General features: G+C 37.2%; 3 protein-coding genes and 3 long non-coding RNA genes across 7 annotated transcripts; 3 read left to right on the top strand and 3 right to left on the bottom strand.

Annotated features, from left to right (window-relative positions):
* Window positions 1–16853: 16853 nt before the first annotated feature.
* Window positions 16854–18520, bottom strand: LOC122140818. The gene is made up of 3 exons (XR_006157394.1): window positions 17917–18520; window positions 17767–17820; window positions 16854–17674 (listed from the first exon to the last, which is right to left on the bottom strand). It is a non-coding gene; the product is annotated as an uncharacterized LOC122140818 (long non-coding RNA).
* Window positions 18521–24352: 5832 nt separating this feature from the next.
* On the top strand, window positions 24353–31018 carry LOC122140865. Its single transcript, XM_042746021.1, has 2 exons — window positions 24353–24648; window positions 28577–31018. The coding sequence occupies exon 2, from the start codon at window positions 28577–28579 to the stop codon at window positions 31016–31018; it is 2442 nt and encodes an 813-aa protein (XP_042601955.1). The 5' UTR covers window positions 24353–24648.
* A 1749-nt stretch (window positions 31019–32767) lies between these two features.
* LOC122140744 lies at window positions 32768–38739 on the top strand. The gene has a single exon (XM_042745547.1). The coding sequence runs from the start codon at window positions 32788–32790 to the stop codon at window positions 37894–37896; it is 5109 nt and encodes a 1702-aa protein (XP_042601481.1). The 5' UTR covers window positions 32768–32787; the 3' UTR covers window positions 37897–38739.
* Window positions 38740–52278: 13539 nt separating this feature from the next.
* On the bottom strand, window positions 52279–194193 carry LOC109089494 (prosaposin-like). Its single transcript, XM_042746020.1, has 16 exons — window positions 194140–194193; window positions 193119–193195; window positions 192081–192409; window positions 191671–191982; window positions 149422–149465; window positions 100411–100482; window positions 99580–99696; window positions 99179–99316; window positions 87046–87126; window positions 86740–86923; window positions 63839–63981; window positions 62198–62275; window positions 61898–62081; window positions 56099–56241; window positions 53871–53948; window positions 52279–52747 (listed from the first exon to the last, which is right to left on the bottom strand). The coding sequence occupies exons 1-16, from the start codon at window positions 194191–194193 to the stop codon at window positions 52718–52720; spliced, it is 2064 nt and encodes a 687-aa protein (XP_042601954.1). The 3' UTR covers window positions 52279–52717.
* LOC122140598 lies at window positions 112081–113298 on the top strand. Its single transcript, XR_006157184.1, has 3 exons — window positions 112081–112253; window positions 112838–112897; window positions 112987–113298. It is a non-coding gene; the product is annotated as an uncharacterized LOC122140598 (long non-coding RNA).
* A 48281-nt stretch (window positions 194194–242474) lies between the features above and the next one.
* Window positions 242475–247278, bottom strand: LOC122140682. Of its 2 annotated transcripts, none has more exons than XR_006157273.1 (2): window positions 245894–247278; window positions 242475–242647 (listed from the first exon to the last, which is right to left on the bottom strand). It is a non-coding gene; the product is annotated as an uncharacterized LOC122140682 (long non-coding RNA). The 2 variants fall into 2 exon arrangements; XR_006157274.1 differs by lacking the exon at window positions 245894–247278 and adding an exon at window positions 244635–244685.
* Between the last annotated feature and the right edge of the window lie 7969 nt (window positions 247279–255247).

The following is a 255247-nucleotide window of genomic DNA, read 5'->3' as shown; positions in this document are numbered from 1 at the left end:
TTTCACCATATCTGGACGCGTGTGCAGTTGCAGGACTTTTCGAGGCATGTTTAGGCCCTCACAAATGCGATTCATTCATTTTGGAGAAGGAGAAGAAGAAGATAATATATGCAAGCAAGCGCTGGGGCTCCAAGCCATCAGTGCAACGCCAAACCCCGGTGGCATCAAGGTAAACTGTGCCCAGTGTAGACATAACCAACAGTAACCCTCTATCACAGGGGTTGGGGGTCCAACCCTGTTTAATGGCGATCGACTGTCCTGCAAAGTTTAGCTCCAACCAGGCTACCTCAAACACACCTGAAGCACTAATGTAATGTCTTGCAGGATTGCTTGTGTAAAATAAAAGGTAGGTGTGACTGATTAGAGTTGGAGCTGAACTTTGCAGGAGAGTCGATCACCAGGACAGGATTGGGCACACTTACTTTAGCAGTTTGGATTTAAGGGATACAAGCAAGTGAAAGGGTTAATTAATCCAAACCATCAAGAGACACACACAACACAATATATAAAACTTGAGTAACACTTCCAATAAGGTTTCAGTTATTAACATTAATTATATTAAATTACATTAACAACAACTGTATGGCATTTATTAATGTGAGTCTCTCTCTGTCTTTCTCACACACTCACTTACACACAATCACACACACACACACACACAACAAACAATTCTTATTATTATTATTATTATTATTATTAGTATTATTATTATTATTATTGTAATGGACTCACTTTTTCATAAGGATTTAGTTTTTTAACATTATATAAGTTAACAGTACATCATTTATATAGCATTTATGGATCTTAGTTAATATTATGTTCAAAATGGATTACTACATTATTAATTAAAATTTATAGTTTAATGTACATCAGTTACTATAACCATGATTTAACATATTTTTTTTAACAAAAAATTACTAACACAAACAAATGCAGTAAAAATATGTTGTTCATACTTAGCTTGTACTAATGTTAAAGACTATATTAACTATATCATTTAACACACACATATGTTAATTAAAGCTTAGTTAAAAATATTTTAATACATTATTTACTAATACATTTTTTATTTACAGTTTTATTTTAAGATAGTTTATGTACTGTGAAATAACATTAATATTAATATGTTTAATGATAGTTTTAACTAACATAAAAAAGATTAATAAATAATCTGAAAAATAAATTCATTGTTAGTTCATGTTAGTTAATGCATGTACTAATGTAAACTAAAGAGAGCTTATTATAAAATGTTGCCAAACTATTATCATGATCCATAACCATTTTTAAAAATCCTTTTAATGATCTATAAACATTTGTGAAATGATTATATAAAACTATATTACCCGTCAAATTCATTAGCTTTTTAAGAATACATATTATTTTTTTTGAAATTTTTTATAAATGATTTAAATGCTCTATATACGTTTCAACAACAATTATTTAAAAGTAATCCTATAGCGCCATCTAGTGGTGGCCATGATTGGTATTACATACTGCACGTTTGGTGTTGCTATCTGAACCAGTCAGAATGAAGCGCCTAGAGAAGCAGAACAGAGACGACAGAACATATGCCTACGTATCTCCAAGGTTCACACGCGCTGTCTGTAATGCGTATTTTTTTCCGAGCCCATGTTAATGGATCAGAGCCGTTCACACTGCACACGGGTAAAAGGATGTGAACAAAAAAGGTTAGAAATAGAAAAGGTGCGAAAAGAATGAATATCTAGCGCATGACCATAGACAGAGTTGTGAGTTCACATGACACAGAGCGAGAGGAAGCACGTTTTAAGTGCGCGCATTCTCTCCGGGCGAGAGGAGCGTGTATATGAGCACGCGTGTCTGGTTTTGTGACAAAGCAAAGGAAATCTGCGTGCGAGCGGATAGATTCACGCTCGCGCATTATTTTAATGTTCTTTGGCATTACAATAACGCGCTCTCGCTGCTGCTTCTGCACCGCATACACATACTGTATACGCACTGCAAACAGAGTACGTGTGAACCTGTATAATGTATAACAAATCTATTTCAACACCTGAGGCACCGATGCAATGAGCTCTATGGCCAATGCATGACAAGAAAAACTGGCCTAATAATTCAGCACACTCCTGAATATAAGGAGTTTTTCACTTCCAGTCTTCAAGGACAATTAAATATCACTCATAAATGATTAAATAACAAATGTATAGTATTTATTAAGATTGATGTGATTTGGAATTGGTAAAATGTGCTTGGAAAAAAAAGATCAATCAGAATATCAACGTGACTAAATTATTATGCACTCAAGGAAAAAGCATTTTTAATGATTTTATTGATCTATAAGCATTTGCAACATATTTTGCCTGCATTACAGCTAAAGTCCACGTTTTTTTTAAATATGTTGTTGCATTTAACATAATTCTTAACCTAATTATTTAAAATCATGTTGTCTGTGCCCTACAGATTGTACTAGGTTTTTTTTTTTTTTTTTGTCTTTTTTTTTTTTTTTTTTTTTTTTTGTCCCTAAAACTCACAGAAAAGGATAAGGCTAAGAGATTTCTTAAGCTGTAATGATAAAAAAAAAAAAAAAAAACACACAATTACTGATTTTTTTTTCTTTTTTTTTCTGGTGATTAAAGAGATGTTAACTCTCTCTCTCTCTCTCTCTCTGTCAGCCAGCCCCCCCCCCCCCCAACCCCCCTTCCCTCACACAGAGAGAGTGGCCTCAGAGTGAGATCAGATGTCTGACAGTTTTTAATTTTTCTGTTATCCATACAGTGTTGTTGTAAAGTCGTGAAACTATGCATATTTCCTCAGAATGATATGTTCTTTGTATGAAAAATGGTTTTGAAGTGTTTGGAAGCTGCACTTTAAGAAATATAAGACAATTTATGTTTACTTTTTTACTGTTATTTCAATAAATCACTACGGCAAAACCGTTCAAGCTATCCAAAATCCATTCACAATTTAAGTTCCTCAGAGTTTTGGCATCATGTAGAAAAAGTTTGGTGTGTATACTGTAATTTTCCTCTGAGTAGTATGCATTAATTCACAGCTTATATTTTTCCAAAAAAATCCATATTCAAAAATCAATATAACTGACTTCCTGTTCATCGTAGCTGATGACTGTGAATTAAAAAGTTGTCCGTCTTGATAAGAACAATTTATGTACTGAGTTTGGTGTCTGTAGCTAAAACTAACCCCCCCACTTTTGACAAAAGGTGGCGCTATAGAGTGGCTCCTCCACGCCCCTTCATGAGCTTTTGCCTAGCTGTCATATGATTAGGACTGATATGTGTTTTGAGTTTTATGTAATTCTGAGCATGTTATCTGCCTCAAAATCACCAGAACAGAATATTCAAGTTTGACACGTTGCCATGGCAAACACTATGTTAGATATCAATATCCCCACAAAAGATTTACATCGGCCGTGTTTTGACATTATTCTGATGAAGTTTGAAGCAAATTGAGTAAAAATAAGATGCTGAATTCAAAGCATTTTGAAAATGACACACTTCCTGCTGCCAGTTGGTTGCGCTATAACTTTGACTCCTAATAGTTACATATATGCGATCGGCATCATACAACGAACAAACTGATGAAGTTTAATTAAAATCAGGAAATGCATGTGGATGTTATTAGACACTTCCTGTTTCTCATTTTTTCACCCCTAATTTCAACCGCCTCCCCACGAGCAAACCATTCGAGATATCAAAAATCCCCTGGCAATTTTGCATCCCCACTGTCTTGAGATCATGTTGACCCAGTTTGGTGGCAATCGGGTAAAAAACCTATTACAAGTATATCAAATTCCAGAGCATGTGCTTTTTACATAGCTCTAAATAGCTGACTTCCTGTTGGGCGGAGCCTATGACATGCAAAATGAAAGTTGTTCGGCACAATGAGATCTATATGTGTACTGAGTTTCATATGAATACGTGCAAGTATGTGTGAGCTATACATCAACATTTCTGACTGTGTTCCAGGGGGCACCGTAGAACCCCTGTGCCACACCCGGGTCTCAGCCTCTGCAGCCTCCTAATGGCCACAGATTCTAAGGTGTGTGCAAATTTTCAAGAGATTTTGAGCATGTTAAGTGCCCCAAAAGCCCCCAAAACTTTGACGAAAAATAAGAATACTAAACCCTAAATAGCCAACTTCCTGTTGGGCGGAGCCTATGACATGCAGTACGAAAGAAAGTTGTTTGGCTTGATGAGATCTATATGTCTACCGAGTTTCATTCGTCTACGTGCAAGTATGTATGATATATGGCCCTCTATATTCCAGGGGGCGCTGTAGAGCCCCTGTGCCACGCCCATGTATCAGTCTCTGCCCGGCCCTAATGGCCGCAGGTTCCAATGTGTGTGCCAATTTTCAAGAGTTTTCGAGCATGTTAAGGGCCCCAAAAGCCCCCGAGACGTTAAAAAAATAAATAAAATAATAATAAAAATTAAAGCTGCAAGCAGCGATGAACGGGCCCTCGCACCCGGGCTCACCGCCACCGGGTGGCTTTTGTAAAACAGCGAACGGCGAGAAATATGCTTTTAATGTTTGTAAATATAAGAGAAATATGTCAAAGTCATTTATATGTGCCAGTCTTCCTGCTGCCAGCTGGTGGCGCTATGACTATAACTGGATTTTGTCATGTAGATTTCTTCAGTCCAGCACTTTTATCAAGCATATGAAATTTAGTGCAGATTGAACATGGAATGTTTGAGTTAGTATAAAGCATGTTGTGTCCTATTGCCAACAGGTGGCGCTATGATTATAACTGAACATTGGCCTTTAGATATCTTCAGGCCATGACTCTTATCAAATATTTGAAGTTTGGTGCAGATTGGACATTGCATGTTTAAGTTAGTGTAAAACAAGCCATTTTCTGTTGTCAGCAGGTGGCGCTATGATTATAGTGGAATAATGACCTTCAGATGTGTTCAGGCCAAGACTCTTTTCGAACATGTGAAGTTTGGGGAAGATCGGACATCTTATGCCTGAGTTACAACAACTTCTATTCCCATGGAGAGACATCAAACTTTGTCACGGCGCCATGGCCACACCCTTTAATGAAACCTTACGAAGTTCACAATTTAACATCGCAAAGGCCTTTAGATTAGACTGACCAAAAAAAATTATAAAATGTCATAAAATTTCTAGGAGTAGTTTGTTACGGCGTAAAACATGTCACTTCCTGTTGCCAGCAGGTGGCGCTATAGCGATATCTGAATATTGGCATGTAGATATATTCAGGTCAGGAGTCTTCTCAAACATGTGAAGTTTGGGGCAGATTGGACATTGTATGTCTGAGTTACAGCAACTTCCTTTCTCATGGCGAAACATCGAAATTTGTAAGGCCGCCACAGACACGCCCTTAAACGAAACCTCAAAATCTTCGCAATTTAACATCGCAAAGGCCTTTAGATTACACTGACAAAGTTTGGTGTTGATCTGAATAAATCTCTAGGAGGAGTTCGTTAAAGTACAACCCCTGAAAATGGCAAAAAAAACGACACAAATTTTGCAGAGAAAATTCAAAATAACTGACTTCCTGTTGGGATTCGAATTTCATACCAAGAGACTTTTTTGTAGGTATTGGTGTGCTACATGTGTGTACTGATTTTTGTACATGTACGTGAAACGTAGCTCGAGGCGCACTCCATTGAAAATGTATAGGTGGCGCTATCGAGGCATTTTGCCACACCCAATGGAATATTGGCCTTCAGATGTGTTCAGGCCAGGACTCTTATCTAACATGTGAAGTTTGGGCAAGATCGGACATTTTATGCCTGAGTTACAATAACTTTTATTCCCATGGCGAGACATCAAACTTTGTCACGCCGCCATGGACACGCCCTTTAACGAAAACTCAAGATCTTCACAATTTAACATCGCACAGGCCTTTAGAATAGAGTGACTGAAAAAAAAATTGATGTCATAAAATTTCTCGGGAGTAGTTTGTTAGAGCGTAAAATATGTCACTTCCTGTTGCCAGTAGGTGGCGCTATGACTATAACTGAATATAGGCATGTCAATCTGTTCAGGTCAGGAGTCTTATCAAAACATGTGAAGTTTGGGGCAGACTGGACATTGTATGTCTGAGTTATAGCAACTTCATTTTTCATGGCGAAACATCGAAATTCGTCAGGCCGCCACGGACACGCCCTTCAACGAAAACTCAAGATCTTCGCAATTTAACATCGCAAAGGCCTTTAGATTAGGCATACCAAATTTGGTGTTGATCTGAATAAATCTCTAGGAGGAGTTCGTTAAAATACAAGGCATGCAAATGACAAAAATGATGCAAAATTTGCTCATAAAATTAAAAATAACCGACTTCCTGTTGGGTTTCGGATATTGCTCCAAGAGTCTTTTTTGTAGGTACTGATGCTTTACATATGTGTGCCAATTTTCGTGCATGTACGTGAAACACAGCTTGAGGGCTGTTGATTTTTTTACGATAGGTGGCGCTGTCGAGCCATTTTGCCACACCCTCTTCTGAAACCTATATCAGACGTAAATTTTCACCAGGTCTGACGCGTGTGCAAAGTTTCAGGACTTTTCGAGCATGTTTAGGCCCTCAAAAATGCGATTCATTTTGGAGAAGAAGAAGAAGAAGAAGAAGAAGAATAAAAATAAAAACAACCACAAACAGCGATCGCGCCCTCAAGCCATCAGCGCAAACGCCACCCCTGTGGCATCGGGAAAACTGTGCCTACCTGGCACATGCATTTACAGTAACTGTCTGGCAGTCTGGTTTTAAAGAATTCTGCAATTAAAGGGTTAATCCAAACCATCAAGACTGTGAAAGACACACACACAGAACAATATATAAAGTTTTAGTAACACTTTTTAATAAGGTTTCAGTTATTAACATTGACTATATTAATGAACATGAACAATAATTATATAGCATGTCAATGTCAGTTAATATTTAAAACTTAAAAATTAAAAAAATAATAATCTGTTAACATTAGTTAATGCACTGTGAACTAACATCAACAAACATTAATAAACTCTGTGAAAATATATTATGTTAGTTAATGCATTTACTAATGTTAACAAATGAGACTTTATTATGAAGTGTTACTAAGACCTTTATTGATTTACACAACAATCCACATAATTATTAGGCATGTTGATATTGTGATTATTTTCTAAGCACATTTTACCAATTCCAAATGACATCAATCTTAATAACTACCATTAATTTTGTATTTAATCATTTATGAGTGATATATAATTGTCCATGAAGGCTGGAAGAGAAAAACTCCTTATATTCAGGTGTGCAGAATTATTAGGGGTTTTATTATTATTTTTTATTTTTTTATTTTTTTACAGATGAAATGAGCCAAAAAAAGAGTTGTAACTCAGACTGAAAAGTCAAATATTATTAAATTCTGGAACAGGGGTCGGAAACCTTTTTTGACCAAAGAGCAAAATGAAACGTGAATTTATTTGTCCAAAAGTTCTATATATATATAATATATATATCATGTGTGTGTTCTGTGTGTGTGTGTGTGTGTGTGTGTGTGTGTGTGTGTGTAATTAAAAGCTTACTTAAAATATTTTAATACATTATTTACTAATACATTTTTTATTTACAGTTTTATTTTAAGATTAGTTTATGTACTGTGAAATAACATGAACATTATCATTTTTAATGATAGGATTAACTAACATAAAAAAGATTTATAAATTATCTGAAAAATAGATTGTTCATTGTTAGTTCATGTTAGTTATTACATTAACTAATGTAAACCAAAGAGAGCTTATTATAAATTGTTGCTAACACTTTTTATGATCTATAACCATTTTTAAAAATCATTTTAATGAGCTATAAATATTTGTGAAATGATTATATAAAACTATATTACCAGTAAAAATCATTAACTTTTTAAAATACATATTATTTTTCTTTGAAATATTTTTATAAATGATTTAAATGCTCTATACACGTTTCTACAACAAATATTTTAAAAGTAATCCTATATCGCCATCTGGCGGTGGCCATGATTGGTATTACACACTGCACGTTTGGTGTTGCTATCTGAACCAGTCAGAATGGAGAACAGAATACACTGGGCATATTACTACGTAACTCCAGATTCACACACTGTCTGTAATGCCTATTTTTTCCGAGCCCATGTTAATGGATCAGAGCGTTCATACTGAACACGGTAAAAAATGTGAACAGAAAAAGTTAGAAATAGAAAGGTGCGAAGAGAATGAATATCTAGCTAGCGCATGGGCAAAGAGAGAGTTGTGAGTCCACAGGACACCGTTTGAGCGAGAGGAGACACGTTTTAAGTGCGCGCATTCTCTCCGGGCGTGAGCAGCGTGTATCTGAGCACGCGTGTCTGGTTTTGTGACAAAGCAGAGGAAATCTGCATGTGAACAGACATATTCGTGCTCGCGCATTATTTTAATGTGCTTTCACGTTACAATAACTCGCTCTCGCTGCTGCTTCTGCACCGCATACACATAGCCTACTATATACGCACTGCAGAGTAGTACGTGTGAACCTGTATAATGTATAACAAATCTATTTCAACACGAGGCACCACTACAATGACCTCTATGACCAATGCAATGCAAGAAAACATGCCTAATAATTCAGCACTCCTGAATATAAGGAGTTTTTCACTTCCAGCCTTCAAGGACAATTATATATCACTCATAAATGATTAAATACCAAATGTATATTATTTATTAAGATTGATGTGATTTGGAATTGGTAAAATGTGCTTGGAAAAAAATATCACCAGAATATCAATGTGACTAATTATTATGCACTCGATGAAAAAGCATTTTTAACGATTTTATTGACCTATAAGCATTTGTAAAATATTTTTGCCTGCATTACAGCTTAGTCTTCATCTGTGAGCTGAACTGTTTTACTGTTATATCCATGAGATTGTGTAAATTCAGATAAATGTCATGTTACAGGATGTCTGTCTTAGGTCAGTACCAAATGAGTTTCAAATTATTATTTGCAGAATAAAAAAAATCCATGTGTATGTATATTTTATCTTTTTATGTTGTAATTAACAAATTGTCTAACCTAATTATAGACAATTGTGTTGTCAGAGCCCTACAAATTGTACTAGGTTTTTATTTATTTATTTATTTATTTATTTGTCCCTAAAACTGACAGAAAAGGATAAGGCCTAAGAGATGAAAATAAACAACAACAACACACAATTACTGATTTTTTTTTCTGGTGATTAAAGAGATGTTAACTCTCTCTCTGTCTCTCTCTCTGTCAGCCACCCCAACAGCACCCCCCCACGCCCCACCCCTCCTCCTCCCTTCACACTCAGTCACCAACAACAAAGTCAACCCCCCAACCCCCCCACCCCCCCCTCACCTCACACAGAGAGAGTGGCCTTAGAGTCAGATCAGATGTCTGACAGTGTTTTTAATTTTCTGTTATCCATACAGTGTTGTAAAGTCGTGAAACTATGCATATTTCCTCAGAATGATATGATCTCTGTATGAAAAAATGTTTTGAAATGTTTGGAAGCTGTAATTTAAAAATACAAGACAATTAACGCTTCCCTTTTTACTGTTATTTCAAAAAATCACCACGGCAAAACCGTTCAAGCTATCCAAAATCCATTCGCAATTTAAGTTCCTCAATGTTTTGGCATCATGTAGAAAAAGTTTGGTGTGTATAGTGTACTTGTCCTCTGAGGAGTATGCATTAATTCACAGCTATATTTTTCCAAAAATCCATATTCTAATCAAAATATCCGACTTCCTGTTGGTCGTAGCTGATGACTGTGAATGAGAAAGTTATCCGTCTTGATAAGACCAATATATGTACCGAGTTTGGTGTCTGTAGCTAAAACTAACCCCCCCACTTTTGACAAAAGGTGGCGCTATAGAGTGCCTCTTCCACGCCCTTTAATGACCTTTTGCCATTCTATATCTATCATTAATACTGATATGTGTTTTGAGTTTCATGTAATTCTGAGCATGTTATCTGCCTCAAAATCACCAAAACAGAATATTCAAGTTTGACACGTTGCCATGGCAACACTATATTAGATATCAATATCCCCATTACAGATTTACATCGGCCGTGTTTTGTCATTATTCTGATGAAGTTTGAAGCAAATTGAGTAAAAATAAGATGCTGAATTCAAAGCATTTTGAAAATGACACACTTCCTGCTGCCAGTTGGTGGCGCTATAACTTTGACTCCTAATAGTTACATATATGCGATCGGCATCATACAACGAACAAACTGATGAAGTTTGATCAAACTCAGGTAGTGTATGTTGATGTTATTAGACATTTCCTGTTTCTCATTTCTCGCCAAAATTTCAACGCCTCGCCACGGACAAACCGTTCGAGATATCAAAAATCCCCTGGCAATTTAGCATCCCCAATGTCTTGAGAACATGTTCACCGAGTTTTGTGGCGAACGGGTGGAGTTCCTCAGAGGAGTATATCAAATTCCAGAGCATGTGTTTTTCACAAAACCCTAAATAGCCAACTTCCTGTTGGGCGGAGCTTATGACATGCAGTGCGAAAGTTGTTTGGTTTGATGAGATCTACATGTGTACCGAGTTTCATATGTATACGCGCAAGTATGCATGATATATGGCCCTCAATATTCCAGGGGGCGCTGTAGAGCCCCTGTGCCACGCCCGTGTATCAGTCTCTGCCCGGCCCTAATGGCCGCAGATTCCAAGGTGTGTGCCAATTTTCAAGAGTTTTTGAACATGTTAAGGGCCCCAAAAGCCCCCGAAACCTTGGAAAAAAATTAGAGAAGAATAAAAAAAAAAAAAAAAAAAAAAAAATCCTAAGGAAAACAATAGGGCTCTCGCCCTCCAGGCTTTAGCCCTAATTAAAGCTGCAAGCAGCAATGAACGGGCCCTCGCACCCGGGCTCACCACCACCGGGTGGCTTTTGTAAAACAGCGAACGGCGAGAAATATGCGTTTAATGTGGTAAATATAAGAGGAATATGTCAAAGTCATTTATATGTGCCAATCTTCCTGCTGCCAGCTGGTGGCGCTATGACTATAACTGGATTTTGTCATGTAGATTTCTTCAGTCCAGCACTTTTATCAAGCATATGAAATTTAGTGCAGATTGGACATGGAATGTTTGAGTTAGTATAAAGTATGATGTGTCCTATTGCCAACAGGTGGCGCTATGATTATAACTGAACATTGGCCTTTAGATATCTTCAGGCCATGACTCTTATCAAATATTTGAAGTTAGGTGCAGATTGGACATTGCATGTTTAAGTTAGTGTAAAATAAGCCATTCTCTGTTGTCAGCAGGTGGCGCTATGATTATAGTGGAATAATGACCTTCAGATGTGTTCAGGCCAAGACTCTTTTCGAACATGTGAAGTTTGGGCAAGATCGGACATTTTATGCCTGAGTTACAACAACTTCTATTCCCATGGCGAGACATCGAACTTTGTCACGGCGCCATGGCCACACCCTTTAATGAAACCTCAAGATGTTCACGATTAACATCGCAAAGGCTTTTAGACTAGACTGACCAAAAAAAATTATAAAATGTCATAAAATATCTAGGAGTAGTTTGTTACAACGTAAAACATGTCACTTCCTGTTGCCAGCAGGTGGCGCTATAGCGATATCTGAATATTGGCATGTAGACATATTCAGGTCAGGAGTCTTCTCAAACATGTGAAGTTTGGGGCAGATTGGACATTGTATGTCTGAGTTATAGCAACTTCCTTTCTCATGGCGAAACATCGAAATTTGTAAGGCCGCCACAGACAAGCCCTTAAACGAAACCTCAAGATCTTCGCAATTTAACATCGCAAAAGCCTTTAGATTACACTGACAAAGTTTGGTGTTGATCTGAATAAATCTCTAGGAGGAGTTCGTTAAAGTACAACCCCTGAAAATGGCAAAAATGACACAAATTTTGCAGAGAAAATTCAAAATAACCGACTTCCTGTTGGGATTCGAATTTCGTACCAAGAGACTTTTTTTGTAGGTATTGGTGTGTTACATGTGTGTACCGATTTTTGTACATGTACGTGAAACGTAGCTCGAGGCGCACTCCGTTGAAAATGTATAGGTGGCGCTATCGAGGCATTTTGCCACACCCAATGGAATATTGGCCTTCAGATGTGTTCAGGCAAGGACTCTTATCGAACATGTGAAGTTTGGGCAAGATCAGACATTTTATGCCTGAGTTACAATAACTTTTATTCCCATGGCGAGACATAGAACTTTGTGACGGCGCCATGGACACGCCCTTTAACGAAAACTCAAGATCTTCACAATTTAACATCGCACAGGCCTTTAGAATAGAGTGACTGGAAAAAAAAAAAAATATTTCATAAAATTTCTCGGGGTAGTTTGTTACAGTGTAAAATATGTCACTTCCTGTTGCCAGTAGGTGGCGCTATGACTATAACTGAATATGGGCATATCAATCTGTTCAGGTCAGTAGTCTTATCAAACATGTGAAGTTTGTGGCAGATTGGACATTGTATGTCTGAGTTATATGCAACTTCATTTTTCATGGCGAATCATCGAAATTCGTCAGGCCGCCACGGACACGCCCTTCAACGAAAACTCAAGATCTTCGCAATTTAACATCGCAAAGGCCTTTAGATTAGGCATACTAACAAAAGGTGTTGATCTGAATAAATCTCTACGAGGAGTTCGTTAAAATACAAGGCATGCAAATGACAAAAATGATGCAAAATTTGCTCATAAAATTAAAAATAGCCGACTTCCTGTTGGGTTTCGGATATTGCTCCAAGAGTCTTTTTTTGTAGGTACTGATGCTTTACATATGTGTGCCAATTTTCGTGCATGTACGTGAAACACAGCTCGAGGGCTGTTGATTTTTTTTACGATGGGTGGCGCTGTCGAGCCATTTTGCCACACCCTCTTCTGAAACCTATATCAGACGTAAATTTTCACCAGGTCTGATGCGTGTGCAAAGTTTCAGGACTTTTCGAGCATGTTTAGGCCCTCAAAAATGCGATTCAATGAACAGAAGAAGAAGAAGAAGAAGAAGAAGAAGAAGAAGAAGAAGAATTAAAGCTGCAAGCAGCGATGAACGGGCCCTCGCACCCGGGCTCACCACCACCGGGTGGCTTTTGTAAAACAGCGAACGGCGAGAAATATGCGTTTAATGTGGTAAATATAAGAGGAATATGTCAAAATCATTTATATGTGTCAATCTTCCTGCTGCCAGCTGGTGGCACTATGACTATAACTGGATTTTGTCATGTAGATTTCTTCAGTCCAGCACTTTTATCAAGCATATGAAATTTAGTGCAGATTGAACATGGAATGTTTGAGTTAGTATAAAGCATGTTGTGTCCTATTGCCAACAGGTGGCGCTATGATTAAAACTGAACATTGGCCTTTAGATATCTTCAGGCCATGACTCTTTCCAAATATTTGAAGTTTGGTGCAGATTGGATATTGCATGTTTAAGTTAGTGTAAAACAAGCCATTTTCTGTTGTCAGCAGGTGGCGCTATGATTATAGTGGAATAATGACCTTCAGATGTATTCAGGCCAAGACTCTTTTCGAACATGTGAAGTTTGGGGAAGATCGGACATCTTATGCCTGAGTTACAACAACTTCTATTCCCATGGCGAGACACCGAACTTTGTCACGGCGCCATGGCCACACCCTTTAATGAAACCTCAAGATGTTCACAATTTAACATCGCAAAGGCCTTTAGATTAGACTGACCAAAAAAAATTATAAAATGTCATAAAATTTCTAGGAGTAGTTTGTCACGGCGTAAAACATGTCACTTCCTGTTGCCAGCAGGTGGCGCTATAGCAATATCTGAATATTGGCATGTAGATATATTCAGGTCAGGAGTCTTCTCAAACATGTGAAGTTTGGGGCAGATTGGCCATTGTATGTCTGAGTTATAGCAACTTCCTTTCTCATGGCGAAACATCGAAATTTGTAAGGCCGCCACAGACATGCCCTTAAACGAAACCTCAAGATCTTCGCAATTTAACATCACCAAGGCCTTTAGATTATACTGACAAAGTTTGGTGTTGATCTGAATAAATCTCTAGGAGGAGTTCGTTAAAGTACAACCCCTGAAAATGGCCAAAACAACACAAATTTTGCAGAGAAAATTCAAAATAACTGACTTCCTTTTGGGATTCGAATTTCGTACCAAGAGACTTTTTTGTAGGTATTGGTGTGTTGTTACATGTGTGTACCGATTTTTGTACATGTACGTGAAACGTAGGCTCGAGGCGCACTCCATTGAAAATGTATAGGTGGCGCTATCTAGGCATTTTGCCACACCCAATGGAAATATTGGCCTTCAGATGTGTTCAGGCCAGGACACTTATCAAACATGTGAAGTTTGGGCAAGATCGGACATTTTATGCCTGAGTTACAATAACTTTTATTCCCATGGCGAGACATCGAACTTTGTGACCGCGCCATGGACACGCCCTTTAACGAAAACTCAAGATCTTCACAATTTAACATCGCACAGGCGTTTAGAATAGAGTGACTGAAAAAAAAAATTTATGTAATAAAATTTCTCGGGGTAGTTTGTTACAGTGTAAAATATGTCACTTCCTGTTGCCAGCAGGTGGCGCTATGACTATAACTGAATATGGGCATATCAATCTGTTCAGGTCAGGAGTCTTATCAAACATGTGAAGTTTGTGGCAGATTGGACATTGTATGTCTGAGTTATAGCAACTTCATTTTTCATGGCGAATCATTGAAATTCCTCAGCCCGCCACGGACACGCCCTTCAACGAAAACTCAAGATCTTCACAATTTAACATCGCAAAGGCCTTTAGATTAGGCATACCAAATTTGGTGTTGATCTGAAAAAATCTCTAGGAGGAGTTTGTTAAAATACAAGGCATGCAAATGACAAAAATGATGCAAAATTTGCTCATAAAATTAAAAATAACCGACTTCCTGTTGGGTTTCGGATATTGCTCCAAGAGTCTTTTTTGTAGGTACTGGTGCTTTACATATGTGTGCCAATTTTCGTGCATGTACGTGAAACACAGCTCGAGGGCTGTTGATTTTTTTACGATAGGTGGCGCTGTCGAGCCATTTTGCCACACCCTCTTCTGAAACCTATATCAGACGTAAATTTTCACCAGGTCTGATGCGTGTGCAAAGTTTCAGGACTTTTCGAGCATGTTTAGGCCCTCAAAAATGCGACCCAACAAGGATAATAATAAAAAGAAGAAGAAGAAGAAGAAGAAGAAGAATAATAATTAAAGCTGCAAGCAGCGATGAACGGGCCCTCGCACCCGGGCTTACCGCAAGCGAGTGGCTTTAGTAAAAAAGTGAACAGCGAGAAGTATGCATTTGAAGTTATAAATATAAGTGGAATATGTCAAAGTCATTTATATCCACCATGATGTGTCATATTGCCAACAGGTGGCACTATGATTATAACTGAATACTGGCCTTTAGATGTCTTCAGGACGTGACTCTTTCCAAATATTTGAAGTTTGGAGAAGATCAGACATTTTATGCCTAAATTACAACAACCTCTATTCCCATGGTGAGACATTAAAATTTGTCACAGCGCCATGGACACGCCCTTTAACAAAAACTCAAGACCTTCACAATTTAACACTGCAAAGGCCTTTAGATTAGACTGACCAAAATAAAATGTTGATGTCATTAAATTTCTAGGAGTAGTTTTGTACAACGTAAAACATGTCACTTCCTGTTGCCAGCAGGTGGCGCTATGGCTATAACTGAATATGGGCATGTAGATCTGTTCAGGTCAGTAGTCTTATCCAAGATATGAAGTTTGGGGCAGACTGGACATTGTATGTGGGAGTTATAGCAACTTCCTTTTTCATGGCGAAACATCAAAGTTTGTCAGGCCGCCATGGACATGCCTTAAATGAAAACTCAAGATCTTTGCAATTTAATATGTCAAAGGCCTTTAGATTACACTGACCAACTTTGGTGTTGATCTGAATAAATCTGTAGGAGGAGTTCGTTAAAGTACAACCCTTGAAAATGGCAAATATGACACAAATTTTTCAGATATAATTCAAAATAACTGACTTTCTGTTCACACCAAGAGACTTTTTTGTAGGTATTGGTGTGTTACATGTGTGCACTGATTTTTGTACATGTAAGTAAACCATAGCTGGAGATGCACTTTGTTGAAAGTGCATAGGTGGCGCTGTCGAGCCATTTTGTTATGCCTGATGGAATATTGGCATTCAGATGTGTTCAGGCCAAGACTCTTATCACACATGTGAAGTTTGGGGAAGATCAGACATTTCTGATTAATATGCATTTAAAGTCGTAAATATAAGTGGAATGTCAAAGTCATTTATATGTGCCAATCTTCCTGCTGGCAGCTGGTGGCGCTATCACTATAACTGGATTTTGGAATGTAGATTTCTTCAACACGTTTATCAAACATTTGAAATTTGGTGTAGATTGAACATGGTATGTTTGAGTTAGTAGAAAGCAAGATGTGTCCTATTGCCAACAGGTGGCGCTATGATTATAACTGAATACTGTCCTTTAGATGTCTTCAGGCTTCATGACTCTTTTCAAATATGTGAATTTTGCTGCAGATTAGTCACTACATTTAAGCTAGAGTAAAACAAGACATTTCCTGTCACCAGCAGGTGGCACTATGATTACAATGGACTATTGGCCTTTAGATGTGTTCAGGCTTGGACTCTTATCAAACGTGAAGTTTGACATCGGAAAGAATTGTAGATTGTTTAGTAAGTAAGTAGGTGAAGTGCTTTAAAGTTCAAAAATAGAAAGCATTTCTTCATTTTGAATGTGAGTGCTATGGAATTGCAAGGTTCTGTAAATCAAAGCTATATGTAGAAGTCATATTTGGTTACTGTTTCTAAAGTAGTGTAGGGTTGTATGTTTTAACAGGAAATGTTTAGTATGTGAAGTATCATTGTATACCCAAAATGTGTTTGACATGTAATGGCAAAGGAAATTGCAAGGAATTGATGAAGTGATAGTGAAAAGGAATTTAAGTGCTTGTGTTGTATGTGTAGAAAAGTGAAATGCAAGAATAAGCCAAATGGTTGCAAATAAAGAGAATGGCACTTTATTCTTTCAGAAAGGGACAACATGTAATGGTTATTAATAAGAACAAGTTTGACTGAAAAAAAAATAAATAATGGGATACTAAACTTGTTTTGTTTGTGCTGAAAAGTGGCAAAAATGCCAAAGGAACTGCTGAAAGTATGTAAAAAGTTTGTTTTCCTTGTTGATTAAGGTGGAGGCCATCTTGTTTGTATAGGTGGTGGACTATTTTTCCATGTTTGAGGAAAGGTTTTGTTGTCTTCAGAAAGATAATGTTGTCTGTGTGAGTAGTCCAGCGATGTAGCATGGTGTTGTATTGTTTCACTGTTGTTTTTTTTGTTGAGTCATCTGTAAGTCGTGGCAAGACAGCACTAATTGCAAAATACAGAATGTGAGGGCTTGCTTGAGAGATTGAAGTGATTAGTGCTTTCATTCGTTGGATGATCAGCGATGGAGGTGCTCCACTTGCAATGTCATTTGTTCCAATGTGGAGTAGTACCACTGCATTGTTGTTTATTGTCTCAAAGTGGTATATGTGTTGTTTAGTAGATCTCTCAAGAGTAGTGCCTGGGTGTACCCAGCATTTTGCAGCTGGTAGGTAGTCCTCAATACCTCGACACATTGAGTCTGTTAGCAAGCAGACTTGTAGTCCTGTTGGATAGAAGGAAGAAATGTGTCAGAAAATGTAAAATGAAGCAAGATTTTATTGTATATTGTTGCTAGTGTAAATATGTATTGTTTACCTTGGGGTACGTCGAAAGTTCTTTTGTTGATTGTAGATCTTTTTAATGTTTGTCCTGTAGAGAGACAGAGAAAGTTAGTGAATATAAGATGAACAGTATGTGTAAAGTTAGAGAGGCTGTATGAAATGTGGTATAGCTACGTTAAGTTACCTTGTTGGTCCATAGTTGCCTTCAGGATGCATCAGAAGAAGTATGAGCAGTGAGAAAGGTTGCCTTGTATTTAAAGTAGGTGTCAACAGTAAGGGGTGGAGTTAAGGAAAATGTGGGCAGGGTGGGGATAGTGTATCTGTGCAAGTCTTGTGTTATAACATAATGTTACTTGATGTTAGAAAAATGTTTGTGTATGCAATGTTTTAATGGTTATTAGAAGTAATTCTTAATAGTAGCTGTAGTGTATAAGGAAATAGAAAATAGTTAAAAAAAAATTTATGGATATAGAGAAAAGCAAAAATGAATTGTAGGTGTGTTGTATCTATGCTTTGGGCATATTTTTAAGAGACAACATATGGATAGGTGGAAGGCAGTGTAAATAAAGTATATGGTTAGAGATATGTCATAAGTAACTTGGGTAATAGTTGTCTAAGTAATAGAGTGTGGTAATAATATGTAACATTTATGAGTTTTAAGGGGTATTGGTAATATGGAATATTTTTGTAAAGTTTGTGAAGAAAGTACAGCAGAAAGAAGGAAGTATTTTCTTTTATGTGAATAGATGACATTAGGAAGGGATGGTGGAAAAAAATGGGTTAAAAGTCGAACAGGTAAACTGAATTGTTGTATATCTGTAAAGTTGTTTTATGAATATATTCATAAAAAAGGAAAAAAGGAAAATGCATTTTGATGAGAGTAGAATTGTGCGAAAAGTTTTATGGGACAGTGGGTTGTATCATTGTGTTTTTTTGCTGGAATGTGTGTTTTTGTATTGTATAGATTTTTGTTCAACTACATACAAAGTCAAATTATTTTTCTTCCAAATTACAGATTATTTTGAACCTGAGGGAGAGGATGGTGCTCAGACTGAGAAGCAAGGAATAGGAGAGAGTGCTGTGTTAGTGGAAGAAGAGTTGGCTGAAGTGGATTAAAGCAGCAGAAGGATTGATGTATATATTGTAACTGTTGTATATATTTTGTAAAATAAAAGTTAAAATTTTTCCCAAATAAAAGTAATTGTTATAAATATTGAGGTGTGCATAGTTGTTTTGTGATGTTTGATAATATGCTTATATCAATCTGTGCTATATTTTCAAATAAAAGCTATTTTTGTAATGTGTGAGATGCTCTCTCTCTGTGTATGTGTGTTTGTGTGTGTGTGTGTTTTAATAATTAATGTTATTGTGACGAATAAGTCTTCAAGTCTAAATATAAAAGAGATAACGTAGGAAATTTTGGGCAAACTTGGCACAGTGGTAATGTATTTTAGTTAACGGTGTTGGGTTTAAATCACATGGTGTTCATTTTTCTTTGGGTTTTTACAGTTTGTAGTAAATATATTTTATTGATCTGATCACAGAAGATCTGGGATTCAGTGTTGTCAAAAAATAAGATCATGGCTAGTATTATATAAAGATGTTCAAATGAGAACATGTCTGTCACAGATACACTGTGAAAGTTGTGTTTTTTATCATAAAATGATACATCAGGTTATATATGTGTGAAATAAAGTAATTTTTAAACAAGTAAGGACATTTTGGATGTTAAGAGAAATTAGTGCAAGAAGTGTTTGGGTACAGTCATTTTTTCTAGCAAGGTTCTTTTTTTGTCATTGTACATCAAGGTGATGTGGGTTTTGGATATTTAATTTTAGTTGTAATAAACTTAATACTTAACAAAACTTAATCAACAATATAAAAATATGTTTTATGTTTACATTAAAGAGTTTTGAAGAGATGAGTAAATGGAAATTGAGCCTATAGGAGAAAAGTCACTTAAAATTACAGGAAGAGGCTTATGAAACGTTAGATGTTTGAAAACAAAAATCAGTGAAAATATATTCCCATTGATGTATGCAACTTTTCAAGTGTTGCTTTTGGGTTATATCAATGAAGTAAATGCTTGACTTGTACCTTGAAGTAGTTCACACATCTGTAGAGAGCAGACAGATGGATAATCCTCCTAATGATTTTCTTTTGTGTATTTGAGCACTATATGTTTTTGAAGGTGAGTGGTCTGTGTTTGCTTTGTGGAAAATGTGGCTGTATCTGCATAATTACCATCTCTATAAGCACATCATGTGTGATCACTGAGTCAATGATCGCTATCAGAGTGAATGCAGTCTATTTGAATAGAGTGTGGTTACTGGCTATATAGCGTCTCTGTTTTTTTTTACCATCTATATTAAGGCCATCGGGATGTAAATTCCTGATTATAATAGCATTTATCAGTGTGAATTATACATTTCTAGCAATGTTAGGATGTACTGTAATTGGCATATATAGTTAATTCTTTTTTCTTCCTTATTTATTTTTATTAGTGAATTTATTCTTATTGTATTTTTATAGTGCTCAAACAAAGCATTAATACAATTGTCTAAAAACTATGAAGTGGTATGTTTAAATAATAAAATAGATTGTAGAACCCTTCAGTTCAATTAGTATATATTTTTTTATTGAAACTGCCATATCTGATAGGAGATAACAATAATTGCTGTGTTTTATGCTGCTCAATATGTGCCTGCTTGTCAGATAGAAGAGATAACACTCAAGATGCCCTGATCTGATGGTTTCAGCACATGTAGATTATATCATGCCATATTACTCTATTATATTAATTGGATGTATATTTTGCTTCTGTAAATATATATATATTTTTCATTTATATACTTACGTTAGTAATTCAGTTTGCACTACATGCTTTATACTTTTTAGATATTATTATTACTATCATTATTATTATTTTTCTTTCTTTTATTACATATGTACACTATTTGTAAGAAGCCCAGCTGTAATTGCTTTTGCAATACAAATTTATAGTTTTTTTTTTTTTCATGGTAATTTTGCCTATATTGCTTGACATGAACAAAAATTGTATAGCATTTATTAATGTTTATAAAATTTTAGTTTAAAATGTATTAATACCTTATTACAATGTAAAGTTGTATCTTTACATTAGTTTATGCATTGTGAATTAACGTGTACAAGGATATGAGAACAATATATGAGCAAGTTTGGCGAATGTAGCTAAAAGTAAAATTCCTAATTGTGGGTGAAATGTGCAGTTGTTAGTTGAGTTAAATTACAAGGCAGAACACGATTGTACAGCAACATATAAGTAATTAAGTTCAATGTTTTTAGAAAAAAAAAAATGAACTTTCGAAAACCCATTGTTAGTTTTAAATGAATGTAAATGAGTTGTTTCTTTATTTTTTTCTTTGAAAGAAGCTTTGGAAAAATTATTTTAATTAGTAAGGTTTAAATATACTCACAATAATATTTCCTTTAAAAAAACGGTTAGAATGAAGTGACAAACTTAAATATTTTAGTTTATAATTATATATTTTAAGTGGAATTTAAATGTAGCAGCATGATTTTTTTGTATTTATTTATTAATAGTTTATTTTTTATTTTTTTGCTATTTATAGTGTTTATTTTATTGTATTATTTTTGTATGTAATTGGGCAAAACATGGAAAGGGAAAAAGTAGGGGAAAAGTGTTGTTTCAACGTAATGTCATGTAATGTGTTGTATGGCTTTGTGGTAATTATAGTTGCAGTCAACTATTATTGTTTGTTTGATTATTTAGAACAATATTTAATACTGTGTGTAAAAATATTATATTAAATATTATTCAAAATGATTATCAGTGAACAGGAATATATTTAATTATGTCTTGGAATTTGACAAACATATTGGCAATAATAATAGGATATACAAATGTTTGTGATCTTGAAGCATTTTTGTAAGTATTGCTAAAGGAAAAGGGATAAATTGTGTCTTAACTATTTGGATAAATGTAGCATAATAGCAGGCATCTATAACATACATATAATATTTTATATTAATACAAAAGCAATGTTTAAGTAATGTTGGAGTTAAAGTTATAAATACACTATGTCTGAAATAAAAGGGGTGTGACTTTATGGGTAGGGGTGTATTTGAGGTGTGTGAGAGTATTGTAAATGGGCTTTCAGGGATAAGTTAGTCAAAGCTAAATTGGTGGTGGTGTTGTCCATTGCATTTGGTTGCAGTTAAGCGTGCATCACAGTTGTGTACAAGGTAAATATTTTGTGTAATTTTTGAATGAGTGTAAAGGATTTGTTTATTTGTTGATTTTGTAGTGAGATGCTTATGAATGCAGTATATGTGTTATTTTGTTGCAGGAAAATGGCATTTAGAAGTCCGTCCAAAATTCCATGTGTGGAAGGGGAAGAGTTTGGGATAATGAGAGACCAGTTTTGCTTATTAGCAGTAAGTATTATGCATTATATATTGTGTTAAACAAATTGGTGTAGTCTTAATGGTGGTACAAGGGTATGTATTTGGAAATGTTAAGTAAATGTTTTGTTGTTTTGTGTAGTATTCAGTGTTGGATGAGGGTGTTACGAGGCAAGGAGTTCACCGGGAGCTGACAGAGCTCGGAATAAAAGTAATGAGAAAATTTGCTGGGTTGAATGCTGAAAAAAAATATCTACGGAAAGAGTTGGCTGAGGTACGCAGGAATTTGGAGAAGTTGAAAGGAGACCTAGAAGTCACAAAGGCTGCACTGGATTTTGTAAAAGATGGTATGTAAAGATTCTTTTTGTTTATTGAAAAAGAAAGAATAATTAATATATATATATATATATATATATATATATATATATATATATATATATGATGATTTTTGTTCAACTACATGCAAACTCAAATGTTTTTTCTTCTAAATTACAGATTATTTTGACCCTGAGGGAAAGGATGGTGCTCAGACTGAGAAGCAAGGAATAGGAGAGAGTGCTGTGTTAGTGGAAGAAGAGTTGGCTGAAGTGGTTTAAAGCAGCTGAAGAATTGATGTATATACTGTAACTGTTGTATATATTTGTAAAATAGAGAACAGTTTTGTTTTTTTTTTCAAATAAAAGTAATTGTTGTAAGTGTTGAGCTGTGCATAGGTTTTTTGTGATGTTTGGCAATGTGCTTATATTAATCTGTGCTATAATTTTTTTTTGGAGTTGCTGGGTTTTCAAATAAAAGTAATTTTTGTAATGTGTCAGATGCTCTCTCTCTGTGTGTATGTTTTAATAATTAATGTTATTGTGATAAATAAGTCTTCAAGTCTTAATACAAAAGAGTTAAAGTTGAAATTTGGTAAAATTTTGGGCAAACTTGGCACAGTGGTAATAATGTATTTTAGTTTTCCATGTTGGTTTTAAATCACATGGTGTTCATTTTTCTTTGGGTTTTTACAGTTTGTAGTAAATATATTTTATTGATCTGATCACAGAAGATCTGGGATTCAGTGTTGTCAAAAAATAAGATCATGACTAGTATTATATAAAAATGTTCAAATGAGAACATGTCTGTCACAGATGCACTGTTTTTTATCATAAAATGATACATCAGGTTATATATATGTGAAATAAATAAAGTAATTTTTAAACAAGTAAGGAAATTTTGGATGTTAAGAGAAATTAGTGCATGAAGTGTTTGGGTACAATAATTTTTTTCTAGCAAGGTTCTTTTTTTGTCATTGTACATCAAGGTAATGTGGGTTTTGGATATTTAATTTTAGTTGTAATAAACTTAGTCAACAATACAAAAATATGTTTTATGTTTACAGGAAATAGTTTTGAAGAGAAGAGTAAATGGAAATTGAGCCTAAATGAGAAAAGTCACTTAAAATTAGAGGAAGAGGCTTATGAAACTTTAGATGTTTGTAAACAAAAATTTGTGAAAATATATTCCCATTGATGTATGTAACTTTTCAAGTGTTGCTTTTGGGTTATATCAATGAAGTAAAATGTCTCGTCTTTTACCTTGAAGTAGTTCACACGTCTGTAGAGAGGAGGCAGACGGATAATCCTATTACTGACTTTCTTTTGTGTATTTGAGCACTATATGTTTTTTAAGGTGAGTGGTCTGTGTTTGCTTTGTGGAAAATGTGGCTGTATCTGCATAATTACCATCTCTATAAGCGCACATCATTGTGTGATTACTGAGTCAATGATAGCTATCAGAGAGAATGCAGTGTATTTGAATAGAGTGTGGTTATTGGCTATATAGCGTCTCTGTTTTTTGTATTAAGGCCATCAGGATGTAAATCCCTGATTATAATAGCATTTATATATGTAGCATGGAAAAAAATTATGCAGTGGTATGTTTAAATAATAAAATAGTTTGTAGAACACATCAGTTCAATATATATATAGTATAAATAATTAGTAGGCCTACTTAGATATTTTATTGATTTATTGTTTGTTTTGTTTGTTTACTTGAGTGTTTGAACAGAAAAGAAGGAAAAAAGTAAAACAACAACAAAACATAAAAACACAAGGGCTTTGATGAAAGGAAGTCTCATTCCAACAGTAGACAAGTAGCATATGGTAAAAAAAAAAATAATAATAATAAAAAGAAAGAGAAACGTGTATTTTGTATTTGATGTATTTTTAGGTAAAGTTTCTCTATTAAGTAACAGAAGGCTGATGACAAAAGTTAAATAAATAAATAAAATAATAGTAGTAGTAGGAAGAGGAGGAGGAGAAATGTTTTGAGAAATGAGGGTGTGGTGGGACCACCCACATTTTGATGACGTCATGCTGCTCTTAAAAAGCAGGTTTCAGGAGTTGTGTGGCACAGTTTTACATAGGTCACCTTTGTAAAATAGAAAGTTGGCTATCTGAGACAACAGTATTGGATTATTGTTTCTGCTACTGCATCTATTTGAGACATTTCAAGGAACAGTTTCAGTACGGTAAGTGGTAAAGTGATTGTTTTAAAAATGTTAAATCCATAAGCCATGTTTTACAGTGTTGCGCTTTATAGAATATTATATACATTGTGGCTGAGTTTTTGTATGTAATGGTCAATTAGAGTGGTTAAATTAAGTATTTTTAAAACACTGGCAATTGTTCAATGACTGAGCTGTATGTATGCAATTTATGCACATAGATATGATGTAAGAGAGATTTGATTTTTGTTTTTGTATTTTTTTTTTTGTAGACAGCTTGGTTAATTCTGAGTTTTTTGTAGTTAAAGTAGTTAAACCGTTGATAGAAGTCAGAAAAAAATATGATTTACTAATGTAAAATTTTGTGCATTTTGTATGTTTTTTTTTATTTTCTTTTGCATTTAGATGTGTGTTCAAACTATGTTAAGGCTGTTGTTTGTCCTTGTTTATTTTTATTTTGATATATATTTTTTGAGTGTTATTTTTATACCTAATTACTATACCTTCTATCTTTTAAAAAATAATTAGAAGAATTTAAAGGCAAGAATAAAAGATTAATTTCACTTTATAGACTGCTTGATCAATTTTAACAGGAGTTTTTGAGACTGCTTAAACTCAAATGTTTTTGGAATTTTATGTAATATTTTTATCTATGTTTTGATATTAGTGTATAGATGATTTTAAGTCTAATGTTTGTGTTTGTTTATATTTGTAGTGATTTTTTTTTAGTGCTATTTTTTTGTTCATAGCTTAACTTTTTAATTTTTAATTTTTATTTTTTGTACCAAAATATTATTAAGAATTTATGGGCTTTTTTGCGTTATGACCAGAAAAATGTTTAATCAGATATTGAGGTTGATTGATTAATGTGGTTGACATTTAGTGTTGATTTTGATAGCATTTAAGGATGTTTCTTCCAACACATTAATATACTCGCATTTCCTGGTGAGCTTATCATTTTGGTGCTCCTTAAAATTAAGATTCATATTTTATATGCATTACAATGTCAAAAGTATAGAACTGTATAATATATAATTTATAGTGTGCAGGAATAAATGTTTATGGAACAATAATTAAGTTTTTCAAAAATGTAATTTGTGGAAGTTTTATTTTAATGTGCAATATTTATGTGCATTTACAGAAATGTTTTACAAATATCAGTGCACTTATGTTGTTTACACTTGCAAGCTGTTATGAGTAGGTAGATATGTGAAATGGTTTGTTTGGAGTGTTTGTTGTTTATATGTTGTCATTGTAAATAAACACAAATTTTAAAAACAAAAAGCACAGACAATAATCAAATATTTTATTAAAATACAATATTAATAAGCAAACATAATTAGAAAAAATAAGTTGAATCAATTATTTTGTGTTGAAAGTTTTTTTTAAAATATGTTTAATATGTAGAACATTTAAGGTACACAAAACAGAAATGATATTTTAAAGAATTAGTGTAAATAAGAAGCATTGTCAGTAATTGGTTAAGGAATTGCATTTTTCACGAGTTAAATAATGAACTACATAAATGTAAGTCATTAAATTGCATACAATTACTCTGAATTATAAGCAGCAGGCAGAGGCAAATATTTATATAGATATTTATTTATTTAGTGCTGTGTTAAATGACACAAATTGAATAGAATTGACTTACTAATATTACACATAATAGTAATGTGGTACAGCCCTTTGGTAGCAATGTGGAAATGTTGTGTTTGTGTTTGTAACTGAAAAAAGACAGAAAATTCATTTGATTTTTACTGCTACAAAATCATTGTGAGATTAGTAATGAAGATATAAAGAGTAAAAGGATTTGAGATTACAGGTCAAACAATCTCATGAAATGTTTTGTAAAATTACATGTTGATCTTTTTCATTAAAAGGGAATATTTTTGTTTTTGTATTATCGAGGTGTAAATATCAGCAATAAATGTTAGAGAAGCGCAAACTGAGTGGTTAATAAAACTGTAATTGTTGCCATTAACATTAGCAAGTGATGATATTGGTTATTAAGCAAATTGATTTTTATGTGTAGAGACAAAGGAACAAGCTTTGGTTTTTTGTTTGTTACTATATTGAACTAACGCAGAGGTAAGAAGCAATATATTATGTGTTTGTATTTTAGTGAATGTTTAGTCTATATATATATCTATCATTGTGGTGTAGGGTAGTACATTCTAGCAGATTGTGAGTGGGTACTTAGAAGAATAATGTTTATTTTATGACAGTTGAGGACTAATAGTTATTTTGTTGTTAATGTTTTATGTGCTTGTTTCTGAAAACTATTTATTCAAAGTGTGAGTTGAGAAAGATGTGTAAAATGTCTTTAAAAGAGAAAAATAATAATTTGCAGAAGTCATTACTATAGTGTTTTAATTGGCATAAAAGTAATTTTGGGGAATTTAATGTGTTTTTGTTGAATGAAAGTGTTAAAAGTGTGTAAGTCTATTGAAATATGTAACAAAAGTTTAGAATAAGTAAAAATAATGCAAAAGTAGTTGTTGGATGGAAGGTTTGAAATGTAATAAAAAGAGTATAATGCTATTTTTTTGAACAAATAATGTATGTGATAGTTTGTAATGTTAAGTTCAGTGTTGGAAAAAATGGTGTTAAGGAAAAATGAGCTAAAGCAATAGATCTAATAATTATTTAGTTAAACGTTCATTTTATTGTTCAATGCATATAAAATGGCAAACTTTCCTGAATTAATTTTTGTGTGAAAAACATGATGATTTTCCTAAAAACAAATTTTTAGGGTCTAGTAGGTCATGAAACGATTTGGATTAGGGTAATAAAATGTGTAAGTAAAAGTGTTTTTCTCATTAAAATATATAATAAATGGATGCAAAAGCAGTTGTATTGAAATGGATTGTAATGTTAAAAAATGAGAGTAAAATACTATGTTTGTAGAGTAATAATGTCTTTTATAGTTGGTAATGTTTTGTTCAGTAAATTTCATTTTGTTTAATGAATGTAAAATTTCTAAAATAAGCTTTGTTTTTTAAATTAATTTGTCTGTGGACAGCATGATGCATTTCTTGAGGCTAATTTTTAGGGTATGGTAAGTGTTTCATAGAGATGGATCAGGAAAGTGAATAGTGAAACTAAATTTAATATTTTTGTATGTGGTTGAAATATCGATTTGTATTTCACACATAAACAATAACAACAACAACAAAAATACTTCTGTTACAGTCAGACCAGTTCATAAGTGTTTATGTTAGTGTAAGTGTATTTGTCTGTTTTGTTTTGGTTATTTTTTAGAATTTCAGCTTCTCATTGCTGTGTAGTTTTAGGCTTCGTGGATGATTTGTAGATATAATTTGTTAACTAAAAAGAATGGTTTTATATGTAGTGCTTAGCACTGCGTCCATTAATTCTGTTATTGCCGTCAGTGCTGAGAGCAGCCTTGGAGAAAACTTTGCCATCTGTCTCAATTAAGGCAGATGACAAAGCACCAGATTCAAATGCTAATTTGTCGGGGTTTTGAGTTTCTTGGTTAAGTGAGTATAAAGGCGAGGTTAATTAGGAGCACTTGATAGATCAAACATTTTTATTATTGCTCAAACTTTGGGTGTGTCCAACAGATATGGACCTCAAATATCATGTTGTTTATTGAAAATAAGTACGCTGTTATTATATGAGCAATCAGACGAGCTACGTTTCACGTACATGTACAAAAGTCGGTACACACATGTAACACACCAATATCTACAAAAAAAGTCTCTTGGTATGAAATTTGAATCCCAACAGGAAGTCAGTTATTTAATAATAGTATCTGAAAATAATTGTGTAACAATGGAGATAAAGGTCATTATATTTGCATGTTGATAAGTTTTTAATTGTTTATAAAGTCTCTTACAACATTTATATTTATGTAAACATCATTTAATGGAATTTTTGTCTTTCAGAATGGTGTTTAAAAAGTATTTATGTGTTTTTCTATTTATTGTAGATGCCTCGGAAGAAGGGGTTTCGTATGCGGCGCACACAAAGATGCATCAAAAGTAAGAGCGATGCTAATGCATGTATATGTTCAGAAAAATTGCCGCTGTCTGTTGTTGCTGGGACAGATGTTAGGGCTGCCACATTAAGCGGTGATGCATTGATTGGATGTTGTGTTGTGGCTGGAATCAAACATGTTATTTCCCCTGTATGTACATGGACACAGACAGATATTGATGACATATGTGTAGAAGGGAGCAAACTAACACAAAATGTAATCATGTCACGTCAGAAAAGAGAATGTAAACAGAAAGAGTTGTGTAAGTTGATTGAACAGCACAATGTGTTTGGCAGGAAGTGGAATGTAAAAATTGGTCTACCAGTATACAAAGATTTTGAACTGCTGCAAGAGGAAACCGTAATGTATGAAAAGCTCCAAGAATATTTGTTGAGGGATGGAATGTGTCTGCTAAACCTTCACAGTGCAGTTATTGTCATCATTCATCACAACAATTATTTTGCAGTGGTTGATTTCAGAACACGTGATATGTTTGGGTTGGCCTCTGATATTGGCACGCCTGTGGTTGTTTTCAACACATGTCTTAATGATCTTATGGTTCATATCAAGAATCTAAGGAAGTCTTTAGATGCACAGTGGTATGCCGTTAGTAGCATTTCTGTAAAGACATATCAACAAGATCATGCTTGTGGTAGAGAGTTTCCAGACAGCGATGTCGACATCAAAGGTGTTGATGAGTTTGGAAATATAGGCACTGAAGGTGTAGCTGAGTTTGAGGATAGTATTTCTGTCAGACACGAAAACAGTGTAAGAGGATCCTTTCATCAGGGGAATAACCAGTTTAAATACAGAGGAGTTCAATGTATGGCAATAGGTTTAGTAAGCCTAGCAAAGCATACAGTTGATAGTGTATTCTCATGGCAGACCAAAGACCTTGACAGAGTTGTTGTTTTAGGTGACGAGTTGTACACAGCCTTGCGAGACAATAATAAGATTAGACACAAATCCAATCTGTTGGCCATTCCTGATTTGCCAAAAGAATCAGTTATTGATGGAGAAAGTTTTTTGTTTGAATATGGTGACTTTGTCAGTGGTGATATAGATGTGGTTGATGGTCAATTTATTGAGAGTGGTTTTTACAGCAGTCTTTCAGCTGGACTAGAAAAAATGTTTGCACAGTATGACTTATGTCTTTTAACATTGTGTAGTAGTACATGTGCAATCATTTCTCACAATGGACAGTATGCACTGATTGACTCTCATGCACGTAATGCTCTTGGCATGGTTGATGGAAATGGAAGAAGTGTTGTTGTATATTTTTCTTCTGTAAAAGATTTGCTCAATCACATTTGCCTTTTAGCTAAAGGGCTCACTGAGAAGGAAAAACCTTTTGAAATAACTGGTATCCGTGCCACTATTACAACTGGGAAACCTACACAGCACAATGCATCAGAAATTAAAGATGAGAAGTGTACAAAGTGTTTAACATTAACAGAGAGCTGCAAAGACTCTGTCAAGACATTTGAAATTGAGTTTGATGAGGATTCTTCAAATGATCAGCCAACAAATAATGATGCAAGAAATAAGCGTAAAATTTCAGTAAGTAATTGTACTTTAAAGAAACAAAAAAGATATGATGTTACTGAAGTTATTTCAGATGTTGAATTTGTTAGTGATGTAAAAAATAACAGCATGATGTTTAGTCCTATTTGTAAACAGGTTTGTCAAACTTTGTGTACTCATTTAAATGTGGAATACGAAAAAGTTAATGTTCCAATATTGACACATGTTGGTTTGTTAGGAGTTCCATGCAAAAATGACAAAATAATGGCTGACGGAAACTGTTTCTTCCGAGCCATCTCTCAAGCTGTAAGTGGCACACAAAAGTATCATAGAAAAATACGACTTGCTGTTGTACAACATTTGGAAAATAATGCTGAAAAATATCGAAACATTTTGAGAAGAGAGTATTCCTCAGTATCAGAGTACATTAACAAGTCTAAAATGAGATATGTTAATAGCTGGGCTACTGAAGTTGAAATACAAGCAACAGCTGATTATTTAGGAATTGATGTTTTTACATTTTATGATGGTCGATGGTTAAAATACAATTGCAATGGTAAGCTTTTGTCGAAACACAGCATCTACTTAGAAAATTGTCATGAAAACCATTATGAGACTGTAGTTTGTGTAAATGAGCCTGAACGACAGAGTTGTTATGGCTACTGCAAAATCAGTAAGTCCTTTTTTGAAGGTTACAATATTAGAGAAAAGATTGACAATAAAAATAATGAACTTGAACAGCAGCATCATAGTGTGTTAAAAACAATGTACAATGACACATGTTGTGCAATGACAATGGTAAGAGATCCTGATGTTGATGTACTGGAAAATGCAGGTCAGATGACATTTATTTTGAAAGAGAAAATATGAAAATACCCAATTACCAACTATTCTTAGATACTTAAAGTAAGAAAGAAAGACAAATAAAGTTTTAAAACCCACTGTTCATGGATCTTTAGGTGCTGTTTGTAAGACAGATAAAGTTGTAAAGGATGGCAATAGTTTTTTTAGAGCAGTAGCACAAGTAATTAGCGGTTGTGAAAAAGGCTTGCTGTTGTCAAAAATATCTAAAATCAAAATAAATAAAAAATCAAATTAAAAAACAAATAAACTTATTAAGAAAACAAAATACATCAATCTCTGAATACATTTCAAAGTCACAGATGCAATATGTTGGATATTGTGCTTCAGACATAGAATTTCAAGGAACAGCAAATGCTTTAGGAGTGGATCTATATATATGTAATGAGGGAAAATGGGTAAAATATAGTTGCATGAGTACTGTGTTGGAAAGTGGTGGAATTTATTTAAAACATTGTGGGGATAATCATTTTGAGCCCGTAATGTGTGTCCATCCCTGAGATGAAGTATATGTGTAGAAAGAATTCAAAAAGACAGACAGCCTGAATGACAGTATACATGTAAAAGGAATTCCAAAAAGCAGATAGAGATGACTGCAAATCTGTCTACTTCAAAAAACAATTATTGTTTTTCTAAGTATTATAAAAGCAAATTGTCCTTACAAAAAAACGTTAAATATCAGGAAAATTTGTTGTATAAGGAAAAAAAAAAAGTAATGAGCAAAAATAAGTATCAAAAAGATATGTTCTATCAGGAAAAGAAAAAGAATGTTAGCCAGTGGAAATATCAGAACGATGTAGTGTATAAAGAAATTAAAAAGTATATGACCAAAAAGAAGTATCATGAAAATGTGTTGTATAAGAATATTAAAAAAGACAAGAGCAAAAGAAAGTATCACGAAAATGTGTTGCATAAGGAAATGAAGAAAAACAAGAGCAAAAAAAAGTATCATGAAAATGTGTTGCATAAGGAAATGAAAAAAGACAAGAGCAAAAAAAAGTATCACGAAAATGTGTTGCATAAGGAAATGAAAAAAGACAAGAGCAAAAAAAAAGTATCACGAAAATGTATTGTATAAGGAAATGAAAAAAGACAAGAGCAAAAAAAAAGTATCATGAAAAAAAGATAAGTATCGAATTATCACGAAAATGTGTTGCATAAGGAAATGAAAAAAGACAAGAGCAAAAAAAAGTATCACGAAAATGTGTTGCATAAGGAAATGAAAAAAGACAAGAGCAAAAAAAAGTATCACGAAAATGTGTTGCATAAGGAAATGAAAAAAGACAAGAGCAAAAAAAGGTATCACGAAAATGTGTTGCATAAGGAAATGAAAAAAGACAAGAGCAAAACAAAGTATCGCAAAAACGTGTCGCATAAGGAAAAAGTAAAGGACATGAGCAAAAGAAAGTATCACGAAAACATGTCGCATAAGGAAAAAGTAAAGGACATGAGCAAAAGAAAGTATCGAGATAACCTGTTACATAAGAAAACGGTAAAGGACATGAGCAAAAGAAAGTATCGAGATAACCTGTTACATAAGAAAAAGGTAAAGGACATGAGCAAAAGAAAGTATCAGCAAAATGTGTTACACAGGAAAAAAGTAAAGGAAATGAGTAAAAGGAAATACAGGTTAAATCAGTTGCATAAGCAGAATGTAAAGGTTATTAGTACAATAAACAAAAAAAAAAACAAAAACCATAACAAAAGAACGAAATAAAGCATAAAATAAAAAAAAAATAAAACGAATTAACATAAAAGCAGAACAGTTTGAATTTGTTATGCAGCGTTTTTTGGATTTGGTAAAAGATGGGCCAGATTTTGTGTGTTGTGTTTGCCAAAGATTGTTATTCCAACATCAGGTTTTAAGTTGTAATAGATATTATTATAGCACAAAAACAATAGGTTCAATTTTTGAAAAATGTGTAAGTGAGAAATATTTACACAAATGTGATACGACCTGTGTAATGCCATGTCAGTGGCTGGATACACCCAGGAGCAAGCTGTGGATTTGTTATACATGCCATTATAAGATTAACAAAGGTGAAATACCACCTGAGTGTGCATCAAATAATTTGAGAGTTCATCCCATTCCACCAGAATTGTCATGTTTGAATAGTATAGAGCAACATTTGATTGCATTACATATACCATTTATGAAAATGTTAGCACTACCTAAAGGGGGGCAAAATGGAGTACATGGACCTCTAACATGCGTACCAGCAAATATTGTGCAAACTTCTAATTTATTGCCTCTTTCTAGCATGGAAGGATCTTTGTTGCCTGTAAAACTGAAGCGTAAGTTAACTTATAAAGGCCATTATAAATATCAGTTTGTTGACACTATGCACATAAGAAAAGCATTAAAATGTTTAAAACAGATAAATGTGCATTACAGGGATGTAGACTTTAATGAAGTTTGGCTAAATGAGTTTTGTAGAGAACAAGATAATGAAGTTTTAGAAAAGGAAAGAGATGGACATGCAGAAGGTAAAGAAACATCTATAGATGTTGGTGAAGATGAGCTTTTGCATGACAGACAACAACACTGCATGTTTCAGGACACATGTCTCATGCCTGTTGACATTGGTCAGGAAGCACTAGATCAGTATTTTGATGGTATAATGAATCTGGCACCAGCAGAAGGGAATAATCCAGTCAAATTGCTTTCTGATTTTGCAAATGAAGCAAAATGCTTCCCAGTGTTATTTCCACAGGGATGTAATACATACCATGAAAAGCGAGACAACCGTTTGACATTGTCAAGGTATTTTAATAACCGAATTTTACATGCTGATGGTAGGTTTGCACAAAATGTAGAATATATATTTTTTGCTCAGTACATGTCTGAAATTGAACAAGTTGTGTCAAATGTATCGATTGCATTGCGTAAAGGAAAAAGTGGCTGTATGTCTCAAAAAGTTAATAATAATGTTTTGAACAATGAAGAGTCTTTAAAGAAACTGCTGGAATTTGATGACGGATTTCGATTCCTTAAACCTATTCGCGGTACCCCAGCTTTTTGGCAGTCAGCACAACGTGACCTACTTGCTTGTGTTCGTCAGTTTGGTATTCCTACTTGGTTTTGTTCATTTTCATCAGCAGACATGCGCTGGAACAATCTTCTTTTTAGCATTTTGAAACAGGAGGGAAGAACACAAACGGTTGAAGAATTACAGTGGGCAGACAGGTGTGAGCTTCTGCGCCGCAACCCTGTCACTGCGGCAAGAATGTTTGATTTTCGTTGGCATTGTTTTTTAAGGGAGGTACTTATGTCTTCATCCCATCCAATAGGTAAAATTAAGGATTATTTTTACCGTGTTGAATTTCAGCAGCGTGGTTCACCTCATGTCCATTGCCTGTTTTGGATTGAGAATGCCCCAATAATTGATAAAAACACAGATGAAGAGGTAATTCAGTTTATTGATAAATATGTAACATGTGAATTACCATCACAGGATGATTCATTGTTGGACACTGTTACATCTGTGCAGCAGCATTCAAAACGACATTCCAAAACTTGTAAAAAGAAAAAAACTGTTTGCCGTTTTAATTTTCCCAGGCCAGTATCTACTCAAACATTTATATGTCATGGAAAAAATGACACAATAAAACCGTGTAAGTGTCAGGGAGATAATATTGATAATGTAACTAAAGAATGTGCATGTCTAAATCAAGGTCTGACAGATTTTAAAATGAACACAGAAAAAGCAGGTGACATTTTGTCATCCATAAAAAAGTCTCTTTCAGATGAAAATTGCAATTATAACAGTGTGGAACATTTGTTTAAACATTTAGGTATAAATCAATCAATTTTTGAGCTTGCATATAAATCCTTTACTCGAAATACACAAGTTGTCCTGAAAAGACAGATCAATGAGGTTTGGGTCAATCAATATAGCAAACCACTGTTGAAATGTTGGAATGCAAATTTAGATATCCAGTATGTTGTTGATGCATATGCATGTGTGGTCTATATAATTTCTTATATATCAAAGTCAGAAAGGGAGATAGGATTGTTGTTAAGTAATGCACAAAGAGAAGCACGTAAAGAGGGAAACATTAGTGCAAAAGATGCACTGAAAAACCTTGGCAGTGTTTATTTGCATAACAGAGATGTATGTGCTCAAGAATCTGTGTATAGATTAACAAATATGCATCTAAAGGAGTGTTCGAGGAAAGTTGTGTTCGTACCAACAGGAGACAATGTCATTAAAATGAGTCTACCTTTAAATGTATTGAGGCAAAAAGCAAAATCAAACAACTTAACGACAGAAGACATGTGGATGACTAGTATTGTAGATCGTTATAAGAACAGACCAAATGATTTGAGCGATTTGTGTATGGCAACATTTGCATCAGAATATCGTATTTTGAGTAAAAATGAAAAATCTCAGAATCCTCTTCAATTAAATAATGGTTGTGGCTTTATCACAAAAAGAACACGAACAAAACCAGCAGTTGTCCGTTATGTGCGCTTTTCTGAGGAAAAAAATCCAGAACAATTTTATCAAAGTATTCTGCAGTTGTTTTTACCATACCATGTAGATATGCAGCTAAAACCTCCTAATTGTGAAACATTTGAACAGTTCTACAAAAATGGTCATGTAACATTTAGTGATGGCTCTAGATATTCAGTCAAGTCAGTTGTTGATTTAAATAGAAAGAAGTTTGAAATGGAGGCAGATGAATTCGATAATATCCAAGATGCAATTGACAATAATAGTCCAATAGAAGATGGCTGGTGTGACCTGTGTCCGGAGCAGGAGTTAGAGCGTTTAATTTGTGCAGAGCAAATGAAAGACAAAAAACAGCAAGTGGAAGAACAAGAAAAAAATATTCCAGATTTAACAACAAGTAATGAAAAAGTTGCACATTTGGAAAAGAAAAATAATATAATGTGTAGAAGTGATGGTTTGGCCTTAATTAGATCTTTGAATGATACACAGTTATCTATTTTTTATCAGATTCGTCAATGGTGCTTAGATAAGATAATAGGGAAAAACCCAAATCCGTTACATATATTTATTACTGGTGGTGCAGGGACAGGAAAAAGCCATTTAATAAAAGCTATACAATACGAAGCAATGAGGTTGCTATCAACAGTGTGTCGTCATCCTGACAATACTTGTGTTTTGCTAGCTGCTCCTACAGGAATCGCAGCATATAATCTGAATTCAAGAACTCTCCATAACACACTCAGCATTGGAAAAGATGTTCGCTTACCATACACACCTTTGAGTGAAGAAAAGCTCAATTGTTTGCGTGCCAAATATAGTGATCTGCAAATTTTGATAATTGATGAAATATCCATGGTTGATCACAATCTATTAGCGTACATTCATGGTAGGCTAAGACAGATTAAGCAAACTGGTGACTTTTCTCCCTTTGGAAATGTAAGTATAATTGCTGTTGGAGATTTCTTTCAGTTGCCTCCAGTTAAAGGGAAACCCCTGTATATTGATGACATACTAGGTATTAACCTATGGTCTACTCTGTTTTCAGTTGTAGAATTAAAAACAATAGTTAGGCAAAAAGATAATATGTTTGCAGAGTTACTAAATAGATTACGAATTCGCACAAAAAAGACTCCAATGTTAAACTGTGACATTGATTTATTAAAAAAATGTGAAACCGGTGAAGTCAGCCCAGCTTTACATATATTTCCCACTAACAGACAAGTAAATGAGCATAATGTGCAGCAACTATTTAAAACTTGCCCTGAATATGTTGAGATAGATGCTCAAGATTTTATAAATAACAATAAAACCGGAAAACTTGAACTGAAAAGTGGTCATCATGCAAAAACATATAATACTTGTCTAGATGAAACACTGCTCTTAGGGAAAGGTGCTCGTGTAATGTTGTGTAAAAATGTAGATGTAATTGATGGTCTGGTTAATGGTGTGTGTGGCACAGTAACAGACATAGTTTTTCTTAACAGTGAACACAAGTTCCCTCAAACAGTGTATGTCAAATTTGATGACAATCAAGTTGGTGTACAAAGGAGAAAATGTAGTGCATATGCTTCAGCAGCTGAAATGGGTTCTACAGGTATCAAACCGGAAGAGGAAAGAGTGCATAGTAAAGGGGGATTGCGACGACAATTTCCACTAAAACTTGCTTGGGCTTGTACAGTACATAAAGTACAAGGAATTACTGTTGATAAAGCTGTAGTGTCCCTTAAAAAGATATTTGCACCTGGACAGGCATATGTGGCTTTAAGTCGCGTTAGAAGTTTGTCTGGTTTGATTATTCAAGATTTTGAGGAGAAAGCTATATATTGTAAAGACAGCATTAAGGATGCAATTCAAACCATGCCTAGATTTTCTGTTAGAAATATACCATACCACAAATTGAAAACACAAACATTCAGTGTATTTTTGATGAATGTGCAAAATTTAACACACCATTTAACAGATTTGGTTTTGCATACTGACTATTTGGAACCTAACTGCATTGCTGTTACTGAAACATGGCTACCTGCAGATATCTCATTAGAAACTATACATATTGATGGATACAGTTTTCATAGTCAACCACGAAGTTTATCTTACAGTACTAGTAACCCAACATTAACTGAACTACAAGCTCAACAACATGGTGGTGTTGGCATGTATACCTCAAACAGTTTGGCATATAATGTTGTCCAGGTACCAAATGTCAATTTAGAATGTTTAGTTTGCAACTACACAGCACACAATATACTAATAGCAGTTATTTATCGGCCACCTTCATATCCTATTTCTTTGTTTAAAGGAAATCTAAACAAATTGTTTAATTTTCTAGAACCCCTAAGTAATACAATTGCTGTCATTGGAGATTTCAATGATAATATTTTAAACTCTTCAACAATCTGCAAGTTTATAACAAACAGAGGGTTTGTTTAACATGTCACACAAACCACAACAGAAAAGGGCACATTAATTGATCATGTATATGTAAAAACAACACATTATACCATAAAATCAAAAGTGTTTCCAACGTATTTCATCGACCATAAGGGTATTTTTTGTTCTTTTACATGTAATACTATTAACACTAATGAGGAGGCATCTGGCCAGTTGTAGGTTGTAACTGTGGCTGTAACTATTCAGCTTTGTTTGGCAAATGAGTTAGAGATTCAATGAGAATCCTTGTGGATACTTTATCTCTACTGAGCCAAATATTGCTGTATTGCAGTGAGTGTTCACTGCAAGTTAGATATTCAAGTGTAACATATTAAAAAAAAATTGCTTGACAAAGTAAATGGAAAGAGAATTTACATCCTTGTAGCACAACTGTGACTTTCAAAATAATGGTTTCTTTTCCTGCATTGCAACAACATTTACATTTTTAATTTGTAATCATATTTGATTTATCATAATTAATTTACATTTGCACTTATAATAGCATAGTTATATACAGTAGGTAAACAAAATATATCAGTAATTATATGATTGACAGAAATTAATTTGTTGTACCAGTGTTCCTATTTTAAACTCTTCAACAATCTGCAAGTTTATAACAAACAAAGGGTTTGTTCAACATGTCACACAAACCACAACAGAAAAGGGCACATTAATTGATCATGTATATGTAAAAACAACACATTATACCATAAAATCAACAGTGATTCCAACGTATTTCAGCGACCATGGGGGTATTTTTTGTTCTTTTACATGCAATACTATTAACACTAATGAGGAGGCCCAGTTGTAGGTTGTAACTGTGGTTGTAACTGTTCAGCTTTGTTTGGCAAATGAGTTAGAGATTCAATGAGAATCCTTGTGGATACTTTATCTCTACTGAGCCAAATATTGCTGTATTGCCATGAATGTTCTAGGAGTAGTTCTAGGAGTAGTTCTAGGAAAATTTCTAGGAGTAGTTTGTTACGGCGTAAAACATGTCACTTTCTGTTGCCAACAGGTGGCGCTATAGCGATATCTGAATATTGGCATGTAGATATATTCAGGTCAGGAGTCTTCTCAAACATGTGAAGTTTGGGGCAGATTGGACATTGTATGTCTGAGTTATAACAACTTCCTTTTTCATGGCGAAACATCGAAATTTGTATGGCCGCCACGGACACGCCCTTAAACGAAACCTCAAGATCTTCGCAATTTAACATCGCAAAGGCCTTTAGATTACACTGACAAAGTTTGGTGTTGATCTGAATAAATCTCTAGGAGGAGTTCGTTAAAGTACAACCCCTGAAAATGGCAAAAACGACACAAATTTTGCAGAGAAAATTCAAAATAACTGACTTCCTGTTGGGATTCGAATTTCGTACAAAGAGACTTTTTTGTAGGTATTGGTGTGTTACATGTGTGTACCGATTTTTGTACATATACGTGAAACGTAGCTCGAGGCGCACTCCGTTGAAAATGTATAGGTGGCGCTATCGAGGCATTTTGCCACACCCAATGAAATATTGGCCTACAGATTTGTTCAGGCCAGGACTCTTATCAAACATGTGAAGTTTGGGCAAGATCGGACATTTTATGCCTGAGTTACAATAACTTTTATTCCCATGGCGAGACATCGAACTTTGTGATGGCGCCATGGACACGCCCTTTAACGAAAACTCAAGATCTTCACAATTTAACATCGCACAGGCCTTTAGAATAGAGTGACTGAAAAAAAAAAATTATGTCATAAAATTTCTCGCGGTAGTTTGTTACAGCGTTAAAATATGTCACTTCCTGTTGCCAGTAGGTGGCGCTATGACTATAACTGAATATGGGCATATCAATCTGTTCAGGTCAGGAGTCTTATCAAACATGTGAAGTTTGTGGCAGATTGGACATTGTATGTCTGAGTTATAGCAACTTCATTTTTCATGGCGAATCATCGAAATTCGTCAGGCCGCCACGGACACGCCGTTCAACCAAAACTCAAGATCTTCACAATTTAACACTTTGCAAAGGCGTTTAGATTAGGCATACCAAATTTGGTGTTGATCTGAATAAATCTCTAGGAGGAGTTCGTTAAAATACGACGCATGGAAAAGGCAAAAAGTACACAAAATTTGCTCATAAAATTAAAAATAACCGACTTCCTGTTGGGTTTCGGATATTGCTCCAAGAGTCTTTTTTGTAGGTACTGATGCTTTACATATGTGTGCCAATTTTCATGCATGTACGTGAAACACAGCTCGAGGGCTGTTGATTTTTTTGGGATAGGTGGCGCTGTCGAGCCATTTTGCCACACCCTCTTCTGAAACCTATATCAGCCGTAAATTTTCACCAGGTCTGACGCGTGTGCAAAGTTTCAGGACTTTTCGAGCATGTTTAGGCCCTCAAAAATGCGATTCATTTTGGAGAAGAAGAAGAAGAAGAACCATCGGTGCTCGGGCCCTAATAAACAAAGCAATTCCAATAGGGTCCTCACACCATCGGTGCTCGGGCCCTAATTAAAGCTGCAAGCAGCGATGAAAGGGCCCTCGCACCCGGGCTCACCACCAACCATAGGCCATGGGAGAACAGCGAACGTTGGGCCATATGCTTATAAAAAGGTAAATATTTGTGCCACATTTCCTGCTGCCAACTGGTGGCGCCATGATTATAACTGAATATCGGCATGCAAATATCTTCAGGCCAGGACTCTTACCAAACATGCAAAGTTTCTTGCAGATCAGACATTGCATGCTTAAGTTAGTGTAAAAGAAGTAATTTCCTGTTGCCAGCAGGTGGCGCTAAGACTATAAACAAATATTGGCCTAAAGATGAGTTCAGGCCAGGACCCATATCAAACACAAGAACTTTGGGCAGACCGGATATTGCATAATTAAGTTAGTTTAAAACAAGTAATTTCCTGTCACCAGCAGGTGGCGGTATGATTATAAATGAAATATTCACCTTAAAATCTGTTGAGACTAGGCATCTTATCAAACATGTGAAGTTTAGGGCAGATCAGACATTTCATGTTTAAGTTAGTTTAAAATAAGTCATTTCCTGTTGCCAGGAATATTGAATATTGGCCTTTAGATGTGTTCAGGCCAGGACTCTTATAAAACGTGTGAAATTTGGGGCAGATTGGGCATTGTATGCAAGAGTTACAACAACTTCCTGTTTCATAGTATAAATAGCATCCTTTAGCACATAGTAAGTGTTGCTAGCATGTTTGAGAATATTTCTAGCATGATTAGCACACATTTTCGGTGTTGCTAATAGTGCATAAAAGTACTAAAACATGTCGCTTCCTGTTGTCAGTAGGTGGCACTATAACCAAATATGAGCATGTAGATATCTTCAGGCCAGGACTCTAATCAAACTTGTGAAGCTTGAGGCAGATTGGACATTGTATGCACGAGTTACAGTAATGTTCTACTTCACTGCATTAATAGCATGCTTTAACACTGAGCTAAGTGTTGCTAGCATGTTTAAGCATGCTTCTAGAATTTTGCCAGCCTATTTAACACATGTTGATCCTTTTTATTATTTTGCAAGGAGTCCATAACCGTGTTAAACATGCCACTTCCTGTTGCCAGTAGGTGGCGCTATGTCTATAACTAAATTTGGGAATGGGTGTTTGTTCAGGGCATAACACCTATCAAACGTTTGAAGTTTGGGGCAGATCGGACATTGCTTGCCTGAGTTACAACAACTTCCTGTTTCCTAGTATTAATAGCATGCTTTAGCACTTACTTAATGTTTTTAGCATGTTTGGGAATATTTCTAGCATGTTTAGCACACAATGGCATATTTTTTTATTGGCTAATAGTGCATGTCAGTGAAAAACATGTCACTTCCTGTTGCCAGTAGGTGGCGCTATAGCTATAACCAAATTTGAACATGTAGATGTCTTCAGGCCAGGACTCTAATCAAACTTGTGAAGTTTGAGGCAGATTGGACAATATATGCTTGAGTTACAGTAATGTTCTATTTCACTGCATTAATAGCATGCTTTAACACTGAGCTAAGTGTTGCTAGCATGTTTAAGCATGCTTCTAGAATTTTGCCAGCCTATTTACCACATGTTGATGCTTTTTATTATTTTGCAAGGAGTCCATAACAGTGTTAAACATGCCACTTCCTGTTGCCATCAGGTGGCGCTATGACTATAATCAAAAACAGGCATGTTGATGTTTTCAGGACAGGACTCTTGTGAAACGTGTGAAGTTTGGGTCAGATCGGATATTGCTAGCCTGAGTTACAGCAACTTCCTTTTTCACTGCATTAGTAGCATGCTTTAGCACTTAGCTAAGTGCTACTAGCATGTTTTAGTATGTTTTTAACATGTTGACAGTGTATTTAGCACTTCCTGACACTTTTTAATATGTTGCCAGGAGTCCATAACAGTGTTAAACATGACACTTCCTGTTGCCAGTAGGTGGCGCTATGACTATAACCCGAATAAGGGCATGTTGATGTGTTCCGGACAGGAATCTTGTGAAACATTTGAAGTTTGGGCCAGATTGATCATTGCTTGCCTGAGTTACAGCAATTTCCTTTTTTATGGCATTAGTAGCATGCTTGAGCACTTAGCTAAGTGTTGCTAGCATGTATAAGTATGTTTCTAGCATATTGCTAGCCTATTTAATACTTGTTGACACTTTTTAATATGTTCCTAGGAGTCAATTACAGTGTTAACCATGTCACTTCCTGTTACAAACAGGTGGCGCTATGTCTATAACTGAATTTGGGAATGGGTGTTTGTTCAGGGCATAACACCTATCAAATGTATGAAGTTTGGGGCAGATCGGACATTGCTTGCCTGATTTACAACAACTTCCTGTTTCATAGTATTAATAGCATGCTTTAGCACTTAGTTAATGTTGTTAGCATATTTGGGAATATTTCTAGCATGTTTAGCACACAATGGCATATTTTTTTGTTTGCTAATAGTGCATATCAGTGAAAAACATGTCACTTCCTGTTGCCAGCAGGTGGCGCTATAGCGATATCTGAATATTGGCATGTAGATATATTCAGGTCAGGAGTCTTCTCAAACATGTGAAGTTTGGGGCAGATTGGACATTGTATGTCTGAGTTATAGCAACTTCCTTTCTCATGGCGAAACATAGAAATTTCTAAAGGCCGCCACAGACACGCCCTTAAACGAAACCTCAAGATCTTCACAATTTAACATCGCAAAGGCCTTTAGATTACACAGACAAAGTTTGGTGTTGATCTGAATAAATCTCTAGGAGGAGTTCATAAAGTACAACCCCTGAAAATGGCAAAAACGACACAAATTTTGCAGAGAAAATTCAAAATAACTGACTTCCTGTTGGGATTCGAATTTCGTACCAAGAGACTTTTTTGTAGGTATTGGTGTGTTAGATGTGTGTACCGATTTTTGTACATGTACGTGAAACGTAGCTCGAGGCGCACTCCGTTGAAAATGTATAGGTGGCGCTATCGAGGCATTTTGCCACACCCGATGGAATATTGGCCTTCAGATTTGTTCAGGCCAGGACTCTTATCGAACATGTGAAGTTTGGGCAAGATCAGACATTTTATGCCTGAGTTACAATAACTTTTATTCCCATGGCGAGACATTGAACTTTGTGACGGCGCCATGGACACGCCCTTTAACGAAAACTCAAGATCTTCACAATTTAACATCGCACAGGCGTTTAGAATATAGTGACTGAAAAAAAAAATTTATGTCATAAAATTTCTCGGGGTAGTTTGTTACAGTGTAAAATATGTCACTTCCTGTTGCCAGTAGGTGGCGCTATGACTATAACTGAATATGGGCATATCAATCTGTTCAGGTCAGGAGTCTTATCAAACATGTTAAGTTTGAGGCACATTGGACATTGTATGTCTGAGTTATAGCAACTTCATTTTTCATGGCGAATCATCGAAATTCGTCAGGCCGCCACGGACACGCCCTTCAACGAAAACTCAAGATCTTCGCAATTTAACATCGCAAAGGCCTTTAGATTAGGCATACCAAATTTGGTGTTGATCTGAAAAAATCTCTAGGAGGAGTTCGTTAAAATACAAGGCATGCAAATGACAAGAATGATGCAAAATTTGCTCATAAAATTAAAAATAACCGACTTCCTGTTGGGTTTCGGATATTGCTCCAAGAGTCTTTTCTGTAGGTACTGATGCTTTACATATGTGTGCCAATTTTCGTGCATGTACGTGAAACACAGCTCGAGGGCTGTTGATTTTTTTACGATAGGTGGCGCTGTCGAGCCATTTTGCCACACCCTCTTCTGAAACCTATATCAGACGTAAATTTTCACCAGGTCTGACGCGTGTGCAAAGTTTCAGGACTTTTCGAGCATGTTTAGGCCCTCAAAAATGCTATTCATTTTGGAGAAGAAGAAGAAGAAGAAGAAGAAGAAGAAGAATAATTAAAGCTGCAAGCAGCGATGAATGGGCCCTCGCACCCGGGCTCACCGCCAGCGGGTGGCTTTAGTAAAACAGCGAACGGCGAGAAATATGCATTTAATGTGGTAAATATAAGAGAAATATGTCAAATTCATTTATATGTGCCAGTCTTCCTGCTGCCAGCTGGTGGCGCTATGACTATAACTCGATTTTAGCATGTAGATTTTTTCAGTCCAGCACGTTTATCAAGCATATGAAATTTAGTGCAGATTGAACATGGTATGTTTGAGTTAGTATAAAGCATGAGGTGTCCTATTGCCAACAGGTGGCGCTATGATTATAACTGAATATTGGCCTTTAGATATCTTCAGGCCATGACTATTATCAAATATTTGAAGTTTGGTGCAGACTGGATATTGCATGTTTAAGTTAGTGTAAAACAAGCCATTTTCTGTTGTCAGCAGGTGGCGCTATGATTATAGTGGAATAATGACCTTCAGATGTGTTCAGGCCAAGACTCTTTTCGAACATGTGAAGTTTGGGGAAGATCGGACATCTTAGGCCTGAGTTACAACAACTTCTATTCCCATGGCGAGACATTGAACTTTGTCACGGCGCCATGGCCACACCCTTTAAAAAGTAATCTCTTGTCATGTGAATTTTTTTTTTTTCTGTCCTCTTTTTTTAATAGAGAAGACCATGTATTTCCAATTGCAAATAAGGCTACTAAAATGTCTTTGCACACCTATATGTCTTGGACAGGTACAACTAAGGGGATAGGTATTATTGTAAAGCAGTACTTCCGCACACTGCCTTTACTAAAATTAGTTTTATTGAATACCATGTGGTCATCCAGCCTTGGAACATAGCCTACACGATGGTGACATGTTCAATAAAGCTCATAGTAAGACAGGATTGAACTCTAGCCTCATTAACAATTAAAATAGTTTGGTTGGTTTAAATTGAGCGCAACAGGGATGTCTGAAATTAGACAAATTAAACATAAAAACGTTGAAAGTATGAACATCTGTATGTGACGTTGAAAAGATGTCAAAAATGACGTAAAAACTTTCATTTAGAACCCTGTCTTGGTGTGGCTTGGATATCAATAAAAAAAAACATTTAAAAAATGTTTAAAAAGACATTTAACCTTCACTATTTATGTCATTTGTACGCTAATACTAAATTCTAAACAGGCGTCTAAAAAGAGGTCACAAAAACTTTCATTCTGGCTCCTCAGTGGACGTCTTCTGAACGTATGACAAAGACGTTAAATTGACATCCTTTGGACGTGTCTTTGCTCAGTGGGATGCCCAATCTGCCCCAAACTTCACACGTTTTATAGAAGTCCTGGCCTGAACACATCTAAAGGCCAATATTCAATTATAATTATAGCACCACCTGCTGACAACAGGAAATTACTTTTTTTAAACTAACTTAAACATGAAATGTCTGATCTGCCATAAACTTCACATGTTTGATAAGATTCCTGGTCTCAACAGATCTTAAGGACAATATTTCAGTTATAATCATACCGCCACCTGCTGTCAACAGGAAATTACTTGTTTTAAACTAACTTAAACATGCAATATCCGCTCTGCCCCAAAGTTCATGTGTTTGATAAGATTCCTGGCCTGAACTCATCTTTAGGCCAATATTTATTTATAGTCTTAGCGCCACCTGCTGGCAACAGGAAATTACTTCTTTTACACTAACTTAAACATGCAATGTCTGATTTGCCTGAAACTTTGCATGTTTGGTAAAAGTCCTGGCCTGAAGACATTTACATGCCGATATTCAGATATAATCATAATGCCACCTGTTGGTTTTGTTGTCCATGTTCACACATCTCTTTGGCCAAGTGTAACGGAGTTAAAAAGAACATAAATTTTAATGGTATTCATGGTGTTGAATTACATGTAATTAGAGGATAAATTTGTGTTTTGGTGCCCCCTAGGGATTAATGTATTGCAGACATTCATTATTTTGTCCTTCGTTAGCAGAAAATCGCTGACACTGCTGCAGGTAAGCATGTTTCTCTTCTCTCCTGTTTATGATGTTTTAAAAAAAGTGATAAAAGTGTGTTTAATATGAGTTTTTAAATCCAATTGTTTGTAGTGATTATATCAACAAAGGTACAGTGAGTTGGATGGGTTTATATGTCTGATGGAAACTTTGTTGAGTACAAATGAGGTTTTCCCCCATGTCTCATGTGGTGTAATTAACGTCTCTTCCACCCTCAATACCCAAGGCTGAAGTGCCCTTGAGCAAGGCACTGAACCCCCAGTTGCTCCTCGGTTGCTGGATATAGCTGCCCACTGCTCTGGGTGTGTGTTCACGGTGTGTTCACTTCTCACTGCTGTGTGTGTGCACTTGGATGGGTTAAATGCAGAGCACCAATTCCGACTATGGGTTACCATACTTGGCAAATGTCATGACTTTCACTTTTCAAAAATAACACATTTTTTAAAAATTTATTTCTGTTTTATTTGATAGGGACAATGCTCATTGATCAACAAACAAGTTACTTGCTGTAAACAAGCCAGAGTTAGCTACAAGAGCTAGTTTCCATCTGTTGTCCCTAGCCAGGTCTTAACAGGCACCCTAAAAATACAAAAGTCAATAAAAATACACTATAAATTTAATAAATACAATAGCAATATAATAAATACAGCAGGAATTTTAAAACAATATGAACATACCCTCAAACAGACAATATATTGCTCACCTCACCTAGCCCTCAACTTAATTACAGTATAAAGTAAAAAAAAAAAAAAAAAAATTTGTATGTTCATGGACTTAAGTATTTGGTGTATGGTTACAATTATAATTGTCCCTAATCCAAGATTTAAGCTGTTTTTTAAAAGAGGAGAGACTATTACACTCCCTTAACTCATTGGGCAGACTATTCCAAAAAATCGTGGCTCTGACAGAAAAAGCGGTGTTTCCAATCCTACTTTGTCTATATTGAACTATGCAGTCCCCTCTGGTGGTTGCTCTGGTTACTCTATTGACCTTGTTTTTCTGTTTTATAAACTGGCACAGTGGTGGGGGAGCAAGCCCACGGAGTACCTTAAAGACAAGACAGGCATCAGCAAAGTGTCTGTAGTTTTCAAAGCTAAACATGTTGTGTTTTTTAATTATGTGACAATGATGATAGCTATTACCCTTACGGTCCAATGTCTTTAATGCCTGTTTATAAAGTGACTCCAATGGTTGCAATATTGTTTTATTGGCTTGCGACCAGCTGGTTAAACAGTAAGAAAAATGTGAAAAGATCATCGCATGCAAGAAGAGCTTTGCAGCCTTCATTGATAGGTATGATCTTATGTGCTTAAAATTTGCCAGGTTAAATTTAACAATGTTGGCAACCTTTTTTGTATGCTTTTTAAATGAGAGTTGTGAGTCTAGGATGATTCCCAGATATTTAAAGTCAGATACCACTCTAACCTTCTCTTGGTTAACAGTTACCTCAGGGTCATAAGTCACAGTAGTTTGTTTTGTAAAATACATACATACTGTTTTACTTATGTTCAGGTGTAAGCATGAATTAGTTAACCATATGGATACCTTACTCATGGCCTCAGTCAGTTGGTGTGCAGCTTGTTGTTTATTTTTAGCATGCACGTAGAGGACTGTGTCATCTGCATACATTTGTAAATGTACAGATGGACAAACAGTGGGCAGGTCATTTATATAGATACTGAATAGAAGGGGGCCCAGTATAGATCCTTGAGGGACACCTATTTTACAGTTTAGATATGTAGATTGAGTGTTGTTAATGCATGTACTTTGTTTTCTGTCAGTTAAATATGATTTCATCCATTTGATTGCATTCCCACAAAAATTAAAATAAGATAATTTTGACAAAAGAACGTCATGATCGACGGTGTCAAATGCTTTTTTAAAATCTAAAAATATTGCACCCACCACGCCTCCTTTATCTAAATCTATTTTGATGTTCTCGATGAAAAAGCAGTTGGCTGTTTCTGTGGAGTGATTACTTCGAAAGCCAAACTGCATTGGATGCAGTGTTGTATGACCTTTACTAAGATGAGTAGTCAGCTGTTTCGCCACCCATTTCTCTGCTACCTTAGATATTACAGGTAGTATACTGATAGGCCTATAGTTCTCCACCAAAGTTTTATTACCGGCCTTAAAAATGGGGGTTACCACAGCTGTTTTCCAGGAGCTTGGGAAAATACATTGTTTAATTGATAAATTGATTAAATGTGTAAGAGGTTTGATTAAAGACTGTTTATGAGTTTTAAAAAATAGTACAGAATCAAGACCAAAGACATCTTTAGCTTTTGAGTTCCTTAATGAATTTATGGTATTCTCTACCTCAAGTTCACTAATTTCCTCAATTCTAAAAACAGGTTTATCAATATCGATAGGAATGCTTACTATGTTACTAGCAATGCAATTCTGTGCCAATTCCTCAACTGATTGGATAAAAAATGTATTAAAAGTGCTTGCTATAATGTCGTCTTCTCTGATTATGATTCCATTTAATTTCAGTTCAAGTGCCGGTGCACAGTGCTGAGTATCTTTCCCAATTAATTTATTAAGATTGTTCCAGATTAATTTCCCATCTCCCTTTGCATCATTAATTACTTTTATATAAAAATCTGCTTTGGCTTTCCTTATATTCCTAACTACTCTATTTCTGAGGGATGTATAACTATACCAGTCACTTCTGAGTCCTGATTTAAGTGCAACCTTTAGTAAGGAATCTCTGTCCCTCATCTGTTTCCAGAGAGCCTCATTGAGCCAAGGTGGAGAATTTTTCTGTCTTTGTCTGTATGTCATTCTTCTGCTATATGAGGATATTATAGTATTAACAATACTTGAAAACAGGTTGCAGCTGTTCTCTATATCTTCAATAGCCAAAACATCAGTCCAGTCGATATCATTTAGAGCAGATTTAAATTTGTCCATATCATTTTTAGGAATACTCAAATGATATTGTTTCACTGTGGTTGTGTTCTTAAAACGTTTTTTGGTGAGTTTCCTTCCCAGTAGTGTTATATTATGGTCAGATAAACCTGTTAATAAATTATATGATTTTGTTATCCTTTCCGGTCTATTTGTAAACATTAAGTCAATTTGCGTCTGGGAGGAGTGAGTGATGCGGGTGGGACCAAGAACTAACTGGGTGAGATTAAATTTATCTGTTATGTCTTCAAGTTTTTCCGGTCAGAGTTATTTTCCCAGTTTATATTAAAATCACCCATTAAAATTAGCTCCTTTTTTTCTTGACATTGTTTTAACAGTTTATGTAAATTATCATAGAAGACAATGGTAGATGAAGGAGGATGATAGAGGCAAATTAGAATAAATGACATTTCAGGGGATAGACAAACGTTAAGTCCAAGGCATTCAATATCTAATACAGGCGACCATTCAATCAGATTACATTTGATTGTGTCTTTCACATCAGAATCAGAATCAGAATCAGAAAGAGCTTTATTGCCAAGTATGCTTGCACATACAAGGAATTTGTTTTAGTGACATAAGCTTCCAGTACACAAAAGACAACAACACACAGTCAAAAAAATAAAAAATAAGAACCCTTTGCAGATAAATAAGTGCATAAACAATTGTGCTATAAATGATAATGGAATTGGATTGAGTAAGATGCAGGGATGTACTAGGATGAAGGGGTAACAAATAAATATAAGGATATTGCACATTTTTATTGTATAAGTGGGGAACATTTAACTGTTCATGAGGTAGATTGCCTGGGGGAAGAAACTGTTCTTGTGCCTGACTGTCCTGGTATTTGTGGCTCTGAAGCGCCGGCCAGATGGCAAAAGTTCAAAGATGGGGTAACTTGGGTGTGAGGGATCCAGAGTGATTTTCTGAGCCCTTTTCCTCACTCTGGATGTATACAGTTCTTGAAGGGTGGGCAGGGGAGTACCAATAATCCTTTCAGCAGTCCGAACCGTTCTCTGTAGTCTTCTGATGTCTGATTTTGTAGCTGAACCAAACCACACAGTTATTGAAGTACACAGGACTGACTCAATGACGGCTGAGTAGAACTGTTTCAGCAGCTTCTGTGGCAAGTTAAACTTACTCAGCTGGCGAAGAAAGTACAACCTTTTTAACAATGGAGTCAATGTGATTGTCCCACCTCAATTCCTCAGAGATGGTAGTTCACAGGAATCTCACCTAAACCACTCCAGCCACAGTGCTGTTCGTGATGGTGCAGTGGGGGGAGTGCAGCGGGGTTTCTCCTGAAGTCCACGATCATCTCCACTGTTTTGAGCGTGTTCAGCACCAGGTTGTTAAGACTGCACCAGACAGCCAGCTGCTCAACCTCTTGTCTGTAAGCAGACTCGTCACCGTCCTGGATGAGACCGATGAGTTGTGGTGTCATCTGCAAACTTCAGGAGCTTGACAGATGGGTCTTTTGAGGTGCAGTCGTTGGTGTACAGGGAGAAGAGCAGTGGGGAGAGAACACATCCCTGAGGGGCACCAGTGTTGGTGGAGCGGCTATTTGACATGAATTTCCCCAGTCTCACTAGCTGTTGCCTGTCTGTCAGAAAGCTGGTGATCCACTGACAGATAGAGCTAGGAACAGAGAGTTGGGTCAGTTTGGTCTGGAGGACTGTTGGGATGATGGTGTTGAAAGCCGAACTGAAGTCCACAAACAGGTTCCTCACATAAGTCCCTGTTTTGTCCAGATGTTCCAGGATGAAGTGCAATACCATGTTGATTGCATCATCCACGGACCTGTTTGCTCGGTAAGCAAACTGCAGGGGGTCCAGTAAGGGTCCAGTGATGTCCTTCAGATAAGCCAGAACCAGTTTTTCAAACGACTTCATGACGACAGATGTTAGAGCCACAGGTCTGTAGTCGTTAAGTCCTGTAATCTTGGGTTTCTTTGGAATGGGGATGATGGTGGAGCGTTTGAAGCAGGAAGGCACTTCACACAACTCCAGAGATCTGTTGAAGATCTGTGAAAAGATGGGGGCCAGCTGGTCAGCACAGGTTTTCAAACAGATTGTGTCTTTCACATAGATTAACACACCTCCCCCTCGCCCTTTGTCTCTGTCCTTCCTGAAAACATTGTATCCAGATACATTAACAGCTGCCTCTGGGGAATATTTACTTAACCACGTTTCTGAGACACCAAGAAAATCCAGGTTGGAATTACGGGCCACTTTACCGGTGTAGAGATCCCCGGCATCGGTGGCATGAGTGATGAAAGCTCACTGCTGGCGTGCGTCAAAGTTCCGGAGTGTTCTTCGCGTGTCGCTCTGCACAATGTGGAATCCAAACCGGAGGCCACACATGGATTCAGCGCATCCAGGGAAGACTGCAGCATGATGTCCATCGATGCCATCCACGTCCACCTGCTTGATCCTCGGCCTCCTCCCACGTGCAGACTCTGGTTGCTGTCGTTGTCCCGCCGATAATCCAAGGAAGGTCCCAGGTGACAGCCATGCGCATTTATGGATAGGACGGCGTCACCAATACCGGATCCATGCGGACCAGGGTTAGGCTCGACATCTCCAGCCAAGAGAAGAATCATCAATAGCAGAAGGACACCCTGGTAGGGCCGTCTTGATTTTATTTTCCTTCGGATACCTGTAAGATTTGGCAGGGTAGCTTGGCCTTTGTTTAGCAGAGCTTTGTAAATAGCATATTGGCTCGATGCGTTTGGTCTAATGCCGTGCTGAGACTTTCCAGGCCCAGCTGAACCGGCACAACAACATCGCACCGAAAGTAAGAGTAGCACAAAGACTAAACTTGTTACAAACAGACTTTTAGTGATTGTAGCACTTTGCCTTGATGGTATGAGATGGTGTGAGCCAATTTTGTACGAAGACAGGGATTTTGCATAGTTGGCAACATTGTTTGAGTATACGGCGACAGCAGCACCTGTCCGCATGTGTGCCGCCATTACCCCTACCATGTGGTATTCTTCCTAATTTTTTTGAGAGATTTATTCAATGTTTTCGGGTATATTAGAAAAGATGAAGGCATTCATTTGAGTTGACAAAAACAGAAATTTAATTCCATTTTCTTCCAATTAGCCACTTACAATGCCTTAAAATATGAATTGGTACAGTTTATTTCTTGCATCATTAACACAAAATTAAGGAAATAATGATTGTATATAATGCTACACAAAATGTAAGCTATGTTAGGATTTTCTATATTAAGTTGACTAGTTTATATTAAATGTTTACTCAGTAAGGTTCAGTGTATGGAAATACAGATAAAGGACTTAACTAATAGGAAGCAGTTAAGTACAGGTAAATTAAAAATAAATTGGTACATGAATGTCATTTCAAACCGAACAGTAATTGACTCCACTCTTACTGTATGTCCTCATGGCAAGGGGATTGGATAGAAAAAGCTTGGTTAAGTGCAGTAAAACGGTTGTTGCTTTTCTGCTGTTTGAATCTTGATTGAATGATCACTTTCATTTGGGTCCCCTGCAAAGGTAATCTTCCTGTTGACAACACCAAAAAACACACAAAAAAGTGTTACGTCACGTGACCCATTCTGTTTACACCACCATGCTGGCAGGCAGGGACAGCCGGTGCGAATATGAAATCAATGGTGCCAGAATGAGTTTCAAGGTAACATAGTTCACTACGTCCTTTAATTCAAAAGAATAAGACCTGTACATAGAGAAGCTTAATAGATTAAACATAACAGATCCCTATAATGCCCCAAGGGTACTTTTAACGTGTATTAAAAAAGTAACTGATAGATTTCCTGTCCTGCAGTATTCTGATATCTACAACTACGTCATAAACTTTCCTTCCTAACGTTACTCCAGAGACTCTTTAAAAGCCTACAAAAGCCTGGAGGGGTACAAATGGGCAAAATCTAATTTTTTGATGAATATTCAACCTGTTATGTCATCACTGGAAGGGTAAGTTAACTGTGTTGTTAGCTAATGTAATCGACCCTAGCTGTCCTTGTAGGTAGCCAGCATTGCTATATCACTGTGAGTACAGTAGACAGCATAAATGTCATGAAAAATTTGTATTTTTGAATTAAAGATAATTTATATATTTAATATGGGCTGCTTTTTGAGCTTGACACTTTTTATTGATCACTTTGTGTGTTTTACAAATAAGATAGACTATATGGTTAAGAAGCTTACTTAAATGTAAAATGTTTTTTTCTCTATTTTGCAATAAAAGATGGCTTCCCTTATTGATCACGTGTCAGGCAGATTCTATGTTTTCTTGGGCGGCTGGATGTTGGACTCATAAAATTATCCCGTAGTTTGTATTTGCCAAAACTGATTTCAAAACATGGACGGAATTGGCGTTAGCGCAAGCGCTACTAAATTTTGAAGCGGGAGCGACCAGCCAGCAGAGGATTCTGCAGCCTTCCTCAAACAGTTATGTTCAGGATTTTCTGATTTACTTAACGAATACTGCATGAGTGGGCAGTTGTACAACTGTTGATACCAATGCTACAGCCACTCTAGCACTCTCCTGATGGCCTGCCAAAATGGTGGAGTTTAGATTGCATGACGTCAACGTCCGGAGCTCTATAGAACACATGATATGTTCAACAACCCCAATAAAAAGATGATTAAAATGAGCTGTTATTACCTCACATGCAGTGAGGACTGGTTGTTTCCCATCACTCCTCAGGAGCCTGTGGCCATGCAGCTTCATAAAACTTTCACACTAGAAGAGGAGAATAAGGAGAAACTATTGCTATCGTAACGTGTATTGTAAGTCACTGCAGGAGATTGTGTGAATAATTCACATGTGTGAATCCACATACTGAAAGGAGGTTTCAATATATATGCTTTATTGCTTATATAGATTTTTAAAAGAATTTGATCCCACTTAACGTGTCTTTAACTACTATGTGCTAACATTAAAATTAATCATTTAAAACAATGCATTGTGTACATACAGTGCATTCAGAAAGTATTCAGACCTCCTTTACATTTTTCAATTTTTGTTACAGCCTGAAACTACAGTTGTATAAACTAATTTTTTTTCTCATTAATCTACACTCCATACCTCATAATGACACAGTGAAAACAGAATTTTAGAAATGTTTGTAAATTTATTAAAAAGAAAAAGCTAAAATAAAAAAATTTACATAAGTAGTAAGACCCTTAGGGTTCATGCCAGGGCTCTGGGCCATTCTAGTACATTCACAGAGTTGTTCCTAAGCCACTCCTGTGTTGCCTTGGCAGTGTGCTTAAGTCATAGGTTGACTCCAATCAAGGTGTAGAAACATCTTAGCAATGATTAAGAGAAATAGGAGACACCTGAGCTAAATTTCAAGTGTTGTTGCAAAGGGTCTGAATACTTATGTAAAAGTGATATTTCAGTTTTTTTCTTTTTAATAAATGTACAGACATTTTTAAAATTCTGTCTTCACTTTGTCATTATGATGTACGGCATGTAGATTAATGATATATATATATATATATATATATATATATATATATATATATTTAAACAATTATATCAGGCTGCAACATAAAATTGAAAAAAGTGAAGGGGTCTGAATACTTTCTGAATGCACTGTACATTTGACACTGTACTTATATCCAGCCCGCGAGAGAAAAATGTTTGACCCACGCTAATTTCAAACAATGTGGCATGAAAATTCAAATTCAGCATCTGAAAACGAAATTAACTTACATTGTGTATACACCGGACACAAGCAGCATGACGCGACATAAACAAAATACAACAGAACTTATTATAATCAGTGATGTTGTCTACACTGGATGCAGCGCAACAAATCATCAACAGAAAACTGCCAACTCGTTCTATTTATGACGTGCTGACACAATGTTCAAATGATTTGCAATGCTTTGTCGTGTCCAGTGTAGTGATTCCATCATTGTTATGAAAGTTGGTTCGTAGTAAGTTCACAGTTTTAACCTAAGTTTGCTTTAGCTTAATTTATTTTCAATATCTGAGGTAAAATATCTATTGTTGCTTTTACTATGGCTATAAAGACCACACAAAATTATATTCAAACTCACATTAGACATTTTTCACATTGAATAAAGCACATAATCATTACCTGAGATTATCACTGTTATATTTTGTATGTTGTTCCTGCCGCGAAGTCGCAGAAAATAAAAACATTTCTAATTCCAATTCTGTGTCGCTTATTGTCACGTGTCGCTGTTGTGGGTGGTTAGGACAAAAACTGCATGGAAAAGATTATTTTTATCGCATCAAGTCTGGTTGGGACACAAAGTGTTACTGTTTGATCCCCCCAAAAAACTGAAGCATAAAAATATTAATGCTGACAGATCTATTAATTGAATCTGCAATTAGGGAAAGTGGTGAGACACTTTATTTGAAAACAGCTGATTTGCAAGGCAGACATGAAGATCCAGATTTTTTGTTTGTTCATTTGTTTTTAATATTCAACAGGTAAAGTTCTTCTGTATCTAAATGCAAAAATTTTCATAATTGTTTGAATAAAACAGACTACTGGAGGGAAAAAATCTGAATATATATCTTCTTTTGATTATTTTAACAAAAGCAACAATAATATAATAATTGTAATAAAAAAACATATATATACTGTATATATAGTGTATACTGTATATACAGCTCAATAGCCCTTGGCTTGGTATTGTTGGCAGAATCCGGCCTACGGTGAAAACTAATTGAGGGACCCTGCCCTAACCCTTAACCCACTATTTTGGTACCACCAAACCTAACCTCAATAGCGACAAAAGTGTTTTGCAATACAATATAAACATAAGTGCGTTCTACAATAGTACATAGTAGTTAAAGACATATAATATGCAGTGAGACTAATGATTTTTATAATGTATTGTGATCATTACTTGAGGAATAGCATTAGGGTGGAGGTGGCACATCTTCTGGAGCAAGTCAGAGGTCTGGATTTCAGTGGCATTGTGACCCAGTTGAAACTGGAAGAGGACAGCAAGTATCTTACATGACTCACAGTCTGTTTGCTCTCTGGACACTGGAGAGGACACATAAAATTCATATTAAGCATGATCACAGAGTAATTTACTCACAGAAATAATGATTATTGAATTAGTTCTGGTTTGAGAAAGTCAAACTTTTCAATGGCAAACACCAAGTCAGAATATCATTCAAATTCAGTACCACCTAGTCACACTGTAAATTTTTCTCCAGCTCAACTTACAGCCCACATTATGTATTTTTATCAGCAATTTCTTCATGTCCATGCACAGTAGCTGCATGCTGCCCAATTAGTGTGTCCACGCGAACAACAGCAAAGTCCCTTTAAAGGGTTAGTTCACCCCAAAAATGAAAATTAGCCCATGTTTTACTTACCCTCAAAGCATCCTAGGTGTATATGACTTTCTGCTTTCAGTCGAATCCAATCAGTTATCAATTATATATAAAAAAATTCCTTGCTCTTCCAAGTGTTTAAATGGAAGTGGGCAGGTGTTTTTGTTCAACAGTCCAAAAGTATTCAAATAAAGCGGACACATCCATAATAAAACAAACAATACATGGCTTTAGGGGGTGAAATAAGGACTCCTGTAGCGAATCGATGCGTATTTGTAAGAAAAATATCCATATTTAAAATTTTATACATACTTTTCTCTCAATTCCACTGACTGTCATATGTGCAAGCCGTTCTAGGCGGATGACGTAGGACCTATGCATCACTGGCAAGTCAAAGCCTGCTCATCTCAGCTGATCTTCCAGAGCCTAGTCGCGTCTCATCTGATCTTCCAGAACCTTGTTTCATCTCAGCTGATCTTCCAGAGCCTTGTCACGTCTCAGCTAATCTTCCAGAATCTCGTCACGTCTCAGCTGATCTTCCAGAGCCTCGTGACGTCTCAGCTGATCTTCCGGAATCTCGTCACGTCTCAGCTGATCTTCCAGAGCCTCGTCACGTCTCATCTGATCTTCCAGAACCTTGTTTCATCTCAGCTGATCTTCCAGAGCCTTGTCACGTCTCAGCTAATCTTCCAGAACCTCGTCACGTCTCAGCTGATCTTCCAGAGCCTCGTCACGTCACAGCTGATCTTCCAGAATCTCGTCACATCTCAGCTGATCTTCCAGAGCCTCGTGACGTCTCAGCTGATCTTCCCAAGTCTCGCCTCATTTCAACTGATCTTCCAGAGCCTCGTCACATCAAACTAGCACATATCAAGCCTCTCAAGGGATTTCTTTAGGGATGTCAGGCCACAGTCTTCAGCCATCACGGATGCCACTCCAGTGTTTCAGAGCATCGTGAATGTTGCATTTGAAGACACAAAGTCAGTCCCAAGGTGTTTGAGGCTGGCATCCAGCGCGGAGGACCCTCAGTTGGTATTGGTGCAAGTTGCTGGCATTCCAAGGGTCTCTATGTTCCCTAGTTCTACACTCACTAGCCACACAGAGTATTATAGAGTGTTAAGTAGTATGCCTATAGAATATTTTTTTGATAAAAACGATAAAAACGTGCAGTAAGTTTGCTTGGAAAATACTTGCGAATACGGCAGCCGTAAAAAATGTAAAGTAGCCCAGCCTAACAATAATTTGTCTATATTAAAAATATTGCTCTTAACAGACCTGTGTGTTTTGTATCACTAGTGCAGTGTCCGTTCTCAGAGCATATAAGTCCTGCCCACGTGAGGTGCACCTCTTTCGTCTCAAGCTGTTCTGTAGTTTATTAAAAGTTTATTAATTCGGAACGTGTCGCGTGTCCATATTGCACCAAAACGCGACACTGCACTTTCTTGGGTCCTCAGCAACACACCCACCACGCGTGAAGTCGACTGGATGAACTGTTCTTGACATTATACAAATGCAAACAGACAGACAGATACACAGAGTTTCCTGCCTTTGTCACTTTGTCATGTCCAGTGAAGACATAGTGTAATAGTTGAAAATCATTAGAAATTTATGTCAGTACATCATAAATGGAACGCAGCAGCAGTTTACTGTCTGGAATTTATCCCGCCACACAGCGCCACATCCAGTGCCGGTATTCAATAATGCGATATATATCACGGTAATGAATATGCACAATATTGTTATCATGGGCACTACAAAAATACCGTGAATAATTATATATTAGAAATTATTCAGAATTTGGAATGCATTTTACGAATACTATTCCCATCAACTGGTAAAAATGCACAACACAGCTGTATGCTGCTTGAAAGATGTGTATGCACTCTGATGTAAACAAGCACGCATGAGAAGCACATGGGGGAACCCATGAGAGATGCACTGAATGAAAGCACATTCACTCTCTGACAGCAGATGGCGCTAAACTGCAGAAAATGGAGCACTTACACTGGAAACTCCATAAATAAAGCAGCTGCATTACTTTCTAAAACATTTAATTAATTTGAAATAGCCATTCAGATTTGTGTATTCACTATGGTGTTCATCACAGCGCCAAATACTTAAATATTTAGACCTAATAGGTTATTTATTTTCAAACTGTTTTTTTTTTTTTTTCATTTTAATCTGGACTACAATCTGCCCTAAATATTGTTTGCAATTATTTTGATTCTTTATTGTTCATTCACACTTTACATTAGGGCTTCATTAGTTAACATTAGTTAATTCATTAGTTAACATAACCTGCCAATGAAAAATTCTTCCGAACATTCATTCATCTTAGGTATTCCAGTATTTAATAACACGTTGTTATAATTGAAAGTTTCAACTATTATTTAATGAGCTAACATGAACTAAGACTTGTATTTTTTTGACAAAGATAAATAACTTCTGTAGCAAATGTAGCTATTGCTCATTGTGAATGTTAATGCATTATTGCACTTTAATCTGTGTAAAACACTTAAATTTATATATTTTTCTGTATTGCTTCATTGTATTTGAATGTTCAGTTATTTTTGTATAACTCCTTCAAAAACAGCCAGAAACGAGTTATTATTGATGATCAGCTGACTTTCTCAGACCACATTGCTAAAACTGTCTGGTCCTGCAGATTTGCTTTATTCAACATTAAGAAGATCAGGCCCTTTCTTTCGGAACATGCTGCACAACTCCTTGTTCAAGCTCTTGTTCTGTCCAGGCGGCACTGTTGCAACGCTCTCTTGGCAGGTCTTCCAGCCAGTTCTATCAAACCTTTACAATTAATCCAGAACGCTGCAGCAAGATTAATTTTGAATGAGCAGAAAAGAATACACGTCACACCTCTGTTTATCAATTTGCACTGGCTACCAATAGCTGCTCGCATAAAATTCAAGGCATTGATGTTTGCATACAAAACCACCACTGGCTCTGCACCCCTTTACCTAAACTCATTACTTCATACCTAACTGACACATATTAGTCTCAAATATAATTCACGAAAAAGCTTGATTGTGCCATCCCAAAGAAGCACAAAGTCACTTTTACAGACTTTTAAATTAAATGTTCCCTCCTGGTGGAATGACCTGCCCAACTCAATCTGAGCAGCTGAATCCTTAGCCATCTTCAAGAATCGACTTAAAACACATCTCTTCCATCTTTATTTGACCCTCTAACTTTTGCACTCACTATTCTAATTCTATTCTTATAAAAAAAGAAAAAAAAATCTAACTACCTTTCTAATCTTATTGTATTCTTTTCATTTATTATACAATTATAAAAAAAGATCTCTAACACTAACTTGCTGTATTCTTTTTCTATTCTGTTTTCTTTTTATTTATTATATTATTTAAAAGCCCTTGCTACGTGTACTGCGTTTAAGCTAACTGAGACTTGTTATAGCACTTATATCATTGCTCTTTTGTTGTTTTTGATTGCTTCCATTGTCCTCATTTGTAAGTCGCTTTGGATAAAAGCGTCTGCTAAATGACTAAATATTATAACCTAAGAAAACATAAAAACATGATTAGAACACTGTTAGATTATGATGATGCAGCAATGTTATTAAAAAAGGATCATCTAAAAAGGAATAGCTGACTGAGGTGAAGCTGAAGAGTGACTTTATGCCAGTAAATTGAAGCCTGTTCTACGACACATCCTAGGATATTAATCAGATACATAACATAACAACTTGTCTCTGCACAAAAGGATGCAAATGGCAGTAAACTTTAAGTTACACGCTATAGTGTGAGAGAAAGCTCCCGCTGTGATTCGCTTTCATGATGCGCTGAAACATGTGCAAGAAAAGAAGACACAATTTACTATAGATATCTATAAAGTCCTCATTTTAATGCTATGTTTATATTTCTATCTCTCAAATGGACCATTGACACTATCTACAATCTCAATTAGGAGTGTCAATGGTCCATTTGAGAGAGGTGGCAGTAATGCACTTATAAGTCTGCGATCCAACTTAAAGCAAGTAGAAGAAGATGATGTCTCATGTGCCTGCTACTGTGAAGCGCGTTCACAAGAGTTCTAATAGTTCGGACATTGCTTGAATCAGAGGTAAAAAGAAAAAAAAATATATATATATATATATAAATACTGTTCATTTTCTTGCACAGAGCGATCGTTTTGTGTCTTTACACATCAATGTATCATCACAAGCTGCAGGGTTTAATATGGATTTGTCTGTGCCTGTTTTTTTACTCTTTACTCTTCTGTTAACATTGCCATCCATTGTACGGCTGAGAGACTGCACCGGCTGAAGTTAAAAATCATAATTTGTGTTCTACTGAAGAAACAAAGTCACCTACATCTTGGATGCCCTGGGGGTAAGCAGATAAACATAAAATTTTCATTTTTGGGTGAACTGTCCCTTTAATCTGTAAGTTTACACCCACGGTGCCGTCATTTTGATTTTGCCTTGCAAGCAACAACAGTGTACCAGCACTAATGCCATGGCGAAAGTTTGAGCAAAACATGCTACCTGTTCTGTCTTTGGCTGCTTATGCTCAAATGGCATTTAAAAACAGTGCACTCTTGTCTTTGTATATCTAATGTCTTTGACAGCAGTGCATGTGCAAATAATGTGCATGCTATTTAAATAAAATTAGGTTAGATTTTGTAAATGTATTCTGAATTTTGAACATTGCTTTGTATTTTAAGGTTAATGGAAATGTAATTATGTAAAATTAATAGATAATGTCCTGACAGCAAATTACTATCAGTACATTTATTATTATTATTTTACAGTGCATGTGAGAGTGATTTGACTACTTCAAAACAAACATCCAATAATTACACAGAAAATTAAAAAATAACATGATGTAGATGATGTCATATTTTGTATACCTCTACATTTGTATTGATATCCAAAATTTGAAAGCTTTTTTTTGTCTGTGATAAGACTGTACTCACTAAACAACAGAAAATACAGCTATTTTACAAGGTGGTGGTTTTGTATTCATTTGTATGATGTGATTGCAGCTACTGTGAAATGTGAAAAAAAGCACAAAGCTCCACCCGCTAAACACTCAATGAAGTGTAGGCAGAAAACATACAAATGTGATTGCACAAACCCGTATGAACTAGCCACTAATTCACTAAAAAGTTTTTTTTTTTTTATTGCCTTAAGATTTATATTTTTATTCATTTGGCAGGTGCATCTATCCAAAAACGACTTGTATTGCATTCAAGGTACACATTTTTATTTAGGGTTTCAGTTCTTGCTTTTCGAATGACCTTGGGGTTGCTAACGACATGCTGTACTGTTTGAGATACAGGAAGGAAGATTGTTTTGCTCTTCTGTCACTCATGCTACTCACGTGACAGTGGAATCTCCGAGATGTGGCACAGGCCCAGCGCAGAGCATATGGCATTTGGAGAGAGGTGGGACAACAGCAGATCAACCAGCTGCTTTCCGTAATTTTTTATGAAGTTGTTACATGTTTCCTTATATGATGAAGGAAAATAGTCACAGAGTTTGTCCAAAAGGTTCACTATAGCATCCTACAAGTCAGACAAGCAAAATGAAAAATAACCCAGGAACAGTTTATATTCATTGATGAAAATTAAATAATCACTTCTTAAAATGTGAACTAGATCTCTAACAGAAAAGTTCTTACTTTAGTTATCTCAGGCAACATGCTCTGTATCGTCTTTATGATGAAAATACAAGAGTAACATTTGAAACTGAATTGAACCTAAGAAAAAGAGAAGTAGCATAAATTGAGAGGCATGGCTGTTATATTAAATGTTGAGTTATGCACTAAATAAACATCAGAACAGAATCAGCTCAAATTAATGTTTTTATGACTAGTAGCATGATCTTAAACAATTAATCTGTTTTTTTTTTTGTTTTTTTTTAAGTAAAACCATTTTTGAGAAACTACCAGTACATTATTAAAGCTGCAGTCCGTAACTTTCTTTTGGTTAAAAATGATCCGAAATCAATTTTTGAGCAAGTGCATAACCAGGCAATGTTCAAACTATCGCCTTACTTTAGTCTGATTTAGTTTATAATAATGTTTTTGAATTTGAGTGGTACTGGTAGGTTTTCGTGGGAAATTTGAGCATGCTGCTGTGTCAATACATCACGTTTGTAAACATAAAGAAGTTGTCCCAGGCTACTACAGTAGGTGGCCAACCAAAATGTGCTTTCTGCCGCCGCGAGTGCCACCGTGTCATCTGCAAAGTGCATTTGCAGCTTTTGACCACTGAGTGGTGCTTTAACCACAAGTTATCAAACTAGCACATCAAAGCACATTTTCACAAATAGCCATCAGCTCTGCCTCACCAATGTGTTACATTTGGCGGCTGCAGTCGGGGAACATGAAAGAAAAACACTCAAGTTAAAATATTTAATATTCACAGATGAAAGTTTATTACTTATGAAGTTATGTGCGTTTCTTAGAACGAATTAAAACAGGATAAATGTCAAGCGCCTGTGCTTATATTTTCTCTAAGCTACACAGTATTACACCTTATTTTAGATTTGACACATTTAATAGGTGTGCAGTATTATTTATATAATATGAATTATGTGTTATATTATTCTAAAGAAATCATGGTTTACTTTGCATTGAAGCATTAAAAGTGATAGCCTATTTTAGTGAGCTAAGAATGGATTTATATGCAAAATTTCAATATTCTCACATATTAGGCCTATATATTAATTTATAATTTAAAATTCCTTTAATAAAACAACATGCATTTTTGTCATGCACTACTTTGTTATTCATTACCTGTCCTTTATTTTGACAGGTAACTTATTAGGGAAAATATATTTGTCTGTACACTGATTAAGAAATTGTTGCGTATTTTATAAATGATTTCCTTTATACAGTGCCTCACATTTTACTAAAATAATTTCGCTCCCATTATTTAAGCCTAATTAAAACACAAAACGAATGAATTAAACCTGCTCGATTTAGCTAAATCATTGAAACTCTAAAGAATTGACTGATTAATAAAACATTCTCACGTTTAAACTCAAGTTCTCTCCTTATAATCAATCTCCTTGCTATGTTTCTGGACCTTGATCCTAGTAATTACATTGCTGTTTATGGGAGGGTCAGAGACCTCTCAGAATGCATCAAAAATATCTTATTTTGTGTTCTGAAGATGAAAGAAGGTCTTACGGGTTTGGAATAACATGAGGGTGAGTAATTAATGACAGAGTTTTCATTTTTTGGGTGAATTATCCCTTTAAAGACATCTAATATGCAGTGAGACTAATGATTTTTATAATGTATTGTGATCATTACTTGAGGAATAGCATTAGGGTGGAGGTGGCACATCTTCTGGAGCAGGTCAGGGGACTGAATCTCAGAGGCACTGTGACCCAGTTGAAACTGGAAGAGTACTGCAAGAGTCTTACATGACTCACAGTCTGTTTGCTCTCTGGACACTGTAGAGGACACATAAAATTCATATTAAGCATGATCACAGTGTATTTTACTCACAGAAATAGTGATTCTTAAACTAGTTCTGGTCTGAGAAAGTCACACTTTTCCATGGCAAGCACTAAGTCAGAATATCATTCAAATTCGGTACCACCTAGTCACATTGAAAGTTTTTCTCCGGCTCAACTTACAGCACACATTATGTAATTTTTGTTATCAACAATTTCTTCATGTCCATGCACAGTAGCTGCATGCTGCCCTATTTGTGTGTCCACATGAACAACAGCAAAGTCCCTTTAAGGAAAGTCATTTTACTCTGCGGTTATCTTTCAAATGCCTCTCAGGCAGCTATTTCGGTCATGCACCTATCTCTTTTAATTAAATTCCCCAAAACTGTTCACCATGCCTACAGTTAAATTTCATATTTGAAATCACCAGAAAAATCTGAAAACAACAATCTCATAAATGTTATTTCTTATGCTCAAATAGCATTTAAAAAAAACACGAGTGCATTGTCTTTGTATATCTAAAGTCTTTGACAACAGTGCATGTGCAAATAATGTGCATGTTATTTAAATACAATTAAGTTATGTAGCGTATGAGCAGTTCATTCATTCATTGGTTCTGAATTAATGAATCATGGCTCGTTGAATCTAAAACAATGCACATTCCTTGGCTAGAACCCAAAGCTTTTAGCCCCTGAACTCATGCAGGTAAATCAAACTCTCTGCAAGCTGAATGGCAGGCCTGGTGCCAGCATGGCTGGGTTTAAATTCCTGACCCAGATCGTAAAAACTTTATTACCCCAACTGGGAGAAACAGAAAAAAAGCCCAGCTCGCTAGGAATTCTTGTAAGGAAAAAGGAAAGTAAATATATTCTAAATGCATTGACTGTATTTCCTTTTTGTGCTTAGATGTCTTCCATATCAAATTGGAGTATCTACAATTTTATTGTGTTAATCAAACTTTAAATGTGTGTAATTCTGCATATGAATGTAACTTTATGTTTCTCCTACCTTTACCTGTCATTTTTGGTATCTGTTTAACCGTCTTGCTTTGACCGAACCACTCATACATAGGAAATTACAGTAAAATGTATTACTCTGGAATTACCATCTTGCTGGAATATAATTGCTGAATTCTGACAACACCATAACTCACTCGAGTGGGTGTCTCCCCAGAGACAAAGGAACTTTTTCCCGCTTCAGATCGTGGACGTTCATTGGTTGTTCGCGCAAACAGAGGCGTGAACACAGTTGCTCCATAAGAGACTGACACAGAACTTTCTCGTTGCACTTTTGTTTCGGCACTTCGTCGAGAGAACGTCTGTCGCGATGGCTCCTTAGGGAGCTTTCATTTCCGTTTTTCTTTTCTTTCCTTTACTAAGTTTTATTCTTATATTCGCCTCTCCCTACACGAGGGAGACGAACTCTGAATTATTTCTTTGGTAACTCCACGTTCGTTGAACCTTTGAAACTTCGCGCGAGTCTGCTCGCCCCGGAAGACACGAGAGAAACACGCCCAGCTCTAAAAGAATGACGCACGCTCATCTTAGCAGGCACAAAGAGACCCACATGCAAGTATTATTTTCTATAGAGATTTAAACGCTGCTTAAGGTTGTCTATTCCCTTTTCAAGGTGATCTGATTCCTTGTTGTCTTTCAAAAAAGGTTACTGTATGTGATTTTGCCATACTGCGCGATCATTCTGCATGATTCTGCCTATCTCTCTCTCACCTTCTCTCGCTCACCCTTTCACTCACTCACTCACTCACACTCTCTCTCTCTCATTTTGTTATTCGTTTTGTATTGTATTTGTCTTTACTGTTTGTATTGTTATACGCATATTTACTCTGTGTGAATCGTAGTTTGATGTATTATTATTAGTTCAATTATTAAAAGCCAATATATTCATGATTGCTTCTGTCTAAAATGCTCACATTACGAAGTCAATGAAATGTTTGATCTTAGCTACAAAGCTATATTTGTTACTTTTCAGTAACCTAAATTTTATAAGGACGGGAGAATGGTTTCATGGCCAGAAAACTATTTTTCCTGGAATTATAAGAAGTGATAACTTTATTGAAGTTGATAAGTTTATCTTACGGCCGTTTGCTGGACAAACCACTGTATGATTTGCATTAATTCCCAGTAAAAGATATCACGTTAATTGATATGAAGAATGGAATATTGACATATTAATGAGTAAATTACAGTGCCTTGTAATGAGTTATTGATATATACAATTGACCTATTTTTCATCTTCAATAATTTTAATGTAACTGTTACGCGATATATATATATATTAATCATATTCCTGATTAATTATTAAAATTCCCTATATATCATTTGAGCTAACGTTAACGTACTACCCAGTGCGGCTACAGTTACATTTTGTAAACATATATTTAATTTTTTCACATCATTGCTTTTTATTTTAAGGTTAATGGAAATGTGATTCAGTAAAAATAATAGATAATGTCCCAGCAGCAAATTATCAGTACATTTATTATTATTTAATTTTTTTTTGGTAACACTTTACAGTAAGGGTACATGAATTACCATGAATTCATGCATAAATTAATGTGTGAATTATGCATTACTTCATGCATTAATATCTCATGAATTATCAGGAACTAACATGAGTTATAAGTCTTTCATTCATGACTTTATGGAAGAACAACACCTAAATTAAGACATTAAGAAAGGTGACTACATTCTCATGATTTTTAATTTATTACGCATGATCATGATGTTTTCTTTGTTCACACACACACACAAAAAAAACTGCTTTACTGTCCATTGTGGATAAAGCTATGCTTATGGTAGATGATTAAAAAAAAGCATTGTTTCATGCATGTAAGACTACTTGAATTATTAAAGGAATATTCAAAAATCCACATTACCTAGAACATTATATCAATTAATGTGAGAACTAATGTTTTCCTTTAAATATGATATGATATAAGTTATCAAGCATGTTCATATCTTCTTTATTGTAGCCTGCAGGTAAATGGACAGACCCCATGGACAGACCCCAACACAGCACATAGTATGTGGATTCTGTTAACATCCAAATACAGTAGTCATCATTTACTAAGCATTAGCTTCTCATCATTTCATCATGTTTGTGGCCCCTCAACTAAAGCGGTGACTTGGTCCTTTGGAATCCTGATAAACGGTGTGTTATTAATGATGGCATAATTGTGAAATTACATGAATATGAACTATGGTTGCATGGTGCACCGATACTTCAAAAGTATCGTGATTCTCGGAAATTAAAAACGTCACGATTCCTAAATTTATTAGTATCGATACTTCAAAAAATTATCGCGTTCAAGATTTGCAAGAGACGTATTTCATGTTGGTGTGTGCAATGCACGCTTCCAGTGCCTCCCTATGGACGTCTGTGTTTTTTCTCCTCAGGCACACAGCAAAGAAGCTGCAGCTGTCACGTGACAAACACTACAGCGAGGTGGCTGCATGTGCGAGCACAAGTGATACTGTGGCCGCCGGTCCACGACTGGTAGAAAAAGATGACGCGAGGAGTGAAATATGGAAGTACTTTGCCTACCTTGCTGACAGTGCAAACAAACCTACAAATAAATACATACCTGTCTTCAGTCATACAAAAAAAAAAATGCAAACAAAGGGAGCCAACACCTCGAACCTGGCGAAACAATTGGCCGACAAGCACGCCGAGTTGTACAAGGAGTTTAAAGACCGACAGGATAGTATGTGAAAGATAACATGATCACGTTCATGCCCTTAAAATAAGTATAATGAGAAGGCTATAGTTTATTTTGTGACAAGTCACTATTTTGCACCACCGTAGTTTGACGAGGCTATCTAGAGAAATAGTAGGCTAATTATGGGCCTTATCCTCATGGCTAACCAATAGCCTGCCTACGGCTAATTCAACATCTCTGAAAACGCAACTTTCATAGATAACGTTAATAATTTGCAAGCTGCTAAAATAAAGCATACAAAACATCAGCTAAAATGATCTATAGGCTATATGATTATAATCAGAGCATGTGCATGTGTTTGTCAGTGATTTATTTATATTAGATTATTACAGAATTTAAAGAGCACAGACCTACGTAAAGGAGGTGTATTTGTGAAACACCTTGTAAGAAATTATGGACTCAAATATAAAGTTAACCATCAAAGAAATCAGACATTGAAGTACAGGAAACATTTGCCTATACAGTAGGTGGCCATCCAAAACGTTGCTTCTACCGCCACTCTAGCATTAAAAGTGGTAGCCTATTTTAGTGAGCTAGGCTACATGGATTAATATGCAAAATGTCAATATTCTCATATATTAGGCCTATATTTGAATTTATATTTTAAAATTCCTTTAATAAAACAACATGCATTTTTGTTATTTGTTAACTGTCCTTTATTTTGACAAACAACTTCTTGGGAAAATATATTTGTCTGTACACTGATTAAGAAATTGTTGCATGTTTTATAAATTATTTTCTTTATTTTACTAAAATATATATTGTATATATATTTGTATAATTTCGATCCCATTATTTAGGCCTAATTAAAACAAGAAATGAATAAATTAAACCTGCACGATTTAGCTAAATCATTGAAATTCTAAAGAATGGACGGATTAATAAAACGTCCTCATGTTTAAACTCAAGTTCTCTCATTATAATCACCAAAGTGCAAATGATGTAAAAAAAGAGCTTCATTAATAGACAACTTCAGTGATTTTAAAGGGAGCCTTCTTTACTTGCTTTCATATAATTTAAGTAAAAAAATTAAATTGCAGCCGCATTTAAATGCAGGTGTGTAAAATGTCTGCGTTCAAGATTTGCGGCGCGAGTGATGCTGAGTGCACGCGCAGCATTTATTCTTACTTGTCTTATCTTCATTACAAATCTTATTTGGTTTTATTTTGGATAATTGCATGTAATTTTATTTACGTTGTAATGCATATGCAAAATGTGAATTATTATTCATATTCAAGTGTTTATGCGAAAATTATTAATGCGCATGCAGGACAGGGAGGCGCCCTCTAGATCACTTGAATTTTTTCCTGATAATGAATTAACTTAAAATTGTGGTGTCTCACATACATGAGAAATATATTTACAGAAAGCTTGAAATGTATTTTAAACGAATCAATTCAGAACGAAAGCATTATGTAATCTGTGAAGGTTGTATTTCTCTTTAAAGGCGCGTCCATGTGGAGAGAGTCAGCACTGTGAATTTCATCTTGCAGCCGACAAGAAAAAAATTGTTTATTAATAAATAATTAAAATGTCTCCTTTTTCACAATTATTAGGCTACTTCTGCCTGTGCTTTGTGGCAAACTTAATGCATGCGCTTGAGCGCGGAATATATTAAGGCTCATTATGGATTATAGATGTAAATTTAATATAAACCTGCGATTAGTTGAATAATGACAAATGAACGACTAGTAAATAGAAAAATCTTACATGGGGGCAGATCTATTAAATACCCTCTAGACATCTCTGTTAAAGTTTTTAAAGCATTTTATACGCGATTGCATAAATTCTTCTTTCAGAACTGTAATGGAGAGATGCTTTAACAATGATTTTTCCTCTGAAACACAAAAACGAAAATTGAAATAAAATTGATATTTTATGTTTTGAGAATGGCCAACCCTTCTCTGCAGATATTGTTGCTTCTGGTTTGTGCATTGTAAATAGGCTACAAATAATAATAATAATAATAATAATAATAATAATAATAATAATGTCTCCAAAAACTTCAAAATGTTTTTGTCATGTCTGTAACGCATGTGTATTCCCAAGTCTAAAAAAGCCTATAAAACATCATAGACAGATCATACTGATGTCTGGACTCTGTTTGGGATTTAGAAAAACATAAAGAAATGGTTCAATATATGGTTATTAAAAGGCTACATTCTGTGAGAATTTATATTTCATTGTCTAAAAAATATTGTTTAGACGAAACAAAATAAAATTAACGCAACAGTTTGCGAATTTATTTTATTTATTTATTATAATTTTTTTGAGTTAAGGCAACTACCTCTGAAATTAAGTTATAATAACCAATAAACTATATTGCGCTATACAGTAGTCAACATTTGAAGTGGATCAAAACCTTTCTTCAAAGTTGCCCTAAAACCAAAATGACGAGTCCTATCTAAACCTGTTCTGCAAGTTTGATACCCTCATAAGACACTGTCCATATGAAAGATCAAGAGATTCACACATTTATATCAACCCCCACAAGCTATACAGAACTTCCCCCCAGCCCCCTCCAGCTGAACTGAACTCGGTCTGTTTGTTGGCTGAGGAACGGTGTGTTCTCATGTTACTGGGCTGAAACATGCCTGCACTCACATCAGCCTTACTCTTTTTATTCATTATTTTCCCGCAGCCAATATTATTGTTTTCACAAGACCATAATAATAACAAATTATCAATTGATAATTAATCATTGTTATTTGTGAACGTAGCGTTTGCGGAAGGCTTTAAGACCAAGCGGAATCCTCCGTCAGCTGCTCCCGCTTCACAGCGCGCGGGACTCGCGCTCACTGACCCAGCTTCACCGTCCGCGGTTTGATTTAACTAAATCAATTTGAGCGAATACAACTTACTGATCATGAGCCCAACATTTAGCAAGACAGAAAAACATTCAGTCTACCTGAAGGAAGATGTATTTCATTGTAAGTTAATGCTGTTAAATAGAGAGTTAAATAGAGAGAGAGAGAGAGAGAGAGAGAGAAATAAAAAAAAATGTGTTGGCTATTCCTAAACTTGGACCTCATTATATTGAAGTACAAATCCAAACACCAGAAGCAAACTCTCTGTGTTCTTTCATTGAAAAGTATGTTTTTTGTTTATTCACAGGCTATATGGTTGAAATAATATTTTAGTTCAAAACTTTAAGTTCCATTGTAAAAAAATGCTTTATTGGCTAACGTTTCATAGACCTTCAGTTGTTATGCTTTAAAATCCCATAACATTTGTAATTTCACAGTATTTTCACCTCCTAAATCACTAACCTTTAAAGTCACAATTCTATAATGGTCAAATTTACTCAGGCCGATGGCATTTTTAATGACATTATTTTTTTATTTTATTTTATTTTTTTAGAATAATTGTAGCCTACATAAATAGGTGAAGCAAAACAAATATGAATAATATTTGGATCATCCCTTATTTTTTCCCTTATTTTCTTAAAGAATAAACACTTATTTTCTACAAGAATAAACATGATAACATACTTTTAATTCATAGAAATAATTTAAGCAATTAAAACCTTTTTTTTTTATTAAACTGACTTTAAAATCTCAAGGAGTTTATAAGTTAAAAAGGGTAAAATGTCACAGTGCATGTTAAATAGTCTAAATGAACTTGCGTTAACAATATAATTAGAACAATATAATTCGATTTTTTTTTAAATGAACAATTCCTGTATAAAATGGGACATAAACCTTTATATCAAACATTTTGAAATCTTCCACAGCTGAGCAACGCGCGAGGCAGATTGAGCGTGCGAAGTTAATGTGCTGCACAAAGTCATTTTCAGATGCAATGAAAAAAAAGAAGAAGAAGAAAAAAAACCCCTGAATAACTTAGATTAGGCCCAGACTCTGTTCCTAAGTATATAATAATTATAATTACTGTTAACCCACAGTAACAAATTTTAACCGATTAATCGCCTATTTTCGTTTGCTGCATGATTTTTTTTTTATTTATTATTATATATATATATTTTTTTAAAAAAATCCAAAAAATAAATTAATTATATAAAATCAAAAAAAATAATAAGTCATGTATAAGTTGCATTTTATTACATTCAAAAATAATAACGGCTGGCCTAATAATGTTATAATGTGCCAACAGGATATTTTTAGTTCACTTCACTTTACAACAAATCCTTTAAATTTAACAAATTTATCAGAACAGAACAAGAATTAAAAATATATAATTCTAATGGATAAATAAAATTGCAGTATATAATAATATAGGCTTAGCTATAAACAAACAAAAAAATTAATAATAATTTAAAGCGAAACATAAGGTAAGGTTGGGCTCTCATTCGGGAGAAATCCAAACGTTTCCATATTCGTGATGTTGCCTATTTCAAGCTTAACTATACATTAGGTAAAATAGACTTTGTAGTTCACGCGTGTTTCAGTAAACACGAAAAAATAAATAAATCATAATTAGCAAAAATATGCCAAAGTGGACCTCTGCTCGCGCCGAATGGCACGGTGAATGGTTGCACTGTTTCCAGTGAATGTACGCGAGGCACCAGCGCAATCAAACAGCTGAAACAGAAAATACTCAATTTTTGGTCACAAAGTAAGGGCATAATTCAAAAATGCAAAGTGTAAGCAGTTTGAAAAATCAAGTATAATAACAGAATTAATAATAATCAATGCTAAATGCTGGACCGTTCTCATTTCGATCTGCAAATGGTATCTGAAGGATTTTTTTTTTAAACCAAGAATGAACCGAAATTAAAACATTTAGCTTTTTATCCGTATATATAGGCCTTATATTTAATGACTGTTTAATAACAATAGCATGCATAAGATCCTTTGTGTAAAGGTCTTCTTTTAATTTTTGATGTGTAGACTGTAGCCTAAGACTATCCTACATTGTGAAATTAACTCATTGTACATTTTTAATGGTTTTTAAAGATGTTACAATGTTATATCATAATGTTATTGTTGTTTTACTTCCTCCTTTTATCTCATTTTACAATTACATTCAGTTCGCAATCCGTCCCTTTGCGCCACCTGGCGGTAGTTTCGCGAATGATTTTAACACCTGACTGACTTGCAGTTAACGGCGCGGCCCTGCGGCAGCGGTACACGCAGCGGTATTACCCATTTTGGTTGTCTACCATCTGTATTAATCCATATATCACAGCTTGTTTTGTGTTGTCCTGGTTTTAAAATAAAACACAGCTATGATGTTTGAGAGTGTATTTTCCCTTTTCAGGAAAAGTATCGAAATCGCAATTCTTGACTTGGTATCAGTATCAAAACAATAATTTTGGTATCGTGACAACACTAATATGAACATAATGTACTGTGGGCACAGAGGGACTTAGATCAAAACTTAATTCTTTATTCTTAAACGGTATAACCCAGTTAAATCAACAGCAATGCCTGAGAAGAAATTCAGTACATATACCATGAAGTACCTGTATATCTGACAACTGAAAACCATAAAGCTGTTTTGCAAAACCAAAAAGGATTAAAAAAAAAAAAAATTAAACAAACAGCTTTGTCTTTTTTAAGGTAAAGAAACACCTTTCAATGTAGCAAGCAACTTATGTGGACTCATTAAATAGTTTAATGTTGAACAAAAATAATCAAATAAATGGCACAAACATGGCAGTACATATACAAAATTGACCTTTGTAGGGTATAGAGTGCAGAAATGGAATTATATGTTAGTTGCAGGGTTTTTTGTGAGCAGGAGGCTAAAGCTTGAGCTGTCTTAAGGAAAGTATGGAGTTTTGTCCTCTGTAGAGGACATAATGTTTAAACAATTTCTCTGAGATGTTACATGTCACAGTTTTAAGCCTGCATGTCCTGTACAGAGCACATTCAGGGCTTTTCAGACATACCAAATAATTGGATGTTTCACCATGACCACTCCCTCTCCTTGGTCTTTAAAAATGGCTGACATTAATTGAGTGTGACACCCTTATGGAAATATAATATTTAAATCTGACTAATTTTCAAATTGTCTGTGATAAATCAGCATATCAGGAAAATGTTATGGGGTTTCAAAATATGAGCTTCTGTTATGAAACAGGACATCGATTTTATACATGTGCACTGTAGAGGACACCAGGACTTAAAGCATGTTTATTACACATTTTGGGAGACACAACACTTATTAATTCCTCATTGTTATTAGGGTACAGTAGGTGGACATCCAAAACGTCGTTTCTACCGCCGCTCGTACCGCCGCCGTGGCGTCTGCAAAGTGCATTTGCAGCTTTTGACCGCTGAGTGGCGCTTTAATCACAAGTTTTCAAACAAGCGCATCAAAGCACATTTTTCGCAAATAGACGTCAGCTTTGCCTCACCGAAGTGTTATATATTGACAGCAGTCGGGGAAAATGAAAGAAAAAAATATTTAATATTCACAGATGAAAGTTTAGTCCTTATGAAGATATGTGCGTTTCTTAGAACGAATTCAAGCAGGATAAATGTCAAGCCTATGAGCCTGTGCTTATATTTTCTCTACACCATAATTTAAATTAGACACATTTAAATAGTGTGCAGTATTATTTATATAATATGAATTATGTGTTATATTATTAAAAAGAAAATGTGGTTTACTTTGCATCGGAGCATTAAAAGTGATAGCCTATTGTGAGCTAGGCTTGCCTGTTTTATAAATTATCTTCTTTATTTTAGTAAAACGTAAGGCACTGTATAATTTCGCTCCCATTATTTAGGCCTAATTAAAACAAGAAACGAATAAATTAAACCTGCACGATTTAACTAAATCATTGCAACTCTAAAGAATGGATGGATTAATACAACGTCATCACTTATCAACAAAGTGCACACGATGTAAAAAAAAAAAAGAGCTTCATTAATTGACAACTTCAGTGATTTTAAATGGAGTCTTCTTTGCTTGCTTTCATATAATTTAAGTAAAGTAAAAATGAGTAAATAAAATAAATAAATAAATTGCAGCCGCATTTAAATGCATAATATAAAATGTATAATATTCCGTAAAATATCAGTGCAAGATTTGCTCTGGATGATGCTGAGTGCACGTGCAGCATTTATTCTTTTTTGTCTACATATTTTATCTTCATTACAAATCTTGTTTGGTTTTATTTTGGATAATTACATGTAAAAAATTATTTACTTTGTAATGCATATGCAAAATGTGAATTATTATTTATATTCAAGTGTTTTGTGCAAAAATTATTAATGCGCATGCATGACAGGGGAGGCGCCCTCTCGATCACGTGATTTTTTCACTAATAATGAAATAACTGAAAATCTGGGTGTCTCACATACATGAGAAATATATCTACAGAAAGCTTGAAATGTCTTTTAAACGAATCAATTCAAAACGAAAGCATTATGTAATCTGTGAAGGTTGTATTTCTCTTTAAAGGCCCGTCCATGTGGAGAGAGTCAGCACTGTGAATTTCATCTTGCAGCCGACAAGAAATCATTTGTTTATTAATAAATAATTAAAATGTCTCATTTTTCATAATTATTAGGCTAATTCTGCCTGTGCTTTGTGACAAACTTAATGCATATTCTTGAGCGTGGAATATACTAAGGCTGGATTATAGTTGTAAATTTAATATAAACATGCGATTAGTTGAATAATGACAAATTAACGACTAGTAACTAGAAAAATCTTACGTGGGAAGCAGACCTATTAAATACCCTCTAGACATCTCTGTTAAAGTTTTTAAAGAATTTTATACGCGTTTGCATAAATTCCTCTTTCAGAACGGTCTGTAATGGAGAGATGCCTTAACACTGATTTTTCCTCTGAAACACAAAAAACGAAAGTTGAAATAAAATAAATATTTTATGTTTTGAGAATGATTGGGCTCAAGCCTCCCCCGCGCGTTTGAGAAACGCTGCCGAGCAGAGTATGAGCGGAGCGGTGTTATTCTGACTGGGGCGAGGAGCGGATTTTTTAAAAGTCGGAGCGTCGTGGTTTTCACTCGCTCCAGCACCTCTCCATCACGAATACAATTCATGCCAACAGCCCGTAATATAACTGCATATTTAGCAAGAATTCACATGATAAACATATTTAGCTATAGCTTGATACACATAATCCATCTGATACGAAGATTATAATGACGGCAATAGTCGAGCGGGATGTTACAGGCTAGTTCTCAAGGAATTTGTCTTCCTTTTACTGATTATTTTCGGGTTAAAGCATGATTTTAAACAGATACAGCACATTCACACGTAATCGCTGTCGCAATAATGCATTCAAACAAATGTAATCTTACAGTAGGCTACTTCATCTGTATCTGATTTTGAATGAGCAGAAATCTGTAACAAATGATCTGTAGATAAAATAACTGACGAAAATTTAAACTGTTATTTTCATTACAAAACAAAATTTGCACCAGCAGAAAGCAGCAATTATACCTTTTAATGCTGACAATTTTATTAGTTTGGCGTTTGGTAGGAAAAAAAGTTTGCACACAATAGCCTAATCCCCTTTGAAACTCTCCTGTAATTTAATTCATTTATTTATTTATTTTTATTTTATTTTTACAAGCTATTTCAACTTTAGCCACGGCGTGAAGGCGGAGCAGTGTTTCTGGTATCAATGAACCGCGGAGCTTAGTGATTATTAAATGCTCGGAGCGCGGAGGGAAATTGTTGCTGCTCCACTCTCACATACTCTGCTGCAGAGTGAGAGATGTTTCGCCCTATATGAACAAGGCCGTCCGGTGTAGACACGGTTAGACAGTGTCTGCTATATTTACAAATAATTGATATAAGAAATAAAAATAAATACATAACCTAAACCAGCGGCATAACAAAATGAAAATATAAACTAGAAAATTGATTTAGGCCTACACTTGGTCTGTCCTCCGTCCATGACACTGACTCACTGCGGAGTTGCCAGTTTTAATCTGAACAGCTCTAAACGCCGAGTGGATGGTTAGATGCATGATGGGCTAGTATTAAAAAATAATATATTGTTATATTAACACTTGTTGTGAACAATTTCTTTGTCATTTGAATATTGATTTTAAGTAGGGAAAAAAAAAAAAAAATCAATTTAAATTGTAAATTGGATTTTTTTGTGAAAAAAATCTGGGATTTTTTTTAGGCCATAGGCCTATCGCCCAGCCCTAATGCAACAGTTTTTTTTTTTTTTTTTTTTTTTAAGTTAAGCCAACTTCCTCTGAAATTAAGTTATAATAACTAATAAACTTTATCGCGCTATATAGTCAACATTTGAAGTGGATCAAACCTTTCTTTAAAGTTGTCCTAAAACCTGTTCTGCAAGTTTGAAACCCTCATAAGACTGTCCATATGAAAGAGCAAGAGATTCACACCTTTATCGTGACCCCCACAAGTTATACAGAACTACCCCCCCAACCCCCTCCAGCTGAACTGAACTCAGTCTGTTTTTTTGGCTGTGAGGAACGGTGTGTTGTTACTGGGTTGAAACATGCCTGCACTCACAGCAGCCTTAGTCTTTTTATTCATTATTTTCCCGCAGCCCATATTATTATTTTCACTAGACCAAAATAATAACAAATTATCAATTGATAAATTATCATTATTTTTGCCAAAATCATTGTTATTTGTGAACGTAGGCATCTGCGGAAGGCTTCAAGACCAAGCGGAATCCTCCGTCAGCTGCTCCCGCTTCACAGCGCGCGGGACTCGCGCAAACTGACCCAACATTTAGCAAGACAGGAAAACATTCAGTCTGCCTGAAGGAAGACGTATTTCATTGTAAGTTAATGCTGTTAAATAGAGAGTAAAAAAAAAAAAAAAAAGCTATTTGTAGGCTATTCTTAAAACTTGGAGCTCATCATATTGAAGTACAAATCCAAACACCAGACGCAACCTACACTCTCAGTGTACTTTCACTGAAAAGTATGCATTTTATTTATTTATTCACAGGCTATATGGTTGAAATAGTAATATTTCAGATGAAAACTTTAAGTGCCATTGTTTAAAAAAATGCATCATAGAAACGTTCATAGACGTTCAGTTGTCATGCTTTGAAATCTCATGCCATTTGTAATTTCACTGTATTTTCACCTCCTAAATTACTACCCCAATTCTACAAAGGTAAAATTTATTCAGACCGATGGCATTTTTTATGACATTATTTATTTTTATTTTTATTTTTAGAATAGGCTAATTGTAGCCTACATAAATGGATGAATCAAAACAAATATATCTTTTTTAACTGCAGGCAGATATATAGGCCTATATTATTGTACATTACAATATTTGGATCGTCCCTTATTTTATTTAAATAATAAATACTAATTTTCTTCAAGAATAAACATTATAAATAAATAATAAAAGAAAGAACCTCTATTAGCCCTTATTTGTAGGTTGTAGGAGATATGCGAGCGATTCATAGATTTAAAAAAGAAAAAAGTGGGGTGCTTGGTTTCAGAAAACGAATACACCTCGTAAAAAATGCTAAGATGAAAAAGTCATGCTAACTTATTAATTCATAGAAATAATTTAAGCAATTAAAACCTTTTTTATACTAGATTCAACTTGAATTTCAATACTATTAAACTGACTTTAAAATCTCAAGGAGTTTATAAGTTGAAACGGTAAAATGTCACAGTGCATGTTAAATAGCCTAAATGAACTTGTATCTTATATAGTATCCAAAGACTTGATTGCATGTTAGCATAAAACTAACAATATAATTGTTTTTTTTTTTTTTTTTTTTTTTAATGAACAATTGTGACAGCAACCTTTATATCAAACATTTTGAAATGGTCCACAGCTGAGCAACGCAAGAGGCGGATCTGAAGTTATATTTGTTTTGTTCACGAAGTGAATGTGATGCACAAAGTCATTTTTAGATGCAATGGAAAAAAAAAAGCTGGATAAAAACATACACAAAAACACGCTAAAAAATAAATTACATTTGTGAGAGTTGCATTGTATTACTTTCAGAAATAATAACGGCAGGCCTAATAATGCTATATGCTAATGTACCAACAGGACATTTTTAGTTCCCTTCACTTTACAACAAATCCTTTAAATGTAAAAAAAATATCAGAACAGAACAAGAATTACAAATATATAATTCTAATGGATAAATATAATTGCAGCAGGCTATATAATAATATAGGCTTATAAACAACAACAAAAATAATGATTAAAATAATTTAAAGCGATACATATGGTTGGCTTATCTCTCTCATTCGGGACAAATCCAAACATGTTGCCCATTTGAAGCTAAACTCTTATTTATTAGGTAAAATAGGCTTTGGATTTCACACGTGTTTCAGTATAGACGAAAAAAAAAAATCATAATTAGCAAAAATATGCCAAAGTGGCCCGCTGCTCGCGCCGCATGGCTCGGTGAATGACTGCTGTTTGACCGACCGCGTGAGGCACCAGCGCGATCAAAGTCACAATTCACAATTATTGGTCACACAGTAAAGGCATAATTCAAAAATGCAAAGTGTTAGCAGTTTTAAAAATCAAGAATTATAACAGAGTTAATAAGAATTATTTGTAAATGCTGGACCGTTCTCATTTCGCTCTGCAAATGGAACCTGAAGATTATTATTATTTTTTTTTTTTTAACCAAGACTGAACCGAAATGAAAAATTTTAATCCATATTTATATATATATATATATATATATATATATATATATATATATATATATATATATATATATATAGCCTAATGACTGTTTAAAAACAATAGCATGCATAAGAGCCTTTGTGTAACGGCCTTTCTTTAAAATTTTTGATGAGTAGACTGTAGCCTAAGACTATCCTATTTTTTTAATGGCTTTTAAGGATGTTATAATGTATATTATAATCTTATTGTTGTTTAACGTCTTCCTTTCATTTTACAATTAAATTCAGTTCGCAATCCGTCCCTTTGCGCCACCTGGTGGTAGTTTCACAAATGATTTTAACACGCGACTGATTTGCAGTTAACGCCGCGGCCCTGCGGTGGCAGTACGCGCGGCGGTATTACCCATTTTGGATGTCTACCTACTGTATGTCCCAAAATCCTTCAAACTGGCTGTTATTTAGCCTCTCATCAAAAAACCACAACTTGATCCCAAAGAACTAGTTAATTATAGACCGATTTCGAATATCCCTTTTCTTTCCAAGATACTAGAAAAGGTAGTATCCTCACAATTATATTCCTTCTTAGAGAAAAATGGCATCTGTGAGGATTTACAGTCAGGATTTAGACTGTATCATAGTACTGAGACTGCTCTCCTTAGAGTTACAAATGACCTGCTCTTATCATCTGATCGTGGTTGTATCTCTCTATTAGTGCTATTGGATCTTAGTGCTGCGTTCGACACTATTGACCACACCATTCTTTTGCATAGACTAGAACACTTTGTTGGCATTAATGGAAGTGCATTAGCATGGTTTTAAATCGTACTTATATGACCGCCATCAATTCGTAGCAGTGAATGAAGAGGTATCATATCGATCACAAGTGCAGTATGGAGTACCGCAAGGCTCAGTACTAGGGCCGTTACTCTTCACGCTTTACATGTTACCCTTGGGAGATATCATCAGGAAACACGGTGTTAGCTTTCACTGTTATGCTAATGATACTCAGCTCTATATTTCTTCGTGGCCCGTCGAAACATACCAATTTGAAAAACTAACGGAATGCATAGTCGATATAAAAAACTGGATGACAAGTAATTTCTTACTGCTAGAATTCTGAAAAAAAACAGAGGTGTTAATTATAGGGCCTAAAAGCTCTGCATGTAATGACCTAGAACGCTCTCTAAGCTTTGATGGCTGCTCTGTCAATTCTTCGTCATCAGTTAGGAACCTAGGTGTGCTATTTGATAGCAACCTTTCCTTAGAAAGCCACGTTTCTAGCATTTGTAAAACTGCATTTTTCCATCTCAAAAATATATCTAAATTACGGCCTATGCTCTCAATGTCAAATGCAGAAATGTTAATCCATGCGTTTATGACCTCAAGGTTAGACTATTGTAATGCTCTATTGGGTGGTTGTTCTGCACGCTTAGTAAACAAACTCCAGTTAGTCCAAAATGCAGCAGCCAGAGTTCTTACTAGAACCAGGAAGTATGATCATATTAGCCCGGTCCTGTCAACACTGCACTGGCTCCCTATCAAACATTGTATAGATTTTAAAATCTTGCTTATTACTTATAAAGCCCTGAATGGTTTAGCACCTCAGTATTTGAACGAGCTCTTGTTACATTATAGTCCTCCACGTCCGCTCCGTTCTCAAAACTCTGGCATTCTTGCAGTTTAAATCTAGATTAAAGACCCATCTCTTTAACCTGGCTTACACATAACATACTAATACACTTCTAATATGCAAATCCATTAAAGGATTTTTAGGCTGCATTAATTAGGTAAACCGGAACCGGGAACACTTCCCATAACACCCGATGTACTTGCTACATTGTTAGAAGAATGGCATCTACGCTCATATTAGTCTGTTTCTCTCCTTATTCCGAGGTCACCGTAGCCACCAGATCCAGTCTGCATCCAAGTCAGAGGGTCACTGCAGTCACCCGGATCCAGTATGTATCCAGACCAGATGGTGGATCAGAACCTAGAAAGGACCTCTACAGCCCTGAAAGACAGCGGAGACCAGGACTAGAGCCCCAGAGACAGATCCCCTTTAAAGACCTTGTCTCAGACGACCACCGGGACAAGACCACAGGAAACAGATGATTCTTCTGCACAATCTTACTTTGCTGCAGCCTGGAATTGAAACTGCTGGTTTCGTCCGGTCAGAGGAGAACTGCCCCCCCCAACTGAGCCTGGTTTTCTCCCAAGGTTTTTTCTCCATTCTGTCACCGATGGAATTTTGGTTCCTTGCCGCTGTCGTCTCTGGCTTGCTTACCTGGGGACACTTCATTTACAGCGATATCGTTGACTTGATTGCAAATTATTGCACAGATACTATTTAAACCAGCGGTTCTCAATTCCAGTCCTCGCGACCCACTGCTCTGCACATTTTTTATGTCTCTCTTTATTAACACACCTGATTCAGATAATCAGCTCGTTAGAAGTGAGCTCCGTGCATGAACTGTGTTCCCATTGACATGGTCCCTACACAGTGTTCATTGCTACCTGCCCCCTGAGCAGGGGTAATCTGTTGAAGTTTACTTCACTTCGGAATATTCATTCACGGATTTGCGCTGCGCAACGTCTTCACACACGGACAAGTGTGAAAACATATACCTCGGTAAATAAATACAATATAAATTCACGTCTCACACACTTTAATGCACTATGAATGGAACATATACGTTCGCTACGAACTGGAATCATGGCGGAATATCCTGCGATGCCCACTTCGCAGGGCACTTACGTTTGAATAGAACAAACGTCTGAAGTGATAAGAGAGACACACAAACATGTGCAGAGCAGTGGGTCGCGAGGACTGGAATTGAGAACCGCTGATTTAAACTGAACTGAGCTGCATGATGACATCACTGAATTCAGTGATGAACTGCCTTTAACTGTCATTTTGCATTATTGACACTGTTTTCCTAATTAATGTTGTTCAGTTGCTTTGACGCAATCTTTTTTGTTTAAAGCGCTATATAAATAAAGATGACTTGACTTGACAACAAATGAATAGAGATTTTTTTTTCTTATATCAATATTCCTATTAAATACTATTATGAAAATCTTGCTAATTATTACACTCATTATTTCACTTATTTGTTCATTCTATTTTGCACCAAAAACACATTAATATGCAAATTAGAAAAAAGTTTATAGATTTTTTAAAGGTTTATATGTTTTTTAAAAATATCTTTCATAACATAGTTAAGAATCTTTATACAGGGCTTGAACTGAGGGGGTATGCGGGGGATGGAATCCCACTGGTAGAAAAAAATGACAAAAAGCATCCCCTCAGTAAAACCACCACTCCCCAACCATACCCTTCAGATTAATAATGTGTATTAACTTTAAGATATATTTTTTTTAACTTAAGATATTTCACGAGTAATGGTGATTGGCCAAACAGAACCCAGTTCTGTAACTAGTTGTGCACAAGCATAAGCAAGTTTTCATCATTTTTCGCGCAAAATGGTTCTAGAACAACTTTTGAATTTCTTTAAAAAGAAGACAACAGAAAAGGTAGGATTTTTCCTTCATTAAAATTTAAAGATTCCCCTGACAATGTTATTGTGCTGTAAGTCTAACTGTGAGGGACTGAGAGACGATAGGAGAGCTGACATTATCGAGTCATCGACCTTGCAAAAACCAAACAAAAACCGTCTTGAATATCCAAAAACATTCACTGCGCAATGAAGCCTGTTAGAATACAGGTAAAATAACCTTATAATTCAAGCAATTAAAGAAACAATACCCATGTATGAGTTTTTATGTTTTTAAAATTCATTCCACAAGCAATGTACTTTTCTGAATATCAGTACATGCGTGAGCACAAATGTGCTATTAATTTTATACAACAGTGCATAGCAAAACAGTGTTTCGTTCTTTGATTTAATCAGTTTTTTAATTAATCGAGTGAGCCAGTGATTCAACTCTCCGTCCATTCAGATGGACACTTTCCCTGTGTCCCAATGTGGATTATCAACTAGGACTACCCACCTTATCTGCCTAAATAGTATTGAAAATGACTTATAGCACATAGAATTTAGGATGGAATAGTTTGCACATCGGGACGCAGCACACAGGCTTGTTTAATTTCTAATTGAATCAGCTGATTTGAACGAATTGTTTGATTTGACTGATTCAATAAATCATTTATCAAAACAGGGACTTGCTGCCACCTACTGGTGGTTTTATTGTCATCATTATTTATCCATGGCAGGCCTAAACCAGGCAAGGTTTCGGCACAAAAACACATTTAGTAAAATATTGTTCCATTATCAATATTGACCAAAATTTCACAATTTTAAGCTCAAGAAGGAAAAATTTGAAAAATTGTGTAATCATTACGTAAATTTAGCTACAGGACCACAACACTCCCACCCCCAAAGGATTTTTTTTTTTTTTTTTTTAACAGGACTTTTTAAAGTCCCAAAGTCCTCTAGGACAAGACATAATAAAATATCATTTTTCAAAAATCATATTTTTCAATTTTTTTTCTTATGCTCTAAACAATGTAATGACATGACAAAATACTCAAATCACAAAACAGTTTGAAGTCATGAGAAGTTAATGCTCAGTTAAAGGGGTCATATAATAAGATTAAAATTTTTCCTTTCTCTTTGGAGTGTTACAAGTTCTTGGTGCATAAAGAAGATCTGTAAAGTTGCAAAGACTAAAGTTTCAAATCCAAAGAGATATTCTTTATCAAAGTTGAGAGTCAACCACACCCCCCTAAAACGGCTCATTCTAACAACCCCCCTTGTTTACGTAATGATGTGGGAATATTTACATAACACCGCCCAAATGTTCACGCAAAGAAAGAAGGCGTAACTTTAATTCTCGCTGATACTGCCGCCATGTTGTGGAGATGCTGTGTATTTCGTTGTGAAATCGGAACTAATTTGTTTGGCCTTCCAAAAGAGGATGATATCCGCCTGGTCATGCCTAGAGCTGATCCGTGCTGGCTGCTGAGGAAAGGCATCAACTTGGCGTTGAGGATTACCAGATCGGCTTTCACCGTGGACGAAGCGGAGTCCCGTCCACCGCCACTCACTCAAGCCGGCCGTGTGTGACGCTGTGAAAGTGAAACTACTTAGTTTGGCCTTCCAAAAGAGGACAAAACTAGAAATAAGTGGTTAAACTGAATTTACAACACTATTCCACAATAGTTCAAACCAAATATTCAGATGTGTGCAACACATTTATGAAGGACTGTTTCCTGATGCTGTGAGAGAAGACTACAATGCCGGCTGTTCTAAATCACAGCCTGTAAGTATGTTTACATATTTAAATAATTTGCCACTCATGATTCAAACGCAGGTTTTAAGCAGTGTAGAGTTTGTTGTTCTCAGATCACAAATGCAGACATGGTTTTATGTTTATGCGGCGGGTTATGCAACCCAACGTGTAAAAAGACAGTATAAGTCATTATAATCTGTAATTATATCCCCACTGGATGCAAAAAATGCCTTGTTTGTAATGGGTTTTAATGTTTTTGTCATGGCACTCCGGGACACACGGCATCACAGTATGACCCTTAAACCACAAAAAACACATTTAATTACACAAATACACAAAATAATGTTTTTTTTTGGCAACATCATATGACCCTTTTAATGATCACTACTGTATTTGGGTGTTAAAAGAATCCACATACTATGTGCTGTGATTGGCCAATGTTGGGGTCTGTCCATTTACCTGCAGGCTACAATAACGAAGATATGAACATGCTTGATAACTCATATCATATCATATTTGAAGAAAAACATTAGTTCTCACATTAATTGATATAATGTTCTAGGTAATGTAGGTTTTTGAATATTCCTTTAATAATTCAAGTAGTCTTACATTCATGAAATAATGCTTTTTTGAATCATGTACCACAAGCATATCTTTATCCACAATGGACATTAAAGACCTTGAAAACATCATGATCATGCATTATAAATTATAAATCATGATGATGTATTCACCTTTCTTAATTTCTTAATTAAGGTGTTGTTCTTCCACAAGGTCATGAGTGAAAGACTTTGAACTCATGTTAGTTCCTGATAATTCATGAGATATTAATGCATGAAGTAATGCATAATTCACACACATTAATTTATGCATGAATTCATGGTAATTCATGTATCCTTACCATAAAGTGTTACCAGTGCATGTTTTTACAGTCCATGTGAGAGTGATTTGCCTACTTCAAAACAAATGTCCAGTAAGTACGCAAAAAAATTAAATATAAAATTACTGTAGGTGATGTCATATTTTGTAAACATCCAGATTTGTATTGATTGCCAAAGTTTTAAAGGGGTGTAATTATGATTTTTCACTTTTTTAACTTTAGTTAGTCTGTAATGTTGCTGTTTGAGCATAAAAAAAAGATCTGCAAAGTTACAAAGTTCAAAGTCCAATTCAAAAGGGGATATTTTATTTAACAGAAATCACTTTTCAGAAACTACAACGAACGACCCATTTGGACTACAATGCATATTTTCCGGGATTTGTGATATCATAAAGATTGACGAATGGGATGAGACCTGGTTGAGTTGCATTAGAGAAGGCCAACGAGTGTTATCACTATGTCGGAGACGTGCTAGCTTTCCCAAGACAGATGAGCTTAGAGTGGTTACGATCATCCGGGTTTATTTTTGATTTTGACGCAATATTTGCACTGAAGCTCACCGCAGGCAGCTATGTGCCCGACCAGGCACCGAGTGCTGTCAATCACAACACACACCGGCCCGGTTAACCAATCACAATACAGACTGGCGCAGCTAACCAATCACAGTGCATTTAGTATTTCAGAAGGCGGGTCTTCATTTGATGCAGGAACTATTCCAGCCGTTCATGCCAGACTGGGGAGAGAGGTGTTGTAATAATGTAAAATATGTGAAAAACATGTTTTTCGAACAACCTAGTAAGACAGCCTGTTCTAATACACCCCCAAAACAAAATCAAGACTTTGTAAAAGAGCATAATAGGACCCCTTTAAAGCTATTTTTTCTGTGATAAGACTGTGCTCACTAAACACCTCGATCTTATGAGAAAATGCAACTATTTTACAAGGTGGTGGTTTAGTATTCATTTGTATGCTGTGATTTATATGAAAACATTAAATTTTTAGGGGAAAAAAGCATGAACCTTCACCCTCTAAACCTAACTGTCAATGAAGTATAGGCAGAAAACATATAAATGTGTTTGCACAAATTCATATGAACTAGCAACTAATTCACCAACATGTAATTTTTTTTTACAAATTGCCTTTATAATTTAGATTTTTATGCATTTGGCAGATGCTTCTATCTAAAACGACTTGTATTGCATTCAAGGTACACATTTTTATTTCAGATTTCAGTTATTGCTTTTCGAATGACCTTGGGGTTGCTAACGACATGCTGTACTGTTTGAGATACAGGAAGGAAGATTGTTTTGCTCTTCTGTCATTCATGCTACTCACGTGACAGTGGAATCTCCGAGATGTGGCACAGGCGCAGCGCAGAGCATATGGCATTTGGAGAGAGGTGGGACAACAGCAGATCAACCAGCTGCTTTCCGAACATTTCTATGAAGTTTTTACATGTTTCCTTATATGATGAAGGAAAATAGTCACAAAATTCGTCCAGAAGGTTCACTATAGCCTCCTACAAGTCAGACAAGCAAAATGGAAAATAACCCAGGAACAGTTTATATTCAGGTATTTTGCTGATAATTAAATGATCACTTCTTAAAATGTGAACTAGATTTCTAACAGAAGAGTTCTTACTTTATTTATCTCATCAGGCAACATGCTTTGTAACATGTTTATGAGGAAAATGCATAAGTCACAGTTGGGATTGAGTTGAACCTAAGAAAAAGAGAAGTAGCAGAACTTGAGAGTCTTGGCAATCATATTCAATTTTGGGTTTATACACTAAATAAACATCAGAACAGAGCTCTAACTAATGTGTTTTTATGACTAGTAGCATGGTCTCAAACAATTAATCTTGTTTCCTAGTGAAATAGATTGAGTATTTACCAGTCCATTATTAAATAAATTAGTCAAATGACCAACCAGATGAGAGTTGCTATAGTAAATATTGTTTTATTTGAGTGTATAGTATGTATGCAGATAAACTTGGATAAACATATATTAGTTGTTAAAATGATTTTTTTTTTTTTTTTTTTGCAGTGATATTGAGGTATAATGACATGTGCTTGGGTTTGTTTTCAGTTACAGCATTTTGGTAAAGTGGCAAACTTATTTATGACAATAAGTTATTCATAATTTATTGATTCTCCCTAATTCTTGTATACAGTGCCGTGAAAAATGTTTTTGTCCCTTCCTTTTTTTTGTGCATATTTTTCACACTTAAAATAATCAGATCTGCAGACCTACCTAGCCCTATGTAAAAAATTAATTTCCCCCTCCTGTTAAATCATAAAAGAACTGTTATTAACCACATTATTTTTGAAAGCTGAGTTTAATTACACTAGCCAAACTCAAGCCTAATTACTACCAGACATGTTGAATCAAGAAATCCCTTAAACATAACCTGTCTGACAAAGTGAAGCATGATTAAAGAGAAACACATATTGCTGTGATCTAAAGAAATTCAAGAACACACAAGAAACAAAAAAGTTGACATGTATCAGTCTGGAAAGGGTTATAAAGCCATTTCTAATGCTTTGGGACTCCAGCGAACCACAGAAAACTTAGAAAAGTGTCAATCAAAATTTTAACTCAAAATCTTTGCCCAGACTCATCAGCACTTATTACCAGTTCACAGCTGCATCATATTAGTAGGACTATAAGAATAGCACACACACACACACACAGTCATTGTGGATTACGCTTTTGCCTTGTTTTCTGTTATTTTTGACTCTGCCTGTTTGACCACGCTTTTTTAAATAAAGCCTGCCATTGGATCCACACTTTGTCATCAGACTCCCTTTGTTACAACATATATATATATATATATATATATATATATTAGTGGTGGGCCGTTTTCGGCGTTAACGTGCTGCATTAACGTGAGACTCTTACCGGGCGATAAAAAAAATATCGCCGTTAATCTATTCTCAAAGTTGGGTTGGGAGCTGGGTCTATACTACGCAAGCTATGATGACTTTCACCGTGATAGTTTAGCGTGGATGTATACCTAGCCGAATTGCACTGTAGGGGGCGAGAACGAGTCTTCGAACCTGTGTGTATGCCTACTGTGAAATTACAACCTCAAACGTGACGTGCTAACATGGATGCAGCCATGAAGCCGCCGGGTTTCAGGGATTTTTTTTTAAAGAAGCTTCCCAATGGAAACCTCGACCCCTGATTTCCACTGCACACGTCTGCGGCGCGTTACGGCTCCGACGCGGCTACCGGAGCTGATCGCGGCCACTCTAGTCAAAGCTTGTGTTTACACCAGTCGCGCCGTGGCACTTTTCAAAAGCATCCCAGAAGCTGCTCTCCGCCCTGCTTCTTAAAGATAGGGGCCTAGTCTATTTTTGACGCATCCCGTGTCCAAACCACATAGTAAATACAAAATTGAAGTCAACAAATCATGTACATTTCAAAATAAACACCCTGTGCAGACTCCCAATCGTATTTCACATTACTATATTCTTGCTAGGAGGCCAGAAATAGATGACGAGAGGTGCATCCTCATAGTTGAAAAACCCCACAATATAATATGACACCAAAGATCCTTTTTACAAAAGGTGTTGTGGAGTTTAATTGCAGGAGTTGTAGGAGTGGAATAAACAGAATTAAACAGAAAAAAACATTAATATTCAGCCAACCATATTAGAACACACAAAAATCAAGAAAAACAATGTTGGACCATAGACTGTAGTGTTGGACAGGCAAATCACGTGGTCTCGCGAATCCTACCGCTGCGCTTCTGATCCGCCTCTCGCGTGGAGGATGCAACAAAACCTCATCGGAGCCGTAACGCACCGCTGACACATGCATGGAAATCGGGGGTGAGTGCAACCGAGGCAAGCCCGTCAGCACAGCTCTATCAGTACTAACAAGTACATCTTATTGAACATAATTTATTTTCATCATCAATTATCATAGTAGAACAGCTTTCTCAAGCAGTTTGTGATGCATTTTGGAAACAGGAGATGAGCCCCTGGTCTAATCCGCCACCTGGCTTAAGAAATTGGCTTACTTTTAGTCTATATTTGGGTAGCACACATATTCTGAATGGCTTCGGCAGAATTCAAATGAGCCATTTTAATCTAGATTAATCTAGATTAATTCCAAGATTACAGTGAGATTAATCTAGATTAAAAAAATTAATCTATGCCCACCACTAATATATATATATATATATATATATATATATATATATACAGGGTGCGATTTGTGAAAAAAAACAGAGGGGGGGATGCTTTTGAAAATGTTTATGAAATGTTTTCAATACGACGGAAATTGTATTTAGTGTGATCTCAGTTTAATAAAAATATAGTAAGCCTACGGTAGGCATATTAATTGTAATGATTTAATGTCCACGGTTATTCAAACAACAAATTACATAGAGAAAGCGAGCAAAGAACACAACGGAGCTTTTTGAAACTCCGAATCAGTTAAACCACTGCGTCGCAAATTGATTCACTGTTTCGAACCACTCCAATCGGATCGCGTATCGCGAATCATTTGATTCAGATCGGACGTCAGAGCGTGTATCGCGAATAATTTGATTCAGATCGGACGTCAGAGCGTGTATCGCGAATCATTTGATTCAGGTCGGGACTTCAAAGCGTGTATTGCGAATCATTTGATTCAGAGCGGGACGTCAGAGCGGGTTTGCATGATGTTTTTATCCCCACCGGGGATAAAAGTTATTCAGCAGAGGCAGGGATGCATAGACCAGACGGGGGGAAATCCCCCCCATCCCCCCCGGCTAATCGCACCCTGTATATAAAAAAAAAAAAAAAAAAAATAAAAAAAAAAAAAAAAAAAAAAAAAAAAAAAAATAATAAACTTTATTTCCAGACCCAGAGGGATCCATAGTACAATACAAAAACACATACATAGGGAAAAAAATAAAATAAAAAATACACAAGAAGTAAAAATAGACCCTCCACAGTGTTCAGTGTCTAACATACAGACATGTACACCAATGGTTCCACAGTCTGGACGAAAATCTTACAGAACTTCGTCTAGGGTTAGCCAACACAGCAATTAGGTCATTTTTTGACTCAGACACCCTACCCATAAATCTAAACATTAAGTTACGCAAGACTGCAGCACAGGTAGGTACCCCAGCACTAACAAACAAATGGCTTGCACTGGAGTCTCTTGGAACTCTTAGCAGCAGCCTCATGCTGTCATTATAAGCCACTGTGAGCTTTCTAATGCTATCTTGCTTATAACGGCACCAAAGATAGGCAGTATACAACGGTGTACAGTATGTTCTAAAAAGTGAAATCTTCACAGGAACAGAGCACATACTAAACTTACGACACAACATGTTCGCTTGCACATACAGCTTACGACGCTGCCTATAAATATCCTTGTCATCAGACAGGTCATTTGCAATAATATGGCCAAGATATGTAATATCTGTGCATACATCAAGTACAGTACCAGATAGATAAAAATCAGGAAAATGAGAATGTTTATCATCTCTACTTCTTATAGTCATAATTTTACTCTTTTTTTGGATTATACTTTATATCAAAATCTACACCATACTGTGTGCATAGTCTCAAAAGCTGTTGTATACCAGCACTATATGGGCTAAAGATGACCAAGTCATCAGCGTACATAAGGTGATTAATTAGTGAGTCACCAACCCTACAACCTGTACCACAAGCATTTAAAATCACAGACAAATCATTCATATACACATTAAAAAGAAAAGGAGACAGAATTCCACCCTGTCGAACCCCATTGGTCACTTTAAAGGGAGCCGTTGTTACCCTCCCCCATTTGACTCTCATTGTCTGATGAGAATACCAATAGACCAAGATTCTAATCAAAAAACCAGGGACCCCACTTTTAATCAATTTTAAAAACAATTTGTGATGATTAACACGGTCAAATGCTTTAGAGGCATCAATGAAGCACAAGAACATTGTGGAATTTTGTTTATTATATCTATCTAAAATTTCCTTTAGTGCAAAAATACATAAATCAGTACCATGCTTTCGTTTAAAACCAAATTGATTATCCATAGACAGGACGTACCTCTCAAGTCTACACCGAACAACTGTCTCCAGCACTTTTGACATAACACTGGCCAAAGCTATTGGCCTATAGTTATCTGAGCTATTCAGCTTCCCCACTTTATCCTTAATAACAGGTACCAGCTCAACAGACAGCATAGAATCAGGTAACTCCCCATGAACAAAAAACCCTGTGTAGCACATAGCCACCAGAGGACACAGTTTCTTAATGGCAAGTTTAAGATGTTCAGCTGTAATATGGTCCGGGCCACATGCCTTATTATCCCTTAGCTTCAATATTGCTTCATGGATTTCAGAAGAAGTAATAACAACATCATCATTATACTCCACATTATCCACCACAAACAGATTACTTTTTACACAGTTTAGTAGTTCACAATAATGTTTCCGCCATAACTGTGAAATTTCATCAGGACCACTCACACCATCTATATTAGACGGAAGAGATATTTTGCAATTATTAATAGTTTTAATTTCTTTCCAGAAATCATTAACATTATTATTTTGCAGCTTCCAAGCCAGTGAATCAGACCTCATAATGTTTTCATTTCTTTTAATATAGCGAAGTGCACATTTAAATCTGGCATTAGTGCTTTTTTTTGTTTCAAACAAGGGGCCATGCCTACTTTTGCCTGACTCAGCCCATTTTTTAAAAACATTACGGGCCTCTACATGAAGCTCTTCTACGTATTCCTTCCACCCTGGCTTAGCAATGCACAAGTTTTTCCTAGGTTTATATAGAGGCCTACTTGAAATACTGAGAGACTCCACAATAGCTTCATACAGAGAACATAAAGCCTTACAGTGTTGCACATTCTTACAATTCATATCCCGACACAATAAGGCATCATTTGGGACCTCAATATTGGCCAACAAAGCATCTGAATGATCAACATACCTATTAAGATCTTGCTTAGAAATTTTTGACCAATTTATTTTCTCTACATCAATGCCATTGTCCACAGGCAACAACACCGGTATAGTGCCCGTGTTCAACACCACGAAAAAAGGTATATGGTCCGTAGTAGCCAGATCATACTCAATCTTCATTATCTCAATGGAGTCATGGGCATCCACTGTACAAAGGCAGTGATCTAGCCAGGAAGTAGAGTGCCAGGCCTCACTGATATAAGTATAACTATCATTTGGCAATAGTACCTTACTAGATAAAAATTAATCCACTGTCTGTACAAAACTGCAATAAATGATTACCAAATGAAGAGTTTTCATCAGTAATGTCAGCATTCATGTCACCTAAAACATATATGCAGGTGGATGAATTATCCTGAATAAAAGACATAATGAATGCCAATCTACTGAGGTACTCATCCTCATTAAATATGCACTCATATGGCATATAAACATTCAAAAATTATTATCTTCCTGTCATTACAACACAGCTCAATACCAATGGCCCAATCAACTCCCAATCTTATAACACTGACCAGCTGATCATATTTTTTATTCCACAACGTAGCAACCCCCCCAGGAATTCTCCCCCGGACAACTTTAGCACTTAAGTCTGTTGTTGATTCACCCGCTCCATGAAAGTTACTATGCAGGGAATTTAATCCATCCAGTTCTTGTTTAGCAAGGAACGTCTCCTGGACACACAAAATGTCACATCTCTCCATCAAATTGTCCACAACGACACGGCGTGATTTATCAGTATCACTGTGGCCAACACGCAGTCCGCGCGTATTATAAGACGCAACACAAATGTTCATGTAGATGAATTAATTACATAGCAGCAACTGCAGACTGACTCCCGTGTGGAGCTACAAGTGTACCATGACAATCCAGTTCACCAGCTCCCGCTCATTGCCCAAGACTTTGGAGCCACGGGCCTCATAATAGCGGCGAACATAAGTCCCGTCGGGCCAGAGTTTTGGATTGTATATATCAGGCAACATTGTTACATTCAGCAGTAATATGAAACGAGCCATACCTGCTATGGACCGTCTCGATCTTCCGACACGTCACTATTCCATTCTCCAGTTTCTCAGATAAATATCCACGTAGCGTGTCGGCATCCAGCGTGGGAGAAAACCTAGTGGCAAACACATTCACCAACTTTGTTTTCACCACTCCAATGTTGCTCTCAGTACCGGTACCAATTATTCCCACATTCCTCTGCCCACGTTTAAGGTGACTTTGCTTGTTGTGGGATTTCCGTGGCACAGTTACTTTAAGGGACCCTGACTTTTTGCGACCAAAACAAACAACAACACTCCACTGTGAGGACTGTATTTGTGATCGTGGCGATGTTACTGCTACATCCAGGAGCTCCTGCTGTTGAGCGGAACCCTCCAGTCCCTTCACCCCCCCACATGAGCTACTGGCGATCTCAGTATCCAGACCCAGGTGACAAGACGTTGTTAACTCCTCCTGTCGATCAGGGCCTGCACGCCCCGACATCCCTTCACATACGGTGCCATTAGCCCCTATATCATAACCCGATGTGCAGTGCGTTTCCACCGCTGTCACTCGGCGATCCATGGTCGCAACAATTGTCCCCAAGTTTTCACCCACTTCTGCCTGTATTTGCAATGCCCTCCTCAGGCCAGAAACTTCTTGGTTCAGCTGCTCCATTCGGCTAAGCAACGCCGAGGCATCCATATGGCCAAATCCCACAGGTGGCAGTTCATCCAAATAATGTGAAACAAACCGCGGAATATTCTCACCACACTCATTTAAAACCTTCAAACAGGCCTTGATATTATTCACGTCCTTCTGTGGACCTTTGTGTCCGATACAACGTAGCGTGGTATCCGGGCATACATCAAACAAAAGCCGCTTGGACTCCTCTATCCACTCAGATGAAAAGTTATTAGTTGCTAGCAAAACAATCTCATCATGGCTTAACGTCTTCATTTTAACCACGATAAAATTTAACAGTTCATCTTCCACTATCACCTTCCCATTGTCCGTTTTATAAATTGCAGGTTTTGTACGGGGACAAGCCGAGCCTCCACCAGCGGCGGCTGCTCAGATATATATATATATATATATATATGTATGAAGGGGACATGAATATATACATAAAAATAGTTTGGTTCAAAAAAAGCTATAAATCCTTTTTGATTAATTTGAGTAAAAATGTGTTTTCTTTACCAAGAAAGTAGCAAGATGAAAACCACTATTTTCTGTTTCAAACTCTGACATAGCATCTTTAGGTTATAATAACATTAAAAGTTCAAATCCAGATTTAGATTTTCAGAGATTTATTATAAAATTTTATAATTTTTTCAGGGGTCCCTGACTATGGATTTTCATAGACTAATCAGAATTTTCAAATCTTACCGACAGTCGACTGATATTTGAATCATATGTTTGGGGGCTGGGGGCAAAATACATTACCAAGAGTCAAGTCAAATTTTCAACAGTCATAATTACTGACATTAACAAACAGGGAAAATGTGTAACTTCGCAGATAGAAAAATTATTTTTTATGTTTTGATTAAAAGATGGTTAACATTAAACATCAGCAAAACCTTAAGTATTCACAACTTTTTTTACAATAGTGCTCTCATTATAACATTATGTATATGACAGTAGTTATGTTCTGCATTTTTGTTTTGAGCTGCACGCGCTGAAGATGACCAGTAGACTGAAGCATTTGATAGCAGGTTTTTAAATCAATGGGATTTAACTCATCATTTATCTCATATAGAATACACTTCGTTATTTATACAACATAACATTAATATTTCGACTTACAGGCTATCTGCACAAAATGCCCTGAATGCACATGAACATGTCTGCGGGGCTCTGAATGAACTCCTTTTATGGACATGTTCTTCATGCAACAACGTGAAGAAAAAAGGCAACTAAACTCAAAAAATTCACAGTGTTTTATTATGATAGTGTTCTTATTATTATGTTATGTATATGACAGTCCCAGTCATAGTTATTAATGTTCTGCATTGTTTTTTGTATTGCTCGTGCTTGCATGCTTAAGAGATGATCACACACAAAGAAGTGCTATACTGCAGTGAAACTAACCAAATGCATCTTATACAAGATAAATGATATACAGGTGCATCTCAATAAATTAGAATGTCGTGGAAAAGTTAATTTATTTCAGCAATTTAACTCAAATAAATTCAATGCACACAGACTGAAGTAGTTTAATTCTTTTTGGCTCATATTTAACAAAAACCCACCAATTCACTATCTCAACAAATTAGAATATGGTGACATGCCAATCAGCTAATGAACTCAAAATACCTGCAAAGGTTTCCTGAGCCTTCATTGACACCCTTCACAAGAAGGGTAAGCCACAAACATTCATTGCCAAAGAAGCTGGCTGTTCACAGAGTGCTGTATCTATGCATGTTAACAGAAAGTTGAGTGGAAGGAAAAAGTGTGGAAGAAAAAGATGCACAACCAACCGAGAGAACCGCAGCCTTATGAGGATCACCAAGCAAAACCGATTCAAGAATTTGAGTAAACTTTACAAGGAATGGACTGAGGCTGGGGTCAAGGCATCAAGAGCCACCACACACAGACGTGTCAAGGAATTTGGCTACAGTTGTCGTATTCCTCTTGTTATGCCACTCCTGAACCACAGACAATGTCAGAGGCATCTTACCTGGGCTAATGAGAAAAAGAACCGGACTGTTGCCCAGTGGTCCAAAGTCCTCTTTTCAGATGAGAGCAAGTTTTGTATTTCATTTGGAAACCAAGGTCATAGAGTCTGGAGGAAGGGTGGAGAAGCTCATAGCCCAAGTTGCTTGAAGTCCAGTGTTAAGTTTCCACAGTCTGTGATGATTTGGGGTGCAATGTCATCTGCCGGTGTTGGTCCATTGTGCTTTTTGAAAACCAAAGTCACTGCACCCGTTTACCAAGAAATTTTGGAGCACTTCATGCTTCCTTCTGCTGACCAGCTTTTTGAAGATGCTGATTTAATTTTCCACACTGGCCCACACTGCCAAAAGCACCAAAAGTTGTTTAAATGACCATGGTGTTGGTGTGCTTGACTGGCCAGCAAACTCACCAGACCTGAACCCTATAGAGACTCTATGGGCTATTGTCGAGAGGAAAATGAGAAACAAGAGACCAAAAAAATGCAGATGAGCTAAAGGCCACTCTCAAAGAAATCTGGGCTTCCATACCACCTCAGCAGTGCCACAAACTGATCACCTCCATCCCACGCCGAATTGAGGCAGTAATTAAAGCAAAAGGAGCCCCTACCAAGTATTGAGTAGATTTTTTTTTTTATGAAGTATTCTAATTTGTTGAGATAGTGAATTGGTGGGTTTTTGTTAAATGTTAGCCAAAATCATCACAATTAAAAGAACCAAAGACTTAAACTACTTCAGTCTGTGTGCACTGAATTTATTTAATACACAAGTTTCACAATTTGAGTTGAATTACTGAAATAAATGAACTTTTCCACGACATTCTAATTTATTGAGATGCACCTGTAGATACAATATATATGAGCCAGCTGAAATGTGATCAAAAAATCCAGTCTTTCACTTTCAAATTGCCTGTGTCAATTTGAGTCTTGTTAAAGTTTTAAATCCTCTGGCGGTCATGGGTTTTGGAAAGTGAAACTTAAATCTATAGGGGTGGTTGTATTTATTCATACACAAAAAAATATATATAAAAACTCTCTCTCTCACATACTCATATACAAAACAATATCAAAATACTCTATATATACTTAATTAATAGAAAGAAAATCAGTTGTTCTATGTCAAATCAGACACTGAGCACCCCCATATAGCAAAAATCGCATGATCATGACAACTGCAAATATTCAACTGTGAGATTGGTATTGAATCAGGCTCCTCCTATCAAATCTTTGACTATTTGGGGTCAACCCTAATTTCAGGGTTTCCGCAGGGTCTTAAAATGTTCTTAATTTAGTTGTATCAAATTTAAGGCTTTAAAAATTTTAAAATGTACAAGAAAGTCTTAGTTATGATTTCAAGAGGTCTTAAATTTGGGTACGGAAAGACCAGAATGCTGATGTGGCTGAATGTGACGATTAAACTTCAAAAGGATACAATTTCATTAAATAAACATGAGCGCTGCATGTTCAAAGTCTGCGTTACCAGGGAAACGACCCATGTTTTTACACTGCAAACACGCAGAGCTTTAAACGTGAACTGGTGGATCGATAAGTAGACAATGCATTATAAAAATCTAAACAGTAGGGTGTGCGACATATATAGTCTGTGATAATATCATAATTGTTGTTTTAACGTTGCGCTATTAGACATCATCGAGTATATCATGAAAAGCAAACAAAACACATCTACAGAGTGCACACATACAACTAGTGTGCACATTTAGAGTGAGTCCTTTCACTGCGTGATTTAGTCCATTAAAATGCATTCAGAATTATCACATAATTCAAAATATGGGGACAGAAAATTTATATATTTAATTTCATATCATTAATATCACACGAAGAGTGCTGTTTTTTTTTTCTTCAACAGTCAGCATGATTACAAATGTGATATTGATTTTGTACAACAGTTTAATAAACAAAAAGTTAATATTAAGAGACTGACGTTTTAGACACCATATTTCCTGCTTTTGCTTTATTTCTCCACCAAAAATAATTTCAAACACAGCCACAGCACTATTTCACATCTCTGAGCAACATGACTGTGATTCATTCCTGAATTAATCAACCATTTAAATGGTTTGGTTCAACCGCAGTGACTCACTTATTAACAGTGACTTGTTGCCACCTACTGGTTGTTGTAATTTCACATTTAAAATATCTTTTAATTTTTTAAATAATTTCAAACATCAGTTTATAATATTTTAATGTTTAAAATATCAAAACATTATGCATTTGTAACTGCAGGTTAAGTATTCCATATCCCCTCAGGATACATTAAACCCCTACATTAAACAGTGTGTAAATACATCTAAATTACACTTCTATTGCAGCTTCTGTGTTTCGTCTGCATTGCAAAGATAAATGTTGCTGATACTGATTTTGTTTGTTTGGTAACAGCTTAAATGCAAGAATTTGACTCAAAAAATTCACACTTTTAGAAAAAAAAAATGTCTTAAAGGTCAAAATTCCCAGTATACTTGATGGAAAATATTAATTTCCATCACTACTGTGAACTGACCACACAGAATATGAAGAATATCAAAAAGTTCAGGAGTCAGCTGTTCACAGTAGTCCTTAAGATATCAGCACAATAACACACTCAGCAAAATATTGTCTAATAATCGTTATTGATATTATCACAGAAAATATTGAAATTTTTTTGTCAATATTGCAAACCCATAATTTGTTATTTAATTATATAATAATTTATTGATAATAATTGTTTATATTAATATAATAATTAATACTTTCAACTCATCCATTTTCTTAAAAGTTGTCTAAAGGCTGAAATATAAAGTTTATCATTTTATAAAACTTCTTGTTTTTGTGAAAATTTGTATCTGAACTGTAAATTATGCTTTTTACAGTCATTTTACTGTTTATTATGATATTATAGACATTGCCCTACCCCACTCATATGATAAATATAAATTTTATTTATGCACGTCTTAAAACGGTCTTAAGTCTTAAATTTGAGCTTAACAATCCTGCAGGAACCATGAATATATGTATGTATATATATATATATATATATATGTATATGTAGTTGCAAAACAAATGGTCTGTTGTAATGAGTACTTCAAATCTAAGCCTTTTAAAGTCAGACTCAGGTGTAAACTTTGACCTATCTAACACATACCTTTTGACTAGTTCCTCTGGAGGGTTTTGCGTCGAGCATACCACGATCATTCAGGCCAGCGGTGAGCTCTGATGGTGCTTTTCTCTCAGACTGGCTGCCACACAGTCCCAACACTGAGCATATGTCAACATTTTGATTCTGTGTTTAGGGACAAAGCATCTGTTTTTTAGTGTACATATTCTATTATTTATGTAAAAATATATTACTCATTTTTAGATTTTTTTTGGTGTTTAGATTTAAGAAATTAAGTCAAAGTCAAACTGGAATTATAAATCTCTATTATAGTAGGTTTTGATAGCACTGTATATTCTGCAAATGTTTAATATAAAGAATAACACCCTAAAATTGTTCTGGCTACTAGAATCACCCACTATCATTATGTTAAACCGAGAATTACTCACTGCAAATGCACTGAAATTCCTGATGATCAAATGTAGGTATGTCTTCGCTCTATCCATACACAAAGGGATGACGCGGTGTTCATTACAAAACTTGTCCAGAGCTTTTTCAGTGAGATGCTGCGAAGAGGGAACAATTCAAGATTTTTGTTCAAACAACTTAATTCTGGGCGGTATGAACAAAAAATTATATCTAAATTATACCGGTTTCACAGTATATGTCCACGGTATTTTTTTTTTCATGCATGACTGGGTGTTAACCACATTTTCTACTGATTGAGTGAAGAAATACTGCAGTAGATTGACTTAGAATCCCCTATTTTACTGTCATGATGAGTGAATATTCCACACTAAAAATTCCAAACTAAATAGTGACCCATTAATACATAACCAGGAGTCACTCTCGTTTATAATCAAGACATTTGATGAACGTTGTTTAAACGACATACACTGGTATTGCGGTATTTGAAAAATTTACATCATAGGAAAAATAAACACTGGTATTTGGTGTGAACATTATACCGCCCAGCACTAGAACAACTCCAAATCATTTATAACAATAGTCTGAACAAAAACAAACATGTATTTCATATTTCAGTTGAAGTATTAATTCAAGGCAGTAGCAGAAATTACCTCACATAGCTAAGCTGCCATAAGAAAGTGAAACTAGCTTTTTTGTTGGAAAATAATTTAACTGCAAATTTCACTTCTCTAAAACAGATAAAAGATATGAACTACAATGACATTGCGTTGTACAGGAGGTATTTACTAGGTCTGGAATATAGAATTTCAATAAAATCTAAGTTTTAGTAAACATCACAAACACAATTTCACCTGTGAATCTTGATTGGAGAGGGTGTCTGTTAACAATTGTATGATCTTCTTGCAATCGGTGCAAATGTTAATCTAAAAGATGAAGACAGTGGAATATCATGTTGATTTACAGTCATCAAAGTTAGCTATATTCTGAGGACTCTGTAATATGAATAAATATATAATATGAATGAACATTATCACAATTGATCTACTAATGGTCCAAGTGGAATAGAACCTGATGAAGTAGAACTTGAACCTGTTATTGATGTGATGCTTTCCAGATCTATTTGTCATTTATTTAGATTTGGATCAAGCATGTACAGTAGGTGGACAACCAGAATGTGCTTTTTACTGCCGTGTGCGCCGCCGCCACATCTGCAAAATGCTTTTGCAGCTTTTGACCGCTGAGTGGCGCTTTAACCTCAAGTTATCAAGCTAATGCTTCAAAGCACATTTTCACAAATAGCCGTTAGCTTTGCCTCACCGATGTGTTACATTTGACGGCTGCAGTCAGCAGAAAATGAAAGAAAAACTCTGTAGTTAAAATATGTAATATTCACCAATGCAAATTTAGTACTTACGAAGTTATGTGCGTTTCTCACTTAGAACATATTATATTTATATTTACGCTAAGCTAAGTGTTACACCATATTTTAGATTTGAAACATTTAGCATTATTTAAATAATATGGATCATGTGCTATATTACCTTAAAGAAATGGTGGTTTACTTTGCATTAAAAGCATTAAAAGTGGTAGCCTATTTCAATAAGCTAGGCTTAATACATGGATTAATATGCTAAATGTAAATAGTCTCACATTACTTAATATTTGTCACAAATACATTTTTAATTTAAATTTTAAAATTCCTTGAATAAAACAGCATGCATTTTTGTCACACACATACTTTATTCGTTACTTGTCCTTTATTTTGACAGAGAACTATGTGGGGAAAAGACATGTTCTCTAATTAAGAAATTTTGTGTATTTTATTAATTCCTTCCTTTAGTTTAGTAAAACGTGAGGCACTGCATAATTTTGCTCCCCTTATTTAGGCCTAACTCAAGAAAGGAATAAATTAAACTTGGCAGGATTTAGCTAAATCATTTAAACTGAAAAGAAGGGACTGATTAATAAAAAGTTCTCCATTTAAACTCAAGTTCTCTCATTATAATCATGCTGATGACTGATAGCATACTTTATACGTCTATACTGCTGTGATCAGTTTCAGGCTTTCCGTATCATAACATTTTAGAAATTAATTAATTCAAATAACATTTTAGAAATTGCATTCTCAACGAAAACATTGAAGAGATTAGCCCAAGTCTGCATTGACTGAAAGACAAATCATCAAAACTATTTTAAATGTCATATAATGTTCATTGTCAGTATATCTCATTTGAACCTTTTATGTGTTTCAGATAACTTGTGTCGCTATCTGCACTGCATTAATGCAGATATTTGGTTGTTCAGCGTGCATGATGCTGAGTGCGATGTGCAGGAGATGTGTGGGGTTACTAGGGGTGTCGCGATATACCTGTATTGATGATAACCGTTATATTCAAAGCAACAATTATCTTTAATTTAGTGTGTGACGATATACGGTATTAGCGATAACCACAATATTTAAAATGAACAGTTCTCTTACGATAACACCACATGTAAATACTCCAGCGCCAGTACCTGGTTGAGCTCCCAGGTGGCAGTATTGTGCCTTAACGCTGACACCTGTCACACAAGAAGAAGACGCAGCACCCGCAGCTGCTCCGAGGACAGCCATGTTCATCAGAGTAAGGTGCCATTATTTTACTAGTCACAGAATGGAAAACGTTATATTAAACTGTTAACAGCAGTTCTGTGTTCATATATTGAAGTAAAGGGTGATTATTTGAATAAGTACCACGTTTCTTTACTCGTCTTATTTTTGTATTTGCAATAAATATGGCCTGTGCGTAGTAACACTATATTTCTTTGTTCAAATCTATTAACAGTTACCTGATTAAAACTGATCTTGAAAAACTGAGCGAGCACTTAATGCCTCATTGGCGGTCATTCTTCAATAAGGTTCATTAATTAACATTAGTTAATCACATTAGTTAACATATATAAAATAAATAATAATGAACAATATTTCCACAGCATTTATTAATCTTAGTTCATGTTAATTTCAGCATTTACTCATGCATTAATAAAAAATCACAAGTTGTGTTTGTAAACATTAATGCACTGTCAAGAAAGGTCAAGAAAATGTGATCATATTACTCCAATTTTACAGTCTCTGCACTGGCTACCTATTAAGTTCCGTATCAGTTACAAAATATTATTACTTACTTATAAGGCCCTTAATGGCTTAGCTCCTGCGTTCCTAACTAGTCTTCTACCACGCTACAATCCATCACGCTCCCTAAGGTCACAAAACGCTGGACTTTTGGTAGTTCCTAGGATAGCAAAGTCCACTAAAGGAGGTAGAGCTTTTTCACATTTGGCTCCCAAACTCTGGAATAGCCTTCCTGATAACGTTCGGGGTTCAGACACACTTCCTCTGTTTAAATCTAGATTAAAAACACACCTCTTTGGCCAAGCATTCAAATAATGCATCTCATATTTTTGGACTGCAGTTGTATCTGATCAAATGCGCATTATATATTCTTTAGCTTGGGTTAAACTAATTAATTTTAGTTGGCTGGAACAGCAGCTACGCTAATTTGCTCTACACTACCACATTTTGCTCTAAGTTTGATTGTATAATTGCTGTTATAGTGTTAATCGACTGTTTGTTTACGTCTTTTATTGATTTTTCTGAACATTTCTGCCGTATGCACATAAACTGACAGTTATCACTGATGAGCTACTACTAAATATTGTAGAAACTTAATTTTCTGTAAAGTTGCTTTGCAATGATTTGTATCATAAAAAGCGCTATACAAATAAACTGTAATTGAATTGAATTGAACTGTGAACTAACATGAAAAATGAATGACTATTTTTATTAAGATTAACAAAGATTAATAAATTGTGTAATAAATATATTGTTCTTTGTTCATTCATGTTAGTTAATAATGTTAATAAATGACATCTTATTGTAAAGTGTTACAAGTTATTTTAATGCGAATCCCATCCTGAAGCATTAACCTAAAATAAAATAAATGCAGCCGACAAGAAAACATTAGTTTATTAATTAATAATTAAAATGTATCCTTTTTTCATAATTATCAGGCTACGTCTGCCTGTGCTTTGTGGCAAACTTAATGCCTGTGCATGAGTGCAGAATATATTAAGGATCATTATGAATTAGTAGACTACATGTGCATCTTAATAAATTAGAATGTCGTGGAAAAGTTCATTTACAGTAGGTGGACAACCAGAATGGGTAATACCGCCGCGGCGTTAAATGCAAGTCAGTCGTGTGTTAAAATCATTTGTGAAACTACCGCCCGGTGGCGCAAAGGGACGGATTGCGAACTGAATGTAATTGTAAAATGTTGGTTTGTAAACGGAGATGAAAGGATGAAGTAAAACAACAATAACATTATAATATAACATTGTAACATCCTTAAAAACCATTAGAAAACTTACAGTGAGTTAATTTCAAAACATGGGATATTAAACAGTCTTACCGCATGCTATTGTTATTAAACAGTCATTACATAATAGGCATATAATTACACGGATTAAAAGCTAAATGTTTTCATTTCGGTACATTCTTGGTTAAAAAAAAAAGAAAAAAAATCTCCAGGTTCCATATGCAGAGCAAAATGAGAACGGTCCAGCATTTAGAAATAATTCTTATTAACTCTTCTTGATTTTTCAAACTGCTAACAGTTTGCATTTTCGAATTATGCCTTTACTGTGTGACCAAAAATTTAATATTTTCTGTTTTAGCTGTTTGATCGCGCTGGTGCCTCACGCGCACATATTCAGTGGAAACAGCAGCTGTTAACCGTGACATTCAGCTCGAGCAGTGTTCCACTTTGGCAAATTTTGGATAATTATGATTTTTTTTCCCATTGATACTGAAACTCGCGTGAACTACAAAGCCTATTTTATCTAATGAATAATAGTTAGGCTTCAAATGGGCAACATCATGAATATGGAAATGTTAGAATTTCTCCCGACTGAGAGATTCCAACCTTACCTTATGTTTTGCTTTAAATTATTATTCATTTATTTTTTTGTTTGTTTATAGCTAAGCCTATATTATTATATACTGCAATTATATTTATCCATTAGACTTATATTTTTAATTCTTGTTCTGTTCTGATAAATTTGTTTGTTGTAAAGTGAAGGGAACTAAAAATATCCTGTTGGCACATTATAACATTATGAGGCCTGCTGTTATTATTTCTGAATGTAATAAAATGCAACTTATACATGACTTATATTTTTTTTCCTTTCATATACTTCATTTATTTTTAGCGTGTTTAAAAAAAAAAAACATGCAGCAAATGAATATAGGCGATTAATCGGTTAAAATTTGTTATTGTGGGTAAAACAAAAAATACAAAAATAAAAAATAATTACAATATATACTTAGGAACAGAGTCTGGGCCTAATCTAGGCTATGTTGTTAACTATTTACAAGATTCGTGTATGTTTTTATCCTTTTCTTTTTTTTCTGTTTTTTTGGTATCTGAAAATGACTGTGCATCACATTCACTTTGTGCGCTCTGCGCTGAACCTACCTGTTAATTTAAAAAAAAAAATCACATTACAGGTGCTGGTCATATAATTAGAATATCATCAAAAAGTTGATTTATTTCACTAATTCCATTCAAAAAGTGAAACTTGTATATTATATTCAGTCATTACACACAGACTGATATATTTCAAATGTTTATTTCCTTTAATTTTGATGATTATAACTGACAACTAATGAAAATCCCAAATTCAGTGTTAAGGCATCTCTCCATTACGGACCGTTCTGAAAGCAGAATTTATGCAAACGTGTATAAAATGCTTTAAAAACTTTAACAGAGATGTCTAGAGGGTATTTAATAGATCTGCCCCCCATGTAAGATTTTTCGAGTTACTAGTTGTTCATTTGTCATTATTCAACTAATCGCAGGTTTATATTAAATTTACATCTATAATCCATAATGAGCCTTAATATATTCCACGCTCAAGCACATGCATTAAGTAGAAGGCAGAAGTAGCCTAATAATTGTGAAAAAGGAGATATTTTAATAATTTATTAATAAACAAATGTTTTCTTGTCGGCTGCAAGATGAAATTCACAGTGCTGGCTCTCTCCACATGGACGGGCCTTTAAAGAGAAATACAACCTTCAGAGATTACATAATGATTTCATTTTGAATTGATTTGTTTAAAATACATTTCAAGCTTTCTGTAGATATATTTCTCATGTATGTGAGACACCCAGATTTTAAGTTAATTCATTATCAGGAAAAATTTCAAGTGATCGTGAGGGCGCCTCCCTGTCATGCATGCGCATTAATAATTTTCGAACAAACCTTTAATATGAAAAATAATTCACATTTTGCATATGCAGCTGCAATTTATTTATTTTATTTTATTACTTAAATTATATGAAAGCAAGTAAAGAAGGCTCCCTTTAAAATCACTGAAGTTGTCAATTAATGAAGCTCTTTTTTTACACCGTGTGCATTATGTTGATTATGATGAGAGAACTTGAGTTTAATCATGAGGACGTTTTATTAATCCATCCATTCTTTAGAGTTTCAAGGATTTAGCTAAATCTTGCAGGTTTAATTTATTCGTTTCTTGTTTTAATTAGGCCTAAATAATGGGAACGAAATTATACAGTGCCTCACGTTTTACTATAATAAAGGAAATAATTTATAAAACACGCAACAACTTCTTAATCAGTGTACAGACAAATATCTTTTCCCCAAGAAGTTATCTTTCAAAATAAAGGACAGGTAACGAATAACAAAGTAGTGCGTGACAAAAATGCATTCTGTTTTATTAAAGGAATTTTAAAATATGAATTAAAATATAGGCCTAATATGTGAGAATATCGATATTTTGCATATAAATCCATGTAGCCTAGCTCACTTAAATAGGCTACCACTTTTAATGCTCTGATGCAAAGTAAACCACAATTTCATTAGAATAATATAACACATAATTCATATTATATAAATAATACTGCACACTATTTAAATGTGTCAAATCTAAAATATGGTGTAATACTGTGTAGCTTAGAGAAAATATAAGCACAAGCTCATAGGCTTGACATTTATCCTGCTTGAATTCGTTCTAAGAAATGCACATAACTTCAAGTAATAAACTTTCATCTGTGAATTTGTAAATATTTTAACTACAGTGTTTTTCTTTAATTTTCCCCGACTGCAGCCACCAAATGTAACACATCGGTGAGGCAAAGCTGACGGCTATTTGCGAAAATGTGCTTTGATGCGCTTGTTTGATATCTTGTGGTTAATTCAGCGGTACTCGCAGCAGCAGAAACTACATTTTGGTTGGCTACCTATTGTATTTCAGTAATTCAACTCAAATTGTGAAACTCGTGTATTAAATAAATTCAATCCACTCAGACTGAAGTAGATTAAGTGTTTGGTTCTTTGAATTGTGATAATTTTGGCTCACATTTAACCAAAACTCAACAAATTCGAATACTTCATAAGACCAATAAAAAAAAAAAACATTTTTAGTGAATTGTTGGCCTTCTGGAAAGTATGTTAATTTACTGTACATGTACTAAATACTTGGTAGGGACTCCTTTTGCTTTAATTACTTCCTCATCTCAGCGTGGCATGGAGGTGATGAGTTTGTGGCACTGCTGAGGTGGTATGGAAGCCCAGGTTTCTTTGACAGCGGCCTTCGGCTCAGGTCTGGAGAGTTTGATGGCCAGTCAAGCACACCATCACCATGGTCATTTAACCAACTTTTGGTGCTTTTGGCAGTGTGGGCAGGTGCCAAATACTGCACCCCAAATCATCACAGACTGTGGAAACTTAACACTGGACTTCAAGCAAATTGGGCTATAAGCTTCTCCACCCTTCCTCCAGACTCTAGGATCTTGGTTTCCAAATGAAATACAAAACTTGCTCTCATCTGAAAAGAGGACTTTGGACAACTAGGCAACAGTCCAGTTCTTCTTCTCCTTAGCCCAGGTAAGACGCCTCTGACATTGTCTGTGGTTCAAGACTGGCTTAACAAGAGGAATACGACAACTGTAGCCAAATTCCTTGACATGTCTGTGTGTGGTGGCTCTTGATGCATTGACCCCAGCCTCAGTCCATTCCTTGTAAAGTTCACTTAAATTCTTGAATCGATTTTGCTTGACAATCCTCATAAGGTTGCTGTTCTCTCGGTTGGTCCTCTCAGCTTCTTTGGCAACGAATGTTTGTGGCTTTCCCTGGGTGTCAATGATTGTCTTCTGGACAACTGTCAGATCAGCAGTCTTCCCCATGATTATGTAGCCTAGTGAACCAAACTGAGAGACCATTTTGAAGGCTCAGGAAACCTTTGCAGGTGTTTTGAGTTGATTAGCTGATTGGCATGTCACCATATTCTTATTTGTTGTTGTGAATTGGTGGGTGTTTATGAAATGTGAGCCAAAATCATCACAATTAAAAGAACCAAAGACTTAAACTACTTCAGTCTGTGTGCACTGAATTTATTTAATACACGAGTTTCACAATTTGAGTTGAATTACTGAAATAAATTAACTTTTCCACGACATTCTAATTTATCGAGATGCACCTGTATGTTAATTTAATATAAATTACTTAATTTAATATAAATGACATAAATGAACGACTACTCGTAACTAGAAAGTCTGTGAGGGGCATACCTATTAAATACTTTCTAGACATCTCTGTTAAAGTTTTTAAAGCATTATATACGTGTTTGCATAAATTCTGATTTCAGAACAGTCCGTAAAGGAGAGATGTCACATTCTTAACATAGATTTTTTTTCTCTGAAACACAAAATATCAATTCTATTTTAATTTTTGTTTTTATGTTTTGTGAATGGTCAACCCTTCTCCATTCTGCAGATATTGTTGAATCTGGTTTGTGGATTGTAAATCACAGAAAGTCTACAAAATTTCTCCCAAAACTTTGGTCTTTTATTTATTTTTTTAACGTCTGTAACACGTGTAGGCTATTTCCCAAATTTATAATAGCCTACAAAACACATTCATAGACGGATATTTTTCTGATGTCTGGACTCTATTTGGGATTTAGAAAAATATAAAGAGATGGTTCACTATACTGGTAATGAATACATTTTGTGATAATCTATATTTCAGGTTTTGACTGCAAATGTCTGTCCTTAACACTGGAATTGCCCAATAATGAAACTAAAAATGAATAGGCCTACAAAAAAGTCTGGGGACAGTTTCTTAATACTGCAGTATATTTTTACATTTGAAAACTTTTTTTTTCTTTACAATTAAAACATAGCAATAGTACAAAGCAGCATATAAATTAAGAACAATAATTTTTGTCTCTCTGGCAGACATAGGCCTTTCAGCCAGTTTCTTTGTCTCTTTTGCTGAGGTGCCGCCTCTCTCCTGAGAAAAATACAAAACCATATTATACTGTAGGCTATATAATACTCTGCCATTGCAAAAATTGCAAAAGCCAAACCAAATGAGACATTTACTCTAAAACAGAAACTTTGCCTAAAACTGCTCTGCAAGTTTGAAATGCTCATCAGACACTGTACATATGAAAGAGGAAGTGAAGAGCACCTTTATTTCAATACCCAGATGAAGCTGAACTGCCCCCAAACCCCAACCCTCTCCTGCTGGACTAAATTCAGTCACTATACTATATATGTAAAATGAACATGCTTTATCTAAAAGAAAAAAAATGCTGTAAATTAAACCAGCAAACTGCAGAATACACACATCTGTATTAATCAAAAAAAAAAATCCGGGATTTGAACCTCTGTCGCTGAAATCACTGTCTACAAACCCGATTCCAAAAAAGTTGGGACACTGTACAAATTGTGAGTAAAAAAGGAATGGAATTATTTACAAATCTCATAAACTTATATTTTATTCACAATAGAATATAGATAACAAATGTTGAAAGTGAGACATTTTGAAATGTCATGCAAGATATTGGCTCATTTTGGATTTCATGAGAGCTACACATTCCAAAACAGTTGGGACAGGTAGCAATAAGAAGCCGGAAAAGTTAAATGTACATATAAGGAACAGCTGGAGGACCAATTTGCAACTTATTAGGTCAATTAGCAACATGATTGGGTATAAAAAGAGCCTCTCAGAGTGGCAGTGTCTCTCAGAAGTCAAGATGGGCAGAGGATCACCAATTCCCCCAATGCTGCGGCGAAAAAAATAGTGGAGCAATATCAGAAAGGAGTTTCTCAGAGAAAAATTGCAAAGAGTTTGAAGTTATCATCATCTACAGTGCATAATATCATCCAAAGATTCAGAGACTCTGGAACAATCTCTGTGCATAAGGGTCTAGGCCGGAAAACCAGACTGGATGCCCGTGATCTTCGGGCCCTTAGACGGCACTGCATCCCATACAGGAATGCTACTGTAATGGAAATCACAACATGGGCTCAGGAATACTTACAGAAAACATTGTCAGTGAACATAATCCACCGTGCCATTCACCGTTGCTGGCTAAAACTCTATAGGTCAAAAAAGAAGCCATATCTAAACATGATCCAGAAGCGCAGGCATTTTTTCTGGGCCAAGGCTCATTTAAAATGGACTGTGGCAAAGTGGAAAACTGTTCTGTGGTCAGACGAATCAAAATTTGAAGTTATTTTTGGAAAACTGGGACACCATGTCATCTGGTCTAAAGAGGACAAGGACAACGCAAGTTGTTATCAGCGTTCAGTTCAGAAGCCTGCATCTCTGATGGTATGGGGTTGCATGAGTGCGTGTGGCATGGGCAGCTTACACATCTGGAAAGGCACCATCAATGCTGAAAGGTATATCCAGGTTCTAGAACAACATATGCTCCCATCTAGACGTGGTCTCTTTCAGGGAAGACCTTGCATTTTCCAACATGACAATGCCAGACCACATACTGCATCAATTACAACATCATGGCTGCGTAGAAGAAGGATCTGGGTACTGAAATGGCCAGCCTGCAGTCCAGATCTTTCACCCATAGAAAACATTTGGCGCATCAAAATCAACTTATTTTTCCCTTAAAATGATACATTTTCTCAGTTTAAACATTTGATATGTCATCTATGTTGTATTCTGAATAAAATATTGCTAAGATTTAAAACTTCCACATCATTGCATTCTGTTTTTATTCACAATTTGTACAGTGTCCCAACTTTTTTGGAATCGGGTTTGTACTACTGGAGTCTGGACTATGGATTAACTTTAAGCATTGTGTGTTTGTACACGAAAGACAGACGCGCTCTTCATTTATCTCACTTTGCAATAATAAAAATAACAGTGTCATCATGCAGATAATTCATGTGTGCTTATTATATTGTTTCAAATTCTGATCTTATATAGGTCTAATATCAGTGTCGTACCGTGGGGTTTCAGTCAGGGACTTCAGTAAGCAACTGTAAACCATATACCCACATCTCTATTACAGCTAACGCAGACATATGCATATAATGTCTCAACGACAATGACAGCTGATCAACAATTTCAACAGTAGGCTAGATTAGGGTGGATTAAATGCAGTGTAAGTAATTAAACTCAAATTCAATGGATCAGTATTAGTAAATGTAATCCACTATGCACATTTAAGTCACTTTAAAATTACAAAGTGCCCACAGCAGCAAAACTGTACAAATGATGGACATCTACACACCACACCACAGTATCATCAATGCACCATGTACACCTCCATAACAATGTGCATGATACAATATGCGTCAAATAATAAAGCACTCACTTGTCACTTGTATATAAAATCCATGTGTCTGTCATTTCATGTTCCTTTACTTTAAAAAGTAAACACAATTAACAAAATATCTTGTTGTGCTTAGTGCTAGCTGTTAGCCATGTATAGAACTCATAGTTGCAATCTCTAAAATGGTGCACAAAACCTTTGCTGGCCTTCGTTAGCGAATCCAGTTCGGGTGTAGTAGGTCTTCCTTTCTCAGTTAATTCCTTTTTGTCTGCAAAAGAATGCCTGGAAAAAGGTGTTTCGGTAGATTGGCAACAAGGTTTGATATAGAGGTGCTGGCAACTGCGGCTGTCATTTTCTTTCTGCTGAATTTCACTTTCATACCTTGGAATTTCCCAACTAACACTGTGGGAAGCATTGGGCACATTGCTAGACACAGAGGGCGTGCTGTCATTGAATGTCAAAATTTGATTGGCTGATGGTTCTTTCACTAATGCTCGTTACAAATCAGATTTCAACAAAAGAGTCTCTGTAGTGCTGGCCGCATACTTTTTTTTTTATGTAGGATATTCCAGTACTACTTCAACTAAACTAATCATAGACAACTTTGTGGACATTACACAAATGAAAACGATACCTAAATAAATCAATAAAAACTGTTTTTACACAATTTTATTTTTTATAGGGCCAACAGAGATGGCCCTGCTGATCCTGATGGCCCACCACTGCCTAATGTTTTTTTTCTTTGCAAAAAACAGAATTAAAAAACACAAAATAACAAAAAAGAAACCCATTAAAACAGAAAAATCAGCACATCCACCCATATAAATCAGCACACACTGCACTAGTCTGTTGCACATTTGCTAAGCCAGGATGAGAGCATGCAGCTATGTCAAGCCAAGTGTAGATAGTTGGGATAAGTGCACGTTCACGGCATTCTTAAACAGACCATGGGATCGATCACAGAATCAATGATGCAAAAATGGATAAAACCCGTGCGGCATACTTCTCGCCAACTGAGCAACAGCTTCTAATGGAAACATATGAAGAGGTGAAACATATAATATGTAAAAAGGGAAATACAGCTTCTTTAATAAAACAAAGACAAAGTTTTATTTCAGATTATAGATAAGATAAAATCAATTAGAAAAAAAACCTAAATAAAAATAGATAAAAGAGATAGATGCAATAGATTAAATAGACAAAATACTGTAGATGATATACTGTAGATGCGCATAATGTATATGTGTTTGCAATTAATCATACATGTGCTTGCATAAGTAACATGCATGTCCACTGGTCACATTTAAGGCAAAGTGTCCAACTGTTAATTTAGGGAAATTACAAATAACTCCTTGCATTGTAATTATGATGGCTTCAGTGGAGCACTGGTTATTTGGACTACTTATGCATTCAGTTGGTCCGCTATTGTCTGCCAGGCTTACCCACTTATCCACTATGCGTATCTACAGTATTTGATCTATTTTGTTCATTTCATCTCATGTCTCTTTTATCTATTTTTATTTAGGTTTTTAGTTTTCTATCTAATTGATTTAATCCAATCTGATAATTTGATCTGTTTTTTATCTATCTAATTGTTTATTTATCTCTCTTATGTATCTCTCCTTCTTAAAGAACAAGCGTGTGTGGCCAAAAAAGGACCTGGCAGCAAGTACAAGAACATTTTGCAGGCTGGTAAGTGACTTGATGTGGGGGAAAAAAAAAAAAGCCAAATTAAGTGAATAGTGTCTGCTGCCATATTTTATTGTCTGTGTTGATTGTAGCATTGAAAAAAAAAGGCTCATATATCTGGCACGGGGGGTGGCCCTCCAACCCAAGACTTGACAACAGCAGAGGAGCTGGCCCTGGAGTGGAATAAAGGGAAGCCAGTGATGGAAGGGACACAGTGAGGGACAGCCACTGACTCTGGCCCAGCAAGAGAGACTGGCCTCTTCATACAAGGTACATTACTGCCGTACTACTGCACATGGAAAACAATCAAGTATTTAGATTTTGTTATGTGGACTGTCTGACTTTGCCTTACCTTGCAGTGTCTGGTAACACACTTATACTTCTGGAGCCACCAGACTATGATCCGCTGGTGACTTCTCTTTATTAAAATCATAGGCTTGGCATGTCCTGTCAAAACTATCAATACAAGTTCTGTTGAATATATGTTACTGGACTTCGGAAGGCTTAAGGTGTCATGTCAATTTTGTGTAAAGAAGATATTTTGAAGATTGCTGGTAATCAAACAGTTGGTGGCTCCTACTGACTTCCATTGTATTTTTTTCCCCTCTTTTATGTTCAACATAAGAAAACAACTCATACAGGTTTGGATATTTAAAAATATTTATAAAAATATTTAACTAAAAATATTTATAAGGTTGTTGCCATCCTCAAGAGTAGAACCATTTTCAAAATATATTTTATTATTCCTTTATTCGAGTTGAAAGAGACTAACAAATGGAACATTTATTTAGAATAAGCCTATATATACACACTACATATTGACCTCGTCATGGACTTAAATGAAACCACATTTGCAACTTCATCAGCCATTTCTTATAATCTCAACAACTGCAATAATATATGCATTCATCAAACCTCTAACAGCAATATGAAGTCTTCATAACAACACTAAAATAGGGATACTTGGATGAATGACAGTATATGTTGTATTTTAATGCATGATAATTAAAATGATGCAACATTTGCAGAAGACCATGGAGTGACTGTAAAACATTAATTTCTAGAAGGATTTACAGCAGAAACTAACAGATAAATCACTAAGACTTAATCTTAGCCTGGTTGTTAGCCTGCTCCGGAGCAGGCTAGCTGCATAGTGTAAATCTCCATAGTAACTTAATGTAGATTAATTTAGCCTCCCTTCATGCAACCGAGTCAGGGCTAAATTCAGCCAGGATAACTGGAAAATCCCAGCTTAATCCCTTATCTTGCTTTTGTGCAATACCCCCCTGGACTTCTTTTTGATGCTGCTTTTGATGAATAGCCTACAGCAAAACTGACTCATAGCACTGATGATAATAGCACCGTTTATTTTCCAACCTCACGTAACTCAACCTGATTTCTGTGTTTGGAAATGAATGTTGTGAATCAAGGGTTGTTTTCTAATTAAATTACAAAATTCTTAAATTGTAGTGTTGGTCTAATTCATTGGAAATGTTTTACATTTTACGGATTCCCCGAATCTGCTGCATGCCCAGACTCTGTATACGAAACCATATTATTATCAGTATTATTATTATTATTATTTAAAATAGTTTCATTATTATTTAAACACATTTTAATTAATACAAAGGAACAATAAAAAGTTATACATTTCTTAATTCATGGACATAATTTTCAGCATGTTGTGGGCTCTGTAAACTGGAAAAAATGTGTTAAAAAAGGCCAGATAACTATTATGTGTGACCTGCTGAAATAGCCTACATCAGCTAATTATGAAATGTAAGTTTCAAGCCTTTCATAATGTGTGACATTAATGTGACTATAGTGCCAAAATATGTGATAGAACTAGGCCTAGCCTGTAACATGCAACAATAAGCCACCTATTCAATTTTAATTTTTATGGCATAATGCACACCTCCTTAAATGTAATCTAAATATTCCAAGTTACTTTTTGTAGAATTTCAAGGCGTTTTTCATGTCACAGTTTTAGCCTATTAATCTTGATTTCTCAACTTGTTTTGTTCAAGTTTTTGTTGTTGTTGTTGTTTTTTATGGTGTGAGTCAGAGTAAACTGCTACACGAATAGTGTCTAATGAACGTGCAGCCTTGTATGGTGGACCAATGGATGAGGTCAGGATTTTTTGTTCAAAAACTTTCATTAGCCTGTAGATTGAAATGAAAGACCCTTAATACAACATAAGGAAATTGTGTCGTTTTAATGGTTTTCATAAATACCATAACATGCAGTAAGAGCCTTTGTGTAAATTTATGTTTTTTTTTTTTTTTTACAATTCCGATGCGTTAGGCTACAGCCTACGACTATCCCACGTTTTGAAATTAACCCTAACTGCAAATTTTCTAATTATTTTTAAGGATGTTATAATATTATTATTGTATTATTTCATTATTTGATCTCCATTTAGGTAGAGGTGGAAAGAGTACAACAATATTCTACTCAAGTAAAAGTACCATTACATTAATGAAATTTTACGTAAGTAAAAGTAAAAGTACCAGTCTAAAAATCTACTCAAGTAAAAGTAAAAAGTAGCTCGTTTAAAATTTACTCAGAGTAAAAATTACTTAGTTACATTTTAACAGTGGGAGGAGGCAAAAATGGGACAGGCCAAGGGTGTCAAACTCAGTTCCTGGAGGGCCACAGTCCTGCACAGTTTAGATGTAACCTTAATTAAACACACCTGATCCAGCTAATCTAATTGGTGTGTGGAGATTCAAAGAAATCCACGTGGTGACAGGAATTCTGAGAAGTCCACGTATTCAAATTAATTCCACGTGTTGAGAGGGATTCTGAGAAGTCCACGTATCCAAGATGCCACGTATTCAAAATGTGTTCTACTCATAATGATAAGTTTCATTTAAAATGTTAAAATTAATATTCCATGGTAATGATATGTCTCATATATATTAACAAGTTTCATTTATATATTCAAAGTTTTTGGTACACTTCGTGGTATATTTCATATGTAATTTCAAAGTATTTCTAACTGTGTAGTCAGCTGGGTCTGCTTTGCATAAGGAGTTAAACTGCACGTATTGTTTTTTTGTGCCAATATTTCTGAGAACTATCAGCATGATATTTTGAATCTAAAAAGAGGAAGAGGTCCAAAGTCGAGACACTGACTAGATTATTTTTAAAGGTCATGTGTTATTAATTATAGTCCAGATGACGACTTATGTCTGGAACGGTAGTATATAAGATAGAGATACGCACTCTGCAAATTAGGATAGGATTGACTCTGGTCTCTCTATCTTTTCTTCAGCTCTCACTTCCTTTTTTTCCTTGGCTTCACTCGAAAACTCTTAGACTCAGACTTAGAACTCTTACAGGTTTTTATTCAAATTCAGATACTTTAATACTTAATACTTTGGTACTTTTGACTTAAACAAATGACTGTTTATGTTTTACTTACAATTTTACTAATGGTTTGATTAATACTAGATGGGTGCAATCCATCATAAATGGATTGTTATAAAAATTTAACAAAAATTGAATTAAAATTTCCAAAATTTAAAAATTTTAATAAAAACAAAAGAATTTTGTTTCCAAGTTATGATTTGTGGTTTCTGTTCTCTATATTCTTTTTAATAAATTTACATATTATTACACCTTGACCGTCTGATTTGGATTCGATTTTGCATCAGTTTATGGAGGCACCGCTGGGATAGATCGATCCTTGAAGTACATTTGATGCATCGCAAGGCAAGAAAAAGAGAGGTGAGTTGCTCATCTAATTCTCTTTATGGGCTTCTGTTGGCGCAAACCTGCCGAGTCTAAGAGCTATATCTGCGGACCCATTTTGATAATTTTTCTTGACTGCAGCAAGAGAACGAAATTGGGGCGGTACGGTGGTTTAACCATGTGTGAGGAATGAGCGTGCGCTCTGTGTTTGAGAACGGCGATTTGTAGCATTAAATGTGTCGTACACTGAAGGGGTTTACCGACAGTGTGGATAATTCTGCGTAGCAAGTACACTTTGCGGGGCTTACCGGAGGTGTATTGCGGGTGCTTTCAGGGCTTACTGAAGCGCAACAGTTTTTGAGACACGCGCTGTAAGGGCTTACTTCAGCATGCTGGTCAGATCTGTATGTCGTCTCTCGTTTTGATATAGGCTCTGGGAAAGGACTCGACAGCTTTGACTCTTGCAGAATTCCACTTTGCGACTAAATTCTAAATCCATATATTTTGACAATTGTTTGAATGTGGCGGAATACCACATTGTGACTGATTTTCAACTTTGTATAATTGCTATAATTGTCAGACGGTTAATTAAGTTAAATGAATTAAGAGTAAAAGAGAACACCAAATTTAACAATTTAATTAAGTGTATTTAATTGAGTGTATCTGAATTGGATAAAACTTTTTCTTTGTTGGGGGTGTCAACACACGACGTAATGGCTAATGTACAGATGGTAGACAACCAAAATGAGTAATACCGCCGTAGGGCCGCGGCGTTAACTGCAAGTCAGCCGCGTGTTAAATTTATTCGCGAAACTACCGCCAGGTGGCGCAAAGGGACGGATTGCGAACTGAATGTAATTGTAAAATGAGATAAAAGGAGGAGGTAAAACAACAATAACATAATGATATAACATTGTACCATCTTTAAAAACCATTAAAAAATGTACAGTGAGTTAATTTCAAAATGTAGGATAGTCTTAGGCTACAGTCTACTCATCAAAAATTAAAAGAAGACCTTTACACAAAGGATCTTATGCTTGCTATGTTATTAAACAGTCATTAAATATAAGGCCTATATATACGGATAAAAAAGCTAAATGTTTTCATTTCGGTTACAAAGCCTATTTTTCCTAATGAATAATAGTTAAGCTTGAAATAGGCAACATCACGAATATGGAAACGTTTGGATTTCTCCCGAATGAGAGCCCAACCTTACCTTATGGTTCGCTTTAAATTATTCATTTATTTTTTTTTTGTGTTTGTTTATAGTTAAGCCTATATATTATATATACTGCAATTATATTTATCCATTAGAATTATATATTTGTAATTATTGTTCTGTTCTGATAAATTTGTTATATTTAAAGGATTTGTTGTAAAGTGAAGAGAACTAAAAATATCCTGGTGGCACATTATTAGGCCAGCCGTTATTATTTCTGAATGTAATAAAATGCAACTTATACATGACTTGTATATTTTTTTCCTCTCACAAACTTAATTTATTTTTTAGCCTGTTTTAAAAAAATAAATAAATAAATAAATAGAATAAAGTAACATGCAGGAAACGAAAACAGGCGATTAATCGGTTAAATTTTGTTACTGTGGGGTAATTATAATTATTATATACTTAGGACCAGAGTCTGGGCCTAATCTAGGCTATCCAGGTTTTTTTTTTTTTTTTTTTTTTTTTTTTTTCATTGCATCTAAAAATGACTTTGTGCAGCACATTCACTTCGCACGCTCAACCTGCCTCGCGCGTTGCTCAGCTGTGGACGATTTAAAAATGTTTGCTATAAAGGTTGCTGTCCCATTTTAATACAGGAATTGTTCATTAAAAAAAAAATCGAATTATATTGTTAGTTCTAATTATATTGTTAACACAAGTTCATTTAGGCTATTTAACATGCACTGTGACATTTTACCCTGTTTTAACTTATAAACTTCTTGAGATTTTAAAGTCATTTTAATAGTATTGAAGTTCAAGTTTTTAAAAAAAAGGTTTTAAATGCTTAAAATTATTTCTATGAATTTATAATATGTTAATTGCTTAAATTATTTATATGAATTAATAATATGTTATCATGTTTATTCTTGTAGAAAATTAAGTGTTTATTCTTTAAGAAAATAAGGGAAAAAATAAGGGATGATCCAAAATATTATTCATATTTGTTTTGCTTCACCTATTTATGTAAGCTACAATTATTCTAAAAAAAAAATAAAAACATGTAATTAAAAGTGCCATCGGCCTGAGTAAATTTTACCATTATAGAATTGTGACTTTTTTATAGGTTAGTGATTTAGGAGGTGAAAATACTGTGAAATTACAAATGTTATGGGATTTTAAAGCATAACAACTGAAGGTCTAAAGCATTTTTTTTTAAACAATGGCATGGCACTTAAAGTTTTTGAAACTAAAATATTATTTCAACCATATAGCCTGTGAATAAACAAAATGCATACTTTTCAATGAAAGAACACTGAGAGTTTGCTTCTGGTGTTTGGATTTGTACTTCAATATGAGCTCCAAGTTTAGGAATAGCCAACACGTTTTTTTTTATTTTATTTCTCTCTCTCTCTCCATTTAACTCTCTATATAACAGCATTAACTTACAATGAAATACATCTTCCTTCAGGAAGACTGAATGTTTGTCTGTCTTGCTAAATGTTTGGCTCATGATCAGTAAGTTGTATTCGCTCAAACTGATTTAGTTAAATCAAAACTTGCAGTTAGCGCGAGTCCCGCGCGCTGTGAAGCGGGAGCAGCTGATGGAGGACTCCGCTTGGTCGTAAAGCCTTCCGCAAACGCTACGTTCACAAATAACAATGATTTTCGTAAAATAATGATTAATTAACAATTGATAATTTGTTATTATTATGGTCTTGTGAAAACAATAATATGGGCTGCGGGAAAATAATGAATAAAAAGAGTAGGGCTGCTGTGAGTGCAGGCATGTTTCAGCCCAGTAACATGACAACACAACGTTCCTCACAGCCAAAAAACAGACCTAGTTCAGTTCAGCTGGAGGGGGTTGGGGTAGTTCTGTATAGCTTGTTGGGGTCGAGATAAAGGTGTGAATCTCTTAGTCTTTCACATGGACAGTGTCTTATGAGGGTATCAAACTTGCAGAACAGGTTTAGATAGGACTCGTCATTTTGGTTTTAGGGCAACTTTGAAGAAAGGTTTTGATCCACTTCAAATGTTGACTAATGTACAGCGCAATATAGTTTATTAGTTATTCTAACTTCAGAGGAAGTTGCCTTAACTAAAAAAAAAAAAAAAAAAAATTCGCAAACTGTTGCGTTCATTTTATTTTGTTTAGTCTAAACAATATTATTTTTAGACTATGAAATATAAATTCTCACAGAATGTAGCCTTTTCATAACCATATATTGTCTATATATCTCTTTGTGTTTTTTCGAAAATCCCAAACAGAGTCCAGACATCAGTATGATCCGTCTATGATGTTTTATAGGCTTTTTTAGATTTGGGAATACAACATGCGTTACAGACATGACAAAAAAAAAAAAAAAAAACATTTTGGAGTTTTTGGAGACATTATTATTATTATTATTATTATTATTATTATTTGTAGCCTATTTACAATGCACAAACCAGAAGCAACAATATCTGCAGAGAAGGGTTGGCCATTCTCAAAAAAAAAATATCAATTTTATTTCAATTTTCGTTTTTGTGTTTCAGAGGAAAAATCAGTGTTAAGGCATCTCTCCATTACAGACCGTTCTGAAAGAATAATTTATGCAAACACATATAAAAATGCTTTAAAAACTTTAACAGAGATGTCTAGAGGGTATTTAATAGGTCTGCCCCCCACGTAAGATTTTTCTAGTTACTAGTCGTTCATTTGTCATTATTACTAATCGCAGGTTTATATTAAATTTACATCTATAATCCATAATGAGCCTTAATATATTCTGCACTCAAGCACATGCATTAAGTTTGCCCCCAAAGCACAGGCAGAAGTAGCCTAATAATTGTAAAAAAGGAGACATTTTAATTATTTAATAATAAACAAATGTTTTATTGTCGGCTGCAAGATGAAATTCACAGTGCTGACTCTCTCCACATGGACGCGCCTTTAGAGAGAAATACAACCTTCACAGATTACATAATGCTTTCGTTCTGAATTGATTAGTTTAAAAGACATTTCAAGCTTTCTGTAGATATATTTATCATGTATGTGAGATACCGCAATTTTAAGTTAATTCATTATCAGGAAAAAATTCAAGTGATCTTGAGGGCGCCTCCCTGTCCTGCATGCGCATTAATAATTTTCGCACAAACACTTAAATATGAATAATTATTCACATTTTGCATATGCATTACAACGTAAATTATTTTTTTTACATGCAATTATCCAAAATAAAACCAAACAAGATTTGTAATGAAGATAAAACAAATGAGAATAAATGCTGCGCGTGCACTCAGCATCACTCGCGCCCCGCAAATCTTGCACGCAGACATTTTACCCACCTGCATTTAAATGTGGCTGCAATTTATTTTTATTTTTTTTTACTTAAATTCTTTGTAAGCAAGTAACGGCGGCTCCCTTTAAAATCACTGAAGTTGTCTATTAATGAAGCTCTTTTTTACATCATTTTAACTTTGGTGATTATAATGAGAGAACTTGAGTTTAATCGTGAGGACGTTTTATTAATCAGTCCATTCTTTAGAATTTCAATGATTTAGCTAAATCGTGCAGGTTTTTTTATATTCGTTTCTTGTTTTAAATTAGGCCTAAATAATGGGAACGAAATTATACAGTGCCTGACGTTTTACTAAAATAAAGAAAATAATTTATAAAACACGCAACAATTTCTTAATCAGTCTACAGACAAATATATTTTCCCAAGAAGTTGTCTGTCAAAATAAAGGACAGTTAACGAATAACAAAAATGCATGCTGTTTTATTAAAGGAATTTTAAAATATAAATTAAAAATATAGGCCTAATATATGAGAATATTGACATTTTGCATATAAATCCATGTAGCCTAGCTCACTAAAATAGGCTAACCACTTTTAATGCTACGATGCAAAGTAAACCACAGTTTATTTTGAATATATAACACATAATTCATATTATATAAATAATACTGCACACCTATTAAATATGTCAAATCTAAAATATGGTGTAATACTGTGTAGCTTAGAGAAAATATAAGCACAGGCTCAGGCACAGGCTTGACATTTATCCCTGCTTGAATTCGTTCTAAGAAATGCACATAACTTCATAAGTACCAAACTTTCATCTGTAAATATTAAATATTTTAACTATAGTGTTTTTCTTTCACATTTCCCCTGACTGCAGCCGTCAAATGTAACACATCAGCGAGGCAAAACTGACGTCTATTTGCGCAAAATGTGCTTTGATGCGCTTGTTTGAAAACTTGTGATTAAAGCGCCACTCAGCGGTCAAAAGCTGCAAATGCACTTTGCAGACGCCGCGGCGGCGGTACGAGCGGCGGTAGAAGTAACGTTTTGGATGTCCACCTACTGTAAAAGGAGCTCTTAACGAAGCTGTCACTGCCCAAGTAGCGATGTTAGGCATCGTTAATAAAGAAAAGATTAAACAGAAAATGGCTAGAGATGAATTTCAAGAAATATGGGTTCCGCGTAGGCAGTGTGAATGGTTGATGAAGGAAGTTAATGATCCTAAGAAACAAAAGAAATATGCACGTGTTTTATGTTGTTTGTGAATTTGTGTGCAAGCAAAAGGTCTTTTAACATCGCAATGGAAGGATAGTTTGTGTGGATAAACAGGCACAAGCCGCTAGAGACGCTACACAAGATATGTGGGATTTATTAGACATTGTAATTAAGGAACCAAGAGCAGATGCAGGGAGAGTTCCTAAAATTGATATCTATAGCTGGCAGGAATATGCTTCGAAACTGAAAGCAGCGATTGCCAAGGCAGGGAGACATGTGACGAATGTTTCTGAAAATGGTGGTATACAGGTTGCAGCTATTTCTCCTGGGGACCTGGAGGAAACTTAGGATGAGTGGGGCGTGTATGTGAAACTGCGTCCAAAATTACCCCGCTACAGTGAAATAAATAAGGAAAAGGGAGTTGTTGTTCCCACCGCCCCTATGGCTCCGATATCCATTCCTTTGCCTGGGCAGGCAATGCCAGGACATCAGGAATCGACAGCGGCTGGTCAAGTGGGGGTTTATCGATCTATGGGTGTGTGAGATTTGACTAGTATTGTAAATACACTGCCACTCTAACAGTACCAATTTTGATTTCTGGGATCGTTTGTGGGTAATGGCAAGAGCCAACCGCCTAGCAGTGAAAGATCTGTATTCAATTTGTGAGCAAGTCTGCCCATCTACATAACGGGACAGATTGTTAATCTCACCCCTCCTTTTCCAGCCACCAGCGAATGCAGATGATTACGCAACTCAGTACAGAGTGCTGCGTACCAACGTACAGCGTTAAAATAGGAAATGGAATTCAGACTTTCACTAATGTGACAATGATTAGGCAGGGTCCTAATGAACCTTTTGTTGATTACACGGAGCAATTCACAAAGGCACTGAAAAGAAATTTGTGGCAGCACGTGGGGGTCCATGATCCACACTGCGCAGTCAAATATGAATGCTAAATTTACACAGTTTCGTTCTTCTCTGCCAACAATAATTGACTGGTCTTCTTTTGTTGCATGGGGGACACGGGCTCAAGACATCATGGAACAACAGAAGAAGGGACTGGTTGCTGCAGTTGGTCAGCCCTCTGCTCCAGCATTTCACTGTTATCATTGCCAGCGCGATGGTCACTACGCAAACAGGTGATCGAGATTTCAGAAAGCCCAGTTCCTCTTCAGCAACAGCAGGCACCGAAACCACTTCCTCGAGCTCATGCTGAAAATAACCCCTGGTGCAGAGTGCTGACATGGAGGCTCAGCTAAAACAACTCATGCAGCAGGTTGAAAAGCTGACAAGAGCTCTTGAGAATACAGACTGACAGATAGTGGCCTCCCTTTTATTTGAACACGAAGACCCTCGTCCATTTTTACATGCTAACCTAGGAGGCCAGGATAGCTACATTCTTCTGGACACCGGGGCCTGCGTTTCTGTGACTGACTTTGATCTGCCTTTAACAAATAAACAAATGAATCTTCAAGGTATATCTGGTCGCAGTATTTCTCTAAGCCTCTGTTGATTCCTCTAATAATATATCCATTTGAACAGCCACTTTTGGTGCAATTCTGGGGTTGGAGAAAGCCAAGTTGGCACGGTAATGGGAATGGACATATTGAGTAAATTGGGAGCAGATGTTTTGCTGACTAGGGGTCAATTAATTAGTCAGTGTCTACCAATTCCCATACCAGGGTTCAATAAAACTGGAATTCCTAAATTAAGCCTTGGAGCTATCACAGTTAATGAAAAGAAGTCTACTGATTCCTCGTGATACAATATTTTTCTGAGAAATTTTCCAAATTTGTGGGTCAACTTCTAAACTTGATGTTGGTCTTTGCAGGATTAAACCTTTGAATGTTTCAGGTCCTATACATCCTCCAGTATTTCAGTATCCTCTTCGGAGAGAAAGCAGAGAGAGCTGCACAGGAAATTGTGAACCAGCTTCAGGAATCAGGGATTTTGGTAAGGTGTACTTCCCCAACTAACTCACCTTTGTGGCCTGTGAAAAATCCAGATGGTAGCTATAAGTTAACTATAGACTGCACCACATTGATGATGCTGTGACTCCTAAATAACTATTGTTGCTGATCCAGCAACCATTCTTAATGACATTTTCTCCAAACCATCTCTATTTTATGCGCAGGGTAGATATCACCAATGGCTTTTGGTCTTGTCCTATCAGAGAGGAAGATCAATACAGTAGATGCCTTTCAATATTGTGACAACATTCTTCTCACATCTCAAGATAAAGCACAACACTTGAGTGTATTCACTCGGTTGTTGAAAAACACTCCAAGATGCCGGTGTTTCCTCTTGAACAAACGAAAAGCCCAATTGGTTTTCAATCTCGGAAGTTAAATTTTTTAGGTCAAAGTATAGGTTGTGAGGGAAAGAAGACCTCTTTCAGACCGGGGTCATAGCCATACTCAATTGAATAAACCAACCACAGTTACTGGTTTAAGATCATTAATGGGCTATTCGATTTTTAATGGATGTATATCCCAGATTTTTCTGATTTGGCTAAACTCTCTGAACAGAGGCTCTTACTAAATGAGGCCTTCCGGGGGCTTCCCCCTTGGAGGTGGATGTGGAACAGCAGACTTGCTGGCTGAGTCTTTTACTTCTCCTCAAATCCGCATTAATGCCCTCCTCTCCTGCTTTACATCACCCCCGACATGACAAAGGCATTCCATGTATGGACACATGGTTGGCCCAAGTGCTTATAACGGTGTGCTGGGACAATGTAAGGTGACAAAAGTTATGGCATTGTTGGGTATTATTCAACTTTGATTTCTTCTTCCATGAATGGACAGATGCCATGTTTGATGGCCCTGTGGACATGGCTGAGTGGGCATTGAAGGTCACTGAGCCCATATTCGGTTATAATCAGATGATCCTTCACTCTCCACAGTGTTTCCTATGCCTGCTCTCAAGACAAAAATAAAGTCGATTTCAATCAACAACATGCAAAATGGGAAACGCTCTCATGAACCCTCAACTCACTGTTGTTGCAGACAACCGCGACAAATACTGCCCTCCCTAATGGAGAATGAGGGGGAGGTGCACATGACTGCCGCTGAGGTTATTAATCTGTGACAAGGGACATTTTGTCAGAGATGAACCGTTTTTCAGATTCTCTGGACATGTTTGTGGATGGCAGCAGCTTCTACGAGGGTGACGCGCTATACGGGCTGGGCGGTAGTGGAGGGGAAGATGGGCGAGGTCTTGGCTGAGGGGTCGCTTCGGGGAGGAAGTGCTCAGATAGCTGAACTGCATGCTTTAAAAGCTGCCTTAAATCTGTCTCTTAACCTAACTGAAGTGAAAATAGCTAAACTAATGTAAATATTTTTAATGATAGTGCATACAGCCTACCATGTAGTTAAGAGTTTATGGCCCTGTTTGGAAACGTCGTGGTTATTTGACCACAGCGCGTACCGCCAATAAGTCCATCAACCTTGATTAAAGAATTCTTAACACGTGAGAAAATTCCAATCAAACAGTGTCCGCGGTATGTAAACGTCACAGGTCACAGTACATTCAATGATTGGTTTTTTTTTGCAAAAGAAACTCTCTAGCTGATAAGGCTGCGAGAGAAAGCTGCAAGGGGTGTGTGCCACTGAGGGGAGTAGCTGTTATTTTCCCCCAGTTCATCCTGATTGCACGGTTCAGAAAACTTTATCTAAATTGGTACACGACTGAGGATCGTGAATGTGTTAAAAAATTAGGAGCTACCTTAACTGCGGAAGGGGTTTATGCTCTGAATGACAAAGTCATTCCGCCTAGCGGATATCAAAACTGAACTAATTGATCGTGTACCACATTATTGCAAACACCGAGGGGTTCAGGAAAACATATGCTATGTTACACAACATGGTTTTGGTTAGAGATGTTTACAACCTGTGAAGGATGGACTGTCCAGATGTTATCCACTGTTTTCAAAGGAGCCACAAATTTGAAAAGGTAAAATCCCAATGGCCACAGTCCTCGCCCGCTAGGACCATTCACACATTTACAATTGGATTTTATTTCGTTACCTTCTGATCATGGGTACAAATGTATTTATTCCTCATTTGTAAATTTTCCAGATGCTCTGAGAGGGTATGTTGGATTTTCAATCCCTCTCATTGCACCATGGATCGGAAAATTATAGATTTTCATAAAAATAGGGGTATCTTTACCTGGGAATTTTAGGTTATATGCAATGTCTGTATTTGGTATCTGTGAGGTGACTGAGGTTCTGACCAATGTCAGGAATGCAATAACATTGATTATCTCATTTAGCCAGCTTTCAGAGAATAATCATATATACGTTTATTGCAGTGAGTTTATTTTACGATATAACAAATTGACCAAATTCATCATAGTTGTATAAGACACATACGGATACATTTTTTTTTTTTTTTAAAGTCAATTTCTTTCTAAAAAGGTCTTTTGGTTTTAACTGTGCATTCCCCCTACAGCTCTGTTTTTGTAGCGCTCAATGTCCTTCAGGATAACTGAAAGACACTTTGCAGGAATAATCTTAAAGTACTCACGTGCGCATTGAAGAATGCCCATTTCAGTGGCCCTCAGTGCTCAACATGCCTGGAGATCTTAAAAAAGGCTGCATTCAATCTAAAGGTTACAAATCATGTACAAGTGGGGACGACGTGGGGATGATCCAGAAAATAGGAACTAGGACCAATGTCCTCCAGGTATGAGGGTCCTTATTCGGTGTTGTTTGACCAATCCAACATCTCTTCTTGTTGAAATCGAGCCAGGCTTGACTCGATGGATGCATCTTGCACAAGTGAAGCCTCTGTCGCGCGCTTGCTGATAACTAACCCTCCCTCTAATGTGATTTATTCCAACAGGTGTGCGGCACTTTATATCCCAAGGAATAAACAATGACTAATTGTTTCCTCTCTTTAGGTTACAACAATGAGTCCCCCTGACCTATTGTGTTTAAAAAAAAAAAAAAAAGAAAAAAAAAAGAAACTGAAAACCATGGTGTTTGTTTATGTGTATTGGTATTGTCCTGTTTAGTTTGTCTGTCTCGTTATGTGTGTGTTTTTGTTGTGTTTTTATCCAAATATTTCTGCTCCTACTATTCTATATCTCTAATAGGTACGAGTGCATGCTGTCACACAGAAAATATTCTGCGTATTTGTACCACCACGACTGGTTCTAAGGGTGACCCTTTGGTGTTGACTTCTGCACAGTGCAGCTCATTGAACGATATCCGGAGTGGTTGCTGTGCTTCGTTGCGGGACAGCACTGTTTCATCCTAAGAACTTGGACGCTCAATCATCACCCTCACTCGTTAACTCTACGTCATCTGAGAGACTTTTGCAAAAATCTAACAGCTGAGATATATATACATTTTTATATATATATATATATATGTATATGTGACCAATCACGGAAAGTAGGGACACAAGACGGTTCTGGGGCATTTTTTGAGTTATTCACATATTCTAAAGTGTAGCCTCAAGCTTTTCAAGATGTGTAACACATGGAAATCTGATAATATTTGGAGAAGTTATGGCCATTTGAAGGTAGGGGGCACTCAAAAAGAGCTCAAAAGGCAGAAAATTGCCTCTAAGATTGTGCAGTTCTCCATCTGTTCTCACCTGCTGGAGTGACAATAGGCTCATTTACATCTCATTTAGATAAGCCATTCCCCCTGTAAAGGCTGCAGGTTGCATAACAACGACTAGACTCAACGGGAAAAATCGACCCGTCATACTATTAATAATAAAGGATAATTGTGCATTGTAAAATGTCATTAATTTATCTTTTTTGACTTTTAAAAAAATGATTTATAGGCTGAAATATGTGAGTTTTATCTTTTTATAAAACCCTTTTTTGTCAAAACTCTAAATTTGAACTTGTGCATTGTAGATAACGTTGCAAGACACCTCCTTTAAAATCTGGCCATCATTTTTAATTTTTAACACAAAACGACAAACTTTGATGTTTATGGAACCTCACCCCATAAGAAACAGAAAAAGTATTCTTGCAGATCTCGTTGCCTCCAATGGGGGTTCGGGCACACTTTCTCTTTGTTCAGGGTCCTTCTTTTGTGGATGTAACCATCTCCGAAGTTTGCACTAGTGTGTCTGTTTGCCTCTAAATGTCCAATAATTCGCATGTCCTGCACTCTTTTTCCGCAGCTAAAAAAAAATCCAGCCATATATGCTGTACATAATGTCTGGAGAAAGCTTCTGGCTACAGGGACTGGTCTCCCATGCAGAGAGTTCTCTTTTCTCCCTCGTGTAGCAGTTACAGTCCCAAAGTTATGGATTTTCCCATTTCTCTGTCTTTATATCCCCATCAAATGTTTTACTATCGATATAGCCTCTGATATCTTACGGTCCAACGCGTCTGACGCCAGTCCGATACATTCTTCCTCGTCTTCATCTTCGCTCAGTTTGTAGATTAGGGGATATTATTCAGTCTTATTATGCTGCTTTAACGTCGCTCAGATCGTCTTCAATCAAGTGAGACGTTTGTTCATAAGCATCCGGCTTGTCGAAGAAGTACTTCAAAACGTTTTTCGCCGTCACGGCCAGAGCGCTGCATAATAATTAGCCACGCTTCCCTTGGAGGGCGGGGGCAATCACAAAAGAACAAAAGCGGCTTATCCAGTATGGAAATAACACAGACAATGACACGAGCCCCTACTGCGTGCTAGAATCTCCGAAAAACAGCCGATTTTCAACCTCAAAATGTAACGCTTTTAAATATACCAATACTAGCTATCTCAAACACGGATAGGCTTCTTCGTGATCTCAACTAACAGATTCTGCAAAAAAACTAAAATCACCCAATTAACAAAAATGCGCTTCTTTCTCATTTTGCTCCGAAAGTTGTTCTGCCCGACTTGTGTCACTGGTTTCCGTGAAAAATGGGGTCACATATATTTACAAATTCCTACATTAAGAAAATGCCTTACAAGATTCTTGATCAAACGATATTCTTATTCTCCCATTTATACCAGTATGATGAGAAATCTTTACCTTGCAGGTGCCAAGGTAAGGAAAGGTATGAAGATGTTGAAAATGGATCAACGAAAGTTTGGAAATTAACGACATGGTACCCCTGTATGATAAGGACAAATACCTTCAAACAACTACCTCCCAAGTCACAGAAGACAAAGAACGATGAAGAGTTTAGAGTTGGAAAAGATGGTAGGAGGCTGTAGTAAGTCCCTCGACCCAGCAAAAGTCCAGGGACGCCAGGGGTCGAATTCTTTTTAGTTGATTCTCGTCTGGCCATCCTGGTGAAGATCTTTGTTATTTTTAAGGGAGCTGGGTTTAAGAGGTATTTACAGTACTATCTATCTGGAAATTGTTTTAATTGATTTTCTATATTTTCATGTATGTATCATGTATTTTTCTTTTGAATTACTCCTGTATTTTTGTTTTGATTTACGAAAAGGTGGTGGCGAGTCCCTTTTTGATAAGACTCGAGTGGGGGATTGGTGTGTGGAGATTCCAAAGAAATCCATGTGGTGACAGGGATTCTGAGAAGAAGTCCACGTATTCAAATTAATTCCACGTGTTGAGAGAGATTCTGAGAAGGTCCAAATATCCAAGATGCCACGTATTCAAAATGTGTTTCTACTCATAATGATAAGTTTCATTTAAAATGTTAAAATTAATATTCCATGGTAATGATATATCTCATATATATAAATAAGTTTCATTTATATATTCAAGATGTTTTTGGTACACTTTGTGGTATATTTCATATGTAATTTCAAAGTATTTCTAACTGTGTAGTCAGCTGGGTCTGCTTTGCATAAGGAGTTAAACTGCACGTATTGTTTTTTTGTGCCAATATTTCTGAGAACTATCAGCATGATATTTTGAATCTAAAAAAGAGGAAGAGGTCCAAAGTCGAGACACTGACTAGATTATTTTTAAAGGGCATGTGTTATTAAGATATAGTCCAGATGACGAACTTATGTCTGGAACCGGTAGGATATAAGATAGAGATACGCACTCTGCAAATTAGGATAGGATTGACTCTGGTCTCTCTATCTTTTCTTCAGCTCTCACTTCCTTTTTTTCCTTGGCTTCAATCGAAAACTCTTAGACTCAGACTTAGAACTCTTACAGGTTTTTATTCAAATTCAGATACTTTAATACTTAATACTTTGGTACTTTTGACTTAAACAAATGACTGTTTATGTTTTACTTACAATTTTACTAATGGTTTGATTAATACTAGATGGGTGCAATCCATCATAAATGGATTGTTATTAAAATTGTACTAACATTGGATTTACATTTTCTATATTTGAAGATTGTTATTAATATCAAGAATTTTGTTTCCAAGTTATGATTTGTGGTTTCTGTTCTCTATATTCTTTTTAATAAATTTACATATTATTACACCTTGACCGTCTGATTTGGATTCGATTTTGCATCAGTTTATGGAAGGGCACCGCTGGGATAGATTCGATCCTTGAAGTCATTTGGATGCATCGCAAGGCAAGAAAAAGAGAGGTGAGTTGCTCATAACCCCCATAATTCTCTTTATGGGCTTCTGTTGGCGCAACCCTGCCGAGTCTAAGAGCTATATATGCGGACCCATTTTGATAATGTTTTTCTGACTGCAGCAAGAGAACGAAATTGGGGCTGGTACGGTGGTTTAACCATGTGTGAGGAATGAGCGTGCGCTCCCTGTGGTTGAGAACGCGATTTGTAGCATTAATGTGTCGTACACTGAAGGGGTTTTACCGACAGTGTGGATAATTCTGCGTAGCAAGTACACTTTGCGGGGCTTACCGGAGGTGTATTGCGGGTGCTTTCAGGGCTTACTGAAGCGCAAACAGTTTTTGAGACACGCGCTGTAAGGGCTTACTTCAGCATGCTGGTCAGATCTGTATGTCGTCTCTCGTTTTGATATAGGCTCTGGGAAAGGACTCGACAGCTTTGACTCTTGCAGAATTCCACTTTGCGACTAAATTCTAAATCCATATATTTTGACAATTGTTTGAATGTGGCGGAATACCACATTGTGACTGATTTTCAACTTTGTATAATTGCTATAATTGTCAGACGGTTAATTAAGTTAAATGAATTAAGAGTAAAGAGAACACCAAATTTAACAATTTAATTAAGTGTATTTAATTGAGTGTATCTGAATTGGATAAAACTTTTTCTTTGTTGGGGGTGTCAACACACGACGTAATGGCTAATGTACAGATGGTAGACAACCAAAATGAGTAATACCGCTGTAGGGCCGCGGCGTTAACTGCAAGTCAGCCGCGTGTGTTAAATTTATTCGCGAAACTAACCGCCCAGGTGGCGCAAAGGGACGGATTGCGAACTGAATGTAATTGTAAAATGAGATAAAAGGAGGAGGTAAAACAACAATAACATAATGATATAACATTGTACCATCTTTAAAAACCATTAAAAAATGTACAGTGAGTTAATTTCAAAATGTAGGACAGTCTTAGGCTACAGTCTACTCATCAAAAATTAAAAGAAGACCTTTACACAAAGGATCTTATGCTTGCTATAGTTATTAAACAGTCATTAAATATAAGGCCTATATATACGGATAAAAAGCTAAATGTTTTCATTTCGGTTACAAAGCCTATTTTTCCTAATGAATAATAGTTAAGCTTGAAATAGGCAACATCACGAATATGGAAACGTTTGGATTTCTCCCGAATGAGAGCCCAACCTTACCTTATGGTTCGCTTTAAATTATTCATTTATTTTTTTTTTGTTTGTTTATAGTTAAGCCTATATTATTATATACTGCAATTATATTTATCCATTAGAATTATATATTTGTAATTATTGTTCTGTTCTGATAAATTTGTTATATTTAAAGGATTTGTTGTAAAGTGAAGAGAACTAAAAATATCCTGGTGGCACATTATTAGGCCAGCCGTTATTATTTCTGAATGTAATAAAATGCAACTTATACATGACTTTTTTTTTTTTTTCTCTCACAAACTTAATTTATTTTTTAGCCTGTTTTAAAAAATAAATAAATAAATAAATAGAATAAAATAACATGCAGGAAACGAAAACAGGCGATTAATCGGTTAAAATTTGTTACTGTGGGGTAATTATAATTATTATATACTTAGGACCAGAGTCTGGGCCTAATCTAGGCTATCCAGGTTTTTTTTTTTTTTTTTTTTTTTTTTTTTTTTTCATTGCATCTAAAAATGACTTTGTGCAGCACATTCACTTCGCACGCTCAACCTGCCTCGCGTGTTGCTCAGCTGTGGACGATTTAAAAATGTTTGATATAAAGGTTGCTGTCCCATTTTATACAGGAATTGTTCATTAAAAAAAAAATCGAATTATTTAGTTCTAATTATATTGTTAACACAAGTTCATTTAGGCTATTTAACATGCACTGTGACATTTTACCCTTTTTAACTTATAAACTCCTTGAGATTTTAAAGTCATTTTTAATAGTATTGAAGTTCAAGTTTTTAAAAAAAAGGTTTTAATTGCTTAAATTATTTCTATGAATTAATAATATGTTAATTGCTTAAATTATTTATATGAATTAATAATATGTTATGTTTATTCTTGTAGAAAATAAGTGTGTTATTCTTTAAGAAAACAAGGGAAAAATATTGGGATGGGATGATCCAAATATTATTCATATTTGTTTTGCTTCACCTATTTATGTAAGCTACAATTATCTAAAAAAAAAAAAAAAACAATGTAATTAAAAGTGCCATCGGCCTGAGTAAATTTTACCATTATAGAATTGTGACTTTTTATAGGATAGTGATTTAGGAGGTGAAAATACTGTGAAATTACAAATGTTATGGGATTTTAAAGCATAACAACTGAAGGTCTAAAGCATTTTTTTTTTAAACCATGGCACTTAAAGTTTTGAACTAAAATATTATTTCAACCATATAGCCTGTGAATAAACAAAATGCATACTTTTTCAATGAAAGAACACTGAGAGTTTGCTTCTGGTGTTTGGATTTGTACTTCAATATGAGCTCCAAGTTTAGGAATAGCCAACACGTTTTTTTTTTATATTTTATATTCTCTCTCTCTCTCCCATTTAACTCTCTATATAACAGCATTAACTTACAATGAAATACATCTTCCTTCAGGAAGACTGAATGTTTTTCTGTCTTGCTAAATGTTGGGCTCATGATCAGTAAGTTGTATTCGCTCAAACTGATTTAGTTAAATCAAAACTTGCAGTTAGCGCGAGTCCCGCGCGCTGTGAAGCGGGAGCAGCTGATGGAGGACTCCGCTTGGTCGTAAAGCCTTCCGCAAACGCTACGTTCACAAATAACAATGATTTTCGTAAAATAATGATTAATTAACAATTGATAATTTGTTATTATTATGGTTTTGTGAAAACAATAATATGGGCTGCGGGGAAAATAATGAATAAAAAGAGTAGGGCTGCTGTGAGTGCAGGCATGTTTCAGCCCAGTAACATGACAACACAACGTTCCTCACAGCCAAAAAACAGACCTAGTTCAGTCCAGCTGGAGGGGGTTGGGGTAGTTCTGTATAGCTTGTGGGGGTCGAGATAAAGGTGTGAATCTCTTGGTCTTTCATATGGACAGTGTCTTATGAGGGTTTCAAACTTGCAGAACAGGTTTAGATAGGACTCGTCATATTGGTTTTTCACAACTTTGAAGAAAGGTTTTGATCCACTTCAAATGTTGACTAATGTATAGCGCAATATAGTTTATTAGTTATTATAACTTCAGAGGAAGTTGCCTTAACTCAAAAAAAAAAAATTCGCAAACTGTTGCGTTCATTTTATTTTGTTTAGTCTAAACAATATTATTTTTAGACTATGAAATATAAATTCTCACAGAATGTAGCCTTTTCATAACCATATATTGTCTATATATCTCTTTGTGTTTTTCGAAATCCCAAACAGAGTCCAGACATCAGTATGATCCGTCTATGATGTTTTATAGGCTTTTTTAGATTTGGGAATACACATGCGTTACAGACATGACAAAAAAAAAAAAAAAAAAACATTTTGGAGTTTTTGGAGACATTATTATTATTATTATTATTGTTATTATTTATTTTTGTAGCCTATTTACAATGCACAAACCAGAAGCAACAATATCTGCAGAGAAGGGTTGGCCATTCTCAAAAAAAAATATCAATTTTATTTCAATTTTCGTTTTTGTGTTTCAGAGGAAAAATCAGTGTTAAGGCATCTCTCCATTACAGACCGGTTCTGAAAGAAGAATTTATGCAAACGCATATAAAATGCTTTAAAAACTTTAACAGAGATGTCTAGAGGGTATTTAATAGATCTGCCCCCCACGTAAGATTTTTCTAGTTACTAGTCGTTCATTTGTCATTATTACTAATCGCAGGTTTATATTAAATTTACATCTATAATCCATAATGAGCCTTAATATATTCTGCACTCAAGCACATGCATTAAGTTTGCCCCAAAGCACAGGCAGAAGTAGCCTAATAATTGTAAAAAAGGAGACATTTTAATCATTTAATAATAAACAAATGTTTTATTGTCGGCTGCAAGATGAAATTCACAGTGCTGACTCTCTCCACATGGACGCGCCTATACAGAGAAATACAACCTTCACAGATTACATAATCCTTTCGTTCTGAATTGATTAGTTTAAAAGACATTTCAAGCTTTCTGTAGATATATTTATCATGTATGTGAGACAATTTTAAGTTATTTCATTATCAGGAAAAAATTCAAGTGATCTAGAGGGCGCCTCCCTGTCCTGCATGCGCATTAATAATTTCGCACAAACACTTAAATATGAATAATTATTCACATTTTGCATATGCATTACAACGTAAATTATTTTTTACATGCAATTATCCAAAATAAAACCAAACAAGATTTGTAATGAAGATAAAAACAAATGAGAATAAATGCTGCGCGTGCACTCAGCATCACTCGCGCCCCGCAAATCATGCACGCAGACATTTTACCCACCTGCATTTAAATGTGGCTGCAATTTATTTTTATTTTTTTTTACTTAAATTCTGTGTAAGCAAGTAACGGCGGCTCCCTTTAAAATCACTGAAGTTGTCTATTAATGAAGCTCTTTTTTACATCATTTGAACTTTGGTGATTATAATGAGAGAACTTGAGTTTAATCGTGAGGACGTTTTATTAATCAGTCCATTCTTTAGAATTTCAATGATTTAGCTAAATCGTGCAGGTTTTTTTATATTCGTTTCTTGTTTTAATTAGGCCTAAATAATGGGAACGAAATTATACAGTGCCTGACGTTTTACTAAAATAAAGAAAATAATTTATAAAACACGCAACAATTTCTTAATCAGTCTACAGACAAATATATTTTCCCAAGAAGTTGTCTGTCAAAATAAAGGACAGTTAACGAATAACAAAAATGCATGCTGTTTTATTAAAGGAATTTTAAAATATAAATTAAAATATAGGCCTAATATATGAGAATATTGACATTTTGCATATAAATCCATGTAGCCTAGCTCACTAAAACTAGGCTACCACTTTTAATGCTACGATGCAAAGTAAACCACAGTTTATTTTGAATAATATAACACATAATTCATATTATATAAATAATACTGCACACCTATTAAATGTATCAAATCTAAAATATGGTGTAATACTGTGTAGCTTAGAGAAAATATAAGCACAGGCTCAGGCACAGGCTTGACATTTATCCTGCTTGAATTCGTTCTAAGAAATGCACATAACTTCATAAGTACCAAACTTTCATCTGTAAATATTAAATATTTTAACTATAGTGTTTTTCTTTCATTTTCCCTGACTGCAGCCGTCAAATAGTAACACATCAGCGAGGCAAACTGACGTCTATTTGCGAAAATGTGCTTTGATGCGCTTGTTTGAAAACTTGTGATTAAAGCGCCACTCAGCGGTCAAAAGCTGCAAATGCACTTTGCAGACGCCGCGGCGGCGGTACGAGCGGCGGTAGAAGTAACGTTTTGGATGTCCACCTACTGTAAAAGGAGCTCTTAACGAAGCTGTCACTGCCCAAGTAGCGATGTTAGGCATCGGTAATAAAGAAAAGATTAAACAGAAAATGGCTAGAGATGAATTTCAAGAAATATGGGGTCCGCGTAGGCAGTGTGAATGGTTGATGAAGGAAGTTAATGATCCTAAGAAACAAAAGAAATATGCACGTGTTTTATGTTGTTTGTGAATTTGTGCAAGCAAAAGGTCTTTTAACATCGCAATGGAAGGATAGTTTGTGTGGATAAACAGGCACAAGCCGCTAGAGACGCTACACAAGATATGTGGGATTTATTAGACATTGTAATTAAGGAAACAAGAGCAGATACAGGGAGAGTTCCTAAATTGATAATATCTATAGCTGGCAGGAATATGCTTCGAAACTAAAAGCAGTGATTGCCAAGGCAGGGAGACATGTGACGAATGCCTCAGAGAATGGTGGTATACAGGTTGCCGCTATTTCTCCTGGGGACCTGGAGGAAGTTGAGAATGAGTGGGGCGAGTATGTGAAACTGCGTCCAAAATTACCCCGCTATAGTGAAATAAATAAGGAAAAGGGAGTTGTTGTTCCCACCGCCCCTATGGCTCCGATATCCATTCCTTTGCCTGGGCAGGCAATGCCAGGACATCAGGAATCGACAGCGGCTGGTCAAGTGGGGGTTTATCGATCTATGGGTGTGTGAGATTTGACTAGTATTGTAAATACACTGCCACTCATGAAATCTAACAGTACCAATTCTGATTTCTGGGATCGTTTGTGGGTAATGGCAAGAGCCAACCGCCTAGCAGTGAAAGATCTGTATTAAATTTGTGAGCAAGTCTGCCCATCTACATAAACGGGACAAATTGTTAATCTCACCCCTCCTTTACAGCCACCAGCGAATGCAGATGATTACGCAACTCAGTACAGAGTGCTGCGTACCAAAGTACAGCGTAAAATAGGAAATGGAATTCAGACTTTCACTAATGTGACAATGATTAGGCAGGGTCCTAATGAACCTTTTGTTGATTACACGGAGCAATTCACAAAGGCACTGAAAGAATTTGTGGCAGCACGTGGGGGTCCATGATCCACACTGCGCAGTCAAATATGAATGCTAAATTTACACAGTTTCGTTCTTCTCTGCCAACAATAATTGACTGGTCTTCTTTTGTTGCATGGGGGACACGGGCTCAAGACATCATGGAACAACAGAAGAAGGGACTGGTTGCTGCAGTTGGTCAGCCCTCTGCTCCAGCATTTCACTGTTATCATTGCCAGCGCGATGGTCACTACGCAAACAGGTGATCGAGATTTCAGAAAGCCCAGTTCCTCTTCAGCAACAGCAGGCACCGAAACCACTTCCTCGAGCTCATGCTGAAAATAACCCTGGTGCAGAGTGCTGACATGGAGGCTCAGCTAAAACAACTCATGCAGCAGGTTGAAAAGCTGACAAGAGCTCTTGAGAATACAGACTGACAGATAGTGGCCTCCATTTTATATGAACACGAAGACCCTTGTCCATTTTTACTTGCTAACCTAGGAGGCCAGGATAGCTACATTCTTGTGGGCACGGGGGTCTGTGTCTCAGTAACTGATATTAATTTGCCTTTAACAAACAAACAAATGCATCTTCAAGGTATATCTGGTCGCAGTATTTCTCTAAGCCTCTGTTGATTCCTCTAATAATATATCCATTTGAACAGCCACTTTTGGTGCAATTCTGGGTTGGAGAAAGCCAAGTTGGCACGGTAATGGGAATGGACATATTGAGTAAATTGGGAGCAGATGTTTTGCTGACTAGGGGTCAATTAATTAGTCAGTGTCTACCAATTCCCATACCAGGGTTCAATAAAACTGGAATTCCTAAATTAAGCCTTGGAGCTATCACAGTTAATGAAAAGAAGTCTACTGATTCCTCAGTGATACAATATTTTTCTGAGAAATTTCCAAATTTGTGGTCAACTTCTAAACTTGATGTTGGTCTTTGCAGGATTAAACCTTTGAATGTTTCAGGTCCTATACATCCTCCAGTATTTCAGTATCCTCTTCGGAGAGAAGCAGAGAGAGCTGCACAGGAAATTGTGAACCAGCTTCAGGAATCAGGGATTTTGGTAAGGTGTACTTCCCCAACTAACTCACCTTTGTGGCCTGTGAAAAATCCAGATGGTAGCTATAAGTTAACTATAGACTGCACCACATTGAATGCTGTGACTCCTAAAATAACTATTGTTGCTGATCCAGCAACCATTCTTAATGACATTTCTCCAAACCATCTCTATTTTAGCGCAGTAGATATAACCAATGGCTTTTGGTCTTGTCCTATCAGAGAGGAAGATCAATACAGATTTGCCTTTCAATATTGTGACAACATTCTTCTCACATCTCAAGATAAAGCACAACACTTGAGTGTATTCACTCGGTTGTTGAAAACACTCCAAGAGGCGGGTTTCCTCTTGAACAAACGAAAAGCCCAATTGTTTCAATCGGAAGTTAAATTTTTAGGTCAAAGTATAGGTTGTGAGGGAAAGAGACCTCTTTCAGACCGGGTCATAGCCATTACTCAATTGAATAAACCAACCACAGTTACTGGTTTAAGATCATTAATGGGGCTATTCGATTTTAAATGGATGTATATCCCAGATTTTTCTGATTTGGCTAAACCTCTAACAGAGGCTCTTAAATGAGGCCTTCCGGGGGCTTCCCCTTTGGAGTGGACAGCAGACATGGCTGAGTCTTTTACTCTCCTCAAATCCGCATTAGCCTCCTCTCCTGCTTTACATCACCCCGACATGACAAAGGCATTCCATGTATGGACACATGTTGGCCCAAGTGCTTATAACTGTGTGCTGGGACAATGTAAAGGTGACAAAAGTTATGGCATTGTTGGATATTATTCAACTTTGATTCCCTCTTCCATGAAAGGACAGATGCCATGTTTGATGGCCTTGGACTGTGCTGAGTGGGCGTTGAAGGTCACTGAGCCCATTGTCGGTTATAATCAGATGATCCTTCACTCTCCACATTGTTTCCTATGCCTGCTCTCAGAGACAAAAATAAAGTCGATTTCAAATCAACAACATGCAAAATGGGAAACTGCTCTCATGAACCCTCAACTCACTGTTGTTGCAGACAACCGGACAAATACTGCCTCCCTAATGGAGAATGAGGGGAGTGCACATGACTGCGCTGAGGTTATTATCTGTGACAAGGGACATTTTGTCAGAGATGAACCGTTTTCAGATTCTCTGGACATGTTTGTGGATGGCAGCAGCTTCTACGAGGGTGACGCGCTATACGGGCTGGGCGGTAGTGGAGGGGAAGATGGGCGAGGTCTTGGCTGAGGGGTCGCTTCGGGGAGGAAGTGCTCAGATAGCTGAACTGCATGCTTTAAAAGCTGCCTTAAATCTGGCTCTTAACCTAACTGAAGTGAAAATAGCTAAACTAATGTAAATATTTTTAATGATAGTGCATACAGCTACCATGTAGTTAAGAGTTATGGCCCTGTTTGGAAACGTCGTGGTTATTTGACCACAGCGGGTACGCCAATAAGTCATCAAACCTTGATTAAAGAAATTCTTAACACGTGAGAAAATTCCAACAAACAGTGTCGCGGTATGTAAAGTCACAGGTCACAGTACATTCAATGATTGGTTGGCAAAAGGAAACTCTCTAGCTGATAAGGCTGCGAGAGAAGCTGCAAAGGGTGTGGCACTTGAGGGAGTAGCTGTTATTTTCCCAGTTCATCCTGATTGCACGGGTTCAGAAACTTTATCTAAATTGTACACGACTGAGGATCGTGAAATGTGTTAAAAAATTAGGAGCTACCTTAACTGAGGAAGGGGTTTATGCTCTGAATGACAAAGTCATTCCGCCTAGCGGATATCAAACTGAACTAATTGATCTGTACCACAGTATTGCACACCGAGGGGTTCAGGAAAACATATGCTATGTTACAACAAACATGGTTTTGGTTAGAGATGTTACAACCTGTGAAGGATGGACTGTCCAGATGTATCCACTGTTTGCAAAGGAAGCCACAATTTGGAAAAGGTAAAATCCCAATTGGCCACAGTCCTCGCCCGCAAGGACCATTCACACATTTACAATTGGATTTTATTTCGTTACCTTCTGATCATGGGTACAAATGTATTATTCCTCATTTGTAAATTTTCCAGATGCTCTGAGAGGGTATGTTGGATTTTCAATCCCTCTCATTGCACCATGGATCGGAAATTATAGATTTTCATAAAATAGGGGTATCTTTACTGGGATTTAGGTTATATGCAATGTCTGTATTTGGTATCTGTGAGGTGACTGAGGGTCTGACCTATGTCAGGAATGCAATAACAGTGATTATTCATTTAGCCCAGCTTTCAGAGAATAATACATATATACGTTTATTGCAGTGAGTTTATTTTACGATATAACAAATTGACCAAAATTCATCATAGTTGTATAAGACACATACATTTTTTTTTTTTTTAAAGTCAAATTTCTTTCTAAAAGGTCTTTGGGTTTTAACTGTGCATTCCCCTACAGCTCTGTTTTTGCGCTCAGGTCCTTCAGGATAACTGAAAGACACTTTGCAGGAATATCTTAAAGTACTCACGTGCGCATTGAAGAATGCCCATTTCAGTGCCCTCAGTGCTCAACATGCTGGAGATCTTAAAAAGGCTGCATTCAATCTAAAGGTTACAAATCATGTACAAGTGGGGGACGAAGTGATGATCCAGAAAATAGGGAACTTAGGACCAATGTCCTCCAGGTATGAGGGTCCTTATTCGGTGTTGTTGACCACTCCAACATCTCTTCTTGTTGAAATCGAGCCAGGCTTGACTCGATGGATGCATCTTGCACAAGTGAAGCCTCTGTTGCCGCTTGCTGATACTAACCCTCCCTCTAATGTGATTTATTCCAACAGGTGGTGCGGCACTTTATATCCAAGGAATAAACAATGACTAATTGTTTCCTCTCTTTAGGTTTACAACAATGAGTCCACCCTGACCTATTGTGTTTAAAAAAAAAAAAAAAAGAAAAAAAAAAGAAACATAAAAACATTCCTTTTCCTAATATGTATTGGTATTAACATGTTTAGTTTGTCTGTCTCGTTATGTGTGTGTTTTTGTTGTGTTTTTATCCAAATATTTCTGCTTCTACTATTCTATATCTCTAATAGGTATGAGTGCATGCTGTCACAGAAATATTCTGCGTATATTTACCACACACGACTGGTTCTAAGGGTGACCCTTTGATGTGACTTCTGCAACAGTGCAGCTCATTGAACGATCCGGGAGTGGTTGCTGTGCTCGTTGCGGGACAGCACTGTTTCATCCTAAGAACTGGACGCATCATCATCACATCACTCGTTAACTCTACGTCATCTGAGAGACTTTTGCAAAAATCTAACAGCTGAGATATATATACATTTTTATATATATATATATATATGTATATGTGACCAATCACGGAAAGTAGGGACACAAGACGGTTCTGGGGCATTTTGAGTTATTCACATATTCTGAAAGTGTAGCCTCAAAGCTTTTCAATGATGTGTAACACATGGAAATCTGATAATATTTGGAGAAGTTATGGCCATTTGAAGGTAGGCACTCAAAAAAGCTCAAAAGGCAGAAAATTGCCTCTAAGATTGTGCAGTTCTCATCTGTTCTCACCTGCTGGGAGTGACAATAGGGCTCATTTACATCTCATTTAGATAAGCCATTCCCCCTGTAAAGCTGCATGGTTGCATAACAACGACAGACGCAACGGGAAAAATCGGACCGCATACTATTAATAATAAAGGATAATGTGCATTGTAAATGTCAGTAATTTATCTTTTTTGACTTTTATAAAAATGATTTATAGGCTGAAATATGTGAGTTTTATCTTTTTATAAAACCTTTTTTGTCAAAACTCTATTTGAACTTGTGCATTGTAGATAACGTTGCAAGACACTCCTTTAAAATCTGGCCATCATTTTTAATTTTTAACACAAAACGACAAACTTTGATGTTTATGGAAACTCACCCCATAAGAAACAGAAAAGTATTCTTGCAGATCTCGTTGCCTCCAATGGGGGTTCGGGCACACTTTCTCTTTGTCAGGGTCTTCTTTGTGGATGTAACCATCTCCGAAGTTTGCACTGTGTGTCTGTTTGCCTCTAAATGTCCAATAATTCGCATGTCCTGCCACTCTTTTTCCGCAGCTAAAAAATCCAGCCATATGCTGTACATAATGTCTGGAGAAAGCTTCTGGCTACAGGACTGTCTCCCATGCAGAGAGTTCTCTTTTCTCCTCGTGTAGCATTTACAGTCAAAGTTATGGATTTTCCCAATTTCTCTGTCTTTATCCCCATCAAATGTTACTATCGATATAGCCTCTGATATCTTACGGTCCAACTCGTCTGACGCCAGTCCGATACATTCTTCCTCGTCTTCATCTTCGCTCAGTTGTAGATTAGGGATATTATTCAGTCTTATTATGCTGCTTTCAACGTCGCTCAGATCGTCTTCAGAATCAGTGAGCGTTTGTTCATAAGCATCCGGCTTGTCGAAGAAGTACTTCAAAACGTTTTCGCCGGCCAGAGCGCTGCATAATAATTAGCCACGCCTTCCCTTGGAGGGCGGGGGCAATAACAAAAGAAACAAAAGCCGGCTTATCCAGTATGGAAATACACACAGACAATGACACGCCCCTACTGCGTGCTAGAATCTCCGAAAAACAAGCCGATTTCAACCTCAAAATGTACGCTTTTAAATATACCAATACTGCTATCTCAAACACGGAGAGGCTTCTTCGTGATCTCAACTAACAGATTCTGCAAAAAAACTAAAATCACCAATTAAAAAAAATGCGCTTCTTTCTCATTTTGCTCGAAAGTTGTGCTGCCGACTTGTGTCACTGGTTTCCGTGATGGGTCACATATATTTACAAATTCCTACATTAAGATGCCTTACAAGATTCTTGATCAAAGATATTCTTATTCTCCCATTTATACCAGTAGTGATGAGGAAATCTTTACCTTGCAGGTGAAGGGTAAGGAAAGGTATGAGATGTTGAAAATGATCAACGAAAGTTTGGAAATTAACGACATGGTACCCCTGTATGATAAGGACAAATACCTTCAACAACTACCTCCCAAGGGCAAGAAGACAAAGAACGATGATAGAGTTTAGAGTTGGAAAAGATGGTAGGCTGTAGTAAGTCCTCGACCCAGCAAAAGTCCAGGGGACGCCAGGGGTCGAATTCTTTTTAGTGATTCTCGTCTGGCCATCCTGGTGAAGATCTTTGTTAATTTTAAGGGAGCTGGGGTTAAAGAGGTATTTACAGTACTATCTATCTGAAATTGTTTTATTGATTTTCTATATTTTCATGTATGTATCATGTATTTTTCTTTTGAATTACTCTGTATTTTTGTTTTGATTTAAGGAAAAGGTGGTGGCGAGTCTTTTGATAAGACTCGAGTGGGGGATTGGTGTGTGGAGATTCAAAGAAATCCATGTGGTGACAGGGATTCTGAGAAGAAGTCCACGTATTCAAATTAATTCCACGTGTTGAGAGAGATTCTGAGAAGTCCAAATATCCAAGATGCCACGTATTCAAAATGTGTTCTACTCATAATGATAAGTTTCATTTAAAATGTTAAAATTAATATTCCATGGTAATGATATATCTCATATATATAAATACGTTTCATTTATATATTCAAAGATGTTTTTGGTACACTTTGTGGTATATTTCATATGTAATTTCAAAGTATTTCTAACTGTGTAGTCAGCTGGGTCTGCTTTGCATAAGGAGTTAAACTGCACGTATTGTTCTTTTGTGCCAATATCTCTGAGAACTATCAGCATGATATTTTGAATCTAAAAAGAGGAAGAGGTCCAAAGTCGAGACACTGACTAGATTATTTTTAAAGGTCATGTGTTATTAATTATATAAAACTTGTGTCTGGAAGTATATAACAGGGGTTTTCAAACTGTGGGTCGCAGAATGGAGCAAGGTGGGTCCCACAGTCACTTGGCTGCAGCTAAATTTTCGTTTAAAAGACACACAAACTCACACAGTTCAGTCTAGGGCTGCACGATATAGCCTACCAACATTAATTACGAATTGCGATATCCTTAGTGTGATTTTCGAATTGCAATTAAGTCCGCGATTTAAAACATGCGTTGCATGTTTTGAAGCATGGGCCTGCACGAGTTGTAATTACAGTGAGGGTCTCAGAGCAACGTCATTATTAAAAGGTTCAATCGGTCCGCATTATTAATGAGAAAAAACTCGCTCACTTCAATGAGCTGTATTCTGCATGAGATTACATACACCAGAAAATTCAAATGTTATGGAAATGGTTTCAGGTAGGCTATGTTCATTCATTTCTATCGTCTGTTTGAACTGCACTGTTTTCGTTCGGGAAACGGTCTGTAAAAAGCATTTCACATGTACGGGGTGAGCAGGGCATAAACGCAGGGTTAATTGTAACACTAAAAGATTTAAACATTTCCACATAAAATTTACAAAATTTTGCAATATTTCCTTGACATATCATCTTTATATAGAGAAAAAAATGTGCCAAAGTTCAAAAATCTTTTGAAGATATTGCTGACCATTTATTTAACCATTGCAAAAGCAAATTTCTGACTGAAGTAAATTTGTCATCTCGTTTTTAGTGTTTATTTAAAATGAGACACATCTGTTTATTATTTTTTACCTATTTCACAATTATTTTAATCTCCAAACTGTTTTAGTTAGTTCTGCTTTACTTCTTATGCTTTCCTAAAAAAGTGTTGGATTGTGCGTCGCTCTCCCTTACACACGGAAGGACCATGAATGCATTTTCTGTGCTGAACCCCGCGATGAGTTCAACAACACGCAGCGCAGATAACAGTTCACTGGAGTGAGCCTGTTTCACGTTTTTATGGACGCTTCATATTTTAACATCTGTAAACGAAGAAATTAAAACTTATTATAGGGATATTATAGGGAAATTTTACAGTTGTACACTAAAATAAAAGGATTATTTTTCTAAAATACTTATTTTCTGTCATATCAAACTTTTAATTAAGATTAGGCTTAAAATAATGTCTTTTTTTTGTTTCAAATATTTTGGTGGGTCGTGAAATAGATTATACTTGTCTAGGTGGGTCGTGGAATGGAAAAGTTTGGGAACCCCTGGTATATAAAATAGAAATACGCACTCTGCAAATTAGGATAGGATTGACTCTGGTCTCTCTATCTTTTCTTCAGCTCTCACTTCCTTTTTTTCCTTGGCTTCAATCGAAAACTCTTAGACTCAGACTTAGAACTCTTACAGGTTTTTATTCAAATTCAGATACTTTGATATTTTGATACTTTAATATTTTAATACTTTGGTACTTTTGACTTAAACAAATGACTGTTTAGGTTTTACTTACAATTTTACTAATGGTTTGATTAATACTAGATGGGAGCAATCCATCATAAATGGACTGAGATTAAAAATGTACTAACATTGGATTTACATTTTCTATATTTGAAGATTGTTATTAATATCAAGAATTTTGTTTCCAAGTTATGATTTGTGGTTTCTGTTCTCTATATTCTTTTTAATAAATGTACATATTATTACACCTTGACCATCTGACTTGGATTCGATTTTGCATCACTAATCATTTAGGCTTATTTGAAAACTACATGATATGTGTGCTGGAGCAGGGTTAGAACTAAACTCTGCACGGCTACGGCCCTCCAGGAACTGAGTTTGACACCCCTGGGATAGGCCTATTAGGCTACGTCTACATTAATCTGGATACATTTGAAAACGGCCTTTTCGTTTTAAAACGCTCTCCGTCCACGCGTTTTCAAGCGTTTTCCAAAAGTGTCTCATCCACACAGAAACATCAGAAAAAGTTAAGTTCGCTTTCTGCGCATGTGTAAAGCCTCAAAAAAGCTCACTGCAGATTATACACACTCACCATTCACTGACGCGTCCAGGTTGCACACACTAACGATTGTACGTCTGATCTATAACGCAACTCGCGATCGCGAGTAAATTTGCTTTCATCTTTGCAGAACTGTGATATGAAGAGTGTACAAAGTAACACATCTATAGCAATTGTGATATAGCACATAATGTGCACAATACCAGTATAAACACGGATATCTATTGGTGCAATATGCGTCTCATGACTAAACTTGCGTCATCATTTTCAAAAGCCTCCGTTTTCACAGTCCACACTACAACGCGAAAGCGTCATTTTCAAATTTATCCACTTTGGAGAGCGTTTTTAAAAAGCTCTGTTTTCCTTCACTAAAAACGCCATCTCAGTGTGGACGGGAGGCCAAAACGGAGAGAAAAAGATGCGTTTTCAAACGAAAACGTATTAGTGTGGACATGGCCTTAATCTCAGACTAGTTGTTTTTAATTAAAGGAATCAGTTATTTAGAATAATAAGACATTTGGGCTGTTACCAGGCAAATCATTATCAACAAACTCATCTTTTCAATGCAGAGGAAATCCAGAAGCTTCATCGGAAGTGGCATTTAGATGTATTTACACACTGCTTAGTGCAGGACAAGAATGCATTTAACCTGCAGTTACAAATGCATGAATAATGATTTGATATACAAGACATAAAATGTTGAATACTCATTTGAAATTATAAGAATTTAATTATAAAAAAAAAATCACAAGATACTTTAAATGTGAAATTAAAATGGCCAGTATGTGTCAGCAAGTCACTGTTAATAAGTGAGTCATTGCAATTGAACCGAATCATTTAAACGGTTGATTCATTCAGGAACGAAACACTAGGTGCGTTCGACTTGAAGCACGGCTACAGGCGGTGATCAACGAGAGTAGCCCCTTGCAGTTGGGGGCGGAGTTGAAAACAGACAAGTCAAGCCGGACACTTTCTGCTCCCGTTAGTGACACTCACGTGGTGTTTGCATACTTTATCACAGATGAAGTAAATTAAATGCAATATTTGTCAAATACACAGACGTTTTAGAAACAATTTCATGAGCAAGAGAAACAGTTTTTACATACTGCTTAATACAGCGTGATTTTTTCAAGAATAAAGTTCAACATAATCATATACTATTTAAATACTAATAAAGTGGGTGTATATATGCTTTTATCAGTGTTGTATGATAAACGTTACTCAATACAACAGTGCGACTACAGTAAAAAAGCTTTTACCATTTTAAAAATACAGATTTGTGGCCATTATTGGAACATAAAAGGTTAGAATAAACCCGAAACACACGTGATTGTTGTCATTCGGTGAATCTGGCCAATCGTGAAGCAGCTGTGTCGTCATCAGCGCTCATGCAGTCACTCTGGAGAAACTGCGGCCGCTGAGTCAGCCAGCTGCTCTCGACATGCTCTCGCGATACTTTGATGCCACACGTGACAGTCATGTGTCGTTGGCGCCGCCTCAAGTCGGACAAAATTTCTAACTGGCATGTACTGCTTCAAGTCAGATTCCGATCGGTTTGCGCAGCGCTTCATGAAGTCGAATGCACCTACTGTCATGTTGCTCAGAGACGCAAAACTGTGCTTTGGTGGCTGTGTTTGGAATTAATTTTTGTTGTAGAAATATATACATATATATATATGTATATATGTGTGTGTGTGTGTGTGTGTGTGTGTAATCATGATGATTTTTGGAGGAAAAGATGGCATTCTTTGTGTGATTTTGATTTATGAAATGACTATATGACTATATGAAATGACTATATGAAATGATATAAATATATAGTGCGTTCTTTCACTGTGTGATTCAGTATATATATATATATATATATATATATATATATATATATACTGAACCACACAGTGAAAGAACGCACTATAAATGCGTGCGCACATCATTAAAACAACAATTATGATATTATCGCAGACGATATATATCGCACACTCCGCACCACTTTGGCTAATTTGTGCAAACCTCTTGCTAAAATGTCAAAGCTTCATTTTAACCAACAATGCAACGATGCAATTATTTAGCTTACATCTACATGCTTGCAAAGGGTTGATGTCTTGTCGAGATTTTATAAGCTGCTAGTTTGGTCTCCCTAAGCAAGCACAGCTTACACTGCATAATAGAGCTTAAATATGGCCAGGGGTTCACTTCATTTCCTTTGAGTTCAACTTCAGAATATGATGGGGTTTCGTTTTCAGTGGTGTCTGCAACACTAATGCCTGTTTTGTCCGTCTGCATCTTTCTTGTGATTTTAGCGCCAGTTTGCCCTCCTGCCCATTATTTACTGACGTAGTTTCCAGGGAGCTAATTTTTTACTCAGTAATGTGTTTTCAAATGTAGCGAAGTACAATACTTCAAACAAAATATACTTAAGTAAAAGTAAAATTACAGATTTTAAAAATTACTTTAAAAAGTAGAAGTACACAAAAAAGCTACTCAATTACAGTAACGCGAGTAAATGTAATTCGTTACTTTCCACCTCTGCATTTAGGCTACTGCATTTCGCTGCCTTGTACCTTACATGTGCAATGACAATAAAGTTGAATCTAATCTAATTTACAAAACAAAATGTAATTTCAGTCAGTTTACAAACTGTCCCTTTGTGCCACCTGGCAGTAGTAAGTTAACTTCTAGTTAACGCTGTGGCCCTCCAGTGGCGGTAATAGTCATTTCTTGTCTGTATAAGGAATAATGTGTGAGCTTTACATTGCAGGACCTTCACAGCTATTGTGCAATGCAAGAAATAAAGTTAGTAGCCACTTGTAAACAATAAAGACAAATGATCAGAAACAGCTAACAAACATAATTACATCTATTTAAATAAGTAAATAAGACCTTTGGTAAATCTAAAAAAAAATGCCCTAGTTTAGTTTGTTCAATTTGCCTTTTTTTTTTTCATGACAAAACATCAATAAGAGTAATATCTTCAAAAAGTAGTTGACCCAAAAGTGAAAACTGGTCATTTGTTAAAAGAAAATGACAAATTAAAAAACAATTAAATATAAATATATCAATTAATTTAGACACAGTGTATGCCAGTAGTTATTAACATAAAATATATATATATATATATATATATATATATATATATATATATATATATATATATATATATATATATATATATATAATCAGGTAGTTGTAGCATTCTCAGTTTATGTACAGTGCAAACTTAGAACTTATCAACAGAATATTTATTCATCCGCATTTTACTGTACATGCAAGTTGTAGATTTTCAAACATTGGCCACTCACCATGGAAAGGTTTTCCGGCTGAAGGTCTGCACTTCTTGGCCATCCTATGGAGAAGCCAGAGCATGTAAAGTATTTACATAATTAATATGTTATTGTATGAAAAAAAAAAAAAAAAGAAATGATGCAGCTGGGCAAACTGCATGATGTTTTAATCAGAGCACTGGTGTGAGAAGTGCTCCTGCCCTGCAGTCAACGTACCACAAACCTCTGTATTCAACTGATGAGCTGCTAAAATGTTTTACAGTATTTTGATGAGGAAGTAGCTAGTTTAATAACCAGCCAGATATAGGTAGGTCTATTTGCATAGGAACCCTTGCATGACATAAAAAACCCTTACCATTCATTGGCTATTGTTATAAAGCTATGCTTGGTATGATAGTCATAGGTTATGGACTTTATTGTATTTTTTACCTTGTATTATTCAGGGCACCATTAACAGGGGAGGGGCTTTTTTTTGGAAGCAATTGGTCATTTTATTTTAAGGAAACACTTCAGTTTCCCCCAAAATAAAATTTTGACCCGTGCTGGCAAAATGTGCAAAGTCTAATTTTAAACTACATGCAAAAGAAGTGTAAAATGTCAGTTTTGATCAAATTTTGACCACAAAAGGTTTTCACAAAAAATTAGTTCATTAAGCTCTCTTCTAGCAATCTGAATGCTCCAAATAGTAATTAAACATCGAAAATCTTTGTATGTTTTCTGAGAAGAGTACCTATTCCTCTGCTCACTTCTGGACGACTGCTGCTGCTTTTCACCACAAGTTGTAGGTCAATTATTGTTGAAATATGTTACCATATGTTGTCAGTACTATTAAATATGTTGTCAATACTATTAAAATAAGATAAAAAAGTAATGGTATTTAGGAGATGATAGTTTTTGCATAATTACTATATTGGGCTTTATTAAAGTTTATGAAAAAAGAATGAATGTTTATGCATTTTTTATTTATGCACATAAATGAAACATTTTCAAGTCTTTGAAAAGATCTTGAAGTATGTATTTGCTATCCTGTGGTGCCATCGTGTGGAAAACATTAGCATTGTGGCCTTCATTTCTGAACAACATTATGAAAGGGGCCAATATTTTTTGATTGATGACAAATATATAATGATTAGTTTACTGATAATATATCCACATTAAAATCTAATTTACAGGTTCTGTATCTTATTTCATGCTTTAAGAGTTTAATTTTCAACTTACATTTTTAAGCAGTGATGAATGATTACTATGCGAGTTGCTAAATTTGTTTTTGTTTTTACAATTATAATACATAAAATATATAATGATGAAAAAAGTACATTACAACAGTTATTGTTTTCATAATATTTACTATTGACAATTGTTATTTTGTATTGTAATGAAGAAGGTTTTTATGACAACAAAAATGGTCATTACTAAAAATCAAACACTAATTTAATTCATAGTTTATTTTTCTATAGGTTAAGCACCTTTTCGTAAATATGGCTGATTTCAAATGTTTTTTTTTTTTTTAGGATTTACATTTAAAAAAAATTAGCCTACTTCAAACAGTTTAAGCAGCTTGAACAAAACCTGTTCATATTTATTATAGACCACTGTAACTGTCTATAATCTAAAAAACAAATTTATTATGAAAATAAAAGTGTGTACACCAGTTAAATTGGACGAAAAAGAAATTGCTAACAATAGTTTAATAGTGCATGTTTTAGGTTTATAAGTGTTTAGATGCAGAAATGGACAAATCAAATGTAAAATAACATGTAATCGAATTAATATAGATTAATTCTTGTTAGAGCAAAAAAATAAATAAATAAATAAATACATTTTTATAGATTAAAATTGAAGACAGAAAGCAGCTGGTAAATGCAGTCACTTTATTATTCAAATCCAGTATCATGATCCACTTCAGATTTATTTCTCAACAATTTATGTTCACGTGGTTGTTTTCGTTTATATTCGCCAATCTATTATGTATTTTGAAATAATCTTGTACGTGATCACCGTCCTCTGGAGCTCGAGAGATCGATGTTATTCTGCCCTTAGACAGTCTCTCGCTGTCAAATAGTCTTTCATTTTCTCACTTTAACAGCTCACAAACACCTGAATTTAGCTCTTGTTGTGTTGTAATGGGTGCATTGTGTGCATTCGCGGTAATATTTTATTTTAAAAAGCTCTTAACTATAAAAATGCTTTTATTGGGAGCTCGTTGTGAGACTGCACGCGCTGATGCAGCGGTGATTTCTCTCTGGTCTTTCTCACTGTTCTCTGCCCAGACATCAATTATTAATGAGATCTGACCCGGTAATAATAACATATGTTGGTTCAGCTTGTCAGTGTGAATGAAATGTGTATTTATCTATCCGTTCTCACGCTGAAAATCCAGGCATCACCGTGTTCTGGAGCACAGAGCAATCAATGTGATGTTCAGCCCATCTCACAGGCACTTATAAACACACAATTTTATCTCTTTAATATGTTCTTCTAATTGTTTTGTGTTAATTCGCCACAGTGTTTTAATGTAAAAGGCTGTAATTTCTGTATGTAGACTTTTTTCCCTTCAAGTGTTAAGTCTCGCGCTGTCAGATAGACTGCTGCAAATCTTTCATTTTCACACTTTAACAGCTCACAAACATCTGAATTTAGCTCTTGGTGTGTTCTAATGGGTGGATTGTGTGCATTTGATGTAATATTTTATTTTTAAAAGGTCTTAAACAAGAATAAATTCATTTGTTGTGAGCTCGTTGTGAGACTGCACGCGCTGATGCAGCGGTGATTTCTCTCTCGTCTTTCTCACTGTTCTCTGGCCAGACATCAATTATTAATGAACCCTGACCCGGTAATAATAAGATATGTTGGTTTAGTTTGTTAGTGTGAATTAAATTTATGTATTTATTTGTATTTTTAACCGATTTAAAAGTGAAACTAAGCGAGACTCCTCCCTCTCAGTCCGGGAATTGCTCCTGTAGAGGCGCAATTTCTCTCAGACAATGAAAGTCTCAGCACACATACACTCCTCACACAGAGAGCACTGGCAGAGTGACGGAGTGAGATCAGATGTCTGACAGTTTTTTTTTTTGTTTTTTTATTCATACAATGTTGTAAAGTCATGAAACTATGCATATTTCCTCAGAATGACTTGTCCTCTGTATGAAAAAAGGTTTGGAAGTGTTTGCAAGCTGCAGTTTAAAAATACAAGACAATTAATGTTTCCCTTTTTACTGTTATTTCAAAAAATCACTACGGCAAAACCGTTCGAGCTATCCAAAATCCATTCGCAATTTAAGTACCTCAATGTTTTGGCATCATGTAGACAAAGTTTGGTGTGTATAGTGTACCTCTCCTCTGAGCAGTATGCATTAATTTCACAGCTATATTTTTCCAAAAATCCATATTCAAATCAAAATATCCTACTTCCTGTTGGTCGTAACCAATGACTGTATATTAGAAAGTTGTCCGTCTTGATAAGAACAATTTATGTACCGCGTTTGGTGTTTGTAGCTAAAAATAAACCCCAAAGTTTTTACAAAAGGTGGCGCTATAGAGTGCCTCCTCCACGCCCTTTTATGAGCTTTTGCTAGTGTCTATCTATCATTATTACTGATTTATGTGTTGAGTTTCATGAAAATCTAATCATGTTATCTGCCTCAAAATCACCAGAAAAAATATTCAAGTTTGACATGTTGCCACGGCAACAATATTTTAGATATCAATATCCCCTCAACAGTTTTATAAGGGCCATGTTTTGACATTATTCTGATGAAGTTTGAAGCAAATTGAGCAAAAATAAGATGCTGAAGTCAAAGCATTTAGAAAATGGCATACATCCTGCTGCCAGTTGGTGGCGCTATAACTTTGACTCCTAATAGTCACATCAATGCGATTGACATCATACAACAAACAAACTGATGAAGTTTAATTAAAATCAGAAAATGTATGTGGATGTTATTAGACACTTCCTGTTTCTCATTTCTCGCCATAATTTCAATGCCTCGCCACGAGCAAACCGTTCAAGATATCAAAAATCCCCTGGCAATTTTTCATAATAATAAAAAATAATCCTAAGGAAAACATATATAATATATACATAATACATAATGTAGCTGCAAGCAGCGATGGCGGGCCCGAGCCGTCAGCGCAAAAGCCACCCCGGTGGCATCAGGAAAACTGTGCCCAGCAGACACATACACAGTAACCCTCTAGCACAGGGGTGTCCAACCGTGTTAATGGAGATCGACTGTCCTGCAAAGTTTTGCTCCAACCCTAATCAAACACACCTGAAGCAAATAATTAATGCCTTCAGGATCGCTTGAAAATTAAAGGTAGGTGTCACTGATTAGAGTTGGAGCTGAAATTTGCAGGACAGTCGATCGCCAGGAACAGGATTGGGCACTTCTGTTCAGTTTGGAGCTAAGGGATACAGCAATGAAAGGGTTAATCCGAATCATCAAAAGAGAGAGAGAGAGAGAGAGAGAGAGAGAGAGAGAGACACAGAACACAATAAATAAAACTTTGGTAACACTTTCAATAAGGTTTCAGTTATTAACATAAATTATATTAATTTAGATGAACAATAATTGTATGGCATTTATTAATGTGAGTATCTCTCTCTCTCTCTCAAACACACACACACACACACACACACACACACACACACACACACACACACAAAGAACAATATATATTGAATTCTTAAAACACTTTTCAATAAGGTTTTAGTTTTTTTTAACATTATATAAGTTAACATGAACATCATTTATATAGCATTTATGAATCTTAGTTAATATAATGTTCAAAATGGATTACTACATTAATTAAAATGTATAATGTACATCAGTTACTGTGCCATGAATTAACATAAACAATTTTCTACTAACACAAATAAATGCAGTAAAAAAATGTTGTTCATACTTAGCTTGTACTAATGTTAATGACTATATTATTTAACTATATTAGTTAACATGAACAATAATTATATAGCATTTATTAATGTTAATTAAAGCTTAGTTAAAAATATTTTAATACATTATTTATTAATACTTTTTTATTTAAAGTTTTATTTTAAGATTAGTTTTATGTACTGTGAATTACCATGAATATGAATATTTTATTAAAAAATATAAAAAAGATTAATAAATGATCCGAAAAATAGATTCATAGGTTCATTGTTAGTTCATGTTAGTTAATGCATTAACTAATGTAAACCAAAAAGAGCTTATTATAAATTGTTTCCAACACTTTTCATGCTCTTTAACCATTTTTAAAAATCCTTTTAATGATCAATAAACAATTGTGAAATAATTATATAAATCTATATTACCAGTAAAATTCATATTAACTTTTTAAAATACCTATTATTTTTATTTTAAAGATCTTTATAAATTATTTAAATGCTCTATAAACATTTCTACAATAATTATTTAAAAGAATACTGAGAGTACAGTGCATTTCTATCCATTATTTTTCATTCGTTCATACACAGAGAATTAGTAATCTTATGTCTCCATCAGGTGGTCATTCTTGGTATTACAGTCCTCAACTTTCTCTAATTTTGTGATCGTTTTAATTTTCTGCTGGCCCATGAGTGTGACAAAGTTATGAAACTTACTGTGTTTCCTTAGATTGACGACTTCTACATATGTAAAAAATTATGAAGAGGTAGAATAAAGAATTGAAATGATATAGGAAAATAACTGATGTATTTTTTTAATGTTATTTTAATAAATCACTATGGCCACACTGTTAAAGGTATCCTAAACCCGTTCGCAATTTAACATCTTCAGTATATTGGCATCATGTTGACAAAGTTTGGTGAGAACTACTTGTTTCTTTTTGGAGGAGTATGAATTAATTTGCAGGCTGATTTTTCAAAAATTCACATTAAGAATTAAAATAGCCGACTTCCTGTTGGTCGTAGCTAATGACTGTAAATTAGAAAGTTGTCTGGCTTGATAAGAAAAATATATATACCGAGTTTGGTGTCTGTAGCTAAAACTAAGCCCCCAACTTTTGACAAAAGGTGGCGCTATAGAGTGCCTCCTCCCCGCCCTTTTATGAGCTTTTGCCATTATCTATTTATCATTAATACTGATATGTGTTTTGAGTTTCATGAAATTCGGAGCATGTTATCTGCTTCAAAATCAACAGAAAAGACTGTTCAAGTTTGACACATTGCCATGGGAACAATATTATAGATATTAATATCCCCTCAATAGTTTTGTATCGGCCATGTTTTGACATTATTCTGATGAAGTTTGAAGCAAATCGAGTAAAAATAAGATGCTGAATTCAAAGCATTTTTAAAATAACACACTTCCTGCTGCCAGTTGGTTGCGCTATAACTTTGGCTCCTAATAGTCACATCTATGTGATCGGCATCATACAACGAACAAACTCCTGAAGTTTGATCAAAATCAGAAAATGTATGTGGATGTTATAGACACTTCCTGTTTCTCATTTCTCGCCATAACTTCATCGTCTCGCCACGGACAAACCGTTCAAGATATCAAAAATCCCCTGCAAGTCTGCATCCCCAATGTCTTGAGATCAAGTTCACTGAGTTTCAAGGCAAACAGTTGAAAGTCCTCAGAGGAGTATATCAAATTGCAGAGCATGCTTTTTTAAACAGCCCTGTTTTTGAGTATGTTAAGGCCCCCCAAAACCCCTGGAAGGTTTAGGAAAAAAATTAAATAAATATAGCTGCAATCAGCAATGGCGGGCCCGAGCTGTCAGCGCAAAAGCCACCCCGGTGGCATCAAGAAAACTGTGCCCAGCGGACACATACACAATAACCCTCTAGCACAGGGGTGTCCAACTCTGTTAATGGCGATCGACTGTCCTGCAAAGTTTAGCTCCAACCCTAATCAAACACACCTGAAGCAACTAATTAATGTCTTCAGGATTGCTTGAAAATTAAAGGTAGGTGTGACTGATTAGAGTTGGAGCTGAACTTTGCAGGACAATCGATCGCCAGGAACAGGATTGGGGACTTCTGTTCAGTTTGGAGCTAAGGGATACAGCAATGAAAGGGTTAATCCAAACCATCAAGAGACACGCACAACACAACATATAAAACTTTGGTAACACTTTCAATAAGGTTTCAGTTATTAACATTAATTATATTAATTGACATAAACAATAATTGTCTAGGGGTGGGCGATATGACCAAAACCTTATATCATGATATGAGAAATTTTATATCACGATAACAACATATATCTTGATATATTTATTTTCTCTTTTAATAAGGTTTATGATTTTAAGATTTGATACCATAGAATTTTCATAATCCTTGACACCAATGTCAATATCAAACTAATACAAGAAAATAATAATAATAAAAAAATAAATAAAAAATCAAGCTCACTGGAGATACAAAAACAGTCAGTGATGAAATAAGAACAAGAAACTAATTACAAGCAATAGGACAAAAACTACAATAAATAAGAAATACATTCACTAAGTTATATCCATATATATATATAAAGTTATGTACATCTATCTATTTATCTATGCATGCATACATACATATATATATATATATATATATATATATATATATATATATATATATAAACTGTATATACGAATAATAATTAGCATTATTTGTTCTGTATTTTCTTCTTATTCTAGTTACAAAAGTGATTTATTCAAGAGCAGTGAGAGATTTTCATGAATGGCAGACAGGACGAATATTGGACAGCTTCCCCTTTAAGACCGAACTCTAGATCCGTTACATATGCGCTTTCTCTCGCAACTGTTTACAATCATTTAAAACCTAAATGACTGTATTTATGAGGATACTTGCATTTGGACGCATATAAGTGTTTATGCAATCGTTCAAAGCCAATAAAGCGGCCAAAATGCCCAGAAGCTCTATTAGCAGCTGATGCGCAGCTCACGCACTCCTCTCACACAGAAACAGAGACAGCGCACGCATATAGCTCTGTTTTTGTGTTTCAACGGCCTAAAATCAGTAGTTAATACATTTAAAAATATATGTTTTTAATATTTTTATTTTTATGTTTGAGCTTATATATCTCAATTATCATAACAGTCTGAGTAATTCTGATTCTTGAACAGTAAACTTTGAAGTGTCAGCTTTGTGAACATATGTTGATTATGTATCTAGTCAGAAAGATTCATGAGCAGAAAGGTATGTCATTTCTGTCTCTATGCCAAAAATGGGGGTATACTGGTACGGAGTATAAAAAACGCTTAAAAAACGTAAAGTGCTTAAAAACGCATGCAAACATTAAGTTTTCATAACCATGCGCACAGCAACGTGACGTGAGCATGCATGCTGTTATTCACGTGTCTGCCTGCATACCCGTGTAATGCATGTGACTGATAATGCAAATAATGAAAACGTATTGCCGTAAACAATGTATTTTGCGGCACCACGAAATAAACGATAGAGCACAATATGAATCGATAGACTTTTAATTTCAACCATCCGATATATATCATCATATCGCCCAGCCCTAGCATTTAATAATGTGAGTCTCTCTCTCTCTCTCTCTCTCTCTCTCTCTCTCTCACTCACTCACTCTCTCTCAAACACACACACACACACACAAAGAACAATATATATATACAATTCTTGTAACACTTTTCAATAAGGTTTTAGTTTTTAACATTATATATGTTAACATGTACAACATTTATATAGAATTTATGAATCTAAGTTAATATTATGTTCAAAATGGATTAACTATATATTATAATTAATAATGTAGTAATGTACATCAGTTATTGTTCCATGAATTAACATAAACAATTTTTTATTAACACAAATAAATGCAGTAAAAAATGTTGTTCATACTTAGCTTGTAATAATGTTAAAGACTATATTATTTAACTATATTAGTTAACATGAACAAAAATTATATTTATATATTTATTAATGTTAATTAAAACTTTGTTAAAATATTTGAATACATTATTTACTAATACATTTTTTATTTAATGTTTTATTTTAAGATTAGTTTATGTACTGTGAAATAACATGATAGGATTAACTAAAGCAAAAAAAGATTAATAAATGATCTGACTGTTATTTAATGCATTAACTAATGTAAACCAAAAGAGAGCTTATTATAAATTGTTGCCAACACTTTTCATGATCTATAACCATTTTTAAAAAAAAATTTAATGATATATAAACATTTGTGAAATTATTATATAAAACTATATTATCAGTAAAATTCATTAACTTTTTAAAATACATATTATTTTCTTTGAAAGATTTGTATCAATTATTTAAATGTTCTATACGCGTTTCTACAACAATTATTTAAAAGTAATCCTATAGCTCCATCTGGTGGCCACATTGGTATTACAAGCTGCATGCTTGATATAGAAGTTATGATAGTTTTAATTTTATGCTGGCTCCTGAACATGATAAAGTTATGAAACTTACTGTGTTTTCTAAGAATGACTTCTACTACATATGTAAAAAATTATGAAAGGTTAGAATAAAGAATTGAAAAGATAGAGGAAAATAACGGTTACATTTTTTAATGTTACTTTATTAAATTGCTATGGCCACACCGTTCAAGGTATCCTAAACCCGTTCGCAATTTGACATCTTCAGTATATTGGCATCATGTTGACAAAGTTTGGTGTGAACTACTTGTTTCTTCTTGGAGGAGTATGAATTCATATACAGCAAGATTTTTCAAAAATCCACATTAAAAATCAAAATAGCCGACTTCCTGTTGGTCGTAGCTAATGACTGTAAATTAGAAAGTTGTCCGTCTTGATAAGAACAATATATGTACCAAGTTTGGTGTCTGTAACTAAAACTAAGCCCCCCTGCTTTTGACAAAAGGTGGCGCTATAGAGTGCCTCCTCCACGCCTTTTTATGAGCTTTTGCCATGTTCTATCTGTCATTAATACTAATATGTGTTTTGAGTTTCATGTAATTCTGAGCATGTTATCTGCCTCAAAATCACAAGAACAGAATATTCAAGTTTGACACGTTGCCATGGCAACACTATATTAGATATCAATATCCCCACAACAGATTTACATCGGCCGTGTTTTGTCATTATTCTGATGAAGTTTGAAGCAAATCGAGTAAAAATAAGATGCTGAATTCAAAGCATTTTGAAAATGACACACTTCCTGCTGCCAGTTGGTGGTGCTATAACTTTGACTCCTAATAGTTACATATATGCGATCGGCATCATACAACAAACAAACCAATGAAGTTTGATCAAAATCAAGGAATGTATGTGGATGTTATTAGACATTTCCTGCTTGTCATTTTTCGCCCTAATTTCAATGCCTCGCCACGGCCAAACCGTTCGAGATATCAAAAATCCCCTGTCAATTTTGCATCCCCAATGTCTTGAGATCATGTTCACCGAGTTTCTAGGCAAACGGTTGAAAGTCCACAGAGGAGTATTTCAAATTCCAGAGCATGCTTTTTTTAAACAGCCCTGAATAGCTGACTTCCTGTTGGGCGGAGCCTATGACATAGAGCGTGAAAGTTGTTCGGCTCAATGAGATCTATAAGTGTACAGAGTTTCATATAAATACATGCAAGTATGTGTGAGCTATGGTTCAAGATTTCTGACAGTGTTCCAGGGGGCGCCATAGAGCCCCTGTGCCACGCCCGGGTCCCAGCCTCTGCAGCGTCCTGATGGCCACAGGTTCCAATGTGTGTGCCAATTTTCAAGAGTTTTTGAGTATGTAAAGGGCCCCAAATCCCCTGGAAGGTTCACCCAAAAAAACAAAAAACAAAAATAATAATATTAATCCTTACTAAAACAATACTGAAATTCGCACATAGTACAATGCACTAACAATAATAATAATTAAAGCTGCAAGCAGTGTTGAAAGGGCCCTCGCACCTGGGCTCACCACCACCCGGTGGCCATAGGAGATCAGTGAACGTTGGACCATATGCTTTTAAAATGGTAAATATTTGTGCCACATTTCCTGCTGCCCACAGGTGGCGCAATGATCATAACTAAATATCGGCATGTAAATGTCTTCAGACCAGGACTTTTACCAAACATGCAAAGTTTCGGGCAGATCAGACATTGCATGTTTAGGTTAGTGCAAAAGAAGTAATTTCCTGTTGCCAGCAGGTGGCGCTAAGACTATAAATAAATATTGGCCTAAAGATGAGCTCAGGCCAGGACCCATATCAAACACATGACCTTTGGGCAGACTGGATATTGCATGTTTAAGTTAGTTTAAAACAAGTAATTTCCTGTCGCCAGCAGGTGGCGGTATGATTATAACTGAAATATTGGCCTTGAGATGTGTTCAGGCCAGGACTCTTATAAAACGTGTGAAGTTTGTGGCAGATTGGGCATTGTATGTATGAGTTACAACAACTTCCTGTTTCATAGTATTAATAGCATCCTTTAGCACATATTAAAGTGTTTCTAGCATGTTTGAGAATATTTCTAGCATGATTAGCACACAATGGCATATTTTACTGTGTTGCTAATAGTGCATACCAGTGTAAGAGATGTCACTTCCTGTTGTCAGTAGGTGGCACTATAACTATAACCGAATACGGGCATGTTGATGTGTTCAGGACAGGACTCTTGTCAAATGTGTGAAGTTTGGGGCAGATCGGACATTGTTTGCCTGATTTACAGCAACTTCCTGTTTCAGTGCATTAGTAGCATGCTTTAGCACTTAGCTAAGTGTTGCTAGCATGTTTTAGTATGTTTCTAGCATCTTGCCAGCCTATTTAACACTTGTTGATGCTTTTTATTATTTTGCAAGGAGTCCATAACAGTGTTAAACATGCCACTAACTGTTTGCCAGCAGGTGGCGCTATGACTTTAATCGAATACAGACATGTTGATGTGTTCAGGACAGGACTCTTATCAAACTTGTTAAATTTGGGGCAGATTGGACACTGTATGCATAAATTAAAGTAACTTCTTGTTTCACTGCATTAATAGACGCTTTAGCTAAGTGTTGCTAGCATGTTTTAGTATGTTTCTAGCATGTTGCCAGTGTATTTAGCACTTCCCAACACTTTTTAATATGTTGCTACGAGTCCATAACAGTGTTACACATGACACTACCTGTTGCCAGCAGGTGGTGCTATGACTATAACCGAATACGGGCATGTGGATGTGTTCAGGACAGGACTCTTGTCAAATGTTTGAATTTTGGGGCAGATCGGACATTGCTTGCCTGAGTTACAAAAACTTCCTTTTTCACTGCATTAGTAGCATGCTTTAGCACTTAGCTATATGTTGCTAGCATGTATTAGTATGTTTTTAGCATGTTTCCAGCCTATTTAACACTTGTTGACACTTTTTAATATGTTCCTAGGAGTCCATAACAGTGTCAACCATGTCACTTCCTGTTACCAGCAGGTGGCACTATGACTATAAATGAATTTGGTCATGGGTGTTTGTTCAGGACAGAACACCTATCACACGTGTGAAGTTTGGGGCAGATCGGATGTTGCTTGCCTGAGTTACAGCGACTTCCTGTTTCACGGCGAAACATCAAACCTTGTCAGGCCGCCAGGGACACACCCCTTGACGAAAACTCAAAATCTTCACAATTTAATGTCATAAAGGTCTTATGATGACCCTCACCAAATTTGAAGATAATCAGATTAAAACTGTAGGAGGAGTTCGTCAAAGTACGAGGCATGGAAATGGCAAAAACTGAACAAAAATCGTACAGGAAATTCAAAATAACTTACTTCCTGTTGGGTTTTGGATTTTGTCCCAAGATAATTTTTTGTAGGTAATGGTGTGTTACACGTATGAACCGATTTTCATGCATGTACGTGAAACGTAGCCCGAGGCGCACTCCGTTGAAATTTAACAGGTGGCGCTATCGAGCCATTTTGCCACACCCACTTCTGAAACCTATATCAGATGTAAATTTTCGCCAGTTCTGATGCGTGTGCAAAGTTTCGTGAGTTTTAGAGCATGTTTAGGCCCTCAAAAATGCGATTCATTGTGGAGAAGAAGAAGAATAAACGGAGCAATTCCAAGAGGGTCCTCGCACCCGGGCTCACCACCAGCGGGTGGCTTTAGTAAAACAGCGAACGTCGAGATACATGCGTTTAATGTGGTAAATATAAGACAAATATGTCAAAGTCATTTATATGTGCCAATCTTCCTGCTGCCAGCTGGTGGCGCTATGATTATAACTGGATTTTGTCATGTAGATTTCTTCAGTCCAGCACTTTTATCAAACATATGAAATTTAGTGCAGATTGAACATGGAATTTTTGAGTTAGTATAAAGCATGAGGTGGTCTATTGCCAACAGGTGGCGCAATGATTATAACTGAATACTGGCCTTTAGATGTCTTCAGGCCATGACTCTTTCTAAATATTTGAAGTTTGGTGCAGATTGGACATTCCATGTTTAAGTTAGTGTAAAACAAGCCATTTCCTGTTGCCAGCAGGTGGCGCTATTATTATAGTGGAATATTGACCGTCAGATGTGTTCAGGCCAAGACTCTTTTTGAACATGTGAAGTTTGGGGAAGATCGGGCATTTTATGCCTGAGTTACAACAACTTCTATTCCCATGGCGAGACATCGAACTTTGTCACGGCGCCATGGACACACCCTTTAATGAAAACTCAAATTGTTCACAATTTAACACCCCAAAGGCCTTTAGATTAGACTGAGCAAAAAAAATTATAAAGTGTCATAAAATTTCTAGGTGTAGTTCGTTACAGTGTAAAACATGTAACTTCCTGTTGCCAGCAGGTGGTGCTATGGCTATAACTGAATTTGGGCATGTAGATATGTTCAGGTCAGGAGTCTTATCAAACATGTGACGTTTGAGGCAGATTGGACATTGTATAGCCGCGTTTCCACCGCAGGAACTTTACCCAGGAACTAGGGACTTTGGGCTTGTACTCGGTGTGTTTCCACCGCAGGAACCAGGAACTAAATAAAGTTCAGGGTAAAAAATATGCCCCTCAGAAAGTCCCTGCTGGCGAGGTAGTACTTTTTCAAAGTTCCGGAACTTTCGGGGGCGGGACTTGGGCGCTAAACATGCTGATTGGCTGAGTTCACGCAGCATTGTGATTTCAACCACCATTTATTCTGATAATTTTCAAAATATTACTGTTATATGAAATGTAATTTTAAAAGTATTTCAGGCGAGAATATAGTTGTTTAAAACTCAAATCTGTGGTTTATTTATAAAGACAGCGCCTATTTAAAAAAAGTGTTTCACCGATTTCGGAGAGGGTCAGCTCAACGCGATCAGTGGGAGCTCAGTGATCATGTATCCGCGGAGAGCAGCCTCACCTCGGCTAGTCCTTCTAACATTTGCCGCTGGCTCTGATATCTCTTTAGTGGTTAACCATAAAATATAATTCATTTTGAGTAAATCTAACAGGTAATCTTTGGTCTGTATTCAACTTATCTATTTGTTAAAATGAAAATAAAAAAGGCAAATTGATATAATATTTCATTTCATTGTAATGGCTGTATATATACACATTTCCCTGAACTAAGCACATTTCTGCGGTTATTATTATCTTCAAATGAAAACGAAAGGAGGAAGTGGTTTTGATATCCTATTTCGTTTTATTTTAAATATACATTGAGGAAAATTGCAGTAGCCAAGGCGAGCTGACTGATGTTATCAAGTACGCTGCAGTTTGCAGAATTACCGGACTTGCGTCGTCGCGGACATCACACTCCCGAGTCGAATGCGCAAGTCCGAACTACAGAGGATGCAAGTCCAAAATCAGCGTACTTTGTATTGAGAAACGCGCTACATCACCAGACTATTTCCCTAATCTTCCTGGTACTTTAGGCCACGGTGGAAATGCAGAAAGAAACAGGTCTTCGGGGGGGTGGGGGTTCCTGGTACAAATGTTCCGGGTAATTTCGGTGGAAACGCGGCATATGTCTGAGTTATAACAACTTCCTTTCTCATGGCGAAACATCGAAATTTGTAAGGCCGCCACAGACACGCCCTTCAACGGAACCTCAAGATCTTTGCAATTTAACATCGCAAATGCCTTTAGATTACACTGACAAAGTTTGGTGTTGATCTGAATAAATCTCTAGGAGGAGTTCGTTAAAGTACAACCCCTGAAAATTGCAAAAACTACACAAATTTTGCAGAGAAAATTCAAAATAACCGACTTCCTGTTGGGATTCGAATTTCGTACCAAGAGACTTTTTTGTAGGTATTGGTATGTTACATGTGTGTACCGATTTTTGAACATGTACATGAAACGTAGCTCGAGGGGCACTCCGTTAAATGTGTATAGGTGGCGCTATCGAGCCATTTACCCGATGGAATATTGGCCTTCAGATGTGTTCAGGCCAGGACTCTTATCAAACATGTGAAGTTTGGGCAAGATCAGACATTTTATGCCTGAGTTACAATAACTTTTATTCCCATGGCGAGACATCGAAATTTGTCACGGCGCCATGGACACGCCCTTTAACGAAAACTCAAGATCTTCACAATTTAACATCGCACAGTCCTTTAGAATAGAGTGACTGAAAAAAAATTGATGTCATAAAATTTCTCGGAGTAGTTTGTTACAGCGTAAAATATGTCACTTCCTGTTGCCAGTAGGTGGCGCTATGACTATAACTGAATATGGGCAAGTTAATCTGTTCAGGTCAGGAGTCTTGGGGTCTGAGATGGCAGATGCGTTGACATGTCTGGAGTGGTCAAATGTGGCGTCTACCTACATATCTAAGAGTGTGTCAGTATATCATTTCCATGCGTGAGGTCTTAAAGAGCCAGGAGCCTAAATAAACCTGCTACTGTCATTAACACTGTTAATGTTAATCAAACAACATAAGAGAGTAATGTTGTCAAAGGTACTGTCAAAGGTCATGTTCTACACAAAGCGCTTACACAGACACATGAGAGCATTTGAAAGCCACATCTATCAGCAGATCTGTCAGCGGATCCCTAACATATCTGCTCATAGACAGATCCTCTGAGATGCGGCTTTCAAATTCTCCCATGTATATCTGTGTAAGTGCTCAGTGAGGTGGGTGAAGCGATGATTGTTGTAGTTAATCAGACATATCTTTTAAATGCGTGAACACAAGTGCTGGAAATGCTGGTATCGCCACATTTTGGGTATTGGAAATGCTCTATATAAATAAAAATTATTATTATTATTAAAATTATTACTATTATTTAAAAAATATCAGTTTCGAAAGGCGGTACTATTGCCAACACTATAAGAAAGAGAGAAAATCTAAAATGAACTCTAAAATGAACATGTTCTGAGATCACTCTTCAGGTGAACTGATTTATGCTTGTCATCTACAAATAATTTTGTTTGTGTTTGTACTTAGGCTGCAAAGGTAGCAGATATTGGTGGTTCTTCACTGGATGATGCTATGAGGAGGATGATGAGATTCCTGATTTCAAATTAATTGGCGATCCAGTACAATCTCTTTGGCCATCATGGCAAGAAAAGATTTCGAGATCTGTGCTTCTTTGACGTCATATGTGGTAAATGTGTTTTAATGTTTACCTACTCATGCAGATTTATGTTTAAAGCACTTTTCACAATACACACTTACAGATACTACAATTCTCAATATAATATTGAACCATTCAGTAAAACATCCATGTATCAATAACAATCATAATGCCAGGTTTACATTACTCAGTTTGCAGTGCGTATGCGGTGCATTAATGGATTAAAGAGTTCACGCTGCACACGGTTGCAGTCCGGTGTGCGTTCCAGGAGCGGTGCATCTACAGCTGTGCAGAGATCATTTCTGCACGGAGCCCATTTTTGCTGCACTGTGAGCGAAGAAGAACAAAACAAAACAAAAAACCTGCAGTGTTTGTGGTAAATATGAACATGGATTGACATGAAAATATATTAATTACATCATAAATGCATATAATTAAAGCCTCCAGTGTTTCACAGTCAACACAGACAATGGCTTTTTTGCTAGGTTTAAAGGAACAGAGCAATTTTAGATAAGGCAATTGTAGGACCTTGGTGAACAGTCACATCAATAACTGCAGAATCGGCTGCTTCTGCCACAGGAATTAAAAGCCTATTTCCTCCCATCTGCACAATCTGAACACTGTTAATGATTAAGCTAAAGAGGAACAATGCTCCGTTGTATGTCAACTTTAAGAGAAGGGACAACGTGATTCCGCAACAGAAGACTTTTGTTCCAAAATACCCCCGCTCATCAGAAAACTTATCAGGAGCTAATCATGTGATGTCGACATCCTGTGTAAGCTTCCTGTCAGCCATGCGGCTATCTCCTAAAAGGGAGCTGATTAAATTAACTCTGATCACAAGACCCAAACCCGCAGGAATCATCAATAATTAATGGACCACAACAAAGGGTCCATACAGCGTGTCTGTCCATTACTTGTGACTTGCTCGTGAAATTTTCTACAAACGGAACTTTTCAATAAATAACCTTAAAAAAGGACAACCAGTGAAGAATCTGAAGGTTTAACTATATTCACAAATAATATGTTTTATGTCTTATATTTGTTTGATGTGTTCAAATGTAATCGGTGCAACTTTAACCACTGTCTTATTGGTTTTAACAGATAGTGCTTTTAAATGTGTGTAAGATATGGAAAGTTTAGTGTTGAACGAAGGCTCACGTTATGTGCTTAAACTTGGAGTGAATAAAATGTCCAAAATCTCTATTGTGTGCATATTATGACACTTTATAAGGTATTAACCAAAGTTCCACAATGGAGTTAATCTCACATGACGATGTCACCGAATGCTTAATCAATGTACAAAGAGAAACAGTACGGGGCGCGTCTAAGCTCTGCAACAACATCCCATTGGAAGATCGCGTCGTGGGATGGACCAAATCCGCTTGGATAAAACCCCAATGCCTGAACTAATTCAGTGCTTGCTTGCCCTTCAAACCACCAGCTTTTAGCCATCAGCGTGCTTGCAAGTCATAAAGAACTTCATTTTTCCGTGACAGAATCTTCAAAGCTAACGCTGCGCAAACGAAAGGACTCAGAAGAAACTGTCCGCAGCCAAGGCAAGAGCTGTTGGATCTCTCAAAATCACCGGGCAGTCGACCGACCAATCAAGGCATAGGGTATCCCCAGATGTCATCTACGCAACAGCAAATCCCAGCCGGGATTTCCCTTTCAGCTTAACGCGAAATCACAAGTAAAGGCAAACAAAACCTCTATCTATTGCTGAAATGGTGCAAGGTCGTTATTAAGTTGTAAAGATAAACTAAGGCTCTGCTTTTACTGATTTTCGGAATGCCTGTGAATTTAGTAGATTTTCTCCATAACTCACCTCATAAATCCGTTGCAACTGTGTGTGTATGTGTATGTATGTGTGTGTGTGTGTGTTCATTAGTTTAGATCCATGTAATAGAGTAGCTCAATAAATTCTTGTTTCATCTATAAAGAAGTATTGTCTTGTCTGGTGTATTTTAAGATTAAACTTTGCCTAGATCCTGTGCTATTGCTCATAGCATCTAAATTATCATTCTGTTTGAATTATCATCGTCCATGAAGTAATATCAACAGAATTGTAAGGATATACTGAATTTGAAGTTCGGTGGACGAACCGTTGATGAAGTATAAACAAATTAAATTTGGAATCAGTTCAATTAAAGCAATTCGAATCTATCGATTCGATTCTTAAAGAAAAGAGCTAACATTTCCTTACGTATATGGTGGAGAATGCGGGCAAATTTGACCTAAAAATACATAATACCAAGACATTTTGTGTTGTATTTGTTTTATTTTATCCGGAAGAATAGATCAAAGACAGAGAAACAGTTTGTTGTGCTACTGGGTACTTTTATTATGGCATGCCAGTGTGTGAATGAATGAAGCGAAACTCAAGTTGTTGTTTGTTGTTTGAACTGCAGTAAAGCATTTAATTGTCCGCAGAGACTAAATAAGTGGCCTAAAGTGCAAAAAAAAGAAGCGAGCGTGTTCCTCATTTTATAGGATCCTGACACTGTTTTTGTCAGATACTAACATTGACTGCCGCTACTATTCTGAAAATGATTTCAATGCTGTTAACACCAAAGGAAAACTATCAATAATTCATTTTAATAGCAGAAGCATGTACACAAACTTCAGTAGTATCAAAGAGTATTTGCAACAATTCATTACTCCATTTAATATAGTAGCAATATCAGAAACATGGTTTAACGAAAGAAAAGGTATTGACAAATTTGAATTGGAAGGTTACGCCTTAAATTATGTGAACAGGAAAAACAAAGCAGGTGGTGGGGTAGCTATATATGTAAGCAATAAAATAAAATTTAAAATGATTGAAAAAATGGCAGTATCAGTTGATAACTTACTTGAATGTGTAACAATTGAAATAATTTGTGAAAGAAAAAAAAAATATTATAATTAGTTGTATTTATTGATCGCCTGGGTCTAGCATTGAAATATTTACGGAATGGATGGAGAGAACATTTTCTACTGTAAATAAAACATTATTTATTTGTAGTGATTATAATATTGATCTGATGAATTACGACAACCATCATGCCACTGATGAATTTGTGAATGCTTTGTATAGTATGAGCCTCTTCCCATCTATCTCCAGACCTAGTAGAATTACCTCTCATAGTGCAACACTCATTGACAATATCTTAACAAATGCTATGGATCAAACCAAAGTAAGTGGACTCATGATATCTGACATAACTGATCATCTTCCTTTATTTGCATTGTACAGTGACAATTAGGAAAAAAATTATGAATCTCAAAAAAACACATATAAAAGGGTACTAACCGAGAAGTCTATTGATGCTCTAAATTGTGAGCTAGTTAACCAGGATTGGACCAATATGCTTGTGGAGAATGATGTGAACAGGGCCTACAATACTTACCTGGAAATATTTTGTACACTATATAACTGCCCTGTACGTCAATATAGGAGGGAGAAACAAATATTAAAGTGTCCATGGTTAACACAAGGACTATTTAATGCATGTAAAAAGAAAAATAATTTATACAAACAATTTATGACTCAAAAAACAAAAGAATCTGAAGAATGGTATAAAGTATACAAGAACAAACTGACAACCATTGTACGAGATAGCAAGAAATTATACTATGAAAATAAATAAAATGAGAATAAAACTAATATTAAAGGAATTTGGAGTATACTGAATAAATTGCTAAGAGACAATCATACAATAAACTCATATCCTGATTATTTTATAGATAATGACACTGAAAACTATAATATGAAAAATATTGTCAATAAGTTCAATGATTTTTTTTTATAAATGTTGGTCCTGAATTAGCGGCCAAAATCCCACCAAGCAGTAGTAACTTAATGTTCAGTGAAACATTATAATTTGAATAGCGCGCTTGGCGCGTGGGCGTGGTCACATTAGAAGATAATGAAGGGAGACGTGAAAAACGGACATCGCGTTGTTTTCATATGGATTACTTTATCACAGAATATTTGTTTTCGGCAGCAATTATTTAGTTTAAAAGTAGACATGTCAGGCTTTCTATAGATATCTCTCTCACGTCTCTGTGTTGAGTATTCACGGAGTTACAGTTCATTTTAATGACGCGTTTGTAACTGAAGATCAGCGCAGACAAAGGCTGCAGACAGCACTCCTGGTTTGTTATCTTTATTTTATAAGTGCACAAAGTTTTGTTGTTATTATGTCTGTATACAAAAGAAAAGTAGACCCTTTACAGATTCGATTGATGTATTGCTATTATCTGTACGATCAAAACCGAAAGTGTAATTTAAGTTCTTTTCGGGGTTATCAGGAGAAAATACCCCAAAACGCGTATACGCGTTAATCGACTCCAGAGGGTTAAGCCTGTCAGTGGCAAACCCCCAAAAGAAAAATTAGGGTTTCCTCATTACTTAGGTTAGTTAGTGTTACCCTGCTAACGCAGCAACACCAACCCCTAGGTGTATCGATTCAACAGCACCACCACCCTGTCATTTTTCCTAACATTGGGAGCAAAACTTCTTCTCTCTCTCTCAGCTGTCTTCTTCTGATTTGACTACTGTTGCCGTTTTGGGTTTGTACCTGTGAGAATCATAAAAACAGAGAACTTTAGAAACATTTAACAAAAATTTGGTGAAGCTTGAACACACAAAAATGTCTGACTCTCACCCTACCTTCCCTTCTCACCCTGAGATCCTACCCAGCTAAGGCTAAAGTAGGTCAACAAAGGAACCGATAGGCGTCTGCCAAATATTGAACACGCAGCTAAAAACGCTCTGATTGGTGTTTGGTTGTCAATCCTACCAGCTGAGAAACCAATACTGTCATTGCTATCATTTTTCTTCCGCCCGGAATTCCCTGGAATCCCCGGATTTTTTTAATAGCAGTCACAGTCCTGGTATTTAGAAATCCCCATTTCCAAAGCCCTGTCTAGAAGCATCCTTCTAAATCAAACTTTACAAATTTTTTTCCTTTATTGTCCTCATTCTGTAACCAGAAAAGGGCATTTTGTGTTGTCTTTCTCTTTCCTCTTACCATTGGCCCTAATCTTCCTTTACAAAAAAAAGGGAAACCCTTTCTTTTATAGGAAAAGTGGAAGCAGCCAAATATTATTCTGCTCCTTGCTCTGTTACTCTTCTTTTCTCCCTCTGTTCTCTAGCTGTGCTACCTGTTTGTGCTTATTAATTTTCCCCACAGAGACTACAAATTAGAAGCACGCTCACCAGAGATTCACACTCACTGAGAACTACACTCACCTGCCCATTACACACTCAACATCAACCCACACTTGACATTGCACACTTACACCTCTGTTTTGCCTTGTTTTGGTTTCTCCTCTTCAAGGTCTGTGTCATTTTAGGTTCTAGATCTCCCTCACCGTGTCAAAACATGTCTCGTGCAACAGACCCTGTTGGCCACTGGGAGGACCTCGAGCCTTGGCTAAGTGTCACAACAAACAGCCTCCTACCTAAGGCTGCTGAAACACTGAAGCATCAGACACAGGACCAGCTGGATGACAACATAACAAGCCTCATGAGACAAGACCCAAGTCAGAGCTACAGTCACAAAGAATTAGCCAAGATCACCGGCTCCTTAAGCCACACACTCATCGCCACCCTCAAGCTGAGCGACAGCCCATCTCCAGCAGGAGCTAACACGTGCACAACGACGCGTCAAGCAGCTAGAACTAGAGGCTTAGGAACGACGGGAAGGACCTGATAAAGTGGAACAAGGCGCAGAGGAGGAGATCACCAGGCTAAGAGAGACACTAGTAGGTACTACACAAGAAATGGAACAAGTCAAGACAGACTACGCTGATCTCTCCAGCAAGCTACAGTATGCGGAACAGCTCCTTGAAAAGGCCAAGGCCGACTTCAGAGACAAGAATGGCAGGATTAAACCCCTTGAAACTCACCTGGAAGAGTCAAGAAACGAGATCAGCCACCTAACACGACAGCTGGACTACATCAAAGAGGAGTAAGACAGCTTCAGAGAGGAACACAGATATGCCTACAAGCTGCACCCTGAGCCTCCAAGGACACGACGGGCACCAGTCTCGCCCCTACCAAGCAGGCCGGGGTCCCCTGTTCCTGGACTGACACGTGATCGAAAGGGGGAGGGGGCAGTGCTGAAACACTCACCAGCTCCCTCTGAAGAACTTTATGTCACGACAAAGCAAAAAGAAACTGCTCCAGCCAGCCACAGATCTTCGCATGGCTTGGACCTCAAGGACCTCGACAAGCTCGCCAGGAACATTGGCAAATTTACCCCAAATGTGCCAGGCAGTCATGAGATCAAAGGATATTTGCAAGATGTCGACTTTCATCTGGAAATGGGACCCGGTGTCACCGACAAAGATAGACTTTATTTGATCCGAGCAACGTCCAGCTCAGAGGTTTGCAGTTTCCTGGACCGACAGCCGGCCCACACAAAGACTGATTACCACCTGCTCAGAGAAGCCCTCATCAAAGAGTTTGCTGACCCTGAGAATGAGACAAGGTCGTCATGAATCGCCTCAAGCCTACTACAGCCTACTCAGACGAGCATACTTTGGAATACGCAACGAACAGAATATGGAGGAAGATGTAAATTTTAAAACTCTCTTCCTAAGGAATCTTCACCCTGGGGTAAACCACCATCTTGGCGTCCTTGCATGTCCACACACAATGAGTGCTCAACAACTGCGAGACTTGGCGCACAAGGCCTACTGCAAACAGAAGATGGCTTCAGAAAAGAGCATCAAAACCACGGCAGTTCTCGACTTCAACACCCAGAGTCAGGGGCTGGCCCTAGAGGGCGCCCAACGTCAAGATCATGCCAAGCCAACACCCAAAGAGTGGAATGCATCCTCGTCCAACAGAGAATGGGACTCCCACGCCAGTACCCTACCTAAACAAAGGAACGATTGCTGGGATGGACCGCATGGACAACAACGCTCACCTGGACATCACTGGAAAAACTCATGGGACCAATCAGGACCTGATGAGAGACATTGGGAAAGATCGTGGAACCAGCCAAGCTCATTTGGAAACTCAAGAGAAAAAAACTCATGGGAATTCAACAGAACCTCCAAGGGCAAATGACAAACACACCCTGGATCGACCAGCCCAAGGAATCAACGAAAAAACTCACAAAGATTCCAAGCTGATCAAGCTCAAACTGAATCCACGTAAGAACAAAAGACTTCATTGTGCGTTGACTCACAAGAACTGATAAAGATGATGATGAAAGAGTTCTTCCAATGAAAGGAGGAGGACCGGAAGTGGGAAAAGAAAGAGAAACCAGATTCAGCCTGACTAGCAGCCGGACGAGAAGACAACGACCACCTGACCCAACCAACCCCAGAGAACAGCACTCCTTCACCTCACTATCAGAGAACTGTAACTACCCTAACATCAGATGGACAAGAAATTCTACCTGAAAATCCAGCAACAGAGTTAGTCCCTAACTCAACACCTGATGCCCCAGATTACAGCAGCATCCAGCAAACCCCTGCTGACGAAACCTCTCAAGTCCCTGAAAGTGCTGTCTTGGTCGTCTGCCACTCCTCTGAAGAACACCAGATCAGTCCTGACATCCTACCTGTTTCCTCCCAAACTCGAGTCCCTCAACTCCTGGGCGACCTCATTGAGAAAGGTATAGCAAGAAAGGTTTACCTCTCCATCATCATCGATTGCCACATCAAAGTGAGCCGACATCACCCTAATGTCGACCGAACTCCTTGAAGAAGTCCAAGGAAGAACAAAGAGGTCTAATAGCAACCTCAAACTTCAAAGGTGTGAGATGAACCTCCACACATATTCCCAGACAGGCCTACAACCAAAACATGTGGCCCCAATTCACCTAACCGTGAATGAATTTCATCCACCCAGTGTACATTTCACCACTCAACACCTATCCACTCCTCATTGAGAAAGACCTGCTCAATCGCTTTGAACCTTTAACCCTTTAACCCTCTGGAGTCTAAGGGTATTTTTTGGGCCTGTAGAAGTTTTGTCATACCCTGACATTTGTGCGTTTTACAGTTTCTTATAAATATCTAAATGGCTAAAGTCTAATCTCACTGTAATCAGCACAAACTGGGCTATAATAATATGTGAGCAGCATGTATGTACATGATGGTGTTTTTGAGAAAAAAAAATGTTATGCGTGGTTAGTGAAAAACTAAAAATGTTAAATCACTTGAATAAGGCAATAAAACACATACAGAACATTGGTTCCCTAGACTTTTGAGAACTGGAGCTTGTAGCCTAAAATTTTTCTTTCTAAATTATGAATGTGAAAAATCATCAGTGAAAATCATCTTGTTTGACTTCCGGTTTAGCGTCTACCATGTGAAGTCGCAAGGTCGGGAGCTCTGCAAACTGACTGCTTTATATACTTTCCACATAAGTTACAACACATTCCAATCTACTCGTCACAGCTGCTAAATTGTTTTGCGGGATATTTTTGGAAATTTACGCCTCAATGTCGAAGGCTCCGCGACAAAAAAAGACTGACTCAGTGAACTCTAACGGATCTGCAGAGTCATCCAAAGATGAAGCTAGCATAACTGATGGTGCTACAATAATGGCAGCGATTAAGTCCTTGGAAGCTGGAATTTACCAAAAGTTTGACACGCATGCAACCGAGTTCCGAAAAGAAATAGCATCCTTGCGAGAAGAGGTGCACAACTCACTAACGGCGGTAACCTCAGAAGTGAAAGCGCACGAGGAGAGATTAACTAGCCTGGAAAATGCGACATCAGAGTGGACGACTAATCTGCAGGCACTTGAACCGACTGTGGCCTCCTTACGGAACGAAATTGTGGCTCTTCAGGCTAAGTGCACAGATCTGGAATGTCGCTCTCGCAGAAGCAATTTGCGTCTTGTGGGTATTCCCGAGGGTATGGAGGGTACACAGCCCACAAAATACATTGCAGAAGCACTGCAAGAAATATTCAGCCTCCGTGAACCCCCGCTTCTAGCCCGAGCCCATCGTACGTTGGCAGCGCGACCCGCGGAGGGTCAGCGGCCACGGGCGTTCGTCATATGCTTTCACCGATTTGACGTCAAGGAGGATATCCTTCGGAGGGCCATTCAAGCCAAACAGCTCAAATTTAAAGACAGAACTGTCTATATTTTCCCCGATTTCCCTCCCGAGATCGCAAAAAAGAGGGCAGCTTATTACGACGTGAAACGACTGCTGAGGTCCAGATCTGATGTGAAATATGGGCTGAGAGGTCTAACCGGCTTTCGAATTACACACGTCGGCATTGAGCACAAGTTTGACACACCAGCTGAAGCGATGGACTATGTAAAACAGCACATAATGACCCCTTAAGAAAACTGGACACAAGCTGTTTGGCTGAGGTAACTGAAAGTTCAGCTGTTTTGGATAGCTGTCTGACTTTTAAACATCTGTAACTGGAAAAAAAAAAAAAAAAGACTATTGTTTTTACTAAGTGGTTTGTTATAAACCTGTTAAAGGATTCATTATATATTTCCTGCTTTGTTCTGTTCAGTTAAAGGGAACTTATTCTCTCGGGAGTTCTAGCGGTGGCACAATAGTAAAACTGAGTAGCTGAGAATAATGTAGAGTTACTCTTTATAACAATGTTTAACATTTCCGTTTCCTGTTTTGGTTGTAACATGATTTAGAGGTTTGCAGAGTCGCGTTCGAGTTTCGATTAAAAGTGACTCGCACGTATTGTTGGGTGTTAACCCAGGGAGGCGTACACTTCGTCAAGGGTAGTGTTAGCTTGGCTCACAGGCGGAGAGGGGGTAAGGGGAATAAGGGTGGGCAAGGAGGGAATGTTTGGGATTCTGTTTCAAAGCTGAGTTCATTTCTAAGTTCATTCATTCTTCGTGGTGTTCATTCTAGGCTGTGTTTTTCACATGGAAGCATTCTTGTGTATCCTGGGCATCTTTTTTTTGTGTGTGTATTTTGTTTGTCTGTTTTTTTTGTTTTCATTCTTTCCCTAAGTATGATGTCTCTTTCATTATGCACTGTCACATGGCAAACTCTTTGAGATATGTCAGCTGGAACTGTAAGGCTGTCAATAATCCTGTTAAGCGCAACCAAGTTCTAAACCATCTAAAGAGCTTAAAGGCGGACTTTGTTTTTTTGCAAGAAACGCACCTTCGTTCTGTTGACCACTTTAGATTAAAAAGAGATTGGGTAGGGCAGGTCTTCCATTCAATATTTCACTCTAAATCTAGAGGCTGTGCAATTTTAGTGCATAAATCTGTCCCATTTGTAGCCTCTGATACTATAGTAGATCATAAAGGAAGATACATTATTGTATCAGGAACACTTTTCTCGACTCCTTTGACTCTTGCAAATGTTTATGCTCCCAATTATGATGATCCTACTTTTATTTCTTCTTTTCTATCCTGTATTCCTAATATGCATTCGCATCCACTTATTCTGGCTGGGGATTTTAATTGTGTCATGTCTCCTGTTCTTGATAGATCTTCCAAAAAAATCATAGCTCTATCAAAATGTGCCTCAGTAATTCAAACATTTATGCAAAAGTATGGTATACGTGATGCATTCCGACACTTGCATCCCTCTAAAAGGGAGTATTCATTTTTTTCTCATGTTCACCAAACGTATTCTCGCATTGATTATTTCTTTTTGGACCAAAAATTTATTCCATACTTACAGGATTGTTCTTACCAAAGTATTGTAATTTCTGATCATGCGCCAATTGTATTAGAACTTAAGATTCCACATCAGCCACCTAAATACTGTCAGTGGCGTTTTAATCCAGGACTCCTATCTGACAAGGATTTTATTGAACTTATTTCTTCCAATATATCAAGTTTTATGGAAGTCAATACTACACCAGGCATGTCATACTCTACTATTTGGGAATGCTTGAAATGTTATCTACGTGGTCTAATAATTTCTTACTCATCCCATAAAAATCAAGAGAAGAAAAGACGTCTTAAAGAAATATCTAGTTCCATAGCGCATATTGATAGCCAGTATGCCTCTGATCCCTCCCCTGAACTTTTTGAAGAACGTCAGTTCTTACAGGCAGAATACGACATATTATCAACCAATGAGGCTGAAAAATTGATTCTGCGTGCCCAGCATAGGGTCTATGAGCACAGTGAGAGGACAGGGAAACTGCTTGCTCGGCAGATTCGTGAAGCTGAAGTGTCACGTATGATTCCCCAACTAAGACTACAGTCAGGAGCCATCACTGTAAACTATAAAGCGATAAATTCCGAATTTAAGAAATTTTATGTTAATTTATATTCCTCAGAATCCCCACCAGATGCTTTCGCAATGAACACTTTTCTTAATGGAATTGAATTTCCCACTATTAATAAGTTGTCTCGTGACTCATTAGAAGAAAACATTAAAATTGAAGAAATTAAGGAATCTATAGCATCTATGAAATCTGGTAAGGCCCCAGGGCCTGATGGATTTCCATCTGAATTTTACAAAGTCTTTTCTAATTTACTAAGCCCAATTTTACTTTTCTTTTTTTCAGAAAGTCTTCAGAATGGTTGTTTGCCTGCAAGCCTCTATCAAGCAACAATTTCACTGCTCCTAAAGAAAGAAAAGAATCCATTAGAATGTGGTTCATATCGTCCTATCTCTTTACTAAATTGTGACTATAAGATCTTAGCCAAACTTTTATCTATCCGTTTAGAAAATTCTGTAGGTCAAATAATTTCACCTGATCAAACTGGCTTTATTCGGGATAGATATTCTTTTTCTAACATCAGACGCCTTTTTAATATATTGTATTCTTCCCATTCAGATGATCCAGAGGTGATACTATCACTTGATGCAGAAAAGGCGTTTGATCGTGTAGAATGGAGCTATCTCTTACAGGTCTTAGGAAAATTTGGATTTGGCCCCATATTTATATCTTGGATTCAAATTTTATATGCGGCCCCTAAAGCTTCTGTACGCACTAATAATGTCTTTTCAGAGTATTTCAAACTACATCGGGGCACAAGACAGGGTTGTCCCCTTTCCCCATTGTTATTTGCCATAGCTATTGAACCTCTTGCAATTGCTCTACCTTCCAGTGCACAGGTTTGTGGTATCACCTGTGCAGGTAAAGTGCATAAGGTTTCTTTATATGCAGATGACCTTCTAATTTTTCTATCTAACCCCCTTACTTCAATTCCTCAAATTCTTTCTATTTTAGATACCTTTAGTAGTTTCTCAGGATATAAACTAAATTTCCTGTAAAAGCGAATTGTTTCCATTGAACTCATCCTCCCTTCAAATCTCATATTCAGACTTTCAGTTCAAGGTTGTCAGAAATCGCTTTAAGTACCTGGGGATTCAGGTGACCCGTAAATACTCTGACCTGTTCAGTGCCAATATTAGTCCTCTCCATAACCATGTCAAGTCTCTCTTCATGTCCTGGAAATGTCTCCCTTTATCTTTGATAGGAAGGGTGAATGTTATCAAAATGAATGTTCTCCCTAAATTTTTATATTTTTTTCAGTGCCTTCCTATATTTATTCCAAAATCTTTTTTTACAATTTTGCAGCTAAATATTTCTTCTTTCATATGGAGGAAAAAAAAAAAAAAAAAAAAAAAGTAATGACATTCAAAATGGTGATACTCAGAATCAAGGACAACCCATCCGAAGTTATGAAACCAACCCGGAGCAGTGTTTGCGGCGCCCGGGGAGCAGTTGGGGGTTCAATGCCTTGCTCAAGGGCACCTAAGTCATTTATTGAAGCCTGTACATTCTCCCCCCATTGGCCAGCCCGAGACTCGAACAACCCTTAGGAACCTGGCCACGACTTCCCTCAATAAGTCAAATTGGGGACATCTTATGCCAAAGCCGGATTTTTCAAGCCTATTATTAAAGAAGTTATATTGGGTCAGTGGGTTTTGATGTGGAAGCTGCCTCTTGTACTCCAGCAACTTTAACATCCCTACTAAGTGTTCCAGTTCCCTTTAAATATACTACTTTAATTAAGAAAAATCCAGTTGTTAAGCATTCATTAAGGATTTGGTCTCAATTCCGTTTAGCGTTAGACCTTAAAGATCCATGTACTATGACACCGATTTTTTGCAATATTTCATTTCCGCCCTCTTTGATGGATGGGGCTTTTAACACCTGGAGGGAACATGGCTTAGCTACAGTTAGTGAGCTATACATTGACAATACTTTTGCATCCTTTACACAACTTAGAGAAAAATTTGACCTACCCAGCTCCCATTTATTTAGATACTTTCAGATACGGAATTTCACTCGTAAGCATTTTTCTAACTTTCCCCTTTTGCCTGCTAAAAATATACTTGACGATATATTAGGCCTGGATACATCTTTGAAAGGGGTTATTTCTAATATCTATACTATAATTAACACAAAACAGTCCCCCTCAATGCGTCCATTGAAGGCTCTCTGGGAGGAGGAATTGAATATGACGTTTGAGGAAAATATCTGGGATCTAATTCTTGCCCGTATACACTCATCTTCTATAAATGCTAGACACACACTCATTCAATTTAAGGTGGTGCATAGAGTCCATTGGTCTAGAACTAAACTAAACAAAATATTTCCTGATTTTGACCCAACCTGCCTTCGCTGCACAACTGAACCAGCAACGTTATTGCACTCTTTCTGGTCTTGTCCAAAACTATCTGATTTTTGGAGGAAAGTCTTCAGGTGTTTTTCTGTTATTTTTTCTTTACCGATAGACCCCAACCCCTTAACAGCATTGTTTGGTATTTTGCCAGAATCTGTTCAATTAAGCATATCACAGGCTGATAGTGTAGCTTTTGCAACTCTACTGGCTAGACGTCTTATTCTTATGAATTGGAAGTCAGCAGCTCCCCCTCCTTATCGCCAATGGGTTTTTTGATTTCTTACAAGCTCTCAGGATGGAAAAGATTCGGTTTGCAATAAAACAAAAGCCTAAACTTTTTTTGAGAGTCTGGAGCCCTTTTCTGAAATATTTTAAGGAGACAGCTGTATCTTAATTGTATTTTATTTGTATATTTATTTTATTCACTCAATTATTGAATATTTTTATATCCTTTTTTTTTTTTTCTCTCTTCATTTCGTCTCTTTCTCTACTTGATTGTATAACTATGATTGCCTGTTTTCTTATTTTTTCTTCATCTGAATTAATGTATGGTTGCATGTTCTCTGTGTAAATGTGTATATCTATTATTTATAGCATATTACTATATTTACGTTATTGTTACTTTCTGTTTGACCTAAGATGAACCAAATAAAAGCAAAAACAAAAAAAGAAAATCATCTTGTTTACTCACTTACAGAAAACAATATATTGATTTCAATTTTCTAAGACACTTTTTGTTGGTAAAAGTCATATGCGAGTAGGCGTCAACTATCATGAATATCATTGTGATTCATACCTGGGAAGTCAAAGGCCTGCATAATGAGCTGCATAATGAGCCATTCAGCCAGCAGTGTGACTGAGAGGGAAGATTTACAAGAAAGAATGTGAGGACAAAATAAATGTATATAATTTTATGTTTGTAGTTTATTTAGAATAAATTCAATTATCCCACAACATAATTTAATATTCACTTGTGAGTGCAGTTAAACAGTTTATTAGGAACAATCAAACCTGACTTTCAAACTGAATTTTTTGCATCATTACTCCAGTCACACAATCAGAAATCCTTTTAACAATCTTATTTTCTACAAAAAAACATTTGTTATTATTATTATTATTATTATTATTATTATTATTAATGTTGAAAAGAGCTGAGAATATTTTTTTTCTGTTTTTTTTAGGGGGGATAAAAAGAACACATTGTTTGTTACATTTGTTACAGTTACATTTATTTGTTACATTTAATTTATTCACATCAAGCTTTTGAATGGTATAGTAGTGTATATTGTTATTGAAACTTCATAATATTTCACTTGATTATACATTTAGTCAGGAATTATAGTTTGGAAAGAGTCTTTGGAAAAAGTCTAACTAGTAAAATGTTTACACGTTATGTGAAAACTAGTACAAGTATATAAATAAATAAAAAGAGACTTACTCATATTTATGAGCTCTGCTGAATAAAGTGCTTCATTCTTTTTTTCTGAGGAAATCCAAATCTCAGATCCTCAACCACATCACATCTTTTTGGGGAGAATTATGTCTTATTCCTCTCATCGTGAAGCAAACAGTAAAATAAAATAACTTGAAGAACAATCTTGCTGTGTTGTCTTCTGTTGTGTGGGCGTATTCAAGCCGCGCGCTTCAGTGAAACATTATCATCTCAAAAGCGCGTTCAGCGGGTGGGCGTGGTCGCATTAGAAGATAATGAAGGGAGACGTGAAAAACGGACATCGCGTTGTTTTCATATGGATTACTTTATCACAGAATATTTGTTTTCGGCAGCACTTGTTTAGTTTAAAAGTAGACATGTCAGGCTTTCTATAGATATATCTCTCATGTCCCTTCGTTGAGTATTCACTGAGTTACAGTTCATTTTAATGACCCGTTAAATGAAGATCACCGCAGACAAAGGCTGCAGACAGCACAACTTGTTTGTTATCTTTATTTTATAAGTGCACAAAGTTTTTGCTGTTATTATGTCTGTATGCAAAAAAAGTAGACCCTTTACAGATTCGATTGATGTATTGCTCTTATCTGTACAATCAAAACTGAAAGTGTAATTTAAGTTCTTTTATCGACTATAAGAAAAAAACACCACATAATGCGTATACGCGTTAATCGACTTTAGAGGGTTAATAGACTTCAAGCACCTGAAGATATGGACTCAAGTCCACAAGCCTCTGGCCTTCCAGTCAGTGAACCCCAACAAGTCGCAGTGTCAAGCCACAGACACTGCCCCCCATTCACTGACTGACGATGCAAGGTCAAAGCCAAGAGCAAGCTCAACTCCGAGCAGCAAGAACCAAGACCCTTTCCTCTGCTCATTGCAAGCATCCGACTTAGACACAGGTTCTCTTCGAATCATGACTGCCATAAACATCCAAGTCACACCAGTGGCTGATGCAGCACTAGCCCTGTGGACTGAAAACTCTGCTATCAGCCTAAAGCTCTTCAAAACATTGAAGCAGAGATGTCAGAGCCTACCACATGTCTCAAAGCACAGCCGCTACCCTCTCAGTCCCTGGACAACAACCATGGCTACCTCCAAGATTGTCTGTGCTGTAGACCTACAATGGAACAACAGACTCCTGAGTCACTACTTCCTCGTTGTCCCCAACCTACCTCATTACATCTACATAGGAGCAGACATCATGGTTTGTCTCAATGCTTACATTGACATCGTGAACAACGTCATATGGGCTCCCCCGTCACACCAACTGACCACTGCAGTCAATCTCAAGAAACTTTGATCTGGTCAAACAATTCGAGATGCATGTGCAATGATCAGTGAACAAGAAGCAACAATACCTGCCTACAGCAAGAGTGTCAGCGTCCACCTCAACATGCGACCTGGCCAAACTCTCAACAGTAAGCTAGGTTTCTTCCAACCTTCCAGGACCCGCCTAAAACTAGGACTGACCTTGGAAGCCACACCTCTCATGGAAGTGTCATCTTGTGCTGTGTATGTGTTGATCAACAACTGTACGGCCAAAGACATCAACATTCCCAAAGCCAGTCACCTGGGATGGCTCATCAACCAGGTGTTCCATGACTTTGAGTTAACAGTACCTGTCATCGGCCCCATACCAGCCGAACTAATGTCAGATGAATGCGAAGGCACTGTAACATTCACAAAGCCCCATGAAGTCATTGCCATCACTACTATTCTGCCAGTGTCCAAAGAAAGCGTCTGTCGGTCAGAACTAACAGACGACACTCATCTCACTATCTATGCTGTCTCAACACAGCCTGTGACAGAATCACCTGCACATGTGACCATCAAGGCCCAGAGTCCCTCAAATGACTCAACAGAGGAACCCTACGCGGGGTTCAATGCACAAGTCCAACAAATCCTGAGCGAGACAGATGCCCTCCACAGCGAAATGGATTACCAAGGACTGAAAGAGGTTCTGTGCAAATACAAGGACTCCTTCGCAAAGGATTCCCTGGACTGTGGCCTGACTGATATCCACACGGTGCGCATCCCAACACATCCAAATGCGCCACCCACATTCATGCGGCAGTACAAAATTCCGATAGCATCATACGAATCGGTTCAAGAGATCATAGATTCCATGCTGAAAAAGGGGGTCATCCGGCCCTGTAACAGCACCTACTCTGCCCCAATATGCCCCGTCCTAAAGCCCAATGGCAAATGGCAGCCCACCATCGACTATCGCAAATTAAACCAACAAGTTTCCTTATTGCAATGGCCTATGACTCAGTTGGACCAAGAGATTCCCAAAATCAAAGGCTCAACGATCCTTTCCACGCTGGACGTCGCCTCAGGATTTTGGACAATCCCTATCCACCCTGATGACCAACACAAACTGGCATTCTCCTTCGGCAATCGACAGTACACCTTCACATAGTGCCCTTTCGGCTATGCCAACTCACCAGCGGAATTCAACATCTTTCTAAACAAAGCATGCCCTGATGCCAGAGCCAGAGGCAACCTTGTTTACGTGGATGATGTCCTTATGAAAAGGTCAAATGTGGCAGGCCACCTCGAAGAAATTGACCATGTCCTGAACCAGCTGACAACAGCAGGAGTGAAAATTGCCCTTCAAAAGGGACACTGATGTAAAACCAAAACGCTGGCTTGCTCGTCGGACGTGGCGGCATCGAACCGCAGTCCAGCCGTACGCAAGCAATCCAAAACCTAAAGACACCCACTAACATCTCTGAGCTACAAAGCTTTCTGGGAGTGTGGGAGGCAGTTCATCGAGAACTACGCTGACATCGTACGACCACTAACTTCCCTCCTGAAAAAGGACAAACCCTTTGTTTGGTCAGAAGCTCAGGACACAGCTATAAGCAAGCTCAAAGAACCCCTATGCTCCGCCCCATGCCTGGCCTACCCCGACCCAGAAAAGGAATTCTATCTGGAAGCTGGATTCTCCAATCATTGCCTCAGTGCAGGCCTCTACCAGCTCCATGACAAAGACAAACGAGTGGTCGCTTATGGCAGCAAAACATTGCTTCCCCCAGAATGCAAATACTCAGACTGTGAAAAAGCGTTCAAAAATGGGCCATTCAGCGTTTCTCCAACTACACTGGAGCGCAAAAGGTCATCATAGAAACGTGTCACCAGCCAGTGACCTTCCTCAACAGCCAACGAATCAGGGATGGCGTGGTAACCAACGCACGCATAGCTACATGGCTAATGACGCTCCAAGTCCCGTCCTTGGAGCGTCATTAGCTATGTAGCTATGCCTTCATCGAGGCAAGATATGCCTAAAACCACAAATCATCTCTAGGTAATGGGCTAGCAGCCTGCCAAAACTGTTCAACGGACATGCTGGACACATCAGCAGAACCAAAAGAACCTTGACAACTGGAGCTGACAAACTACAGGTACTTTGAGGAGAATGTGTGTGAAGGCATGCCCACAGCATATGTCGATGGCTACTCCTACAATCAACAGGGCAACTTGAAAGCGGGAGCTGGTGTGGTCTGGCTCAACAACGACCCTTGCCCACCACAACAATTCAAATTAGGCCCTCACTCATCGCAATATGCAGAAATAGCAGCCATCCTCATCACCCTACAACTTGCTGCATCCCACAACATCAAAGAACTCCTCATCTGTACCGACTCCAACTATGCCCGTCTAAGCTTCACATGCCATCTAGCTGGATGGAAACAGAATGGTTTCAAGACAGCTAACAACAAGCCTGTCAAACATCACGAACTCTTCCAAGCATGCAAGGCCATTGTCACTGAACATGACATGATTGTTTATTGGAAAAAGGTCAGAGGTCACTCACGTCAACCAGGACAAGACAAAGGTCTCAATGACCAAACTGATGCCCTCGCCAAAGCAGGTGCATTACACGGAGAGTCCTGGACATTTCCTGCCCTCCCATCCACCCCATCAATGGCAGCCATAACCCGCCACCAGCACGCCACTGGCGCGCAAACCCCCACCTCCTCCCACATTGAACTCTCATCTCAATTCGGCATTGATGATCTCCTCACCCTCCAAGCATCGAATCCAGTGCTACAAACCATTGCCACTCACATTTCCGACCCACTAACTCATACCATTTCCACCTCTGACCTAGCTAAGTCAGCTGATCTCCACCAACTTCACTCAATCTAGCATATGCTGCATCTTAAAGACGACGTTCTCACATATGTCCCTGAGCCCCTAACTGCGCCAAAGCTCGTAGTTCCTCAGTGCCAAAGGGGAATGATGCTGACACACGCCCATGATGCACCATGCGCTGGAAACCAAGGTGCCAAGGCCACCTACGAAACGCTCAAGCAAGTGGCGTACTGGCCTGGCATGCAGCAAGACGTGGCGGAATATGTAAAAGGATGCCTGGTGTGTTGCCAGTTCCAACCGGCAAACCCAAACCACAGAGCGCCACTACAACAGAAAGGAATGACCTTCCCATGGTCGGACCGCCAAATAGATTGGGTAGGACCCCTGCCATGGTCGACATGGAACAAATACTTTCTCACCGTGGTTTGCGATTTCACAAACTGGGTAGAGTGTCTCCCAGCTCCCAAAGATACAGCAGAAACAACAGCCTGCCTGTAAATGAACCATATCTTCTCAAGATTTGGACTGCCTTTAAGAGTCAACTCTGATCAAGGAACCCACTTTACCGCTGAAGTCATGCAGGAAGTATGGAAACTCCTGGGCATACAGGCCAAGCTTCATATAAGCCATCACCCAATTTCTTCAGGTCAGGTTGAACGAGTCAACAGGACAGTGGCAAGCATATTGAAGAAGTATGTGTCCGCCAATCAAAAGGATTAGGATGTCAAGCCTCCTCTGGTACCGATGACCATCAGGGCCACCCCTCACCGGTCTACCGGAGTACCCCCGTTCGAAATGATGACAGGACGGCAAATGACACTATCATTACACCTGCTGTACCAACCGGGTGACCTGAACCTCGTTACCGCCTACACCACTTACCAGTACCTGGAAGCGTTGCATCAGCACCTGAGAGCGACTTTCGCCTTCGCGCAACAAAACCTCCAAAGAAGCGCAGAAGGTCGAAAAGCCTACTACGACCAAAAGGCCTCTCACCAGGAACTTAGTGTCAGGGACCGAGTATGGTACTACAGCTTCGCCCAGCCAAGGCAGAATGCCCATCGCCTGTCAAAGAAATTCCTACCTCACTGGACAAGAACCCACAAGATTGTGGACAAGCTCTCACCTGTTGCCTATCGGATCAAAATCAGACAAGGGCGCAGCAAGCCAGTCCTTCGATGGGTCCATCGAAACCAGATAAAGAGGCACCAGGGCTCCAACCGACAGGGAAAGGGGAAAGATCAAACTAACTGACACAGACCACCAGTCCATGCTCTATACCACACTAACTATAACTGTCCTTTTAAGGAAACATATAGTTTGGTTTTACACAACACCTACCCACGCTCCTCCACAGCACTGCTAGGACCAACCCCTAGTGGAGAGGAGTCGCTCTACACATGACACTCTGTTTACATTCTTAACCTCAGTCAGTGTCCTTGTGTCCCTTTTGTGTGTATCTTTTTCCTTTCTCTTTGTGTTTTTCCTTCTCTTCCCTTACTATAATTCCCTTTCCCTTCTATTACGCGTCAGGAACTCCCTTAGATGATCCAGGTCCCAAAAACAGGATTGACTTCCCTTCACCGGAAGTGTCGTAACTTGTCGTAAAAGTCGTTATTAACCAAGTAAGGCGATCCCACCAAACCATGATCTTCACCGCTAATTGCTCCTTTTTTCTGCTCTATTACCAGGAGGATACTCAGACTTGCTGCCTTGTGTCTCTGCATACTCGGGGTCATGTCCCAGCTGGAAGTTGCGTCACCAGAACCAGCCTCCGGGCTCCGTGAACAACTGGGGTTATTGATAACAAACTGCAAAACCTACACCCAAAGGGTTTATGTCTGATTTGACCCCCGTGAGGTTGTCAGGGGCTCACTACATCCCCTCAGCCGCTCAAACCACTTGGGCTGGAGGCCGTTTGGCCCGAGAAATCCTCGCCCATGCCCAAGCAGATGTGAACCACATGCTGCAACAAATGCAGAAAGTGACTGTAACCCAGGCTGAACTAAGCGGGTACAACCGGCGTTCCAAACAATTTTTAGGCGCCCTTCTGGGGGCTGCAGCGGCTGTAGGAACCCTGTTCAACATTGGCATGAACACCGCCAATGCTGTTAATCTGGCCACTGTTAGGCAACATGTGGGTGAAATCCAGGCTGAAATGCCAGTAATACGTCAACAGCTCGCAGTCCAGAGTCAAGCCCTACAGACCTTTGGGAGGTCCCTGAACGGCACTATCCTAAACACCCATAGCACCCTTTTAAATCCAACCATAAAATCCCTCAACAAACTATTTTCGGTCGTGCAAAGTGATTTAGCCCAAACACAACTCCTGACTACCCTCATGACCGATATGCTACGGGAAATAATCTCCTCAATCGATAGCTTAGCCATGGGTCGGATCCCATACTATTTAATACCTCTTAGCTTGGTCCAAAGCATTCTAGCCTGGGCCACTCCAGGCCCTGCTAGTCCCATCCAAACCCATCTCGCTTTTTCCCTGGGTAGTGCTATTCCCTTATACGTAAGCCCAGAAACTGGCGACTTTGCCTTTCTCCTTAGCTTGCCCATTATCGACTCAAATAACATTTACAGGCTCAAAGACATTGTGAATGTGGGATTTTGGCAAGGGAACACCTATGTCAGAGTGTTATGGAAAGTTTAGTGTTGAACAAAAGCTCACGTTATGTGCTTAAACTTGGAGCGAATGAAATGTCCAAATTCTCTATTGTGTGCATATTGACACTTTATAAGGTAATTAACCAAAGTTCCACAATGGAGTTAATCTCACATGACGATGCCACAGAATGCTCTGTCCGCAGCCAAGGCAAGAGCTGTTGGATCTCTCAAAATCGCCGGGCAGTCAACCGACCAGTCAAGTCAAAGGGTATCCCCAGACGTCATCTACGCAACAGCAAATCCCGGCCGGGATTTCCCTTTCAGCTTAACGCAATCCAAGGACACGAAAAGACGCCGCGGTCAGCAGCAAAATCACAAATAAAGGCAAACAAAACCTCTATCTATTGCTGAAATGGTGCAAGGTTGTTATTAAGTTGTAAAGATAAACTAAGGCTCTGCTTTTACTGATTTTCGGGACGCCTGTGAATTTAGTAGAGATTTTCTCCATAACTCACCTCATAAATCCGATCTGTTTGGAAATGTTGTTAATTAACATTACTGAGTAGTTATATGTACACCTACACTGAGACAAGGATACTATAAAATAAAATGTAAACCAAGTATGTAGCTGGACATTTCAGATGATTATATGTGTAAACTTTTGTTTTTATAGGTGGACTAAAGAAGAATGCAAGACCAAGACTGTGAACCAGAAAGACATAGAAAAGGCACTCTCAAAATGGTTCACGGGGTTAGAGATGGGCGGAAAAAGAGATAAATCAGGTCACAGCAGTCTTCAGGACTGTGATCAGTTTTGTGTGTGTCCATCCGTACAAATTGTTGAGACCAAGTATTTTAATACTGTATTATAAGTTAAACAGAGTTTTTGTGTTTCATGTTGTCATAGAGGTTTTAAGTGTTTCTTTAAAAGGGAATGTTCACTCAAAATATAAAAATATTTTCTCTCTCTTCTACTGATTTAAACCAGTGGTGTCAAACTCTGATCCCGGAGTGCCACAGCCCTGCAGAACTTGGTTCCAACCCTAATTAAAAGTACCTGATCCAGCTAATCAAACCCTTCAGGTTTATTTGAAAACTAGATGTTATGCGTGTTGGAACAGGGTTGGAACTAAAATATGCAGGGCTGTGGCCCTCCAGGGGTTTGACACCCCTGCTTTAAACCCATAAAACTTTCATTCATCTCTGAAACACAAGTGATGTTTTTAATGAAATTAAGACATTTCTGTCTCTCCATATAAAGTCTTTTCATGACTTTTCAGAAAAAGCTCTTTTTGTTAATCTTATTATTACTGTTTGGAAGCATCAGAGGTTTGGGTGAACAGACAGAAAATTCCCAGTTTTTTTTTCCCCAATATTTTCATTTCTTGACTGTTTTATTAAATTTTTTTTATCAGTAATATTTTTAAATGTTACATACGTTTGGTTATGTAAAACCAGCTGTTGGGATAGTATCACCCTGTTTTAAAATAAACTGGTAATGTTGGTGTTTAACACTTTACAAAATCTTTTATTGAAAATATCTGAATTATAATAAAGTACTTGATATACTGAACTTTTACATTTAAATTTCTGATTTATTTTTTTAAATTGCACCTTTCATATTTTGTGATTTTTATTTTTTTATTTTTTTGTAGATGAATGACCGGTGGAATAGTCAAGCAGATGTATATTGTAAGCAGATGTATGATTATGAATGTTGCCCAGTTGGGCCCCACTTAGGTTCTATATGACATTTATATGGGCTAATTCATACAGGGCCCACATGGAACCCGTGGACAAACCCTTCTAGGCCCCATGTTTACAGCCCATATGGGGCCCACATTGGCCCCACAGTTGTTTTGTTGGCTGGGTCAACAAAGTGGGACAAATATGGGTCTTATATGTGTTGCCCATTTGGGTGCCACATTAGCCCCAGTCAGGCCCCACCTTTATTTTGTTGGATGACCCATCCAACAAAATTGGTCATCCAACAAAATTAGGCCCCACATTCACCCCAGTCAGACCCCTTATTGGATTCATATGGGCTAATTCAGATGGGGCCCACATGGAACCCATGGACAAACCCATGTAGGCCCCATATTTACAGCCCATATGGGGCCTACATGGGCCCCATGATAGAATGTTGGCAGGGAATGAGAGAACTTGAGTTTAAGCGTGAGGATGTTTTATTTATCTGTCGCTTCTTTTCAGTTGAATCAGATGGTCTATTCCAGGGGTCTCCAACCCTGCTCCTGGAGAGCTACTGCCCAATCAAACACACCTGAACCAGCTAATCAAGGAGAATTACAGACAGGTGCAATAAATCAAGGTCTAAACTAAAATCACAGACAGGTGTGTTGGAGAAACATATAAACTTAATACCTCTGGATGGTAGCTCTCCAGGAGCAGGGTTGGAGATCCCTGGTCTATTCTGACCATACTTTTCATACTTTCCTTGACCTTGACAATCTATTTCACTTGCCATCACTTACCCCTATGTCGTTCCAAAGCCATAAAAGCTTAGTTCATTTTCAGAATGCAATTTAAAATATTTTGAATGAAAACCGGGAGGCCTGTGACTGTCCCATAGACTGCCAAGTAAATAACAGTGTCAAGGTCCATAAAAGGTATGAAAGTCGTCGTCAGAATACTCCATCTGCCATCAGACGTGCAGACATTCTACTCAGAAAGTGTCCACATACAGCTGTGTTGTTAATACAAAAAAAATCTTAAATAAATAAATAAAAATTTAAACTACGTAGCCTAAGATGTAACTGAAATTAGTCCAACATAAAAGCATGAAAAGTATTTAGGTACAGCGGTTTCAATATGCCTCAAACATTGAAGAAAACCATGAAAAATTATTAAACAATTAACGTAAAATGGTTTCTATGCCACTAAATGGCATTCTTCAACCTTGGCATTTTTTTGGACCTTGAGAGTGTATTTTACTTGGCAGTCAGCTGGACAGTCACAAGCCTCCCTGTTTTCATCCAAAATATCTTAAATTTTGTTCCGAAGATGAACAAAGCTTTTATGGGTTTGTAACAACATGGGGGTTAGGTGGAGTATCGCTTTCAGCTAAATCCTTCCTTTTTAACAAAAGAATGACAACAACAAAAAAATATTAATAATTGAATCCCACAAACCTTGCACCTGTTTATAATGTACATTATTAATCTATGTGAGTGTGTGTGTGAGAGAGGGAGAGAGAGAGGTAGAGAGAGAGAGAGAGAGAGAGAGAGAGAGAGAGAGAGAGAGAGGTTTGAGTGGGTGAGATTTTTAAAATATTTGTGAGTTAATGTGTGCATGTGTATGTATGCATGGTTGTGCTTGCAAGTTTTTTTGTGTGTGTGTGTGTGTGTGTGTGTGTGAATGCATAGTTGAGTTTGCAACTGTATGATTCTTTTTCTTTTATGCATCCCTATAAATTATCCATAGGCTTTTCACTCAAAGAGTAACACTAAAGACCAATTATTGGACAATGTACTTTACACATGCTACTGCTAAAAAAGCTGACATTTCCTAATATACAGTGAAAAACCATTTACAATGCATTCCACTTACAAAAATAAATTTGATACTGTTCACAAACTGTATTTTAATGCAGCCAAATTCTCAATAAAACTGTTCTCACTGGTATATTTTTTTTGTTTCTGTTGTAAGACAACGGGATGAATATGAAATAGGGACTGAAAGCAGATCATTAAGACTACCAGCTCTCCGTTAAATGTTAATCTGCACAAAAATCCTGATTCATAATCATGACGTTGTTTAATGAAATCAAATACATATAAGATAAAGACAATGGCTGTGCTGTAATTTCGGCTATATTTGCATGTAAAATATGCAAAGTTTGAAGTGGCAGAATATATTATAAATATGAAACAGATTTCATCCAAAATATCTTAAATTGTGTTCCAAAAACAAACAAAGCTTTTACAGGTTTGGAATGCATGGGAGTAAGTGATTAATGACGAAATTTTTATTTTGGGGTGGAGTATCCCTTAAAATAAGTTAGATCATATATATTAATTAATTAACACAAAAGATAACTCTAGCATCATCTATCATTATATTAGCATATCTAACAGAGACTCTTCAATAACTGACTGATGAGATTATTTTCTCACCTGAAATCTTGGCAGCATATGTGTCTGAGGTCTTGACTTGGTTTCTGTGAGTAATTTCACATCTCCACTTTCTCTTGTCATCTTCATTCAGGAGTTTTGCAGTCAGATTCCTGATACAGTGTCCTGGAGCTGATATCTGATATCTGGAGTCTGCTATTGTCAGTTTAACACCAGTCTGATTCACCCAGATCAGCTGAATTCCCTTAGAACGAATCAAATCATCACAAGAGGCTCCAGCAAATGAATACAACTGACAGGAGAGAGTCACAAAGCTGCCTGGACTGATCTCATTCTGTGAGGATGATGGAGAGACTGAAACACAAAATAAGACATGAATCACAAACTTTTCAATCATCATGGGAGTTTAAATAAAGAATCTTTTTAAATTGACCACATAATGATAAAAATACCATGAAGAACATGCAGAAAAACACGTGCATCAGTTCCTTGTTGTCCATTCACATATTGTCGGCAGGTATAAGAGCCATAATCTTCTTTTGTGACATTCCTGATGTTCAGAGAGCAGTCAGACCCCAGACTCAGTCTCTCATGTCTCTCTGTGTCTTGCTTCTTTTTCCCTCCTGCAATCATTTCAGCTGCTGCTGAATTTCTTAATCTGTTATAGTTCCATGTAGTTGATGTACAGCCAGGAAGAGCATTATTACAGGGCAGACGGACATTTTCACCAGAACTGATGAACACATGAGTCTCATCCACTCCACTGGTACCTGAAATACAAGTACATTTGAGGTATTATTATGAAAAAAAAAATACCAGCATAAAAAACAGAAGATTAAAATCATAGTATTTTGTCCTCACTTAATGCAAACAGCACAAACTCCTGAATAAATCATAGCTTCTTCTCTGTTATTGTAATTTGCATTGCTTGCCACATTTTTAGTGTAGCTTTATTTGTCATCGGTGAGGGATTCACATTTAAGAAGTGAAGGGAAATAATTAGGCTGACATAGAAGATTTCAGAACTAGAGACACATATCCAAACTTTAATTGAGTAAGAATGTGAGGGCCTTAGATACGGCATCAGATGCAACTAGCTTAGGGAGTCCTGTACATAAGTTTGTTCCAGTCGCAGAGCCCCCACAGCAGCAGGGCCATACACAGTGCCCTTATACCAAACTTCTGTTTCCTTTAGATAAATGTACGATACTTCCATTGCCTTGGTCGTTCACAAGTGTCTGGATGCAGTCTCCGATGAAGATCTTGATGGTTTTAAGGTTTGGTGGTGTTGGAGTTGAAATCACGTTATTCCAGTTTTGAAGGGTGATGAACCTCAAAAGTGTTATTCTGACTCAGTTGTGATTGGGTTGAGTTTTCTCCCAGGTGGAATGGGATGAGAAAAGAAGGCAGAACTCAAGAGACATCAGCTGAAATGGAAAGACAAGGCCGCAGCCTGGCACAAACTTCAGAGTTCCTTGGAAGACGTCTACCTCTGCATCCCCATCCTCTTAGGATCTAAAAGAACCACAGACTGAAGGCGGGACACTGATGTGAGGCCTTTGAAGTCCTGTGGAGGGGGGCTCAAAGAACCAATGGGGATCTACACTTTCAGAGGGAAAGTTTACGACTCTTTGTCTTCGCCGCATGGTATGTAGTGGGATTGGGTGTTGATTCAAAACCACTAAAGATTCTTAGAACACTAATATGTTGTATAGCTATAAACATATAATATACACTGTCAGTTAGGTCATCCAAAGATTATTTCATAGAGACCAAACTTGGTATAGGTAAGGTTACATGAACGAGTGGTTCTATCATAAGCATGCATAAAACAGTATTAGAAAAGAATCCATATTTATGGGCATTATGTCTTTCCTAAGGGTAAAAAGGTAGTGAGAGGGAGAACTCTCGACATGCCATTAGGTCATAAAGTTTTTCTGGTCTGTCTGAGGTGTCCTGGTTGACATGGTAACCAGGGGCCTGGGGGTCATTCACAGGCTTCTTGGCACCCTGTATGGTTGTTGGGTGAGGGGTCTGTGATTATTTGTTAATCAAATGAATAATTGATTTGTTAAATATTATGAACAATTGTGAGTCTGATTGGTCCAAACGCTATAATGTGTGAAATCAGTCCAATAGAGTAGGGAGACATCACAAGGCAGGGTGATGTAGCAACCAGGAAGCTAAAAAGTGCATCTGGCATTAACAGCGTTAGCTTCTGTTAGGTCAAAGCAAGCGCTCACAGGGATGCAGGAAGTATGGAAGGGCAACACAGCATTGCGTTCCCTTTGGGGAACCATGGTTACATACGTAACCTAGAGACATTCCCCTTCAGGAACATGCAGCATCTGAAATATTTTGGGAACGAGAATTACAACTCCACCATTCTGACAAATGCTTGTATTGTGTGAAATCGATGCACACATCTCAAGACAGAAGCACTCTAGAACCCAAAGTGGTCCCATCTAGTTTATAAAATCTGACAAAGGGGAGCAGGGTAAACCAACTCACAGCCTCACAAACATTGTGTAACACAACAGATAAGAAGGCCTTAGAGGCCGCCATACTTCGAGTTGAGTGGGACCTGAACCCTAAAGTGACCAGAGGTCAGAGGACTCACAAACCAGAGATAGCCTCAACTATGCACCTGCTTAATGTCTGCTTGGTCTCCGGGAGACAGCTCTGGGAACATAGGTGTCCAGTGCTCGAACTGGACACACCAAGTTAAGTTTCTCCTGGTCATGCTCCCGGAAGCGAGGAGGACAGAATGCCTGAAGCACTGTGGGCTGTAGAACCTAGGTGGGGACCTTTGGCAAATAACCAAATTCCCTACTTTTGATATTTAGAACTCATTATTTGGAGAAAGAGGACGCATGGAGAGGATGCTGGCGCTGTCTGTTCACCGCTTCTCCAGTTGCGCCAAAATAATGGGAAGTTTTTAACCATAAATCTTTTACTATCCTCGTCACCGAACAGTGACCTTTTTAAAAAGAAAAAAAAAACTGTTTACCTTCCATATCACCGAACTGTGGACCTTACTGGATAGCTATCAGGTAGCTTTCGAGTCTAGTGGTGGCCTACCTGTCACCGATAGCAAACCACCTGCCCGGAGACTCCCTGGAATTGGTCGCTGCTCGTGCATCGCAGCATTGCTGCTGCTACGCGGCTAAAAACAACTGTCCTGTCTTCCACGCCTTGGACGTCTCCATGGCAACACCTCTCAGTGAGCTGAATGGAAAATGTGGAGTGGACTTCAGTCTGCTCTGGCCAGTGCAAAGATGTATTGCATCATCAAGTAGCAAAATCGAACTCTTAAATGCACAGTCCATTACAAACAAATCCTGCCTCATTCATTATCATATCCTGGAAAAATCTCTGGATTATATGTTCATTACAGAGACCTGGCACCAACCAAATACCTTTTCTTCTTTAAATGAGAGCTGTTTAGGTGATATGAACATCCATGTTGACACCCCCTCCTGCCATTTTGCAGCTGAATTTCTTCAATTACTCGACTGCTTTAACTTAAAACAACTTGTTGGTGTCCCCACACACACCAAGGGGCATACCTTGGACCTGGTCATTACTAACTCTGCCCCTCTCACCAACCTGCAGGTGTATGACCTAGGTGTGTCTGATCACAAGGTCATTTCTATGGATTTGCCATCCCCATTCAGCCTCTCCAAGCCTAAGTGGAATATCTGTTTCAGAAACCTAAAAAACATAAACCCAGAACTCAGAGCATCTTTCCATACATTTTTCATAAGCCGGCGAAGCAGTGGACTACTACAACAGCCATCTGAGCAGCCTCCTGGACCTTCATGCCCCTGTTAAAACAAGAACAGTCATCTTCACCCGCTCAGCACCCTGGTTCACAGATGGGCTTTGTAAGATGAAGGCAGCAGGGTGGGTCCTTGAGCGGCGTTTCAGAGCCTCTGGCCTCACTGTCCACAAACAAATCTACTGGGAGCAACAACAAAAATATGCACAGTCGCTCAAAGAGGCAAGATCACAGTTTTACTCTGATGCCATCAGAAACAGCCCAGGAAATTCCAAGCAGTTTTTACCACTATTAACCACCTTCTCAAACCACAATCTCCCCCACTTACTGCCACTACAGAAGAGCAGTGCAATAAATTCATGGATTTCTTCATGTCAAAAATTGCACATATTCGCTCTGTCCTCTCTGGTCCTCCCACCCTAACTGTTTCCCCAACATATACCGTCTCCAAACCCCTAAACTGCTTTCCTGTGGTTTCATGAGAAGAGGTGCAAAACATCATCAGGAAGATGAAATCCTCCACCTGTCCCCTGGACCCTCTCCCAACCTCACTTGTAAAAACTCATATCACTGTCCTAAGTCCCCTGATCACTGCTGTTATAAATCATTCCCTCAAAACTGGTCACGTTCCCCCTGTCTTAAAAAACACCATTATTACACCACTGCTCAAAAAACCCACTCTTGATCCGGAAGTCCTATCCAACTATAGGCCCATCTCCAATCTCCCCTTCATATCAAAAGTACTTGAGAAAGCAGTTGCCATCCATCTTCAGCACCACCTCAAACATAATAACCTCTTTGAAAAATTCCAGTCAGGTTTCCGTTCTGCTTACAGCACAGAGACTGCCCTCGTTAAAGTCATAAACAACCTCCTTATATCATCTGATGCTGGCTCTCCCTCCTCAGCCTCCTGGACCTTTCTGCTGCATTTGATACTGTTGACCATGGCATTCTTTAAAACCGGCTCCACCTCACTACTGAACTAAATGACATTGCCCTCAGTTGGTTCAGATCATACCTCACAAACCGGACAAAATACATCTCCCTGGGCCACTCCAAATTAAATCTACACACAGTTACTTGCGGTGTCCCCCAGGGGTCAGTCCTTGGCCCCATCCTCTTCATTCTCTACCTCACTCCCCTTGGCCAAATCATCAGCCTATAAATCTGCCAAATCATCTGCCATAAAATTTCATTTCATTGCCATGCCGATGACATACAGCTCTATGTACAAGCCACAGCTGAAACCACACCCTCACAGTCATCCCCATCAAAACTCAGCACCTGTCTGGAGGAGATAAAGGTATGGATGGAGCACAACTTCCTTCAACTCAATAGCTCCAAAACCGAAGCCATCCTGGTTGGCACTTCTCACCAGATCAAATCATCATCCATAACCAGCATCACCTTTTCTGGCACCAACATTCCCCTCTCATCAACAGTCACTAATCTTGGTGTAAAAATGGACTCCCAACTCACTTTTGAACAGAGGTGGAAAGAGTACGAAAATATTCTACTCAAATAAAAGTACCATTACATGAATGAAATTTTACTTAAGTACAAGTAAAAGTACCAGTCTAAAAATCTACTCAAGTACAAGTAAAAAGTAGCTCAATTTAAAATTTACTCAGAGTAAAAATTACTTAGTTACATTTTAACAGTGGGAGGTAGGCAAAAATGGGACCACGGGTGTCAAACTCAGTTCCTGGAGGGCCATAGCCCTGCACAGTTTAGATATAACCCTAATTAAACACATCTGATCCAGCTAATCTAATCATATAGGCCTTTAAATCTCAAACCAGTTAAAGGAATCAGTTATTTATAATAATAAGACATTTGGGCTGTTACCAGTATCAACAAAAATCATCTTTTTAATGCAGAGAAGCTGCATCTGAAGTGGCATTTAGATGTATTCACACACTGTTTAATGCAGGACATGAATGCATTTAACCTGCAGTTACATATGCAAAAATAATGTTTTGATATAGAAGACATAAAATGTTGAGAACTCATTTGAAATTATAAAAAATAATAAAATAATACATTAAATGTGAAATTAAATTCGCCAATAGGTGTCAGCAAGTCACTGTTAATAAGTGAGTCATTGCGATTGAACCCAATCGTTTAAACAGTTGATTCATTCAGGAACGAAACACCGTCATTCCTCAGAGACGCAAAAAAAACTGTGCTATGGTGGCTGTGTGTGCTGTTGTCAAAAAACAAGCAATATGGTGTCTAAACCGCAAGTCTCTTAATTAACGTCTTGTTTATTGAACTGTTGTTTATATATATATATATATATATATATATGTATATATGTATATATATTATATATATATATGTATATATATATATACATATATATATATGTATATATATATATATATAAAATCATGCTGATTTTTGAAAGAAAAAAACACTTTTTGTGTTATAATGATTTACTATATGAAATTATATAATTATATATATTTTCTGCCCCTATATCTTCAATTTTGTGATCATTTTAAATGCATTTTAACAGACTGAACCAGGCAGTGAAAGAACACACTCTAAATGCGCGAGTGCACTAGTCTAATCTACTAGACTTCACAGCACTCTGTAGGAGTGTTTGGTTTTTGGCAAAATACTGATAATGTCAAATCGCACATCGTTTAAACAACAATTACGATATTATCACAGATCACACACCCTGCACCACTGTCTTTTTGGCTAATTTTAGCAAAAGGTTTTGCTCAAATTAGTCAAAGCTTCATTTTAACCACCAATACAACAATGCAAGTATTAACCTTACCTCTACACGCTTGCGAAAGGTTGATGTTGAGATTTAATAAGTTGCTAGTTTGGTCTCCCTAGGCAAACACAGCTTAGTCTACACTGCATAATAGAGCATAAATATGTCCATGGGGTTCAGTTCATTTCCTTCGAGCTCAACTTCAGCAGAATACTACAGGGTTTTGTTTTCAGCTGGATCTGCACCATAACGCCTGTCTGTCTGTCTGCATCTTTCTTGTGATTTTAGCGCCAGTTTGCTCTCCTGACCATTATTTACTTAAGTGGTTTCCAGGGAGTGTTTTTTTTTTTTACTCAGTAATTAATGCGTTTTAAAATGTAGCAAAGTACAATACTTCAAACAAAATATACTTAAGTAAAAGTAAAATTACAGATTTTAAAAATGACTTGGAAAAAGTAGAAGTACACAAAAAGATACTCAATTACAGTAACACAAGTAAATGTAATTCATTACCTTCCACCTCTGTGGTTAAGATGTTCTAGAAACACCCAGCAGCAGTCATTCAGACCAACAAAGAGATCTCTGCTCAGTTTTCCTTGGAGCGAGGCACAAGACAGGGTTGCCCACTGACACCCCTTTTGTTTGCTTTAGTGATAGTCTTAAGCCACTGCAATCAATTCAAATGATGCTATTTCTTGCTTCACAGTCCTTCATTCTCAGCATTTAACTTCATTGTATGCAGGTGATATCATGCTGTATTTGACTAATATAGATTCTTCCATACCAGCCTAAATTACTTTATTACAGGAGTACAGAATTATTTCCAGATATAAAAGTAATATGAATAAGAGTATTTCTATGTATATTCTAAATTCACATATTTGGGATTACGAAAACCAAGGGATCTTTCTCGACTATATAACTTAAACTAAGGATGCACCGAATATTTGGCAACTGAAATTATTTGGCAGAAAATAGCAAAAAAATCTCTTTCCATGTTTAGCCGAACAAGTAAAAAGACCAAATAAATTGTACAGAAGAATGACATTTTTGGTGACTTGATCAAATGGCAACGAGCATAGAGGGAGCCGTGTAGCAAACATGTCAGCAGTGTGAAAGCATTTAAAAGTGTCTAAGAATGGCGCAAAAAAAGAGGAAGGGGTGGTTGTTGCTTTTTACTTTATCATTATTAAAATCATGCAATAGCCTTAAACAATTACTAAATTGCGAATGAATATTGGATATCTTGAATCATGATGCCATGTTGATTTATTAAATTAACAGTAAAAAAAAGATAGCAGTCATTTTATTATATTTAAAATGCAGCTTCCAAAGACTTCAAAAATGTTTACATACAGAGAACAAGTCATTCTGCGGAAACATGCTTAGTGACTTGAATTTACAAAGCTCTATGGATAAAAGAAAACTAAAGAACTATCAGACATCTGATCTCACTCTGCCTCTTTGTGTATGTGTGTGTTAGTTTTTTTTTTTTTTTAAAAAGGGGTCATATGATGCTGCTAAAAAGAACATTATTTTGTGTATTTGACATAATTCAATGTGTTTATGTGGTTTAAGGTTAAAAAGCACATTATTTTCCATACAATGTACACTATTTGGGGGAAGTCGTGGCCTAATGGTTAGAGAGTTTGACTCCTAACCCTAAGGTTGTGGGTTCAAGCCTCGGGCCGGCAATACCACGACTGAGGTGCCCTTGAGCAAGGCACTGAACCCCCCAACTGCTCCCCGGGCGCTGCAGCATAAATGGCTGCCCACTGCTCCGGGTGTTTATTCACGGTGTGTGTGAATTCACTGCTGTGTGTGTGCACTTTGGATGGGTTAAATGCAGAGTACAAATTCTGAGTATGAGTCACCATACTTGGTTGTATGTCTCGTCACTTTCACTTTTTCACTTTTCGTCACTTATTGTTTCTCCTCTATGCCCCACCTTTCTGAAATGCGTTGATTTTTACAAAGCTCATCATTCTGAAAAGTGAGGTGTGCTCTGATTGGCCAGCTATCCTGTGAGTGCGTTGTGATTGGCCGAATGCCTCAAGCATTTTGCATCATAGGGAGTGTAAGGCACATTTATAAACCAAATAATTTAAGTAATTACTGGAGACGCAAACCATTTCAAACGATTCAGTTCGATTTGGTGAACTGGTTCGACCGGATCACTAAGAAGATCCGGTTAAATAAAACAATTCGTTCGTGATCCGGATATCACTAAACGAGACAAAATCAATAAAACCCATTACAACAAGGCATTTTTTGCATCCAGTGGGGACATAATTACTAATTATAATGACTTATACTGTCTTTTTATGCGTTGTGTATCGTGCTACATAAACATAAAACTATGTCTGCATTTGTGATCTGAGAAACAACAAACAACAAGCCTACTCGCGTTTGAATCATCATTGGGAAATTATTTAAATATAAAAAATGTACTTACAGACCCTGAGTCAGAAGTGCCCGACTGTCCTTGCAAAGTTTGAACTGCCCAACTTTATAGAAACAGCCGTGGTGCCACAGACGCATATGTAACGTGAACCAGACAAATTAAAGATTCGATCGGGAGCCTGGTTGAAACATGAGCCGAATTCCACAGAAAGGCAGGATGTTGTAAATCAACTCCTAGCACCACAGTCTGATAACCAACCAACTCTTTCAGAGAACAGCTTTCAACATTAACACCATTAGAACAATTATTGACAATTTCAATTCGAAGAAGAGATTGTCTAATTTGGGGCAAGTAATCGAAGAGATGGACAGTCTGACCCTCACATGTAAAGCCATGAGAGTAAACAAGATCTTTGGATTGACTTCCCCCCACCTAGCAAAACCAGACTGAAATTCCTAAGGAGACCTGTTAACCCCTCTGGTCTTCACAGGACATATCATTTCTACCCAGAATGGCACAGAGAATGCCTTCCAATGCATATATGTACCAAAATGAACTCAAAAAAGACTTCTAAATGGATATCAGTCCATTGCTTAACTCCATTTTATACCTGTAACCCACACATTTGACTTTAATGTTTCTAATCACTTAATTGTGTATATCTTTTTAAATAACTCTTGAATAGCTTAAGGGATCATATTCATGTTTAGTATCTGTGTGTTCGAATCTTCTTGCTTGAAAGGTTTCTGACCATCAGTTATTTGTCAAATGTATCATATTCTTGTTATAGGAATCATGTCCAAATTATACCCTGCAAGAGCGGGAAAATTCGGACCTCGTGCTTGATAAGATAACATATGATTTATGAATGGGTGGGACAAACAATGCAACACCACGAGAAAAGACAATATCTAATTGGTCAAGACAACATTTGAGGTGTGGCCAAAAGGCCAGTTTAAATACTCAGGACACCATCAAATCACGCTTTTAGCTTTTAGCTTTCGTTTAGCTTTTGCTATCAGTCATGCCGGCTTTTAGCCTGCTCCTAGCTTTAGCTTTTAGCTTTAGCTTTTAGTCATGCTTTGTCATCACTTTTAGCGTTCTTTGAGCGCGGTTCCAGCGTGCTTCGGCCTGCACGCCTGCTGCTACTTAGCCACGATGAGAAGAAACACCACCTAGTCTCGTCAAACTTTACTTCTTTTCTTTTCTGTTTGAGAGTTTCGTGTTCTGAGTTAAGCTTTGTAACGCCGTGTCTCAGAGTCTGACCTCGAGTGCCCGTTCAACTTCCGCCAGCCCACAACTCCGCATCTTCAGCCAACTCCCAACCACGGGCTTCCCAAGACGTCACTTCAACGACTACTGAACTTCCAGCCAATCAGCAACTTCGGGAAACCCCCTTTTCAGCGACAACAAAAAAACCCCGTTAAACAGGCAACGCAAGTAACCTCCAGACTCACATCTGTACTGGTGTTATCTAATATAATTTTAAACCTCATTGAGGAACTCAGTGCGAGGGTTAATTTAGTGATTAATGGTTGTTCATGTCTATGCAATTTCACGTATTGCTGTAAACTTGGGATTTCACATTTTCATTCTCTTAAACTCATTCTTTCCTAACTTTCTATCTTCCTGCAACTTGTGAATGTGTGAGTGCGTGTGCTTATGTGTTAGATTAGTTTATATGTCTTAGATTTATCTAATAAAGCCTTATTTATATTGAAAAGAGAAGTATCTTGTGTTTTGTGCTCACAAGTTAATGTCTTAAACTGCCGATCTTGTTACTGTGCTAATTAATAGTGTTTTCACTATACTTTGGATATTAATATCAAGCGCAGATTTGATGTTAAACGGCTCGTTCAGTGAATCGCTGGCCGTTTCAGTGATCAGCCGTGAAACAGTGATTCTGTTCAAATTCCCTTTAAAATCTTAAATGATTCCCTTTGAGCTAAATTGACCTGTTTCCCTTACACATAGCAGGCTACTGGTTCAGGAAACAGTCCTCATCCTCAAAAAATGCGCAGCACACATCTGAATATTTGGCTTGAACTGTTCTGGAACAGTTTTTTATATACAACTTAACCACTGATTTCTAGTTGCCTCTTTTGGAAGGCCAAAGTAGTTTTGCTTTCACAACGAAACACACAGCGATTCTAAGACATGGCAGCAGCAGCAACAGAGAGAATAAAAGTTATGCCTTCTTTCTTTGTGTGAACATTTTGGCAGCATTATGCAAATCTTCCCACATAGTGATGTAGAGATGTGGGGGCATGTTAGAACGAGCCGTTTTAGGGGGGTGTGGTTGACTCTTAACTTTTATAAAGAATATCTATTTGGATTTGAGACTTTAGTCTTTGCAACTTTACAGATCTTCTTTATGCACCAAGAGCTTGTAACACTCCACAGAGAAAGGAAAATTTGAAATTGCATCATATGACCATTTAAGAAAACAAGCAGCTATGAAATGAATAGAGAGCAAGAATTTCTCAAGAATCTCTATTTTTAAGAATAGAATTAGAATAGAGAGTTCTAGAGTTAGAGGGTCAAATAAATATGGAAAAGATGTGTTTTTGTTCCTCTTTGGGATGGCACAATAAAGCGATGTTCATTTGCAGAATGCAAGCTTCTAGAGGGCACATAAATCTGAAGTAATGATTAGATAAAGGGGTGCAGAGCCAGTGGTGGTTTTGTAGGCAAACATTAATGCCTTGAATTTTATGCTAGCAGCTATCGGTAGCCATTGCAAATTGATAAACAGAGGTGTGACATGTATTCTTTTAGGCTCATTAAAAATGAGGATTATTTGTAAAGGTTTGATAGAAATAACTGGAAGACCTGCCAATAGAGCATTGCAATAGTCCAGCCTGGAGAGAACAAGAGCTTGAACAAGGAGTTGTGAAGTATGTCCTGAAAGAAAGGGCCTGATCTTATTGATGTTGAATAAAGCAAATCTGCAGGACCAGGCAGTTTTAGAAATGTGGTCTGAGAATGTCAGCTGATCATCTATCATAGCTCCAAGGTTTCTGGCTGTTTTTGAAGAAGTTATGGTTGATGTGCCTAACTGGATAAGTGAAAAAGTGACGTGACATACAGCCAAGTATGGTGGACCCATACTCAGAATTCGTGCTCTGCATTTAACCCATCCAATAGTGCACACACACAGCAGTGAACACACACACTTGCTCAAGGGCACCTCAGTCGTGGTATTGCCGGTCCGAGACTCGAACCCACAACCTTAGGGTTAGGAGTCAAACTCTCTAACCACTAGGCCACGACATTGTTCCATTGCAATAGTGCAATTGCAATGGAACAATGGGTTTGATGGAACCACAAGTAGTTCTGTCTCAGCAAGGTTAAGTTGAAAGTGATGGTCCTTCATCCAGCAAGAAATGTCTGTTAAACAAGCTGAGATGTGAGCAGCTATTGTTGGATCATCAGGATGGAATGAGAGGTAGAATTGAGTGTCATCAGCACAGCACTGATATGAAAAGCCATGTTTCTGAATGACAGAACCTAGTGATGCTATCTATACAGAGGAAAGAAGTGGTCCAAGAACTGAGCCCTGAGGCAACCCAGTAGTTAGATGTTGCGACTTGGACACCTCACCTCTCCAAGATACCTTGAAGGACCTATCTGAGTGGTAAGACTCAAACCACTGTAGTGCGTTTCCTGAGATGCCCTTTGACAATAGGGTTAACAGGAGGATCTGGTGGTTAACCATGTCAACGCAGTAGACAGATCCAACAATATAAGTATTGAAGATTCTGTTCCTAGCTGTCAGTGGATCACCAGCTTTCTGACAGACAGGCAACAGCTAGTGAGACTGGGGAAATTCATGTCCAACAGCTGCTCCACCAACACTGGTGCCCCTCAGGGATGCGTTCTCTCCCCACAGCTCTTCTCCCTGTACATAAATCAATGCACCTCTAAAGACCCCTCTGTCAAGCTCCTGAAGTTTGCAGATGACACTACAGTCATCGGCCTCATCCAGGACGGTGACGAGTCTGCTTACAGACAAGAGGTTGAGCAGCTGGCTGTCTGGTGCAGTCTTAACAACCTGGAGCTGAACACTCTGAAAACAGTGGAGATGATCGTGGACCTCAGAAGAAACCCCCCTGCACTCCCCCCACTCACCATCATGAACAGCACTGTGGCTGCAGTGGAGTCATTCAGATTCCTGGGAACCACCATAACTCAGGACCTGAAGTGGGACAATCACATTGACTCCATTGTTAAAAAGGCCCAACAAAGGTTGTACTTTCTTTGCCAGCTGAGGAAATTTAACCTGCCACAGGAGCTGCTGAAACAGTTCTACTCAGCCGTCATTGAGTCTGTCCTGTGCACTTCAATTACTGTCTGGTTTGGTTCAGCTACAAAATCAGACATCAGAAGACTACAGAGAATGGTTCGGACTGCTGAAAGGATTATTGGTGCTCCCCTGCCCACCCTTTAAGAACTGTATACATCCAGAGTGAGGAAAAGGGCTCAGAAAATCACTCGGGATTCCTCACATCCAAGTTACCCCCTTTTTGAACTTTTGCCATCTGGCAGGCGTTTCAGAGCCGCAAATACCAAGACAGTCAGGCACAAGAACAGTTTCTTCCCCCAGGCAATCTACCTCATGAACAGTTAAATGTTCCCCACTTATGCAATAAAAATGTGCAATATCCTTATATATATTCATTTGTTACTCCTCCATCCAAGTACATCTCTGCATCTTACTCTATTCTATTCCATTATCATCTATAGCACAACTGGTCATACAATTTATTTATTTGGATTTTTTTTTCTCTGTATAATGTTGTTGTTTCTGTGTACTGGAAGCTTATGTCACTAAAACAAATTCCTTGTATGCACAAGCATACTTGGCAATAAAGCTCTTTCTGATTCTGAAGATTTGGAATCCGTTCTTGCCAGTCTTAGAGCTTCAACAACTGAGAGCAAAGCAGTCTCGGTTAAATGTCCACTTCTGAAGCTAGACTGGTTGCTGTCGATGAGGTTGTTCTGTGTGAGAAAGGCAGAGACTTGGCTGAACACAGCTCGTTCAAGTGTTTTTGCAATGAAAGGAAGACGGGGAAACAGGTCTGTAGTTCTCTAAAAGAGATGAGTTAAGGGTGGGTTTCTTAAGTAGTGGGGTTATACAAGCCTGTTTAAATGCTGAGGGGAAAACATCAGTGTGAATGGGTGCATTATTGATGTGAGTGAGTGCAGGTACAACTGTTGGAGAAATGGCTTGAAGGAGATGAGATGTAATAGGATCAAGCGGACAAGTAGTAGGATGATTAGAAAGGATGAGTTTGGAGAATTATGCCCCAGAGAGTGGAGACAAGGATGTGAACGAGTGTATGTTTGCTGATAAGATGTTCTTGACAGATTGTGCGGTGGAAAATCGTGCACTGATGGTTTAAATTTTATTGATGAAGAATGTGGCAAAGTCATCAGCTGTTAGAGTTGATGAAGGAGGGTACGGAGGAGGACAAAGGAGGGAGGAAAATGTTTTAAAGAGCATGCAAGAGTTAGTCGAATTGGTAATTTTATTAAAATAGTATATCCTTTTAGCAGTCAAAACAGTCAAAGGAACCCAAAATCATCTACACACTTAAGGCGGGATTCAAAATCACACCAAAAATCAATGTAAAAACTAAAGTTACAGGCTTCTACTAAGTTCATCACAGCAGCATTGGATGCTCCGATACGTAATATCGAAAAGGTTCTCAATTGGATTTAAGTCTGGGGAACGTGAGGGTCAGTCAGTGACATCAATCCATCTAAAATCTGCACACTTTAGCCACTGAGGCCGGGCATTATTATGCACCAGGAGGAACCCAGGGCCCACTGCACTAGTGTAAGGTCTGGCAGCATCCCTGAGGATTTCATCCCGGTACCTTACAGCAATAAGAGAACCATTAGCTAACATGTGGAGGTCTGTACAATCCTCCACGGATATTCCTCCACAGACCATTACTGACCCATTACCTGTGCAGCCTGACTGGGTTACAGATACTACTTAATGCTACAAGAACCCTAACCCTAGCCAGTCAGTTTCAAAAATAAAGACAAAACCAGTCCTAATTGAAAGAAAACAAGCTGACGAAAAGATTGATACCAATATTAGGTAATAATGTTGCATAACGAGATTTATAAGCTATTTTGTGTTGGATGGTCATTTTTGACTGAGAACACCACACGTGTGTTTTTTTTTTTTTTTTTTTTTTTTTTTTTTTTTACAAAATAAAAGCAAAACAACTTTCTTGGTTAAACATTAGAGCATGCTAGTGTGATAGTGTGGTATATCAAGATGATGCCGAATATGGCGTCCGTGTTGCGAGGGCCGAGTAAACTTTGCAGTTTTTTGTTTGTTTTACTTGTTATTTTGTTGTCCTACGTGTTGGATGTTGTTTGTATAACTGTCTACGACAGACACACGCTTTTAAACATAGGTTCCTGCATTGCGAAACACAAACCGGACTTTGAGTTCTCGAATGCTGGTGCTTTGTTTACAAACACTGCATCAGAGCCCTTTGTCTGGGCTGCATTTTCATGACCGAGGAAACGCCGCCGGAAAAGAGGGAAGAGAGCCAGCGTCCTTGTCAGACTCAGATGTCGTCCCCTCCGACCTCCTTTCCCAACCATTTTGCTGGCTAACGTTCAGTCACTGGACAACAAACTCTGTGAACTGCGGGCACATATTTCATACCAATGAGAAACAAGGGACTGCTGCATTATTTGCCTCACAGAAACCTGGATGTCTGCAGTGGTTCCAGACTCAGCCATCGAGCTTACAGAGTTTTCCGTGCACCGCTCGGACAGAACGAAAGAGCTCACAGGGAAAAGCAGAGGTGGGGGCGTTTGTTTCTTTATCAACAACTTGTGGTGTGATGAAGGGAACCTACACCCTATTAACTCCTTCTGTTCCCTTGATCTGGAATTTCATATGCTTCTGGAATTTTATATGCATTCTGGCTACCGAGGGAATTTACAGCGGTCATGATCACAGCTGTTTACATTCCCCCTCAAGCCAACACAGACCAGGCACTCAAGGAACTGTATGGGAATATACAGTAGGTGGCCATCCAAATCGTTGGTTCTACCGCTGCCGCCGCGTCTTCAAAGTGCATTTGCAGCTTTTGACCGCTGAGTGGCGCTTTAATCACAAGTTTTCAAACAACCGCATCAAAGCACATTTTCGCAAATAGACGTCAGCTTTGCCTCACCGAAGTGTTATATTTGACTGCAGTCGGGGAAAATGAAAGAAAAAATATTTAATATTCACAGATTAAAGTTTAGTCCTTATGAAGATATGTGCGTTTCTTAGAACGAATTCAAGCAGGATAAATATCAAGCATATGAGCCTGTGCTTATATTTTCTCTACACCATATTTTAGATTTGACACATTTAAATAGTGTGCAGTATTATTTATATAATATGAATTATGTGTTATATTATTCAAAAGAAATTGTGGTTTACTTTGTATTGGAGCATTAAAAGTGATGTAACATAGTGAGCTAGGCCTAATTAAAACAAGAAACAAATAAATTAAACCTGCACGATTTAACTAAATCATTGAAACTCTAAAGAATGGACTGATTAATAAAACGTCCTCCTGATTAAACTCAAGTTCTCTCATCATAATCAACGAAATACACACGATGTAAAAAAAAATAAATAAATAAATAAATAAATTGTAGCCGCATTTAAATGCAGGTTTGTTTAATATTCCTTGAAATATCAGTGCAAGATTTGCTTGACACGCATGATGCTGAGTGCACGTGCAGCATTTATTCTTATTTGTCTACATATTTTATCTTCATTAATCTTGTTTTGTTTTATTTAGGATAATTGCATGTTAAAAAATATATATATATATTTGCTTTGTAATGCATATGCAAAATGTGAATTATTATTCATATTCAAGTGTTTGTGCGAAAATTATTACGCATGCATGACAGGGAGGCACCCTCTCGGTCACGTGTATTTTTTTTTCTAATAATGAAATAACTGAAAATTGTGGTGTCTCACATACATGAGAAATATATCTACAGAAAGCTTGAAATGTCTTTTAAATGAATCAATTCAAATTGAATCAGCTGTATTTCTCTTTAAAGGCGCGTCCATGTGGAGAGAGTCAGCACTGTGAATTTCATCTTGCAGCCGACAAGAAAACATTTGTTTATTAATAAATAATTAAAATGTGTCCTTTTTCACAATTATTAGGCTACTTCTGCCTGTGATTTGGGGCAAAATTAATGCATGTGATTGAGAGCGGAATATATTAAGGCTCATTATGGATTATAGATGTAAATTTAATATAAACCTCCGATTAGTAATAATGACAAATTAACGACTAGTAACTAGAAAAATCTTACATGGGAGGCAGATCTATTAAATACCCTCTAGACATCTCTGTTAAAGTTTTAAAAGCATTTTATATGCGTTTCCATAAATTCTTCTTTCAGAACGGTCTGTAATTGAGAGATGTCTTAACACTGATTTTTCCTCTGAAACACAAAAACGAAAATTGAAGTAAAATTGATATTTTATGGCCAACCCTTCTCTGCAGATATTGTGCTTCTGGTTTGTGCATTTTAAATCACATAAAGTCTACAAAATACATAAAAACTTGTGTTTTTTGTCACATCTGTAAAAAAAGCCTATAAAACATGTTCATAAATGGATACTTTACTGATGTCTGGACTCTGTTTGGGATTTAGAAAAACTTCAATATATTGTTCATGAATAGGCTATATTCTGTGAAAATTTATATTTCACACTCTAAAAAATATTGTATGGACGCAACAAAATAAAACGGCCGACGCTCCACTCAGGGCTCGTAGTTCTGATTGGGCTCAACCCTCCCCCGCGCGTTTGAGACATGCTGCCGAGCAGAGTATGAGCAGTGCGGTGTTATTCTGACTGGAGCGAGGAGCGGATTTTTTTAAAGTCGGAGCGTCGTGGTTTTCGCTCGCTCCAGCACCGCTCCATCACGAGTACAATTCATGCCAACAGCCTGTAATATAACTGCATATTTAGCAAGAATTCACATGATAAACATATTTAGCTATAGCTTGATACACATAATCTCTCCGATCAGAAGATTATAATGACGGCAATAATCGAGTGTTACAGGCTAGTTCTCAAGGAGTTTGTCTGTTCCTTTTACTGATTATTTTCGGGGTTAAAGCATGATTTAAACAGGTACAGCACATTCACACGTAATTGCTGACGCAATAATGCATACAAACAAATGTCATTTTACAGTGCTACTTCATCTGTATCTGATTTTGAAATCTGTAAGAAATGCATCGATCTGTAGATAGAATAACTGACGAAAATGTACTGTTATTTTTATCACAGACAAAATTTGCACAGCAGAAAGCAGCACTAGGAAAAAAAGTTTGCACACAATAGCCTAAGTCACTTTGAAACTCCTGTTATTTTATTTATTTATTATTTTATTTTTATAGGCTACGTTATGAACATAACATTTCAGCTTTATCCATGGAGTGAGTGCGGAGCAGTGTTTCTGGTATCAGTGAGCGAGGAGCGGAGTGATTATTAAATGCTCAGAGCGCGGAGGAGAAATTGTTGCTGCTCCACTCTCACATACTCTGCTGCCGAGTGAGAGAGATATTTCGCCCTCGAAATGAACAAGACACGGTTAGACAGTGTCTGCTATATTTACAAATTATTGATATAAGAAATAAAAATTAATACATAACCTAAACCAGTGGCATAACGAGATAAAAATATAGACTAGAAAACATATTTACACTTGCTCTGTCCTACGTCCATGACACTGACTCACTGCGGAGCTGGCAGTTTTAATCTGAACAGCTCTTAACGCCAAGTGGATGGTTAGATGCATGATGGGCTAGTATTAAAAAAATAAATTAATAAATAAAATAAAGGTCTTTCCAGCATTACAGTAATAACATTAGCTACTGCTTTTTTTAATCATCTTGTTTCAGTTATAAATTTGACTGGTAAATGATAAAGAATTATATTAAATCTTGTTTTGAACAATTTATTTGTCATTTGAATATTGATTTTAAGTAGGGAGGCAAAAAAAATCTATTTAAATCGTAAAAAAAAGATTTTTTTTAAAACCATCGCCCAGCCCTAATGCAACAGTTTTTTTTTATTTTTTTTTAGTTAAGCTAACTTCCTCTGAAATTAAGTTATAATAACAAATAAACTTTATTGCGCTATACAGTAGTCAACATTTGAAGTGGATCAAACCTTTCTTCAAAGTTAATCCATCTCTAAATCCAGCACTTCTAGAAAACTACAGACCGGTATTCCTTCTTCCATTCATTGCAAAGACACTTGAACGAGCTGTGTTCAACCAGCTCTCTATGTTTCTTGTACAGAACAACCTCCTGGACAGCAACCAATCTGGCTTCAAAAGTGGCCACTCAACTGAGACTGCCCTGCTCTCGGTTACTGAAGCCCTGCGACTGGCAAGAGCAGCATCAAAATCCGCAGTACTCATTTTGCTGGACCTGTCTGCTGCTTTTGACACCGTTAATCACCAGATTCTCCTATCCACCCTCAGAAAGATGGGCATCTCTGGAACTGCAGTCCAGTGGCTTAACTCCTACCTTTCTGATAGATCCTTCATGGTGTCTTGGAGGGGTGAAGTTTCTAAGTCACAACAAGCTTGCTACTGGGCTTCCTCAAGGCTCAGTACTTGGACCACTTCTCTTCTCCACCCTACATGACGTCATTAGGATCTGTCATTCAGAAGCATGGCTTTTCCTATCACTGCTACGCTGATGACACTCAACTCTACTTCTCGTTCCAACCAGATGACCCAACAGTAGTTGCTCGCATTTCAGCCTGAGTGACATTTCTAGCTGGATGAATGACCATCACCTTCAGCTTAACCTTACTAAGACTGAACTGCTGGTGATTCCAGCTAACCCATCGTTTCATCACAACTTCTCTGTACAGCTGGGTTCGTCAACCATAACTCCTTCCAGGACAGCCAGAAACCTAGGAGTTGTGATGGATAATCAGTTAAGCTTCACCGACCATATTGCTACAACGACCCGGTCCTGCAGATTTGCCTTATACAACATTAGGAAGATTAGACCATTCCTGTCAGAGCAAGCCACCCAACTTCTTGTCCAAGCTCTTGTTCTCTCCAGACTGGACTAATGTAATGCTCTCCTGGCAGGCCTTCCTGCATGTACTATCAAGCCTCTACAACTGATCCAGAATGCAGCAGCGAGGGTTGTCTTCAATGAGCCAGAAACAGCTCATGTTACTCCTCTCCTCATCAGGTTACACACTGGCTACCAGTAGCCGCTCGCATTAAATTCAAGGTACTGATGCTTGCCTACAAGACGACCACTGGCACGGCGCCAACATACCTAAGCTCATAAGTTCAATCTTATGCGCCCTCCAGAAGTTTGCGCTCTGCAAGTGAACGACGCCTTGTGGTGCCATCCCAAAGAGGTTCAAAATCACTCTCACTGACTTTTTCCTGGACTGCGCCCAGCTGGTGGAATGACCTTCCGATCTCAATTAGAGTCTTTACTCATTTTCAAAAAACATCTAAAGACTCATCTTTTTCACCTGCACTTAACCAACTAATACTAGTACGTACCTTTTCTTGTTCTTGTCTATCATATTCATTTAAAAAAAAAAAAAAAAAACCTGGCTACGTGTTCTGTACTAGACTAACTGAGACTTGTCATAGCACTTGTATACCGTTGTTGTTCTCTTGTTGATCTGATTGTTTCTACTGTTCTCATTTGTAAGACGCTTTGGATAAAAGCGTCTGCTAAATGATTTAATGTAAATGTAAATGTAAATGTAAAGTTGTTTTAAAACCAATATGTCCTAAAAACCTGTTCTGCAAGTTTGAATCCCTCATAAGACACTGTCCATATGAAAGAGCAAGAGATTCACACCTTTATCTTGACCCCCACAAGCTATACAGAACTACCCCAAAACCCCCAGCCCCCTCCAGCTGAACTGAACTCGGTCTGTTTTCTTGCCTGTGAGGAACGGTGTGTTCTCATGTTACTGGGTTGAAACATGCCAGCACTCACATCAGCCCTACTCTTTTTATTCATTATTTTCCCTCAGCCCATATTATTATTATCACTAGACCAAAATAATAACAAATTATCAATTGATAATTAATCATTATTTTTGAGAAAATCGTAGATGTTTGTGAACGTAGACATTTGAGGCAGGCTTTAAGACCAAGCGGAATCCTCCGTCAGCTGCTCCCGCTTCACAGCGCGCGACTCGCGCTCACTGACCCAGCTTCACCGTCCGCAAGTTTTGATTTTATAAAATCAGTTTGAGGCGAATACAACTTATTGATCATGAGCCCAACATTTAGCAAGGTGGGAAAACATTCAGTCTACCTAAAAGGAAGATGTATTTCATTGAGCTAATGCTTTTAAATAGAGATAAAAAATAAATAAATAAAGAAAACTAGTGTAGGCTGTTCTTAAACTTGGCGCTCATTATATTGAAGTAAAAATCCAAACACCAGAAGCAACCTACACTCTCAGTGTTCTTTCATTGAAAAGTATGCATTTTATTTATTCACAGGCTATATGGTTGAAATAATATTTTAGTTATAATCTTTAAGTGCCATTGTTTAAAAAAAAATACATCATAGAAATGTTTCATAGACTTTCAGTTGTTATGCTTTAAAATCCAATGGACAGAGATAGGCCTATATTATAGTACATTACAAATATTTTAATGTGAGCCATTAATAGAATTAAAAAAGAAAAAAAGTGTGTGCTTGTTTTCCAAAATAGAAAACGAATACAGCTTGTAAAAAATGATATGATGAAAAAGTCATGATAACATATTATTAATTTATAGAAATAATTTAAGCAATTAAAACCTTTTTTTTTAAATACCATATTCAACTTGAGTTTCAATACTATTAAACTGACTTTAAAATCTTAAGAAGTTTATAAGTTGAAACGGTAAAATGTCACAGTGCATGTTAAATAGTCTAAATGAACTATTTTGGCCTTTTTTTTTATGAACAATTCCTGTATATAATATGTGACAGCAACCTTTATATCAAACATTTTGAAATCGTCCACAGCTGAGCATCGCAGGAGGCAGCTTGAGCGCGCGGAGTGAATGTGATGCACAAAGTCATTTTCGGATGCAATGGAAAAATAAAGCAGGATAAAATTATATCTACACGAAACTTGTAAATAGTTAACAACATAGCCTAGATTAGGCCCATACTCTGTTCATAAGTATATAATGTAAATTTGTTAACCCACAATAACACATTTTAACCGATTAATCGCCTATTTTCTTTTGCTGCATTTTTTTTTAAACACGCTAAAAAATAAATTAAATTTGTGAGAGTTGCATTTTATTACATCCAGAAATAATAACGGCTGGCCTAATAATGTTATAATGTACCAACAGGATATTTTTAGTTCCCTTCACTTTACAACAAATCCTTTAAATTCAACAAATTTATCAGAACAGAACAAGAATTACAAATATATAATTCTAATGGATAAATATAATTGCAATATATAATAATATAGGCTTATAAACAAAACAAAAATAATAATTAAAAATAATTTAAAGTGATACATAAGGTTGGGCTTATCTCTCCCATTCGGGACAAATCCAAACATGTTGCCCATTTGAAGCTAAACTCTTATTCATTAGGTAAAATAGGCTTTGGATTTCACATGTGTTTCAGTATCTACGCGAAAAAAAAAAAAATTCATAATGAGCAAAATTATGCCAAAGTGGAACGCTACTCGCGCGAATAGCTCGGTGAACGACTGCTGTTTCGAATGAATATGTGCGCGCGAGGCACCAGCGCGATCAAAGTCACAATTCACAATTTTTGGTCACACAGTAAAGGCATAATTCAAAAATGCAAAGTGTTAGCAGTTTAAAAAATCAACAATAATAACAGAGTGAACAAGAATTATTTGTAAATGCTGGACCGTTCTCATTTCGCTCTGCAAATGGAACCTGAAGATTATTATTATTATTTTTTTTAACCAAGAATGAACCGAAATGAATATACTGTTAAATAACAATAGCATGCATAAGAGCCATCTATATATATACATATATATGCATATATATGTAATGACTGTGTAAATAACAATAGCATGCATAAGAGCCTCTGTGTAAAGGGCTTTCTTTATATTTTTGATGAGTAGATTGTAGCCTAAGACTATTCTATTTTTTAATGGCTTTTAAGGATGTTATAATGTATATTATTATGTTATTGTTGTTTTACGTCTTCCTTTCATTTTACAATTACATTCAGTTCGCAATCCGTCCCTTTGCGCCACCTGGCGGTAGTTTCGCGAATGATTTTAACACGCGACTGACTTGCAGTTAACGCCGCGGCCCTGCGGCGGTAATACCCATTTTGGTTGTCAACCTACTGTAGATACCAATATTAGGTGATAATATTGCATAACAAAGGATTTATAAGCTGGTTTTTTGTGCCCTGATTATTTTTGACTGGGAACACCACAAGTGTTATAGGAATTTAAACACAACCTTCTGTTCCTGAAAATCATGGTAATCAGCCAGCAACTAAAGCTGTGACCCAAATTGTGTCTAAGTGCATGGACTTCGAAGGCCACACCTCCAAAGTGCACGAACGACCCTTTGAAGTGCATGAGACATTCTGCCCTTCACAGGATTTCCTAAATGTATCACTAGGGGTTCCCGATTGCCGCTCCTGTCGTGGATCAATGGTGCGACAGGACAGCTGTGACAGCTGAACAACAGAGCTCTGTATGGCCGGTCCGAGTCCTTCAGATGCAGCCTTTGATATCAGTCGGAGCTGTAGTTAGCAACAATTTGTTAGTATTCTGACCATGGGCATAGATCACGCGAGGAACGTGTCCCCCCCACTTATAATATTACCTAAATTCGTCCCCCACACTTTTTCGGGTAAGTGTATTCACATAGAGGTTTTCAAGAGCCGGTGTGAATAAATATACAGTAGGTGCACAACCAAAATGGGTAATACTGCCTTCTGTACCGCCGCCGCAGGGCCGCGGTGTTAACTCCAAGTCAGTCGCGTGTTAAAATCATTTGCGAAACAACCGCCAGGTGGCGCAAAGGGACGGATTGGAAACAGAGATGAAAGGACGAAGAAAAACAACAATAACATTATAATATAACATTGTAACATCCTTAAAAACCATTTTTAAAAAATTACAGTGAGTTAATTTCAAAACGTGGGATAGTCTTAGGCAAAAGTCTATGCATCAAAAATTAAAAGAAAGACCTTTACACAAAGGCTCTTGTGCATGCTATTGTTATTAACCCTCTGGAGTCGATTAACGCGTATAGGCGTCTTGGGGTATTTTCTCCTGATAACCGCGAAAAGAACTTACATTACACTTTCAGTTTTGATCGTACAGATAAGAGCAATACATCAATCAAATCTGTAAAGGGTCTACTTTTTTTTGTATACAGACATAATAACAACAAAACTTTGTGCACTTATAAAATAAAGATAACAAACAAGGAGTGCTGTCTGCAGCCTTTGTCTGCGTTTATCTTCATTTTCAAATGCGTCATTAAAATTAACTGTAACTCAGTGAATACTCAACACAGAGACATGAGAGAGATATCTATAGAAAGCCTGACATGTCTACTTTTAAACTAAATAAGTGCTGCCGAAAACAAATATTCTGTGATAAAGTAATCCATGAGAGGAATAAGACATAATTCACCCCAAAAAGATGTGATGTGGTTGAGGATTTGAGATTTGGATTTCCTCAGAAAAAAAGAATGAAGCACTTTATTCAGCAGAGATCATAAACATGAGTAAGTCTCTTTTTATTTATTTATATACTTGTACTAGTTTTCACATAACGTGTAAACATTTTACTAGTTAGACTTTTTTCAAAGACTTTTTCCAAACTATAATTCCTGACTAAATATATAATCAAGTTATATATATAGTTTCAATAACAATATACACTACTATACCATTCAAAAGCTTGATGTAAATAATATAAATGTAACAAATAAATGTAACAGTAACAAATGTAAAAAAAACTAAAAAAAACCTGAAAAAAATATTCTCAGCTCTTTTTAACATTAATAATAATAATGATAATAATAACAATAAAAACAATAAATTTTTATAAAATTCAAGAAAATAAAAATTGTTAAAAGGATTTCTGAAGGATTGTGTGACTGGAGTAAAGATGCAAAAAATTCAGTTTGAAAGTCAGCTTTGATTGTTCCTAATAAACTGTTTAACTGCACTCACAAGTGAATTTTAAATTATGTTGTGGGATAATTAAATATATTCTAAATAAACTACAAACCTAAAATTATATACACTTATTTTGTCCTCACATTCTTTCTTGTAACTCATCGCTCTCAGTGACACAGCTGACTGAATGGCTCATTATGCAGCTCATTATGCAGGCCTTTGTCTTCTCAGGTGTGAATTCATGATAGTTGACGCCTACTCGCATATGACTTTTACCAACAAAAAGTGTCTTAGAAAATTTAAATCAATATATTGTTTTCTGTAAGTGAGTAAACAAGATGATTTTCACATCATTTAGAAAAAAGAAATTCTAGGCTACAAGCTCCAGTTCTCAAAAGTCCCGGGAACCAATTTTCTGTATGTGTTTTATTGCCTTATTCAAGTGATTTAACATTTTTAGTTTCTCACTAACCACGCATAACATTTTTTTTTCTCAAAAGCACAATCATGTACATACATGCTGCTCACATATTATTATAGCCCAGTTTGTGCTGATTACAGTGAGATTAGACTTTAGCCATTTAGATATTTTTAAGAAACTGAAAAAAGCACAAATGTCAGGGCATGACAAAACTTCTCCAGGCCCCAAAAATACCCTTAGACTCCAGAGGGTTAAACAGTCATTACCTATATATATATATATATATATATATACACACACACAGATTAAAAGCTAAATGTTTTCATTTTGGTTCATTCTTGGTTAAAAAGAACTGAGAGAGCCCAACCTTACCTTATGATTCACTAAATTATTATTAATTTGTTTTTTTGTTTATAGCTAAGCCTATTTTATTATATACTGCAATTATATTTATCCATTAGAATTATATATTTTTAATTCTTGTTCTGTTCTGATAAATTTGTTAAATTTAAAGGATTTATTGTAAGGTGAAGGGAACTAAAAATATCCTGTTGGTACATTTGCCTATAACATTATTAGGCCTGCCGTTATTATTTCTGAATGTAATAAAATGCAACTTATACAGTACATGACTTATATTTTTTTTCCTCTCACAAACTGAATTTATTTTTTAGTGTGTTTTTAAAAAAAAACATGCAGCAAAAAAATAGGTGATTAATAGGTTAAAATTTGTTACTGTGGGTTAACAGAGTCTGGGCCTAATCTAGGCTATGTTGTTAACTATTTACAAGTTTCGTGTATGTTTTTATCCAGTTTTTTTTATTTTTTTATTGCATCTGAAAATTACTTTGTGCATACACATTCACTTTGTGCGCTCTGGCGCAGAATCTGCCTCTCACGTTGCTCAGCTGTGAAAGATTTCAAAATGTTTGATATAAAGGTTGCTGTCCCATTTTATACAGGAATTGTTCATTTAAAAAAAAAATCAAATTATATTGTTAGTTTCATGATAACATGCAATCAAGGTCTTCGGATACTATATAAGATACAAGTTCATTTAGGCTATTTAACATGCACTGTGACATTTTACCATTTCAGTTTATAAACTACTTGAGATTTTAAAGTCAGTTTAATAGTACTAAAATTCAAGTTGAATCTAGTATAAAAAAATGTTAGAATTGCTTAAATTATTTATTTGAATTAAAAATATGTTATCATGACTTTTTCATCATATCATTTTTGGTAACACTTTACAATAAGGTTGTATTAGTTAATGTTAGTTAATGCATTAGTTAACATTAACTAACAATGAACAACGCATCTGTTCAACATTAATTCATCTTTGTTCATGTTAACTTATTCATATACTAATGTATTAGTTAATACATTAGTTAACATGAACTAACAATGAACAACTCCACTCTTCAGGATTACTTAATGTTTTGTTAATGTTAACTTACACATTTACTAATGCATCTCTTCACATTAACAGATTAACTAGTTAAAGATGTGGTTAATGCATTAGTTAAAATTAACTAAAAATTTACAACGCATCTGTTCAGCATTACTTAATATTTGCTCATGTTTAATTATTCGTATACTAATGCATTAGTTCATGTATTAGTTAACATGAACTAGCAATGAACTAGCTTGTTGATAGCTTTATTTAATAAGCTTTATTTAATTATAATACAGTATATACACATACATTTATTTAGCAGCTAACACACAATGGATAAACAATACTAACTCCCCATTTGGACACTGATTTGGGCTATTGGTAAATTTGGAAACTATCTAAACAATAACTGATAATGCTTCTCATGTTTGTAGACTGTTTATTAACATGACTTACTACTATCAAAGGGTTATTTAAGTGAATTAATTTGTGAAACTTATTGTAAAGTTTACACTATTCCAACATTAACTGATGTGTTACTAATATTTGTAGACTGTTTATTAACACGATTAAGGCATACCACTAACAAAAAAAACAAAAAAAAAAACAACAACAAAAAAAAACATAGATATAACAGTTTGGTCTTATAGTGTGTATTTTATTTTATTTATTTATTTTTTTTACTGTCTATGGTGACAGCACACCACAAACTTAACAGGATTCCATTCAAATCAAAATCACAAATCACGACTGTAAATGCGGGAAATCTCGCGCAGACAAACGTGACTTTAGAGTAAACAAATGGCGGACAACTTCCAAGAAGAAATGGCGATTATAATATATATAATGTAATTTGGATATCTTTTTACCCAAAGTTCGTGGGGGAAAAAAGTTCTGGATGAAGTCGTGGAGACGGTGTGAACATGAACTTTATATATTACAGCGCTAGCTGGAGGAGAGTAATGCTTCCGTTTTCCTTTGGAAATCGCTTCGTTCCACGTGACGATCTACTGAGCGCCCGAACATTTGTTCTCGGGGTTCCGCGGTTAAATCGCTCGCGGGAACAGGACGAGTGGATTAACTGACTTGGAAAGCGGGATAGAAATGGTCCCCTTGGAAGACTTTTCAGTGACATTCATCGTAAATAGCAGCTTTAAAACGCAAAGGTGATTACCAACTATTTGTCCATCATCCTGACCATGGTTGCTCACTTCCAGTTAATGTTAGGAAAAACACCTTCTTATTCTCTAAGTTTGTTTCTTTATTTATTTAATGCATTGATTATATAATATAAATGTATATAATGTATACCACTGTTATGTAATAAAGTTTCTGAAAATGTAAGAGATGCATGAATGGCTTTCACTCGTTTAGGGTAAAGTAAAATCAATAATGACTGCTTTGTTAGTTAATAGTTAGTTAATGGTAATGGTAATGTTAAGTCATGTTAATAAACAGTCTACAAATGTAAGTTAAACATTAGTTAATGTTTGACTAGTGCACACTTTACAATAAGGTTCACAAATCCCCTTAGTAAATGTTTAGTTAATGGTAAGTCATGTTAATAAACAGTCTACAAATGTTAGTTAACCATTAGTTAATGTTTGACTAGTGCACACTTTACAATAAAGTTCACAAATCCCCTTAGTAAATGTTTAGTTAATGGTAAGTCATGCTAATAAACAGTCTACAAATGTTAGGTAAACATTAGTTAATGTTTGACTCGTGCACACTTTACAATAAGGTTCACAAATCCCCTTAGTAAATGTTTAGTTAATGGTAAGTCATGTTAATAAACAGTCTACAAATGTTAGTTAAACATTAGTTAATGTATGACTAGTGCACACTTTACAATAAGGTTCACAAATTCCCTTAGTAAATGTTTAGTTAATGGTAAGTCATGTTAATAAACTGTCTACAAATGTTAGTTAAACGTTAGTTAATGTTAAACTAGTGCACACTTTACAATAAGGTTCACAAATTCCCTTAGTAAATGTTTAGTTAATGGTAAGTTATGTTAATAAACTGTCTACAAATGTTAGTTAAACATTAGTTAATGTTAAACTAGTGCACACTTTACAATAAGGTTCACAAATCCCCTTAGTAAATGCTTAGTTAATGGTAAGTCATGTTAATAAACAGTCTAAAACATGAGAAGCATTATCAGTTGATGTTTAGATAGTTTCCAAGTTTACCAATAGCCCAAATCAATTCCCAAATGGGGAATTAGTATTGTTTATCCAGTGTGTGTTAGCTGCTAAATAAACATGTGTTTATACTGTATGTAGTATAATTAAATAAAGCTTATTAAATAAAGCTGTCTACAGGTATAGTTCATTGTTAGTTCATGGTTACTAATGCATTAACCAGCGTTAACTAATTAAGTTGTTAATGTGAAGAGAAGCATATGAAAAAGTTAACATGAGCAAAGATAAAATAATGCTGAACAGATGCGTTGTTCATTTTTAGTTAATTTTAACTAATGCATTAACCACATCATTAACTAGTTAATCTGTTAATGTGAAGAGATGCATTAGTAAATGTGTAAGTTAACATTAACAAAACATTAAGTAATCCTGAAGAGTGGAGTTGTTCATTGTTAGTTCATGTTAACTAATGTATTATATGAATAAGTTAACATGAACAAAGATTAATTAATGCTAAACAGATGCGTAGTTCATTGTTAGTTAATGTTAACTAATGCATTAACTAACATTAACTAATCGGTAAGATGGCGAGTTAGAAATATTCACCCTTAGTGTGTCAACTGCTACATAAACTAATGTAAATATGTACAGTAAGTTAACCTTAAAGCATTAAGGCTGTTTACAGGCATTCATGTTAACTAATGCATCAACTAATGTTAACTAATTGCACTGTTAACGTGAATAGATGCATTAATATATGTGTGAGTTAACGCTAACAAAGATTAACTAATGCTGGACATAGGTGTTGTTCATGGTTAGTTCATGTTAACTAATGCATCAACTAATGTTAACTAATTGCGCTGTTAACGTGAATAGGTGCATTAATATATGTGTGAGTTAACGCTAACAAAGATTAACTAATACTGAACATATGTGTCGTTCATGGTTAGTTAACAATAACTAAACAAAAAAATAATGCAAACCAACACAAACTAAAATAAAAAATTCACCTCATTCGTTTTGTATTTGTTTTCCATTTCGGAAACCAAGCACCCACTTTTTTTTTTTAAATCAATTATTGGCTCGCATATCTCCTACAACTGAGGTTTTTTTGAGGAAGGTACCACTGTCAGGGGGGTCAAAAGATTACAAAAAAATACAACATCATTAGAGTTGCCAGTTATCATCATAAATAGAAAATAAGGGCTAGCTGAGATTCTTTCTTTTATTCCTTATTTATAATGTTTATTCTTGTAGAAAATTAGTGTTTATTATTTAAGAAAATAAAGGAAAGAATAAGGGACGATCCAAATATTTGTAATATACAATACTTTTGCTTCACCTATTTATGTAGGCTACAATTATTCTAAAAAAAATGGCATCAGCCTGAGTAAATTTTACCATTATAGAATTGTGACTTTACAATGGTAGTTATTTAGAAGGTGAAAATACTGTGAAATTACAAATGGCATGGGATTTTAAAGCATAACAACTGAAGGTCTATGAAACGTTAGACAATAAAGCATTTTTTTAAACATTTTTTTAAACATGCTGGCTGTGAAGCGGGAGCAGCTGACGGAGGATTCCGCTTGGTCTTAAAGCCTTCCTCAAATGCCTACGTTCACAAATAACAATGATTTTTGCAAAAATACTGATTCATTATCATTTGATAATTTGTTATTATTATGGTCTTGTGAAAATAATAATATGGGCTGCGAGAAAATAATGAAATAAAAGAGTACGGCTGCTGTGAGTGCAGACAACATATTTCAAACCAGTAACATGACAACACACCGTTCCTCAAAGCCAAAAACCAGACCGAATTCAGTTCAGTTGGAGGTTTTTGGATAGTTCTGTATAACTTGTGGGGGTAGAAATAAAGGTGTCAACCTCTTGCTCTTTCATATGGACAGTGTCTTATGAGGGTTTCCAACTTGCAGAGCAGGTTTAGGTAGGACAATGCCTCGTCATTTTGGTTTTAGGACAACTTTGAATAAAGGTTTTGATCCACTTCAAATGTTGACTACTGTATAGCCAAATATAGTTTATTACATTAAAATAAAAGGAAACTGTTCCGTTAATTTTATTTGTTGTGTCCATGTAGCTTATTCATTGCCAATATATTGAACCATCTCTTTACGTTTTTCTAAATCCCAAACAGTGTCCAGATATCAGTAATGTATCCGTCTATGAACATATTTTATAGGCTATTTTAGATTTGGGAAATACACATGCGTTACAGATGTGACAAAAACACCAGCATTTTTGGAGACATTATTATTTTGTTTTTTGTTTTTTGTATTTACAATGAACAAACCAGATGCAACAATATCTGCAGAGAAGGGTTGACCATTCTCAAAACATAAAATATCAATTTTATTTCAATTTTCGTTTTTGTGTTTCAGAGGAAAAATCAATATTAAGGCATCTCTCCATTATGGACTGTTTTGAAAGCAGAATTTATGCAAAAGCGTATAAAATGCTTTAAAAACTATAACAGAGATGTCTTGAGGGTATTTAATAGGTCCGCCCCCATGTAAGATTTTTCTAGTTACTAGTCGTTCATTTGTCATTATTCAACTAATCGCAGGTTTATATTAAATTTACATCTATAATCAAGCCTTAATATATTCCGCGCTCAAGCACATGCAGTAAGTTTGCCACAAAGCCCAGGCAGAAGTAGCCTAATAATTGTGAAAAAGGAGACATTTTAATTATTAATTAATAAACAAATGTTTTCTTGTTGGCTGCAAGATGAAATTCACAGTGCTGACTCTCTCCACAGTATACTGTATGCGCCTTTAGAGAGAAATGCAACCTTCACAGGTTACATAATGCTTTCGTTTTGAATTGATTCGTTTAAAAGTAGGCAAAAGTAGCTTTCTGTAGATATATTTCTCATGTATGTGAGACACCCCAATTTTCAGTTATTTCGTTATCAGGAAAAAATTCAAGCGATCGAGAGGGCGCCTCCCTGTCATGCATATACGCATTAATATTTTTCGCACAAACACTTGAATATGAATAATAATTCACATTTTGCATATGCATTACAAAGTAAAACATTTTTTACATACAATTATCCAAAATAAAACCAAACAAGATTTGTAATGTAGATAAAATATGTAGACAAATAAGAATAAATGCTGCGCGTCACACTCAGCATCATGCGCGCCGCGCAAATCTTGCACTCTGATGGATAATTGTCCTAAAAGAAATAATTTAGTCAAACACTGGAGTAGAAATGTTAATTTATTTCTATAAACAGTGAATGCTGATGGCTCTCTGAGAGAAGGCCACACCTACAGTCATAGTTATGACATATACAGCCCAACAAACAAAGTAAGTGTCATCCGTAATCCTGATAATTTGACTAAGTAAAACGTCAGTCGTAATAGATTAAGGAGGTGGTTTTCTTTATTCTCTATGCATTATGGCACTTTTCTTAAATGGTGCGTAACTAGGCCTCTTGAATTTTTACAATTGTGGGGTCTGTAAAGGGGGGAAAAAGCATGGACGATAAGGTTTATTATATATCTATGTGAGTAAAAATAATAATAATAACCTAAGAAATGGTAATAAACATTAGACAAGCCTTTAAAAAATAAAAGCATGAAACCATGGTACTCATGCAAAAATATTAAATGAAATATGTTGAATGAATGTGAAAATATGTTTTCTTTGTTCGGTTAAGAAGCTGCATCTGGATCCCTGTATTGGAACTTTGAAAATAACTATTCCCCTAGGATGTTTAACACCTCAGGAGGGAAATTACTTGAAACGTAGGTTTGCCAAAAAGAAAAAATAACCTGTCATCTGGTTTAGGCCCCGTCCACACGGAGACGCGTTTCTGTGAATACGCACAATTTTTTTATCGGATAGGCGTTTCGTCCACACGGATCCGGCGTTTTCGTAAGGTGAAACCGCTATTTTTTGAAACCGGGTCCCAGAGTGGATAAATCTGAAAACGTCGCCCTTGCGTTTTCGTGTGGACAGCGAATCTGTATATTTTCTGAAACGATGAAGTCATCAGCCCACGTCTCCCCCCTAGTCAGACACCTCTACGTCACTTAACAGCAACAAAAACATGAACACACACTGAATGATTGTCTTTTTATTAACTAACATTAACACAGATTAATAAATGTATTGTTCCATGTTTGTTTGTGTGCCAAGCGCAAGGTTTATGCGCATAGTCCATGTCTTCTTCTCCATTTTTAGTGTATCGCTGTGGCAGAATTACAGCGCCACATACTGGTCTGGAATGGTATACTACATCGTTTTATGGTTTCGTGTGGACGCGGATATTTCTTGAGACGAGAAAAAAAAAAGGATCCGATTGGGATAAGCTCCAGCTTCGTGTGGACGTAGCCTTAGTTGTATTTTAAAAACATACCTTCCTTAAAAACACCGGGTAAAACTTATTTTGTAGCATGATTCTTGTTTCATCATGTATTGACCGCACATTTATTAGACTGATAAAACTAGTTTGAACCTTTGTAGAAATAAAAAAAGTAAATCTTCTAAGATACATTTCGTAACCTGTTATTCAAGCTAGATTAAAAAAGTATAAAATGCACAATATATGATTTTGGGAAAAAGTTCGAAAACCAGCTTTTAGCTTTTTCACCCATTACCAACAGTGCTGACCTGGACTGTTGACCTTTCTAAATGATGTCATTGTGTGTGTGTGTGTGTGTGTGCTGTTTCTCCTCCCTAACCCTCTCATCTCTCTGTGAGGGTCTGAAACAGACTGATCTGCAGTTTCAAAATGGACAAGGCATGGGACTGTGAGTTTTGTTTCAACTTCAAGCATGAATCAGTTTAAACTATTTATTCTTTTTTTATTTTTTTTTTTGTGTGTGTGTGTGTATGTAAATCACATTTATGTTTGGACATCATTATGTAAAGCTCTTACCCTAAGCACTCTGGAAAATGTAAGAATATGTAATATGTTTTTCATATTTACCGCTACCTTAAACTATAGTAATTGTTTATGTTTCTTTGTTAAAGTGCCATGTCAATTTTTAGATTGAGTGTTTGTAAAAATACATTAAAAAAGGGTCTGTAAGAAGGTGATGGGTTCACCCCCCCTCCTCCTTTAACAACAAAGTGGTTCAGTCCAGACAGTTATACCTGCTGATTGTTCTTTTAGCTGTCTTTTCCGAGACAGGGGTAGCTGCAGCCTGGAACAATGGGCGTGCCGAAAGGTAGGGGCGTGCCAAAAGGTAGGGTCGTGCCAAAAGGTTTCTCATTGGTGAAAGGAGTTTTACTGTGTTGGCCAATCAGCGGTAAATATACACTTATGTAATTTCCTTAGACAAGAGAAGGTGGCGACGATAAGATGTGATGTAATTATTTATCATACGTTTATCTATGCTTTTATATACCACAAATATGTATATTAAGATAGCTTGTTATAATACAATCATAATTTTATCATAGTTTATTGTTGTTGACAGACATATGTACAATGAGACAAAACGATGACTGCATCTGCATCGAAGGCGAAGCCCTCGGAGTTGATAGTTTATATCTGTGTCCTTTTTGTGCAATACAGTACAAAATACATCCTGTAAGTATAATAACTATTACCACCTCTGCTATTACAACTGTACTAAGATCAATTCACAATCTATGAAGACGATTAGACAAAATCAAAAAAACTAATTTAGAGTTTGTTTCTACCTTTCTGCTAGGTGTCCAACTAATGCAGAGTACAGTCGTGGCCAAAAGTTTTGAGAATTACATAAATATTGGAAATTGGAAAAGTTGCTGCTTAAATTTTATTATAGTAATTTGCATATACTCCAGAATGTTATGAAGAGTGATCAGATGAATTGCATAGTCCTTCTTTGCCATGAAAATTAACTTAATCCCAAAAAAACCTTTCCACTTGCATTTCATTGCTGTCATTAAAGGACCTGCTGAGATCATTTCAGTAATCATCTTGTTAACTCAGGTGAGAATGTTGACGAGCACAAGGCTGGAGATCATTATGTCAGGCTGATTGGGTTAGAACGGCAGACTTGACATGTTAAAAGGAGAGTGATGCTTGAAATCATTGTTCTTCCACTGTTAACCATGGTGACCTGCATAAGAAACGCGTGCAGCCATCATTGCGTTGCATAAAAATGGCTTCACAGGCAAGGATATTGTGGCTACTAAGATTGCACCTAAATCAACAATTTATAGGTTCATCAAGAACTTCAAGGAAAGAGGTTCAATTCTTGTAAAGAAGGCTTCAGGGCATCCAAGAAAGAACAGCAAGCGCCAGGATCGTCTCCTAAAGAGGATTCAGCTGCGGGATCGGAGTGCCACCAGTGCAGAGCTTGCTCAGGAATGGCAGCAGGCAGGTGTGAGCGCATCTGCACGCACAGTGAGGCGAAGACTTTTGGAAGATGGCCTGGTGTCAAGAAGGGCAGCAAAGAAGCCACTTCTCTCCAAAAAAAACATCAGAGACAGATTGATCTTCTGCAGAAAGTATAGTGAATGGACTGCTGAGGACTGAGGTAAAGTCATATTCTCAGATGAAGCCCCTTTCCGATTGTTTGGGGCATCTGGAAAAAGGCTTGTCCGGAGAAGAAAAGGTGAGCGCTACCATCAGTCCTGTGTCATGCCAACAGTAAAGCATCCTAACACCATTCATGTGTGGGATTGCTTCTCATCCAAGGGAGTGGGCTCACTCACAATTCTGCCCAAAAACACAGACATGAATAAAGAATGGTACCAAAAAACCCTCCAACAGCAACTTCTTCCACACAATCCAACAACAGTTTTGGTGAAGAACAATGCATTTTCCAGCACGATGGGAGCACCGTGCCATAAGGCAAAAGTGATAACTAAGTGGCTCGGGGACCAGAATGTTGAAATTTTGGGTCCATGGCCTGGAAACTCCCCAGATCCTAATCCCATTGAGAACTTGTGGTCAATCCTCAAGAGGCGGGTGAACAAACAAAAACCCACTAACTCTGACAAACTCCAAGAAGTTATTATGAAAGAATGGGTTGCTATCAGTCAGGATTTGGCCCAGAAGATGATTGAGAGCATGCCCAGACGAATTGCAGAGGTCCTGAAAAAGAAGGGCCAACACTGCAAATACTGACTCTTTTGCATAAATGTAATGTAATTGTCGATAAAAGCCTTTGAAGTATGAAGTGCTTGTAATTATATTTCAGTACATCACAGAAACAACTGAAACAAAGATCTAAAAGCAGTTTAGCAGCAAACGTTTTGAAAACTAATATTTATGTAATTCTCAAAACTTTTGGCCACGACTGTATATTCAAGTTGCCAACACACTGGTTGTGAAGTACCCTTTCCAGAGAAATATAGAAGGAAATGACTGTGTAAGTTGCATTGTTTTTAATCCATTGATTTATCTCTATCAACATAATCACACACGATATTGTAGTAACAATATACAGGTCCTTCTCAAAAAATTAGCATATTGTGAAAAAGTTCATTATTTTCCATAATGTAATGATAAAAATTAAACTTTCATATATTTTAGATTCATTGCACACCAACTGAAATATTTCAGGTCTTTTATTGTTTTAATACTGATGATTTTGGCATACAGCTCATGAAAACTCAAAATTCCTATCTCAAAAAATTAGCATATTTCATCCGACCAATAAAGAAAAGTGTTTTTTAATACAAAAAAAAAAGTAAACCTTCAAATAATTATGTTCAGGTTATGCACTCAATACTTTGGTCGGGAATCCTTTTGCAGAAATGACTGCTTCAATGCGGCGTGGCATGGAGGCAATCAGCCTGTGGCACTGCTGAGGTGTTATGGAGGCCCAGGATGCTTCGATAGCGGCCTTAAGCTCATCCAGAGTGTTGGGTCTTGCGTCTCTCAACTTTCTCTTCACAATATCCCACAGATTCTCTGTGGGGTTCAGGTCAGGAGAGTTGGCAGGCCAATTGAGCACAGTAATAACATGGTCAGTAAACCATTTACCAGTGGTTTTGGCACTGTGAGCAGGTGCCAGGTCGTGCTGAAAAAACGAAATCTTCATCTCCATAAAGCTTTTCAGCAGATGGAAGCAAGCCTAAAGTGCTCCAAAATCTCCTGATAGCTAGCTGCATTGACCCTGCCCTTGATAAAACACAGTGGACCAACACCAGCAGCTGACATGGCACCCCAGACCATCACTGACTGTGGGTACTTGACACTGGACTTCAGGCATTTTGGCATTTCCTTCTCCCCTGTCTTCCTCCAGACTCTGGCACCTTGATTTCCGAATGACATGCAAAAAGCACACGCATCCGAACGGTGGCTCTGGATGTTTCTACTCAAACAGTCCAGTGCTGCTTCTCTGTAGCCCAGGTCAGGCGCTTCTGCCGCTGTTTCTGGTTCAAAAGCACACGCCTGTGCACGGTGGCTCTGGATGTTTCTACTCCAGACTCAGTTCCACTGCTTCCGCAGGTCCCCCAAGGTCTGGAATCGGTCCTTCTCCACAATCTTCCTCAGGGTCCGGTCATCTCTTCTCGTTGTGCAGCGTTTTTTGCCACACTTTTTCCTTCCCAAAGACTTCCCACTGAGGTGCCTTGATACAACACTCTGGGAACAGCCTATTCGTTCAGAAATTTCTTTCTGTGTCTTACCCTCTTGCTTGAGGGTGTCAATGATGGCCTTCTGGGTTAACCTCTTACCCATGATTGCGGTTTTGAGTAATGAACCAGGCTGGGAGTTTTTAATAGCCTCAGGAATCTTTTGGTGTTTAGAGTTAATTAGTTGATTCAGATGATTAGGTAAATAGCTCGTTTAGAGAACCTTTTCATCATGATATGCTAATTTTTTTGAGGGTAGGAATTTTGGGTTTTCATGAGCTGTATGCCAAAATCATCAGTATTAAAACAATAAAAAAAGACCTGAAAATATTTCAGTTGGTGTGCAATGAATCTAAAATCAAATATATGAAAGTTTAATTTTTATCATTACATTATGGAAAATAATGAACTTTTTCACAATATGCTAATTTTTTGAGAAGGACCTGTATTGTAATCTTTATTTGCTGGAAAATGACAATCAGTCTAATTTGTGTTTTTAGCACACCTGACACATCCCTAAACCGGAAATTTAAAGCAGAACGTGCACCACTTGCAGGTTTGTGTCAAAAGCCAGCTAGTGTAGCATATGTAAGCACACTGCCATATGCATAATTTATTTTTGCACTGTTAATCAATTTGACATTTTCACTTAGTGCAGGTCAATGTAAGGAAGATACTGTACTATAGATATTTAAATCTTTTTTGTACATACTCCACTTTTTCACTGTCTGACCATCATCTTAATGTTTATGCAGTTCAATGTTTTTATTATTTTTTATATCTAAAGCACCTTGTTCAAGAAGTATTTAGATGTTTCTCATATCTGTCACGGTCTAAGCATGATCTGTTTCTGTTGTTCCTGATGAAGGAAACTTGTGTTGGGGAGGATTCAGTGTCTGTTGAGGCCCATGTGAATGTGCTACAAAGTGAGTATCAGAAAACACATCCAGACACCTGGACGGTCAAAGACCACACGGCACGAACATTCTCCTGGAGATCCTGAGAAAGCATGGAAGGAATCTCTGTGGAGGATGTACTCAAAAAACACCCATACTTAAGGACACCTGCTGGAGTGAGTATAGTAAAAAAAAATAATAATCAACTGTAAAATATCTTGTTTCAAATTTTCTCATACAATATTTTATTCTTCTGTACCCTTTTAGCCAATCTGTTAAAAATGTAAAACAATAGTTTTAGAAAACAATGTAAGATTTATCAGTGTATACAAGAACTTGAAATGCATCGTATATTGTGACCCTTATACATTAGCTTCTAATTGTTTTTGCAGTTCTGCACTGTATGTAGCTACACTGTCTGAGCCAAAGAGGATGGAACAGAATCTGATTAATGTTAAAAGCATTTTCTTTTTTTTATTATTATTATTTTTTATTTAGCTTTTATGTAGGGGGACCCTGCTACACTGTTTCCTACCATACAACTGATGGATACTGACTGTAAAATGGCGATCATAGGAGGAGGGTTCAGTGTGGTGATAGAAGATGGAATAAATGTGCACCAGCCTTGATGAAGCATTCATAACAGCCTTCTGGATGTATTTTGTGTTCAACATTGCATATCCACCACACCTGAGAAAGACACTGACTTTCCTTCAGAGGCACATTCTCAACATTAGAAGAGGGAGACAAGCACTGCCAGTAACTTTACTCTGAATGATTAGTATTTTGTATTAGATCCTCATGCCTCAACTCTACCATTCCCCAAAGTGCACTCGAAGGACATTCACTCTTTTGAAGTTAATCCAACATGTTGTAGTTGCACATGCACATGAACCATATTTTAGTATAACCTGTGGTGTAGATGAGTGCCAATCAACTTTTTTTGTGATTCCATTCTTTTAGAAAACATGTACAGGAAGCATATGTAATTTTGGTAACAAAAATGACTGTCTCAGTGCAGAGTCAGCAGTACAGTTATGTTATAATATAATGGAGAAGGGTCTGGCTGCAGACTTGCACTCGCACTCTCAGACACTTGCGTTTCTGCTAGTGACAACACTTGCAGTCTTTTTTTTTGCAGTCTTATATTTTGTTCTACTTATTGGATACTTCTTGTCTGAATCTCTCAACATTAGTTTTTTCTCTTGTGTAGGTATGGTTGACTGGAAGTCTGTCAGTCCAGATGTGAGGAAGACATACAGAGTGGAGTTGGAGCTCAGGAGGTGTGATGGATCTATCTATCTATTTAATACTTGGATTGGCGACTGAAACTGAAAGCTAAATAAATGTTTTAGTGGATAAAGCTGTGTCTGTTTGCTTAATTGTTTAATGTCACTTAACATAAGGTTACTAAACTCTTCTGACAATTTTTTTAAATTTTTGAATTTAGTGGTTTTGTCAACTATATATTTTTCTCTATCAGGCAAAACATAGTTTTCTAGGGTAACACTTTACAATAAGGTTTCATTTGATGACACTGATGTATTAACTAACATTAACTATGAGCAATACATTTAATACAGTATTTATTAAACTGTTAGTTAATAAAAATGGAGCGGTTCGTTATTTGTTCTTGTTAGTTCACTTAACAGTGCAATAACTAATGTTAACAAATACAACTTTTGACTTTAACTTAAGAACAGCTAGTGCGACTAACCGTGTTAAGAGACCTTTTTATTCTCAAAAAATAACTGTAATTTGTTTTTGATTACTGATAAATCAAGACCTAAACTTGCGGTGGTGATGACGTCAGTAACCCGCGCCATGCAGAAGTTTTGAAGGTACTTTCAAAGTTAATTTAAAATAATGTTCTTAATAGCATTAACGCCATTTTTACCTTGGAAGAATTAAATTTGGTTTTATAGTATTATGTTGAATTTATGGCTTCCTTTTAATCTGCGATTAAGAGTAAATGGCTCGCCAGCTTTTTTTTTTTTTTTTTTTAACAGCCAGCTTTCACATTACCTTTTGGCATGCCCCCTACCTTTTGTTTCACCAATGAGAAACCTTTTGGCATGCCCATTGCTCCAGGCTGCAGTTACCCCTACTAGTCTTTTCCTGCTCTCTCCTGAACGGAAGAGATATGTTGTGTTCCATGCTACAGATTAATGGCTAGCATTGGTTGAAAATAATTCACACATAGAAATTGTCACGGAGACGAACCCCGTGATTCCCTCTGCTGGCCAGCAGAGGGCACCCTCACCTGAATACTGACACACACGCATCCATCCATTCATTTACACTGACTACACAACATTTCCCACAAGCCCCGTCCTTGGACTCTAATCACCTTCACAGGTGCTCTTCATCAGGACTTGCGTATAAAAGCTGGACTATCACAAAAGTTCAACACGAAGTCTTGATTTGCTGTGTCTGTCATTTCTGAGCGTTACTACCCGTGTTTGTTTTCCTGTTACCGACCCTGTTTGATCTCCTTTAAGTACCTTTGCTGCCTACCTACCGACCCTTGCTTGTTTACTGGATTTTTGATTCTCTGTTCTCCCTCGTGCTGATATTGCTGGTATTGACCACTGCCTGTACAACTACGAGTTTCTGCAATAAAGCCTGCATATGGATCCCATGTCGAGTTCTGGATCATTACAGAAGACTTCGCCAACACGAGATCCAGCGACTTATGAAGGTCTTCATACCACCATGGCGGCCCAAGCCAGTCAGATCGCTGCTAACCAGTTTCAGCTGAATCGACTGACGTCTATCACAGAGGAACTCGTCAAGGCCATTCAGAGTGTCCATACAGCTCCCGCAGCCACACCAACGCCGGAAGCATCCGCCATTACCCACGCTGCAGGGAGGCCGTCCCAGGTTAATCCTCGTCTCGCTTTCCAGGAGAAATTCAACGGTGACGCCAGCAAGTGTAAGGGATTTCTATTTCAATGCTCATTGTTTGTTGAACAGCAACCCACGCTGTATACTACTGATACTGGGAGGATAGCCTTTGTTTGTTCACTGCTGACTGAGAAAGCACTGGAATGGATTACTGCTGTATGGGGCTCTGATGGTTCTGCATTCTCTTCCTTTCAGGACTTCCTACAACAGTTCAGAGCAGTATTCGATCACCCTAAGGAGGGTAAAGAAGATGGAGATCGCTTATTGGAACTATCTCAAGGCAGAATGACGGCGGCTGAGTATGCTCTACGATTTCACACACTGGCGGCACAAACCAACTGGGTGAACGACACGCTAAAGGTACTCTTTCGCAAGGGTCTGAACTATGATCTTCAAGCTGAGCTAGCATGCAGAGACGAGGGCAGAGATCTTAAATAGCTTCATTGAACTTACAATTACCATTGACAATCTGCAACGTGCCCGGCGATCCAGTCCTCGCCGCACTGACCCACCCAGGTTTTCAGGCCGTCTCATGAATCTACTGAACCCATGCAGGTTAATACTTACCATCTGTCTGTTGAGGAGAGAGATCGACGCATCTCAAATAGACTATGCATGTACTGTGGCTTACCTGGCCATCAACGTAACAACTGCCTACTCGTGCATCTACCTCCTCACAACGCTCGGTGAGTACTCCTCTTACTTCCCTGTGTGATACACAGTGTGTAAGCATTCCAGTTGAATTGTGGATAAACGACAAACAGATCATTACCTCTGCTTTACTCGATTCTGGGGCTGCTGGCAATTTCATGTCCGAGGAGTTTGCCAAGAAATATGACATTCGACTGATTTCATGCTCCACCTCTCTCTCAGTGGAAACAATAGATGGTCGACCACTGGGTTCTGGATCCATCACTCACCTCACTCGCAAACTAGTGATGGCGGCTGGATTACTTCACAAGGAGAGATTCAATTCTACATTCTCCCCACATCTCACACTCCCGTGATTCTTGGATTTACCCTGGCTGCGTCTGCATAATCAACCAGATTTCCTGGAGAGAGGGCCAAGTTGTGAAATGGAGAACTCATTGTCAACAGAACTGTCTTTCTCTGGTCAAACCCATTCCTGTCTGTTCCATGTCACTCTCTCCAGCACGAGAGTCCATTCTCGATCTTCCAGAGGAATATGCTGATCTTACAGAGGCTTTCAGTAAGGAGCAAGCTAACACCATACCTCCTCACCGTAAATATGACTGTGCAATCGATCTTCTGCCAGGGCATTCTCCCCCCAAAGGGTCGCATCTTCCCATTGTCTCAGCCTGAGTCCGAAGCCATGAAGGATTACATCAATGAAGAACTCCAGAAAGGTTTCATCAGACCGTCCACATCTCCTGCTTCATCCGGCTTCTTTTCGGGAAGAAGAAGGATGGTGGTCTTCGTCCATGCATTGATTATCGTGGACTAAACGAAGTGACTGTGAAATTCAGATACCCTCTTCCGTTGGTTCCTTCAGCCCTCGAACAGCTTCGCACTGCCCAGTACTACACCAAGCTGGATCTAAGGTGCGCATACAATCTCATTCGCATTAGGGAGGGAGATGAATGGAAGACCCTCCTTTCTCCACAACCCACTGGACACTATGAATATCTTGTGATGCCGTTTGGACTGGTCAATAGTCCATCTGTGTTTCAGTCATTTATTAACGAGGTGTTCAGAGACATGCTTAACATATCTGTGATCGTGTATATTGATGACACACTGATCTACTCCAACACACTTCCTGAACATGTACCAACACGTCCGAGCAGTTCTTCAACTGCCGCAGTCAAATACCAGTTATACTCCAAGGCTGAGAAATGCGAATTCCACACGACTTCCACCACATTCTTAGGGTACATAATCAGTCCCGGAGGGGTGGCCATGGACGAGAAGAAGGTCAACGCCGTTCTTAACTGGCCTGAACCCACAACCCTCAAGGAATTGCAGCGATTTCTGGTATTCGCTAATTTCTACAGGAGATTCATTAGGAACTTCAGTACGGTTTTGTCGCCCCACTTACCCTCGATGGTCAAGAGAGGAACTCACCGACCACAATGGTCAGAACCTACTCACAACGCGTTTCAGACCCTGAAGCAAACGATTCCGCAACGCGCCCATCCTCTGCCACCCTGACCCCACTCATTACCTTTCATTGTCGAGGTTGACCAGCAATCCAACACGGGTATCGGCGCTATCCTGTCCCCAACGTCCAGACCCCGCCGCTAAACTTCATCCCTGTGCCTTTTATTCAAGGAAACTCAACTCAGTGGAACGCAATTACAGTGTCGGGGACCGGGAACTCCTTGCCATGACGGCAGCCTTCGAGGAGTGGAGGCACTAGCTAGAGGGAGCTACGCACCCGTTTACAGTACTAACAGATCACAAGAACCTGAGAATACTTACGCACCGCCAAATGCCTTAATCCCTCGCGCCAAGCGAGATGGTCCCGTGTTCTTCATCGTGATTCGACTTCTCAGTACTAACTCCCAGTCGACCCAGCTGCTCCAAGAACGATCACTAAGGCGATGATCTCTGTCTCTCCCGTCCATTCGGGGAGGAGGATATTCCCATAGATCCAGAACCCATTCTGCCATTTCAAGTAGTAGTGGCCCCCATTTCAACTGGGACAGTCATGATCTCTGCTTCAACACATACAGGGAGCGGAACGAGCACCCCAGTTCTCGCCTGCCCAGTCTCAGAATCTTTGTCCCTGAACATCTGATCTCGTGATCAGGTCATCAGTCAAGTTCACTTGGCCATCCATACATCCGGTTCACCCATGTATCACAGCCACCATTAATCAGCTGGAGAACCGGTTCTGGTGGGGAATCACTACCACAAGACACACAGCCAACTAACATACAGCAATGCGAACTAACTGTATCATTAACAAATCATCCAAGCAATCTCCCGCTGGTCTCCTTCAACCAATCCCCATTCCACAACGACCCTGGTCCTCACATTGCCATAGACTTTATTAGGATCTTCCCAATTCCCCAGGGCCACACTACCATACTTACCATCATAGATCGATTCTCCAAGGCTTGTAGACTCAGACATCCACTACCAAAACTACCTACAGCTCTCCAGACTGCAGAAACCCTCTGCAATTGGGTCTTTCGATTAATATGGACTACCCGAAGACATTGTGTCAGACCGAGGACCTCAATTCACCTCTCAATTATGGTCAGCCTTCTTCAACCGCCCTGAACGTCAATGTCAGCCTCACCCTCTGTTTAATCATCCCCAGGCAAACGGACAAGTGGAGAGGCTCAACCAAGAACTGAACCGCTTCCTCAGAACCTACTGCACTCAGAATCAGGACAATTGGGCTCGATACTACTATGGGCAAAAGTATGCGCAAAACTACTCCTTCTCAAACCCTCAACTGGTCTGAGCCCTTTAACTGCGTACTGGGTGGGTTCCAACCACCGATTTTCCCATGGTCAGGGTATCCAACGGACATACCGGCTGTGAACGATTGGATAGCACGCAGTGGCAGAGGTTTGGAATCGGGGCTCATGTTCACCCTTCAACACGCTGTTCGAAGGCAAAAGGAGCAAGCGGACCGCAGGGGAATGGCGCCCAGGTCCCAACTTACCAGCGGTTCAATGGGTGTGACTATCAACAAGGGATCTTCCGTCTCCGGTCTCCTTGCCGCAACCTGAGTCCAAGGTACGTGGTTCAATTCCAAATCACTAGACAGATAACCCAGTTTCCTTCCGGGCTTTGTCACTTCCTAACACATAATCGTATTTCTCCTACCTTTAGGTATCCATGCTCAAGCCCGCTGCTGGTCCAGAGACGAGTGGAGAGGGAGAGGTTCCCGTGCAGCAGGCCCCTCAACCCATCACCATAGAGGGCCGAGGAGGCTTTACCAAGTCAAGGAGTTACTTGATTCCAGACGGTGGGGAAAGGAATCCTACAGTATCTGGTAGACTGGGAGGGGTTACGGTCCAGAGGAACGCTCTTTGGTAAAATTTCTGCAGAGATATTCTAGACCCCCAATCTTATCGGTGATTTTCACGGCGTACATCCTGCAAGACTGACCCCGTGGTAGAACCCCGAACGTTGTTTTTGCATCCTCGCGCCAGGAGTAGCTCGCGAGGGGGGGGCTTGACACGGAGACGAACCCCGTGATGTCCCTCGCGCCAGGCAGGGGGCACCCCACCTGACTTACTGACACACACGCATCATCACATTCATTTACACTGAATTACACTACATTTCCCACAAGCCCCGTCCTGGACTCTAATCACCGCACAGGAGCTCTTCATCAGGACTTGCGTATAAAAGCTGGACTATCACAGGAGTTTTTCAACGGCGAAGTTCTTGATTTGCTGTTGTCTGTCATTTCTCGAGCGTACTACCCGTGTTCTGTTTTCCTGTCCCCGCTGACCCTGTTTTGATTTACCTATTACGTACCTTTGCTGCACTTTACCTACACGAGCCTTGCGTTATTAGATGGCACGTTCTCGATTCTCCGTTTCTCTCCGTACGTCGGCTCGCTTACGCTGAACCCCCTTAGTTTCTTTCACTCCCGATAGAGTTTGTGTTGCCATCCGATGCATATGGATCCCCATGTCGAGTTATGGGTCATTACAGAAATTACAGGTTCGTTAAGTTGTTTTTATTATCTTGTTGTTGGTTGACAGTTGTCAGATATACGACCACACAGTAGGTGGCACCACCCAAAACGTTGGTTCAACCTTATTGTACTCTTAGTTCTTTTATATTTGCCGCTTTTGACCGCCTCCTGCCCTTGTATGCTGGCCGCTTTTATATTCGCCCCCCACAAGTGGCGTTCAAACATACGGGCATTTTTACTCAAGCCCATTTCCTTCGCGACACGAGACGTCACGCTTTTGCTCTACAGTTTTGTTTATATTTGCACTGGCAGTCTGGGAAAATGAAAGGAAAACACTTCAGGCTAGTTAAAATATGTCTATTCACAGATGAACGTTTAGTACCTTATGAAGAATATGTTGCGTTTATTCAGACCGAAATTCAAGCAGGGATGAATGTCAAGCTATATGAGCCTGTGCTTATATTTATCTCCTACCACATATATTCATAGATTTGACACATTTAAATAGTGTTGCAGTATTTTATTTATACTAATATGAATTTTGTGTTATCCATTATTAACGCAAAGCAACCTTGTCTTCGGCCTTTAACTTTGCATCGGACATTTAAGAGTGGTAGCCTATTGTGAGCTAGGCTTGGTCTGTTTATAAATTCGTTATTCTTTATTTAGTAAAAACGTGTAGGGACTGTATAATTGTGCTCCCATTATGTTACGGCCCACACATAAAACAAGAAACCGATATAAATTTAAACCTGCACGATAGCTAAATCACTGAAAACTCTAAAGAATGGACTGAATTTAATAAAACGTCCTCATGATAAACTAAAGTCATTATAATCAACAAAATACACACGAGGTAAAAAAAGAGATTCATTAATGGACAACTTAAGGTGATTTTAAATGGAGTCCCTTCTTTCACTGGCTTTCATATAAATTTAAGTAAAGTAAAAAAAATAAAGTGAAATTAATGAAATAAATAAATTGCAACCGCTGATTTAAATGCATGGTTTGTACAAAGATTTGCTCGTGAGCGCATGTGCTGCAGTGAACGTGCAGGCCGTTTTATTTCTTATTGTCTACCATGTTTATCTGAAATTATAAATTTTGTTTGGTTTTATTTGGATAATTGCATGAAAAAAAAAAAAAATATTTAATTTGTAATGGCATTTGCACAAATGTGCGAGATATTATTAATTCATATTCAAAGTGTTTGTGCGAAAAATTATTTAATGCGCTTGACAGGGAGGCGCCTCTCGGATCACGTGATTTGGTCCACCAATAAGAACATAATAACTGACCCAAATCTCGGGTCCGCTGACCAACACACGAGACATGAGAAATGTTGATATCTACACGGAAAAGCTTGAATGTCTTGTAAACGGATCACTATTCAAAACGAAAGCGATTATGTAATCTGAGAAGGTTTCCATTTCTCTCCTAAAGCGCCACGCTTCATCGTGGAGAGCCTACAAGCCACTGTGAATTACTTAAGCTTGCAGCCGAACAAGAAATCATGTGTTTTATTAACTAAATACATTTAAATAAGTGTCTCCTTTTTCAACAATTAGTTGGCTCATACTTCTGCCTGTGCTTTGTGGCAGAACTTAATGCAGGATTTGCTTTTGACCCGCGACGGTAAGTATATTAAGGCTCAGTATGGATTCTAGATGAAATTTAATATAAACCTGCGATAGTTGTAATCATGACATCCTACCATGAAACGACGAATCACTATGAAAAATTCTTACGTGGGAGGCCCCAACGATCTATAAATACCCTCTAGACCATCTCTGTTAAAGGGTTGTTTGTAAAGCATTTTATACGCGTTTGTATTAAATTCTTCTTTCAGACAGGTCTGTAACGGCGAGATGCCTTAACAGTGGATTTTCCCTCTGAAAACAACACAAAAACGAAAATGAAAATAAAATGATACTTTTATCGTTTTGAGAATGACGCGACCCTTACTCTGCGCGATATTGTGCTTTCCTGGTTTGTGCAGTTTTAAATCACATAAAGTCTACAAAATATTAATGGTTCCCCCCCCCCCCCCCAAAACTCTGGTGTTTTTTTTTTTTGTCACCTATAAAAAATGTTCCATAGCCGGATTACTTTACTGAGATGTCTGGGAACTCTTTTTTGGGATTTAGAAAAAACTTATTGCAAGACCATGGTTTAATATAGGGGACCTGCATTTTGGTGTTATGGAATAGGCTGAATAGGCACCTTCTGTGATTGTATGGACGCAACAAAATAAAACAAACTATTGAATCAACAAAACAAAACAAAACCGGCCCGACGCTCCACTCAGGGCTCGTCGGTTGTGATTGGGCATCAAGCCTCCCAGCTGCGGTGCTGAGACCACGCTGCCGAGCACACGGAAGAGGAGCAAGCGGTGTTATTCTGACTGAAGAGGAGCAGAAAGTTTTTTGGTAAAAGTCGGAGCAATCGTGGTTTTAAACTCGCTCCAGCACCGCTCCAATCACTGGTACAAGTCCCATGCCAAACAGCCAGTAATATAACGGCATATTTAGCAAGAAGTCACAGGATAAACATATATTTAGCTATAGCTTGATTACACACATAACCTCTCCGATCAAACGATTATAATTGACGGCAATAGTTCGAGCGTTACAGGCTAACTCTCAAGGCGTTTGTCTCTTCCTTTTAATGATTATTTTAGGGTTAAAGGCATGATTTTAAACAGATTACAGCACATTCACACGTAATCGCACTGTCGCAATAATACATACAAATATGTACATATTACAGTACTTCATCTGTATCTGATTTTTTGAAGGAGCAAGAAATCGTGTGTAGACGAAATGCATCGATATGTAGATAAAAAATAAACAGAAAATGTACTGTTATTTTCCAATAAAAACAAAATTTGCACCGCAGACAGGAAAGCAAGCAATTATACCCCCTTTTAATGCTGATAGTTATTAATTTGGCAGAAGAAAAAACACGTTTGCACACAAATAGCCTAATTCCCATTGGAAAACTGTACGGTAAATTTTTTATGTTACTTATTATTGTATTTTATTTTTATTTTATTTTTTTTTTTTTTATAGGGATATTATGAAAAAAAACATTTCAACTTTACCACGGAGAGGAGTGCGGAGCGTTGTGTTTCTTGGGTAATCAGGAAGCGCGGAGCAGATTGATTATGAAATGCTCGAGCTGCGGAGGGGAAAATTGTATGATTGCATGATGGGGCTAGTATTAAAATAAATAATCAATAAATAAAATTAAAGGTCTTTCCAGCATTAAGGTCAATAACCGTTGTACTGCTTTTTTGTAATCAGCTTGTCTAGTTATAAATTTGACTGGTAAAATGATAAAGAATTAATATTAAAACTTGTCTTATGAACACAGATGTATCTTGGTCATTTGAATATTGGATTTTACGAGGGCGGAGGCAAAAAACAATCAATTCCGAACCATCGTAAAACGACGGATTTTTTTGTGAAAAAATCTGGGAGTTTTTTTAGTAGGCCATACGGAGTACGTCCGCTTTATAACGTTCGCGGCCGGACGTTCGGAGGACGTCCGGGTTTGGTCCGCTGTGTAACGTCCTCTGGCGGACGTTTTGAGGACGTCCACTTACGTCCGCATTTTGGTCCTCTTTTTGACGTTCCCTGGCGGACGTTCAGAGGACGTCCGGTTTTGGTCCGCTTTGTAACGTTCGGAGGACATTTGTCCGAGCCAGTTTGCGAACGTCCCTGTTTCGTCCCTCATCTGCCATTTCCATTATAACACTTGAAAAATCCAGTCGCCCATTTTAGCTTTTACCATCAGACCTGACAGCTTGCAATTCAGAGAGTTGACAAAATTAAACAAATATAAACCCATATTGGACTTTAAAGGGTATTTCGTTATATATGTGTCTGTCTATCTATCTATCTATCTATCTATATATATATATATTATATATATTTTTTTTTTTTTACTGTAATAGAATGCAAAAGGCAAAAAACATTTTGTTTTGCAGATTGATATTATTACTGTTATAATAATTATTATTATTATTTTTACTATAGTACAATAGATGTGAATTCATTGTGAAACAATGTTAAATTAATTTTCATTTCTGGAAAAAAGAAAATTGAAGTAACTTCTATAATTAAAAATGCCATCAAATCATGAGTCTGTTTTCAGCATTTAAACATCAAAATCATGATACCCTTCAATAATATAATTGAACACATAGGCTACAATTAGGTTTACGCATTCCCCATGGTGTGTGGTGAGCGCACTGGTGCCGTTGTCCTGTGGCTGCCGTTGCATCAGCCAGGTGGATGCTGCATGCTGGTGGTGGTTGAGGAGAGACCCCCCCACATGATGTAAAGCGCTTTGGGTGTACAACAATACAGAATAAAGCGCTATATAAATGCATCATTCATTCATTCACTCATTCATGCATGAAGAAAATAAGGTTGCATCCCAGGAGTTCTTAAAGAATGCTATAGAGTGATGAATGCAGCCAAGGAAAACGTGAACAAAAGAAAAGAAAGTGGAAAATAACAGGTAAGACCATTAAACTAATTATTTCCATTTACATATTAAATTGTTGATAAGCCAACAAGAAAAGTTATTTAGGAAAATTATTTTAGTTATTGCATTTAAGACTGCTATACCACATGCAGCTCAAAAAAAAAAAAGTGTTTATAGCTGGTTCATTTTTTTAGTGTGAAATAAATTGTTGCATTGCACATATCCATAAGGATATTAAATCAAGGAAAACATGTACAACCACAACCCAAATGGAAAACTCCAAAGACTTTTATTGTTGCTAAGGGTTCAAAAGTTTAAGCAAAGCACTGCAAACAGAAATGCATAATGACAGTTGCTCAATCAGACACATGCAATGACCTCCAAACAGAAAGTACAGGAGACACCAAAAAGGAAGGAAACGAGTCCATTGTTGAGATTGCTGGCAAAGAAAACAAAAATATACAGGTAAGACATACATCATGTAAGCCTGGACTATATCATATTTTACACCCATCATTTAAGTTGAGAAACTTCGTCAGGCAGTAACTTTTTTTTATTTTGGTAATAATAATAATGTTTTACGCAGCATAATAGATGCAAATATAATTTTCCCATCAAAATGTTTTCAGAACAATCCGTAAGGCTAAATTTCTTCTCAAATAGGATAAGGGGGTAAGCTTATATCCAAATACCTGCTTTATTTGTTTGATCATGTGACTGTATATTTGTATTTGTGTTCATGTTATCTATCAACTTCGTGTAAAGCGTCCTTGGGTTTTTGAAAGGCGCTATATAAAAAAAAATATATATATTTTTATAAATATTGTCACTACAGCACAAATTGTGTGGCATACTTCATAGAAAAGGATTGAAATATTTATGATGTCAAACACCAAATATACTGTAAAAACAGTTGTCCCAAAATGAAATCTCTCTGCTGTATACAAATCATTTCAGAAAAGCATCTCTGCTCTGTAGGTCAAAAAATAAAATAGCCTAAAAAACCAGATCACTACATTATATTCCTCAACAGCAAGGTGGCAAACTCGCTACTTTTGAAGTAATTGAACATGGCTTCATTGTTTGTAGAGAGATGCGCAGATGCAGGTAACATACACAGTTGCATCTCTCTCTCTCTTTCAATCGATCGATTGATAATTAATTCAAATAAATGGTAGAATTCATTCAAATGCAGCACTATTTCATTTCTGTGTCTGATCTGAATTAGGCAGAATGTTAGCGCTAACAAGCCGCAACTGACGAAAATAACTGCCATTTTTACCCTTCAAATTTGCTCTATAACAGGCCAAACCAAAATCGTGAATCAAACAAAATGCAATGAAAGAATGGTCTAACTTTAACTTTGTGATATTATACTACATAAGACACCTGCACAAAACCAGACGGACTGAATGAATGAATATGCAAATTCATTTTCTGACAGCAGGTGGTGCTTATGAAACAGCAGTGATATAATGTTTCCTTGGCTATTACAGTACAAAAGCACTGTTCTGCTTATACTACTTTATAGACAAATCCGGCGAAACTTGAAAGTAAAGCAGCGCCGTCATTACTGCGTGCCTTGCTGCTAAGGAAGTAGCGTTAGTCCCGTAGGCGGCTGTAGCAGATGTTAGCTGTATGAAAAGTTATTTTTATTTAGTTTTTTTTAGTACGTATGCTGTCCAGTGATGCTGGGAAGAGCGTTTTGTGTGGTTGGCTGTTTTAACAACAGCACAAAACTACAGGCCTGGAATAAAACCGTTAGTGAAATTCATCTACCTTTGTTGCACATTGACTGCCCATGTTTACGGCCATACGGATTACACAGAGTTCTTTACTATTAGCTAGAGATGATCAGTTCACGTGCCGCTAGGGATCTGTCGCGTCACATTTACAAGCACCAAAACAGTATTTATTGTTTGAATTTCATAATAAAATTGACAGAATCTGAGAGCTGAGATTTTTTTTTTTCCTGTCATAAGTAATCTGCTCTGTCTAGTCTGTCGGTCTCCGTGTCCTCTTTGCTTCGCGATTTTTCTGTGAAAATGAATGTGTGGTGTGAGCGTGTGTGAAAAACGTCAATTGCGTGTCTCATATTTCATTTCATTTGTATTAGTTGTTTGAAGAGTAAAAAAAAATCTGTGGGTCTTAACGCAATTACAATCGGCAAGTCGGTCGGACTAAAAGGGGAAAAAAATAATTAATTGGGTCAGTCCTAAATTGACAGGGTCGGTCAGTTATGGCAAACAAGAATATTTTTAAGGATGGCCAAATATTTAAAACAAACTAATTAAGTTAACAAACAAACAAAAAACACAGCAATTAAAGACATCGTTCTTATTTTATTCATCAAATAAAACAATACTTAATTACAATAAAAACATTACATATTTATACATTATTACATTATGTTGTCAATAAATTACCTTTATCAGTAAGTTTTGGCCACTGCCTGACATCATCTACCCAATTTTTCCCTTTCACCAGACATTTTCTTTACTGAGCAGGATCCGCTTTCATTGAAATGTCATTAGAGGGCACAGGCAAGTGTCACACCATCACACTTCGCAGGCACGCAGTAATGGCGGCAGGCAAGATGGCGGCGCCCATAGAGTTTGCGGCAGATGTGTATACAGAGGCAAGAGGAAAAAAAAATTACACATTGTAAAAAGTGCACTTATATTTTTTTTTTAAAAATTCATCAACTGACAAACAGAAATAAACTAACAAAACTTTACAGAACACTTTTTTTCACTGCAGCTTTAACAACCATAGGCATTCTCAATACTCAGAAGAGCTAAACTGGATAGTCTTTGTTGTAAGGTTGTGGTCTGTATAAATGTTTTGATCACTTTCTATTTCGAGAACGAATGACAGCAATTAAATCTGCAGTCTGTAACTTTTGGTGCTCTAGTGGTTAGTAAACAGAACTGCGTCCGTCTTGTGGAAGAACATTGAAGCCGGAGCTACTTTTCTCTGTTTATGTCTATGACAAATCACGCAGGTACTGGGCTACTCCGCAGCGGTACCTACCCAAACCAGTCTAAAATAGTCAGAATCTAAAATTATTATAGGTGTATCATAGTGATTAAAAAAATTGATTCAGCAGCTGTTACTACACGGAGCCGTTGTAAACTGACAAGCTGCGCAAATCCACGTTCATTATCAGCGTTTATTTGGGCAGCTTGTCAGTTAACAACAGCTCTGTGTAGTAACAGCTGCTCTATGTGAAATCACGCACCTGATGGAATTAAAAAAAAAATCTTGGATGTAATTAATAATAATAAATACATGTGGGAATAAATTATAAAAAAATAAAAATGCATGAATAAATACATTTAACAATAAAAAATGCATATATTAAATTAATAAATGAAAGAATATGTAAATAAAAGTTAAAGAATAAAAAATAAATACTGAACATAATACATGAAGATAATAAAAAAATAATTCAGGATTAAATTTTATTACAAATTAACTATATTTGTTTTAATCAAATAATTTATTTCTTTACTTATTTTTATTACATTTTTTCAACAAATTATTAATGTATCTTTAATCTCTGCAGGTTTGATCCTCCATACCATTGTAGCCCAAACCAATATGCTATTAAATGTCAAGAAAGGGATTAAAAATCCAATTTCATGAAATTTCAGGTAAAACTGTGTTATTTGAATTTGCTTACCTAAAACTTCATTCATCAAGCCAAGAAGTGAACCTTAGAACACCAGGCACTGGAACACAGAAATAAATTAGACAGCAATTAGCATCAATTGTTAGTTTGTTTGTGAATGCTTCCTTAATTTTCCCATGTATAGTTGGATTTATGTATGTGTATGTATGTATTTTAATGTATGTTGATGAGCTCACCAAGCAAATTCCAAGCAACTAGGGCAATAAATAAATAAATGAACTATGCATATATACACAGAAAATGTTATACATGTTTGAAAATGGCCCTTAATATCGCATTAGTGAGGTCACTTCAACCCACAGACTTTAAAAACAACCTACAGCAACAAAGAAAAAAAAATAGCCCAATTCTTGAAAACGTCACACAGCACTGAGTCATACAGAAGTAAATACAGAGAACATTAAAGTAAGCGATTATGCATTTATTTATAGTAGGGGTCACCAAACTTGGTCCTGGAGGGCTGGTGCCTTGCAGAGTTTAGCTCCAACCCTAATTAAACACACCTGAACTAGCTAATCAAAGTCTTGCCAGGTATACTAAAAACTTTCAGGCAGGTGAACTGCGGCAAGTTTGAGCTAAACTCTGCAGAACACTGGTCCTCCAGGACTGAGTGTGGTGACCCCTGATTTATAGTGTTAGCTGCCATGGAAGCCAGCAAAATTATTCACAGGCAATATGAAAAATGAAGACAAACTAGAGCAGAGTTTGAAACTTGGCCACTCTAAAATATTGATATTGTTCTCTGCCAACCATTTCTTGACCCCTTCTGCTGTATGTTACGAGTTATCTAACGACCCACAACACACATCAAAAGTGGTCCAAGCCAGAGTCCAGTCCTGAATCCAATTGAAAATGTGTTAAGACAACTGAAGACCAGATTGATGGACAGGAAGCCTTCCAACATCAAGGACCTGGAGATCTTTGCAGAGGAGTGGTCCAAAATCCCAGTGGAAATGTGCAAAATAACTGCTGTGATGAAAAATGAAGACTTTTACACAGTTTTTTTTTTTTTTGAGAAAGAGTGTGAATAGCTGTGAACATGGAATGTTCTGTAGATGAAAAAAAAAATCTCTGACAAAATTACTTTCTTTTGTCACCTTTTTGTGTCATTTCCAGCCAGATGACACCTATTTGTCAGATAAAAATTCAACACAATTAAAAATTTGGCAATCAAGCATGGTATGAGTGGCCGTTTAAGATACAAACAAGTAAAAAATTATTTAACAGCAAGTTTGAGAAAAGACAATACAGAAAAGGTAAGAAGGATTATTTACGAAAAGCGCATATTACTGCAATTGCCAGTGAATCATAATATAACTAACATCACTCAGTGTCACATTTCTGATTCTTGTGAAATTGGACAATTATATATTTTGACTCACATGTAAGTATGGCCCAAAATCCTCCAATGTTATGATGGGTTTCAGCATCTGTCTCTTCACAAACAGATTGTTTCATAGCCAGTCTGAGAATCTGAAATAACAACAAGCCTCCCTTTAACAGAGAAAACACATTTATAGAAAACATAAATGTCACATTCTGTCAAGCTAAACATCACAATTAAAAATCATGTTCTAATTTAAATTATGACATTTCATGGTTATGTACCTAAATAATCAAAATTATGCCTATTATTTAATAGAAAAAGGAAACAAGTCGTTTTGTAAAAAAGAAGAAAAAAAGATGAAGCCATTTCTTGTTGTTGTGTGTATCATTATAGGTCCTGACTAAGAGCGGGAATAAAACATTTGAATGCAATGGAATACGTCTCGCGAGTGGTGTTTAATAACTGTCACTAACGTCAACAACGTCTGTTGGTTGAAGACGGTGGTGGAAATAGACTGAATCCTTTTGACTTCGCCTTTTTTACATAAATTTGCGTGTATTTTCTAGATAATTGGTATATAAAATAAGTTATTTAGTTAAGTTTTCATTCTAGGTTAAAGTGTAGTTACTATATGTAGTATTTATTGTAGTTCTAGTGTACAGTTTGATAAGTTACATTTTTTTACTTTTTATACTATTAACTATAGGTAAGGTTTGTAGTTTGTTTACTTAGTGTTAGGTTGTGTGTGTATAAATATATATATAGATTTGCTGTTCATAAGTGTTTGTCTACAAATTTAAGAGCAAATTTCCAGCATTGTTTCAAATGCTGTGCCGTTACTGTGCTTTACTCGCGGAAAGCTCTCTTTTCAGAGAGCGACTCTGTCCCTCGTGACCTCTCCCTTTTTTCTTCCTCCTGTGAGAAAAAAGCAGCGGGGCAGAGGATCTCTGAGCCTCCTCATGCCTCGCTCTCTCCACTAAGAGAGGCTTCACCTGTCCACTTGTCCCTTCCGTACCAGTGTTCCTCTGCGGGCTTTCGAGCAATTCTTGTTTCCGTTTGGTGGGACGCGTAGTGGACGCCATGGAACTACAGCATGTCGTTGGAGTTCTTCAGATTGCGGGCGGAGCTTTCGGGATCATATGTCGACCCCCAATCCCTTGCCATCTGCACAGCCCCAGCGGCAGCCAGCACAGGCATGGACACTGACCTATATCACATCCTGTCTAAAGCTCTGGAGGAGCGGGTATGAGTGTCCTCCGCCAGACGAGAAGCCAACTAGTCAACCGCTCGGAGAGTGGTTCCTCCGGGGGAAAAGTCAGGACCCTCGACAATGAGCTTCACCATTCTTCCCGGAGGGCCAACAACGAGAATCACCAGTCTTGGTTTATCCCTTACTCTGCCCGCCGTCGTGCCCTCGTCTTCATCCGCCTTCACGTTCGTGTCCGACGGGGTTGCTGCATAAAGCGGTTACAACAAACTGCCTCTCCTGGATGAGTCAGTGGCCGTGCATCTCTGCCTGCCCGAGGCCCCAGCCCGAAGGCAAAGGCGCTCACCCGTCCAACGCCATGTAGGACGACCTTCACGCTCTTGCCGAAGGAAAGCCTACTCGTTCTACTGGACCATCGTCCTTGGCGATTCATTCCATGGCTGTTCTTAAAGGTCTTCTAGGCTAAGCTCCTCCATTGCATGGAATGAGTCCCGGCCCAGACCCCGCGGCTTGTAAGGAGGCTTCACAGTGCGGACCGACCTGGCTCTACGCAGCCACCAAGATGACAGCGCAGGCTACTGGCAGATCAATGCAACAGCCCTACGTGTGCCTGAGCGGCCATTCTATGGTTAAACCTCATGGATTCTCAAGGATGCGGATAACGGGCCCCGACTGTAATGTGTTGACCTGCAGTTTAGGGTTTTTGCCGAACCGTTACCGCTGGCACGAAAGTCATCACAGGGCAATGACTTGCCAAAGCGATCCAGTTTGACGGGCTGCTTCCAGTCCGCCCCAAGAATGTGCGACGCCAATTTCAGACCTTAATTGTTGGTCACCTGAAGAAGGAATGGTGTTTAAACAGGAGCTTCGCTGCTGGATTGGGGCTCTTACTCTCCTTCGGGGTTCTGGTGGCTAGGAAGCTGGAACGCTGCGTCGGTCGACCTGTTCAGGCCCATGCCCCTCTACGGGATGCCAAGCGCATTCTTCACAGATGCACAGTTGAAGTTATTGTAAGTTGAGTCCTCTATGTTCCACCTCAACCCTGGCACTCATAAACCTCATACATCCATGCATTTGCACGACATTACTGAATTTGACCATTTCCACACCCCATATTTGGGTTGTTGTTTGTTTAAACTTGTGTTAGATACCACAATAAATTTATGTTTTGCACCGTTTGTTTGTGTGCATGGTCTCTTGTCTTTTGTTATGGCTCTGGAGTTCAGTCGAACAAGCACCCTGTTCAGGTCTGGGTGTCCAATGGCCAGTGTGTTTGGGAACCAAAAATATTGTTGTGGAACATAGGGTCCCATTCTAATCGCGTCCACACAAACAGCCACTGTTATAGCGAGAAAAATAAAACAAGTTCCTTTTCAAAAGAAGAGAGAAAATTTCCTCTTCCACTCATTACAAGCATCGACTTTTCCCCCCCATTTGGAGGCCCCTCACCACTCGAACCCCAATCCAACCCCGTTTTGCCATGCAGGCCTGGCAGGCCATCCCCAGAGTGTCAGACTGGGTTACAGGGATAATAAAACGAGGTTATACACTCCTAAATGACTCCGAAGACGCCCCTGCTTTTTAGCGGCGTGGTCCCTGCTGGCAAAAGGGCCAGTAGAAACAGTTCCCTCAGCCAAGAGCGAGGCAGGCTCTCTACAGCTGTTACTTCCTCGGTCACCAAAAAGGATGGCGGCCTAAGGTCCATCCTCAATCTCAGGCACTTGAATCAATGCTCTTCTGACGACGGCCGTGTCAAGGATGATTACATTGAAACATGATCCTCTCGCAAGTATGCCCAGGTGACTGGAATCGTTTCACTGAACCTGAAAGACGCATACTTTCACATCCAGATAGCCCCCCATCACAGACAGTTCTTTGAGATTCGCCTTTAGGGAGTGGGTTTATCAGTTACACAGTCCTTTCTCATTTGGACTGTCCCCCTATCTCCTTGCACTTTTAACAAAGTGCCATGATGCAGCTACTTCCCCGCTGAGACAGACGGTAATCCCCATTCTGAACTACCTCCAATTCTGGCCAGTCTGAGGACGAGCTACTATATCACCGCTCCCGCCTCCTCAAGACCACTTAGAATGCCTGGGACTCAGGTCCATTTTGCCAAGATGGCACTGGTCCCCAGCTACTGGCTATCATCCTAGGAACATTTTTTAGACTCAGCCCCAACATGAGTTGAGGGTCCCCTGAGTCCAGAACGGGCACTGGCCATTCCGCAGCTTGTGGACCTCATTCAAGTTGGAGACTATTGTCATCTCAAGGCAGGTACCAGAGAGATTCTGGGCCTCATGGGCTCTGTGTCTCCATGGTACTTCTCTCTCTCAAGTGCCTCTTCACACTGCTGGAAGCGCGCTGTTGGAATGGGCTAAGCTTAACTTGCGCTCGCTGAGAGCATCGCAATGTACCGGGCAGGTTGAACCAAGGAGCCAAACAGGCTGTCTTGGGAGTCAACGTCCCCTCGGAGGAGTATACGATCACCCTCAAAATGGTTCAGAAAATCTGGGAGATCTTCGGAAGGTCAGAGGTTGACCTTTTCGCCTCAAGAAGACAACTCATTTGCCCAACTTTACATTTTCAAAGGGACATGGACGCGTTGGCCCTGACTGGCCCACCTCCTCCTTTATGCTTTCCCCCGATTCGCTCTAATTCCACAGGTAATCATATGAAGTCAGGGAACACAGACACAAGTTTGTGTTAATGGCACCCTCTCTGGCGGAACCCACACTGGTTTGCAGAGCTGTACTGGCTGCTCTCGGCAAGCCATGGCGCCCAGTCCCCTGAAATGAACACCTCCTCTCTCAGGCGAACATAACGCTAGTGGCATCCCCAGCCCTGCTAGTGGGCTCTGCCATTTGGCCTCGTGATGGGAGCTTTGTCAACCTCCGCGAGAACGTGTGTAACCATCTCTCAGTCTTAGAGTCACAGTCTACAAGACGCCTCTATGCAGATTAAAATGGTCCACCTGGTGTGCAGCCTGTTGCACAGAACCCAATCTCCTGTGACATATGTCTGGTATTGTCCTTCCTGCAAGAGCTGTTGGATTAGGGTTGTTCCTCTTCCATGCTCAAGGTCTATTTAGCAGCCATAGCAGCACAGGTTATAACTCAATCGGCGCTTCCTCCTTCGGAGCAGGAGCAAGAGTTGAATTTACTCTGCCCCGTCAGGGCGTTGAAAGTCTATGTTGAGCGCTCCGCCCCATTCAGGAAGTCTGATCAGCTACTTTATATGCTTCGGTGGGCGCACCAAGCGTACTCCTGTCACGACAAGCAGAGATTTTCCAATGGAATAATTGATGCTATCTGCTAGCATACATTATTTTTTGTGCCTTCAATGCTCTAATGGGATAGATGCCCACTCAACCCAGAGGCGTTGCCTCTTCCTGGCCTGGCCTAGCGTTTGTGCGGATGGGACGCGCCATCCACATTTGCCAATTTTATAAGCTGTTACATCCAGGCCTTAGCAGGCTGGGGTCCTTCTGAATAACCAGGGCACTCTGTCATATGACAAAACCAGAGCTTGGCATTTGCCTTCTTCATGTATGCTATTGGCACTCACTGAGTTTCCAATGGTTGTATAAATTATCTTAGGACCACTTATACAAGGACCTTTGTGAGTTTGGCCCTACTGCCTCCTGCAGGGCTTCCCTGCAAAATACTTGGTCCCTCTGGGCCCCCCTTGGGTGCTTTTAAGGCACGTTCAAGTATTATTCATTCCTATAGAATAGACCGCGCGGTTGTTACACTGTTCCCCAAATGCATCTTTAAGCAGACACGTATGACTGAAAGTATCAATTACTACCGTTAACCTCGGTTTCCTGAGATACGGAACGAGTACCTGCGTACCTTTTCCATGCACCCCGTTCAGTCTAAGTAACCTGAGGATCCTACCGTGAAATTGCCCTGATTATTATAGCCAGATGACCCGACGGGCTTTGTCGCCATGGCTCATGCAGCTCCGCTAACGGAATTTTGCTCAAACACAGTGATAAGAATTAAAAAAGTAATGCAACTATCAACGTTAGGTGACAATGTGAGTACAGTTCTTACTTTATCTGAATCATTAGTTAGACGTCATGGACATTGTGTGAACGCTATTCTGAGGTGATGCACATCAGTCAAAAGTGTAAAGGTTAATGGAACAGCATTTACATTTTACACAAATCTAACTGTTATACAAAAAACTCTGATACAGTTTTTGAAGGAACTTAAATTTGAATATTGGCACCATCTACACTGACGATTGTGGGAGCAACAAAGAGGAGGGTACTGGTTAGGTGAAGTCAAGTGTTCTTTGGAAACAGGGAGAGTTCCTTATAAAACAAATCCAAATGGACAGAACAAAGCAGCTTAAAATATGCGGTTTTAGATTACTTCTTTGATTTTTGAAATGATACATCAGATAGTCCTGACATTGATGTGGGTGAATCTCCTGAGCAGGTGTATCTAATCACTCTGAAGTGAAAATAGTCCTGTGGAAACGGAGTTTTAATTGTTATACTCTTCCAGTTTTGACAGACCAAAATCGTTTTTTGGGGGGACGTTTATTCGTAATTACCACATCAGATCCATAACATTTTGTGGGAGTGACACTCCGGGAGTGCTGTATTATTCATCTGAACTGAAAACAGTATCTGTGGAAACGGGGCGTTTCCTTTTTAGAGCCATTCAAAATATATCACAGTGCAGAACACGGCCGAATATGAGTGTTGCGAGGGCGTTTTTATTATGTAAGGCACACTCAGATCACCTGAAACCTGGTATGAGGGACACCATGGGGTACTGGACTATTAATCTGAATTGAAATTAGTCTGTCGAAACAGGGAGTTTCCTTTTTAGAGTTTCAAAATCACAGGCAGAACAGGTAGAATATGAGATTTTGGAGGGCTTTTATTATGTAATGCAACATCAGATCGTATCTCTCATCTGGATGAGCGACACCCTGGGGGACTGGACTATTAATTGGAATTGAACTTAGTCAGTGGAAAACAGGGAGTTTCCTTGTTAGAGATATTCAAAATCACAGGCAGAACAGGTGAAATATGCGAATGGTGGAGGGCTTTTTAGTATGTAATGCAACAAAAGATCGTCCCTGAAATACTGAGTGGACACCTGGGGTTCCCTGGACTATTAATTGAATCGAAATTACGTCTGGGAAAGAGGGAGTTCATTTTAGAGCAATTCAAAATCAGGACAAAACTGGTCTATATGAGTTGTGGAGGGCTTTTATTTTGTAAGCCCACAATAGATCGTCCTTAAACTGGCCTGAGGGACACCCTCGAGTACTGGACTATTAATGGATTTGAAATTAGTCTGTGGAAACAGGGAGTTTCCTTTTTAGAGCCATTCAAATCACAGGCAGAAGAGGTAAGAATACGTTTTTGGAGGGCTTTTATTAGTAATGAACATCAGATTCGTCCTTGAAACTGGCTGAGGGGAAACCCTGGGGGTACTGGGTTACTAATCTGATTTGAAAGTAGTCTGTTGGAAACAGGGAGTTATCCTTTTTAGAGGCCATTCAAATTCACAGGCAGAAAGAGGTAGAACATACGTTTTTGGAGGGGCTTTTATTATGTAATTGCAACATCAGCTCGCCTGAAACTAAACTGAGGGACACCCTGGGGTAATTGACTACTAAGCTGAATTGAAATTTAGTCTTGGGAAACAGGGAGTTTCCTTTTTAGAGCTATTCAAACTCACAGACAGAAAACTGGTGAATATGGAGATTGTGGAGGGGCTTTATTTTGTAATGCACATCATATCGTTCTTAAACTAACTGAGAGGACACCCTCGAGTCCGGACTTGAATCTGATTTGAAAATTATTCTGTGGAAGACAGGGAGTTTCATTTTTAGAGCCATTTCAAATCAGACAAACAACTGGTCATATATGAGATTTTTGAGGGCTTTTTATTTTGTAATGCAACATCAGATCATCCTTAACTGGCTGAGGGCCACCCTCGAGTAACTGGACTATTAATCCTGATTTTGAAATTAGTCTGTGGAAACCGGTAGTTTCCTTGTGTAGAGCTATTCAAAATCACAGGCAGAACAGTGTAGAATTTGAGATTTTGGAGGGCTTTTGTATTATGTATGCAACATCAGATCATCCTGAAAACTGGCTGAGGGACACCCTGGGGTACTGACTAGTTTAATCTGAATTGACATTAATCTGTGGGAAACAGGGAGTTTCCTTTTTTAGAGCTATTCCAAAATCAAGCAGCAGAACAGTGAAATATGATTTTCGGGAGTGGGTTTTTGTCATGCGTACACACCACTTTGCGAATTAATTAATTTATTTATTGGCTTATTTTCATTCATATCAGGCCTTTGTAATGAATGAATTCAAATTCCATCAATTAACGACATTTAATATAAGACCTTTTTTTAAATGATTTCACAATTACGTCATTCATATCAGACCTTAACCAATTCCTTCATTCATTCAATATGTGCAGAGAAACTGGCTCAATAAATGAAAGCCAAAGATGACTTTTCGTCTGATCTGGGGTATTACGCGCTATTACCATAAAGAGTAGTATATGCGCCCACCACAAAATAACCTGGCGGCTAGAATGACCGTGTTTTTCAAAGTGGAGGCTGGCCTGACCGCAGTTCCATTACACCGCTGTCTCCGCGACAACTGGGTACACACAGTTACATTTCTGGTAAGTAAATGTATTAATATATTAACTTTACATTCATTGCTAAAAGCTGCGCGTAACCTGCGCGAGAAAAGTCACACATCGCGGCCGCGCGACTTGAGGGACATTCCAATCCCTATCTTGCGATGCGCAATCTGTCG

This window comes from Cyprinus carpio, chromosome B19 (genome assembly GCF_018340385.1).
Source record: "Cyprinus carpio isolate SPL01 chromosome B19, ASM1834038v1, whole genome shotgun sequence".
NCBI classification, from domain to species: domain Eukaryota; kingdom Metazoa; phylum Chordata; class Actinopteri; order Cypriniformes; family Cyprinidae; genus Cyprinus; species Cyprinus carpio.
The sequence above is the reverse complement of the archived record's forward strand: the minus strand, read 5'-3'. Positions and strand labels throughout refer to the sequence as shown.

Bases quoted from the DNA above. Each gene is read 5' to 3' on its own strand.
- LOC122140865 (XM_042746021.1), top strand. From the start codon at position 28,577: ATGCCTCGGAAGAAGGGGTTTCGTATGCGGCGCACACAAAGATGCATC.
- LOC109089494 (XM_042746020.1), bottom strand. From the start codon at position 194,193: ATGGCGGCCTCTAAGGCCTTCTTATCTGTTGTGTTACACAATGTTTGT. The intron at 87,127-99,178 runs GTATGTGTTAGA...TCTTTTTCTTAG, and splicing joins CCAGAGGAACTAGTCAAAAG to GTTCAACTCAATCCCAACTG. The intron at 52,748-53,870 runs GTAATAACAGCT...TGTTGTCAACAG, and splicing joins CAGTCCTCACTGCATGTGAG to GAAGATTACCTTTGCAGGGG.
- LOC122140744 (XM_042745547.1), top strand. From the start codon at position 32,788: ATGCAGCGTTTTTTGGATTTGGTAAAAGATGGGCCAGATTTTGTGTGT.